Genomic DNA, 288,358 nt, shown 5'->3' with positions numbered 1-288,358 from the left:
CTGTAACGCAACGTGGGCACTGCGAACAGCCCATTGATTTTTCATTACTGTGAGTTGGGCTGTGTTACAGGCTGCTCTAACGTGCGCCTGTAACGTCCCACTGTGAAAGCAGCCTCAGAGAGCTGTGTCTTCTGAAGCTTATTATCTCAAGTGTCTGTGACTAATTTGTTTTTTCTGCAGAGGAAAGTTCAAAAGTTCATTAGCCTGCTCTGTGAAATCATTTAGAATGCTGAGTGTAATGTGTAAACTACAAATATTAGAGAATGATGCAATGTTATAAAAAAAAAAAATACTATATAACTGAAAATAAAAATGACTATTTTCTTTGCTACTAATGTTCTTTTTTGAAAAATCTTTATTTAGTGAAACAAGCCGAAACAGTACAAAATATAGTTTGAAGACAAAGTCAATTTGTTCAGCTGTGGCAATTAAAAGTACAGGTAACATATTTTGACAGTTTTACATATGTGGTACAGCCAAGGTCATTGGTAGTCCCCTGTTGAATTATATAAGGGTGGAGATCCTACTTTTTTAATATATGGGTCTCTTCTCTTAAATGATGCTTGTATCTCTCTGCTATTGCCAGTGATATTATGATATAGGTTATGTACCCATAAAAAATTCTTCCAGGAATGAGGAAGAAAGAAAATTTAAATTTAAAACAACAACAAAAACAACAACAAGACCACACTGTTTCCTAGGTGACGCTACCGCGTTTTCATTCTTGAGACTTGTCAGAATGACAGGGGGCGTCCGTATGTGACTCTCTCACTCTACCTGAATTACCTTTATGCAGCTAAGGTTTTCTTTTCCTGAATTGTGTTGATATCAAATACTAGTAGTTATTTTACGACCTCTTCTGTCTCTCCTCTATCCCTCATTTGCTACTACAGCTTCAAACTCCTCCGACTCCCTGAATGTCGACCAGCAGTTCCATGTCTTCTGAAATACTTCTGTTCTATTATGGGCCACGTGTGCTAGTTGCTCCATTGTATATACCACGTCTATTTCCTTGACTACCTCTTTCATGTCAGGAGTTGCTATACATTTCCAATGTCTAACTAGAGTACACTTGGCGGCGTTGAGGATATGCCTCAGCATAGATTTTTTGTACTTCCTAATCGACCAGTTATTGTGTTGTAGCAAATAAAATCCCGCAGTGAACGGAATCTCTCCCTCCAGCACCCCAGTTAGCAGTTTTTCTACCCCCTCTCCAAAACGGTAATAGCTTAGGACAATCCCAGAGGATGTGTAGGAGCGTGCCCCTATGTTTTCCACATCTACAGCATTCAGGGTTAGTATCTGGAAAGATACGTTGAAGTTTAGAGGGAGTTTGATACCAAAACGTCAAAACTTTATAGTTAATTTCCTGAATTCGTGTTGCCATGGAAGATTTGTGGGTAAAAATATATATCTTTCTTCTCTGAGGTGGGGAGAGTGAGATTCCGAGCTCGCCTTCCCATTTATCCATGAAGGTCATGTTTGGGGCTGACTGGTCAATCAGGAGTGAGTACAGTGTTGATAGAATTTTCCTCATTGGTTCTTTCCCTGTACATAGTTTCTCAAAGGTTGAAACTGGGCGAATTATGCTTGGTTGTATGTTTAAACGTCTCAGGTAATAGCGTATTTGGAATGAGTTCCACCAGTTTAGAGTAAGCCTGGGGAATTTCTCTTTAAGGTGTTCAGGGGAAGTCCAGTCGTTCTGCTCTGTAAAAGAGGAGAGTGTTAATGCCCTCTTGTCTTCTAAATGTCTGGGGTCATTGCTAGATATCGTTGGGATGTCTGGGTTTGTCAGTAACGGCAGTAGAGGTGAAGGCTCCGGAGAGAATTCTGTCATATGTCTTATCTTGTTAAGGTTTTTGAAGGTGTTGAGGCACAGAGGAGGGCAGGGCCAATCAGACGTGTCTGAGTTCGCTATCCATAGTAGGTCTGTCAGAGGGAGTGGTGTTAGGTCTTGTTCTAGTTTAGTCCATTGTTTACAAGCTATATGCCTACTCCAGTCCACTGCCCTTGTAAGTATCGCTGCCCGGTAGTAGAGTGTGACATTTGGTACTGCCAGACCTCCTGCTTGTTTAGTGCAGTATAAAATCTCTCTTTTAAGTCTGGGGGGGTTGTGCCTCCAGATATACCTGTTAAAGGTTGCTTGTACCCTTCTGAGGAAAGACACTGGTATGGAAATAGGAAGGGTCTGAAACAGATATAGTAGTCTAGGCATTGCATTCATTTTTATAACTGCTATGCGCCCTATCCAGGATAGTTGGGGCAGTTCCCATTTTTTAAGATCTTCTGCAAGCATTTCCAGCATCGGAGGAAAATTCAGGGTAAACACTTCTCTCATAGGCCTGAAACACACCAGAGGAGTTATTCTGAGCGTTTTGAGTTTTTAAATCTGCTGCTAATGTTATCCTATGTGTCTGTGCACACTAGAGCAATGAGGTTTTGTAAAAAAAAAAAACATAGCATTACATTGGGAAGAGCTTTTGAAACCTCTAAAAGCTCTTCCCAATGTAATGCTATGGTTTTTTTTACAAAACCTCATTGCTCCAGTGTGCACAGACACATAGGATAACATTAGCAGCAGATTTAAAAACTCAAAACGCTCAAAAAAACTCCTCTGGTGTGTTTCAGGCCTATGAGTTGGAAATGTTAGTGCCCAGGTATCTAATACATTTGGAGTTCCACCTAAATGGAAATGTAACTTCTAAGTGTTGTCTTGCGCTTTCAGGTAGACTCACATTAAATGCTTCACATTTCTCTAAGTTGATCTTGAAGTAGGAGACTCGAGCAAATCTTTTAAATTCTTCCAAGAGATTAGGAAGTGTTGTAGCTGGATTTTTAATCTAAAATAACAAATCGTCCGCGTATGCGGCTACTTTATGTTCAGAGTCTCCCACTTCAATACCCGATATGTTTCTATTTTCCCTAATGTGACAAAGGAACGGCTCTAATGCTAGTGCGAAGATGAGGGGGGATAGTGGGCATCCCTGCCTGGTGCCATTTCTTATATTTAGTGGTTTAGAGAGATCTCCATTGATCTTAATGCGTGCCAATGGGATTGTATATAGCGCTCCAATAGAGGAAAGAATTCTAGGCCCCATGTTTGAATGCTGCAGTACTTCTCTGATCCAGTCCCAGCCCACCCGGTCGAACGCTTTTTCGGCATCTGTGGAAAGGAGCATACCTTGTGTTCCTCTTGACCGGATGAGCTGGACCAGGTCCAAGGTTATGATTGTATTGTCTCTTGCTTCTCTGTTTGGTATGAAACCAACCTGGTCCCAGTGAACAAGGTGATTCATGTAAGGGGCAATCCTGTTGGCTAAAATTTTGGAGAAAATTTTTAAATCAAGGTTTAATAGGGAAATTGGCCTATAGCTTCCACAAACCGATGGGTCTTTATTTGGCTTTAGTATCACAGAGATGTGGGATTCTAAGGACTGTGCTGGGAATTTAAGCTCTGGTTCACCTTCTGTCAGTGCATTAAAGAGTTTACAAAGGTGTGGGGCCAAAATGTCTTTGTACTTTTTATAGTATTCGGCTGGGTACCCGTCTGGTCCTGGTGCCTTTCCTATCTTAATCCCTGCTATGACATGTTTAACCTCCTGCTCAGAGATGGGCAATTCGAGTTCTGTGATTGCCTCCTCTTCTAGTTTGGGAAGGTTCGCTTTGTGTAAATATCTTTTGATCATCTCTTTCAGGGTCTGTTTATCACTCTTACTATGGTGGCTTTCTAGATTGTATAGTTTAGAGTAAAATCCTCTAAAGCAGTCTGCAATAGAGCCGTTCCTTATGTGTTTCCTCCCTTCGTTATCTATTATCTGTGCTACATAGGTTCTTTGCATCTGTTTTTTAAGCGCTTTGGCGAGTAGTTTGCCTGATTTGTTCCCATTTATATAAGAGGTTTTGGCATCTACGTGCTGCTTGCTTAGCATATTCCTGGAGAAATTTGTTAAGCCTAGTTCTATGCTCCTTTAGTGTCTTTAGGACTTCTGGATCTAGGGAGTTTTTGTGCATAAGTTCTAGCCTTAGAATTTCTTCTGTAAGCTGTTTAACCTGCGCATTTCTGTCTTTCTTAATTTTTGCCCCCATCTAAATCAGAAAGCCCCTCAACACACATTTATGTGATTACCAAACTATGGGTGGCGAGATATCGTCAGTATCATTGATCCGGAAATAGTCATTCAGTTCTCTCTCAAGCTTTCTGGAGCATTCAGCATCCTGCATTGTCGAAATATTCATTCTCCAAGTGAAGGGGCATTCTTTTTTAGATTTACTGCTCAAAGTGACACTTACAGGTGCGTGGTCAGAGTAGGATATGATTCCTATGTCAGATCTAATGTGTTCCGAAGATTGTGAGAGATCAGAATATAATCAATTCTACTGTAGGTCTGAAATACGTTAGAGAAGAAGGAGTAGTCTCTAGTGTCTGTATGTGTAACCCTCCATACATCTACCAGCTGTCGTTCATGGAGAAGCTTTTTGATTTTGTTGGTCTTTGTTAGGGAAACCACAAATCTTCCTTGAGAGGTATCAACCTTGGGGTTCAGGGCTATATTTAAGTCACCTCCTAGTATAATGCTGCCCTCTGCAAAGGTGTCTAGCTCTTCCAAGAAATTTTTTATGAACGAGACCTGGTCTACATTGGGAGCATAAATAGAGCCCAAGGTATACAGTGGCTTGCAAAAGTATTCGGCCCCCTTGAAGTTTTCCACATTTTGTCATATTACTGCCACAAACATGAATCAATTTCATTGGAATTCCAAGTAAAAGACCAATACAAAGTGGTGTACACGTGAGAAGTGGAATGAAAATCATACATGATTCCAAACATGTTTTACAAATAAATAACTGCAAAGTGGGGTGTGCGTAATTATTCAGCCCCCCGAGTCAATATTTCGTAGAACCACCTTTTGCTGCAATTACAGCTGCCAGTCTTTTAGAGTATGTCTCTACCAGCTTTTCACATTTAGTGACTGAAATCCTTGCCCATTCTTCTTTGCAAAAAAGCTCCAGCTCAGTCAGATTAGACGGACAGCGTTTGTGAACAGCAGTTTTCAGATCTTGCCACAGATTCTCGATTGGATTTAGATCTGGACTTTGACTGGGCCATTCTAAAACATGGTTATGTTTTGTTTTAAACCATTCCATTGTTGCCCTGGCTTTATGTTTAGGGTCGTTGTCCTGCTGGAAGGTGAACCTCCGCCCCAGTCTCAAGTCTTTTGCAGACTCCAAGAGGTTTTCTTCCAAGATTTGGCTCCATCCATCTTCCCATCAACTCTGACTAGCTTCCCTGTCCCTGCTGAAGAGAAGCACCCCCAGAGCATGATGCTGCTGCCACGATATTTGACAGTGGGGATGGTGTGTTCAGAGTGATGTGCAGTGTTAGCTTTCCGCCACACATAGCGTTTTGTATTTTGGCCAAAAAGTTCCATTTTGTTCTCATCTGACCAGAGCACCTTCTTCCCCATGTTTGCTGTGTCCTGCACATGGCTTGTGGCAAACTGCAAACTGGACTTCTTATGCTTTTCTGTTAACAATGGCTTTCTTCTTGCCACTCTTCCATAAAGGCCAACTTTGTACAGTGCATGACTAATAGTTGTCCTATGGACAGAGTCTCCCACCTGAGCTGCAGACATCTGCAGCTCATCCAGAGTCACCATGGGCCTCTTGACTGCATTTCTGATCAGCGCTCTTCTTGTTCGGCCTATGAGTTTAGGTGGACGGCCTTGTCTTGGTTGGTTTACAGTTGTGCCATACTCCTTCCATTTCCGAAAGATCGCTTGAACAGTGCTCCAAATGATGTTCAAGGCTTTGGAAATCTTTTTTTGTAGCCTAAGCCTGCTTAAAATTTCTCAATAACTTTATCCCTGATCTGTCTGGTGTGTTCTTTGGACTTCATGGTGTTGTTGCTCCCAATATTCTATTAGACAACTTCTGAGGCCGTCACAGAGCAGCTGTATTTGTACTGACATGAGATTACACACAGGTGCACTCTATTTAGTCATTAGCACTCATCAGGCAATGTCTATGGGCAACTGACTGCACTCAGACCAAAGGGGGCTGAATAATTATGCACACCACACTTTGCAGTTATTTATTTGTAAAAAAAAATGTTAGGAATCATGTATGATTTTCGTTCCACTTCTCACATGTATACCACTTTGTATTGGTCTTTCACGTGGAATTCCAATGAAATTGATTCATGTTTGTGGCAGTAATATGACAAAATGTGGAAAACTTCAAGGGGGCCGAATACTTTTGCAACCCACTGTATTTCACTCCTCTGATTAGGCATTTGACTAGACTGAATCTTCCCCTCTGATCAATTTTGGGATCGATCTCTGTATATGGGAGGTTCTTATTAATCAAGATAGCTGTTCCTTTGGTCTTTGATTCAGGAGTTACGCTCAAATATGAGGTAGGAAAGTGTTTATCTTCTATGTTGGGATGATTGTCTCGTCTAAAGTGGGTCTCCTGAATGAAGACAATCTGTGCTCCCTGCTTCTCCATGTCTTTCAGCAACACTCTCCTTTTCTCAGGTATATTCAGACCCCTAGCATTGATTGATATACATTTCATAGCTGCCATGGCATTTTCAGGTATAGTGCGCCATTTTCAAGTGACATTGTCACAAAAGGAAACATCATGGTCTGTAAGAACATAACCTTTAACTGGGAATTTCCCTTCAACATGAAGAGAATAACTAACTTAGCTACTATCCTTTTTGGAATGACGACTACCTGAGTCATCCTATGTGGGAGAAGAGAGACCATAGTTAACTGTTCAGTCAATCCCCTCCCCACTCTACCCACATACAACGCTGTTATATAAACCTACATCTTCAGGAATCCTATGAATGGTTAATCAACATAGAAAGTGCCCACAATTGCAGTTTAACCACTTGAGGACCCACCCTTTACCCCCCCTTAAGGACCAGCGCTGTTTGTTTGGATCTGTGCTGGGTGGGCTCTGCAGCCCCTAGCACAGATCCGCGGCCACACAGAGCGATCAGATCGCCCCCCTTTTTTTCCCCCTATGGGGATGATGTGCAGGGGGGGTCTGATCGCTCCTATCTGCAGGCATGTTGCGGGGGGGGCACCTCAAAGCCCCCCTCCGCGGCGACATTCTCCCCCCTCCCTCTCCTACCTGCTCCCCCGGGAGATCTGGGCTGCACAGGACGCTATCCGTCCTGTGCAGCCAGTGACAGGACGTCCCCTGTCACATGGCGGCGATCCCCGGCCGCTGATTGGCCGGGGATCGCCGATCTGCCTTACGGCGCTGCTGCGCAGCAGCGCCGTACAAATGTAAACAAAGCGGATTATTTCCGCTTGTGTTTACATCGATGGCGGCTCGCAGGCTATTCACGGAGCCCCCCGCCGTGAATTGACAGGAAGCAGCCGCTCGCACGAGCGGCTGCTTCCTGATTAATCAGCCTGCAGCTGGCGACGCAGTACTGCGTCGCTGGTCCTGCAGCTGCCACTTTGCCAACGCACGGTATAAGCGTGCGGTCGGCAAGTGGTTAAAGAGATATGTTTGCCATGCCTGCCGGTTCCCCCGGTGGCCGCAGGGTTAGTATCCTGGGTCTTATTTACAGTGTGAATCTTTCTACTGTGATTGCTCTTAATTACGTTACACACATTGCTTCGTTATGTGTAAATTTAGATTCAAATTCAGATTCTCCCCCTTCCCCTCCTCCCCCCCAGCCCCCCATATGCGTTGCGGTTCTACTGCTGCATCTGTCTTAATATGCCTTATATTATGGAGTGCAGGTAATCATACGGTTGTATCCAGGATGTTGTCATTAAGTACAAAAGTTCCTTAGACCGTATGTCATGCTCTCTCATTGTCTCATGTAGCTGTGCAGACCCGTGTCTAGTTATAAGTGTGCGGACATCCTTTCATCATGGCGTCTGTTACAGGATCACAACACAGGCATATAGAGAGGTATCTTAGTAGCACCGATACAGCTAGTAGGGATAAAGGTCATGTTAGCTGAGTGCCCGGTTTAGACCCGTTAGGTTGTAAGTATGAGTTCAAAGTGCATGCCCAAGACATGCGCCGTCTTCTGGGATCTTCCATATGTAGTAGTTCACAGAACATATCTGGGTGTAGAATCCTCTGCTCACCCTGTGCAATGCACACTAGGTGGGGCCCGATATGGGGATGACTCTTCCCATTTATGTTTAGGTAAAATTAAATTTACTTGGCTGAACTCAGATAATGTACGGTAGCGCGGGGCAAGCAGCATGGGCTTAAAAATTTCGAAAGGGGGGGAGGGGGGGGGGAATATGTGGGTCACTATCTAGGATATTTGCACAGTACCTTATCGTCGTACCCATTTAGGCCACCTTAGGGTCTGGACAGCCGTCGATCTTTATAATCCATAATCTCAGCGTCATTGCCTCTTGTTTCTTTGCGGTAAGCCCAGAATCAATTTCTCCGGTTGCCAATCTGGAACTGCAACTTGTGGAAGATCCAGGGCCTTAATCAGCTCCGGTAGCTCTGCCGGTGTCTTTAATGAGTGTACCTTATCTTCGCCCAGGATGTTTAGCTGAAAGGGGAATCCCCATCTGTATTTGAGCCCTTTCTCGTTTAAGGTATTCAGGAGGGGTTGCAGGGCTCTTCTTTGAGCAAGCGTGCTCGGGGCGAGGTCCTGGAAAAGTTGGATTGAGCATCCCTCATGTTCTATGGCCTCCATTTTCCTCGCAGCCTGCATTATCGCATCCTTCACACTGTAATGGTGAAGTCTGCAGATAATGTCGCGTGGCGGTTCATTCTCAGCTGGTATAGGTCTCAATGCTCTGTGAGCTCTGTCAATTTTGATGGTATGACCAGCAGGTTTTCTAAGGATCTCATTTAACATGGTAGCCAAGGTGTCCTCAATTTGTGAAGTTTCTATAGATTCCGGCAGGCCTCGTATCCTGATGTTGCATCGCCGGCTCCGATTTTGCTGATCCTCCAGTCCTGCACGTAGTAAGGAGTTCACCACCGCTTGTTGTTGGTGACTCTCTTTCAGTTTGGCTAGGTCTGTTTTCATCGTCGCCATCTCTCCTTCTAGGCCTTCCAATCGTGCGTCATGCGCTTCTACCTCCGCCCGAACGACTTGCAGCTCCGCTCGTGCAGCTGCTGTGATCCGGTCTGCAAGCTCGGAAAGGTCGTCCTTCGTGGGGAGGTTATGAAGGAAGTCTCTTATCTCGTTCAGAGATTAGTGGTGGCCACTGCTGCTTCCAGGGCCTTGTCCGTGCTGCTGGTGTTAGGTGTGGCGTCGGCCATCTTGGCGGGAGTCTGCGTGGCCTCGTTGCGTTTGAAGTATTTTGTTACTCTCTGCTGACCGGGCGAGTTCTCGGGACTTGGCGTTTTAGTTCCTTTCTTGTTCTTGGTTCTTCCAGTCATATTTTGATGTAGGTCTGGGCATTGAGAAGGATTCCAGTCTTTAAAACGTAGTGGGTGAGTGAGGAGCTCTGTGAACACACGTCTTTACGCCGCCATGGCTAGCTCCGCACTCCTTGCTACTAATGTTCTATTAATTATCCGTACTACACAACCAATTCATATTATAATTTTTTTTATTTATTTTTGTTTTTTTGCTTCAGTGTCACTTTAAAGAGGAGCTGTTAGGTATAAGGTCTCAGAGAAAATAAACACATATATCAGTAGCTAAAGATTGGCTGTACTTACATTACATATGCATTTCACTGTCCACGTTTGGATTTCACAGAATTTGTATATAGTATATGCAGAGATAGATGCTCCTGACAGCTCATGGCAGGCTCCATGTTTTTCTGTCAAATGTGTCGTCATGTCCTGCCTGCTTCCTGATCACAGAAAAGCTCTTACTGAATAACACAGTGTGCAGTGAATATTAATGAGCCATGTGGCTAGGAACAATAGCTGACTCCTGCAGTGTACTCTGCCCGGAGATTTATCAGTGCTACGCGCTGGACTGATTACAAGCTGCTGTAACGTCTCATTAGCAGCCGAGGGGAGGGCCCCAGAATGCTTTGCAGTATAGTATGCGGCTTGCGTCCTCTTGGGTCCAACAGATTTTGCTGATAAGCACACATCAAAGGTAACTGAGATTTTTATCTTCACTAATGGCTTTTTGGCTTCCTTCTAAACTGTTTAACACAGGAGAATAGAGGTTTAAATTAGCTTCTGCAGCCTGACAGTTACTCTTTAAAAGGAAATATGTATGGCAGCCTCCATATACCTGTCTCTTTTGTCTCACAGTTGTCCTTTAAGGATCAGCTGAGCTATGAGAACACATTACGCTGCAAGACCTGCCATTTCCATATTCTCTGATTATACACTACAAAGTAGAAATCAATTGAGGGTAATTGTGGATCTGAGATAAACTTTTACTCATTGCATAATTGTGTTCCTTTCATGTACTTCATAGGGCATTCCTCAAGCCAAATACTTTTTTTGTTTTGTTTTAATACTCTAATTCCCTATAAAACTAAAGAAGCCTCGTCCACAGCTTTTCACAGTGCCTTGGCACTGTAGCAATGGCTTATGGGAGCTCAGTCTGGACAGGAGGAGGAGGTTAATAGCCAGAGATTTCAGAGGCAGAGGGGACGAGGAGAGGGGACTGAATTTACGGTACACACAGGCAAGCTGATAGCATCTCCAGCCCTCATATGTATCACAGGAATAAATAATCATAAAATGCTGAAGCTGTTTGCAGCTAGATTTGCTGTCTATCTAAACTTTTGATAAGATAACTTTTGATAAGATATATAGACAAGTTACTTGTTATAGTTAGTTTTTCATCTCGGATCTGCTTTAATGCTTTCAGCGCAGGTAAAAATTTGGATCAGGGAAAAAGCTTGAAGATGCAGATCCCCTCCAGAGAACAGATTGCACTTTATGGTAATCAGTATTTGAGGGTGAGTTATCGGTTCTACTATTGTTTGTTCTTGTATAATACTACTTCCTGCATGTGTCTCTGAGGACATAATGTGCCAGTGTACCTCCAGAAGCATGAGGCGAGCACGCATGTTGCCACACAGCATACTGCAGGCTCTATCTCTAGTATTGTGTGTCTGGGCCTCTCCCTATTCTGGATAACTCTGCACTCTGTTCTGCAGCTCCTGTGAGAGAACATAAGTGACGTCTCCTAACCTTTGAGATCAGGTGTTTCACAAGTACTAGATGAAGTGACACCATCTTTATCTCACCCCCAGAGAAAGCATAAAGGATCGTTTCTTGTGACAGCTAAGTTGACCCATATAGTATTTCTACAACAATGTAGTGAAGCGGGCACTTGGTATGCTAAAGTGTACCTGTAGTTTGAATAGGTGTAACCATGCCCCCCTTTCCTTCCCTCCAGGGAAATTAAACATTTTATCAAGCCAGGTCCTGACATGGTTACTAGATTCCAACAATGCGCATGTAAAAGTATACAATGCATGATGAATCCTACAATTATTATTATTATTTAGTATTTTTAATAGCGGTGACATCTTCCACTGCGCTGTACAGAGTATATATTGTCACTAACTGTCCCTAGAAGGAGCTCACAATCTAGTCCCTACCATAGTCCTATGTCTATATTGTGTAGTGTATGTATTGTAGTCTAGGGCCAATTTAGGGGGGCAGCCAATTAACTTATCTGTATGTTTTTGGGATGTGGGAGGAAACCGGAGTGCTCAGAGGAAACCCACACAGACACGGGCAGATGGTGCCCTGGCTGGGATTCGAACCGGGGACCCAGCACTGCAAGGCGAGAGCGCTAACCACTACGCCACTGTGCTGCCTTATATAGTAAACTTCTGATATAGTAAACTACTTTGCCAGGCGACCTCTGGCAACCCAGCGCAGGAGACTTGGGTGCAGCCGGCGCCACCATAGACCGTAATAGGAATTACAGCTATAGCGGCATACAGTGAGTAACTTCAGCGCCGCAATGCTTTATTTGAGGTCGTGAACTAGCAACAGAGGATTGGAAGCAAAAGATCCAGTTGTCCGTATATGGCAGGGGGCGGTCAGATGACCCCATAGGCGCGCTGAAGACCCATTTGACAGAGGGTCATATTATAACGGTGAGTGGCCACTGCTTGGGGTGTGGTGGTGGTTATCTCACTGAAGTGGAGCATTCTGCACCTGCGATAGAAGAGGACACAAATTTGTGTATTTATGCACGTTGCTGGTTACCATTTAATAGAAAGGACTGTGTGCTAGGACATTTGAGCGCAGCTTTCTTTGTGTATATTTCCTATTCTGTTGCCAGCTACCTGATACTAAATCAGGGGGTTCAGATAGGATTAGATCAGAGGTGTTGTCAGTGTAATTCTAAAATGCCATCTGACTATAACAAATCCCTTTGTTAAGCATGCATTAAAGCTACTGTAGCTGCAGAATCTAGCAGTATGATTAAAACAGTTATGATTTCTGTCTGGAAAGAGATTAAGGATTCTCTGGGCAGTTTCAAACAAACTCTTGCCCCTGAACCTGTTTCAGTGCCTGCTCCTTTGCTACCTTTAAGTGGACACTGGATTAAAACTTGTGGATATCTACTATTGTAAAGTCGTTGGCTGGTTTTACCTATGCGCTAAACCTACCTGGAATCTGAAGTGGAGTATATCTGGTGAGCCTGTAATTTTAAAGGAATACTGTAGGGGGGGTCGGGGGAAAATGAGTTGAACTTACCCATGGCTTGTAATGGTCCCCCGCAGACATCCTGTGCCCGCGCAGCCACTCACCGATGCTCCGGCCCCGCCTCTGGCTCACTTCTGGAATTTCCGACTTTAAAGTCAGAAAACCCCTGCACCTGCGTTGCCGTGTCCTCGTTCCCGCTGATGTCACCAGGAGTGTAGAAGCACAAGCCCAGTATGGTCTGTGCCTGCGCAGTATGCTCCTGGTGACATCAGGGGAAGCGAGGACACGGCAACGCAGGCGCAGGGGTTTTCTGACTTTAAAGTCTGATATTCCAGAAGTGAACCGGAGGCGGGGCCGGAGCATCAGTGAGCGGCTGCGCGGGCACAGGATGCCTGCGGGGGACCATTAGAAGCCCCGGGTAAGTTCAACTCATTTTCCCCCGACCCCCCTACAGTATCCCTTTAAAGGGGCTACGTGGAAGTTTGCACTTGGAGTGACGCACGAGGGAAGCACTTTAACACCGGGGTGTGTGTGATAATCATGCCAATCCAACAGTAATGCACTATGTTAAGGTTGTATTGATTCCACAGGCTGCACCGCAGGAGAAGAGGAGCGCTGTCATAATATAGAAATGTGCTTGAAATGTGTGTGATGCAGAGTGGAGGTAACACCTCTGTCTGAGTATTTGTACTGCCTGCGCCCCATTGAGGAGCTCCATCCTGCAGCCTGCACTCCTCTATATATTATCGCACACAAGTCCGTGCTGTCCCAGGGCTCGCATTGTATTGCTGAGAATATACGGTGCGTTTTTGCGGCTCGATTTCGCACCCGATTCTCTTATCTTCCATTCATTTTTCCCATTGTTCCCTATGCGAAATTGAGCGCGGAATCGATCGGGCCGGAGATCGGACATGTCGGAAATGATCAATCGAGCCATCTAAATAGCTCAAAAACGTACCGTGTATTCCCAGCATTAGGTTTGGTTGTAAACAAGACTTGTCAGGCTGGAATCTGGCACAGAGAAGCAGCAGCCACACAGCGTGTTATGTAAGTGTCCTGTCATCATTTCATCTCCTCCGCATTGCACAGCTGTTGCCCTAGTTTCACTTGCGCTTATGTTACAGGGGAACTGGTCTGGTGGAGGCTATTATCAAACCTTCTGTATACTGGCTCCAGGTCTGAGACACCGGATTATAGCCAGAATGTGAGCATCACTGGCAGAGACTGAAAAGGTCAGCAATGGCGGTTTACAGGTTTCGGTGGTTTATGGGTTTGCCATAGCAAAGCCGGGAGGACATTGGTGTGCACTGCAGTGGATGGCACATTCTTCCATCTTTGCTCCATAGCTCACAGAAGAGATTAGTGTCAGACTAGCTGTGTTGGGTGGGGCTGCTTGTGTGACATACTGAGAGGAGGCTGCCTGAGGCAATGTCACACCAGGGACATAGACATGGCGGAATAACCTGACCTATTGCCTGAGGCCAGAGCATGGCCACCACATGCTGAGCTGCTCAGTACTGATTACAGTACTGCTGAAGAGGAAATGTGCGACTTTGCCGGTGTTGTGTCTGATTACGCTGCCTGAGGATTTGCACTGCCCCGCATGCGCAGTAGGAGACTGTGCGGCCACATTTCCTATAGAATGATGCTGCTGGAGGTAAAATACTAAATATCTCCGCTCCCACACCTTTTACACTCCCCAAATTTTCAGGGTAGAGAGGGGACCCCCCGAACTACCTCTATACCAAATTGCAGCCCCCGAGACCCGCTGGTTCCCGAGATAGATTTCTCTAATCTATCTCCTGAACCAGCGGGTCTCGGGGGCTGCAATTTGGCATAAAGGTCGTTCGGGGGGTCCCCTCCCTCCCCTCAAAATTTGGGGAGTGTAAGAGGTGTGGGAGCGGAGATATTTCGTATTTTATCTCCAGCAGCATCATTACCTTCACACTGAGCATGCGTGCTACTCTCCCCACAGCACTGACCCGGTACACTCGCTGCACTCTCCCCACACACCAGCTGCACTCTCCCCACAGTAGTCCCCCTGCACTCTCCGCACAGTACTGCCCCTGCACACCCACTGCACTCCCCACAGTACTGCCCCTGCACACCCACTGCACGCTCCCCACAGTACTGCCCCTGCACACCCACTGCACTCTCCACACAGTACTGCCCCTGCACACCCACTGCACTCTCCCCACACACCTGCTGCACTCTCCCCATAGTACTGCCCCTGCACACCCACTGCACGCTCCCCACAGTACTGCCCCTGCACACCCACTGCACGCTCCACACAGTACTGCCCCTGCACACCCACTGTACTCTCCCCACACACCTGCTGCACTCTCCCAACAATACTGCCCAGGGGAGCCTCTAGGCATAGGCAGTACAGGCCATTGCCTGGAGTGCCATTGGTCCTGGGGGGGCGCCATGTTGCTGGATTAAGCCCCACCCCCTCAAATTAAGCCCCACCCCAGGACTAAGCCCCACCCAGTGGGTGTTCTATTACTTGCTTCTAGTACATCTACTTAGTGTAAGTTGGAGGCAGCTGCCACCTCTGTGCCTTGTGCATCCTTCTTTCCCCCTTTGTGCCTCCTGCTGTCCCCATGTGCCTTCTTATTTCCTTTTTCCTTTATTTGTCCCTTTGTGCTACATCCGCCCCCTGTTCCTCCTTCAGTCCACTCTGCCTTCTTCTGTCCTCCTGTGCTTCCTGTCTCCCTTTGTGGCTCTTCTGTCTCATGCCTTCTCCTGTCCCCCTGTACCTCCCACTGCCCCTCTGTGTACCTCCTTCTGTCCTCCTGTGCCTCCTTCTGTCCTCCTTTGTGTCTCATTCTGCCCCCATTGTGCCTCTTTTTGCCCCTTTTGTGCCTCATTATGTCCCCCTGTGTACCTCTTTCTGTCCCCTTGTGCTTCCTTCTGTCCCCCTGTGTGTCTTCTTCCTTACATGTATTTTCTGGTGAAACGCTGCTCTAATAAGTGTAATGTCTGGTGAAACGCTGTCTATTACAATTATTTTCTGTTGAAACTTTGCCGCATTACAGTTATTTCCTGGTAAAATGCTGCCGCATTACGATTATTTTCATGAAGGGGGGGGGGGGGGGGGCACAACAGGTTTTCTTGCCTGGAGTGACAAAATGGCTAGAGGCGCCCCTGATACTGCCCCTGCACACTCGCTGCTCTTTTCCAACAGTACTGCCCCGGCACACTTTCTGCTTTCTCCCCACAGCACTGCCCCAACACATTCGCTGCTGTCTCACTACCATTCACTGCACTCTCCCCACAGTACTGCCCTTGCACACTAGATGCTTTCTCCCCACACATCTACTGCATTCTCCCCACAGCACTGTCCTAGCACACTTGCTGATCTGTCCCCACACCCACTGCACTCTCCCCACAGCAGTGCCTTAACACACTCGCTATTCTCTCCCCACACGCCCACTGCATTCTCCCCACAGCACTGTCCTAGCACACTCGCTGATCTGTCACCACACCCACTGCACTCTCATCACAGTACTGCCTTAGCACACTCGCTGATCTCTCCCCACACACACACACTGCACTCTCCCCACAGTATTTCCTCGGCAGACTTGCTGCACTCTTCAGACAGTACTGCCCTGGAACACTCACTGCTCTCTCCCCACAGCACTGTCCCGGAACACTCACGGCTCTCTCCGCACACACCCACTGCACTCTCCCTACAGTACTGCCCCGGCACACTCACTGCACTCTCCCTGCAGTATGCCCCGGCACACTCACTGCACTCTCCCTGCAGTACTGCCCCGGCACACTCACTGCACTCTCCTTGCAGTACTGCCCCGGAACACTCACAGCTCTCTCCGCACACACTCACTGTTCTCTCCCTGCAGTACCGCCTCGGCACACTCACTGCACTCTTCCTGCAGTACCGCCCTGGCACACTCACTGCTCTCTCCACAGTACTGCACTTTCCATGTGGATTTCTGCTCCAGTTTCCCCCCACATCCCAAGGATTTACTGGTAGATTAATTGCTTGACCCTAAAAAATGCCAGAGACTGTCAATCAGATTCACAATCTTAGATAACAAAGGTAAATTATTCAGTATTTAATAATAAATATTTTTATGCCTGGTACAGTATAATCTCGTTTATAGTAAACTTTGATATAGTAAGCTAAATGTCCAGGTTCCAGCCAAGCCCCATTGTAAGTCTATGGGAGTAACTCCTGGTATACAGGGAGTGCAGAGTTATTAGGCAAATGAGTATTTTGACCACATCATCCTCTTTATGCATGTTGTCTTACTTCAAGCTGTATAGGCTCGAAATCCTGGTACCAATTAAGCATATTAGGTGATGTGCATCTCTGTAATGAGAAGGGGTGTGGTCTAATGACATCACCACCCTATATCAGGTGTGCATAATTATTAGGCAACTTCCTTTCCTTTGGCAAAATGGGTCAAAAGAAGGACTTGACAGGCTCAGAAAAGTCAAAAATAGTGAGATATCTTGCAGAGGGATGCAGCACTCTTAAAATTGCAAAGCTTCTGAAGCGTGATCAATCAACAATCAAGCGTTTCATTCAAAATAGTCAACAGGGTCGCAAGAAGCGTGTGGAAAAACCAAGGCGCAAAATAACTGCCCATGAACTGAGAAAAGTCAAGCGTTCAGCTGCCAAGATGCCACTTGCCACCAGTTTGGCCATATTTCAGAGCTGCAACATCACTGGAGTGCCCAAAAGCACAAGGTGTGCAATACTCAGAGACATGGCCAAGGTAAGAAAGGCTGAAAGACGACCACCACTGAACAAGACACACAAGCTGAAACATCAAGACTGGGTAAATAAATATCTCAAGACTGATTTTTCGAAGGTTTTATGGACTGATGAAATGAGAGTGAGTCTGGATGAGCCAGATGGAAGGGCCCGTGGCTGGATTGGTAAAGGGCAGAGAGCTTCAGTCCGACTCAGACGCCAGCAAGGTGGAGGTGGAGTACTGGTTTGGGATGGTATCATCAAAGATGAGCTTGTGGGGCCTTTTCGGGTTGAGGATGGAGTCGAGCTCAACTCCCAGTCCTACTGCTAGTTTCTGGAAGACACCTTCTTCAAGCAGTGGTACAGGAGCAGTCTGCATCCTTCAAGAAAAACATGATTTTCATGCAGGACAATGCTCCATCACTCGCGTCCAAGTACTCCACAGCGTGGCTGGCAAGAAAGGGTATAAAAGAAGAAAAACGAATGACATGGCCTCCTTGTTCACCTGATCAGAACCCCATTGAGAACCTGTGGGCCATCATAAAATGTGAGATTTACAAGGAGGGAAAACAGTACACCTCTCTGAACAGTGTCTGGGAGGCTGTGGTTGCTGCTGCACGCAATGTTGATGGTGAACAGATCAAAACACTGACAGAATCCATGGATGGCAGGCTTTTGAGTGTCCTTGCAAAGAAAAGTGGCTATATTGGTCACTGATTTGTTTTTGTTTTGTTTTTGATTGTCAGAAATGTATATTTGTGAATGATGAGATGTTATATTGGTTTCACTGGTAAAAAATAAATAATTGAAATGGGTATATATTTGTTTTTTGTTAAGTTGCCTAATAATTATGCACAGTAATAGTCACCTGCTCACACAGATATCTCCCTAAAATAGCTAAAACTAAAAACTACTTTCAAAAATATTAAGCTTTGATATTAATGAGTTTTTTGGGTTCATTGAGAATATGGTTGTTGTTCAATAATAAAATTATTCCTCAAAAATACAACTTGCCTAATAATTCTGCACTCCCTGTAGTAAACTCTGATATACTAGAACTTCTGTTATAGTAAACCTGTTTTCTGGCCTCTTCAGTAGTCTGTATCTGGCTATAGTGGAAAGTGGGCGGGCACATGCGTCATACGTCATTCAGAGACCTATGAGCAGTGGCCGGGCTGGCAGCCACTTGTAGCCTGCTCGCTATCTGCACACTACTCTGCCTCCATGAATTACCTCAAAAGCACCAGCTGGTGAGACCTATGCTTCCTGTGTAATCTGCTGCTTGATTACTGAGCAAATTACCGTGCCTGTCATCTGTGACGTGCTTGTGCATGGTTGCAATGCTACAGTTTCATCCAGACTGCGCAGACATGTGGAGCACACTAAGTACTGTACCCAGGGGCGTAGCAATAGGGGGTGCAGAGGTAGCGACCGCATCGGGGCCCTTGGGCCAGAGGGGCCCCAAAGGGCCCTCCCTCAACTACAGTATTAGCTCTCTATTGGTCCTATGCTCATAATAATCACTTCTTTAGGTACTTAGAATTGTGGAAATCTTTAACAAACTGTTCCCCATCCCCGTCTTGCACCTCTGACACTGTAGTTGCCATTGGCAGGTTTTGGTGCGCCGTATCAATGGTTATGTATAGAGCGCTTGGGGGGCCCCAATGTAAAACTTGCATCGGGGCCCACAGCTCCTTAATTACGCCACTGACTGTACCTGCATTAACTGGTGAAACCTACACTGTATGCTTCATGTGCAAGCTGTTGCACGATTATTGCATGCATATCCCTGCATATTGAGCACTGTGCATTTTGATTTAGCTTAGACCATTGTCTGTGCTCACTTGCTGAAGCCTTGAAACAAAAAATTACCCCCAATTTATGACTGAATTAAGATCCTGTACTTTAGTATTCTTTATGTTCTTGAGTGTGACCATTTCTGATATAATTAACATATAAGGTAAATCACTTTTCCTGGTCCCTTGGAGTTTATTATAAAGGGAAATCCAATTTTGATTGGCCAATTTGACCAGTTTCATGCAACATGAGGACAAACCCATTTTGAAGGCTATGAACAGATACGTAAGCTCTCCTACAAGTGGTAAAATTGGCCTTTGGCCAATCGGTACTTTTTCGTTAGCTGGGCACATCCACTAGGTGGCGATAAAACTCCACCAGAATTACATCTTTCTCTACTATCCATGGCGGCCTGGAGGGGGAATAGTAATTAACGCCACCTAGTGGATGCACCCGGCTAGCGGAAAAGTACCGGCCAATCAAAATTGGAAGTGTGTATGCACCTTTAGCATTGCAAAGTTAATAGTGGGTTTACTAACTTGAGAGCCTAGCATGGCCTGTGCACCTGGAAGCTCTCTGTGTAATGCTGGGAATACACCATGAGATTTTTTGGCAGATGGTTCGATAGATAATTTCCGGCATGTCCGACCTGATTTTTTGATAGAAGTGAAGGGAAATTGATTAGGAAAACGATCTGAAAATCGATCAGACAGTAAATCTGCTGAAAAACCTCATTGGGCTCCATTCTCAATCACACATGCGGTAAGAGATTTTTTTACCGCTATATTAACGCATGTGATAAATTTCGCATTTTTTCCACAGTCACTAAAAATGTTCCGCATGTTTCCCGCATGCGGGAACAATGCGTAAAAAAATGTGGGAAACATGTGTAATTACACAGTAAACATGCGGAAACCATGCGGAAAAAAGTTGCATAAAGAAACTTGTCCAAAAAAAAAAAAAATTAAAGTCCACCAAACACGGCACTCAGGGCTCCAGACTCCATTTAAGTCAATGGGAAGCAAAATATATCACCAAGTACTAGTAGGTGATAAAAATTCGGTAGTTAAGTCAGAATAAGGCGCCTATTTTTCTTTGTGAATTTAGATTTTTTGCGGAAACTACCGACTTTTGCGGACTTTTACCGCATTTTTTACGCATGCGGGTAATGCGTAAAATTTTACACATGCGGTAAATTTCATGCGTAAACATTTGTGAATATCAAGATGTTTTTTTTTTCAGTCTGGAATTTACCGTAAGTGCATTTCCGCATGCGGAAAATTATTGAGAATAGAGCCCAATGTGTATTCCCAGCATAACACTAAGTAAGCTGCTCACAGACAGCAGGGGGGCACTCAGACATATGCACATAATGCAGCCATGAGGAAACTCCACCTTTATAATAGGAGCTCTCAGCTGGTGTTGTGTGGAAGGATTCCAAAGACAGAAGGCTGGATGTCCAAATATGATCATACCTTTACCAAGACCTGTCCTTCTAGGCTTATTTTTCAGGTAGAGAGGGGTACTTCCTCAGGGCTGGGCAGAGGCAAGAGAGGCTCCAGCCTCAGGGTGCAGTGTAGCAGGGGGTGCACAACTCACTCAGCTATTATTCCCCTATTGTGTTTGAAGCAAAAAGAAATAAGAAAAGGGGATACATGGCAGTGACTGCAAGACAAATAACTAGAGATTAAGGTGTTGGGGGTCCTGGGGCGCCTCTTAGGCCCGGTTCACATTAGCGTTCGCTATCCGGATTCTCTGGACACTTTTCCAACATGCTCTATTTTTCAGGTCCGGATCATCCGGCCCACGCACCCGGACCGGAGCCTGACTGCACCATCAGGAAAAAGAAACCAATGGGGAACAGAAAGCACAGAACACACTGGCCTTAAACTGACGTTCTACCCCACTTCCTATGCGGTTTCTAGCAGCCATTTTGGATGGGGACACATGGGCCCAGCATTTAATAATAATAATCTGAACATTTGTATAGCGCATTTCTCCTGTCGGACTCAAAGCGCTCAAGAGCTGCAGCCACTGGGACGCGCTCAAGAGGCCACCCTGCAGTGTTAGGGAGTCTTGCCTTGAACTCCTTACTGAATAGGTACTTGACCTAGCCAGGATTCGAACCCTGGTCTCCCATGTCGAAGGAAGAGCCCTTAACCAGTACTCTATTCAGCCACTCTTTCTGGAGTGGAGCAGCAGTGACTAATTGCTGGAGCTGTTTGGCAGTATGTCTGACGTGGAGGTGAGGCCCTAAACAGCGGAGGACCTGATTCTACAGGTGCACCTTCTGCTGACCTCCCAGACCCCAACATTTTCATTTACTTTTGTATCCAAACGGATCCGGGTCGCAGCCGTATACCTACCTGATGCGACCGGTCATCCGGTCCGGTCATCCGGTCCGTTTGGCACAGAAACGCAAGTGTGAACGGGGCCTTACTCTAAAAGCAATCAGTGTGTGACGGCTGGGGTGGGAGGGATGGAGGGCGCACTTTGGTGTCTCAGCCTTGGGTGCTGGAGGATCTTGTTCTGGCTCTGTATTCCCTGTCACGTATGTCAATCTGCAGCATTCCACTCTCCTTTTTCTGCTGCATGTGGTCCTGGCAAAGGCCCAGCACAGCCTGCCTAGACATGATAACCTGGGAAGCAAACCTGTGTGACGTAAATGTGCATGGTATTCGTGCAGAACTGGAGCCATCCTGGTTCAGACAGGTGCCTCATTCAAGATACTGGGTGTCTGGGTCAGGCTCAGTGGCGCCTCACCCTGGCTATGTGCTGCCTTTACAGATCTGCAAAGAGGTGACCTTGGAAGGAGAAACATGCTGCATCTTCCATTAATTGCTCATGCAGTCTCCCTCTGCAGCCTTCCCACTGCATAGTAACATTTATGGCAGGAGGTCATTGCAATAAACTCATAAAATATTCATGCTTCCTCTGTCCTTGTAGGTGAGCTGAGGGAGCTAATGGAAAATGAGTTTTAAAGAGTACCTGTCTTCTTGAAGACTAGACACACTAGATCAAAATTACAAGGACTGGCCAGTTCAACTGACTCTTTTTCCAAGCTGTTTATTCCAGCACAACCAACAAACAACCTACAATTGTTTCGGGGTGATTCAAAGCACCCCTTTCTCAAGGCAAGTCATCGGTGTCATGGTATATAATTCATGGTACATACATACAGCAAAGTCCCTGATATCTGAAAGTCAGGTAACCGGAAGTCTTAACTAACTGACATGCCTGAGTAATAACAGGGACTTTGTTTTTGGCGGGTTTTGAGGCTTTTAAAATATTCACCAAGCCTCCAGCAACATCCAGCAGGGTACTTATCCGTTAGCCGGGCGCATCCGGCAGGTGGCGCTGTTGTAGCGAATTTCGATGCGCAGTTGTATCTAATTCCATTCATAGTTACTATGGTAACAGGTGGCCGCAGGTGGCGCTAATTACATTGTTGATACGCAACGTAACGATACAGTGTGTTAATGGCAACGAATATACATTGTATTTGAAGTGGCCGGAATTAAAATGAAGGCGGCGGCAATGTAACACATGAAGCCGCCGCCTTCGTCTGTTCTTCTTCTTCTCCCCCTTTGCCCTCTCGCTTCTATACAACACTGCCAGCTGGGGGGGGGGGGGGGGGGGGGACACGCGTGTCCCCCCACAGTCGTTCGTCGCAAGGAAACAAGCAGGCTTCCCTGCCGCGACGAACGACTCTGGGGGGACACGCATGTCCCCGCAGGCTGGCAGCATTGTATACAAGCGAGAGGGCAAAGGGGGAGAAGAAGAAGAACAGACGAAGGCGGCGACTTCATGTGTTACATTGCCGCCGCCTTCATTTTAATTCCGGCCACTTCAAATACAATGTATATTCGTTGACATTAACACACTGTATCGTTACGTATCAACAATGAAATTAGCGCCACCTGCGGCGCTTCCATTCACACAGTACTACGTTCAGTAACTATGAATGGAATTAGATACAACAGCGCATCGAAATTCGCTACAACAGCGCCACCTGCCGGATGCGCCCGGCTAACGGATAAGTACCTCCAGCAGCCTTCCTGCAACACTTAATGTCTTCCGGCATCTATGAGCAAAAGTCAGCAGGTCAGGTGGCAACACGCCGGCTTTCGTGCACAGGGGGAAGCTGGAAAACCACTAGGTGCTGCTGGAAGGCTGCCAGACATCGCTGGAGGCTCAGTAAGGGCCCGTTTCCACTGTTGCGACGCGATTTCGCCGGCATTCCGAGGCTTGTAAAAACGCATGCGGATGCGTTTCCGCATGCGTTTTTACCCGCGATTTCGTGTGCCATTTCGCATGGCAGGGTGCCATGCGAAATTAACCATGACACTGCCAGGGCAAAATAACATTGAAAAAGGTGCGAAATCGCGGGTAAAAACGCATGTAACAAACGCATGCGTTTTTACTATTAAATACATTAGCGGCGATTCGCACGGATTCCCGACGCAGGCGAATTCTGTGGGTCCCGTCGTGCAGATTTGGCCCGCCGCCAAATCGCTCCCGCACGCCGCACATGTGGAAACAGCCCCGGCCACTTCAGTGTAACAAGCGAATCCGCATCTCGTCGCCGCATGCGGATTCGCTATGGTGGAAACGAGCCCTAAATATTTAGGGTGCGAGGTTTGAGGTTTTTAGGCAAAGGGGTGCTTTGAATCACACAAAACGATTATCAGTTGTATATCGGTTGTGATGGAATAAACAGCTTGGAAAAGAGTTTGGTGTGCTGGCCAGTCCTTGCAATTTTGATCTACTGGACAATGGCCAAGCGCCCATGGTTTTAGCAATTGCACTGCGTAAGGAGGTGTGCCCACACAACATTAGTATTGTGAATACACACTAGGGCCCGCTCATGCTTCTATATGTATTTTCTCCTGCACGTAAAGCTTTTGTAAACTGATCCTAAAACGTACCTATATTCAAAAGTGTAGAGGCGTGAGTTGGTTGTTATGGACTGCCACAGTTGCAGCACCCTGGGGGAAACATTTTGCTATAAAAATCTGACATAGGCCCAGTGCACACCAAAAATCTCTAGCAAATCTACAAAACACTAGAGGATTTTGAAGCAGATTTCAGAGCGATTCTAGGCATGTTTTCTACACATGCTTTTTGGAGTGTTTTTGTGTAGCAGATTACAAATATTGTTACAGTAAAGCTGTAACTAAACAGCTACTGTAACAAAAACGCCTGGAAAAACGCTCTGATCTAGCGTTTTTTTCAGAGAGGTTTTCCACTTTCCTATACTTTAACATTGAGGCACAAACGCCTCTGAAATCTCAAAAATGCTGCAGCCCCTGAGTTTGCCGCTCTGGTGTGCACCATCCCATTCACTTTCATTAGCCAAGTGGTTTTCCCCCTGCAAGCGTTTTAAAAAGCGCTTTAGAACCGCTCTGGTGTGCACCAGTCCTTATTCAATGCACTTGGATATATCTCCAGTTCAAGAATGCTAATAGGTGGTGTGGACCTTCCTGTCATGGCTCAAGTCCACACCCCTAGAAGCTACCATGCTTCTGCTCCCCGCCCCCATTTCAGAACCTCTCAGGGCTCGAGGAGGTAGTATCTTGATTGCAGCCTCACACTTGGATAACTGAAGTGAGAAGAATATGGAGGCTGCCATATTTATTTCCTGGCAGCCCTGCTGATCTATTTGGCTGCTGTAGTTTCTGAATCACACCGGAAACAAGCATGCAGATAATCTTGTCAGATGTGACCATAATGTCAAACGCCTGATCTGCTGCACGCTTGTTCCAGGTCTATAGGTAGAAGTATTAGGGCAGGACAATTGGCAGGAGGTTCTGTCTCCTAAGGCAGTGTTTCTCAAACCTGTCCTCTTGACTTCCGAGAGGTGCATGTTTTGCAGGCAGCCTCACCTATGCACAGGTGGGGTAATTAGTGTCTTAGCTAGGTGGAATTCATGTAGCTGAGATACTAATTACCCCACCTGTGCATAGGTGAGGTTGCCTGCAAAACATCTACCGTCAGGCAGTGGCGTAGCTAAAGAGCTGTGGGCCCCGGTGCAAGTTTTACATGGGGCCCCCCCAAGCACTTTATACATAACAATTGATACGGCGCACCAAAACCTGACAAGGACAACCCCAGTGTCAGAGGTGCAAGAAGGGGATGGGGAACGGTGTGTTAAGGATTACTACTATTCAAAGCATCTATAGAAGTGATTATTACCAGCACAGGGCCAATAGAGAGCTAATACTGTGATAGAGGGTGGACCCTTCGGGGCCCCTCTGGCCCAAGGGCCCCGATGCGGTCGCTACCTCTGCACCCCCTATTGCTACGCCCCTGCCGTCAGGGAATCATGTGGACAGGTTTGAGAAACACTGTCCTGAGGACTTCAGTTGGTACCTACCAACACATTCACGATAGTACGGTAAGATCAGTGCAGAGTAGTTTTAACAGAGATCATAAATATGGAAATCCTGCCTTTTCAAGCACAGGGGGTCCAGTTCCATGGAGAGCCCCAACTTTGTTTCTTCACTACAGAGGCCCTCAACTCAAGAGCAGGTCTTGTTTAGGAGAGACCTCTTGTTAGTGAAGCTGTGGCTACCCTCTTGTGGGAGGGGTCATGATGGCCACACCTGTTGCAGATGGACCCCCACGGCTGTGGTGGTCACCACGGGTGAAATGGAAAGGGGTTGTGAACACTGGGTACCCTATGATTTCTAGCCTTGTCTCTTGAGTTTTACATTGACAGCAGTGACATGGTTGTGTGATCTGGAGATGCAGCAGGAAGTGATTGATGGTGGGTGTTGCAGCTTTTACCCTTCCCCTCACAAATATTTTTCCACTTGTAATATTTCCCTGCTGTTTTTTTACAAGCATCCTGTTTGTATCCATTTCTTTGCAAATTTAGTTTTCTTTATAGATTGGGTTGTAATATATTAGATTGACTAGATTGCTGCAGGGCTGACGTGTCTGTGTGCGGCTATAGTTTAGATGTAAACAGATCTCAGCGGAGTCCCTCTTTAACAGGTCTCCACCAGAGCTCCTCTGGAGAATGGCTTGCCTGTCCTGGCTGCACCATGGGGCCTTCCCAGCTCTGTCTACCATGTAACAGAAACTCATCCATCCTAATAAGGAAGCCTCTGGGAACAGATCAGTGAGCCTCATAAAATATTCAGTAACTTCTCGGCAATAAAAACCACTTGTCCTGTTTAACCCTCTGTTTGCTTCAAGTGGCAAAATACCTGCTTGATGTGCAGGGAAAGGCGTTCCAGTAGGGACCAATGCAAAGCCTGATGTGCAGGGGAAGGCTGTTACCAGTAGCTGTAGGCTGTTGCTAGAAGCAACCAATCCAAAGACTGACGTGTGGGGGAAAGGAAGACTGTTGTCAGGAGTGAGCAATCCAATGCCTGCTGTGTGGGGAAAGGTATGGCTGTTACCAGTAGTAACCAATCCAATGCCTGATGTGCAGGGGAAAGGAAGGCTGTTAATAATAGCAACCAATCCAATGCCTGATGTGCAGGAGAAGGAAAGACTGTTGCCAGTAGTAACCAATACAATGCCTGATGTCTAGGAGAAGGAAAGGTAGTAACCAATCCAATGTCTGGTGTGCAGGGGAACGGAAGGCTGTTGCCAGTAGTAACCAATCCAATGCCTGCTGGGGGAAATTATAGGCTGTTGCCAGTAGGGGCTAATCCAATGCTCAATGTGCAGGGGAAGGGAAGACTGTTGCCAGTACCGACCAATCCAATGCCTGATGTATAGGGCAGTGATCTGCAAACTTGGCTCTCCAGCTGTTAAGGAACTACAAGTCCCACAATACAGTGTGGGAGTCTGACAGCCACAGACTTGATTCAAAAAGGCAAATGCATTGTGGGACTTGTAGTTTCTTAACAGCTGGAGAGCCAAGTTTGCAGATCACTGGTATAGGGGAAAGGATAGGTGTTGCCAGCAGCAACCAGGCCATTTCTAAAAGTACATTTTTTGCTCTGTCCTGGCAAAGGCTCCTCCTCTCCTTTGTGCATCACCTAACGTCAGTTTATGTAATGGTGGCACTGTGGTCATAGCTCTGAAGATGAAGGCGGGTGTCGGGCAGAGGGAGAGAGGACCGCATACGCCACTCATACTACAAACAGCAGCACAGAGTGGTGTGAATCGCAGGGCTGTGTTGAGCTAGTCACCAGCCATCCTCTTGGCATGTCTTTTAGGGCATTAATGTATGTACACTTGTTATATTAAAACCAGTGCAAACAAAAGTGCAGCAGATGCCTCAGTGGTTTCTGATTGGTCAATCTGAGCAACCCCACCCCCTTTGCACCAGTTTTGCTGCATTATTCTTGTACTAAATGTACCCTCTGTAGTCCTGATGGCCTCTCACAAGCCTCTCCTGGGCTGCCCATGGATGCTATTGCTCACTCTTGTAATGGATGTATGACTGGGCTGTGAGCCAGTTTCTGCGGGTTGGGATTTGCTGCCATGTCTGGCTTGAGCACAAAAGGGAGCCTCAAAGCTGTGACAAATGAGACTATAACCATTATAGCACCAACACATTCCATAGTCCTGCACAACCACCGTTACCAATACAGACTAATGCAAGTAGTGAAGGGAGAGGCTACAATGACTCTGGAACGCATGATCAGGCAACACTGGCCTGTGTAGTAGAGATGCTGCAAGCTTGAGGCTGGGAACACACTTGTGGAAAACGCACGTTGTGGAAAACGCAGCATTTTTGCCTGCAATGGAAGTCAATGGGCCGGATCAAAAATCGCATATGCGTTTTCTAATTTGCGTTTTTAAAAAAGCTGGTACTACAGTGTATAGTACTACAGTGTATAATATCACTGTGACCTTCAAAGACTTTTTGATAAGAAAAAAAAAACACCATGGATAACAATGTACTTTGCAAGATTCACAGCTGATTCTCCACGACAGGTCATTTATCATTATAATTTGGCGGCGGCAATTGGAGAAACACACAGCTAGCAAAGTGCTGGCTGCATGTTTCAAAAACAAAAAATTCAAATCTGCCCACCAGGGCCTGAGCGGTGCCCTCCGGCGTCACTGGACAAGCTCAGCTCGTCCAGAACGCTAGGGAGGTTAAGGAATGAAGAGATAAGATAACTCTCTGACTGTGTGGAGGTAAGTTTTCTCTTGCCTTATTATCTCCAGCATGATCTTAGTGAATTGAGGCCAATATCTTGGGTGTTTAGAGACTGGCAGTTGAGAAAAAAAAACTTCAAGCCATAAGGACAATTCTGGTCGAAAAATGCTGGTGAACGAGAGAGGTGAAAGAGGAGAAGCATGCATAGTCTATCTACAGCAACAGAAGGGTAACAACACAAGTTACAGCTCAATTCAATGCAGGTGCATCACAAAGCATATCCCAATGCACAACAAGACTGTCATGGCAAAGGATGGGCTTTAGCAGCAGGAGTGCCTTTGGTATCACAGAAAAAATTGAAAAGTAGCCTGTTGTGGGCACTTGCCCCTGTACTCGATCGGTCCCTGATTGATGTTCCTCAGACCAATCAGAGTTTAACCTGCTGCCACGGGCAGCTCAGTCCTCTGACCTCAATCCTATTGAGCATTCGTGGGACGAAGTCGAAAGATCGGTTCAAAGCTTCGAAACACCACCATCCAATCTGACCCAGCTTAGAGCTGCCATTATATCAGCATGGGCCAACATTCCTCAGCAACAGTATTAGCATCTTGTAGAGTCCATGCCAAGAAGAATATCAGCTGTGACCAGAGCCAAAAATGGACTAACTCGTTATTAGAGGGTGTCAACATTTTTTGGCCACTGAGTGTATTTATATAGTGCCAACAGCTTTGGCAGTGCTTTTACACAGTGCATATGGTCATTTTACTAACTGCTCCTCAGAGGAGCTCACAATCTAATCCCTACAATAGTCCTCCATTGTCTTGTGTTCCTATTGCCATCCAAGGTCAATATTGGGGCGGGGGGTACAAATAACTTATCTGTACTTTATTTTCTCCTGAAACATGCAATATAATTTAAAACCATTTACTCTTGGCACTCTTCCCTATAATTTGACCCAGGCTTCCTTCTAGCTTTGCAACTGCAATAACACAGCCACTAATTCACACATCTTTCAGCAGTCCTGACTATGATCTAATATAAGCCAGGCAGCCATAGTACCATAGAGTCTGTGACTGCAGTCATACAGCCACCCATTCTCATGCCTCCCAGCAGTTATGGATATGATCTACTAAGAGCTAGGCAGCCATCTTGCTGTAGGTATTGCAACAGCAATTGCACATCCGCTAATTCACAAATCTCTTATCACCCCATCTGATATGGCCCAGGCTGCCCTCTAGTTGCACATGCTGCCACTGCAACAACACCGGTACTAAGTTAGGCAACTCCCATCAGCCCTAATATATTATATGACCGAGGCTGGCCTCTAGCTGTAGATGCTACAACCGCAATCACACAGCCACTGATTCCCACACTTTTTAGCACTCCTCTCTGTGATCTGATGTGGCACAGGCTGCCCTCTATCTGCACATACTACCACTACAACAATCCAGGTATTAGGTTACACACTTCTCCTCAATATTAATGTCTGATATGACCTAAAGCTGAAACCTCACAGCCATTAATTCACAAACTTTTCAGAACCCTTCAATAAGTTCCCATATGACCCTAGCAGCCTTCTGGCCACAGATGCTGCAACTGCAATTAACAGCTACTACCACACCAAACACCACTAAAGCTACATACACACGGGCTACAACTGTCGGCGCAACCACGTGGCACGCGCGTGTTGCAGCGACAGGTCGCCCGTGTGTATGGCGCCCCGAACCGTCGCTATTTAGAGCTGTCGCCGGGCGATTGGCATGGCCAATCGCCTGGCGACAGTTGCTGCCGCAACTTTGCCGCAACTGTCGCTACTCCGCGTGTGTATGCGGACTAGCGACAGCAACCAATAGGCAGTAGACGGAGCTTCCGGCGGGGGGGAGGAACGTCGGCGACAGCTTCCGTCACATCAGTAGTCCCTCTTCCGCCGTGTATATGCGGAGGGACCTGGCGACGATCTGTCATGCACACGCTCCCGTGTGCTAGCGACCAGGTACATTTGTAGCTGGTGTGTACGCACCATAAGATTTGATCTGATAGGACCCTAGAAAAGGTGACATCTAATTGCAGAGAATTGTATTTAATTCAGGGTTGGCAGATCACTTATGATATCCCCACAGGGAATCCTGGGGCATTCATTCTGAGGCTGCAGCATTAACCGGATCCGGCCTGACGCAGTTGAAACGTTCTCCATGTGGCTGCGCAGATCTGACAGGATGTAGATTTCAAAACATCTTTACTTCTGCCAGGTAATTTGAATGGAATTTTTGTTACTGTGAGTTCTATACAGAGGGAAATATAGCTTGCTTGGCAGTTGGAAAAAGCCATTATTTCCCACAATGCAACAAAGTTCACAGACAGCCAACTGTCAGGACCTTGGTCATGACATCACACTGGGAGGGGTTTCACCACAATATCATACAGACCCCTCCTATGATGATTTGAGGAAAAGGTAAAGATTTCTCATGATAAAGGGAGAATCATCTACAGTATTGATTGTAATGAAGTTCAATCTTTGGTGAAAGTTCCTTTTTAAAGCGGCACTACAGCGAAAAACTGTAAAATGTGCAAACAGATACAAATAAGAAGTACCGTACATATTTTCCAGAGTAAAATGAGCCATAAATTACTTTTTTCCTATGTTGCTGTCGCTTACAGTAGATAGTAGAAATCTGACAGAAGTGACAGGTTTTGGACTAGTCCAACTCTTTATAGGGGATTCTCAGGGATATATTTATTTTCAAAAGCACTTAGTGAATGGCAGTTGCTCTGTCCAACTGCCAAAAAGCTGTGTAGGGAGCAGGGAAGCTGGCCAGCAGCATTGTTTAAATCCTTTTTCAGGAATATCTTTATAATGAATAAAAGCCTTGCTGAGAATCCCCTATGGAGAGATGGACTAGTCCAAAACCTGTCACTTCTGTCAGATTTCTAAGTGACAGCAACATAGGAGAAAATTAATTTACAGCTCATTTTACTCTGGAAAATATGTACTTCTTATTTGTATATGTTTGCACATATTTTAAATTTTACAGTTTTTCGCTGCAGTGCCCCTTTATGTTTTCTTTTTGTTGATGTGACAGATCTAATCTGTCACTGTTGAAGTTCATGTAATGAGCTGGGAGCTGCAGTGACCCTGCACTGTGACGAAGGTACATGTTTGGGTTTTGTTGCTGATAACAGTAAAGCATTATGAATTTCAAGTTGAGCATGTGATATCGCCATGCGGTCTTCTCTATATCATCCTTATTACCTAAGCCCATGGGTCCCATCAGGCTCCTCTCACAGCCCCGGCATGGTGACTCCACATTACACAAAGTTCAGTTCAGTCTGCAGCAGCCTCAGGAGACTCCCTCCACCCCACAGAACCCTACACCGGGGCGCAGCACGTGAATGGCAGAGCCCAGAGCATGTGTCCCTGTCCTTTCACACATGACCTCTGCACCTGTCCCCTCGCTGTCACCTCCCTGACCTCGCTGTTATAACACCCTGGCACTGCGCCCCCCTCCCACCTGTCTGACCTTTATGTAAAGGTCGGGCCCACGGCTGGGGCTATTTTAAGATGTTGCCCTTCAAATGCTCGCATTCCTCCAGGAAGCCGAGAATAGTGATGGGATCCTTAGAGGAGGTCACATTGGAGTGTGAGGGACAGAGGACACAGCATGGGCTCTGCACAGCGCAGGCACCACGCCATGTCTATGTCACATTTCTGCTCATTTCACAGCTGTGCCAAGCTGCAAACAAGCAGCAGTCAGCAGGGACGAACAAAAGCAAAGGGTCTGATTCCACCAAGTCCGAATACGCAGCGTTTCCCCGCATGGGAGCCGGAAGGGGGAAATGATGCCTATTCAGACACCAGCCTCTGAATCGCTTATGGGTGTGATTCTGGATGGCATGCTGCAGATTTCCGTAGCACGCATTCCAATCCCTATAGCTGTGCATGGCATGGTTACTAGAGATGGGCCGAACCTCCGATTTTAGGTTCGCGAACCGGGTTCGCGAACTTTCGCGTAACGTTCGGTTCGCGTTAAAGTTCGCGAACCGCAATAGACTTCAATGGGGATGCGAACTTTGAAAAAAAAAAATAATTATGCTGGCCACAAAACTGATGGAAAAGATGTTTCAAGGGGTCTAACACCTGGAGGGGGGCATGGCGGAGTGGGATACATGCCAAAAGTCCCAGGGAAAAATCTGGATTTGACGCAAAGCAGCGTTTTAAGGGCAGAAATAACATTGAATGCTAAATGACAGGCCTAAAGTGCTTTAAAACATCTTGCATGTGTACACATCAATCAGGTAGTGTAATTAATGTACTGCTTCACACTGACACACCAAACTCACCGTGTAACGCACCGCAAACAGCGGGTTCACTGAACAGGTATGCAGTGGCGGGTTCACTAAACACAACAGGTATGCAGTGGCGGGTTCACTGAACACAACAGGTATGCAGTGGCGGGTTCACTGAACAGGTATGCAGTGGCGGGTTCACTGAACAGTACAGGTATACAGTGGCAGGTTCACTGAACACAACAGGTATGCAGTGGCGGGTTCACTGAACACAACAGGTATGCAGTGGCGGGTTCACTGAACACAACAGGTATGCAGTGGCGGGTTCACTGAACAGGTATGCAGTGGCGGGTTCACTGAACAGTACAGGTATACAGTGGCGGGTTCACTGAACACAACAGGTATGCAGTGGCGGGTTCACTGAACAGGTATACAGTGGCGGGTTCACTGAACAGAACAGGTATACAGTGGCGGGTTCACAGAACAGGTATGCAGTGGTGGGTTCACAGCACAGGTATGCAGTGGCAGGTTCACTGAACAGGTATGCAGTGATGGGTTCACAGCACAGGTATGCAGTGGCAGGTTCACTGAACAGGTATGCAGTGATGGGTTCACAGAACAGGTATGCAGTGGTGGGTTCACAGCACAGGTATGCAGTGGCAGGTTCACTGAACAGGTATGCAGTGATGGGTTCACAGAACAGGTATGCAGTGGCAGGTTCACTGAACAGGTATGCAGTGGTGGGTTCACAGTACAGGTATGCAGTGGTGGGTTCACAGAACAGGTATGCAGCCAGCCAGGAACAAGTTAAGCCTAACTAATCTTTCCCTGAGAGACAGTCTGCAGCAGCTCGCCCTACTCTCACTAACGCAGGCAGCACACGAGTGACCGTAATGGCCGCCGCTGCCTGCCTTATATAAGGGGGGGTGGGGCTCCAGGGGCTAGTGTAGCCTAATTGGCTACACTGGGCCTGCTGACTGTGATGTAGAGGGTCAAAGTTGACCCTCAAGGTGCATTATGGGGCGAACCGAACTTCCGCAAAGGTTCGCCAGCGGGACGCGAACGCGAACCACCGAAGTTCGCGTGGAACCGTTCGCCGGCGAACCGTTCGGCCCATCTCTAATGGTTACAATGGTTCCGCTGTGGCTTTGCAGCAGCCCAGGTGCCTTGTCTGATTCGGAACCGAATGCGGCAACCAGTGGAAATTAGGGGCCGTTCACATGTATCCCTGCAAATTCTACATGCAATTTACTGCATTTGTCCATACAAAAAATCCCTGAAAAACGCATTAAAGAAAAAACACATGAGAAATGTGATGCCACTGAAATGCTTTAAACTAGGCCCGAACTCTTGCGTAGGATACCAGGAAAACAGAGAGAAACGCACCGTGTGTTTTTATAGAGCAGAGCCTGTCTAATTCCTTCTCATCTGTAAGTAATCACAGGTGTAATTTGATCTATTAGCTGTGTCAGCACAGAAATACGGCAAGACCTTGGCAGACACAGCTAATATGTAAACACGGGTTGTTAACCCTTTGTCTGCTTCCATGAAAGCAGGAATTAGACAAACTGCAGATTTATTGCAGGAGTTCTGTAAGCTGTAACAAATGTTTTTCTTTTAAGACCATTAGGGCCCGTTCAGACTACAAAGTGCGGACCTCAACGCATGCGGACCGCAACGCGTACGAACGCACGCCATCCGCGTTCGTATGCGTTACGTGGCTAAACCCATCACTGAAAAGTGAATGAGACAGCCGCGCGTTTTTGTAAAATCTGCGTGCAGCATGCGTTCCCGGACCGCACAGGTCCGGAACGCATGCTGTGTGAACATCAGACATTGCACTCTATGCAATGTCTGATGTCCTGCGTGTCGGCCCCCCCGCACGCGTTTCCAAAACGCATATGGAAACGCGTGCAGTGTGAACGGGCCCTTATGCTGTTACTTATTGTTTATAGCAGAGAGGAAGTTCTGAGTCTTGGTCCACTTTAAATTCTGTTATAGTAAACCTCTGGCCATAGTAAACTTAGTCCCCCATGTCCCAACCATGCGCCGGTGTGGATATGCAATGTATGACCAATTCTGATATAGTAAACCCAATTCTGATAGAGTAAACCTCTGATTATAGTAAACAACTTGGTCAGGTCCTTTGGAGTTTACTATACAGGGATACTACTGTAAGTGGGAACAGGGCCTTAAAGGGGAACTTCAGCCTACATTAGTTATGTTAAATAAAATAGATAGGTAATATAATCCCTTACCCACACTGTTTTTAAAAGAACAGGCAAATGTTTGTGATTTCATGGGGGCAGCCATCTTTTTAATGGGGGCAGCCGCCTTCTGACAAGGAGCATGAGACACAGTTCCAACTGTCCTGTGTCCTGATCACTCCTCCCAGCTGCACGTGCTAGGCTTCAAATAGCAAATTCAAAATAAAAAAAACATGTATTTGCGCCAAAACAGAGGAGAACAACAACATCAGAAATCCCATCCTGCTTTGCACAGCATCAGGGGAAAAATGCCTGGGCAGTTTTCTTCTGTGCAGCTAAAAATGAGGCTTGGATAAGGAAAACAAAGTTCTGGTGCTGTGAATCTGTTATAGAAACACCAAGCCTTTTTAGTGCTGCTCAGTAGATTTTTAGTCTGGAACTTCACTTTAAGCATCAGGGAGATGATGATGGTAGATGGTGTTAGATAGAGACCTCAAGAACAGGCTAAAGGCTCATACACACATCAGACCATAGATCACAGATCAATTTTACCCCCTTCCATGTAGTATGAGAGCCATACCTACACAGTCTATTCTATGGAGCTGAACTCCCCATCAGACTGAAATCTTTGCAAGATGCTGCACACACAGATGCTATAGACATTCAAAAGATCAGTATCTGCAAAAGATCTGTTCCTGCAAAAGATCCGTTCCTGCAAATTGCATTCATAGTCTATGATATCTGCAGATCATCATACACACCTTGTTTAACAGACATTCATCTGCAGATCAGATCTAGAGTTGGGCGAACTGTTAGTTGAACTGCAGCCGAACTGTTCGGCTGCCCAACCTGTCATGTCGCTGTGGCTCTTACTGCTTCCGGGTCGCAATGACCCGGAGTAGTACGTCTGCGCTGGCCCGGCGGAACGCGTCCTAGATCGCGCTCCCGTTGCCGGGCACTCTCTGCGCATGTGTGTGTGTGACGTCATGAGTGACGTCACACACATGCGCAGAGAGTGCCCGGCAACGGGAGCGCGATCTAGGACGCGCTCCGCCGGGCCAGCGCAGACGTACTTCTCCGGGCACTCTCTGCGCATGTGTGTGTGTGACGTCATGAGTGACGTCACACACATGCGCAGAGAGTGCCCGGCAACGGGAGCGCGATCTAGGACGCGCTCCGCCGGGCCAGCGCAGACGTACTACTCCGGGTCATTGCGACCCGGAAGTAGTAAGAGCCACAGCGACATGACAGGTTGGGCAGCCGAACAGTTCGGCTGCAGTTCAACTAACAGTTCGCCCAACTCTAATCAGATCCACCAGGATGGATTTTCAGATCTGCAGATGATTGTCTGATCTGCAGATGAATGTCAGTTAAACAAGGTGTGTATGATGATCTGCAGATCTCATAGACTATCATTGCAATTTGCAGGAATGGATTTTTGGCAGGAACAGATCGTTTGCAGATACTGATCTTTTGTGTCTGTACAGCATCTTTTTGTGCAGCATCTTACAAAAAAAAATTTCTGATGGAAGTTCAGCTCCATAGAAAAGACTGTGTAGGTATGGCTCTCATACTACATGGAAGGGGGTAAAATTGGTCTGTGATCTTTCATTTTCAAAAGACTATGGTCTGATGTGTGTATGTGGCCTAAAATTGGGGGTCTGAAAGGGTTAGCTGTCAGGAAAAGCTATCAGGGTAAGTAAGCCCATGTTGTGCGCAGTAAGCCACGTACAACGTGGGCTTGATTGACAGCGGTGGTTCACGCAGGGAATACGGCCTCGGGGTCGGCCTCCGCACCGTGCACCGAGACCAGGACGGCGGCGCAGAGCGGTCAGCGTGGGACAGTCGGCTGCAAGGGGCTGGAAAAAGCCCCAGGTGAGTAAAGATCATTTTGTAGATTTTCCCTGATAACTCCTTTAACATTAAAGGACCGCTATGGCAGAAAATGTATGTGTATGCATGTGTATAAAATGTACATTTATCCCTGAGTAAAATGCATTATAAGTTACTTTTATTCCGATGTTGCTGTCAATTACAGTAGACAGTACAAATCTGACAGGTTTTGGATTAGTCCATCTCCTCATGGAGGTTTTCAGGGTTCAAAAGCATTTGCCAAACTGCAGTTGCTCATTCCAACTGCTAAAATACTATGCAAGTGAGTAGCAAATTGCATAGTCTAATGCTGCGTACACACTGGCGACTATGGTCGTTTGAAACAGCTAATTAACGATCGTTCCGCGGCAATCGGGGAAAAAACTTTACCCAACGATCATTAACACGAACGACAAAAGAACGACATCGGGAAGATGGAAATATCCAACCTGACGGATCGTATCTACCGACAATCGTTACAAAACTATAGTGTGTACAGACATCGGCCGAGAACGATCGTTACAAGGGCCAATGCGCCTGCGTTGAATTCTGCCCAGCTTCAGTACTTCCTTTGTAGCGCGGCCGTAAAGATTGTTACATTGCTCATTTCAATTAAACTTTGCTTTCAAGTTAACAATCATATATTTGTATCTATTGTAACTCCATGTTAGTGTTTTTTTTTTATTTTATATAAATATGTACGCAACTTTTCCTTCTGATCGTTCTTTTCTGCGAGAACGATCGTTAAAATGTGTATGATGATCGCTGCATCCCATTGTTGCTTTCCTATCGTTGCCGTATCATTCGTCTTTCAATTATCGTTCCTAGCGAACGATCGTTATCGCAAGTGTGTACGTAGCATAAGGATGAGAATACCGGAAACCCCATTCAAAAACTCTGCTGAGGTGCAAATTCACCAGAGCCAAAATCCAATGTAACCTTGGTGCTTCATCTCCTGCCAGCATTCTGATCGCGAACCGCACAGTGCGCACTGGCTCGCAAGCTGCTTCAGAATGATGTACTTGTGCTCTCAATTTAACAGGACTAAATCCTGGCAGAGAGTCGGACCTTTCCCTGCCCCATCCAGAACTAACCGGAGTTCTTCCTTAAAAGAAAAATAAAGCATTATCTGCAGTGGGCAGCACAGCACGCAAGGAGATTAACATTCTCAGGTGCATGAAGGGTTAATATCAACATGCCACGTCCAGCAGGGATTATTATAATCCGGGAGCGACTGACAGAGCTATGCATGCCCCAAGTGTCTCTGCAGCAACACACAAGAAGTCATCAGATTCTGTATTATGTGTAAGGTCTCTGGCTTGAGACGTTACAGACACCTTAAAAAAAAAAAAAAAAAAATTCTTTCACGCCTCTTTTCCAGGGGAGGCTGAACTGCTGGTTTGGCAGGAAGCTCAGCTTCCCAACTGCCAGCTACAAGCACCATTTGGCTGCAATTACTTGTAGCCAAATGGCAGTGTTTGGTAATGCTACGTACACATGGGCAGGGGCGTCTCACCCACCAGGCAAGTATAGGCGGTTGCCTGGGGCGCCATGAGGTGGTGAGGCGCATTCCCCCGCCGCTGCTACCGTGACCATGTTTTTTTTTTTTTTATATATATTATATTACCTCCCAACTCAGTCCCCGGTGCTCGGCATGCTACCATGTGCTGCTCAGCACTGCCTCCACCTCCACTTCTCCCCAGCCAATAGAGCAATCAATACTGCTCTTCTCTGCCAGGCTCCTTCTTTAAAGCCGTGCCCCTTCTTCTCAGTAGCCACACAGGTAAAGTGTTTATCCCGTGTGGCCCAGCCTTTAACTCCGCCCCACGCCAGTCAAACCAGGAGCCAGCGGCCAGCCAGCTTATGCCCCCGACAGTCTGACCCCCCACCTGTGTCACTGGCTGCACACAGACACTGGAGCGAGACAGCCAGGGGACAGATGCAGTCACAGAGAGAAGAATGTGATGTGTCCGTGTTGGAGCCCCGCCCCCGCACAAGACAGCAACACAGCCCGGGAGAAGGGAAGTTTCTGCTCCAGAGTAGTGATGGGAATTCCGGCTCTTTTCAGAGAATCGGCTCTTCTGAATCGGCTCCCATTAAAGAGCCGGCTCTTACGGCTCTGAATCGGCTCTTCATTAAATATCACTAAACACCACTCAGAATCGGAGTAAAAGCCCCGCCCCCGTCTCCATGACAATTCCAGACTGCTTCTCTGACTGGGGCAATCCCTCCTGCTACTGCTCTGCCCCGCCCCATACACTCCTACAAGCTGTAAGAGGAGGACTACATCTCCCAACATGCCTCAGCGCCCTTTATTGCAGAGCAAAGCAGGGCTGTGTGGGGCGGCTGAGGCATCGGCTCTTTCAAAACTGAGAAACGGCTCTTGTCGTTTGCAGCAAAGAGCCGGCTCTTGGAGCCGGCTCGTTCGCAAATGACCCATCACTACTCCAGAGATGATAAGCTGCATGCACAGGCAGAAGAGACGGTATGCAGGCAGGCTGCTAAGAACACTTTCTGTCCTGTGTGCAGACTCCCAGTACTGTTATAACTGCTAGAATGTGCCCTGCTCTTTTGATACTAGAGTTTTCTTTGAAAGCTGGTTAGGCTGTAGGCTGGTAAAGCTGTAAACCTGTGCTTTAGTGCTGTGCTGTCTCTCCCTCTCCCCTCTCTGTTCCTCTGCCCCCTCTTCCATCTTATGCTGTCTCTACCCCTCTCTGTTCCTCTGCACTCTCTTCCATCTTATGCTGTCTCTCCCTCTCCCCTCTGTTTCTCTGCACCCTCTTCCATTTTATGCTGTCTATCCCTCCCCCCTCTGTTCCTCTACCCCCTCTTACATCTTATGCTGCCTCTCCCTCTATACTCTTTCCCTCTGCTCGGATTACGTGTATTTTCTGGTGAAACGCTTCCACATTACGATTATTTTCTGACAACGCTGCCCCATTTCGATTATTTTCTGGCGAAACGCTGCTGCCCTATGATTAATTTCTGGTGAAATGCTGCTGCAATAAGTGTATTTTCTGGTGAAACACTGCCACATTACGATTATTTTCTGGTGAATTACGATTCTGAATTACGATAATTACTATTATTTTCTGATGAAACACTGCCGCATTATGATTATTTTCTGGTGAAACGATGCTGCATTATGATTATTTTCCTGGGGGGGAGGGGCTTGGGGGGGGCGCCACAGGTTTTCTCGCCTGGAGTGACAAAATGACTAGAGGCACCCCTGCACATGGGGGACCGTTGTAGCTTGTCGTTAGCACACTGGGGACGTGTGCGCAACAGCTCGGTGACAGCTCGTCGCCAGGTCCCTCTGTGCAGCAGCCGTACACACGGCGCACAGAGGGACAGAGATGCGGCGGAAGCTGTCGCCGAAGGTTCCTCCCCCCCCCCCCCCCCCCGCCGGAAGCTCGGTCCATGGTCTATGGGTTGCTGTCGCACTCGCTAGTCCGCATACACACGCAGTACGCGTGGTGGACTAGCGACAGTTGCGACGACAGCTGTTGCCGGCAATTGGCCACGCCAATCGCCTGGCGACAGCTCTGACTAGCGACGGTTCGTGGCGCGCGTGTTATACACACGGGCGACCTGTCGCCGCAACGTGCGTGTGCCACGTGGTTGCGCGACAGTTGTAGCCCGTGTGTACTCACCATAACACCACGTGTGTCACGTTTGATGGCCAAAAAACATCTGTCCACCACCTGTATTGAGCCCTAGCCTAGTAAATGTACTGCCTTCAGCTGCTTGTTGTAAAGAAGGCTTGAAAGGAACCTGAAGTGAGGGCTGGAACCCACTAGACTCCAGTGACTAGAGTGATTTTGTGAATGTATAAGGAGCGATTCAAAATGCTAGTGATTTCCCTAAACGCTCAGCTAATGTTAATGGATGGGCCAAGTTCCACTGGAGCGATTGCGATTACCAAAATTGCAAACGCAGGACATGCAGCATTTTTAGCGGTTAGTGTTAGTGTTTCTGCAACGTAAAGCATATAAACCCTGGCGTAATCGCTCGTCAAAATCTACACAGAGCGATTTTGCTAGCGTTTTGACATTACTGAACACTAAAGAATTTAAAATTAATTGAAAGCACCCATCAGAATTAAAACCGCTAATCGCTACACAATCGCTGGCAAAACACTTACACTTTTTAAAATCGCTTCCCTAAATCACCAGAAAACGCTCATGAAATCGCTTACAAAACGCTCATACAAAATGCTTGCGATTAGCAGTAGCGATTTGTAGTGGGTTCCAGGCCTGAGAGGTATATTGGTGGCTGCCATATTTATTTCCTTTTAATTTACACCAGTTGCCTGGCATCCTGCTGATCTTTTATGCATTACATGTCCGAATCATCTTATATCATGTTTATTATATTGACAAGTAAGGGCGGGTGCACACCGAGCGTTTTTTTTCGGCGTTCTTACAGCCACTTGCGGCTGCGGATACGCTTGGTCAATGTATCTCAATGGGGTGGTTCACACCAGAGTGGGAGGCGTTTTGCTGAAACGCATACCCCCAGGGTGAGGCATTTTTTGGATTGCGGAGGCATTTCTGCCTCAATGTAAAGTATAGGAAAAACACAAACCGCTCTGAAAAACGGCAGTTCAGAGCGGTTTTGCAGGCGGTTTTGTTACAGAAGCTGATCAGTAACAGCTTTACTGTAACAATATATAAAATCTACTACACCAAAAACGCTACACAAAACCGCAAAATGCTAGCTGAAACGCTTCAGAAAAATAAGGAAAAGCGTTTAAAAAATCTGCTAGCATTTTGCGGATCTGCTAGCGGTGTGCACCGGGCCTAAGAGCTACTCCAAGCTGCATAAAAGTAACATAAAACTTGTGTCTGCTCAAGACCTCTAGCATCCTATTAGAATGAACCTGAAGTGAAAGTGTGTGTGTGTGTGTGTGTGTGTGTGTGTGTGTGTGTGTGTGTGTGTGTGTGTTTCATACAGATGATAAATATAAGAATAGTAACATTGAAATTCGTCATTTTCAAGATTGCATCAGACTGTCACTGCTGCTGCTTAGTTTTTAATTGTTTTTTGTATTTTGGCATCTGTTCACTTTTCAGGAATCTAGACAAGCTGTCGACAAGCTTCTTTGCAAAGATAACTCATTTTTAACTCTTGCTGTACTGGAAAAAATAAAGGGACTTCAGAGAATTTCTTACTAGGGCAAGTATTTAATGTACCTAATGTTTATCTTATCATGTCACATGCCACTTCATGTATGCTTTAACCATTTTGAATTACTACACTATTAATAATATTGTACTGTAGATTTGTGTTTTACAACAAATGTGAAATTAGGGGGAAAAAAATCTTCATAAACAATTTTGCTTTCCTGAATTATTGAATTAACTTCTCTCTACCCTCAATTTCCCCTTCTCTCTCCTTGAGGGTTCGTTCACACTGTAGGCGTTTTCGGGGTTTTTTTTTTTTCACACGCGGGCGATTTTTAAAATCACGATTTTTAAAATCGCCCACTAAACGCTTGTGCAATGAATGTCTATGAGAAGGTTCTTATCAGCGCGGGTCATGCGCTGTCCGTTCAGTAAAGCGGTGCGTGGACCATTTTTGAGGCGATTCTGCCTCAATGGAAAGTATAGGAGAAATGCAAAACATTCACTAAATCGCTTTGTGTAGCGATTGCGTTTGCATTTTTAAGAATAAATACATTGTATTTATTCTTTTCTGGGACGAAGAGTTCACTTCCTGACTTGCGTCAGGGACTGAATTACAAAACCGCTCGTACAAAACCGCTTAGAAAGCCGCTAAGCACAAAAAAGAATCTTCCACCCAAGTGCCGGGAATCGGAAAAAAAAGACGCCTCAAAAACAGCCCAACGCAGACGGACAGGCAAACGGAACGCAATATGAACAAGTCCTGTTCACAGTGGTCAGTTGTGTTGCAGAATAATCTTGCATGTCAACTCACAGCCCATACAATTTTTTGGGCCTGTTCACAGTAACGGATCGCGTTATTCTAACTCGCTGCATGTCGGCTTTGTATTAAAGTCTATGTCCCCAATGTCTCCATTGCAGTTTACAGTCATTATAACGTGAGAGTTATGCGCCTGACCACTGTAAACCTAGCTTATGTATCCTCATAAAAGCCTGTTATCTTACTGACAGTCCCAGGCTGGAGATAAAAATACCAAACAACTTGTGCCTCAGGCGGCACTTCTGGGGGGGGCGACACCCGCCCATCCGTGGGTGTGGGGGCCGCCCGAGCTGGAGGGGATAGCGGGCAGCAGGGGATATGTGAACATCGCATTTCTCCCAAAGTAACATCTGCTATATATTACTTTTCTCCTATGTTGCTGTCACTTTCAGTAGTTAGTAGAAATCAGATGGAATTGACAGGTTTTCAACTAGTCCATCTCTTCATGGGGATTCTCAGTATTTAATTTATTTGGTACAAAGCTCTCCCTGGAAAGGATCTATATAAAGGTGCCGGCTGGCCTTCATACCTGTTTGCACAACATGCTGTTAGTTGAACTGAGCAACTGCCATTCTCTGAGTGCTTTTGGCTGGGAACACACTAGGCTAAAACGCTAGCGTTGCGGAAAACGCACATAATACAAGTCAATGGGTCGCATGAAAAAAAATGTATGCTTGCGCTCTGCAATGTGCATTTTTAAAAACACTGGTTTTGTTGCATATTTGTCAAAAACGCACCTACTGAAAGTCGATGGTGATGCAGAGAAATTGCGTTAAAGTGCGTTTTGCATGGATTTTTATATGCGTTTTTTGTAAAAAAAAAAAAAAAGTTTGTACAGTATTTCTGCTTCCTGTTGACTTCCTAGTGATTTACATAAAACGCATAAAAAAGCATGAAAAACGCATATGCGATTTATATATGTGAACTGCAAACGCATTAAAACGCAAGAAAAACAGATGTGAGGGAAAACGCAAATGCACAGAAAATGCACTAAAAACGCTCAATACAGCAAAACACTACGTTTCCCGCACTGCCTAGTGTGTTCCCCGCCTTAGAAAATAAAGAAAACTCTGAGAATCCCCAATGAGAACAGCAACATAGGAAAAAAAAAAATGTATAGCACGTTCTGTGTTTTCATGTATCTTACATTTTACAATTTTTTTTGCTATATTAGTCCTTTAATTTGAAGTTGATGCCTGCGGTACATTTTAAGTTGAGACAGGAGCAACAAGTCTGTAAAAGTTGTGGATTGATTAGAGATGGTCAGTGGGATGCTGATAATTCTGGCTTCCATGCTATCATAATGCAGATTGTGGAAAGCTTGGAAATGGGCCAAATGTACTTCCTTGGCTATTTGCTATTTGGTTGGCTACGTTTCAATGTTGCATAGAAGCTGGAATTATTAGCATCTTGCTGAGGCTCAACACACACCATACAATCTAGGTTGTTCAATCTTACCACTTTCATGTAGTATAAGAGCTTATCCAATCAATCATTCAAGGTATTTTCAATCTGTTGGCCCTTATACTACATACATTTGGTAAATCTGTACAACCAAGATTGTATGGTGTGTGTTGAGCTTAACTGTCTCTAGTAACAATCAACAAAATACCTGGAAGAACATCTTGCAAATATTTAGGTTAATTGTGAAAAGGTTAGTAATGCGATTGGTTATAAAAGCATTCCATAGAGGCCGAGTCTCTCAGAGGTAATAGATGAGCATTGGGTTAACCGCAGTTCAACACATTTCAGAATAACATTTTTCAACATAAATTTGCTAATAATTTTGGAGTTTCATAATCTACAGAACATACCAGAGAATTCTCTTTATGTAAGGGACAAGGCTGAAAGCCAATACTGGATGGCCATGATTGGCAGGCCTTCAGTTGGCAGTGCATTCAAAGCAACACAATTATATAGTACACAAACACTCCTATACCAGTGTCTATGATTAGGCCTGGGGGCTCACTTATGGCAAAACTGGAAACCGCTTGCAATTTTGTAAACAATTCCCGGAGTGACCTTGAGGGCTCTTTTACACTACATGCGATTCTGATATTTGATGCTATTAAAAAAAAAAGTCCTGCATGCTGCTTTTTTTTCTGCATTTTTCTTCTTGTGTTGCTAGCATCCAGTGAAAATCGAAATCATATTTTTTCTTCAATAGATACTCGAGTTTATTTGCCTTGCTTAGGGCCCTGCTTCTCACTAAAAATCTGTGCACAATTACCGACATCTAGCCTTAATTCTGTTTGCGAATCTCGTTCCCTGAATGAGAAATGCAGATGCAATCACAGAAAAATGTTGCCACTATTTTCAGTATAGTGCTTTTCACACTGTTATTTTCTGCTCTCCACCAGACTTCTATGCCAGTGCTGTGTCTGATCCTGTGCTGCTGCTGCTATATCTCTGCTCTTCACTAGGTTGCTATGACGATGCTGTCTGCTCCTCCTATGTCTACACTGTTACATTAGGCTACTGATAATAAATGGCTCAATATCTCAGTGCTCATAGCTACACACTCCAAGTGTTGAGTATAGGTAGAGCACTGCCCAAACTACCTATGTGGCAAATCGTATATTGAAGCTATCTTGTAAACCAGTGGGGCTGGGTGGCTGCAATTTGGCACAGAGGTAGTGTGGAGGGGTTCCCTCCCTAACAGACAACAATGGTAGGTATCGCACACCTCATCTCCAATGTGCTAGTATATTGTGTGTGATTGTGTGTGTGTGTGTGTGTGTGGGGGGGGGGGGGTTAAATACCTTCATTTGGAATGTGTAGGAGCTATGAGTGCTGAGATATCAAGCCTTCAATATCAGCATATGCAAATCAGGAATGAGTTGTGTAAGGCTGTATCGGATACAGCAGCCATTTTGTGTAACTTGTATCTTGTGGAAGCCATATTTTTTCATTTTGTGTCTGCTGTGTAAGGGAAATACTAGCTTAGGGCTCTTTCACATTAGGGCAGACTTTGTGCGTTAACGCAAACGGAAGCCGTTTGCGTTAACCAAGGTAAGATGAAAGTCCATAGACTTTCATTTTACCTTTCACACTCGACGCTGCGTTTCGATGCGTTGCGGTTCCGACGCACCCGGGCGCAGTTTTTCCTCCAACGCACCCACGAGCCGGCGTTTTCCGTTGGGTTTAATTACCAGCTACCGCCGCTGATTGCGTCGCACCGCAGATACCCGACGACACGCCGCAGGCAGACAACGCGTGCAGGAGAACGGCTCCTGTTCGCGTTGTCTGATGTGAAAGAGCCTTAGACTTGTATGTCTGTTAGAGACAGCCTGGCTGCTGGCGTTGAAATAAATGTCACCTGGAAATGGTAAATGTGCATATCTCTGTGAAGGGCAGTGAATCCAAGTTGAATAGCCCACAGACACCTGGACGTTCTAGCAAGGAAACGCTTAGGCCCCGTTTACACTTAATCAGTTGGTACGCTGTTTTTTTCCTTCTACATAGCAATGCATTGTGAAAAAGATTTCAGTTAAAACGCATTAAGTGTTAAAGGTGCCATTTTATAACATGGGTATTACTTTGAAAATCTGTTGTTCTTTAAAGAGGAGCTGTTAGATATAAGGTCTCAGAGAAAAAAAACACATATATCAGTAGCTAAAGATTGGCTGTACTTACATTACATATGCATTTCACTGTCCACGTTTGGATTTCACAGAATTTTTATATAGTATTTGCAGAGAATGATGCTCCTGACAGCTCATGGCAGGTTCCATGTTTGTCTGTCTCCTATGAAGCCAAATGTGTCGTCATGTCCTCCCTGCTTCCTGATGATTCCACTCAGAAAAAAGACAACACTACTGTGCAGTGAATAATAATTAGCCATGTGGCTAGGAACAATAGCGGACTCATGCAGTATACTCTGCCCGGAGATTTTTCAGTGCTGTGAGCTGGACTGCGTTACAAGCTGTTGTAACATGATCCTGTAATTTCTCACTAGCAGCAGAGGGGAGCCCCAGAATGCTTTGCAGTATGGTATGCGGCCTCTCGGCCTCTTAAGAGCTTGGGAATAACAGCCTTGCTGTTCAGCACACATCAAAAGATTTTTAACTTCAGTATTGCCTTTTTGGCTTCCTTCTAAACTGTTTAACACAGGAGAATAGAGGTTTAAATTAGCTTTTGCAGCCTGACAGTTACTCTTTAAAGAGGAACTCTAGTGAACATTTTACTGTTGGCAGGTATAGTAGCTGCTGGATGGTTTTTGGTGGTTGGAAACAGCTGTAAACAGCTATTTTCCACAATGCAACAAGGTTCACAGACAGGAAACTGTCAAAAGTTCAAACTTTTCTTGTGGGAGGGGTTTCTTGTTGCAAGGGTTTCACCACAATATCAGTCATACAGCGCCCCCTGATGGTCTGTTTGTGAAAAGGAATAGATTTCTCATGTAGAAGGGGGTATCAGCTACTGATTAAGATAAAGTTCAATTTTTGGTCGGAGTTTCTCTTTAAGTTATAACTGAGAGCAATTGATTAAGTGTACACGGGGCCTTAATTAGACAATTACCCAGCCATTTGTCAGGAATAGTCTGATGTGCTTGGAATGTGTTTGCATCGCTTTGAGGTCTGTATACACCTATACAACCGCCTGTTGTTCCATACAATTGCGCTGTCTAGAGTTTGGGAGAGTTGAAAGCACTACAGGAACCTGTGAAATTTACATATAACAGCAAGCTGGGATATTACAAGAGGTCTTTGCAAACCATGATGTCAGCATCGGAGGAAATTAGATTATTTCTGGATCTGAACATTGAATAGCCTCAGGCTATGCATCTTTCTATAAAAAGTCAGCATGGAAGATTCAGAACTTGTTGTTCCCCAGGAGATAGCAAGAAGCTAGGACTACCCTGGCTTCTGACCAGCTGCGTCCTCCCGCAAGTTCAGACCTTTATGCTGGTAACGTTTGTTCCCCGTTTTATTCTGTTTATAAGCAGGCTGTCTTGTTGTGTGCCTTTGTATATTTGACTTTGTTTTTGTATTTTTGACTTTGTTTTCTTGTAAATATCTTTGTATATATTTCTTTCTGCACTGTTCTACTTTTTTGGAATATTAAATATTTATTTAATAAGCTAGTCTTCTGGGTACTAAGCAGAGCTCGCATCTCCTAGAGACAGACTGCAGTGTGATTGTATTACAAGGTGTGTGTGTGTGTGTGTGTGTGCGTGCGTGTGTCATTCGCGTATTCTGGCCTAAAGCTTGAAGCTGACCCAGAATACGCAGACCTCAGTCTGAGTGCAGGCCGCTCGACAGCAGAGTGGGAATTGTCGAAGTGTCTAGCACCTGGTAGTGGTGGCAGAGAATTGTGAGGGGCGACAGCATTGTGTTAGCTTGAATAAGGCTGCTTTCCCTCTCGATCTGGTCAAAACCTCATCAGGAATTGTCTCTGCAGGCTTGCTGTGGGGTGGGTTCCTGACAATTTGCATGTGATGTCATTACCCACAAGGCTGTACATAAGTTGGCCAAATTTTAATTAGGCTTACAGAGTGGGAGGGGTTTCACCTTTTAGCTGGATTTCCTTTGGCTGCAGGACTTTTCCCCCTCTGAGAAGTGGGTTTTTGCCATCGGCTTCACACTGGTGGTGAGTTCATTTCCACCTCAAAAAAAACCCGAAAACATTACTGAGCATGTGCAAACATTGTAACGCAGCTAAATACGAGTATAATGCACAGCATGCTGCACTTTCATTTAAAGTGCAGCGTTATACTCCAACACAAAGTGGGCACTGTGAACAGCCCATTGATTTTTCATTACTGTGAGTTGTTCTGCATTAGGGGCTGCTGTAACGTGCAACTTTAACGTCCTGATGTGAAAACAGCCTTATGAAGTAAAGGCTAGACTTCACAGGAGTGTCAGGAAATGTGCTGGGAGGAGGATTGAACACCATAGCAACATTACTGTGTGTGTGACTGCAAGATAGTGGTCCTCATGTCCAAAAAGAGGTTGCTTCCTGCCTCCTCCTGTTTATATTGCACCCTGGCCCAGGGAACCACCACCTTTTATCGACACCTTGTGGACATATGGTTTCCAGTTCTGGTCACCCAAGGTCATGCCCCCTTTTCGACTAAGCTATGCCCTGCTCTAAGGACCCTTGTTGCCCAGCAGAAAGCCCAATAAATGGCAGGAAAACAAAGGAACACACAAAGCCAACGGATTGCTGACCAGGAATATTGGTGTATGCCGTTGCAGGAATTCATTGTCTTCTTTTAGCCAGCTGCTCCCCCAGTCCTTCTGTTGATGGGAAGACACCAGAATTCATCGTTAGTATGAACCTGGCCAAGCGCTTGTGTGATGTCGCAAAGGATATGTGCTGCTTTGCTTCACTTGTTTTCATAATAAATTACATCCATCGACTACACCATTGAGAATCTGTTGCTAAGGATAAATTTAGCCTCCTGCTGTGTATAACGGGTTAATGGGATGAAATCACCCAGCTACAGGACAAGGTCAGATTAAAGAGGTGGAAGGAGATGATGGAGGAGGTGGTGACGTCAGGATGGGGAAAGTGTCTCCTCTCCCGTAGCCTGCCTGACGCTGCACAACGTCTCAACTGTAGACCCCCCCTCTCCTCACGTAATGCAATGTTCTGGAAGACGCCAAAATACGAGACTCTTCCTGGGCAAAGGCTGACCTACTGAAGGCACATCTCTATCCAATCATTGCTATTTAGGCCAGAGCTCTTCAAGAAAGATTAATCTGAGATGAAGAGATGTCACTACATTTCCAATATGCAATTTAACTAGGCCGCTGTCAGCTAGGAAAGCAATCTATTAATCCAGCTGGTGCACTTTTGGCCTGAACGATCCTGATTAGGTGTTTCTGCTCAACACAGAACAGAGAGAGCTTTTCTCCATCCACGCCCCATTTCTTGCAGAGTTAAATTTTGTATATGCATTTAATACAGTAGCACATTATGTCTGATTATGCAGTGTTTTTAAATGCCGTTTCAGCACAATTTTTATAGACATTAAAGTGGACCCAAACTCGTGCACAGCACACAATGTAAAGTCTTTATTCTACATACAGTTTGCTGAATAAATTCACTCCTTTGTGTTTGTTTAGTCAGATCAAACAGTCTAATTAGTTCTTAGCAGCTGTGAATAGACTGCAGGAGACCTCTGCCTAGGCAGCTTTCCATACAGTAAACACTGAAGCTTAAAGGAAACCCAAGTTAAGAGGGATGTGGAGGCGGACATGTTTATTTCCTTTTAAAGGAGACCAGAGACGAGAAAAAAAAAAGTTTTATACATACCTGGGGCTTGCTCCAGCCCCATGCGGACAGATTACTCCCACGTCGCTGTCCTCCGCTGCCTGCAGCTTCAGTACCGGGTCCCGTAACTTCCTCCAGTCGTGGCCGGTCTGTGCAAGAGGAAGTGCACCTTTCTATGTATCTCTTACGAAGCCCCAGGTATGTATTTAACTTTTTTTTTTTTCCGCCTCCGGTACACTTTAACCATTTCAGCCCGCGGGGATTTTTCACCTTATGCATCAGAGCAATTTTCACCTCCCATTCATTCGCTAATAACTTTATCACTACTTATCACAATTTATTGATCTATATCGTTTTTTCCGCCACTAATTAGGCTTTCTTTGGGTGGTACATTTTGCTAAGAATTATGTTTTTATAAATGCATTTTAACAGGATTAATAAGAAAAAAATAAAAAAAATTCATTATTTCTCAGTTTTCGGCCATTATAGCTTTAAAATAATCCATGCTACCATAATAAAACCTATGTATTTTATTTGCCCGCTTGTCTTGGTTATGACACCATTTAAATTTTGTCCCTATCACAATGTATGTCGCCAATATTTTATTTGGAAATAAAGGTGCATTTTTTCCGTTTTGCGTCCATCACTATTTACAAGCTTATAATTTAAAAAATGTTTGTAGTATACCCCCTTCAAATGCATATTTAAAAAGTTCAGACCCTTAGGTAACTATTTATGTCTTTTTTTTTTTTATTGTAATTTTTTTTTCCCATTAAAAATTGTATTTGGGTAATATTTTGGTGTGGGAAATAAACAGTTATTTTTATTATTTTATTATATGTGTAAATTGTAATGTAAAAAATATGTAGATGTAGTTTTACTATTTGGCCACAAGATGGCCTCCTTGAATGTTTTTTCTCCTCTTTGTGCTTCTCGCTAAGCGAGAAGTAAAATTTCCGCATCCCCCTTGTGCTTTCGCTAATCGGAAGCACAAGGGGGATGCGGAAATTTTTACGTGCAGAAAGACTGAAGCCTCTTGTAAGAGCACTTCGGTTTTTCTGCTGGGGACACGGATCGGTGATCGGGAACCATGTTCCCGTTCACTGATCCCAGGGCTACCGGGGGACACCACGGGGGCACGGAGGCTCGCCCGCGAGAGCGTGCCGAAGCGCGGCACCGCAGCAGAGCAGTCGCCCAGACGTGAGCTTCACGTCCGGGCAGCAGAAATTGTTAAATAATGTACATTACCTGCCTTTTTTACTGATTCTTGGCCTCTAATACTTAGAGGAACTTCAGCCTAAACAAAGATGCTGTCATTAAGTTACATTAGTTATGTTCATTAAAATAGATAGGTAATATAATCTCTTACCCACCCCGTTTTAAAAGAACAGGCAAAGCTTTGTGATTTCATGAGGCCAGCCATCTTTTTGGTGGAAAGGAGGTGACAGGGAGCATGAGACACAGTTCCAACTGTCCTGTGTCCTAATCGCTACTCCCAGCTACTAGGCAATGAGAACAACATCAGAAATCCCATCATGCTTTGCACAGCATTAGGGGAAAAATGCCCGGGCAGTTTTCTTTGATGGGGCGGAGCTTGGCTTCTGTGCAGCTAAAAATTAGGCTTGGGTAAGAAAAAGTTCTAATACTGTGAAACTGTTAAACATACACCAAGCCTTTTAAGTGCTGCCGGAGTAGATTTTTAGTAAAGAGGGTCACTTTAAGCCTTAGATCCTGAACATGCATGCAGATCAGACGTCTCTGACAACATTAGCTACATGCTTGTTTCAGGTGTGTGATGTAGACCCTACTAACCAAAAAGATCAGCAGGGCTGCCAGGCAACTGGTATTGTTTAAAGTGGACCTGAACTCAGAACTCCTCTCATCTCTGCTCTAAACGATACACAACAGCATAATAACCTTTAAACAAAAAAAAAACATTTCTTTGTTACAGCTGATACAAATCAATTTGCACAGTTTCTACTTCCTGATTCATGGAAGCAGTCATATTGTTTACAGCCAGTACTTTCAAATGGGCTTATCTGCCATAGGCAGTCATGTGACAAGGGAAAGATCAGATTACCTCTTGTGATTATACACAAAGGAGGGGAAATTAGACAGGCTAAACTCTCTAAATACATACAGGGTGCATTTCTCTACGTTTTCCTTCTGTCCTGTGCAAGAGTTCAGGTCCACTTTAGGGTCGCATTCACAGTGCCACGTTGCGGAGCTGCGTTATAAAGTCTTATAATGCAGCTTACCGCACTGCAATGCTACTCCTATGGCCCGTTCACAGTGCGGCGTTAAAGTTTCAGTAAAAAATGTTGCGTTGTGATAACTCACTGCTTGCAGTGCGTTACCTCTCGACGCAGACACGTTGTGACTTTAACGTCGCATTTAAACGCAACGTCCCACTGTGAATGTGACCTAAAAAGGAATAATATGGCAGTTTCCATCAGTCTCACACCTCGGGTTCCTTTTAACCCTTTCGGTGCTCCCTGCAGAATTTAAAGGGGAACTGAAGTAAGAGGTATACAGAGGCTGACATATTTATTTCCTTTTAATCAATACCAGTTGCCTGGCAGCCCTGCTGGTCTATTTCTCTGCAGTAGTATCTGAATAACACCAGAAACAAGCATGCAGCTAATCTTGTCAGATCAGACTTATAAGTCTGAACCACTGAAACACCTGATCTGCTGCATGCTTGTTCAGGGGCTATGGCTAATAGTATTACAGGCAGAGGATCAGCAGGGCTGCCAGGCAACTGGTATTGCTCGAAAGGAAATAAACATGGCAGCCTCCATATACCTCTCTCTTCAGTTCCCCTTTAAACCAAATTAAAACTTCAGGTTTTCTACCCCCGAAATGCCTAAAGTTGGCTTGGTTTAGACTGTCTGCGACTGCAGGCTTCTGACAGTCACTTAGTAGGAGATCATCTATGTATGGTATTAGTAAAGTAGGTATTTTACTTTTACTTTTTTTATCTTGCAAAAAGTATTTTTTTCAAAACTTTTTCATGTTTGAAGTAACTGAAAATAGTCTTCTCTTAAACGCAAATTTTAAAGTGGAACTCCAATCCTGTTCCGTTATAAACTCCCCTCTCCTTTTCAGTTCAAATATTTATATTGCAAAGATGAATGACAAACATTAGTCCTGCTTTTGTAAAGTACTTCTCCTTTGCCAGAAATAGTATTAACAGGCAGCCTAGCGTTAACTATTTCCTTCTGCATGCCTCATTTGCTGGCATCAGTCCATCCCAAACTGGCACTTCAGTTCCAGGTGGAAATTGGTGGATAAATCTTACACATCTTGGGAAACTGTGACGTCCATACAGGATTCCGTTCTCTGCTGCACACCCTTCATATAAATGACAAGGAAAGGTGAGAGAAGCCCTTTATAATGTGGGCGGAGCTGAGACTTCAGCCACAGAGATCTCGTTATTACATACGTAAAGGTGACACTCAGGAGAGCGATACCATCTGGCGGGGCCCATCAAGAAATGAAATACCAGTTTTAGGTGGACTGACCCTTTAATAAACCCCCTGCATTCTGTGGCGTGACAGTTCTAGTGATACTATAAATAAATATCGATTGGCTTTGTGTGTGTATACGTCACTGAGGCTCCCTGCCAACACAGCGATACATATATATGATGATTATTCTGTGACTGCACCATCTGTGTACCCTCCCCCTCCAGGATCCCCTCCCCCTCTTCTGCAGAGAAAGAGCCTTGTTATGTAATCACCCTGCAGTGTCATTCATGTTGTCCTGACCAAAGGATGGAGAGCACCTGTCATGTAGCTGTGGGTTACCGTGACACAGGCCTGGCTTGCCCACGCTGTGAACTCTGCGGGCCTGGTCTGAGCGGAAGATTACCAGGACAGCTGCAAGGAAAACTGGAGCAAACACGGAACAGCCAAATGCAACCCTTAGGGCATGAATTCTGCAGCAATCATGGAGAATTTCTGGAAATGGGTTCATTGCGATGATGGTGGCAATCATCATAAAGGGACATTGTAGTGAGAGACATATAGTGGCTGCCATATTTACTTCTAAACAATACCAGTTGCCTGGCAGCCCTGCTGATTTCTTTGGCTGCGGTAGTGTCTGAATCGCACACCTGAAACAAGCATGTGACAAATATAGCCAGACTTTTAACACAGCACCTGATGTTCATACACAGTCTGGGTTTGTGGCATAAAGGACAACTGAAGCGAGAGGGCTATGGAGGCTGCCATATTTATATCATCTTAAAGCAGACCTGAACTCAGATCGTCCTCTCTGCTCTAAAAGATAAGCAACAGCAGAATAGCCTTTTAAAGAAAACCATGTCCTGCAAACAATATGCAGTGTGTCTACTTCCTGCTTTCAATGTAAGCAGACGTAGGGTTAGCATCCTGTGTTTACAAATTGTCTGCTCTGCTGAGATTCCTGAGCTGACATAGCAGAGAGACCACATTACAGTTGTGATTAGTCACAGATGAGGGGTAATTAGATAAGCTAAACTCACACGGTGCATTTCTGTCTTTTTTTCCCTTCTGTCCTGTGCAAGGGTTCAGGGCCACTTTAAGCAATGCAAATTGCTTGGCTGTCCTGCTGATCCTCTGCCTCTAATACTTTTAGTCATATACCCTGAACCAAGCATGCAGATCAGATGTTTCTGACTGGATTTGCAACATGCTTGTCACAGGTTATTCAGACACTACTGATGAATGAAAGATCAGCACAGACAGCCAGGAAATTGGAATTGTTTAAAATGAAATAAATATAGCAGCCTCCATATCTCTCTCAGGCCCAGTGCACACCAAAAACCTCTAGCAGATCCGCAAAACGCTAGAGGTTTTTGAAGCAGATTTCAGGCCTGGAACCCACTACACAACGCTATCACTAATTGCAATCGCTAGCGTTTTGTATGAGCAGTTTATAAGCGATTTCTAGCGTTTTAAAGTCTGATTGGTCCTTTAATTTTTTTTTTATTTTGTTACAGTGTACATTAACTTTAAAACGCTAGCAAAATTGCACCGTGCAAGCTTTGATGGGCGATTACGCCAGTGATTATATACTTTACATTGAAGCGCTAATGCTAACAAAATGCTGCATGTCCTGCGCTTGTGATTTTGGGAATCGCAAACGCTCCAGTGGAAGTTGGCACATCCGTTAACATTAGCTGAGCGTTTTTGGAAATAGCTAGCGTTTTCAAGCACTCCCTAAGGGCTCTTTCACACCAGAGCCCTTTTTCAGCATTTTAACGCAAAGTCTATACTTTGCGTTAACCAAGGTAAAAGGAAAGTCCATAGACTTTCATTTTACCTTTCACACCCGACGCTGCGTTTCGATGCGTTGCGGTACGACGCATTTATCGTCGGGAATCGGGGTGTCCCCGTCGGGATAATTGATACTACCGCCGGTACTCAGCGTCGCACCGCAGATTCTCGACGACACGCCGCAACGCCTGCAGGAGCCGTTCTCCTGCACGCCTTGTAATGTGTAACCGGCCTAAAAAATGCTCAGAAAAGCGCTCTTGTGGGTTCCAGCCCTGTGAGCGATTCTAGGCATGTTTAGAGAGGTTTTCATGCCTAGCGTTTTTGGAAGCCTTTTTGTGTAGCAGATTAATAATATTGTTACAATAAAAGCTGTTACTGAACAGCTAATGTAACAAAAACGCCCGGAAAACAGCTCTGATGTAGCGTTTTTCAGAGCAGTTTGAGCTTTTCCTATACTTTACATTGAGGCAGAAACGCATCTGCAAACCGCAAAAGTGCTGAAGGGTTCACGTTTGCGGTTTGCTAAAGACCTCAAACCGCTGGGGTGCACCATCCCATTGAAATACATTAGCCAAGCGTTTTCACAGGCGGAAGCGGTTTGCGGAACGCTTCAAAAACCGCTCGGTGTGCACCAGGCCTCACTTCCGGTGTCCTATATCCTCCCTGGCGGTATGGACAAGCCTAACACATCTGGGGGGAAATAGTTGAAAACGTTATGGAGGAAACAGGTCGACCAGCAGCTCTGAGGCAGGTTTCTGTTTTTTTCACATGCATTTTTTGCATTAACATTTGGTTTCTTATGCGAATTTTCGCATCCTCTGGAAGCCTGCATGTGAAAATTTGCAGAATGCAAATTTTAATGCGAAAAATTGCACATTTTCTGCTAAAAGAGGTGAAGAGTGGGGAATTTTTGGCCCGACATAAAGGGGAAATTAAATTAAATTTTATTTTTTTGACATGACTTTGTGTTTGAAACTTTTATTATACTCATAGGGCTTGATTCACAAAGTGGTGCTAACCTACTTAGCACCTCTAAAGTCTTTAGACGTGCTAACCAGGGTGCTAAGTAGGTTAGCACCAGATTTCTCAATCAGATCGCGCACAAAGTTTTGCGCGCGCAAAGTCCTATGTGCGTGCTAAGTCCCATAGGCTTTAATGGGCACTTCGCGCGTAGTGCCTTGTGCTCTCTGCAGTGCGCGCATAAAGTTTTACACGCGAAAAGCTCGTTTAGACGTGCTAAGGGGGTTTTCACAGGCGTGCTAACAATTAGCACCGCTTTGTGAATCAAGCCCATAATGTATGCTAGACCCTTGCTTGGCACATTTTGGTAAGTTACATACAAAACCAGTAGAAATTCTACACTAGAAAGGTTAAAGAGGAACTGTAGTGAAAATAACCTAATTTTTAAAATTGCTTTTTTTTATTTATTTTTTTCTATATTCATTTATATATTATTTAGTCAGTGTTTGCCTGTTGCATCATTTTTCCTCTCCCTGATTTACATTCTGATATTTATTACTGGTGATGACATCTTTAGTTCTGCCAGGTGATCTGTACGGAATGTTTGTTTCCTAAAGCCCCGTTCACACTGCATGCGTTGCTGTCCGGATTTCGCCAACGCGTGCAGGAGGCCGACACGCACGGCATCAGACAGTGCACAGACTGCACTGTCTGATGTTCACACTGCATGCGTTCTGGACCAGTGCGGCCTGGGAACGCATGCTGCACGCATTTTTTACCAAAACGCGCGGCTGACGGGCATCTGCGTCTCATGATGTGAATGTGGTCTGAGAGTTCTATACACAGAATAAGAGGCTGCTTGCTTGGCAGTTGGAATAAGCCATTGTTTCCCACAATGCAATGAGATTCACAGACAGCAAACTGTCAGGACCATGGTCATGACATCACACTGTAGGAGGGGTTTCACCACAATATCAGCCACACAGTCCCCCTGATGATCTATTTGAGAAAAGGTAAAGATTTATCATGGGAAAGGGGGTATCAGCTACTGATGGGGATGAAGTTCAATCCTGGGTTAAAGTTCCTCTTCTTGAGTATCTATAAAAATTCATTGGGAAATTAGTATATGGATTGGTTAGCTGCACATGTACAAACTGTGATGTGAAGGACAGACCTGATATTTACCTGCACATTTGACTTGGTTGTTTCTATTTGCTTACTGATAGTGATTTCAGCTGCAGATCAGACAATCAAATCTTTTTGAGCAGTTTGTTCCTCAATAAGAAATAAATAAAGGCTTTGATGTACAGACTCAGGCTTCACTGGTAAAGGGAGATTAAGAAATATGTAGATAGAGCCAGGGGCGTAACTAGATCCCACCGGGCCCCCCTGCAGAATTTCTGAGCGGGCCCCCCCTTCAACCCGGAAGGAGGAAGTGTTTGAAGTCACGTGAGCGCCGAGTGGAATGCATCGTGGGAGGCGCCGAGGGACGGCCGGAGAAGACGTCAGAAGGGTAAGCTTGATCCTCCGCCCAGCCCGCACAGCACAGCAGTACTGGGTGTCATCCGGATAACTACTATCCGGATCACCCGAAGATTGCCCGCCGCTGCCCAGACACTGCCCGGACTTAGATTTAAGGCGGAGGGGAGCGCAGAGGGGAGAGCCCCGAGGTGAGGGAGGGGGGGGGACCTTCCCCCCTCCCCGCCGAATTGCTGCATGGCTTTCCCCTCATGCTGCATCCCCTCCAACCCCCACAAAACGGCCCCGAGCGGGCCCCAGGGGGGCCGCCCCCCCCCCCCCCCCCCGCGGGTGCAGGGGCTGCAGGCCCTATTGTTACGCCAGTGGATAGAGCTAGCTTTATATTCGACTTTATGTCTATACTTACTTTCAATATGGACATGGTAGTGTGTGTAAATGTCTTTAGAAGACAACTGATATTGAACTAGTTCAGTTTAATGTAAAGTTTGCTATCACTTGCCAGACTGTGTTTGTGTGATATGCAGTGTTTCACACCTGTAAACAGATCAGACAGTTTAAGATCTGGTTCCAGGAGCATGATAGGACTAGTTCTATTATGATGGGAGTGGAAACATGAAGCTGTAGCCACATGATCTCTGATTCCTGAAGAGTGTTGTGCCTAAAAAGCATCAGTTCTTGGTTTCATCATTAATAGTTCATTGTGAACTTCACAAACTGGTTTTCTACCGCAGAGCAGGTGAACACAAACATAAGATTGCCATGCGCAGTGCCAAGCACTGACAGGGATGGTATCATTGGAATCTGGAACAGTGCAGACTCACTCTATGAAATGACTAGTCAATCTTCACCACCTGGCTTTCTTGGTAGATGCCAGAAGAACACTACCTGCTCATAGGCATAATGCAAACTGTGAAGCTTGATGGTGGATGAATAATGGTTTGGGGCTATTTCTCATGGATTGAGCAGCTAAGCCTCTTCATTTTACTAAAGGAGAACATTAATGCTTCTGTATATTATGACATTCTAGAAGACTTCCAACATTGCAGAAACAGCTGAGGAAGAGCCTTTTCTGTTAAAGTGAATGTTTACCAACTTAACAATAAAAAAGTCAGATACTCACCTAAGGAGAGAGAAGGCTCGGTCCTAATGAGCCTTCCCTCTACTCTCCCGGTGCCTGGTCCCGCGCAGGATCCCCCGTGGCAGTATTCGACCAGTTCGGTCAAATACTGGCACTTCCGCAGCCGAAGGGAGCATTCGGAAGCCTTCGGGAGCACTCGGGCTCCCGAAGACGGGCCGCTCCATACTACGCATGCGCGAGCGCCCTCTATGACGCACTCGCGCGTGCGTAGTATGGAGCGGCCCGTCTTCGGAAGCCTGAGTGCTCCCGAAGACCTCCGAAGTCCCTGCGGCGGTGGACGCGAACGGGGGAGCCAGCGCAGCACCGAGGGCACCGGGAGAGGACCTCATTAGGACCGAGCCTTCCCTCTCCTTAGGTGAGTATCTGACTTTTTTATTTTTAAATTGGTAAACACTGGCTTTAAGGACAACAATGTCCCTGTGCAGATAGCCAGGTCCATAGAGAATTGTATCTGGTGTGGAAAAACTGGTCTAGCTGCACTAAACTCAGCCCTGAATTGCATCCAATACGTTCACAGTAAATTGGAGCTCTGACTGTGAACCAGATCCCATCCCCCGACGTCTGTGTGTGACTTCATCGCCACTCTTGTGTCTGATTGGGAGAAAAATCCTGCAGCCATTTGCCAGAATCTAATGGAAGCCTTCCAAGAAAAGAAGAGGCTATTACAATAAGGAACAAGGCAGAGCCACAGTTTCCTGATAACGTATTCAGAAAGCATGTATAGGGATGGAGAGCCTCTGCCCACATACTTTGTCTCTGTAGAGTGAGCACTGGTCTCCTCCTGTTAGTTGCTATGAATTAGAGTGTCAGCTCCTTAAGACGTAGGCCTTCCCCTCCTGTGTCCTCATCTGTCAGTGCCCTGACATCTATTTCCCACACAACTTCCTCTCCCCTGTCAGCTGCTTTCAGATAAAACTACTCACACTGACTGCAATAATGACTTCCACATACATAGGCTACAAGAGTCCAGATGGCACAGATGTGGCTGGGTGTACATGACACCAAAAATACCTCATACTGTCCGTAGAGGGATGCTACAGCGAAAAATTGTAAAATGTAAAATATGTGCAAACATATAAAAATAAGAAGTACATTTTTGTCCAGAGTAAAATGAGCCATAAATTACTTTTCTCGTATGTTGCTGTCATTTACAGTAGGTAGTAGAAATCTAACAGAAGCAACAGGTTTTGGACTAGTCCATCTCTTTATAGGGGACTCTCAGGGATATATTTATTTTCAAAAGCACTTAGTGAATGGCAGTTGCTCTGTCCAACTGCCAAAAAACTGTGTAGCGAGCAGGGAAGCTGGCCAGCATCATTGTTTAAATAATTTTTAGGGAATTTCTTTATAAAGAATAAAAGCCTTGCTGAGAATCCCCTATGAAGAGATGGACTAGTCCAAAACCTGTCGGTTCTGTCAGATTTCTACTGCCTACTGTAAGTGACAGTAACATAGGAGAAAAGTAATTTATGGCTCATTTTACTCTGGAAAAAACGTACTTCTTATTTGTATATGTTTGCACATATTTTAAATTTTACAGTTTTTCGCTGTAGTGCCCCTTTAATCCATGGCAGAGAACATGTAAAGCTATAGGGTCCTGATAGCATCACAATGCTGTCCAGTTTCTGCAGAGCACATCAAAGCTATAGGCTTCAGATATCATCACACTACTCTTATACTGGGTACACATGATGCGTTTTTTTGGTCGATTTTCCATCCGATCGATTTCCGATTTGATTCTGTTATCTTTTCTTATCTATTTCCATTCACTTCTATGATAAATCGATCAGAAAAACGATCTACAATAAGATCGGACATGTCGGAAATGATCTATCGAACCATCTATCTAACACAAAATTGTATGGTGTGTACCTAGCATTACATAGGGTCCTTAGGCCATCACACTACCCTCCACACACTGCAGATCACACTCAGGATGTAGGGTCCATAGACAATCACACCACCCTCCACACACTGCAGAGCATGCTCAGGATGTAGGGTCCTTAGGCCATCACACTACCCTCCACACACTGCAGAGCACACTCAGGATGTAGGGTCCATAGACAATCACACCACCCTCCACACACTGCAGAGCATGCTCAGGATGTAGGGTCCTTAGGCCATCACACTACCCTCCACACACTGCAGAGCACACTCAGGATGTAGGGTCCATAGACAATCACACCACCCTCCACACACTGCAGAGCATGCTCAGGATGTAGGATCCATAGACCATCACACCACCCTCCATACACTGCAGAGCATGCTCAGGATGTAGGGTCCATAGACCATCACACCACCCTCCACACACTGCAGAACACACTCAGGATGTAGGGTACATAGACCATCACACCACCCTCCACACACTGCAGAGCATGCTCAGGATGTAGGGTCCATAGACCATCACACTACCCTCCACACACTGCAGAGCACACTCAGGATGTAGGGTCCATAGAACATCACACTACCCTCCACACACTGCAGAGCACACTCAGGGTCTAGGGTCCATAGACCATCACTCCACCCTCCATACACTGCAGAGCACACTCAGGATGTAGGGTCCATAGACCATCACACCACCCTCCACACACTGCAGAGCACACTCAGGATGTAGGGTCCATAGACCATCACACTCCCCTCCACACACTGCAGAGCATGCTCAGGATGTAGGGTCCATAGACCATCACACTCCCCTCCACACACTGCAGAGCATGCTCAGGATGTAGGGTCCATAGACCATCGCACTACCCTCCATACACTGCAGAGCACACTCAGGGTCTAGGGTCCATAGACCATCACACCACCCTCCATACACTGCAGACCACACTCAGGTTCTAGGGTTCATAGACCATCGCAATACCCTCCACACACTGCAGAGCACACTCAGGATGTAGGGTTCATAGACCATCGCAATACCCTCCATACACTGCAGAGCACACTCAGGATCTAGGGTCTATATACCCTCCACACAATGCAGAGCACACACCAAGCTATAAGGACCATACTGCTACACTACCTTCAGACACTGCAAAGCACACACCAAGCTATAAGGTCCATATAGCACCACACTACCCTTCTGCCACTGTAGAGCACACCCCGTATATAGGGTCCATATACCCTAACACTACCATCCACACACTGCCGTAGACCATCACAATGCCATCCACAAACTACAGAGCACACTCAGGATTTTGGATCTACAGGGAGTGCAGAATTATTAGGCAAGTTGTATTTTTGAGGAATAATTTTATTATTGAACAACAACCATGTTCTCAATTAACCCAAAAAACTCATTATTATCAAAGCTGAATATTTTTGAAAGTAGTTTTTAGTTTGTTTTTAGTTTTAGCTATTTTAGGGGGATATCTGTGTGTGCAGGTGACTATTACTGTGCATAATTATTAGGCAACTTAACAAAAAACAAATATATACCCATTTCAATTATTTATTTTTACCAGGGAAACGAATATAACATCTCAACATTCACAAATGTACATTTCTGACATTCAAAAACAAATCAGTGACCAATATAGCCACCTTTCTTTGCAAGGACACTCAAAAGCCTGCCATCCATGGATTCTGTCAGTGTTTTGATCTGTTCACCATCAACATTGCGTGCAGCAGCAACCACAGCCTCCCAGACACTGTTTAGAGAGGTGTACTGTTTTCCCTCCTTGTAAATCTCACATTTTATGATGGACCACAGGTTCTCAATGGGGTTCAGATCAGGTGAACAAGGAGGCCATGTCATTAGTTTTTCTTCTTTTATACCCTTTCTTGCCAGCCACGCTGTGGAGTACTTGGACACGTGTGATGGAGCATTGTCCTGCATGAAAATCATGTTTTTCTTGAAGGATGCAGACTTCTTCCTGTACCACTGCTTGAAGAAGGTGTCTCCCATTAACTGGCAGTAGGACTGGGAGTTGAGCTTGACTCCATCCTCAACCCGAAAAGGCCCCACAAGCTCATCTTTGATGATACCAGCCCAAACCAGTACTTCACCTCCACCTTGCTGGCGTCTGAGTCGGACTGGAGCTCTCTGCCCTTTACCAATCCAGCCACGGGCCCATCCATCTGGCCCATCAAGACTCACTCTCATTTCATCAGTCCAAAAAACCTTAGAAAAATCAGTCTTGAGATATTTTTTGGCCCAGTCTTGACGTTTCAGCTTGTGTGTCTTGTTCAGTGGTGGTCGTCTTTCAGCCTTTCTTACCTTGGCCATGTCTCTGAGTATTGCACACCTTGTGCTTTTGGGCACTCCAGTGATGTTGCAGCTCTGAAATATGGCCAAACTGGTGGCAAGTGGCATCTTGGCAGCTGCATGCTTGACTTTTCTCAGTTCATGGGCAGTTATTTTGCGCCTTGGTTTTTCCACAAGCTTCTTGCGACCCTGTTGACTATTTTGAATGAAACGCTTGATTGTTCGATGATCACGCTTCAGAAGCTTTGCAATTTTAAGAGTGCTGCATCCCTCTGCAAGATATCTCACTATTTTTGACTTTTCTGAGCCTGTCAAGTCCTTCTTTTGACCCATTTTGCCAAAGGAAAGGAAGTTGCTTGATAATTATGCACACCTGATATAGGGTGTTGATGTCATTAGACCACATCCCTTCTCATTACAGAGATGCTTATCACCTAATATGCTTAATTGGTAGTAGGCTTTCGAGCCTATACAGCTTGGAGTAAGACAACATGCATAAAGAGGAAGATGTGGTCAAAATACTCATTTGCCTAATTATTCTGCACTCCCTGTATATACCCTCCACACACTGCAGAGCACACACCAAGCTATAGGGACCATATACCACTACACTTCCCTTCAGACACTGCAAAGCACACACCATGCTATAGGGATCATATAGCATCATACTACCCCTCTGTCACTGCAGAGCACACCCAGTTTATAAGATCCATATACCCTAACACTACCATCCACACACTGCAGAGCACACACAAAGCCATAGGGACCATATACAGGAAAATTAATACTTACCTATCGGAAATGTTCCTTTCCTGGTGAAATTCCATGGCAGCATACTATACTATGAGTTCCGGCCCCGCCCCCTAACCCCATTGGACACCATGACTACGTTTTTTGTTAGGACATAGACCCACCATTCTAATAACTATAGTCCTCCCCGACAATTGGGTGGGGCCGTATGCTGCCATGGAATTGCACCAGGAAAGGAACATTTTCGATAGGTAAGTATTCATTTTCCTGTTTCCCTGGTGCTTCCATGGCAGCATACTATACTATACTATGGGATCTAACTAGACAAGAACAAGTCAGGGAGGGAATGCATAACACTATTTATTTAAAGAGTAGAAGCAGCATTAACCACTTCACCACTGAGGGGTTTTACCCCCTGAGCACCAGAGCAATTTTCACCTTTCAGCGCTCCTTCCATTCATTCGTCTATAACTTTATCATTACTTATCGCAATGAAATGAACCGGAAGCTTGGAGGAAGTATAAGGAGGCTGGACACGTGAGTTTTTTCTCACAATGATTGCGCTGCCCATAGGAGAGCAGCTGATCATTGCGGGGCTTAGATCAACGAACGGGAATGGATTTTCCCGTTCATTGATCTCTGGGCGAGCGGGCGGCGGCGTGTTTACTAGCGGCAGGCGGCGTGTTTACGAGCGGGAGCGCGGGCAGCATCGGGAACGCGGAAAGTACGTGTTTCTCCGTCCCTGGTTGTTAAAGGATGGAAAAAGGGGCGGAGAAATACGTACGCGCGGGGGTAAACTGGTTAATAATAGAACGACCAACAACAGAAGAAGTAAGCAAGGATGGATCAATTCTATAATGTTCAATGAAGGTATTAAATTAAGACCATCCCGCAGGTTTGCAAATGGTTGACATCAATACTCCAGCATAAGATGCCCATGAAGAAGCCATGCTTCGGGTAGAGTGGGCAGAAGGTTGTGCGGGCAGAGTAAGCCCTTTTGCGTTGTATGCTTTGGAAATTACAGTCCGGATCCATGAAACAATGGTTCTTGCTGAAGCTTCCATACCTTTCCTGCCACCTGAAGGAATAAGTAGTAAATGTTCCGACTTTCTGAAGGTTTCTGAAATAGAGAGATATCTTCTTAACAAAGACACCAAGTCCAGAGGATGCTCTCTTGATAGAACACAATGTAAGGATCTTTGTATCCTAAAGCATGCAGTTCCGACACCCTTCTTGCTGATGTTATGGCTAACAGAAAAGCTAATTTGTAAGTTAGATTAGTAGTTGAACAAGAATCTAAAGGGCAAAAAGGAGAAGCACTTACGTATTCTAATACTACTGGTAAGTCCCACTTTGGATAAATATTCTTTTTCGGTGGATAATTTTCAGGGTAGCCTTCAGAAACTGCTGTATCAGTTTCAGGATTAAAGGGAACCAGAGAGGAACCTTATCTTAAAAAATGAAAAAGCAGTTATACATACCTGGGGCTTCCTCCAGCCCCATACGCTCTGATCGATCCCACGCCGCTGTCCTCCGCTGCCCGCAACTACGAGAACGGGCTCTCGTCGCTGACGTCATCGGAACCGGGCTATGCAGGAGAAGTGCGCCCTCTACGTATCCATACACTCCTGCAGAGATACGCAAAGAGCGCACCTCTGCTACGCTTAGACTGGCTCCGACTGACGGATCAGCGTGGAGCCGGTTCATACAAGAGGTGAGATGGCCACGGCTGGAGAAGAGCGTCTACTGCCAACGATGTAGGACATGGGTTCCGTGAGTAGAAGAGAGGGAGCTTGTGATTCTGAGCTGAAGCAAATAAGTCCACTGTTGAATTCCCCAACTGGTGTTTCAACTGGAGGAATACTTTCTGATCCAGAGATCATTGTTGTCTAGTATATCCTTGATAGATAATCCGCCTTTACATTGAGACGCCCCGGCACATAGATTGCTTTGAGATATAACCGGTCCCTCTCCGCCCAGGCAAGAAGAGATGCTACTTCCTGGGCTAAAATTCTACTGTGCGTTCCTCCCTGGTTCTCAATATAAGCCACTGCCGTTGTGTTGTCCGACTAGACACACACGGCTTTCCCCTTCAGAAGATGAGCGAAGGCTTGCAAGGCTAGCTGAACTGCTCGCAATTCTAAGAGATTGGAACTCTTTGAGGCAGGGTGAGATGGCCAACGGGCTTGCACCATTTGATCTTGGTACCATGCCCCCAACCGAATAAGCTGGCATCTGTTGTCACAAATTCCCACTGTATTGGCAGTAAGGAGAAACCTGTTAGAAGATGTTTCTCTTCCGAATCTATTCTCTTCTCTAACATATCTTTGAAAGTTGCAGCATTATCTCTGGGAAGGGTAATATGCTTCACTAGACGAATTACTGACGTGTCAACAGCCGGTGGGTTGTCCAATGACTTTGTGTCCTCCGAGTGTAAAGGATATAACTTCAACATGCAATTATTCAATGGTTATTCAATGGGGGATTTTTTTTTCCAACTTTTCCCATTCTTCTTTAATGACTTCTGATATTTCTGTCATAGGGAAAGCTGTCACTTTCTTTTTAAGGTGAGTATAGTACTCTTTATGTTTTATTAGTGCTAGTAGAAGGTTCCTGTTCATCGTCTGAGCTTTCCCACTCAATAGCTTCACGTACTGCTTGTACGTATGGTTGAACTAATGCAAAGTCAAATCCAGCAGCAATTTCTTCCATATCCATATTTCCTGAAGATTGTGTCTGTTCCGTGACTGTGTTTTGTGAGGGTAATGTTGCGATATAGTCCCTCATTGATTCCTGAACCGCTGCTTTAATCATTTCTGAGACATCCATTGGTATTTGTTCAGTTTCTCTTGCCATTTCAGAGAAGCATCTTTTGCATACGTTTTTACCCGCATAGCCTCCCTATCACAGGCCCAACACAGGCCCAACATCTCTTTATTTGTTCCGGATCACGTGTATGTCCCCTAGGGGACCTGCTTCTGTCTCTTTGCGATGATGGTGATCTAACAGTCTTGTCCTCAGACTTTGATTTCTTCTTGTCTTTATGTTTCCTGCGACTAAGCAGAAAAAATTGAAATTAAAATATTAAAGTGCCTTCAGGGTTCAAAAACCTACCTGTATAACCCCTACCTGGAACCCTCTGGTTGGTCTGCTGTAGATGCTGAGGGCCCCGTGGTTAAGGCTAAATTAGCTGCAGAATGAAAATAGGAAGGTTAGAGAAATAGAGACCTAAGAGTACCATCCCTAATGTCCCTAGGTACTAACACCCTTTAGCCTCCACAGATGGTGTGTCCGGCTCGGAGCTCACTTCCATGCTGGCCATAATGTTCCCAGACGCTGTGAACATGTGACAAGTGTGAGCTCCCGAGCCGACTGGCTTATATACCCCTCTCACATGCAGCTTCCGGTTTTCGCACCGCGTCACTTCCGGTTGCCGTGCCTCCACCAACCAGAACGCCCAGATCCGCTGGAACACATGTTGCAGACCGGAAGTTCGGATGGCACGCACGTCAGGAAGCCTTTGCCTACCGGAAACACCAGCTCGTACAGAGAGGAGTTGCGAAGAGAAAATAAGTGAGAACGGGTCCCTCAGCTGACAACCTTAGCATATTTAATGCTTTAAGAATAACTATGTGGACAGGAGCACACCAGGTTATTTAAACCTATAAGACCAGCAGCCTCCACTTCCCCCTCCAGACCAACAGATACAGGGGGAGTCCCAAACTAGTTTATAGTTTTACGGGACAAGAATAAAGCAAAAAATAGGCACACCCGCTGTAAATACAGCGCAGTAGGGGTCAAAAAAGGAAAAAGTCTAAGGCAAATCTTGCCTGACAGTCCTACCAGATCCTATGAGGTAAAGTGATCGAGGAAAAAAGAAAGACTGGGGGGGCCGGCTTCAGCTAAAATTTATAATAGTTATGGTCCTATGGGGTAGAGTGGGCGGGGCAACTACCCAGGTGTGATGACATTAACCACTTGCCGACCGCCCACAGCCGATGGGCGGCGGCAAAGTGGACGCCGAAAGAACCGCAATACGCCCAAGGGCGTTGCGTCCTTTCGGCATGCTGGGGGAGCACGCTTCCCCCGGCAACTGGCTCTGCCCACCCGCGACGACAACCCGCCGGCCGTTCGGAAGCGCCGGCGGGTTGTTAACCCCGCGATCGCCGCTACAAAGTGTATAATACACTTTGTAATGTATACAAAGTGCATTATACCGAGGGACCACCAGGGCAGGCTGCAGCCACCCTAGTCTGCACCCAAACACACTGATCTGCCCCCCCCGCCCCCTGATCGCCCACAGCACCCCTCAGACCCCCCCGCCCACCCCCCAGACCACTGTTTGCACCCAATCACCCCCCTAATAACCCATCAATCACTCCCTGTCACTATCTGTCAACGCTATTTTTTTTAAAATTCCCTAAACTGCTCCCTGGGGACTCCTGATCACCCCCCCCCCACCCCTCAGATTCTCCCCAGACCCCCCCCCCCACCTGTGTGCTGTATGCATCTATCCCCCCTGATCACCTGTCAATCACCTGTCAATCACCCGTCAATCACCCATCAATCACCCCCTGTCACTGCCACCCAACAATCAGCCCCGAACCTGCCCCTTGCGGGCAATCTGATCACCCACCCACACCATTAGATCGCCCGCAAACCCGCCGTCACATCACCTCCCAAGTGTATTGTTTACATCTGTTCTCTTCTCTAAACACCCACTAATTACCCATCAATCACCCATCAATCATCCCCTATCACCACCTGTCACTGTTACCTATCAGATCAGACCCTAATCTGCCCCTTGCGGGCACCCAATCACCCACCCACATGCTCAGATTGCCCTCAGACCCCCCCCCTTATCAATTCTCCAGTGCATTATTTACATCTGTTCTTCCCTGTAATAACCCACTGATCACCTGTCAATCACCTGCCAAACACCTATCACCCATCAGTCACCCCCTGTCACTGCCACCCATCAATCAGCCCCTAACCTGCCCCTTGCGGGCAATCTGATCACCCACACCATTAGATCGCCCGCAAACTCGCAGTCAGATCACCTCCCAAGTGTATTGTTTACATCTGTTCTCTCCTCTAAACACCCACTAATTACCCATCAATCACCCCCTGTCACCACCTGTCACTGCTACCCATCAGATTAGACCCCTATCTGCCCCTAGGGCACCCAATCACCCGCCCACACCCTCAGACCCCAGCCCTGATCACCTCGCCAGCGCATTGCTTGCATCTATTCCCCCCACTAATCACACCTTGAGACACCCATCAATCACCTCCTGTCACCACCTGTCACCCCCTAGCAGACCTACCCATCAGATCAGGCCCTAATTTGCCCCATGTGGGCTCCTGATCACTCGGCCAAACCCTCAGATCCCCCTCAGACCCCCTTCCGATCACCTCCCCAGTGCAATGATTGCATCTATTTTCCCCTCTAACCACCCCCTGAGACACCCATCAATCACCTCCTGTCACCCCCCTAGCACTCCTATCCATCAGATCAGGCACAATACAACCTGTCATCTAAAAGGCCACCCTGCTTATGACAGGTTCCACAAAATTCACCCCCTCATAGACCACCTGTCATCAAAATTTGCAGGTGCTTATACCCCTGAACAGTCATTTTGAGACATTTGATTTCCAGACTACTCACGGTTTTGGGCCCGTAAAATGCCAGGGCAGTATAGGAACCCCACAAGTGACCCCATTTTAGAAAAAAGACACCCCAAGGTAATCTGTTAGGTGTATGACGAGTTCATAGAAGATTTTATTTTTTGTCAAAAGTTAGCGGAAATTGATTTTTATTATTTTTTCACAAAGTGTCATTTTTCACTAACTTGTGACAAAAAATAAAATCTTCTATGAACTCACCATACACCTAACGGAATACCTTGGGGTGTCTTCTTTCTAAAATGGGGTCACTTGTGGGGTTCCTATACTGCCCTGGCATTTTAGGGGCCCTAAACCGTGAGGAGTAGTCTAGAGAACAAATGCCTCAAAATGACCTGTGAATAGGACGTTGGGCCCCTTAGCGCACCTAGGCTGCAAAAAAGTGTCACACATGTGGTATCACCGTACTCAGGAGAAGTAGTATAATGTGTTTTGGGGTGTATTTTTACACATACCCATGCTGGGTGGGAGAAATCTCTCTGTAAATGGACAATTGTATGTAAAAAGAAATCTAAACATTGTCATTTACAGAGATATTTCTCCCACCCAAGGTATTCAGAGAAGAGCATAGTGAGTCCGGGGGAAGATTTCATTTTTTTTTGGTCGCAAGTTAGAAGAAATGGAAACTTTTTTTTTTTCACAAAGTATCATTTTCCGCTAACTTGTGACAAAAAATAAAATCTTCTATGAACTTACCATGCCTCTCAGTGAATACTTTGGAATGTCTCCTTTCCAAAATGGGGTCATTTGGGGGGTATTTATACTATCCTGGAATTTTAGCACCTCATGAAACATGACAGGTGGTCAGAAAAGTCTGAGATACTTCAAAATGGGAAAATTCACTTTTGGCACCATAGTTTGTAAACGCTATAACTTTTACCCAATCCAATAAATATACACTGAATGTTTTTTTTTTTTTCAAAGACATGTAGCAGAATACCTTTCGCGCTCAAATGTATAGAAAATTTTACTTTATTTGAAAAATGTCAGCACAGAAAGTTAAAAAAGTCATTTTTTTGACAAAATTCATGTTTTTTTGATGAATATAATAAAAACTAAAACTCGCAGTATCAATCAAATAGCACCAAAAGAAAGCTGTATTAGTGACAAGAAAAGGAGGTAAAATTCATTTAGGTGGTAGGTTGTATGACCGAGCAATAAACCGTGAAAGCTGCAGTGGTCTGAATGGAGAAAAAGGCTCTGGTCCTTAAAGGAAAACTTAAGTCAAAAATAAAAAATGCCATTTACTCACCCGGGGCATCCCTCAGCCCCCCGAAGCTGGATGGTGCCCTCGCAGCCCCGCTCCGATCGTCCTGTCCCCGCCGGCGGCTACTTCCGGGTTCAGCGACAGCCGCCGACAGGCTAGGATCGCGGCTGATTTTCCGCGTTCCCAGCCGCTATATCACCATCTATGCTGCTATAGCGTATATATACGCTATAGCAGCATAGAGGGTGATATAGCGGCTGGGAACGCGGAAAATCAGCCGCGTTCCCAGCCTGTTGGCGGCTGTCGCCGAACCCGGAAGTAGCCGCCGGCGGGAACAGGAGGATCGGAGCGGGGCTGCGAGGGCACCATCCAGCTTCGGGGGGCTGAGGGATGCCCCGGGTGAGTAAATGTCGTTTTTTATTTTTGACTTAAGTTTTCCTTTAAGGGGTAGAAAGACTGTGGTCCTCAAGTGGTTAAGCATAGGGAAATACGATTTGTGTGCAAAGTTCTGTGGGACAGATTTATCAAAGCATTACCGAGTTTTTTCTTCTTAATCTGTTCTAACCAGCAGTGAGAACAGTTCTCTGCATGATAATAAGAACCTTCTTAAATCCTAGGTTATGGTGGCAGTTTAGCATGAATTTCTAGAGCTGCACTACAGTTAAGAAAAGTGCAAATCCATCCCAAAACTGGTGCAGATATAGGGCCTGTACACACTGCTGCGCTTGCGTTGCGTTTTTAAAAACGCATGCGTTTTTAAAAACGCAAGGTCTTTTGAAAAAGAATGAAAATCGTGATGACTTGTACACACTGGTACGATGCGTTTTTAAAAAAACGCATACGCAGTGCCTGCTGCGCTTTTTTAAGCGCAGCGCATGAAAAACGCATTAAAAACGCATGCGCGTTTTTGCCTGCGTTTTTCAGAAGTCAGTATCACAGAAGACTCTGCAATCTCCTGATTCCTGTTGAAATGTAAACTAGAAAAAAAACAAAGGATTCTTTAGCCAATCAGCAATTACAAGAAAAACGCAAACGCACAAAAAACGCAGGCAAAAGCGCATGCGTTTTTAAAACTACAGGCACTTTAAAAACGCATGCGCTTGCGATTTTGCTTGCGTTTTTCAGTGTGTACAGGCCCTAAGAAGTGCTTGATAGCAGTTCTACAGATGTAGAACTGCAGGCTAGAAATGATTTCTCCCTCCTGCTGAATTCCTCCTCAGAGCCTGCTGCTATCAATACAGCAGGTGTGTTGGTTACCTCAGCAACAGCAATTCCCCTCACACACTGCACTGTCTGAGGCCCAGTGCACACTAAAAACTTCTAGAAGATCTGCAAAATGCTAGAGGTTTTTGAAGCAGATTTCAGAGCAATTCTAGGCATGTTTAGAGACATTTTCTAAACATGCCTAGCGTTTTTTGGAGCGTTTTTGTGTAGCAGATTTCAAATATTGTTACATTAAAGCTGTTACTGAACGGCTTCTGTAACAAAAATGCCTGGAAAACCACTCTGATCTAGCGTTTTTCAGAGCGGTTTTCACTTTTCTATACTTTAACATTTAGGCAGAAACGCCTCAGAAATCTAAAAAATGCTGCAGCCCCCGAGTTTGTGCTTGTGGAAAAAACGAACCGCTCTGGTGTGCACCATCCCATTCACTTTCATTAGCCAAGCGGTTTTCCCCCTGCGTTTTAAAAAACGCTCCAGAACTGCTCTGGTGTGCACCATCCCATTCACTTTCATTAGCCAAGCGGTTTCCCCCCCGGCGTTTTAAAAAACGCTCCAGAACCACTCTGATGTGCACCAGCCTTCAGAGACCTTGCTAACTCCTCCTATTTTACAACAGTTTTAGAAGGAATCTGCACTATCTAATGATTTCTTAAGATGCCTGAGACAGTTCTGCATGGATTTCTAAAAACCTACTAATATTTTGTCTCTTGATAAATCTGGCCCTGTGTGTGAAGGAAGATCCCCTTTTGCATTGGCTTTCATTGCCTCCATAGGGATCCGCTCTTTGGAAAAAAAAGTGCCAAGTTTGGACTCTCCTCTCAGTTTTCATGAATGTATCCAACGGATCAGTTTGTTGTTGCAAATTGAGACACCCAATATATTTAATATTGGCATCCATTTCTCCATTTTTTTTCCGCTCTAAAAAGCATACTGAACAGGTATGTTTTTAGTGCAAGTGTGAACCGGCTCTTAGTAAAAATAGTTTTATTTACTCACTTGTGTACCCTTTAAAGTGAACCTGATATGGCATGTGTGGGCCTATACTTACCTGGGGCTTCCTCCAGTCCACGAGGTGCTTGGGGTCCCCTGCTGTCCTCTTTTAAATCATCCTGGTAATCAGGCCAGCCACACTCTTCTGCACATGTGCGGCATCGGGGTGCGCACACCCCCATCTTGCTCCCAGAATAGTAGCACGGCAGAGCCACACGCACGGCCAGGCCACTCATGCAACAACTGCCCGAATTCCCAGGATGATTTTAGACAGAACGGAGTGGCTGGAGAGGGACTCCAAGCACCTCATGGGGCTTTGCCTCTACCATAGAGGCAAAGGGAGCATTTTCCCCGAGGCCCCAACCTCTGCTGAGGCCCCCGCAGCGCCGACCCTGCTCCATTCTGCCTGATCTCCCCGCTCCCCGGCAGCTATGGCAGCCATAATTAACTGTAAGTATCGGCGGGTGAGCGGACGGCAGCAGCTGTACTCTGAGACACGCTGTCTCACTCTATGACCCAGCGTGTGTTTACAAATGACGTGCCGGGTCATAGAATGGGCCTAATAGGTATTTATGGCTGCTTGCAGGGCCCCGGGGAGCAGAGGGGTAATAGCACGGGGTGGGGAGCGGAAGCTTTGCGCTGGGGGCCCCAATGCTATGGTTTGCCCCAGGGCCCTTTAAGTAAAAAAAGGCCCACACATGCCATCTCAGGGTCCCTTTAAGCACACTAGCTCTCCTGCATCAACTCAGAATTATTTGAATCTCATTGATTATTCCTAGGCTATTACCTGGGCAGTATTGGAGGGAAAGCCAGAGTAAAAAGACAGGTTCCCTCTGGTCTCTTAGCAGCTGCAGAGCCTCCGCTATAGGTCAGTGGTCCACAAACTAAGGCCCGCGGGCCGAATGTGGCCCCCTGAGGCTTTTTTACCGGCCCCCTACACACAAAATGTATTATAGATGCAGTCATCTACATCTTCAAATATTGGTGGTCCACATATAGAATGAAGCCAGAAACCAGTAATTTGCTGGTTTCCAATAGAATTCCACATCAGGTGACACTGTTGTCCAATTGGACTGCAGGTTGTCACCTGGGTATGCTTCACTGTCTGGCCGTCAAGACTTCTACATCATTTTATGTATGTTCCGGCCCCCCAGCAGTCTGAAGTATGTTGACCTGGCCCTTGACTCAAAACGTTTGGGGACCCCCTGTTATAGTTACAACACTGACCCCTGTACAGGGTGACATTACATACAGTATACATACCATGGCATAGACCTTCCTACAGCCAGGGCATAGTATTCATTAGATAAGACCTTTGTACAGGGGAAATTACAAACGGTACAGCAAAGATGGATAGATATTACATGTAAATAAATACACTATAATATATAAATTGGGGACCGGGACCCCTCAATATACTGGAATACTTAGCACCCTTCCTCCACAATCACGGCAGACAAGCAGCAAGAGTGGGCGGAACCTTTGCTAAAGCGCACTGACATCGGCCACCGGTAGAGGGCAGTGCTCGGCAGTCGTACGGCGGCACGTAGCTCTGATGTCACATGTCAGAAGCTGAGAGTGACAGGAGACCAGGGATTGGCCGCTAGCTGTTGGTGGGTGTGGTGCAGCGCGGCGCGTACATAAGGCGAGTCCGGCGTGTTCTCAGCACTCTGCAGCAGGACAGTGAGAGAGGCGGGTGAGTAGATACTGAGTTCTGGGTTATAGACTTGCCTTGGGAATGCGTGGCGTGACTTCCAATGCTGGAACTTGCTAAACATGTCATTTTCATCTTTCCCCTAAGGAAGAACAGAAACTACAGGCAAAAATCATCATGGTTAATGCAGGCGTCAATGGGTGAGTGTGCCCGGTGGGTGTGGTATCCCCTGTGGTACCCATAGCACGACAGTTAATTAAGCATAAGTGATAGAAATGTATATCCTAGAGTCCGTATTGTGCAATGATGCATTAAGTGATTCCTCATTGATTGGAAAGGTTCCTATGGCTGGCACACTAATGCCACATGGCAATTGACAATGATGAGCTGCTGCAAGTTCTGGGTTATCTGCCATTCTATAATGCTATAGAAGTGTTCTGATTGAAGGTTTTTTTCTTTAACTTGCTGTTGAGAAAGGTGATTGCATGAGTAAGGCAACCTGATCTTTGCTATACTAGTGAATCCTAGTCTCCTCTGTCTCATACTGGTGGGCAGTGGTGTAACTAAGGAGCTTGGGTCCCCAAGCACTAGTGCTATTGAGCACCAAAATGTACCAGGGGGAGCTATGCTGTCAGTATAATTAGAGTAAGGGAAGAGTTTGAGGAATACCACTATGCAATGCACATCTAGAGGTGTTGCACCAATGAAAAGGTAATAAGATGGAGTGCCTCGGTCTAGGAGCCATGGTGTGTCATAACCTCTATGCCCCCTATTGCAATGTGGCTTCTGGGGGGTCTTTGCTATACTGATGGTATCTGGGCTCATGTGTCATAATGGTCTATGTTATACTGATTGATGGATCCTGGGCTCCTCCATCTCATACTGGTGGTTCTCTGCCTCTATTTGTGTAATACTGGTGGGACTTGGCCTTCTCCTGTGTTAGCTTTTTACCTCTAACCCCTCCCTCTCCCTTTGACTGATGCCTGTTTGCTTGCTGTGCCCATATTGCATAATTCTGTGTAGACAATATAAGGTGGATTGATATACATTTGGGGCTATTGGTCCAATGCCTCTGTAATCTTCACAAGATGGCTGCCTGTTCAGCCCCCTTCAGCAGCCATGCAGTAGTCCTTTTTCATATAGTTGAGTCACACCCCTCTGCATTTGCAGTTTCATCCATACCACCACCACCTCCTCCACTGTGCTGGGATGTGCAGCCCCCCTCCCCCACCAGCTGGTGAACTACAAGGACAACTGAAGGTCAGTCTCATCTGGGTCGTGCTGTCTCTGTAAGGCTTTGTGGTCCCTCTGCTGCTTTGCATCATACCTGCTTCATGCAGGGGTGTGTCTGTGACGGCAGTGAGCTCAGTGCAATTCCCCACCTCCTTTTCAGTTACGGAATCAGTCATACTTTCACAAGGAGGCAGAGGCTGACTCACGTCCGCCTCTTGTGCTCTGGCTGCACGTACTTAGCTTGGGGAGGAGGGAGGGATCCCTAAGGCATGTAGATGCTAAGCGCTGGCGATCTGATTAGTCTGTAGATGTTACTGTAGAGATTGGAATAAAAAAACAAAATGACATCTGCCCATAGCAGTGTCCTCTGTCTGCCCCCCCCCCCCTTCTTTCTGCTGACCTTTCCTTGCAGTGTAAAGTAGGTCTCCTATTTATAGCTGGAATGCCAGCTGCCTGAGATAGGAGGGGGCTGCCTTATCCTGGTTACTGGGGTGTGTGATTTGGCTGTGAGGCCCTGTCCTCTTCAGTGACAGGAGCTGCAGCTTGCCAGAGGACACAGGACCCTAGAGATGGCTGCACTGTACCTGGACTTTATCCATCCAGCCTCTTCCAGTCCCGTCAGCAGCAAGGCTTCCTGTTTATCTGTAATCTGCACACTCAGCTGTGAACTTTGCTCCTTGCTTGCTGGTGGGTAGGTCAGGCCTTCAGGGCATTGCACTGGCATGCGCAGTCTGTAATAACATGTTGTTCTTGGGTCTGTGGGAAAGTTGATGCTGGAGGGTTTGTCCTCTTCATGCCTCCATGCTGAGCAAGCACTGCAGACGCATGCCAGAGGCTGCCAGACATCATACTGTTGCAGGGCTGGATTTGTACTTTCCAGTGCCCTAGGCCTGCTTTCACCAAATGCCCCACCCCCCCCCATCACACCACAAAAAATATTCTGTCCAACACTGACTAGGGATCACTGGTTTGAATAGGCTCAATTCAGTTGTGCTGCTCTGCTTGCCATTCAACAAATAATTCCTGTAATTTGAGCTCCTGCCCGAATGTGCACAGCAGCTGATAGTGTTCTGGGCATGCATACTTGAGAAATGATGCTGATGTATGGCCGGTACTTGTCAAGAATGCATAACACTGTACCGGCCTCGGTTGCTGTGCACATCTGGGCAGGAGCCAGAAATTACAGGGAGTGCGAGTGGCCAGAGCATGCACTGCTTCTTTGTCCTCTGTGTGTGACTGGCTGCAGTCAGAGCCACAAACAGGTGGCAGGGCAGTGCGATGGAGAGAAGCCCATCCAGAACAGGTAAGTAGCAAACCTCCTGTCAAGACCCACTTTGGATGTTCTGTTATTAGTGGACCTGAATTCAGAACTTCCTCTCTGCTCTACAAGATATGCAACATAACCTTTAAAAAAAAAAACCTTTCTTTGTTACAGCTGATACAAATCCTGCAAAAAATCTGCAGTGTCTACTTCCTGCTTTCATGGAAGCAGACATATTGCTAACATTCTGTGCTTTCAAATGAGCTTGGATGTTGTGGCAGTCAGGTGACAGTGTAGAAATCAAATTACAACTTGTGATTAGACACAGATGAGGGGGAATTAGACAGGCTCTCTAAATATAGAGTACATTTCTGTTTTCCTTCTGTCCTGTGCAAGAGTTCAGCTCCACTTTAAAGCATCTGAACGACATTTATTTATATTTGCTGAAAAATCAATGCATCTCTTTTTAATGCTGAATGTACATATGATGGTGTACTCTATGCAATGAAATAAACCAATTAAAAATAGTTGTGCTGCAGTCCCTGTGTTAAAGTCAGCTATACATATCTGATTGCGACTGTATATATGTGTACACAGGAAACTTTTGTATATACAAAATATCTATGCTGTAAGAATAAAGCCTGATGTGTAGCTGTGTCTCTAACAGATGGTCAATGAGACGTTAATAATTACGCATTTATGCTGGTTTATGCAAATGTATACACTCTGTTCATGTAATCAAAATTTAATTTTAACGTTTGGTGACTACGAATTAAAGGGTACCTGCGACGGATGAAGGGTTTTTTGTTTTTTTTTTAAATGTATACATACCTGGGGCTTCCTCTAGCCCCTTCAGGCTAATCCGTCTCTTGCTGTCCTCCACCTAGATCTTCTGCTGAGTCCTGGTAATTCAGCCAATCGGTGCAGTCCGGCCATGTGCCGCTTCCACAGCCAGGAGCATTCTGCACCTGTGCAATAGTGCGGCGGAGTGTGCATGCACACTACGCCTGACAGGCTCAAGTACCTGGACCCATAGCAGAAGATCCAGGTGGACAGCCAGACTAATTGGCCTGAAGGGGGCTGGAGGAAGCCTCAGGTATGTATAAAACTCTAATTTAATCTGTCCCAGGTTTACAGTACAGTAGTACTACACTCTACATATGCACTCCCCACAGAACCGCAGGGAATCCACTGAGAATGTTGTGCACATTGAACACAGAGGTGTTGTCTATCACCCATAAACCTGGTTGTGCATGAATGTGCAATGGAGGATGAATCACTTCATTCTCCTGCAGAGTACCTGCACATCACTCTTACATGTACCCAGTTACATTGCCTAGGGCCTGATCTTTATTATTTATTTAGTGTATTATAAAGCGCCTACATATTACGCAGCGCTGGGCAATAAATGGGGATACATACAATATTCAGGGGTAACATACAGCAATATGACTGAATACAAGAAAAACCAGATCGCACAGTATGAGTACAAGGTAATGCTTAGTCAGTCAATGGATGGTAGCATGGAGATTAGGCAAGTTGGGTACACTCAGATGCATAGCATGGGTTCACAGTAATGGAGGTGCATGATCAGGTAGCACACAAGGACCCTGCCCAAAGGCTTACAATCTAGAGGGAGAGGGAAGGTAGGGGACCAGAGGTCAGCTGTGGGTTTAGAGCACTTGTGAGGGGTAGTAGCCCAGAGTGAAAAGGTGAGTTTTGAGGGCTTTCTTGAAGATGTTGAAGGAGGGGGCTGCCCTAATGGGTGGAGGTAGGGAGTTTCATAGTGTTGGAGCAGCTCTTGAGGTCCTGGAGGCGTGCATGGCACTGGGTGATGCGGGGGGGCAGTTAAGCGAAGTTCATTGGAAGAGCCGAGTGAGCAGCTAGGTGTATACCTCTGCAGTGTTCTCCCCAGAAATTTTTTCCAGCCGGGTGGTATGAAAAAGTAGCCGGGTGGGGAATGTTATGCTGGGTGGCATTAGGTGGGAAATTGCATGTGCATTACCCCTCCCCCCCAGATATCCCCACTTACACCACCTATATATATATATATATAGGAAACATGGGGGGGAATATTGTTGTTTTCACTTTAAAAACTGCAGATTGAACCTGGCTGCAGTTTCTAATGTGACACTGTCAGTCACACAGGAAATTGTTGGCGGTGGCTGTAAAGGGGCCAGGGTGTCTCACTAATCACCCTGTCTCTGTCTGCAGTTGCCCTGGGTGGTGGCCATCTGCACACAGGCTCACTCTCCTCTCCCCCCCCAAGCTGCAGCTCTTTTACACCAGTGACACTTCTGACATTAATCAGGGCTGGGAAAAGCAGCGGCAGGACAGGATAATCATGGACCAGCATAGGGAGAGGACAGCTTCTGGCAAAACATTCCACAAAGATCAGAGCTGTGTGCTCTCTCATTTGAGCTGTGAGCAGGGGGGCAGCGTCTGGCTGAACATTCAGAGCCGTGCTTCCTCTCTTCAGAGCTCATAGGAGCTGTGTGACGTTTCCTGCATTCCCCCACCCCTCCACACAACTGCCGGGAGCTGAGGGTGGAGATAGCGTCTCTGAGTGACAGCGGCTGGCTGCACTGATACGGCCGACGCTGATCACTAAGAAATGCAAAGAGCAGGGCTAATTTACCCGGGCGCTCAGAGGAGATCAGCCGGGCGGCGCGCCCTGGTAAATGGCTTTGGGGAGAACACTGCTGAGTAAGATTGGAAATGTAGGGTGGACAGATTTGTAGATAACAGTATCTTGAATCTGATTCTTGACTGGATAGGAAGCCAGTGGAGGGATTCTAGGAGGGGATCTGCCGTGGTGGAGCGATGGGAGCAGTGGAGAATTCTGGCTGCCACATTCATGATGGACTGCAGTGGGGCTTTTCGGGTCATAAGGAGACCAGACAGCAGGGCATTGCAGTAGTCAAGGCAGGAAATTATGAGGTCATGGGTAATGAGTTTGGTGGTGGCAGAGGTCAGGAAAGGGTGAATCTTACAGATGTTACGAAGTTGGAAGTTGCAGGACTTTGGGTGTCACCCTGGACTCTGCACTCTCCTTCACTCCCCACATCCAAAACCTCACAGCAGGCTTGAGAGGAATGGTAGTGGTTAACAGTGACATGCACATCTGGGAGGTTTATGGATGTCCGGGGTTCCTGTCTGTACCTTCAAGTACTCTTACCAAGGACTAGTTTTAGTCTGACTAAGAGTATTAGAGGCAGAAGATCAGCCAAATAGCCAGGTAACTGGTATTGTTTAAAAGGGAATAAATATGGCAGCCTCCATATCCCTATCACTTCAGTTGTCTTCCTAAGTGTTGGCAGTTAAGAGATGCATTTTATAGTGCATACTTTTAATCAATAAGATTGTAATATGCAAATTGGAGGAGCCGGTGGAACCCTAAACTTCAAAGTCGGATTTTTGTGCAGACTCCACAGCCCTGATTAGCATAGAGGTAGTAACAGCTCAGGTGTCCTTTAAAGTGACAGTTTGGCAATGAAAGCAAACAGAATTTTTATTGCTACAGTTCTCATAGATGGTAGGAGCTTAAAGAGGAACTAAAGCCTACATACTGTCATTTACATTAGTTATGTTAACATAGATAAAATAATCTCTTACCCACCCTGTTTTAAAAGAACAGGCTAATGTTTGTTTTCATGAGGGCAGCCATCTTTTTGGTTGATAGGTTACAGGGAGCATGAGACACTGTTCCAACTGTCCTTTGTGCTGATCACCTCTCCCAGTTGCTAGGCAACATGAATAACATAGGAAATCCAATTATGCTTTGCACAGCATCAGGGAAAACGCCTGGGCAGTGCTTTTTTTTTTTCTTTTTTTTTTTCTCACCAAAGCATAATTTTTAGCTAAGCTCCACCCATCAAAGTTCTGATGCTGTGAAAATGTTAAACACCAAGCATTTTCAGTTCTGCTGAGTAGATTTTTAGTCCGGGGGTTCACTTTAAGGACAAAGTGAGTCAGGAAAGGGTTAACTGAAGCAGAGAAGAGATCACTGCTAGCTTGGAAAGTCATAAATTGGGGTTAAAGTAACAGCTGCTGGGGTCAGTCTGACAGCTGTGAAAGAGGTGAAGAAACTAACAGAGCTCACTGATTGAATGCCTGCATTAAAACTCAGCAGAACTTAGTTCTATCTGCTTTGTAATGTAAATTCCTGGTACGGTATTTCTCACATCGACTTGTATGTCCGCCATACAGAGGAATGGATCATCGGGTGACAGCAGATGCTGATTGTCATAACACATCAGGGAGTGAGAAGCAGGTATGGGGGAACTCTGGAATTCATCTATTAGTGCAGGACACTGGCTGCGCTGCAGGACCAGAAAAGATGTACTCTGACATATGACTTCTCTCTCCAAGTCCTGCTGCCCTTATCTTATCTGATTTCATCACCCTAGGCTGTGGCCTTCCCAAAAATCCAACCCTGCACTGTGGTATGATGAGTAATCCACTTCCCTGTGCACCTTCTAAAGTCGTGTGTTTTTTTTTTTTGGGGGGGGGGGGGGGGGTGTCACCTCTAATCTTCAATTGCCCTAACAGGCCCAGATTTCATGCCATGTCACGCCTCAACTCTTGCTGCTTCCAAGAAGTCATTTAATCCTGTGCTGGGGGGGGGGGGGGGCTGGAGATGCCCAACACTTTCCTTCTGTTGGTGGGCTCTTGTGCATTGTGTTGGGAAGCTCTTCTGTAGAGGGCAAGGTGTGTCTCAAGACACTATACTAGCATTACTTGGGGAAGTGTCACAAATGGCGGCAGCATTGGAGAGGTATGGGCTGTGTCCTAGGCATTGCAATTTTTATTTTGGGAATACAAGGTGCAGGAAGGGGTTGTGTATTCTACACCATGTAGGTAGAAAGTCTTGTAAAAGTAATACCTTTTATGTACTAGACACTAGGCCTGAACGATTTTAGGAAAAGATTGAATTGTACGATTTCTGTCAAATTGCGATATCGATTCGATTCACAATTTTCTTCAAATCAAGCTGCTTTAGTACTAAATTTACAATGTACAGTAACATTTACAAAAATGCATTGTCAGACAATGGCATATTTTTTTAAATGTTACTGCAGTAACATTGTGAAGCTGTTAATCCTAGCCAATAAAGATTGTGCCTAGTTTCAGGCTTTTTGACTGGCTAAACAGTGACTGACAGGCCACTGCCGAGTCTCAGACCTTAAGGAAGGACTCTCATCCTAGTAGTCTAGCTGATTAAGTAGTGTACTAACAGTTTGGTGCAGGGGCGTAGCTAGAAATCATGGGGCCTCATAGCAAAATTTTGCTTGGGGCCCCCAAAAAATCAAGCACTACTTCGTCCCCTCTCACCCACCCCAGCTCTACATAGCCAGTATGCCTTCCCCCTAGCCCCACCTCAACTGTTGGTAGTACCCAAATCAAAGTAGCCAGATGTAACATTTCCTTCCCATCCCCATGCACAGTACACGGATGGAGCATTAGGTCCCTTTTCCACTAACCACAATCCGCTTAAATAATCAGTTTGCTGGTGTTTTGCAGAGGACAATGAAATTAATGAACAGTAAATGGTGATCCAGCCTCACTAAGTAAATATAAGAAGTTATGTTGTAATAAAGCAGAGTAGGTGAGACCACTATGGCAAAGAACAGTGTGGAGGAGAAACCCGCCCATTTCATTACCTGGAGAGCAGTTTGAAAGTAAGGCCAGGACAAGACAGGCATCACCACTTCAGAAACAGAGCTGTTTAGCAGCCCCCGGCTGTAAATCAATTATAACTCAGATGCATTCCTCTGAAGTCCCTGGGATCCCCATCCCCACCCCCACAGTGTGTACCCAGCATAACCCCTTACTCCAGAGCTGGAGCTGTACGGTCCTGTGTGGTGTCGCTGGAGAACAGTAGGTATGTGTGCGCACTGGGAGGCGAATCAGGCTAGGAGGCAGAGAAGCCAGAACACCAGCATGAGGGGGAGACAGATTACAGGACCTAAGCCACAGTAAACTGCACTGGAAGCTGCGACAGGTGCACACCAGAGCAGTCTTTTTTTTTCTTTTTTTTTTTTTTCTATGAGAATGCTGCAGTTGGTCTAAACAGACCTGGTAAGTTCACACATGCTGAATCTGGTCACTATAGGCAGTTAAACCTTTTAATGTATTTGCACTGAGGATAATGGTAACCATAGTAGCCAACCAAACATGACCTTGCTAGATCCTAATTGACTGCTGTGTGCATTCAGCAGTTTGCCTTCATTGCAGTGTATGAGCTGTGTGGGCAACAACCTGCAGACAGCAGCCATGGCTACCATATGAGGTGGTTATTACCTTCTACATATTTAAGCCAGAACTACTCTTACTTAAGTGAAAAGGTAACTGGCTTCACGATTTCCTGGTGGACTTGCCATGATCATTCAGTCAAGCTTAAAGCCCCATACACATGCTCAACAGCTGTCATTTTTTAGATAGCATGGAAATGGGTACAAATGGAGATAAGGAGTGTACAAGTATACAGTAGTTATCAACAGTGCAGTGATTGGAGACGAAGATGACACTAAATTTATACATACCTGGGGCTTCCTCCAGGCCCATCAGCCTGGATCGCTCCCACGCCGCCGTCCTCCGCTGCCTCTGTCCGCCGGTGCCGGGTCCCATCTTTTTGGCCAGTCAACACAAGCGCAGTGCACTCCCTCCGTACTATGCAGGCGCATGTGTACAAAGCCAGAGGGAGCCCCTGTGCATGCGTACAACTGGTCGCGTCTGGCGGAAGTGACTGGACCCGGTACGGTGATGGAGGCAGCAAAGGTGGCGTGGGAGCAATCCAGACTTGTGGGGCTGGAGGAAGCCCCAGGTTTTTTCAACTACCCTTCGCCTCTGGTTCCCTTTAAAAGACAGACGATAATAGATGTATACATACCTGGGGCTTCCTCCAGCCCCATCCGCATGAATCGCTCTCCGCCGCCTCAATCGCCAGTACCGGGTCCTGTCACTTCAGCCAGTCAATGCAAGTACAGTGCGCTCCCTCAACTGCGCATGCGTAATGCAGGCCCTGGCAAGACTGAGGGAGTCCCTGCACATGTGGAAAACTTCCCGTGTCCGGTGGAAGTGATGGGACCCGGTACTGGGGATGGAGGTGGTGTGGGAGTGATCCATGCTGATGGGGCTGAAGGAAGCCGCAGGTATGTAGGTCTTGTGTTTTCGTCTGAGTCCCTTTTAAGCATGAAGTACAGTATATTTTAAATTGGGTAAGTTAAACTTGGATTTTGACAAAAGTGAAATGCATGAATGCTTTGTCAGATTCCCAATTTTCTTAACTTTCCTGGTCATAATTACTAGTAGAGTACAAGTCTCTTGCCTCAGTGGATGCCTCCCTTTATTGCTGTCACCTTGAGCCTGTAGTGTGTGTTGCCTGAAACTTTACTAACAAGCGCTGCATTTGTTTTTTGTTTTTTTCTCTGTGGAAGTGTCTTTAAAGAGAACCTTAACTGAACGGGGGGGGGTGGTAGTAAAGAGTTTTAATTACCTTGGGCTATTACCAGCAGTCCTGTGCTCTCAGAGCCGCTCTGGAATCCTCCGGTCCCCCGCTGTCGCTTAGTTTCATTTTTGACGACTCACCAGTTGGCTGGCCACCATGCGTATTGGACGCATTCCCTACTGCAATTGGCGCTGGTGCGGGCCACAACGCGTACAAAAATGCGCGTTGCTGCATATCTACGTGTTCGGAATGTGGCAACGCATATTTTTGTACGCGTTGCGGTCCGCAACAGCGTTAATTGCAGTAGGGAATGCGTCCAACAATACGCATGCCGGCCGACTGAGTCGTCAAAAACGAAACTAAGTGACAGTGGGGGACCGGAGGATTCCAGAGCGGCTCCGAGGGCACAGGACTGCTGCAGGGGGCTGGTAATAGCCACAGGTAGGTTAAACTCTTTACCCCCCCCATTCAGTTAAGGTTCCCTTTAACAAACTGAAACGAAACCCAGCACTGACCACAAAGCACTTTGTAGTGTCTTTCAGGCCTCATATCATTACTGCATTTTTCTTATTTTGCTGCATATTTCTCTCTACTGAATAATTAACTGTTCTGCCAGGTCAGAATTCCTTTAATTATAGTCTGTGTAATGCCTGGACAGGAACTGTTTATACTTTATAGCTCTTCTGGGCTGGACTGCTTCCTGTTAATTATACTTGGCTTTTTTTTCTTTTAGATTTGGCCGTATCGGCCGTCTGGTGACCCGTGCTGCAATTCTATCTGGAAAAGTTACTATTGTACACATCAATGATCCCTTCATTGATCTGCCCTACATGGTAGGTTGACACTGGTTCTACTGGGGAGGGGATGGATCTGGCTACCTATACTGAATGGGGGTTGTTGGTTGAGATGCCGTTCAGGGGGTGGCTGGTGACAGTGGGCCTTGGGTGGTAAGTACAAATCTAGCCCTGTTGAGCTACGTGAACTCCTCCTTAAATCCAGAATTGAGCAAGGCCATTCCTAGTATTCAAGAGAATAAGTAAACACTGTATAGAAAGTGGTGAACAGAATACCTGACAGGGTCAAACATGCTTGCCACTGCAGTGCAGCTTACTGCCTTTCTGCCCTGAATTCGGTTGGTGGGTTGGTCAGTCAGGTGTGGCCATGTCTACCCTAAGCAGATGCCAGACTAAATCTCCAAGCATTGTTCATCATGTGACTGCATGAGGCAGGACTATGTAAATCCTGTCTCTAATACCTTGAGCCGGTGTAGAGTCCCCTTGGAGGCTCTACAGGGTAACAATGCAGTGACTCACACAGGCACTCTAGCAGCTTATCGCTTGGACTCTTGAGTCCACTTAGGTCTGCTCAACACCTGTGCAGTAGAGCAGACCTGATCCAGCTTGGCCACTTCTGCTGGAGCGATAAGCTGCTAGTGTAGGGCGCTTTGCTTCATTTATTACGGTCATGGAGTTGGGACTGCTAAAGCACCATGGTGTCTTCTGACACTACTACATTTTTGTAATGCAGAAAGCTTAGATAGGATTTTGCTGGAACTATTCAGTGCAGGTGGAAAACTTTGCCATGGTTTGGTTAAGCTTAAAGTGAACCTTAAGCCAGAAAAATGAGTTTTACTCACCTGGGGCTTCTACCAGCCCCCTGCAGCAGTCCTGTGCCCTCGCAGCCACTCACTAATCCTCTGGTCCCCCACTGCCAGCTAGTTTCACTTTTGCCGACAGGTCCGTCAGGACTGGCCACGCGTAGCTTTTTCCGCATTCCCGACTAACACTATTGCGGGTTGCAAAGCGTACAAAAATACGCATTGCTGCATAGCTATGCGTTCGTAATGCAGCAACGCGCATTTTTGTACGCGTTGCGGCCTGCAATAGCACTAATTACAGTCGGGAATGCAGAAAAAGATACGCGTGGACTGTCCTGACGGGCCTGTCGGCAAAAATGAAACTAGCTGGTAGCGGGAGACCAGAGGATAAGTGAGTGGCTGTGAGGGCACAGGACTGCTGTAGGGGGCTGGTAGAAGCCCCAGGTGAGTAAAACTTATTTTATATTTTTTCTGGCTTTAAGTGTCCCTTTTTTAAAGCGGACCTGAACTCAGAACTTACTCTCTGCTGTAAAAGATGCACAACAGCATAATCTTTAAAGAAAAACCTTTCTTTGTTACAGCTGATACAAATCCTGCAATAAATCTGCACTGTTTCTACTTCCTGCTTTCATGGAAGCAGACTTGTTACCATCCTGTATTTTCAAATGACCATATCTCCTGTGGCAGTCAGGTGACACAGGGGAGAGATCAAACTACAGCTTGTGATTAGACACAAATGAGGGGGAATTGGGCTAAACTCTATATGCACAGTGCTTTTCTGGTTTCCTTATGTTCTGTGCAAGAGTTCAGGTCCACTTTAAAGTTAGCCTGTCATGTTGAATGTAATTGAATTTAATGGGGGAGAGGTGCGTCCATCCTAGAGGAAGGGGTGGACAGTTGCATTGAATGTCTATACTGTCAAGCTGCACAGTGATGAATATCTGACTCTTTCAAATTCCTCCTCAGGTATACATGTTCAAGTATGACTCCACTCACGGCCCCTTTAATGGGGATGTGAGCCACGATGGCAAGCATCTGATTATCAATGGCAAATCCATCAACGTTTCTCACAAGTGAGTTGAGTTTATATGGGGGGGGGGGGGGGGGGGGGGTTGAGGAAGATTATGGGAACTCTGCTGCTTATTGACATTATGGTGTTCAGTCATTTTTCCCTGCAGTGCCCAGTGAGGCCATTCTTTCCTCTGTGGCTAGTATAGCTCCTAGTTCAGGGACCTTACTGTGAAGCTGGTGGACATAAGGTGGTATTTTGTAATCTGGGACCTCAGGCCTCCTGACTCGGGTAACTAGCTGCAGTCTCACAATTGAGCTCTTGCCTGAGACAGGGGTTGGGATAAGAGTGGCTGGATGTGTATGAGCAGCACTAGGGCGATTATCAGTTCTCTATGTATACCAGCCATGGCTCATGTCGCTGAAAAAAGTAATTTTGTGCTGTGGCAAACTCTTTGCATGCGTTCTTGATGGGAGATGGCTGAAATCATTTTGGTCTGTATTGGGCTGGCTTTACTTTAAAGGGAACCAGAGATGAACGTTTCACACAAAATAAACATATCAGTTGATAGCTTGTAAAGAATAAATGCTCTACCTGATAATTTTGCCGCTCTGGTGTGCCTTTTTTAGTGTTTTTTTATCCATTATTGCTCCAGGAAAAATCAAATATGGCCGCCGGCTCATATCACTTCTGCTTCCAGGTTATGAGGTGTTCTGGATGTGCTGTCTAGGCTATATGAGACTAGGCTGCTATCTAGGCTAAATGCAGCCTTTCATCTATGTACTTTCATATTGGTATGATCTGCCTCTAGGAAGTGTCACTGATAATAACTGCATTTTCATTCCTATGAGAATCTAGTGCACACAGGGATCATATTACAGCCACAGAGCTTCTCTCTCAGGAGCAGCCCCCTCCCATGTCATCACAGTTCTCAGTATGCAAAGCAGAAGATCTAAGCCAGGAGGGGGAAGGCTTGGGCTTGAAAGGACTTCACAGAAGAGTGACTCCGCTATAATGATTCCAGGTCAAACCTCGACTGAATTGTCGGTGGATTCTTATCACAGTTGCTAATAGACTAATTAAGCAGATAACAATGAAACTAAAAGCAGGGTAGGTGTTTACTGTCATGTTCCCACTGATAAATGTAATAAAATACATGAGGGTGCTTCATCTCTGGTTCTCTTTAAAGGGACTCGGAACTAAATTCAAGATTTATACATACCTGGAGTTTCCCCATCCACATGGATCGCTGCTGTCCTCAACCTACTCAGTCTTCACCAGGTGCCGTTCCACCAGACACAGCCAGTTGTACACATGCACAGCACCTCCCTCTGGCTCTCCAGCGCCTGCATTACGCACATGCCTGCGCAGTACTGAGGGAGAACACTGCACTTGTGTTGACTGGCCGAAAAAAGTCCCCAGGTATCAGCAATGGATGGCGGTGTGGGAGCGATCCATGGGGATGGAGCTGGAGGAAGCCCCAAGTATATATCGTCTTAGTCTGAGTCTTTAACCTGGGATGTCTGCCACTGCCAGATATGCATATCCTATATACCAGTGATGGCTAACCTTGGCACTCAAGCTGTGACAAAACTACAAATCCCATCATGCCTCTGCCTCCAAGTTATGCTTAGAGCTGTCAGAGTAATGCAGTGCCTCATGGGACTTGTAGTTCCACCACCTGGAGTGCCAAGGTTGGCCATCACTGCTATATAATGAAGGATGTAATTATGCACTACTGTGTACAACACAAATGCAACTGCCACTCTGAGCCTGGACACCTCAGCTTGGGCAGTGTGGTCTGCAGTCGATGTGCACAAAACTCGCTGTACATCACCACTGCCTAAAGCTTGCTTTTGGAAGTCATGAAAACTCTGGTGTGCAAGCTGCAGTGTGCTCTCCCCTAGTGCCAGCACTTGAGGCCTGTCTACACTTGCAGTGTTCTCCCCAGAATTTTTTTCCAGCCGGGTGGCATGAAATAGCAGCCGGGTGGCATGAAAAAGTAGCCGGGTGGGGCAATATGAGAGAATGCAGGGCTGGTGCTTCTTTGCGCAATTGTGCTTATAGCATAGGAGGAAATGAGCCGATGACAGCCGGGTGGTCACCAAAACTAGCCGGGTGGAGCACCCGGCTAAAAGAGCCTAGGGAGTACACTGACTTGCAAAGTTCTGTTTGTAGTGTACACAATGCTCAAACACTAAGACAGAACAGTGCTATTTAGCAGACTGGTCCTTAGCTCTAATCCACAGGACCAGCTGCAATTTTGGGGTTTATTTGTTAATTTTTTTTATGATTAGCTGAAAGTAGTTGATGGGAACTGAGCTCCAGCTTTGAACCCTTGTTCCTGTGTGATGTGTCCGTAATCTCCAAATTACAATATATTGCAAGTTTCAAATGGGTTTGTTTTTTTTTGTTTTTTTTAGTCGGGACCCAGCTGAGATCAAATGGGGAGAGTCTGGTGCTGACTATGTGGTGGAATCTACTGGTGTCTTCACAACAATTGACAAGGCCTCTGTAAGTACATGTGAGCCTTCACATTCTACATGTATGCAGCTGGGCAGGAGTCACTAGGATTGGTGTCACCCTATGGAAACTCATGGTGTTACCCCCTCTTAACCAATGAACCTCACCATGCTTGGACAAAACTAACTTTTTGTAGTATAGTGGGAAGGGGTTTATAATGGAATCATTTGCTATAGGGGAGAGGAAGTTGGGTAATAGCCTAGTCTATATTAACATAGTCCAACTCCACTGTCCCTTAATCTGGAGCTTGGTGACACCTGATGGGGTCTGCACCTACCTCACCCCCCCAACAGAGACCCCAGCACTGCCTGGTAAGTTGCTGCCCTGCTTGAGTGCTGGCTGACATTTGTACAAAATGACACAACTGAGCTTTATTACTACTGCAACAGCAGTAACAAACTACTATAGCTAACTCTGTATGGGCTCAAGTACCTCCTAAATGAGACCTGAATAGAAGCCCATGTAGACTGGGTCTCATGGGTTGCTGAAAGGGTAGCAAATGAATTGGTGGCTCTAAAGCAACTGCCTTAGGTTTTTTTTTGTTTGTTTTTTTTTTGTTTTTTTTACTTCCCGTCTCCCCTGAAGCAAAGTGCCTCAAAGCTACAAGTACAATATATGGTATAATGCACTTGAAAAGCCAGCACTATAAACCAAAATCCCCAGTGTCAAAAATCTGAACTAAAGCTTTCCCCTGTTTTCAGAGTGATGCTGGTAATGGCAGGGCTGGACTTGCCATAAGGCACTGTAGGCATGTGCCTACAGACTCCTGATAGAAGGGAGTTTCCCTCCCTGATTGCCTGCCTCCTTCCTTATGTAGATTCCTGATGAGATCTTCCTTCTGCTGGGGTATTTCTAGCTAATACTGTTCTTCTAGCTACCTAATACCTGAGGGCATATCTAGCTACTTAACATTGAGGGTACTTCTGGCTACCTAATACTAAGGGGTACCTGAAGCTACCTATGATGGGTAGGGGAGCACTTTGGTGGTTTGTTGGTTCATGGTGGGTGAAGTCTATCTGTGCCTATAGGCTCCTGTGAGGGAAATCCAGGCCTTGGTAATGGTATTATATACAGAATATTACAGTATTGTACCCACAATAGTCTTTGTACAATTTGTTGGCTTTTCTAACTTGTAAATGTACCACCTTAACTTGTAGAGGGAAGCCTCTGGATGACCCAAAGGCTTCTCCAGTTGTACAGCCCATAGCTGCTTGCCAGAATCGTCACAGCCGTGTTACTGTACAAGTGCATTTGCACCACACAGGTGCAATAACTACCTGTGCAGAAGCACAAAGAGGTTTATTTAGAAGCAAAAAAAATGCATTAGCAGCTCCATGCTACTTCATTGGCAGTCTGTGTGCCTGCGCAGTGCAGCTGTGATCGTACATGGGTGGGGACTGGTGTCAAGCTGGTCACATGGGTTTAGCAGGTCTCAGTGCTGGAAAGGTGAGTGAGGACAAGGGAAGCCTCAGGGAAGTATCTCTTGCAGTTTGACTTGCATGCACACTTTAAAGAGAAACTCCAAGAATTGAACTTTATCCCAATCATTAGCTGATGCCCCTTTTACATGAGAAATCTATTCCTTTTCACAAACAGACCATCAGGGGGTGCTGTATGACTGAGGAACTCAGGGAAACTGCCAGGAGTACCAGTCTTCAGTCTGTGGGCCAGATTTATCAAGAGTGTCTGACAAAATATTGGTAGGTTATTAGAAATCCATGCAGAACTGTCTCAGACATCCTAAGAAATCATTAGTGCAGATTCCTTCTTAAAGGGGAACTTCAGCCTAAACATACTGTCATAAAGTTACATTAGTTATGTTAATTAGAATAGATAGGTAATCTCTTACCCACCCTGTTTTAAAAGAACAGGCAAATGTTTGTAATTCATGGGGGCAGCCATCTTTTTGGTTGAAAGGAGGTGACAAGGAGCAGGAGACACAGTTCCAACTATCCTGTGTCCTGATTACCCCTCCCAGCTGCACACGCTGGGCTTCAAATGTCAAATTCAAAATGTAAAAAAAAAAATTGCACCAAAACAGCAGAATGAGAACAATCAGAAATCCATCATGCTTTGCACAGCATCAGGGGAAAAAAGCCCAGGCAGTTTTCTTCTGTGCAGCTAAAAATTAGGCTTGTATAAGAGAAACAAAGTTCTGATGCTGTGAAACTGTTAAAGAAAAAGCCTTTTCAGTGCTGCTGAGTCGCTTTTTAGTCCGTCGGTTCACTTTAAACTGTAAAGGTGGCCACACACGATACAATAAAATGATCAGATTTTACAGTAATTCAATAAAAACTATTGTATCTCTCAAAATCGAAAGCTTTTTTTTTTTTTTTTGACTGAAAAATCTGATCGGATTTCCCGGTTTTTTTTATTTAAATTGATCCGGAATGCCAGATATTTCTCCAATTTCTACTAAAGATTGTATGGTGTGTTGGATTAATTTATTACTATACAGACCCTAGCAATTTTCTGAGTTTCCAATCATTTTTATCAAAATTGAGGAAAAAATTGAACATAGGTGTGTGGTACATTAATCATATTTTTGAAATGTTACAATCAGTCAGAAAAATTGATTGCAATTCTTAAATTGAACAGATATTTAAAAAAATTGTATGGTGTGTGGCCACCTTAAGGAATAGAAGGAGCTAGGAAGGTCTCTGCAGTGCAGTGTGTGAGGGGAATTGCTGTTGCTGAGGTAACCAACACCTGTCAGCAAGCTCTGAGTGAGGGGAGGAGCCTTTCGCAAATTGCATCTGTAGAACTGCTAATGAGCACTTAATCTGCAGCAGTTAAAGGGACACTTAAGTCAAACAATTTTTTTTTTTTTACTCACCTAGGGCTTCCAATAGCCCCCTGCAGCTGTCCAGTGCCCTTGCCATCTCCCTCCAATCCTCCTGCCCCCACTGGCAGCCACTTCCTGTTTCGGTGACAGGCTGGGGACGCGAGTGATTCTTCGCGTTCCCAGACACATTAGCATGCTATTAGCTATGCTGCTATATGGTATAGGATATATGCTATAGCAGCATAAATGGCGCTATTGTGGCCAGGAACGCGAAGAATCACTCGCGTCCCCAGCCTGTCAGCTCCTGTCACCAAAACAGGAAGTGGCTGCCGGCAGGGCCAGGAAGATCGGAGGGAGATGACGAGGACACCGGACAGCTGCAGGGGGCTATTGGAAGCCCCAGGTGAGTAAAAAAAACAAAACTTTTTTTTGTTTAAGTGTCCCTTTAAGGAATGGATTTGCCTTTTTCTTAACTGTAGTGCAGCTCTAGAAATCCATGCTAAACTGCCACTATTACATAGGCTTTGGGAAGTTTCTTACTATCATGCAGAACTGTTCTTCTGCTGGTTAGAACAGTTTTTTAGAAGAAACTGTCAGTAATGCTTTGATAAATCTGGCCCTGTGAACCTTGTTGCGTTGTGGTAAATGGCTGTTTCCAACTGCCCAAACGGCAGCTACATCACCTGCCAGCAGTAAAAATGTCACAATGTGATGTCAGAATGTAAATTAGGGATTTAAAAGATTTTACAATGGGCAAACACTGACTAAATCATTTACCGTATATACTCGCATACAAGCCGACTTTTTGACCCCCCAAAAGGGGGCCAAAAGTTGGGGGGTTGGCTTGTATGCGAGTCTTGGGTGGTGGTGGTCCCCGGCGTCGCCGTTACCAGGGGAACCACTCTCTCCTGCCTCGTCACAGCAGCAGCGCCGGGCGCACTGCTGTGATACACAAATACGGTGATGGAGATATGGAGAGCAGAGCGAGAGGCACCCGGAGAGTAGAGGAAGCGGCCGCCGGCTGAACAGGTAATAGCAGCGGTGGCCGCGGAGGGGGCGGGGGGATCCCTATACTGGGCTGTATACTGGCTATACTGAGTACTATGCTAGCTAAACTAGGGCACTTTACTAGCTATACTGAGCACTATACTGGGGCACTATACTGGCTAAACTGGGGCACTACCTACCCATACTGGGCACTTTACTAGCTATACTGGGACACTAGGGGAATAAGGCAGCCAGCATTTCCTACCCCTGGCTTATATGGGGGTCAATCATTTTTCCCTGGTTTTTCAGGTAAAAGTTGGGGGGTCGGCTTATATGCAAGTATATATGGTATACATAATTATTGTAAATGGAGCACTTATTACATTTTCACTGGAGTTCCTCTTTAAACATTAATTGAAGGGAAAAGGGCACAATAGCCCTAGCAGTGGAAGGGGACATTTCAACATCCCTACATAGTCCTGGCTTGTGTGTATCCTTACAATGTCCCTCTTGCCCATTCAGGCTCACTTGAAGGGAGGTGCCAAGCGTGTCATCATTTCCGCACCCTCTGCTGATGCTCCTATGTATGTTGTTGGTGTCAATCATGAAAACTACAACAAGGAAAACAAAGTAATCAGGTAACTGACACTAAATGTGTAACTGATCTGTACCCTCTGCAGCTCTTGGCCTATCATAGTCCTGCTTCAGTAACCCTTCAGAAATTGCTGCATACAGTTCTACTGCTTAGCCTGATAGTCAGAATACAGGTTAACACCCTCTAAATTCATGCTGTATGCTAAACTTTCATAAGTTCTGCCTTGATGGGTCTGAGTAAGGGTTAGATTTTAATGCTCCAAATGTCCCTCAAAGTGTGTGTGTGTGTGTATATCTATCTATCTCCCCACCCCCAAGGTATTTTACAATGGCAGAGGTAAATGCTACTCTGAGCTTAGTGTGCCTGAAGTGATATGGAACATGACAGATATGTGGTCCCAGTCCTACATAGAACTAATCTGTGTTCCTGATTCTGCGAGCTTTAAAAAAAAGCCTTCCTCCTGGCTCCCTTGCCACCTTTCTGGGCAGCCTCAATTCTGCTTTTGGTCCCAGTAAATCCTTCAGTTGGTTCATACAGCACATGCCCCAGTGGACAGGAGCATCGTGCATGCAGAACACTCCCGAGTTGGTGGAAGCTGTACACTCAACTGAAGCTCTTACCGGTACAGAAAGCGGAGTATTGAGCCATTAGAATCCCCAGGTACATATAAACTTTCTTTTGTCTTGTTTCCTTAAAGTGAACCTAAAGTGAACTAAAAAAAAAAAATATGAGATTAACTCACCTGGGGCTTCCTGCAGACGATCGGTGCCCTCGCTCAGATGCTTCTGCACCCGCCGGCGATGACTTCCGGTTTCACCGTCGCCGACAGGCATGGGAACGTGAGTGATTGTTCGCGTTCCCAGCCTGTATATCGCCCCCTATGCTGCTATTGCGACCTTCTGGCCGCAATAGCAGCATAGGGGGAGATATACAGGCTGGGAACACTAACAATCACTTGCGTTCCCATGCCTGTCGGCCGGTGACGGCGAAACCGGAAGTCGTCGCTGGCGGGTGCAGAAGCATCTGAGCGGGGCTGCGAGGGCACTGATCGTCTGCAGGGGGCTGAGGGAAGCCCCAGGTGAGTTAATCTCATATTTTTTTTTTTAGTTCACTTTAGGTTCACTTTAAAGTAGGCAAACATACATTTAGCTTGCTCTTTAGTCTTAAGCTGGCCATACACTGGCCCGATTTACCACCGATTGACAGCAGAGTCGATCGCTGGGATCGAATCTGCTGTCAAATCATACACGCTAATTTCCGATCTATTTCGGCCCAAAATAGATCGTTTCCGTCCGCGCCGTGCGGAAAATTACCATCGATCGCCGTGGGTAAGGAGCGCATCGCTAGCGGTGTACGACTGACGCAGGTATACATTACCTGAAGCTGGCTCCCGGCATCTTCTCTGCATCACCTCCCAGCTGGCATCTTCTCCGCATCCAGCATAACTTCCTGTGTCACTGCAGTGACAGCAGAAGTACAAATAGAGGGCGCTCTATTCTTCCGCTGTCACTGGAGTGACAGTTATGCTGATATGCGGAAGCTGATGCAGAGAAGATGCCCGGGACAAGGCTTCAGGTAATGTATGCGGGGGCCCAGGGGGCGGCAGCTCAGCTGATTGTGATCAGTTTCAGACTGAAATCGATTCACAATCCGTTTGCAGTAAAGGCAGCCATACGATCCCTCTCTGATCAGAGGATCTGTTGGTCAGATCTGATGGCATATCGACCAGTGTATGGTTACCTTTAGCCCTTCATACATTCCAAGTGGTTTTGGGTCACATGAGCTGTCTGGGTATTCCTTGTCCCAGGTGAATGACAGTTAATGCAAAAACTATGGAACTCCAAGAAAGTTCTGCTTTGCATACAGATTACATCTCTGGTCCCCTCCACTTCAGGTTTGCTTTAGGCTGGTTTTACACTGGTAGCTCGTGGTGTTTGCACTGCAGAAACCAGCCTTCCTATGACCCTGCACAACTGTGCTGCAACAGGATACTATGCATGGCGCCACCTTCTGCTCAGTGGCTGACTTCCTGCATGTCGAGCACATGGCACCACACTCCCATCTACGCTTGCTGTGGCACCCAACATACTGCAGACTTCACATCAGGAATGCGGCGGTTTAGATACTTGAGTGTAGCACTGCATTAAGTCTTCATAGACTTGCATTGCCCTTTTGGCAGGGATTCATAACATGGGGTGATGCAGGCCACAAGTGTAAAAGGGGCCTTAAAGGAGTTATCAAGCAATGTGCTACTCCATGATGTACTTTCCTGGGGCTTCCTCCAGCCCCTTGCAGCAGACATGTCCCATGCAGCATCTCTGCTCGCAGCTGCTGAACTGTCAGCCTTACTGCGCCCATGTGATTGCCGCTGTCAATCAAGTCCACGTTGTCTGCAGTGTACTGCGCAGTACACTGCAGACAATGTGGACTTGATTGACAGCGGCACAGAGGTCAGCCTCTACCTTAATGGGGCTGGCGGCTGCAATCAGATGCTGAGGGACATGTCAGCTGGAGGAAGCCCTGGGTAAGTGTATCATGGTGCAGCACATTTTGATCACTTTAACCACTTACCGACCGCCCACTGCACAGGGGTGGCCGGAAAGTGGATACCGCAAGGACCGCCACATGTACAATTGGCGGCGGTCCTTGTACAGACATGGGCGGAGCGATCGCGTCATTCGTGACGCGATCAGCCACCGGCGACTGGCTCCACCCTCCTCGCGCTGTAACCCGCCGGCCATTCGGCAGCGCCAGTGGGTTACTAGCACCCGGATCGCCGCATACAAAGTGTATAATACAATTTGTAATGTATACTAAGTGTATTATACAGGCTGCCTCCTGCCCTGGTGGTCCCAGTGTCTGAGGGACCACCAGGGCAGGCTGCAGCCACTCTAGTCTGCACCCAAGCACACTGCTTTCCCCCGCCCACCCCCCAGAACACTGTTTGATGGGTGATTAGGGGGGGCGATTGGGTGCAATCACTCCCTGTCACTATCTGTAGACTTTTTTTTTTTTTTTTTTTTTTTTAATGCCCTAAACTGCCCCCTGCTCCCTCCTGATCACCCCCTCCCCTGTGTACTGTATGCATCTATCCCCCTGATCACCTGTCAATCACCCCCTGTCACTGCCACCCATCAATCAGCTCCTAACCTGCCCCTTGCGGGCAATCTGATCACCCACACCAATAGGATCACCCGCAGATTCGACGTCAGATCACCTCCCAAGTGCATTGTTTACATCTGTTCTCTACCCTAAACACCCACTAATTACCCATCAATCACCCCCTGTCACTGCTACCCATCAGACCCCTATCTGCCCCTAGGGAACTCAATCACCCGCCCACACCCTCAGACCCCAGCCCTGATCACCTCGCCAGTGCATTGCTTGCATCTATTTCCCCCCTCTAATCACACCTTGAGACACCCATCAATCACCTCCTGTCACCCCCTAGCACACCTACCCATCAGATCAGGCCCTAATTTGCCCCGTGTGGGCTCCTGATCACTCAGCCAAACCCTCAGATCCCCCTCAGACCCCCTTCCGATCACCTCCCCAGTGCATTGATTGCATCTATTTTCCCCTCTAACCACCCCCTGAGACACCCATCAATCACCTCCTGTCACCCTGCTTATGACCATTTCCACAATTTTTTTTTCACAAACTTTTGACAAAAATAAATTCTATGAACTCGGCATACACCTAACAGAATACCTTGGGGTGTCTTCTTTCTAAAATGGGGTCACTTGTGGGGTTCCTATACTGCCCTGGCATTTTAGGGGCCCTAAACCGTGAGGAGGAGTCTAGAAAACAAATGCCTCAAAATGACCTGTGAATAGGACGTTGGGCCCCTTAGCGCACCTAGGCTGCAAAAAAGTGTCACACGTGGTATCGCCGTACTGAGGAGGAGTAGTAGTATAATGTGTTTTGGGGTGTATTTTTACACATACCCATGCTGGGTGGGAGAAATCTCTGTAAATGACAATGGTTTGGGTTTTTTTTTTTTTTTTTAAAGAGATTTCTCCCACCCAGCATGGGTATGTGTAAAAATACACCCCAAAACATACTACTTCTCCTGAGTACGGCGATACCACATGTGTGGCACTTTTTTGCAGCCTAACTGCGCTAAGGGGCCCTAAGTCCAATAAGCATCTTTAGGCTTTACAGGGGTGCTTACAATTAGGTCCCCAAATGCCAGGACCGTAAACACACCCCACAAATGACCCCATTTTGGAAAGTAGACACTTCAAGGTATTCAGAGAGGGGCATGGTGAGTCCGTGGCAGATTTCTTTTTTTGTTGTCACAAACTGTCATTTTCACACTAACTTGTGACAAATATCTTCTATGAACTCACTATGCCTCAGTGAATACTTTGGGATGTCTTCTTTCCAAAATGGGGTCATTTGGGGGGTATTTATACTATCCTGGAATTCTAGCCCCTCATGAAACATGACAGGTGGTCAGAAAAGTCATAGATGCTAGAAAATGGGAAAATTCACTTTTTGCACCATAGTTTGTAAACGCTATCTTTTACCCAAACCAATAAATATAGGCTGAATGGGTTTTTTTAATCAAAAACATGTTTGTCCACATTTTTCATGCTGCGTGTATACAGAAATTTTACTTTATTTGAAAAATGTCAGCACAGAAAGTTAAACATTATAGTCATCAAAGACATAAATTGTCAAAAAATAAGTAAAAAATCGCAGCAGCAATCAAATGGCACCAAAAGAAAGCTTTATTAGTGACAAAGAGCCAAAATTCGTTTAGGTGGTAGGTTGTATGAGCGAGCAATAAACCGTGAAAGCTGCAGTGGTCTGAATGGAAAAAAAGGGGTCTGGTCCTTAAGGGGGGGTAAAGCCCACGGTCCTCAAGTGGTTAAAGTGGACTTTTTTTTTTTTTTTTTTTTTTTTTTTTTACACATGACTAATGCACTGGTGCAAGTTCAGGAAAATTTAGACACCCTTGTTCAATCACCTGAAGGACTAACCTACACTCAGTGCCTTTTGTGGCTGTGCAAGGGCCACAACATCACTCAAACTAGACTAACCAGTTGGCATTAAATGAGAATGCCATCTATTGCTTTACCTACAGTACAAGGATTGTAACCTTAAACTCTCCTCTTCTGCAGCAATGCCTCCTGTACCACCAACTGCCTGGCTCCCCTTGCAAAGGTCATCAATGACAACTTCGGCATTGTGGAGGCTCTGATGGTGAGTCTTCAGATAGTGTAGTGTATGCTGGAATTTGTTAGCTATCGGTTTAAGATGACTGACTTATCTCGTTTCTTGCAGACAACTGTCCATTCTTACACAGCTACACAGAAGACTGTAGATGGACCATCTGGCAAGCTGTGGCGTGATGGCAGAGGTGCTGCCCAGAACATCATCCCAGCATCCACTGGTGCTGCTAAGGCTGTAGGCAAAGTCATCCCTGCTCTGAACGGGTATGTATTGGCTAGCCTGCTGATTCATATAGGCTTCTGTGGCAGCAGAGACCCTGCTGTTCAGGGCAGTACAAGATGCTGAACATTCAGATTATGCAGTAAAATCTTATGCTGGGAATACACGTTTCGTTTTTGCCTTCGTTTCGATTGTGCCTTTTGTCCTTTTCGTTCCTGAAATAATCGAACATACGGTTAATATCACCACCCACGGTTTCATATTTTTTTTTTTCCGATTCTGATGGTTTCGTTTTTCCAATGATCGAAGGCTGCAAAGAAACAAAACGTAGTACAGGGACGGACGGCATAAACAAATATATAATTGATCTGAACAGCCATCAAGCCTACCAATGGCTCGATTAGATGGATAAAGAGATAATATCAAACATGTTCGATCTCTAGTCCGTTTTTTGGGGTCTATTAATCGAAACTATGAGATTATGACTATTTTCACATACGTTTTCAACACTCGATTCTTTTACTGAACGAATCGAAGGCTAAAACGAAGGCGAAAACTAAACGTGTATTCCCAGCATTAGTCTTGTATGTTAATGGATCTAAACCTGGCTGTGCAAATGACCAAACCTGACAGGGTCTGTCTGGAGGGAAGTCCGGACAGGTGAGTTTTTTTTTTTTTTTTTTTTTTTTTTTTCTCCCCCCCCCCCCCCTTCCCCCCAGCCGGGTGGCATGAAAAAGTAGCCGGTTGGGGCGAGTTGAAAATGCATGGCAACTCTGCTTACAGCATAGGAGGAGGTGAGCCGATAACAGCCGGGTGGTCACCAAATCTAGCCGGGTGAAGCACCCAGCTAAAAGAGCCTGGGGAGAACACTGAATTCTCTTGCGACCCTGCCCTAATCCATCATTCAGGCAGGTGGTCACTCTGCATTGCTCAGATTGGGCTCTAGCGGTTTTCATTTTCAAAATTGCCAGAGGCTCTGGCCACGCTAATCTGCATTGCTGAAGCCCACCCCTGCTTAGCAGCTGCTACTTAATTGGGGCGGACTGCGGCAACACAAGCAGAGGTTTCCAAAGAGCTTTTGAACTATGGCCATGACTGCACAGCTGAGGGGCAGAGCATCACCTCTTCACTGAACAAGCCAAGAATGTGGACATTTAACACCATGACCCCCTCCCTATCCATGGTCATTTAGACAGTCTGTCACTGAGAACCTTCTTGTCATTTTAAGAGTAGGTACTATATATTCACATGGTTTAGTCTTCTCGATTGTCTAATGTACTCCTAGTATAAAATCTGTGTAGATCATTGGGCACCTCTGTATGAATGGCCTTGACGTTTTGGCACTGCTCTTCAATGTAGTTGTATTTAGCAGAGAAATATGGAAGTGGATGTTGCCTGTAGATGAGATCTGGGCTTCCATGGGGAAAGGGGCACTCTAGTATAAATGTCCCTAGGTGTAATCTAGACCTGGAAGGAGTCTTAACACTGCTTATAGATGGGACTGGGTCTTAAAATAAAAAAAATCAGACTCCCTTATAGGCTTGCATTTGCCTTGATGTAGAACAGGCAGGAATGTTGAACAGAACCTGAGCGTTGCTTGTCTTCCACAGAAAACTCACTGGTATGGCATTCAGGGTCCCCACTCCTAACGTGTCAGTTGTTGACTTGACTTGCCGTCTGGAGAAGCCTGTAAGTATTCTTCCTAACTGTGAGCTTCAAAAGGTTGGGTGACACAAGATTTCTAAACTTGCACTCCTTTTTTTCAGGGCAATTATGAGGCCATCAAAGCTGCAGTAAAAGCTGCCTCCGAGGGACCAATGAAGGGAATCCTGGGATACACAGAAGATGAGGTAATTATGCTGACATTGGCCTCAATTCACTAAGATCATGCTGGAGATGAGGCAAGAGTAAACTTGCCACCACAGTAAGTTATCTTATCTCTTCATTCCTTAAGTTACCACCTCTGTAGATAAGTTTTCACTCAGTTAATTTGCAGCCTGTCTTTAAAGTTAGAATTCTGGTGTTTAAGGATTGAAGAGTCAACTTAAAGAGAACCAGAGATGATCTAAAGAGATTTTATACATACCTGGGACTTCCTCTAGCCCCATACGCACGTATCGCACCCACGCTGCCATCCACTGCTGCCCACAACTATGAGAATGTCTCCCTGCTCTGCCATCAGTCAGAGCCAGTCTAGCGTAGAAGTGCGCGCTTAGCGTATCTCTGCAGCAGCTGCTGGAGAGATACGTAGAGGGTGCACTTCTCCTACATAGCCTGGCTCCGATGACTGTAGCCGGTTCACGTGGATGGTGCCATGGGAGCGATCCATGCATATGGGGCTGGAGGAAGCCCCAGGTATGTATAAAATCTCTTTAGATTATCTCTGGTTCCCTTTAAAGACAGAGTTAACTTTAGGTTTGCCTGAGGTAAAATGTTTCCTGAATACTACTTGCCTATCACCATGGTGATAACACTAGAAATGTTGTTAAAGACAGTAGATGAGCTTAGTGAATTGAGGCTCTTGTGTGTATCAGCAGCAATAGAGAAATGTACAGCCTCTAACTTGTGCACATTCCACTTAACAGGTTGTCTCCACTGACTTCAATGGTGATAGGCGTTCCTCCATCTTTGATGCTGGTGCTGGCATTTCATTGAACGACCACTTTGTAAAACTCGTTTCCTGGTGAGTGTAAGGAGTTTGTTTTGGCATTTAGATATCACTATAGCAACAGTTGTGCATGGCAACTTGCCCACAGCAGGATTAGTGTGGCATTTGCCACATACAGAAGTGTCTAAACGGATATGTCATGCTGAATACCTCCTTGGTAAAGATTGCTTTAAGGAACCACTTTAGCTACAGAGTTTATGAAGCTAACGCAAATGCAGTGGGCTGAAACCAAAAACTGAGACCAAGTTGCAGGCAGCCTTGACTGGGGAACTGTATAGAAGGGGCCATTAGACGCTGTCTAGTGGTTCTCTCTCCCTAGAACAATCCCTGGTGTCTAGTGGCCAATGCCCCTTTCACTCTTCATAGTTTCAGTGATTTAGGCTTGGCGCTTCCGTTTGGTAGGTGCTGTTAGACCAAACGTGATGTAAGTTGGGGGGGTGGAAGCACTTGTGGGCCAATTTTAATGCCGCTGCAGGCCATGTGGCCCACCTGCCAGTTTGACACACATGCCTAAAGAACATTGCTAGCGCAATGGCTCCAACAACATGAGGCAACCAACAAGTAGTAACTTAAGTTACTACTTGTGGTTGTCCCCCTTCTAGAGGTCTTGTCGTGTTATAAACTGACCCTCTTGTTGGAACATTTTATCCTAGTAGATGAATCCTGTTTGGTCAGATATTGATCTTGTGGGCCTGACGAGTTGAAACAAGCTGGTTGTTGAGTTGCATTTTTTTGTTCTAGGCAACATTTTATCCTTGATCTACACTTATTTTTGTATCTTTTTTTTTTTTTACTTGATAAAAAATACCATCTCTTCATATGATTGCTATGCAAAGTATAATTTGGTTGTAAAGCATGTTAAATTAAGGTGTGATGGACCACCACTATTCATTTATCCACAGTCTTAATTGGGCATGTCCACCAAATGTAATACAACAAAGTCCCCATTATACAGAAGTCTAAACTAACCAGCATGCCTGAGGGAAACTGGGACCTCTTTTGAGAGTTTTCTGTGGGTGCTGGAAATGCTTACCAAGGCTCCAGCAATGTCTGGCAGTCTCCCTCATCACTGTCTCCTAGCAGCTTCCAGCATCTGTGTATGGAAGCCGGAGTTGTCACATGGCCTGATGTGGGTCAGCTGACAATCCAGCTTCTGTCCACTGGGGAAGCTGTATTGCAAGCCTGTGGGGAGATGGAGGGAGACTGCTAGACTTTGCTGGAGCCTCGGTAAGTTTCAGGGAGGAGTCTGGCACCATTTTGGCCAGTTGCTCAAGCAGCTGGTAAGCACATGCATCAGGTGATCCCAGCCGGCACCAGATACCAGGCACGTTGCTGTAGTACATTCAACTCTGCCTCTGCCCACCCCTTGTCAGCCTTATATTTTTAAGACTTAGAAACATTCTCTTGACAAAACCATTCAGGCATATATTGAATGTCTCGGGGTAATTGAGTTGTGCACTAGGGGGTAGTTGACCAACTGTCCTACAGGGATACAGGTTCTAATAGGAAATGTTGTCTTGGCACATGGGTTCCTGTAGAATGAGTGGTTTTTATCTCTTGCATAGACCAGAGTAACTGTTATACTTGTGAACAATTTTTCTTCATGCTGATCTCTTGTCTTACAGGTATGATAATGAATGCGGTTACAGCCACCGTGTGGTGGATCTCATAACCTATGTTGCTAGCAAGGAGTAAGGCCTTGTCACCCCCTCTCCTGTCACTGCAGGGCCCGATGTCTCACCCAGTGGTTTGTCTTCATCACTGAAGGGGCCCAGAGTCACCCCCATTACTAGTTTGTCTGTCAGTTTCTGTGTATTAATAAAATTGTGAAACACTGATCACTGTCTGGAGCATTTCCTTTTCAAGAGTTCTTGATTAACTGAGTCTGAAGGAGAAAGTGCTATACGAACGTTGGGCTTACTAGTTTGATAGCTGCAGCCATGAAGTGTGGTCAGTAGGCCACCCTGCAGTGCTGGGAGAGTCTTGCCTAAGGCTCCTTTCACTAAATGGGTCCTAGTCTCCTGCATCCAAAGCAGAGCCTTTAACCATTATACTATTCAGCCACTTGGGTCCTGAAGTCATTAACACTGGAGTAATAAGACATGTAGGTAGTGCATTCTTGGGACAGCCAAGTGTGCAGACTGGATATGGGAAAGTGGTTCATTCTGACTAGTCCAGGCCTGGCCAAAGCTTATGCAGCCCAGTCCACATTCCTTAAATTCCTACCTCCTAGCAGCTATGAGCGAGCACATGGGGTTTGAAACTCTCTTTGCATCTCCATGGCAACAGGACATCAGGATGTGCTAGCATATTTCATACTGACTGCCAGCATGTAATACGCTGGTACGTCCTGACTTCATGTCCTGTTCCCATGGAGGTGTGAGTTTCAACCCCCTGCTTAACTCGGCAGGGGGGGATGGAATCCAGCCGCTTGTTGGTGGGCTGGAGAAGCGGCGCACATGGGCCCTAGTTTTCCCAGTGCTGAACTAGGCACTAAATCAGTTGATGCAGTGCTTTGTGGGGGCAGGGAAAATGGGCTGTTGGCTGGCAATTGAACTGACCTCTAAAGCAAATATGAAGTTCATCAGCATTCTATGCAATTTGTGGGTACTGAAGGCCAGTGTTTAATGTGCAATATGTATAAAGTACTGGGATAGAACACTTCATGTACCCCTGCACTGGGGCCCCCCAAAAAAATGCATTTGGTGGGCTATATAACCTCTACAGAAGTGCTTCTATCTGCTCATTGTCCTCTAGGTCTCCAGTCATCTTCATATTCCACAGAATCCTCGAACATTAAGACCAGGAAGCTCCCCTAGCGATGGCACATGGAATTGGACTGCGCAAGTTGCAAACCATACAAGACCTTTTACTTCACAGCCGCAGCTCACTTTTGTGCCTGTGCACTTCAGAATGGCTCTGCACTGCTCAGAGGAACTTCTGGGTGGCACAGCTACTGGGGAGGCAGGGGTGACCCTCAAACAAGCAATGCCCAGACACTTCCACAATGATCAAGCCCACCATGGCCTTCATGTAATCTACCCTGGTTCAGGGGGAACTGGGCAGTGATGAACTGGGGTCGTTAAGGGGTTGCATAAATGTGCATTATTGCCACTTGAGTTCTTATTTACTATCTCTGGACACTCCCAATAGGCACTGGGAGATGAGTGGCCTTCAGTTTGGAAGATGCAGTTTCTAGTGACTATGAAGGTCTCTAACTAGAATGGGTCAATGGTATGCCTATTCCACATCGCAAATTGTAAGCCCAATCTACACCATACGATTCTTCATGTGATTCGATTAGGATTTTATTTACGATCCGACATGTCCGCTCCAGGATTCAATTCGATTTGCCATTGCAAAACATTGGCAAATCGAATCCCAATTGGACATGTCTGATTTAATCGGATCGTAAATATAATCATAATCTAATCGCACAAAGTATTGTGAAGATGGGGCTTAATGCAGCTTGGATATGGACAACTCAGACACGGGCTGCTGCATGGTCTGCAAAATGCAGAGGTCGTGCTGCATAGTGCACTATAGGGATGGTCCATGACAAAGTTAATGCAATTTTTTTATGTAGCTGAATCAGTCAAATGCAAATTGGTCTATTTCAAGCTGCATAAATTTGCATAACTTTATTAGACCATCCTCATTGTGTAGTGTGGCTTCTACATACACTGTTGCAGATAACTGCATAAAAGTTATGACAAACCTGAGATCTGCAGTTCTGATTTTGTATGTGTACTTGTGAGTAAGTGGCAACTGAAAAACCTCAGGTTGCCAAATACTCCAGTGGTCTGTCTTGGCCATCAACCTGGATTTTGGGAGGATCAGCTTTGTGCTATTGGGTATAAGCAGAAATGGGTCTCTACATGTGCAGATATGGCACACCCAAAATGGAAGCAGTTTAGTAGGAAGAAAGTTGCCCTGATGCAGATTTATGCAGTATTGAATAGACATTACATTGTGGAGGGTGCTGTGATTGGAGAACTGTTCCATCTGTCATCTCAACCATACTAGCACTACAGCTTTTTTTTTTTTTCTGCTCCAATTCAAAGCTGCATGAACTTGAAATGAGCCACTGACCATCCCTAGTGGCTAGCATATTAAATGCGCTAAAGATTAATCTATGAAATGCTCCATTTGCCCCACTTTGAAGAGTACTGCATAATATCTGCATGAACTTGGATTCCTCAGCTTACACTAGGGTTGTTCAGTGATAAGTTAGTTGCTGTCAGTGGCTTGAAAATGTAACATACAAGCAAACACTTGTGAGACTTCAATGCATCCTAGCAACTAATGGCCCAGTTACCAAGGAAACAAGTGTCAGTCATTGTTAGCAGCACTTGTCCAAGGTTAATGCCAGACCTACTTAATGGCTACTCTGTGGAGGGATACTGAAGTTTAGGGACGCCTGATCTTTTTGTATTACACAGAACTAGCATTGCTATGTGTAGTAATGTGCCAAGTTGCTGGCAGAATGTGCATTGTCTGCCTTGTTTCCATGGCACAGACGTGTATACTGTACATGGGCAAACAGAACTTGCATCAAACAAATGTTCTCTGCTCTGTTTGGCTGGTAAGCTGCAGGCTTGTGTTAGTGCAATAGGAAGAGGCAACTTCTACCATGGCAGCACCATATGCAGGCAGTTCTTAGGCAGATATATAATTGTCATGGGATTTATGACTTTTTGGAAACCAATGTCACTAACCTTTAGGCAAGGAACACACTTGACTTTCAGTTTTCCACGCGTGTTTTCTGCACACCAAGTGTTTCCATGCAGGAAAACGCGTGCGTTTTTCACAGCAGCTGATTTAAATTATAAACTGCCAAAATGTGCAGAATTGGGATGCAGAATGTCAGATTTTTTTTTCTGCGTGCGAACACATTAAGTGTGCACTAGCCCATTGATTAACATGAGTTCTCAGATTTCATGCGCGTTTTCTGCACAGAAAGACTGTCAAGTGTGTTCCCTGCCTGAGATGGTCTAAGAACTGCAACAATTCCATTGCTAAATGAAGCCTACTTCAAAGCATTTAATATCTTCCTATTGAGTGATGCAGCCACTGGGGTAGCAGCTGAAGTAAACGATCTGACCCCAGAGAGCAATGCAAACCTAATGGTGCTCATACATGGTACAATTTTTTTTTTTCATCTAATCTTACCATTTCTATGTAGTGTGTGTGTGTGTGTGTGTGTGTGTATATATAAAATAAGTGAATATAGTAAAAGGATAATTAAGGCAATTCTCTTATTACATAGAAACGGTAAGATTGGATGAGAAATTATACCATGTATGGGCACAATTAGTCCATATTGCTAAGGGACAACTGAAGTGAGAGGAATATGGAGGCTGCCATATTGATTTCCTTTTAAACAATACCAGTTGACTGGCAGTCCTACTGATCTATTTGACTGCAGTAGTGTCTGAAAAACACCAGAAACAAGCATGCAGCTAATCTTGTCAGATCTGACATTGGGCGTGATTCACAAAGCGTTTTCACATGATCTGTTACATTTTTTTGCTCTTTGGAAGCTTAAAAATGTAATATAATTAAGGTAAAGGTAATATTGAAATGAAGTTAATCAGGAACAACTTGCTTGCTTGTAAATGTGGTGAAAGGCTATCTTTATCACTTAGGTGATGAGTCGTTTATGAGTGATTTGAATAGAGCCCAATATGTACATTGAATAGTAGTAATCCTTAATGGTCTCCTTATTCTGAATACACCTGACACTGCAGCTGTCCTTGGTAGGTTTTGGGGTTCCATGTAAAACTTGCATCGGTGCCCCACGCTCCTTTGTTCATTGAATCTGTTACATAGTTAGTTGGGTTGAAAAGACATACGTCCATAGAGTTCAACAAGAGAACAAAGTACACCAGTCTGCTCCCTCACATATCCCTGTTGATCCAGAGGATTGCAAAAACCCTTACAGGGCATGGTCCAATTAGCCCCAAAGGGAAAACAATTTCTTCCCGACTCCAGATGGCAATCAGATACAATCCCTGGATCAACATCACTGGGCATTACCTATTATAGCCATGGATGTCTTTCAACGCAAGGAAAGTATCGAAGCCCCCTTTTAAATGCAGGTATAGAGTTTGCCATAATTACTTCCTGTGGCAATGCATTCCACATCTTAATCACTTACTGTAAAGAACCCTTTCCTGAATAAATGGCTAAAACGTTTCCTCATGCGCAGATCATGCCCTTTGAGAAGGCCTAGGGACACAAAGCTCATCTGCCAAGCTATTATATTGCCCTCTGATGTATTTATACATGTTAATTAGATCCCCCCTCTAAGGCATCTTTTTTTTCTCTAGACTAAATAAACCCAGTTTATCTAACCTTTCTTGAGAAGTGAGACCTTCCAACGTATCAATTTTGTTGCTTGTCTCTGCACCCGCTGTTGCTATGCAAATTCTTTTTTTTTAAATCTAGTATAGCTGTGCATTCACTGCACTACACTGCCTGCTGCTATTCACATATGGTGATGCAGTGCGTTCACCGAGGTCCCCGCCAGTGCAGAGGCAGACCTCTAGGTTGTCCTCTACTGTGCTTGCACTGCTGTCAATCAAGTCCATGTTGTCCTGAGTGTACTGTGCAGTAGCGCTGCACCTGCACAGTACACTCCGGACACTGAACTTGATTGGTGCTGGCGCAGTAGAGGATGACCTCTGCACTGGCGGGGACCCCGGGCCCGGTAGCTGAGTAGAGCTTGCGGCGTGGGACATGTCTGCTGGAGGAAGCCCTGGGTAAGTAGAGCAGGGGTGGAGGATTTTTTTGGCTGACATTTCCTTTAACCTACCCCCACCACAATGCCCTGATTTACCACAAAGCGTACATTTCAGCACCAGATAGACGCTGGGGCATGCGGATATGCAAATTGAGGCATTGCATAGCGAGTGTGCATGCCTGCTATGTAATACTGCAATTTGGATATCCGCATGCCTCAGTGACATTCTATTTTTTTCGGTAAGTGCTCCTGCACCCCTTTTTTGATTTGATTTGTCTGCCAGTATAAACACTTTGCCCGTTTCCCATGGTAAGCACAGTACTGTGTGCCTGTAAGTGGTCAGCAGTCAAGGCACTTGCACGTCTACTTTCAGTGTCTAGATGGAAACTGGCCCTCTGGGTCAGAGCTTCAGTTGTGGCCTAACGGATGGCACACTCATCCTGCCAGGTTCAAATCATGGACTATGACAAGAGAGTGCAGTTGGCACTACAAATGGACTACAGATAATTCTGATATACGAGTAACTTGCTGTGCTTACGGAGTGCTCTGGAATGAAAGACAACTTGTATGCAGAAGATCAATAGGGTGAAGATATCTGATACTGCTGTAAATTGCAAGGTCTTCTATGTTGGTAATTGAGCATGTATTACCAATTTTAGTATAAGCGCTGGATCACCTGTAAGCAGTCTCCAATCAGTCGGAGACTGCTCTCTGCCGCTTCCCGAGGCTTCAGAAGTCTTCGGGAACCCGAGTGCTCCTGAAGACTGTTGGCTCTGTACTAACTGCACATAGGTGAGGGTGCAAGAGAATGTGCATGTGCAGTATGAAGCTGCCAGTCTTCGGGAGCACTCGTGCTTCCGAAGCTTCCCGTGGTGGGAGATTTGAACCGGTGGATACAGTGCTGGAACTTGGAGAATGGGAAGGTTCATTAGGACCCAGAGCCTTCCCTCTCCTTAGGTATATTTTTTTTTTCACTCCAGGTTTTATATTTGTACTTCCATGTTAATTAAGTTTATAATGGTGGTGCAGCCTACTCTTTCCAGGATTTCTGATTTTTTTTCAGGATGCCTTGAAAAGTGCCATCCTGGAAAAAAATGGTGAGAGGCTGCTGCCAGGCATTGTGCCAGCCATCTGCTGTCACCACACGGTATGTTTGAGCATGCAATATTTGCAAGGTCTGCTGTGTTTGTTGAAGTTTATACAGACCTTGGCAATATAATACATGCCCAAACTTACCAGGTGGTGAATTGCTGGTGCAATGCCCGACGGCTGTTTTGATCCCTGTGGGGCTTCTTCCGAAAGCGGCACACTCAAACATACTGTGTGGTGACATCTGGTGGCCCGTGCAATACCTGACAGCCGTTTTGCACCCTGTGGCCCTTCTTTTAAGGCAGTCTTCGAAGAAGCACCATGGGTGCAATGGCAATCAGGCATTGCTCCAGTCACCAACAAGGTCTGCTGTGTTTATTTAACAGCCGTTCCGGATAGGTTTGTTTTTTTCTGAGTTAGACTACCCAGCAAGCTCATGGTGAACCAGCCCTCTTACTAAAATGTTATGCAACACAAAAGTTTGCCTTCTTAAGGGCCCATTCACACCTAAAATCGCAAAACTCTAGCGATTACGGCTAGCGTTTTGTGGGAGTAATTTTGACGTGATTAATGCGGAAAAATCACTGGACAGAGTAGTGTTTTGGGAGCGATTGCGATTAACGTTTCTATACATGCTAATCACGATTGCTCCAGAATCGCCACCAAAACGCTGCATGTAACGCATTTTCAATTAACGCTAATCGCAAAACGCCTGCGATTGCAGCATTGAGAACACTGCCATAGGGAAACATTAGCTACGCGGTTTACAAAACTGCTAGCGGTGAGCGGGAATTGCGCATTTCCCGCTCAAGTGTGAACGTGCCCTAAAACAGAAGGTATTTGCGATAATTCAGGTTGGAGTGAGTATATGATGTCTCCCACAATGCATCACTGCTGAATATACAACAATGCAATTAACGAGCCGACATATTGCATTCCAGTTGTTCTGGAGGTGTGGTTAGCTTACAGGAACAACAAAGGATGATTTGCATATTCAGCAGTGATGCATCGTGGGAGAAATCATATGCTCACTCCAACCTGAATTATCACAAATGCCTTCTATTTTAAGAAGGTAAACTTTTATTTTGTTTGCACCTCAAATCGTGGAGTAGACTGCATAGAGTCTGTATGTTCTCCCTGACGTTGTGGATTTCCTCAAACATCCCCAAAACTTCTTAAATTACAGTATTTGGCGTGTATGTGTAAGGTTTGCTGATGACTTGTTTCCACTAGGGGCGATTCGCAGTGTGTCCCTGTATACGAATTTAGGTGAGGAAACGCAGCCTATTGAAAGCAATAGGCTGCCATCTGACTTGCTTGCAAGGTAAAAAAAAAAAAACAGGTGGCATGCAGGAAAAAAAAAATTGCATCACGCATGTGAATCCCTATTGTGCATAGCTACAGGCATTTGGATGTGTTCTCCTATTGTACAAGTGTTGGCATTGCATTTTGCAAGACACATGTCAGTACAGTGGAAATGGGCCTTCAGGCCTGGTTCACATCTAAAATCGTAACCGCAAACGTTTTGCGATTTTGTGCATTTTTTCCCCCCTCCCGGCGCTCCACTGCGAGCTGCGTTTTTGGTAAAAGGGCTCTAAGCGCTTTTCCAGAGTGGTTTTGTCATTCACAAACTCTTTGACCCGGAAAAGGATAAATACACTGTATTCTAAAAACAGCGAACGCAATCACCACAAAGCGGTTTTGTGAGCGTTTAGCACTATTTCTATACCTTCCATTAGAGCTAAAAGACGCACCAAAAATGGTACAGGGCCTCAAAGCGGATGCAACTTGCTGAGATGAACATTCTTATAGAGATTCATTGCACAAGTGTTTTGTGGGTGACTTTGAAAATCGCCTACGCTGGAAAAAAGGGCAAAACGCCCTTAGTGTGAACGAGCCCTTAGGGTAGACAGACAAGACAAATAAAATTTATATTGCACTTTTCTTCTGGTGGACTCAAAGCACTTGAGCTGCAGCTACTAGGGCATGCTCAGTAGGCAGCAGTGTTATGGAATCTTGCCCAAGATCTCCTTACTTGAGTAGGAAGAGCCAAGATTTGAACCCAGGTTTCTTGTGTCAGAGGCACCATTACGCTATCCAGCCACTAGGTTAGGTTAGGTTAGGGTAGGTTTGTACTGGGATGCTGCGTCAGTTTCTGAAACAGAAGTGGCACCCGTGCTAAAGCAAAATCAATTTGGAAGCGATGTCTGAGAAAATGCTGCAAGCGCTACACTTTTTTTTTTCCGTTGCACGCAAAATTCTATTGATTTCAATAGGCTGTAATTATGCATCTGAATTCCCATGTGGAAAAACTGAGGGGATTCTCATACATGGAAACTTAGCTTTATGTTCTCTATCAGTAAAGTGGAACAAAGGTATTAAAAACATGCACAAAGCTAAGTAAGTAGCGTTTTAAACAGTCAGGATCAGCACCTTCTATAGTGCTCACATAAGGCTTCCTGTAAAAACAAGCTGGAAGTTGCAGGCCCTGCTCTATAGTAGTAGTGCTCAGGTCTGGTTTGTGACAGAGTTCTCACAGTATGTACCATACATGTTTGTTGCAGCTTATCAGTAGTAGCACAGTAACCTTTGTACACAAGGACCTGTTTATGGCACACTGCGTTATTTGTCACCTTTACCTGTAGTGCCGAGTCTGACGCTGCATATAGAGTGTTTGTGTCCAGCCATATCAGCATTCTGCTGCCATAATAAGGGGGGGGGGGGGGGCCCTCAGTCAGCAGGTGCTCAGCTCTGGCTATCAGGGTCCTTGTTGTACCAGGCCTCCTAGGGCCGGTTTTAGTCATTTTTGATTTGGCCATGGTTCCTGTTCCCGAATCGCTAAGCTGTGCCATGCACAGCAATGCGATCTGGACGGCAAGCCATAAGTTAGTCAAAGTAAAGAGAGGAGAGTAGATCGGCACTAGATAAAGGCAGACCTTCGGGGAGGGGCGGGGGTGAATCACTGTGCCTCCGGGACAGACAATCTTGACACCAATCAGAGGAACAAAAAGGAATTCGGGCACCAGACTAGCTGCTATGCGAACACCCACTTTATTTCATCCCACCAGGACAGATACAGCTTACAAAGATGAGGGCCTGACAGCCATTTCGCAAGCCAACAACTTGCTTCCTCAGAGACCAAGGAAGACTGAGGAAGCAAGCTGTTGGCTGTCAGGCTGCCATCTTTGTAAACTGTATCTGTCCTGATGGGATGAAATAAAGTGGGTGTTTGCACAGCAGCTCATCTGGTGCCTGGATTCCTTTTTGTTCCTCTGGTGCATAGGTTAGATAGACGTAGGGTTTCCCCACCCTTCTCGCCTGCAGGGAAATGCTGCAGATTCCTGCCAAGTTCAGCACTAGTAGAAATAGGCCCTTAAATTGGCCATACAGTGTTAGATGGCCACCAGATTCAACCATCTGATAGATCCCTTTCTGATTGAATCTGATCAGAGAAAGATCTATTACCTGTCACAAACTGCAAACAGAAATCTGTAGAGCCGCCTCCAGGTCTCCCCATGTAATACGCAAGCCCTGGGCTGTGCAGTGTGATCGTTCCCCGATCATTTCAAACGACGATCGTTTAAAAAAAAAAAGCAGCCAACGACCATTAAGTCTAACGATGGACGAGCTAGATCGTTAAAAACGAACGATCTAGCTTGGCGGATTTTTTCCAACGACGATCATTTGCAAAAGTAGTACATCGTTGGAAAACGGTCGTTCGTACTAGGCTTGACATGCGCATTTTGCTATTTCTCTAATGGAACTTTTCATTTTTATGCGCAAGCGCAATAGTTGCTTTACGTGATGTAATGTTCGTTCTAACGATCAGATCGTTACACACCTTTAAAAGCTAACTTTACTTAGGTTGTTCTTTCGTCAATTAAAAGTTTGTTCGTCGTTCACAACGAACGATCGTTGTCGTATGTGTGTATGTAGCTTAAGCCCGACCCCCGACCAAGCCCTTGAACAAGATATTTCCTGCATGCCAGATAATTTCAATTGATTTTGGCTTGCAATCAATTGAATTGATGAATGGGTGGCCATGTTGCAGATTTGATCTTAGCTGCCAGGTTGATCTTTGAGTATAGTCAGCCAGCTCCCTTCTTCCTGCTAACAGGGGAAGGGTGCCTCTATACTTGGCAGTCCTGAAGAAACTGATCACCTGCTATGACCACATTAAAACTAAGGGAGAGGTTGTTCTGCCAAATTTATGTTAGGCGTATCCTCCAGAGGCTTCGCACTCTATCCTCCGGTCTCCCGACTCCTCTTCATGAGCGTGGCTGCACAGGTGCAGTACGGACTCGCTCCTGCCTGAAGAGGAGCGTGGCCCCGGTGTGATTACCAACAAGCTCTTGTCTGTAATCTTCAAGGGCGTCCGCACCCCCAAATACTCACTGAGCCTCCAGCGACATCTTGCAGCCATACTCTTGCTCCTATCCGCTTTCTGGCTTATCCCGTGCATGGAAGTTGGCGTGTCACATGATAGGCTGACTTCAGGTGACATGCAAGCCGACTTGCATGCATGCATGGATGGATAGATGCCGGAAGCCGCTAGGAGCAAGAGAAAGGCTGGAGGCTCGGTAAGTATTTTAAGGCTGCAAACACCCCCCCCCCCCCCCCCCCAAACTAAAAACCCCCGATAACCATCAGGCCTGCCGGTTAGTTGAAACTTCCAGTTGCTTGAGTTCTGGATAACGGGGACACTGCTGTAGTGGAAGCCTCTGGATAGGCATCCCAGATCCTCTTACAGTCTACCATCGCAAAGATGGATCCCTCTATACCAGGGGTATCAAACTCAAATACAAAGTGGGCCAAAATTGAGCTCTGGGACCAAGTTGCGGGCGAATCTCAATGTTTAATGGCCACCTCTCACCCTTATAAAGTTCCCTGGTGTCTATTAGCACCCCCCCCCCAATACAGTTCCCTGATGTTTAGTGGTCCTACCTCCCTCATCTATACAGTTTCCGGGTGATTACTGGCCCCTCCCTCTCCTATAGAGTTTCCAGGTGTCAAGTGGCTGCCTCCCTCCTTCCCCTATACAGTTTCCTGGTGTCTAGTGGACCCCTTCCCTCTCCTATACAGTTCCCGGTTATCTAGTGCTGTCCACCTCACCATATGGCTTCCCCTGGTGATCTAGGGCTTACCCTCCAGTATAGCTTCTCGAGTGGGCCAAACGTAATGCAAAGTTGGGAAACCACTTGAGCGCCAAATCGGATGGCTCCAAGGGCTGGAGTTTGACATGTATGTTCTGTTATATACCTATTTGTGCTGAATGTTTCTTCTGCCCATGAGCATAGCCAGACTGGGCATGCACAAGTAAGGACTGCACATGGGCAGTAGAAAGAAGCATCTGTACAAAGAGGAAATAACCAGTGTATGAGTACTACCTTCTACTGGGCATGCTCAGACCGTGCTTGTGCATGGCTTCTGCAGGTGCTCTCTCTATGCCCACAATCACAGACAGAAGGATGATGACCCAGAGCTGCAATGTTTGGCTGAAGGAGGACCTAAAAAGCCTTTCCTGGACAGAAATGGCGGCATACTCCTGGGTTCAACTCCTCCCCCTGAACCCTGATGGACAGATCTTTTTGAATAAATTAAAAGAACCCGCCCCCCCCTGCCATTCTCTTTTTTTTCTGTCCTCGATGGACAAGGTCTTTTGTTTTTGGGTGTCCGTTTTTTGTTTTTTTCTATAGGCGCCCTATTACCTTTTTTTCTTCAAGCAGGTTCAGCCTCTCCTGCTCTGCTGGCATTGCGCTGCCTAAATGGCGGTTAGAGATGCGCCCTACCTAGTTCTCATACGGCGGAATGATGGATTCCTTCCGCCCTATGCTTCCTCCCTCCTTCCTCCAATTGCCCGAGATCCCGTGTACCCCATCCTGATTGGCCGGCGGCTCCGCTGACGTCATCTCCGGCCAGAGCGGCATATCTGAAAGGATGCGCCAGACGCCAGAGCGGTCACAGCTGATCCAGCGTTGCTGTAGCTCTGGTGTCGGCGCAGGCAAAGGCGGGAATCGTCCTGAGCAGCTGGCGTCTGAGCAAGGAGATTCGCTTCCCCATTGGGTCACATCTCTGAAATCTTCTGGAGAGGTATGAGGAGGACTTTACTTTCTATGAATGCATAAAGTGTTTTGGGCTATTGCAAGCTTAGGGAATTCATTTTAGGATTGTTTTCTGACAGGTGTTGTTCTAGAGGGGATCCATGGATAATGAGGACTCGGTGCCCATGGAGGAAGGGAGAGAGTAGAGGTAACTGATGTCTTAATGACATCATTTTGTGCCTTTCCACACACTGGGTGTTTAAAACTTGCATCACTAGGTGAAGGGCTTATTTATAAAAGAGTGCTACCTCTCTAACAAGACGCGGATGTTTTTAGTGGAACATATGTATTTTTGCTTATGTCTCCGCAGTCCGCCAGAGGGAGAAGGGGAGAGTAGAGTGTCTAAAAGTCACAGATCCTCATCCCAAGCGAGATCCCGCTCGAGGTCAAGACATACAAAGTCGACTGACCATCGTTCCTCGCAAGATGCAGGACCATCTGGGAAAGATTCTTCTAAGGAGCATAAAAAGTCTTCCAAGAAGAGGAAGAATCATTCACCTCACAGAGACTCTCCAAGGCGATATTTCTCAAGCAGAAGAGACAGATCACCTGAGAGACATTATTATTATTACAGTAATTCTCGCAGAAGTAGATCTCCTAGGAGGAGACGTGATTCCAGGGATAGACATTATTCTCCTGACAGGAGATATAGATCAGAAAGATCAGAGAGATACTATTCTCCTGAGCGTTCGAGGCAACAATTCACTACTGAGCTCAGACATCAGCAGCCGGCTAAATTATTATGCTGGTCTTGTGCTCAGCCAGCATTACCTGATAAAATGGTATGTGAAGCTTGTTTCGCAGAACTGGGGAGAGACAAGGAAACCGATAATCAGCAGGTCATGTCGTTTATTCAGCAGGCTGTCCAAGAGACCTTTAATAAAATCGCTACCAGTCAACCTATATCGCAGGTTCAACCAGGTACATCAGAGGAAGCTCAGCAGGAGAACGCAGCACCTCTAGGGTTTGATTTTGCCATTGTACCGGCATTTGTAACAGCAATTAAGGAGGCAATTGAGTGGGAAGATGATAAAAAGTCAAGTAAAAGTCCGGATAAATACTATCCGCACCTTAATAAACAGCCGACTAATTTCCCATTAATGAGTGTCATCAAGGACATCTTCCTCGGGGAATGGAGTAAAATAGATCAAAAGCCCTCTCTTGCAAACCGATTCTCCAAGCTGTATCCACTAAGCCCTGAGGACGCTAAAATGATGGATGCAGCCCCAGTGGTAGATGCCTCCATAATGCGCCTGGCCCGACATGTCACTCTACCTATAGATGATGGCGTCTTATTTAGTGATCCGCTAGATAGAAAAGTGGACTCAGATATTAAAAAAGCTTTCTTAGCTGCTGGAGCAGCTTGCAAGCCGGCAGTAGCCTTGACATCACTTGCAAAAGCGATAAGAGTATGGGTTGAAAACATAGAGGTTGCTATCAATTCCGGAGCAGACAAGTCGGAAATAATAAAGGCATTAGACGAGCTCAAACTTTCAAGTGACTTTATTGGGGAAGCAGCGATAGACACAATCAGGTCTTCCGCAAGATCGATGCTTCATAGCGTAACCGCTAACAGAGCATTATGGCTGAAACCTTGGGCGGCTGATCAGTCATCAAGGAATAACTGGTGCCGCATACCGTATGACGGGGTTCACCTATTTGGGAGCCAGATGGATGGAGCCATCGCCAAAGTAACAGGAGGTAAATCGGGTCTCCTTCCACAAGATAAGAAAACAAGACCCACCAATCCTCAGCCACCAAAAAGATCGTTTCCCAATAGGTTCCAACAAGCCAAAGGTTATCGGCCGGGGAGACAATTTAACCGCAGCTGGAGAGGCACCCAGTCGTCCTTTCTTAAAAATATCAAGCAGAGGTCAGCCCCAGTTCCGCAGCAGAAGCCAAAGCCCTTTTGAAGTTACGCCCACCCAGACAATACCGGTTGGGGCAAGACTTCAAGCTTTCTGGACTGTCTGGGTGGAGATGATTCAAGATCCATGGGTGATAAAAACATTAAGGAAAGGGCATGCATGGAAGTTCAAAAGGCCACCACCTTCATCAAGATTCAGAGAAACCTTTCTTCCTCACAACTTCCAAAAATGTCAAGCTCTGAGAGAGTATGTGGACACTTTACTAAAGGCAGAGGCGATTATTCCAGTTCCAGAAAAGGCAAAGGGATCGGGAATCTATTCTCCGCTATTCTTGGTTCCCAAAACATCAGGAGAATGGCACCCAGTGCTAGACTTGAAATTCCTAAACAGTTTTATAAAGGTCCGCCATTTCAAAATGGAGTCTCTACAGACAATAATAAAAATGATAAGAATCAACGATTGGATGACGACGGTGGATCTCACGGATGCATATCTGCATGTCCCGATAAACAAAAAATTTCAAAAGTTTCTAAGGTTTGCAGTAGACAAGAAACACTTTCAATTTCAGAGCCTTCCGTTTGGGATCTCAACGGCTCCTCGAACATTCACGAAGATCCTACTTCCAGTGATTGCACTTCTAAGGGTGGAAGGACTACGAGTCTACCACTACTTGGACGACGTGTTACTAGTGAACCAAGATCGGTCCACCCTACTGAAACATCAGCACAAATTGATAGAAACATTGGAGTCGTTGGGTTGGTTAATCAACTACCAGAAGAGCAAGTTAACACCATCCCAGGACATGGTCTTTCTGGGGGCCCGATTCATAACTCCACAAAACAAAGTATGTTTGCCAGAGGAGAAGATTACGGCAGTACAGAGAAAAGTAAGGGCAGCTCTGTCACAGAGGAAATTGTCATCCAGGCAAATCCAAAGCCTGCTGGGAACCTTTTCATCAACTATACCACTTGTAAAATGGGCGCATTGGCATCTAAGGAAGCTACAAGCTTTCTTTCTCCAACATTGGAACAAATCAAGTCTATTGCAGAAGTTCATCCTCCCAATAGAAGTGAAAAACTCCCTGCGGTGGTGGTTGATCAGGGCCCATCTTCAGAATTGCCATCACATTCAACCAGAAAATCCAATAATAGTGACAACAGATGCCAGTTTGGCAGGCTGGGGAGCTCACTGTGCGGGAGCCTGCATCCAAGAGAAGTGGAGACTTCCACAGAAGGGGGTGCCTTCCAACATCCTGGAGCTGAGAGCAGCTTACCTGGCACTGAGAGCTTTCAAACACATAATCTTTCAGAAATCGGTGATGTTACAAATAGACAATACGACAGCAGTATCGTATATCCGAAGACAAGGAGGTACCAGGAGTTGGACATTGCTCAACGAGACGAGTCAAATGATGGCCTGGGCACAGGAGAACTTGCAGAATCTCTCGGCAGTATACTTACCGGGAGTCCAAAATACTCTGGCAGACCGGCTGAGCAGAGAGTTTGTGGATCCCCACGAATGGGCGCTAAACAGCAAAGTCTTCCGGGAGATTGTACGGAAATGGGGGACACCCCAAATAGACTTGTGTGCCTCAACCTGGAATACGAAGGTGCAGAGGTTCTTTGCGAGATATCCACAGGAATTTGCGGAAGGGACGGACTGTCTAGCGCAGCAATGGAATTTCGAGATGGGATATGCCTTTCCCCCGTTTCCATTAATAACCAACTTTCTACGCAAATTATTGAGGGAACATTGCGTGATCATTCTTATTGTGCCTTATTGGCCAAGGAGACCTTGGTTCACTCTAGTGAAGGAGATGAGCATGGAGGACCCGCTAATACTACCCAAGATCCCAGACCTTCTGCACCAAGGAAATTTGTTGTACCCGGAAGTCAACCAATTAAATTTAATGGCTTGGAAATTGAGAGGAGGAAGTTGATAGCCTTAGGGTGTTCGGAGGAAGTTGTTGCCACTTTATTAAAAGCTAGGAAAGTATCAACCAATACAACGTATCACCGTGTCTGGGAGAAGTTTATTCTATTTGCGGCAGAAAATAATCTTGACGCAACCTCACCAAGGGTGCAGGACATACTAAGTTTTCTCCAAACAGGTGTTGAAAAGGGTCTGAGCGTCTCGGCCATTAAAGTTCAAGTATCGGCACTTTCTGCCCTCACGAATGAAAAATGGGCATTTAATCCATTAGTGGTGCAGTTCATTCAGGCACTTCAGAAAATGAGACCACCTAGGAAACCTTTTTTTCCGCAATGGGACCTATGTGTTGTGCTGGACGTATTATCAAGTACACCCTTCCATCCGGTGGAATCAGCTTCGCTACAGAACATAGCCCTGAAAGCCCTGTTTCTCACAGCAATCTCGTCGGGGAAAAGGGTCTCTGATCTACAAGCTTTAGGCTGCTCTCAAAACCTGTTACAATTTTTTCCAGATAGGGTTGTGATCAGACCTGTACTGTCCTACATTCCTAAAGTAGCATCTACGTTTCACATAAACCAAGAACTCAACTTACCTACCTTGCCATTAGGAAACGGATGTCATCCTTTAGATGTGGGAAACAGTATTAAAATATACATGGATAACACTGCTTCTTTTAGAGCATCAGACCATCTCTTTATAAACATCCAAGGCGCAAAGAAAGGTCAGCCGCTAACGACCAGAACAATTTCAAGTTGGTTGGTGAGACTTATTCAGTTAAGTTACAGGTTAAAGGGACTGGAGGTCCCGAAGGAGGTCAATGCCCACTCAACCAGGGGTATGGCAGCTTCATGGGCATCATTTGCTAAGGTCTCTGTAGAGGCAATATGTAAGGCAGCTAGCTGGTCCTCACCTCATACATTCCTTACCCATTACCATGTTAATCCAGCATGTTTAACTTCATTGGAGTTCGGTAAAGCTGTACTATCTGCATGTACTAAATAAATTGTGTGTTTTTGCATTCCCACCCTCGCTTCCTGATTTGTTATATCCCAGGAGTATGCCGCCATTTCTGTCCAGGAAACCGGAAAATTGTATACTTACCTTCCGTAATTTTCCTTTCCTGGATCAGAAAATGGCGGCATACGAATCCCTCCCTCTTGTCCATTCGAGGACTGATTTTCACGAGAATGGCAGGGGGGGCGGGTTCTTTTAATTTATTCAAAAAGATCTGTCCATCAGGGTTCAGGGGGAGGAGTTGAACCCAGGAGTATGCCGCCATTTTCTGATCCAGGAAAGGAAAATTACGGAAGGTAAGTATACAATTTTCCGGTTTGAACTCTCCAGTAGCTAACGGTTTCTTTTTTACTTCCGGTTTGTTATACACTGTTGTCCGGATCATGAACGATTCGGATCTTTGATCCGAATCTATTTTGTGAGTCGAATCATCCGAATCATCAAAATGAGTGATTCGGATCGCAAAAGGGGCGGGGCCAGGAGCGACACGCCCCCTCTCAGCGGGCAGCGGGGTCCTGGAAGAAGCAGAGCAGAGATGGATCGCTCTGTTGGAGGGGACTCAGGGGAGCCAGCCTTGCAGGGACAGGTAGAGGGGACATGGGTGCCACTGCCAGATATGTGTAGAGCACATATACTGGCTATAACGTGCTGCTCATTATAGGTTGTCTGTTCCGTAGTGCTGCACAGTGAACACATTGGAAGCTTTTGGTTCAGCACAGCTCAGTAACTTTGCAGGCACTGTGATTGCAGGGCAATATGATCCTCCTGCACTCGGCACAGCTGCACTTATCTTTGGGGAATGCTTTCTTTCACTGTGTGACGTTTCCATTCAAAGTGAAATACATGTAAAGCATATGATTGCAGCATGTGGGTATTGTGTGCAAAACATTTCTGCTCTCTGCTCGTCCCTCCTCTGCCTACTCCCTGCCCTCTGTCCATCTTCTCCCCTTCTCTCTGTGTCCACCCCCCTCCCCTTCTCCTGCCCTGCTAGTCATTTCACCCCCGAATGCTTCCCTAGTAAAATGATCCGAGATTCGGATCAAAGATCCGGATCTTTTCAATGATCCGATTCGAATCATCCGGATCATTGAAAAGATCCGAACTTCCCATCTCTTACAGTGGACACTGGACAGTGACCCTCCGGCTGGGCACCTCCCCTCTCCGCTCGCTTCAGGCCTCCAATGAGGGTGAGGAAGTGAGCGCATGTGCTCTGTTGTTTCAGTCAGGCTCAGCCCAGAGAGCTGTGACGTAGGTGGAGGTGGACGGAGTAGTCAGGCCAATCACCAGCCAGGACTCGATAGGGGTTGGCGGGAGAATCGGCCGCCGCGGTGCTACTGCTCTGCTGTGACGAAGCTCAAGCTGTGCAGTCTGGGTAAGGAGGAGTTCATATCATTTAAACACCGATGTGTGACGGTCACGTTTCACTGGCGACCCCCATATATGTCTGGGAGCGGCAGTAACAGCAGGAAGGACACTAATGCCCTGAAATGACGTGTTCTGGTTACGTTGCGTCATTGGCATCTCTGCCCACCACAGTGTGCTCTACTAATGTTTGATTTTTGTGTGTGTGAAATTCCTCCCCAATCAGGGGAGGACTGGCCCAGGGGGACGGGGGGCAATTGCCCCCCGGGCTGCCCGAATCTTAAGTAATCAGGGCTGGCCACTGCTATACGCAGCGGCCTCAGACATACCACAGGTGACAGGTTCGCAGTGGGGATCGCAACCTCGCGCGATATTTCCCAGCAAGTTGAAGTATCCAATTAAAGAAGGGGCTGAGGCGGCCGGCCGTGGTGTGCCCTTGTGCGTGGCTGCTCCTGCGGTGGATGTGAGCGGCACAAGGACACAAATAGCTTAGGTCCTCTCCGGCCAGGTGGGTTGACCCTGCTTGACTCCGCCCCCCGCCTGGAGCCATTGCCGCCCGCAATATGCTGCTGTGCCTGCGGTGTCATCGGAGTGAGCTGTCTCACTCTTCAGCTTTCTGTGCTGGGGGGGCTGGGGGCCTGGAGCTGTGGCTACGAGTGGCTGGCTGGAGGAGTCGGACACAGTCCTCCCCTGTGCTGCTGTGCCTGAGGTGTCGTCGGAGTGAGCTGTCTCACTCTTCAGCTTTCTGTGCTGGGGGGGCTGGGGGCCTGGAGCTGCGGCTACGAGTGGCTGGCTGGCTGTCCTGGCTGGAGGAGTCGGACACTCTGGGGGCTGGGAGTCGGAGATGCCACCTATAGCTGCTTGCTGCTGTGGAGGAGGTGTAGGACTGAGGAGACAGGAGGATAGAGGAGGTCGGGTCCAGGTTGCCAGAGGAGAAGGTGGTTTTTAAAAATTTTGTTTCTGTACCTCTTCTCCCTTCTTGTCACTGAGTTACTCACACTTTGCTGCCTGCCTGCTACTGCTGTCAAATTCAATTCTCTGCCCAGGCCAGTGCCCTCTAAAAAAAAATTTTCTGTGATAATCATCCCCATTCTGACCCTGGCCTGAGGGGGAACGTTTTTTCTTCTTGTGGTGTGATTGGCGGCAGGGGAGGGGGGAGGCAGGCAGTTAGGCACTGTCAAACAGGTAGTTGGAGGGGGGGGGGGGGGGGAGTAGGTGTCAGACAAGTAGTTTGTATGGTGGGTGGGCAGGAGTGGGGTTAGGCATCACCAGGTAGGTAGTTTTGTGTGTGTGTGTGTGTGTGTGTGTGGGGGGGGGGGGGGGGGGGGGGGTTGTTTAAAGGAGTTATCAGGCATTGTTAATGAAATAAGTGCTACTTACCCGGGGCTTCCTCCAGCCCCACACTCCCAGCATGTCCCTCGCCGCAGCTCTGCAGTCAGCCATTCGCTGCCGCTGCCTCCCAGTCCCCGGCGATGGCACCAGTCCGACCTGGATGTCGGCCTGTACTGCGCCTGTGCGAGCAGCACTGTCAATCACCGCCACGTGGACCGGAGTGTACTGCGCAGGCGCAGTAGTTCTGCATCTGCACAGTACGCTCTGGTCCATGTGGCGGTGATTGACAGCGCCGCTCGCACAGGCGCAGTTGGCCTGACGTCATCGCCGGGGGCTGGGAGCTGCGGCAAGGGACATGCTGGGAGCTTGGGGCTGGACGAGCCCTGGGTAAGTAGCACTTATTTTCGTAAAAAAAAAAAAAGCCTGATAACTCCTTTAAGGTTAGGCATCAGACAGACAGGTAGATTGTGCGGAGAAATGGGGTTAAACATCAGGTACATAGTGTGTGTGTGTGTGTGTGTGTGTGTGTGTGTGGCTGGGGCTGTTAGTCATCACAATTTGAAGATTTGCACACAAGAAAGATATGGCTTTGGGCTGGGGATGCCGTGAAACGGGCCTCTAGTTTGTGTTGTCCCCCCAGGCCAAAAGGTCCCAGTCCTCCCCTGTCCCCAATTAACGTGTCCATGTATGGTTGTGAATGTGATATCGGATATTATGGGGAGACTCTTCCATTTGTCTGGTGTATTGTCTGGTGCCTTGTTTATGCTGTTATTTTTACTGGTAAATGGTTGCTTGTGCTTTAGAGAGCCATCACTAGGCAGAGATCCACAATACTAATACCTCAGTTATCATAATACCAGACTTGTGTAAAATATGGTTTCAACAACCATCATATGACCAGCAGCTGCTGCAGTTTCAGAATTTGTGGTTGCTGCCCGAATTGCATCATCTTGCTGCCCACTAACTACAATTTTCAGTAAAGGATTGCCCAAGCGATCAGGTAAATGCAATAGGACTGGCAGAAAATAACCTTCAGTGATGTCCCAAATCAGCTGTGAACGATTCTAAGGATCGTCCAACTACAATTGAGTTGACCGGATAAACTGTATTTTACAGGTGATTTATTTGACATCTGCTGTATCAGACTTGTGTAAAATATGGCTTCAGCAATCATCATCACATGCTGCCCAGGCTATAAATATGCAAACTAACGGTACAATTTTCAGTGATTAATCGCCCAAACTATTAGATAAATGTGATTGGTTTGTTAGAAAAGAAGCCTTGTTGATATCCTAAATCCACTGGGAATGATTCTAAAGGTGGCCACTAACAATACAATGTCTAGCAAAAATCGTTTGCATGTTCAGACAATTCTGATCGAAAGTGAAATCGTTCACTACACCATCAACTAACCATTCTCTGCTTCCCGTCTATCACAACAGACAAGAAAATCCAATTTTTGGTTCCACGAAAATGTTTTTATTATTGTTCATAATCGATTCTGCCAATCAACAGAGATTATTTACAACCAATCCGATCAGAATTTCTGATCACTCAATTTTTCGCTAGAAATTGGACTGTTAGTGGCCACCTTAAAGGTGATGGTTGGATGACAATTTAGTCAATTGGAAAAAGTGCTTGTTTATAAGCGCTTTCTTTCACTACACAGCTGCAGTTCTGAACCCGGACCTTCGCAGTTCAGATTAGCTCTGCACCGCTCTAAGTAACTTCCAAGAAGGGTGAGAGTTATGAGGACCGAAGACGAGAAAGGGGTGGGACCCTGAGGACAAAAAGCAGTTGCCAGAACACTTCTATGAATGTAATCTAGCCCCACCGTGGGATCATTTAACAGGTTTCCCACCGGTTCAGGGGTACTTTAAAGGACAACTGAAGTGAGAGGTATATGATGGCTGCCATATTCATTTACTTTTAAGAAATACCAGTCGCCTTTCTGTCCTGCTGAGCCTCTGTCTCGAACACTTTTAGCCATAGCCACTGAACAAGCATGCAGCAGATCAGGGGTTTCTGACATTGTCAGCTCTGACAAGATTAGCTGCATGCTTGTTTTTGGTGGTGTTCAGATACTTTTGCAGCCAAATAGACCAACAGAGCAGCCAGGCAACTAGTATAGTTTAATAAGAAATAAATATGGCAGCCTCCACATGCCTCTCACTTCAGTTGTCCTTTAAAGCAGTAAAAAAAAGTCAGGAGAGGATTTAAAGTACAGTTGTAATGAGAGGAGAATGGAGGCTGCCGTATTTATTTCCTTTTAAACAATACCATTTGCCTGGCTATCCTGCTGATCCTCTAATATGTTTAGCCATAGACCCTGAACAAGCATGCAGCAGATCAGGTGTTTCTGACATTGTCAGCTCTGACGAGATTAACTACATGCTTGTTTCTGGTGTTATTCAGACACTACTGCAGCTAAATAGGGCAGCCAGGAAATTGGTATTGTTTAAAATACCTTTGTAGCCTACATATCCCCCTTGTTACAGTTGTCCATTAATAAGCTCCCCAGTGCTTGTTTTATAAGCGAATTAACTTCTTAACGACCGATCCACGTCAAGCGGCGTGGGAAGCGGAGGCAGCCCCAGGGCCGCTCAACACCAAATGGCGTGAAGTCCTGGGGCGGGGTCTTGCAGGAGCTCCACTCTGTCATCAGTCTCCCAGTGGTGATCGCAGCTAGGAGACTGTTAGACGGTTAAACCGCCGTCTCTTTACATGGTACAGCGCTGCGATCTATGGCAGCGCTGTACTGGGGTAGGCACAAGAGCGATTGGCTGTCATAGGCTGGGAGAAGCCTGTGGTCCTTAAGTAGTTAAAATCCACCTCAGGTTTACTTGATGAGGCAATATAACAATGGGGGGAGCATTATGATGTTAAGGTTTCTTCCCTCACTTTTCTGCTGCCCCAGAACACTCCTTCCTTGTCTCTCTCCTCTGCAAATACCGTCTTGGGTGGCCAGAAACCAGCAGATTGCCTCTCCACGTTTTCCAACTTGAATTACAATGTACAGTACTGTGTAATAGATTTACCATAGCAGCAGTGTTGTAACATGTTAGCCATTGTTAGTAGCAGGAATACTGCTTGTATTGGTAACTGGCCAGATTACAACTGCAGCTCTTCCTGCGGCCGCAAACCGCTCTGAAAAACGGCAGTTCAGAGCGGTTTGGCAGCCGTTTTTGTTACAGAAGCTGTTCAGTAACAGCTTTACTGTAACAATATCTGAAATCTGCACCAAAAACGCTTCACAAAACTGCAAAATGCTAGCTGAAACGCTACAGAAAAGTAACAAAAAGTTTCAAAATCTGCTAGCATTTTGCCGATCTGCTAGCGGTTTTTGGTGTGCACCGGGCCCACCAGCTTGGAGTGTTCTAGGCTGCCTGAGGTGTAATTTAAATGAGTGAAAACGTGGATAATGCAATGCTATATTGTCCTGCATTCGCTCTTAATTCAGTACAGGTTTTCTTTGTTTAGCAGTGCAAGAATCGAGCGTTATGGATTAAACCATTGTTAGTTGCACTGAAGTTGTGTAACTGGGGAAGTCACTTTGAAGCCTAACTTCTGGTCAGGAAATGAACGTTGTGACACATTTCCTTCTATGCAGCTTTTATACACCCAGAACACAACATTAAACCCTGCATGCCTGCTGGTTCCCTCCAGTACATGACAACCTGCGCGTCTGTCTGTTCCCTTCAACACACCACACCCTGCAGATCTGCCTATCCCTTCTGTTACAAAATCCGGTGTGTTAGCAGAGACAGATTTCTAGAAGGGCCACAAAGGCCAGTGCATAGGGCAAGTTGCTGTTCAATCATACTTCCTTGTGAAAGAGCTGGGAGGTGTTGTGCAGGGCGGTGACGACGGTGAGGTAACACCCCCTGCTGCAGTGCGCATGTGCGAAAAATCAGGTTCTGATTGGCAGAATTCAGAAGAAGGTTCCTTCCCCATTCTGGTGCTCTGCACTTGCTGCCATGTGATTGGCTGGTTAGGCATTTGTTTTATCAAGCAATCAAACAGATGTACCTAATAAAGTGGCCAGTGAGTGTCAATCGCTAGCCTCCATTCACATGCATACATGTAAAACTCAGGGCTGTGGAGTTGGTACAAAAATCATCGGACTCGGACTCCTCATTTTATGTAACCTCCGACTCCAGGTGCCCAAATCTGCTCTGACTCCTTAGTCTAGTTTTTACAAAGGCTATGGATTTGGTTAAAAAAAATCATCCGCCTCCTTAGTTTATTGAAACCACCAACTCCAGGTACCTCCTCGACTCCGACTCTACGGCCCTGGTAAAAGGTGCACCGGGAAATTTGGGTGCCGGGTGAAGCTGGAAACTTGCTCACCCCCACTGTGGCAAATGTACCAGCGTCGTTAATTACTATTCCCTCTCCAAGGCATTGCTGGTGACCGAATTGCGCTGTTTTTATCGTAATCTGTGCTCCGTCTTTTGCCAGCACCAAAATTAGTCACTGAGCGCCACTAAAGCCATTTAGGCCATTAAAGTGATTCCGAGCCAAAGCTCGGGATCAAAACCAGATGGATTCCCTAAAAGAGTGAAGCCTCAGGATCCTATTGAGGCTTCCCTCGCTGCTGTAAAGCACACCTTGCAGAGCGATGCCTCCTTTACATCGGGTCCGCGCAGCTCTTCTTCCGAAAGCGGGTCCGCGGCTCCGGCTGACTGCGCATACATGTGCGGGCAGGCTGGGTCGGCTATTGCGCGGCCACGCTGGAGCAGAAAGAGCTGCGAGGCTTCGCTCAGCAACCGGGGACAACACAGCAGGGAGGGAAGCCTCAAAAGGATCCTGAGGCTTCCCTCTCTTCAGGTAAGTATCTAATTCTGACATTCTGTGTGCTCTTTGTCTACAGCAGCGCCATTTTTACCTGACTCTATTCACATACAGGGACTCTAAATGTACTACTCGCATACATACATATACATTACCATTTTCTATTCATATACAGGGAATATACTACTCACATAAAGGACTACTTCACCACTATAGAAAAATGCACTCCACAGGCTTCAAACTTGCGTTTGTGATTTATTGAGCAAGACACACTCCATGTTACGAGTCTCCTGACCCTTCCTCAAGGTGAGGAAGGGTCAGGATACAGTTGAGGTAGGGTCAGGAGACAGTTGAGGTAGGGTCAGGAGACAGTTGAGGTAGGGTCAGGAGACAGTTGAGGTAGGGTCAGGAGACTCGTAACCTGTAGTGTGTCTTGCTCAATAAATCACAAACGCAAGTTTGAAGCCTTTGGGGTGCCTTTTTCTATAGTGGTGAAGTATTCGTTTGGCAGGCGTGGTGGACCTGCAGAGAAAGAGCACCGGCATACGCTACCTAATGAAGGTGAGCTTTATCTGAGCACCAAGGAGGAGATATTACTCACATAAAGGACAGTTTCCTTCCATATATAAAGCTTATATTATTTAGGCCCAGTTCACACAGGTGTCCAGCGGTGTTGCCGGCTGACGGAAGTTTGGAGACGTGCCAGCTTTTTGTTTAAAAAAAAAACAAACAAACAAAAAAAAACTGCATGCAGCGTCTGGGTTCAGTGATCGGCGGCGCGCAATTTTGGCGATCGCACAAATGATACTAAATGGTAATGAATGTGCACACCGTCTGTAAAAGAACTGCTTACATTCATCTTGGATGGAAACAGTTCTGTGTAGTAAAAAAAAAAAAATTAGGCAAAAACAAAGGGGAAATTGGCCCTTACACTACTCGGAAATCGGACACATCATCAGCATCTTGAATATGCCAAATGCGTCATCACTAGAAGCGGGATATAAGTGACTTTGAAAGTTGGTTGTGGGTGCTGGTCTAGCAACGTGTTCCTAATAAACTGGGCATCACAGTGGTGTAGTGGTTAGTGCTCTCGCCTTGCAGCACTGGGTCCCTCGTTCAAATCCCAGTCAGAGACCTATCTGTACAGAGTTTTTGTTCTGCGTGTTTCCTCCAGGCACTCCTGTTTCCTCCCACATCCCAAATATGTACGATAAGTTATTTAAAATAATTTTATTTTTATGGCCTAAATTGGCCCTAGACTATGATACATACACTACACAAATCATACATAGACCTATGACTATGGTAGGGTTTACATTGTGAGCTCCTCTGATGGACAGTTAAGCGACCAGACAATATACTCTGTACAACGCTGTGGCACATGTCTGTGCTATATAAATACTAATAAAGTGGCCAGTGAGTGTATATAAGTACTGTTCTGTATATCCCCTCCTATATAAAGCGAGCTGGTGATGTATATGAGAAGTGTAAATATATATCTTAGATACAGAAGGAGGCTGTTGCTGTGTGAGTATTGTAATTAAACACCCTCCTTAGGTCAGTGTGAGGTTTCCACTATGTTCTATGGGGAAAACTCATGCAATTCTGCTATGTGTGACCCTGGCCTCAGGGAGGAAGGCTGGTGATGTTTTAGATGACGTTAGTTCTATTCCCTGTGGTTAGATCCTGTCCCCTGTGTTTGGAGAGCAGCTAGCGCTGTGCACACTGTATGGCATCATTGAAGCTATGTGTTGTGTTTGCAGAGTGTGAGGCCCAGCAGCTCCCTGGCTTTATACAGAACGCACGTAGACGTTGCTGACACATAAATCCCCCTGCAGCCACGTCTTTTCCTTTCAGTAACGGCTAGGAGAGGTGGGGGTGGGGTGAGGCAGCCACGCTGAGTGTGGGGAGGGTGGAGCTGTCGCCTTTCTTTACCTTTTTTACTTTGAAAGGCTTTGCAGCGGCTTGTGTGTCTCTTGTTTTATGGGTCTGTCTCTGTCTGGCTGTCACGTGTTGGCAGAAATTCACAATGGAGCCAAAGTATGAAAAGTGACCTGTGGAAACCTGCCAGACGACTTCATTAATTTACTAGCCTGGAGTATGATGGCAGCTGGAAGCTGACTGGTTGCTATCAGCAACAAGTAACACTTCCTGCACAGCACCTCCCATTGATCTGGTTTATTATTGCGGCTTTGCCAGGTCCTCCTCCTCCTTGTATGTGCAGTAGTCTGCCAGTTCTGCACAGAACGAGCGAAATCACACGAAACATACGCCTGAGTGAGACTGAGTTCCTAAGCCCCAGATAGGACTAGTGCAATCCTTCTCTGTATATCACCTGGGAATCACGCCCACAAATATCTGGAGCTGTCACATTGGGTGCTTGAGCAGTAGCACATGCTCTGGGGGAAAAGGTTAAGCCCATCCGGCCCCATGCCAGTGTACAGGCACAAGCCATCTGCGCACTGCATCCAAGCTATGTCGCCGAGCCCTTGTCAATGGGTTTAGGGGTGTCCAGCAATCAAAAGGCAAGGAGGAAGGGGGAAGCTTCTACCTAGGTAAGTACCCATTTGGGTCACTTTCACTACAGGCTTCCTTCAAACTACCATGGGCTCAGTTACATGTAAAATACAGTACAGTCTTGGCCTGAGTTTTATCAGTACATAGTGCAATCACACGGCTACCGTATTTTGCAGACCATAAGACGCACTTTTTCTCTCCCAAAAATGGGAGGGGGGGTGGGGGGCAGGCTGTGGTTTACCACATAACAGCACCATAGTGCAGAGATGAGCAGTGGTAATCATCCTAGTAAAGCTCCAGGTGGATCAGTGCAGCCAAAGTATTTCTCGCTTCACTTCCGCATACGTTACAAATGCGGAAGTGGAGAGAGAAGTACGTTGGCTGCGTGCACTGACCCACCAGCTGTTTTACTAAGATGATTACTGCTGCCCCTCTCCTCTCTGTGGCGCCGTTAAGTGGTAAGCCACAGCCTGCCCATTCCCCACCAATGCTGTACGATGCACGACAAGGGCAAGAGCGGACAGGGGACAGGTAGCACAGGGGACACATGACAGATCCCACAGGGGACAGAACCGACAAGGACATAGCGAGCAGGGGACAGATGGGATAAGGGGACAGATAGCACGGGGGACAGAGCAGAGGGGACAGAGCAATCTGGGGACAGATGACAGACAGCACGGGACAGAGCAATCTGGGGACAGATGACAGACAGCACAGGGGACAGAGCAATCTGGGGACAGATGATACAGCATGGGGGACAGAGCAATCTGGGGACAGATGACAGACAGCATGGGGGACAGAGCAATCTGGGGACAGATGACATACAGCACGGGGCAGAGGAAACATAGCAATCTGGGGACAGATGACATACAGCACGGGGCAGAGGAAACATAGCAATCTGGGGACAGATGACATACAGCACGGGGCAGAGGAAACATAGCAATCTGGGGACAGATGACAGACAGTGCAGGGGGCAGAGGGGACAGAGCAATCTGGGGACAGATGACAGACAGCACAGGGGACAGATGGCATACAGCACGGGACAGAGCAATCTGGGGACAGATGACAGGACAGCACAGGGGACAGAGCAATCTGGGGACAGACAGCACAGGGGGCAGAGGGAACATAGCAATCTGGGGACAGATGACAGACAGCAGAGGGGCCAGAGCAATCTAGGGACAGATGACAGACAGCACAGGGGGCAGAGGGGACAGAGCAATCTGGGGACAGATGACAGACAGCGCAGGGGGCAGAGGGGACAGAGCAATCTGGGGACAGATGACAGACAGCACAGGGGGCAGAGGGGACAGAGCAATCTGGGGACAGATGACAGACAGCACAGGGGGCAGAGGGGACAGATGACATACCGTACAGGGGACAGAGCAATCTGGGGACAGATGACATACCGCACAGGGGACAGAGCAATCTGGGGACAGATGACATACAGCACAGGGGACAGAGCAATCTGGGGACAGATGACAGTACAGTACAGTGGACAGAGCAATCTGGGGACAGATGACAGACAGCACAGGGGGCAGAGGGGACAGAGCAATCTGGGGACAGATGACAGCACAGGGGACAGATGACATACAGCACTGGGTGCAGAGGGAACATGGCAATCTGGGGACAGACAGCACAGGGGGCAGAGGGAACATAGCAATCTGGGGACAAATGACATACAGCACAGGGGACAGAGCAATCTGGGGACAGATGACATACAGCACAGGGGACAGAGCAATCTGGGGACAGATGACATACAGCACAGAGGACAGAGCAATCTGGGGACAGATGAAAGACAGCACAGGGGGCAGAGGGGACAGAGCAATCTGGGGACAAATGACATACAGCACAGGGGACAGAGCAATCTGGGGACAGATGACATACAGCACAGGGGACAGAGCAATCTGGGGACAGATGACCTACAGCACAGAGGACAGAGCAATCTGGGGACAGATGAAAGACAGCACAGGGGGCAGAGGGGACAGAGCAATCTGGGGACAAATGACATACAGCACAGGGGACAGAGCAATCTGGGGACAGATGACATACAGCACAGAGGACAGAGCAATCTGGGGACAGTTGACAGGGACAGTACAGGGGACAGAGCAATCTGGGGACAGATGAAAGACAGCACATAGGGCAGAGGGGACAGAGCAATCTGGGGACAGATGAAAGACAGCACAGGGGACAGAGGGGACAGAGCAATCTGGGGACAGATGAAAGACAGCACAGGGGACAGAGCAATCTGGGGACATATGACAGACAGCACAGGGGGCAGAGGGGACAGAGCAATCTGGGGACAGATGACAGACAGCACAGGGGACAGAGCAATCTGGGGACAGATGACAGACAGCACAGGGGACAAAGCAATCTGGGGACAGATGACAGACAGCACAGGGGACAGAGCAATCTGGGGACAGATGACATACAGCACAGGGGACAGAGCAATCTGGGGACAGATGACACAGCACGGGACAGAGCAATCTGGGGACAGATGACATACAGCACAGGGGACAGAGCAATCTGGGGACAGATGACACAGCACGGGACAGAGCAATCTGGGGACAGATGACATACAGCACAGGGGACAGAGCAATCTGGGGACAGATGACAGACAGCACAGGGGGCAGAGCAATCTGGGGAAAGATGTCAGCACAGGGAACAGAGTGATTAGGGGACAGATGACAGACAGCAAAGGGGACAGACTGCCCAGGGGACATAAGGGACTAGATTAGGGACAAACGATAGACTATACTCGGGACGGAAGAGGACAAGAGACAAAGGGGGGCAGGGATAAGGGCATCCGGTGGCACATATGAGGACACGGATGAGCACACAAGGACACAGAGAAGGGCACAAGCGGGGGTAGAAGGGGAACATAGTAATTGGGGGTGGGGGAGAGATACACAAGGCGCCCCTGCACCATGGACGCACCAAGTTAAGTATATTTTTTTCCCCTGGTTTTTGTCTGCTAAACCTAGGTGCGTCTTATTGTCGGGAGCGTCTTATGGTCCGAAAAATACTGGTAAGTCCTGTATTGTTCCTGCATTACAGTGTATCACCAGTTATTGCCACTCATTGGGGCTTTGGTAATTCAGGCCCCGCATGTTTTATCATCCGTGCACCTAGAAATGTTATACCTGTTCAAGCACTAACCAGCCAAGGACAGTATGAAAAGTCCTTAACTGATCGTGTGTGAGATAACCTAATGAAATCTATTAAATTCATATGAAGTAAATCAAAATAGTTGTTGAAAGAAAAAGAGTATAATTTTACCCCATTTTGTGTTGAAAGTAAAAAGGTTAAATATTCATTTTTTTTTCGATTCATAAGTTGATTGTTTTAGATCAGTTCCAGTTCTTTGAGATTGATTTGGACCTGTTCATTCATAAATATTGATTACTAATTCAGCTTCATGTTCATCAGACTGTGGTAATGCTGTTTTCTCAGATGGCTCAGTGGCTCTCCTCTCCCTCGCTGAATTCTGGCTTGTGTATCTGCACAATGGACTGTAGGGGCTGTAAGTGGGAAAATGTGGAGTCTTGTGCAATGTGCATCCGCCCAGTTTTCTCCTGATCAGCCTCTAGCTAGCTGATTGGCTGCTGTGGTTTTCTTTGCTCTGCCAGTAGTATTTTTTTTTTCCAGATACATCTCTTTCTGCTTGGTTCTAAGATTTGGGGGCAGTAGAAGCTGAAGAACTGGTTTAGTGGGTAGTGTTGGGTGTCTGAGGCTGACATTGGCTATGTGTGTCAGATGTTGTCAGTGACGTTATGGGGATGTGAAACCTGAGGCGTCTGTGCTCTGTGAGGTCTATTCATGTGCAGCATGCAGGCCTAACCAATGCTTTATCATCAGTTGTGGACTCTTACACTGCCCATGTGATTCTGGGCTTCTGATTCCGCGCAATCATCAACCAAACTTTCCTTCACTTGATCTCATTGCTGCTGTGTTCTGCATACTGTTTAAACCAGGGGTAGGGAACCTATGGCTTGGGAGCCAGATGTGGCTCTTTTGATAGCTGCATCTGGCTTACAGGCAAATCAGTAGGGGTTGATTCACTAAGCTACACTGCTCAAGCAGCGCAGCTTAGTGTGGCAGTGCAAGTAAAATGTTCAAAGTAGCCTTGCTACTGCTGTAGCACGCACCACTTATTTACTCACACTCCCCCCAAAACTAACAGTTACTCCAATTGTCCCACTTTGGACCCTGTCAGGTCCACTGGCTTTGTAGGATGAGATCCCCGCACTTTGGCCCAATGCCTATCCCTGTATGTGTTTGGGATGTGGAAGGAAACCGGAGTACCCGGAGGAAACCCACACAGAAACAGGGAGAACATACAAACTCCTTGCAGATGTCGACCTGGCTGGGATTCAAACCGGGGACCCAGCGTTGCAAGGCGAGAGTGCTAACCACTATGCCATCGTGCTGCCCATGATGTAATGCAATCTTCTCCCCCAGAGCATTCTGGGATAGCATGTGATGTTCTTGTTCACTTCATAGAGGGCAAAAAAATCCACAGAGATTCACATTGTCAGCAGTAAAGGTGCCACCATCACTGATAAATTTAACAATGTAAGACAAGGTGAGGTGAGATTTTACGATGGGCAATGATAGACTATATAATTTATACATTAATATTGGGAAAAAAATAAGCAATTTTATTCTTTAGGTTATATACAGTAAAGTTCCAGGAGTGCTCGAGTGCTCCGTCCCTAAGTGTTCTGTTGAGGAAGTTGTAGAAGTTCTTTGACAGCATTGGCAATGTGTATGGAAGCCATTATACTGCAGTGCACACAACCTTAAAGGGAACCAGAGAGGAACGAAAAAAGAAAAAGCTTTTATACATACCTGGGGCTTCTTCCAGCCCCATAAGCCTGGATCGCTCCCACGCCGCCATCCTCCGCTTCCTGGATCGGCGGTACCGGGTCCCGTCACTTCCGGGGGACGCGGCCAATTGTCCGCATCACAGGGGCTCCCTTCATGTATGTAAGCGTGAGGCTGCGCAGTAAGCGTACATACATGGAGGGAGCACCGTGTGATGCGGAAAATTGGCCGCGTCTGCTGGCCGACTGGCGGCCATGACGGGACCCGGTACCGGCGGATCCAGGCAGCAGAGGATGGCGGCGTGGGAGCGATCCGTGTGTATGGGGCTGGAGGAAGCCCCAGGTATGTATAAAAGCTTTTTGGGGGGGCCTCTGGTTCCCTTTAAGGCCCCGTTCACATCTGAGCTTTTTGCTGGCAATTTCGGCAAAACACTCAAGCGCCAGCAAGTTTTAAAGCGCTAGTGCCATAATACCCTACGGGCCTGTTCTCACTTGGGCGATTTGCGCAAATCGCCAAACGCAAATTTGTATCCTGCATCATTTTCAGGAAATTTCCAGCTCGCTTTAAGTGCTATAGAAGTGCTAAATGTGATCGCGGAAAAAATCGTCAAGTGGGAATGGCGATTTTTTTTCGCGTTAATCGCCAGAGCAAAAACGCTAGCAAAATCGCTAGCATTTTGCATGTGTAAATGGACCCTTAATAAGATAAAAATGACAGCATGCTTTAGAACAAAATAGCCAGGGCACTAGCTGCACAGAGTTTGTATGTTCTCCCCATGTTTGTGTGGGTTTCCTCTGGGCACTCTGGTTTCCTCCCACATCCCAAAAACATGCAGGTAAGTTAACTGGCCTCCTCCTTAATTGGCCTTAGACTACAACACATACACTACATGATACATACATAGATATAGTACTATGGTAGGGATTAGATTGTGAGCCCCACTGAGGGACAGTTAAAGCGGACCTGTAAAGTGCTGAAAAAAATAAGTTTCACATACCTGGGGCTTCTGCCAACCCCCTGCAGTTGACCTGTGCCCTCACAGTCCTGGACTGATTCTCGGCTCCTCCGCCGCGGCTCTCATTATTTCCCGTAATGGAGGTTGACTTGTAAGTCGACCTCCATTGCGTCCTGGCCACGCGGATCCTAGTACAAGTTCCCGTACCCAGGAGTGCACTGCGCAGGCGCCGTACGAGAAAATCTTTACTGCACCTGCGCAGTACGTGTCTAGCTACAAGAACGTAAACGAGGAGGCGCGCTGACAGGGCCGCGCAGGCGCAAAGGGAAACTTACATTACAGCGAGGAGAACGCCAGCGCATACCACGAAGGCTGCATCCGAAATGACCACCAGCTCAGTGTGCAGCACCTAAATAGATTTTATGCACACTTTGCATTCAATTCAGATGCAAATCATATGCAAATCTGCTACTAATTATGCAAACAGGAAACTCAGGAGGAGGGGCTGGGAGCAGCTAACCTGACAGTTACATAGTTACAAAGTTAAGAAAAGGTGGGGGGAAAGGCTGCGCGTCCCTAAACACATGCAGCATGTGTTTAGGGACACGACGCGCAGCCTTCCCCCCCACCTTTTCTTAGCAAAGTGAAACTTATTTTTAACGCTGTTTACAGTTCCGCTTTAAGTAACATTACAATATACTCTGTACAGTGCTGCAGAAGGTGTGTGTGCTATATAAATACTAATTAATAATAATTCTTGTTGTTCGTTACCCCTGTTGTCCAGTCTGCATGTCATTTCATAATTCATGATTACATTTTGGTTCATATTTCTTTGGATGAATCTGACATGGACATATAAATGGAGTGATTAAGTGAATACTTAAGAAAAGAAGAGGGAAGCCTCTGGATCCTGCAGAAGCTTCCTGCACTTTCCAACTTTACAGAGCGTGGACCTTCCAAAGAAATCCGACAAACTTATCAGATTTAAAGCTCATGAACGCTGGCCTACTGTTCCTGCACGAGCACGGCTGCACCTGCATACAGGGCTGTGTGGAGTCGGGAAAAAAAATCAGATTCCTCAGTTTATAAATCCTCCGACTCCAGGTACCCAAAATAACTCCGACTCCACAGCCCTGCCTGCACAGTAACCCGGAGCAGCTTGTGCACAAGTGGCTCTATGCTAAGGAGGCAGTCGCAATGTGCAGGATGGTCCCAGGCAACACCGGTGGTCTGGAGGATGGCATGGGAAGCAATTGAAGGATCCAGAGGCTCTCCTTTTCTTAGGTAAGTACAGTATTTCATTTTCAACCCGAGGTTCCTCTCCGGTTCACTTATTCTGCTGTTTCCACATATAGTGAACAGGACAATTCTGTTATGCTGCATACCTGAGAAACTATCATTTTGAAGTTCTTGGCTATATAACCACTTCGCATCCAGACCTTGTTTCCCACTTATTGACCAGGGCAGTTTTGACAGTTTAGCTATGTCCCCATTTAATCAGAAATAACTTTATCCCCACTTCTGACACAGAAATGAAATGTATATTGTTTTTTTCAAGACAAACTAGGCTTTCATTGTATGCCATGTTTTCCCTCGAACACTTTTGTTTTCTATGAATCTTAATGGGAAAACAAAGAAAAAAGAAAAAACATTTATTTCTCAGTTTCACCAATTCCAGTTTAAAAATAAAAAGTGCTACTGTAGATACAAAGCACACATTTTGGCTATTCTTACTGCTTATCACAAAACTTAGATTATGTTCCTGTCACAATTTATGGTGAAGATATTGGATTCTGAAATAATGCTACAGTGTGTATTTTTCACTATGAAATGAGAAAATAAAAGTATTTTAATAGTAAAAATCAATCTCATTAGCTCAGAAAACATATATTCCCATTCACCAATTAGTGCTGCATCAGATAGTGCCAGAAATGTGCACAGGAGCAAGCCTAATCCTGCACAGCACTGCTTCTGTACAAGTCAGTAGATTCTACTGACCTGTGGCTTAGATGAAGTCACAGAGGACGTATATCTACTGACCCGTGCATTAAGTGGATAATATCCTATAGACCTGTTATTAGGAGTTTGTGTAATCAGAACTTTGAGTCGAATTTACCTAAACTGTGTATTCAGAAACCTATTCTGAACATAGGACAGATATGAATTTATGTATTCAGCTCCTACCTGAAGAGGTAACGTGAGTCACCTTAGCCTGCTGGAAACCAGGTCGGCCAAGATGCGCATTCCAGGTGGGTCAGGGGCAGTAACAGCTTGTATAAGCCCTTTGTAGCTTGTGTGGAGCTGGTATTTTTGGCATTTGGGTGAGCTCTGGTGTTTGGAATGAATTGAAATCTCTCTCTGCTTTGAGTCTCCATCTAAAAGAAAACTCTAGACTCTAGCCTGGAGTGCCTAAGGTTCAGTAATGCTGCTGTATCCAAAGATAAGCTGCCACTGGTTGTTTTACTTTACTGAAGCCTTCATTCATGGATGATTCATTATTATCGTCCCCCCGGAGATGCTGACCCTTTTCTACAGGAATTCCCAGAACTTCTGGCCATGCTAACTCTGTCTTATCCGAGATGGATCATCCTTGGTGACTTCAATGTCCGGGCTGATAACACTCAATCACAAGATGCAAATGAACTAATAAATCTCATGGGTGGACTAGGCTTCACACAAGTTGTAAAATCAGCTACCCACAGAGGAGGGCATACGCTAGACTTACTGTTCCACCTTGGAATGGACATTAGTAACATAACAGTAACCCCAGTGGTGTGTTCAGACCATCACATAATACAGTTTACTATTGAACATCACCCTATCAAGCAGCTCCCTAAGGAAACAATCAAAACCCGTCCCCTGAGTAAATTAACACCGGAGAGGATAACTGCCAACCTGGATTTTACAAATCTGCTCCACAGCCAAATGGACCCAAACACTCTAGTAACCCAGTACAACACCACGATATATGAAACACTTGACAGTATTGCCCCATGGCGCACCAAATCAGCAACCAAAAAGCAGAAAGCTAATTGGTTTGACAAAACCATCATGGATCTAAAAAAGAAAAGGCGCAGACTAGAAAGACAGTGGCGTAAATCAGGGACTGAGGAGCACAAATCTAGCCTAGTTCAACACCTCAGACAATACCAACAAGCAATAACCAAGAAAAAATCAGACTTTATCTTGCACAAAATATCTACAGCCAACAACAGAGCTGCTCAACTCTTCCACACAGTGGAATCACTCTGCAATCCTTCCTGCCTAAAAGCCCCAACCACATACTCCAGGGAAAGGTGTGAAGAATTCTCTGCCTTCTTCACAAACTACCATCCGTGCCAGCATTACACCAACTACATCAATTGACCACTGGACGTTGCATATGCCTAGTACCGTACCACCATGGCAAGTCTTTGACACTCTGAGTGTAGAAGATTTTGGAATTCTCATTCAAAGTCTCCGCCCCACTACCTGCGACCTGGATCCTGGCCCAACTGGATCCTTAATGCAGTGCCCAGAGCTGATCAGGCCAGCACTTCACAAAATCACTCAGTGCTCCTTGCAAAGTGGTCTTTTCCCAGAAGAACTAAAGAAAGCAATCATAAAACCCCTCCTGAAGAAACCATCACTAGATCCTGATTCTGTAACCAACTACAGACCGGTGGCGAACTTACCATTCCTATCAAAAGTTATCGAGAAAGCAGTCGCCAACCAGCTAGAAGCCAGGCTTACAGATAACAACATCTTTGATACTTTTCAGTCAGGATTCAGGAAAAGGCACAGCACTGAAACAGCATTAGTCCGAGTAATGAATGATCTACTTACTGCAAGGGACAAGGGTGATTGCTCAATTCTGATTCTTCTTGACTTGTCAGCAGCATTTGATACTGTGGATCATGAAATTCTTATCCAGCGACTTAAGAATTACTGTGGCCTAAGGGGTACTGTTCTTAGATGGTTTCAGACCTTCCTATCTGGCAGGACACAGCAAGTATGTCTGGGCACACACTACTCTAATCCAGTGCCACTTGCCTATGGAGTTCCACAGGGTTCTGTACTATCACCATTACTCTTTGCAGCCTATATGCTCCCACTGGGCAAAATAATCCAGAACTATGGCCTAGGATACCATTGTTATGCAGATGACACACAACTGTATCTGTCCTTCAAGCCTGGCACCCAAGACCCATCAGCATCCATAAATGCGTGTCTAGTGGATTTACAAAATTGGATGAACACCAGCTGGCTGAGGCTGAACTCTGACAAAACAGAGGTGTTGGTGGTAGGTGGTCCACACATGATGGATAAAGTTCAAAACGCTCACCACCTCAAACTAGCAATTGGGGGAGATACTGTACAGTATAAAGACTCTGTGCGAAACCTTGGGGTGATCCTGGATGGAAATCTAAAACTCAGACAGCAGGTATCAGCTGTCGTCAAGTCTTCCTTCTTCCATCTAAGAAATATAGCGAAAATCAAACACCTTATCCCAGCTGAAGACCTTCCTGCCCTGGTTCACGCATTTGTATCCTCCCGCCTAGACTACTGCAACGCCCTGTTCATCGGATCTACAGATAAGGCTCTGCGCCCCTTACAGCTAGTACAGAATGCTGCAGCCAGACTCCTAGCCAATGCCCCCCGCAGCTCACACATCATCCCAGTACTGCAAACTCTTCACTGGTTGCCAGTAAAATGGAGAATCAATTTTAAGATCTGCCTGCTGACATTCAAGGCTCTACACCACATGGGACCCAAATACATAGCGGATCTATTGGAACTTTATGCCCCTCCACGCACCCTCCGCTCTGCCAACAAGATGAAGCTGGTTATTCCCAGGACACACTTAACATTTGGTGCATGGGCCTTTTCCTACGCAGCCCCTACTCTATGGAACTCACTTCCACAATCAGTACGAGAGGCTCCTTCTCTGGACAGCTTTAAAAAAAGGCTAAAAACTCACCTCTTTTCTCGAGCCTTTGAGACTGCATAATGCAGGGTCACAGCGCTTTGAGTCCCCAGGGAGAAAAGCGCTATATAAATATTATTGTTATTGTTGTTGTTGTTATTGTTATAACAAGATTTATCTCAAGTGTGTGCTGGTGCATGACGAGTCAGTGCTGCTCAGTTTCCTATGTGGCCACCTGATACTTTTGGCTTAGTTACTGCAGTGCAGAAGCTTTCTCGCTTGCTGAACATGCTCAGCTCTGAGTAGAGTAGTAAAATGAACACTGAGTGGGTTCCTCACCAAGCTCTACTAGTCTCCACCTTCATTAGTGGGATATGTCCTACATGTTGTAGAGTAAACCCCTAGTCCTCAGGGGAGCTCACTTGGCATACACTGTAAATAGTTACAAGGTTAAAAAGTCACAAGTATGCAGCTGTTCATCCATAGAGTACCACAATATGGCTGGGAAACTGTAAAAATAAAGATAAGGGCTCCTTATGAATCATTGCCAAGATGCCTCTGCTGAAACAAGGGCGATCCTTGGGAAATGCGTTAGGCCACTGCATGCATTATTTTTTTTTCTGCTCAATAAATGTTTGTTACTTACCTATTGACACAAACAACCTGTGATTTAATAATATCCCGATCTGGCCGAGGACCCATCTGGTGAGCTTCTAAGGCTTCCATATTGGATCCCTGGACAGTGCCTCCACACAGATGGGACAATCGAGGACAGATCAACAGTGGTTTATCCACTAATATGCTTGTATGCTGAACTGTCAATATTGGCATTTGCAGCCATCTAATAAGGTGGTCCGCTCTCTGCATTGAGAGGCGGAGAGGATCTATTTTATACTTTTAAACCAGGGCTGTGGAGTTGAGTAAAGGAGTCGGATCAATTTTGGGTACCTGGAGTTAAGGGTTTCATAAACTGAGGAGTTGGAAGAAATTAGTCCACAGCCCTGGTAAGTATTTGGGTACCTGGAGACAGAGTTTGAGTTTGAGTCGGTGGTTTCATAAACTGAGAAGTCGGAGTTGGAGTCAGATGATTTTTGTACCGACTCAGAAGCTCCTTCCTTCCTAACCCCCCCCCCCCCCCCCTCATCCATGCTATTGGCCACGGCAAGCTCTTGGACAACACCTGGCCTATTGGAATGGTGAGGAGGTTAGAGTTTTTAAATCTGTCTGCTTGCCCTGATGGAGCAATTTCAGTATACTGGCAGTGTAGTAGAACTTTAGACAAACCACACAGGTTTGTTATTGTAAATCTCTTCCTTAAGTTGATAGATTTCAGGGTACTTCTGAAGGACCCCCGTCTTCATCCGCTGCTTCTCCTGTCAGCATGCTTTCAGCCAGTAACTTCACCATGTTGAATGCAAACTTCATTATCTTGATTCCAGAGACTGGGCAAAAATCTATTCTCTTAAACCTCCTCTGCTCCTCCAATGTAATCTTGCTAGCTCAGTTTACCCTTATTGGCCAAATAATTAGAGACACCCTCAAATAAAGAGTTGGTCCACCTTTAGCTCTGTGCCGATATTCTTCTTGGCATGAGCTATGGACACTCTGCAGATCTACAGTGGGAACATGTGGGAATAAATACTTTGTTACCCATGAGTCCCTGTATTGCAGATCTGCAGTTGGAGCAGGTGGGAAGCGGAGCAGTTCTTTTCAGCGCAGGAAGATTTGGGTGCAGCCGGCGCCACCATAGGCCGTAATAGGAATTACAGCTATAGCGGCGAACACTGAGTAACTTCGGCGCCGTCAGAAGACTGAGCTGAAGTTACTTTTAAAACACTATAATTCGGCCCCCAGCTATAGCTGGAAGCAGAATTCTATAGTTCTCCACCATCCACGTGGACTTAGAGGGGCAATAGTAATTAACGTCGCCGGGAACTTGTGCAGCAGCAGGATAAGCTATGCCGGCTGTAAGTCTCCCGGCGCCGATTTCATATGTATGTGGTGGGAAGGAATACTTCAATCACCCCTGCATCCCTGTATTGCAAATCTGCAGTGCAGTGAGCAGGTGGGAATGAATACCTCCTATTACCCATGCATCCCCGTATTGCAGATCTACAATGGGAGCAGGAATGAAGAAATATTTACTATTACCCCTGCATCCCGTATTGCAGATCTACAGTGGGAGCTTGTGGGAAGGAATACTTTGTATTATGCCTGCATCCCCGTATTACAGATCTGCAGTGGGAGATGGTGAGAAGGAATACTTCCTATTATGCCTGCATCCTCGTATTGCAGATCTATAGTGGAAGCAGGTGGGAAGGAATACTTCCTATTACTCATGCATTCCCGTATTGCAGATCTACAGTAGAAGCAGGTGGGAAGGAATACTTCCTATTACCCGTGCATCCCCGTATTGCTACCCATGCATCCCCGTATTGCAGATCTGCAGTGGGAGCAGGTGGGAAGGAACACTTCCTATTACCCATGCATCCCCGTATTGCAGATCTACAGTGGAAGCAGGTGGGTAGGAACTCTTCCTATTACCCATGCATCCCTGTATTGCAGATCTACAGTGGAAGCAGGTGGGAAGGAATACTTCCTATTACCCATGCATCCCCATATAGCAGATCTGCAGTGGGAGCAGGTGGAAAGGAATACTTCCATTAACCCATGCATCCCTGTATTGCAGATCTACAGTGGAAGCAGGTGGGAAGGAATACTTCCTATTACCCATGCATCCCCGTATTGCAGATCTACAGTGGGAGCAGGTGGGAAGGAACACTTCCTATTACACATGCATCCCCCGTATTGCAGATCTACAGTGGAAGCAGATGGGAAGGAACACTTCCTATTACCCATGCATCCCCATATAGCAGATCTACAGTGGGAGCAGGTGGGAAGGAACACTTCCTATTACCCATGCATCCCTGTATTGCAGATCTGCAGTGGAAGCAGGTGGGAAGGAACACTTCCTATAACCCATGCATCCCCATATAGCAGATCTACAGTGGGAGCAGGTGGGAAGGAATACTTCCTATTACCCATGCATCCCCGTATTGCAGATCTACAGTGGAAGCAGGTGGGAAGGAACACTTCCTTTTAACCCATGCATCCCTGTATTGCAGATCTACAGTGGAAGCAGGTGGGAAGGAACACTTCCTATTACCTATGCATCCCGTATTGCTGATCTACAGTGGGAGCTTGTGGGAAGGAATACTTCGTATTATGCCTGCATCCCCGTATTACAGATCTGCAGTGGGAGATGTTGAGAAGGAATACTTCCTATTATGCCTGCATCCTCGTATTGCAGATCTGCAGTTGGAGATGGTGGAAAGGAATACTTCCTATAACCCATGCATCCCCATATTGCAGATCTGCAGTGGAAGCAGGTGGGAAGGAATACTTCCTATAACCCATGCATCCCCATATAGCAGATCTACAGTGGGAGCAGGTGGGAAGGAATACTTCCTATAACCCATGCATCCCCATATAGCAGATCTACAGTGGGAGCAGGTGGGAAGGAATACTTCCTATAACCCCTGCATCCCCATATAGCAGACCTACAGTGGGAGGAGGTGGAACATAACACCTTTGTCATATAAGGATCCCTGTGCAGAATTGCCAGTGTCTGTGCAAGTCGGAATAAACGTGAGCACTTCCTTGTACTGTGCTTGAAACGGTGAGCAGTGAAGCTCAACCTTACTGAGCAGACTTACTGAGCAGATGCTGGTCATAGAGCATACATGACCAAAGGGTCCACGTTTATGGAGTAGGCAGGATTTGTTACTGGAGACTTGGCAATTTATCACAGTGGTATAGTTATCACTGGACAAGGCTTTCAGACCACATGCATTGTTTGCTCCGCAGCAGAATGGAAAGTGGGTGGCGTCTGCTTGTCGCACATGACCTGTCATTCAGCTGACGACAGCTGCAAAGGCCAGCTGTCACCTCTTCACTATGTGAAGCTTCTATGCACAGTTCAAGTGACGCCTAGCACAGTATTAGGACAGTGGGAATCACATTGCTATTAAATTGGATCTATGGGTGAAAACCTAGAAAAAACCTGGAAATAATATACTTATCACTCCTTTGAGACTTTGATGGTCCCTAGTCGTCCTTCTCCATGCTATTTCCAGAAGGAAACCTCATAGGGAAATTCCGCTGACGTGATTGGATGGACAGCACCCTCTCGACCTGCTAAAGTCTCAGATAGGTTGACGTAAACTACGCCTAAACTATTCGGCCAATCACAATGCTTCATGCTGTAGAGAGTGCTGTGATTGGACAACTACTTCCTATGAGGTTTCCTGCTGGGTCCCCTAAACTAGATTTTTGCCTCCTCTTCTGTAATTAGAATCGGTCTTTCCCTTGTTGCTGTATTGAAAGCGGTTAGGACCCGAAAATGTTCATCCTCTCTGATGATCAATGAGCTGCAAAACGTCCGAAATTATGCAGTTTTTTTATGCAAATATATGCAGCTTGAAAAAGGACCAATCAATATAAATATGGGTTTAAATTGATAGGTCCATTTTCAAACTGCATACATTTGCATAACAATTTGCATACATTTGCATCAACTCAGAAGAATTTGCATATCTTTGATCTTCCCTATTAAGGTCATTGGAACTGAAGTAAAAAGGCTAGTGATCCAGCCAACTAAGGGACTTGTCCTTATCGTCCCATAGTTCCTATTACTGGCAGGATGTGGCAGTCCTCTTGGGAGATGAGACCTATTACAGAACCAGGTCCCATAAGTGGAGAGGTGAGTATGAGGTTTTTTCCTTACTTTGCACGTGTGCAATCCTCATAATGTTCTTATTAGTAATTTATATAGCTCCATCCTTGGCAATGTTATTTATTGCTTTCACAAAGTGTCAACATATTACATAGCGCTGTACATTAAAGTTACAGACAATATTTAGGGGTGACATACAGCAATAAGACAATACAGGAATACAAGAAAACCAGATCACGCTGCACAGTATGAGTACAAGGTAATGCTTAGTCAGTCACTGGATGGGAGCATGGAGATTAGGCAAGTTAGGTTCACTCAAATGCATAGCATGGGTGTACAGTAATGGAGGTGCATGATCAGGTAGGACACAAAAGGAGGAGGACCCTGCCCAAAGGCTTACAATCTAGAGGGGGTGGTAGGGACACAAAGGGTAGGGGACCAGAGTTCAGCTGCGGGTTTAGAGACTAATGGGGGGGAGGGGAGGGGTAGGTGGTAGGCCAGAGTAAAAAGGTGAGTTTTGTTATACGAACATATGATAAATACATACAGTTTCTATGTACGACTTGGTGTGTAAATAATACACAATAGAGCCTCACACCTGTAAATGTTTACAGAGAGGAATTATTAGCACATAGGCTGATTGCCACAACACAAACCTGACAGGTAAAGAGAATAGGATAGATTTTCTTGAAACAGCAACACCTGTCAAGAGGTGGGACATGCTGGGCAGAAAATGAACAGTTGAGTTTTTTCCAGTTCTTAAAGCAAACCTGAACTGAAGCATTAAAGTTATAATAACCATACACGCGTCATACTTACCTCCTGTAGTCCTCAATCTCTTTCTTTTCTCCAGCTCCCTGTTTGTCCACTGTGATCAATGGAATTCTCCATCCTCCATTTAAAAAATGGCGATGATCCCATAACAGCTTCCGGGTCAGCACTCTGTTAACCAGTAATATCCCCCACATGAGCCATAGGGAAACATGGACATTACCTTGCACGTCAGTTGTCTTTTTACTTATAACTGACAGCAATTGATCTAGTGAAAAAAGGGCCCTAAGGCCCCATTTACACTTAATCAGTTGCTCTCAGTTATAACTGAAAGAAAACTGATTTTCAAAATAATGACAATGTTTTCCTATGGCACAGTTCACACTTAACACGTTTTAACTGAAATCTTCTTCCCAATGCACTGCTATGGAAAAAAACGCGTACCAACGCGCACTAAAGCGTACCAATTGATTAAGTGTAAACTGGGCCTAAGGCCACATACACACATCAGACTATAGTCTTTGGAAAATGAAAGATCACAGATCAATCTTACCACCCTTCATGTAGTATGAGAGCCATACTCTACACAGTCTTTTCTATGGAGCTGAACTCCACATCAGAAAAAAAATCTTTGCTAGATGCTGCACACACAGATGCTGTACAGACACAAAAGATCAGTATCTGCAAAAGATCTGTTCCTGCCAAAAATCCATTCCTGAAAATTGCAATGATAGTCTATGAGCTCTGCAGATCATCATACACACATGATTTAACTGACATTCATCTGCAGATCAAGCAATCATCCGCAGATCTGAAAATCCATCCTGGTGGATCTGATCTGCAGATGAATGTCAGTTAAATCATGTGTGTATGATGATCTTTTGCAGCTACAGATCTTTTGAGTGTGTGCAGCATCTTGCAAAGATTTCTGTCTGATGGGGAGTTCAGCTCCATAGAAAAGACTGTGTAGAGTATGGCTCTCATACTACATGAAGGTTGGTAAGATTGGTCTGTGATCTTTCATTTTCCAAAGACTATAGTCTGATGTGTGTATGAGCCTTAAGGCTTTCATCTCCTGAGAGAGAAATCTGATTAGATCTAGTCAGAACTGGAAGGAATCTTTGTTAAAAGAAAATGGTGAGCTTCTGAGAGGAACCGACGGTGAGGTAAGTATATACCGTATTTTTCGGACTATAAGACGCTCCGGACTATAAGACGCACCTAGGTTTAGAGGACAAAAATCAGGGGAAATCGGGGGAAAAAAATATACTAAACCTGGTGCGTCCATAGTGCAGGGGCGTCTTATGGACCTTCCCTCCCCGAATTATTATGCCCCCCTTTATGTCTTTCTTGTACTTCTTGTGTCCCCCTGTGTTCACCTATGTACCTCTGTGTCCTCTGTCCCCCTTGTGTCCTCACCCCCCCTCCTGTGTCCACTGGTGTCTCCATGTCCTCTGTCCACCTGTGCCCTCTGTCCTGGTGTCCAATGCCCTGTGCTCTGTCCCCCTTCCTCTGTCCCCTTGTCCACTGTTTCCTTCAGTGTTTGCTATCCCTGTGTCCCAGTGTCTGCATGCCCCCCTGTGCCCCAGTGTCTGCGCACTACTCAAGCAATGCACCAATCAGGCGAGTGGGTGCTGTGATTGGCCCCAATGACAGAAAGTTGATCCCGCCCTCAACACCATCGGGCGAGCAGTGTGCAGCGTGATTGGCGGTTGAGGCCAGCTCTCCCGCCGGATTGGTGGATTTCTCTGCAAAAATGTCCAGGACTTCCTGATTGATACAAGCTACAGCGATACCGACAGACAGTGCGATGATCAAAGCTGCGAGACAGGCATGTATTTGGGAAACCGGGTACAGCCGGCTGAATATGTGGCAACTGCTTGTATGTGACACTGGGGACACGCAAACACGCTGGGGACACGCAAACACACTGGGGACACAGAGTACATTGCAAACACGCAGACACGGGGAAATGCAGACATTGGGAGGGATATGCAGACATAGTAGACACGGGGATAGAGTTACAGGCGCAGGTCCAAATATGTAGCATTCGGACTATAAGACTCTCCCCCCCCCCCCCCCCCCATTTTGGGGGGAGAAAAAGTGTGTCTTATAGTCCGAAAAATACGGTAATAGTCTTTTGCAGCTACATCATGTGTTTATTTTAAAGCATTTTACTTGGTTTAGGTTCCCTTTAAGGGTAATGTGTTGGAAACAGGAAACTTTGATGCATGCTAAATTGCAATTTGGATTTCGGCCCACTGTATTTGCACTTGACAACTCTGCTATGCATTGTCTGGTCTGATGAATCCTATTTTCTTTGGCTTTCAGATTCCCCTTAAAGGATACCCGAGGTGACATGTGACGTGATGAGATAGACATCGGTATGTACAGTGCCTAGCACACAATTGACTATGCTGTGTTCCTTTTTTTTCTTTCTCTGCCTGAAAGAGTTAAACATCAGGTATGTAAGTGGCAGTTCCTGTCTGAGTCAGGACTGGGTCAGACTACAGTGTGACTCTTAATGATAAGAAATTACAACTATAAAACACTTTCCTAGCAGAAAATGACTGCTGAGACCAGGAAAGAGACTAAAAGGGTCAATAGTTCATAGATTTTAGCTCTGGCATACTCCAATGAATGTGTCATTGAGCAAAAACACAGTAAAATCTTAAGTAGATTTAAATATAAAATAGAACTGTGGAATATCTTAAGTCATTTTTAGGAGAAGGAGGATAGAACAATTGTTTATTTCATTAGTTTATTTTCACCTCGGGTGTCCTTTAATTCAGTCTGAGTATCTGGGATGTGCTGGAAAAACTAACCCCGGGCCTAAGCTCTCAGGGCTTGCATGGTCTACTGTAAACATGTTTCGTGCCAGAAGAAAACAAGGAAAAGCTGCTACACTCGCGCTCACTGCACTTGTGGGAGCAGGGAAATCAGATGCCAGAGGCCAAGTAGTACAAGGAAAAGCTGCTACACTCGCACTCACTGCACTTGTGGGAGCAGGGAAATCAGATGCCAGAGTCCCAGTAGTACAAGGAAAAGCTGCTACACTCACTGCACTTGTGGGAGCAGGGAAATCAGATGCCAGAGTCCCAGTAGTACAAGGAAAAGCTGCTACACTCACTGCACTTGTGGGAGCAGGGAAATCAGATGCCAGAGTCCCAGTAGTAACCAAAAGGATCTTCCATTGCACCAGATGGTTGGGCGATAGTAGAAAAATCTTAATTCCTTAATCCAACATCAAACATTACAGATAAAAGCTCACGCGTATCGGAGCCAGGTATGGCTCCTTAATCATAGCTTCATTAACCCTCTGGGCGATACAATTACATCGCCCAGGAAGGGGCGCAGCACTTTTTAAATTTTTTTTTTATTTTTTAAATCATGTAGCGAGCCCTGGGCTCGCTACATGATAGCCGCTGCGCAGCGGCATCCCCCCACCCACTCCGATCGCCTTCGGCGATCAGAGTAAGCAGTAAATCCCGTTCAGAACGGGATTTCCTGCTGGGCTTCCCCGGTCGCCATGGCGACTGGGCGGGATGATGTCATGGACGTCGGGACGTCAGAGGGAGTCCCGATCCACCCCTCAGCGCTGCCTGGCACTGATTGGCCAGGCTGTGCAAGGGGCCTGGGGGGGGGGGGGGCTACGCGGCACGGCGGGTAGCGGCGAGCGACGGCGATCGGAAGTTACACGCAGCTAGCACAGTGCTGGCTGCGTGTAACAAAAAAAAATTATGCAAATTGGCCCACCAGGGCCTGAGAAATCCTCCTGCGCGATATACCCCGAGCTCAGCTCGGGATTATCGCCCAGGAGGTTAAGGAGCCATACCTTCCTCCGATACGCGTGAGCTTTTATCTGTAATGTTTGATGTTGGATTAAAGAATAAAGATTTTTCTACTCTACTATCACCCAACCATTTAGTGCCAGAAACCTGGGATATTTGGGGAGAATTGGCCTCAATGACTCAGAGCCGTTTTGAGTCCACAAAGGGTGACCTACACAGTATTAGACAAGTAGTTTTAATGTTTTGGGTGATCAGTGTATAGATCAGCCTTGTGACTCAGGAAACTCCGATTAATACAAGTTGAGCAGCAGACAAATTATACATAGAGGTGTATTGGTCATATATATTGCACACAGCCATTCTAGAAACACACAGAGAGAGCCCTGTTTCTAAACACTTTGAGGTATTGCATCAGTAGTGGTGGTGAGTCACAGCTTCTTGCCACTTCCAGGAACTTTCCCTCCCCAGCAGTCATGGCTGGGAACATTACTGGCTTGCCTACTTCCGCCCTCTCTTCCTCCTTTGACTAATGAAGTGGGTGGGATACGGTGGAGAAATGAAGCCACAGCGTGCATACAGGAGGCGTGCCAACCATATGGACTACTAGTGGGCGGGAACTACAGGAGGGAGGATGGACGATTGGCCAACAGAGCAAGTCTAAAGGGTGGTACACTCATGCAGTTTTGATTGGTCATTCATTGGCAAATTTTACTTCCTCCAAGTAGTACGAGAGCTTACCTTCACAATCTGTTCACAGTAGTCAAAATCTGCTTGCCCTCATACTACATGGAGGTGGTAAAAAGGACCAATCAAAATTGGATGTGTGTACCTTGCTTTAGGACTGCTTCACATGGAAAAATAGGAATGGCAATTGCATTTGCACCAGTTTTTTTTCATTGTGATTTCGCTTTTCTATACTGTTAACAGAATAATCGTACTAAAAGTTCTAGATGCAGTGCTTTTGCAATTCTAATAAAAATGATTCTCTCTAGTTAGAAACAGCCCATAGAATTTAATTGTCTAAGTGCTTTTTGAAACGCTGGTGATCGGAAAAGTATTTAAAGGACACCCAAAGCGTGTGTGTGCGCGCGTGCAGATGCTTACTGCACTTCCTGTGTGCTAGCGTCTTGCTTCTTTATGTGATAAAAGGCCACCTTCCCTTACCATGGTCAGCACCCTTTGCCCCGGAAATACTTCTCGGCCCATACACAATATGTTAGGTAAGCAGCCTTGTGAGTGCATGTGCAGGACGGCTATGGCGATGGGAGCACAATCGAGGACACGCATGGCCAGGGCCACGCAGGCGCACTGGCCTGGTGGCTGGCCAGTCGCAGAAAAAGGAAACTGAGCCGCGGCGAGGGACCAAATGATCAGTGAGTGACAGAACGAGCACAGTACGTCTGCGGGGGCCAGAAGGAAACCCCAGGTAAGTAAAACTTTTTTTTTTCTGGCCCGGTTAAGGTTCACTTTGAAGGGAACCTAAAATGAGAGGGATGTGGAGGCTGCCATATTTATTTCCTTTTAAACAATCCCAGTTGCCTGGCTGTCCTGCTGATCTTTCTAGTCATTATTGTCTGAATTACACACCTGAAACAAGCATGCAGCTAATCTTTTGCGGACATGGTGCCTGTATTGGCAGACAGTATAGTGCGGGCCATGCTGTTTATATTGGCAGACAGTATTGTGTGCGCCATGCGGCCTGCATTGGGGGACAATATTGTGTGACACGCAGTAGCATTACCTGGCAGCCAAAAACACTCCCGTATCTCGTCTGAGGACAGCAACTGCAGCGCTCAGATGCAACTGCATAGGGGGACCACCGGTCACGTGTCTAGAGCTAGCAAGTGCCTGGACAGTAATTAGGAGCCGCACCCGTGGAAAAGAGGCCTACAAGCAAAGCTGATTCTTGTGCAATTTTCGTTTGTCATCGCCAGTGAGTACCCTCTGTTAGTGCCCATATATATTCAATATATATTGAATTGGTTGTGTAGTATGGGTAATTACTAGAACATTACTAGCAAAGAAAATATCATATTCTTATTTTTAAGTTATATAGTGTGTTTTTTTATAACATTGCATCAGTCTCCAATATGTGTAGTTTACACACTACTCAGTATTCTAAATGATTTTACAGAGCAGGCCAGTGAACTATTGAACTGTCCTCTGCCGAGAAAAAAAACAATACAGTGACAGTTGAGATAACAAGCTTCAGAAGATAGAGCTCTCTGCGACTTTGAAAGTCGTGGAGCTTAGCTGCTTTTTTTGCATAGATAACTGGAGTTTCTTAACTCTTCCTGTACTGGAAACAATATTAAACTTATGTCTCTGCTCCTAATGTTTTGTTTCTTAGCTATACTACACATACAAATCATTATATCATAAAAAAAAATCGCTTCAGTGTCTTTTTAAAGGTTATTATGCTGTTGTGTATCTTTTAGAGCAGAGCAGACTTCTGAGTTCAGGTCCACTTTAAGAATAGCTGAATGATTATTATTTTCTTTCATAGTATTTTTACAGCTTAGAATATTGCCACTAGATGGCACTCTTGGTCTATAATTGTAAGAAGTCTGATGGTGGCCATTTCTAAAAGTTTCAGGCTGTATGGGAATTACAGACGTCACACGTTTGAGGACCAAAATGAATGTTCTGCTAGTTTCTTGATCTGATGTCTGTACACCTCTCTTCTTACATTTAGGCCCCTTATACACCTGCAGTGTAAACCTGCATTGCCTTACCCTATTTTTACCGCAAGGGGCTGCAAAAGCAATGAAAGTCTGTGGAGACTTTCACACTTATTGCTGTCCATTGCTGTGCACTTGGAAGTATCCGATCTGACGCAAGGGCTGCAGTGTGTTACTGGAAGCACTGAGCTTAATGTACGTAACTTGGGGTAATGCAAGTCCATGGGTGACGCACATTGTGTAAGCGACAGAGCACAGTGCAGTGCGTATGCCTAGACCGAAGGGAATGCCAGTGATGTACTACTTGCTCAGCAGGGAGTACGTCACTGAACTGGGGCGGGGCTATGCATATAACTGTCAGCGCACTCTGATGAAGGGTCATATGATTGACATTTTTTGCAATGCGGCAGGAGCAGCGGATCACAACACACACAAAAAAGTGTAAAAACGGGCTGAACTAAAGGATGACTTCCGGAAATGTAATTGGATTAAGCATTAAATAGAAATACAGTTTGTTTTAATTTAAAAGGACGGTCTTTCAAAAGTTATAATTCGTAGAAGTTAATTCTCTCCCTGTACAGCTGGCTAACTGGTAGAATGTGCAAGTGAATGTGCAAGTCTGCCAGTAGTTAAGATGGTGACCCGCAGGCTCACAGTAAATCAAAGAAAATGAACTAATTGCACGACGATTATCAATCATTTCTTGATCTATCTTCTATTTTTTTTTATCAACACAGGAAGGTAGAGATATATTACAGAAGGATCTGGATAGGATGGCAGTGTTCTCCCCAGACGGTTTTTTTTCCAGCTGGGTGGCATGAAAAAATAGCCGGGTGGGACATAACGGAGAATTGTAGGGGTGGTGCTTCTCTGTACAACTCTGCTTACAGCAAAGGAAGAGGATGAGGAGGCAAACCGATGACAGCCGGGTGCTCACAAATATTAGCCGGGTGGAGCACCCAGCTACAAGAGCCCGGGGAGAACACTGGGATGGCTACACGAGCAAGTAGATGGCAGATAAATTCAATGTTCAGAATCAGAAATCCTTTATTCCCCAAGCATGACTGGCTGGTACCCGGAAATGGGTTTAGCACTTACATGGCTCAGAGTAGGGATAGGAAAATATAGATAACAGAACAGCATGAAAAGGGGTGCAAATGGTAATTTAACAGTAGTGCAAATTGAAATTAAATGAACATGGTATTGTTCCGAACACAGTGTTACGCTAAATAGTTCAATCTATCGATTCTGGAGCTGCAGCTTTAGGGGGGATGAAAGGTAGAGGGTGGGCGCTGGCGGTGATTCGCCCGCAGGGAGTTCAGGTGTTTTACCGCAGCAGGGAAAATGAGTTTCTATGGCGTAAAGTTCTGCTGGAGATGGCCCAAAACCTCCTGTCTGAAGGAAGCCGACTGAAAAAGCGGTGAACAGGGGGTGAGGGGTCGCCAGCAATCCTCATTGCTCAGAGCGTAGTCTGGAGTTGTGGAGGAGGTCTTCCAATAATTCTCTCCGCAGATCAAATGACCCTCTGAAGTTTGTATTTGTCTCTGGAGAAACCAGTGTACCAGACTTCCTGCACAGGTCCTTGGAGATGGTAGTGCCCAGAAGGTGGAAGCTGACTACTCTTTCGACCTCGGTGTCATCGATGTAAATTGGTGGAGGGGTGGGGGCATGCTTCCTGAAGTCTACTATCGGCTCTACGGTTTTGGCTGTATTGAGGATCTCCTGGCGGTAAGCTTGTTCGTCATTGTTTTTTACCAGGCCGACGACGGTGGTAGTGATGGGTCGTTCGTGAACGAGCCGGCTCTAAGAGCCGGCTCTTTGCTGTGAACGACAAGAGCCGGCTCTCAGTTTTAAAAGAGCCGATGCCTCAGCCGCCCCACACAGCTCTGATTTGCTGTGTAATAAAGGGCGCTGAGGCATGCTGGGAGATGTAGTCCTCCTCTTGCAGCTTGTAGGAGTGTATGGGGCGGAGCAGAGCAGTAGCAGGAGGGATTGCCCCAGTCAGCGAAGCAGTCTGGAGTTGTCATGGAGACGGGGGCGGAGCTTTTACTCCGATTCTGAGTGGTGTCCAGTGATATTTAATGAAGAGCCGATTGAGAGCCGTAAGAGCCGGCTCTTTAAAGGGAGCCGATTCAGAGGAGCCGATTCTCTGAGAAGAGCCGGAATTCCCATCACTAGATGGTGGTGTCATCAGCAAATTTGATGACCTTGACAGACAGTTTCCCGTGGATCTGCAGTTCGTGTCGAGGGAGAACAGGACCAGTGACAGGACACAAGCTTGTGGAGCCCTCGTGTTCGTTACCCTTCCTTGAGAGGTGAAATCGCACAGCTTAACGACTTGAGACCTGTTTGTCAAGAAGTCTTTGACCCACAGGCAGAGGGTGGGATGGACATTCAGTGCTGCTAGATTGTTCTGAATTGTGAGGGGGCAGATGGTGTTAATGGCCGAGCTGAAGTCCAGTAGAAGGATCCTGACATACATGTTCAGTTTATCCAGGTGGTCATTTGTGAGTTCTAGGCACATGTTGACAGCATCACCGGTGGGTCTGTTTGCTTTGAACGCAAACTGGAATGGATTCAGTACGGGGGAGGTGATAAGTTTAATGTGGAACAGGATCCCTCTTTCAAAGGTTTTCATGATATTGGATGTAATGCTAGGTACACACCATACAATTTTCTGTTAGATCGATGGTTTGATAGATCATTTTCGTCATGTTCGATCTCATTTTTTTATAGTTTTTCTGGTCAATTTCTCATAGAAGTGAATGGAAATCTATTTCATACAAATTGTATGGTGTGTACCCAGCATAAGGCCCACAGGCCTGTAGTTGTTGATGTCAGAGTTTCCCTGCTTTTTGGGCAAAAAATGTAGTCTGGCATCTTGGTCGTACCAATGGTCAAGCACAATACCAAATAAGCTGGATACAGATAAGGGCGTCTAACTTTGAGAGGGATTTAGGATAGTACTGGTTAACAACAAGTTAAATCGTATTCAGTGCCAAGTAGCTTCAGCTAAAGCAAAGGGGGTATATTATCTCTTTTATCTTAGCTTGGATTAAGTTGATGCAGCTGAGAATAGATTCATGTACGAAAATGAAAATTGCATAAAATTGGTAGCTGGAAATTTTCACAAGTAATTGTAAACTTTAGACAGCAGCATGCCAATCAGAATATGTTGCAAGTCAAATTGGAAGAAGCCGATGGGATTTATGCTGGAGGGCTGAGAAATAAAAGGTGTCTGGAGTTGAAGAGGATGACTGTGAGTTTTAATGGAAGTGACTTCTTTACCTGGACAATTCTTGGAATCTTCCTTTACCCAGCAAACCGCAGCAGTTGGTAATGCATACATACAATTAAGCCGCCAGGAAATTTGGGCGCAGGATAAAGCAGATATATGGCTTACCCTACTCCTGAAAAAACCCAGGTGGTGCTAATTACTATTCTCCCTCCAGGTCGCGTGGACAATGGGGGAAAGATGTAATTTGGCTTACAGCTATTGCTGGCGGCTGAATTAGTGTTCTTATAGTAATTTGTGCTGCGTCTTCTGACAGTGCTCAAATGACTTACTGACCGCCGCTGTAGCCGTAATTCCTATGGCGGCGCTGGCTGCACCCAAATCTCCGACGCTGGTTTTACAGCGCTCCCTGATGATGCCTCTACAAAGGGATCTGCTGTTTATTGAAAGTAATGACCTGAAGTCCCCCAATAAGCCCAGATTGGGTGGCGGTGCTTTTGGGGGGGTTGGTAGAAGCTGGCAAAGCTGTGCCAAAAACGTCACTAGGACAATGGAGTCAAAATAAGTGCATTTCTCAACAAAGGAACACATGGAGGATAAGAAAATTCAATTTATAAATATGGAAGAACTTGAGGCTTGCTCTGCTGTTGGGGGGGGGGGGGGGCACTCTGTACCCGAACTCTGTACCTGAACCCTGTTAGTGGCTTTTCCAGCGAGTAATACACCAAGTTCTGATTTGTTCTGCACATGCTGGCATAATAAGATCCTTTCTTTTGATCTGTATAAATGTGGTAATCATTACACGAGGAGGAAAAAGTTCTTTGATCCCTAAGAAAACCTTTATTCAAATCCTTGAACTTGACTTTGTGGCTTGTCTGCATTGCCCAGCCATGAGTAGACGGTCCTCTCATATTCTGAGCCTGTGTGGTGTATGTCAGAGAAGAAAGACGCTACTCTGCAGCTGTTCCCCTTGTCAGGTTTATGAGAGGTGAGAGTCAGCTTTTATAAATCAGTCAGTGTGAACAGAAGCCACAGTGGGGACACAGCACTGCTAATCTGTAGTCTGAAAATAAGCCACGGTGGGGGATACAACACTGCTAGGCTTTCTGGTGACATTGGTTCCTGGCCCAGTGTAGGCTCTCTGGATATGTCATTAAATAATGAATCCAGCCACTTGTACTAACTCTGTTATGAGAAGCATTTAGGCTCTTAAAACAAATTAAGTTAGTTTTTTGAGCAAAGAAGGAACAGCATTGCATTTAGGCTCTTATACATTAAAGGGTACCTGAACCTGAGTAAAATTATTTATACTAAACACATGATGTACCTGCAAATGAATATTTCTTACCTCGCCATCAGTTCCCCTCAGAAGCTCACCATTTTTATTCTAACAATGATCCTCTCCAGTTCCGACTAGATCTAGTCATTTTTGTGTCTCTGGAAGCTAAAAGCCTCAGAACTTTTACACTTAAAGTACCCCTAACCTCGATTTTAAATAAAATATTGTTAATGCTTTTTTATTGAAACTAGCGCTGAAGATTTGATTGTATCCACTCAGTATCAACAGATTTTGGAGACCAATTTCCAGGAATCAGTGACAAAGCTGAAGCTGTGCTGGGGCTGGATCTTTGAACAAGACAGCGACCCTAGACACTGCTCAAAATCCACTAAGGCATTCATGCAGAGGAACAAGTACAACGTTCTGGAATGGCCATCTCAGTCCCTAGACCTGAATATAATTGAAAATCTGTGGTGTGAGTTAGAGAACTGTCCATGCTCGGAAGCCATCAAACCTGAATGAACTAGAGATGTTTTCTAAAGAGGAATGGTCCAAAATACCTTCAACCAGAATCCAGACACTCATTGTAACCTACAGGAAGCATTTAGAGGCTGTGATTTCTGCCAAAGGAGGATCTACTAAATATGGATTTAATTTCTTTTTTGTGGTGCCCAAATGTATGCATGTGCCTAATTTTGTTTAAACAATTATTGTGCACTTTCTGTAAATCCAATAAACTTCATTTCACTTCTCAAATGTCACTCTGTGTGTCTCCTATATGATATATTTAACGGACATTTTTTATCGTAACAACCAACGATTTATACAGGAATATTATGACGATTAACAAGGTTGCCCAAACGTTCGCACCCAACTGTATTTGTCAAGGGGTACTTGTGATAATGTTTACTATGCTAGGGGGTACTTAGTGAGTACAGGGTTTTACAAGGGGTACATGCAAATAAAATGTTGTGAAACTCTGTTATAAAAAGTTATAGACTAATGAGTTATACTGATTACTGAAATTTCCATTTTGCCCTGGTTATGTTGATAACAAATAACCCAGCTTTAATCGTTAAAGTGTACCTATGAGAGAAAAAATTGCAAATGATACCTCAATGAGCGGACGCCATTGGATAGTTTAGAGCAGGGGTAGGGAACCTTGGCTCTCCAGTTGTTAGAGAACTACAACTCCCACAATGCAGTGAAGGAGACCGACAGCCACAGTCGTGATTAATTAAGGCAAATGCGTCCTGGGATTTCTAGTTTTATCACAGCTGGAGAGCGAAGGTTCCCTACCGCTGGTTTAGAGGCTTTCCCCATCCCTCACCCCACTAATCTAGCACTTGGGACCCTTTCTTGTCCGTATGCAGGAGCAAGGATGTGCACAGAGAGGCTTGTGCATGCATTTGCGCTACTGTCCATGTACAAGAGCAAGGATGGCCTGTACGGTAGCACACACCGGCTTGTGCACGCAATTGCGCTACGGTCTGTGTACAGATGCAAGGATGGCCTGCACAGTAGCACAGAGTGGCTTGTGCATGTGGTTGTGCTACCGTCTGTGTACAGATACAAGGATGGCCTGTACAGTAGCATGTGGTTGTGCTATTGTCTGTGTACAGATACAAGGATGGCCTGTACAGTAGCATGTGGTTGTGCTACTGTCTGTGTACAGATACAAGGATGGCCTGTACAGTAGCATGTGGTTGTGCTATTGTCTGTGTACAGATACAAGGATGGCCTGTACAGTAGCACAGAGTGGCTTGTGCATGTGGTTGTGCTACCGTCTGTGTACAGATACAAGGATGGCCTGTACAGTAGCATGTGGTTGTGCTATTGTCTGTGTACAGATACAAGGATGGCCTGTACAGTAGCACAGAGTGGCTTGTGCATGTGGTTGTGCTACCGTCTGTGTACAGATACAAGGATGGCCTGTACAGTAGCATGTGGTTGTGCTATTGTCTGTGTACAGATACAAGGATGGCTTGTACAGTAGCACAGAGTGGCTTGTGCATGGGGTTGTGCTACAGTCTGTGCTACTGTACAGGCCATCCTATCTGTACACAGACGGTAGCACAACCACATGCACAAGCCACTCTGTGCTACTGTACAGGCCATCCTATCTGTACACAGACGGTAGCACAACCACATGCACAAGCCACTCTGTGCTACTGTACAGGCCATACTTGTATCTGTACACAGACGGTAGCACAACCACATGCACAAGCCACTCTGTGCTACTGTACAGGCCATCCTTGTATCTGTACACAGACAATAGCACAACCACATGCACAAGCCACTCCATGCTACTGTACAGGCCATACTTGTATCTGTACACAGACGGTAGCACAACCACATGCACAAGCCACTCTGTGCTACTGTACAGGCCATACTTGTATCTGTACACAGACGGTAGCACAACCACATGCACAAGCCACTCCATGCTACTGTACAGGCCATACTTGTATCTGTACACAGACGGTAGCACAACCACATGCACAAGCCACTCTGTGCTACTGTACAGGCCATACTTGTATCTGTACACAGACGGTAGCACAACCACATGCACAAGCCACTCTGTGCTACTGTACAGGCCATCCTTGTATCTGTACACAGACAATAGCACAACCACATGCACAAGCCACTCCATGCTACTGTACAGGCCATACTTGTATCTGTACACAGACGGTAGCACAACCACATGCACAAGCCACTCTGTGCTACTGTACAGGCCATCCTTGTATTTGTACAGACTGTAGCACAACCACATGCACAAGCCACTCCATGCTACTGTACAGGCCATCCTTGTATCTGTACAGAGTGGCTTGTGCACGCAGTTGTGCGACCGTCTGTGTACAGATACAAGGATGGCCTGTACAGTAGCACACAGAGGCTTGTGCACTTGGTTGTGCTACTGTCTGTACAGTTGAAAGGATGGCCTGTACAGTAGCATGGAGCGGCTTTTGCATGCGGTTGCGCTACCTTTCATGTGCAGGCGCAAGGGTGGCTTGTACAGTGGCAAGGAGTGGCTTGTGCATGTGGTTGTGCTACAGTCTGTGTACAGGCTAAAATGGCCTATACAGTAGCACGGATTGGCTTGCACATGGCTTTTTACTCTGCACTTGAGGCTTCTGCACACGGTCGTACACTGACATCCCTCTAATAAAGTAACTTACTTTTGCTGTGTTTTTTCTTCTCGCAAGTTTTCTTTCAGATCACAAAGTAATCCACTTGAGACCAAATACAGGAAGTGAGGTCTTTTGAACTAGTCTGTTGGGCAAACCAATCCTTGTAGGCTCCCATTTCTCCTTATTTTTGTGACATCATCCCCATGATGTAGGTTCTGCACACAATGAGCAGTAAATAACGAGGCAGTGAGAGTCTCTTGGGTTGTAGATCTGTATTATCACATGTGTATGTACATCATTTATAGACAGCTCTGTGATGATATGTATAGAATTATATACACACACACACGTGCTCAATGTACATCTCATCCACACACCACACTGGCAATATCCATTCTATCCTATATATTCTCTAATACAATGGCAGAGAGAATGAGAAACAGCAGCAGAGAGGAGATGGTTGCTGGGCTTCCTTTTCCTCCTAGGAAGGTTTAGGCGTGTTTTGGACATCATGGTAAAGGACAACTGAAGCGAGAAGGATATGGAGGCTGCCATATTTATTTCCTTTTAAACAGAATCCAAAGTGAAAATAACCTTATAAGATAATGATTTGTATGCGTAGTACAGCTAAGAAATAGAACATTAGTTGCACAATTGTTTCCAGTACAGGAAGAGTTAAGAAACTTCAGTTGTTATCTATGCAAAAGAGCTTCTCTGAGCTCTCTGACCAAGCTTGGTTGGCTACAGTGCTGTTTTCATCTCAACCTGTCTCTCTCACAGTTTGTTTGTTTAAACCCACCCCGAGCCAAAGCTCGGGTTCAAAATCTGCACTAACCATACAAAGAGGGAAACCTCAGGATCCAAATGATCTTACAAGCCCCCCGTTGCTGAACGTGTGGCTCTCGTTCACATCGGGTGATTAGGGACAATGCATTGTCGCTAATTTTTCGCGGGGCCGCACTCCGAAATGGGGGACCAAGGAATAGAGAGGGAAGCATCAATAGGATCCTAAGGTTTACCGCTCTATAGGTAAGTATCTGATTTTTTTGTGTACCCGAACTTCGGCTCCAGTACTCTAAGGTTTTACTGTAGAAAAGTTTGAAGAGTCATTAGATCTGCTGTTTCATAGTTTAAAATACAGTGTGTGGTTTGCAATTGCAAGTATGGCAGAATGACGCAATGTTATTGAAAAAAAAAAGCTATATAACTGAAAATAAAAATATGAAACTTTTCTTTGCTACTAATGTTATATTAATTATCCATATCACACATGGAATTCATTATATCATGTGTTTTTTTTTTTTTTTTTTTTTTGCTTCAGTGTCAGTTGCCTGGCTATCCTGCTGATCTTCGGTCTCTAATACTTTTAGCCATAGACCCTGAACAAGCATACAGCAGATCAGGTGTGTCTGTGAGTTAGCTGCATGCTTGTTTCTGGTATGATTCCGACACTACTGCAGCCATATAGATGAGCAGGGCTGCCAGGCAACTGGTATTGTTTAAAAGGCAATAAATATGGGAGCCTCCACATACCTCTAATTTCAATTGTCCTTTAAAGTAATACTGAACACAAATGTTAACCGTCACATAGTAGATGACTGCAGGAAAACACAAATGGATAAAAAGCAGATAGTTTCTAATGAAAGTTAGGTCCTCGCACACCATTTATAGCAGCCAGTCTTTTAATAAATCCTGTTTGGGTTTGTTGGGTTATTTTAGTACTCTGGTGGTGTCTAGCTCAGGACAAGCTTAGTAATTCAGGCTCCTAATCTTTACAGGAGGACTGTTTATAGCAATCTTTCATGGTACTATGGACTAGGCAAAAGGAGACAGAGATTTGTATGGTAGTTGCAGTAACTGATCTGGGGAAATATTTGTATTTACACCGTTCCTCATTAACGGACGCGTGGGAAGCCCTGATATGATCTGCTAGATGCAATAACTATCCTGTCTTCTATATATGGGATGAGGACAATGGATATAGAAATATCTGTTTTACAATCTGCCTATAGAAATATATATCTGTCCCTATCCAATGGTCTGTACTCGAGAGCAATTCCTATAGAAATATTGGTGTTTAACTGTCTTCTTCTACACAGTAGCACATAAAAGTTTATGAACCCATTTTAAGTTTACAATATTCCTGTAACGGTATGACCTGTGATCTGTTTGTCACGCAAATCCTAAAACTAGATCATGAGAAGTCCAAAACCTTATACTTGTGTATATATTGAGGAAAATAATCCAAGTTACATATGTGTTTGAGCCTCTAGGATTACCAGTTCATTTTGAGTAGGACCGCTGTTTCAGTCAATGGGAGGCTGATCTGGTGTGTACTTTGGAGGTCTGTTCTTATATAAAGAACCAAAATCTGTCTCTTTACTATTCCAGTCCAAGGGCTTGTTTACGCGCAAAAGTCCGCATTATCGCACGCAAACGGTAGCGCTCGTAAAGATGTACGCACAGCACCTCGCGTGCTAACTGCTTAGCACGGGCGTTCTAACAGTTAATACTCTTTAGAGAATCAAGCCTCAATACTCACAAATCAGGTCTGGAAGATTTGGAATGACCTCTGCAGCAGTTTTTGAAGTTAGTAATGACATCTTTTAAGAGGAACTGTAACCAAGGATTGAACTTTATCTCAATCAGTAGGTGACGCCCCCTTTTCCAAGAGAAATCTTTCTTGAATTGATCATTGGGGGGATTGTATGGCTGATCTTGTTGTGAAACCTCTCCCACAGTGTGATGTCAGGACCTAGGTCTTGACAGTTTCCTGTCTGTGAACCTTGTTGCATTGTGGGAAATAACAGCTGTTTCCAACTGCCAAACAACCTGTGTCTCCCTTTGTGCATATGTATATCTATAAATAAAAACAACCTTTGAGCCTATCTCATTATTGGGTTGTGTGATTATTTATATATATATATATATATATATATATATATATATATATATATATATATATATATATATATATATATATATATACTGGCAGTTGCTGCTGTCTAGTTTTTGTTTTTTTTCTTGTCCGCCAGTAGTAAAGTTAATGATGTGCAGGCTGTTTGTGGATCAAACAATATGAACAAATGACATGGCGAATATCAATCATTTCTTGATCTCTCTTCTATTTTCTAACTTCTTATTTTGCAATGTATCGATTTATTATTTTTTCCCCTTACGCTAAAGTTCCTCTTTATAGAACTGTGACCCCCCAGTCCACTGTCAGTGTAGAAGTGTGTGGTGGTGGTGGTGGTGGGGCAATTCAATGCTATTTTTCTCCTCCCAAGGAGTGTTCACCCAATAAAAATCATATTAAAAGCAATGTGTGTAATACTCCAGGAGATCTCGCAGAAGCTCAAGTCAGTCTCAGTAGACCTCTTTTTTGCATTGGGGAATGCCAGTGTTGAGTTCACCATGGGGAGAACACTAATAACAAAAAAAGAACCTTGCTGTCTATAGTTTGCTAAAGACCGCATGGAAACATCAGAGGGCTGCTCGAAGTACATTCTGTGGTGTCAGATGAGATAAAACTACAGGAAATTTATTATACTGGTAAAAGGCAACCACTCCAGTCTACCATAATAATCTCATCCCATCTGTGAAACATGGTGGTGGTACTATCATGATTTGGGCTTCTTTTGCTATTTTTGGATCCGAATAGCAAATATCCAGGTATCCGTCTGTGAACTAAAGCTGAAGAGAAACTGGGTCGTGCAGCAATACAATGAACCTAAATGCACAAGTCAATGTACCAAACAATGGTCTAAGCAGAAAGAAGTTAATGTATTGGAGTGGCAGAATTTGACCTTAACCCTATGGAAATGTTGTAATAGGCACTGATGCAGAAATCCCTGAGATGAAGCAGTTATGTAAGGAGCAATGGGCTATAATATAAAGAACGGACGTGTTTATAGATACTGCTGCCCAAGAGGATCAAACAAATATCTAACTTTGGGGGCTCGTTTCCATATGTGCGCTTTCAGCTGTGCATATGGAAACGCGATTTCAGGGACATCAGAGAGGGCATAGACATAGACTGCACTCTCTGTTTCCATACATGGGCTGTGATTCGCGTCTGAATTGCAGCGCATGGTTGCCTGCATTTAAGGGTGATTGCGCCCGCGATCCCATTCACTATAATGAATGGGATCACAAGCGCCGCCCCCTGGAGGAATCGCGTGAAACACAGCCGCGCTGAGCGCACCGCTCTGTGTTGTATGATGGAAATGAGCCCTGTAGCCTTCCCGTCAGTAACTAAACATTCATAAGGTGTTAGGCCTAGTGCACACCGAGCGGTTTTTGGAGTGATCCGCCGGCCGCATCCGCCTGGAAAAACGCTTGGCTAATGTATTGCAATGGGATGGTGCACACCGGCGGTTTGAGGTTTTTGCCAAGCCGCAAACGCACCTCCTGCTGCGCGTTTGCGGATTTCGGAAGCGTTTCGTCCTCAATGTAAAGTATAGGAAAAATGCAAACCGCTTTGAAAAACGCTACTTCAGAGCGGTTTGCCAGGCATTTTTGTTACAGAAGCTGTTCAGTAACAGCTTTTACTGTAACAATATGTGTAATCTGCTACACAAAAACGCACCCAAAACCGCTAGGTATGTTTAGAAAACCTCTCTAAACATACCTAGAATCGCTCTAAAATCAGCTCCCAAAACCGCTAGCGTATTGCGGATCTGCTAGCGGTTTTGGTGTGCACTGGGCCTTAGATTTGTTTATTCATCTAGGTTTTTATCATCCCCATCATCTAGTTTTAGGACTTGCGTGAAAAACAGATCATGTCTCAAATTTCTGCAGAAATGTTACAAATTCCAAAGGAGTCACAAACTATTAAGCCCCACCGTACATGAGGGCAGTGGCTATACAAATCTATCTGTAACTATCCAGTCTTTTATACATGAGGGCAACCTATAGAAATCTCTATCTAGTCCTCTATACATGCGGGCAACGACATATAGAAATATCTCTCTGTGCAACTATCCAGACATCTATACCTGAGGGCGGAGCCTTTAGAAATATCCCTGTGTAACTATCCAGCCTTCTATAAATTAGGGCAGGGTCTACAGAAATATCTTTAACTATCCAAACTACTGTACAAGGGGGAAAATGTCTACAGAAATATCGCTGTGGAACTGGGCAGTGCCTATAGAAATATCCCTGTGTAACTATCCAGTCTTCTATACATTAGGGCAATGTCTACAGAAATATCTTTAAAACTTTCCAAACTACTATACATGGGGGCAATGTCTATAGAAATATCTCTGTGGAACTATCCATACTTCTATGGATGGGGGTAACGCCTATAGAAATAGCTCTGTAGAACTATCCAGTTTTCTATACGTGAGGGCAGTGCCTGTATAAATATCTTTGTGTAGTTTATCCAGTTTTCTGTACATGGGGGCAGTAGCTATAGAAATTTGTGTGTGAGAGTGGGCTGCACCCCATATACACATATCCAGCATTTCCATTTCTTATATACAAAAAGCGTTAAGGCAGCAAAAAGCTACATACACAGGATTATTCAGTATGGCTTTCCAAGGAGTAGTAGTGATGTGCAAAGCGCAGGAACCATATTTCAGTTTACAGTCGTCTGACCAGCTGTGATCCAGTTTCACTCACGCGAGATAGTGAGGAGGAGCAGCAGAGTCAGTAACACTTTGATCATTTTTAACACTGTTTCTTCTTAACATTCTGGTACAGACATTGAAGCTGCAGCGTTGAGTGGGGCAATATATATATATATATATTAATATATATATATATATATATATATTAATATATATATTTATATATATATATATATATATATATTAATATATATATTTATATATATATATATATATATTAATATATATATATATATATATATATATATATATATATATATATATATATATACACATGGGAAGTAAAACTGGGTAGAAGACAAAGGATGGTGGCAAATGGAACATATGTGGGGTGGACTGGGGCTAGTAGTGGTGTGCCACAGGGATCCGCTCTAGGGCCAATTTTTTTACAATATTTTTCATTAATGTCTTGGTAGATGAAAGACCGGCTTCTATGTTACTGCTGACACAAATCTATATAGAATTGTGGAAACTTGACTAGGTAGTGGCATATTGTGTCTTGGTTGTAGTAATAGTAATATATATGTATCTATACATTTTTTTTTTTTTTTTGCTTTGCATTCCCTCTCCTGCCCCACTTTCCTCAACAGATCATGACCCCTCGTGTCTGAAATTCCCTTATATCTTACTGGAGTTTTCAACTTCAACAATCATATGTCTGCCTCTGTAAGCCACCTGCCAGGTAACTTTCGCCGAGCACTTGTCGTGACCCTGACTTCCTGAATCCATTTTCATAGGCAACAATCTCCTTCAACCTATAATGGTCGCTATAGGGGGCCCAGCTTGTTAATGACTTGCCTTATTAGTCCCTTGTACTTAATTTAAACCAAGGTACTCTGACAGAGTACACAAGTAGCATGTGCTACTGCCCCTCCCAGAAGGCATTGCAGGAAGCTGGGCCACTGTAGAGATGTGGTGGACAGACTTGGGGTCTAAGCAGGGAGTGACCAAATAATGTCAGCACTGGAATTAGAATGACTAGGAGGAGGGATAGTCCTAGATTTACTTTAAACAGAGTAAAAAAAAAGAAATAAAACGCTGTGAGAACACTTGGGAATGCGAATTAACAGGCTGAACAGTAGCGCTTAGTGCCAACAAAAAGTTTTAAGCCCAATAGAAATGTGATGCCTCTGAATTGATCATTAGTTGGTACTCAAGCTTTATAATGAAAATAAATTCTATATGCCTTGAGAAGGGGTCCCAAGTGACCACGAAACACCAATTTCTTTTGAAGTGCATTTAAGCTTGCTAATAGAAGTGCTGTCTTTTACTAAGTTTATATTGTCACATGTAGCTGTATACCTAAATATACTTGGCTTTATCTGGAGGCATCCCGATAGGGGGGAATTGGCTGCAGTGCCCTAGGTGTTGTTGGACGGATAGGTTGTATTAGTTATAGGGGACTTTTTATAAAACATAATTGGCTTTTTATGAGTCACTGAGAGGTATGGACACACAAGGCCACCATACTGAATAACCCTACGTATGTATGTAATACATCAGATTCCATCGGCTTGTGACACTAATACATTCCCCGCAATATTCCCAAGAGAGCAACATGAATCATGCCGAGCCCCACATATCTATAGACAGTATCTACAGACGTTATTGCATCCGTACATACAAGATAAAGCATCATCACACCCCTATATGTATATATAAGTGAGAGTATCCCTCCAAACCACACCATGGTCAGTATTGCACCCTTTACATTGGCAGCAGCCACTGGTATGTGTTCAGAACTCTGTCTGTACATCCAGTGTCGCCCTCTGGAGGCAGTGGTGGCAGGTGCAGAGCAATTCCTCTTCTCTTATCATCTGGCTGAACTGTCCGATGATGGAGCATCTCGATCAGAGTCTTCTGGGTCCTCGTTACAGACAGATTCACCGCTGTTTGGAGGAGACCTAATAAAAGGGAAGCTTTGGATAAGTGTCTGACTCATTTCCCAACCAGAAGCTGCTGAGATGTGATCAATCAGCTCCTAGAAGATGTAAAAATGGACCTAAAACATGTACATTTCAGAGTAAAAAAAAAAGAGCCACTGACTTTCCCCCCTCCTTTTTTACCCATTGCATCAACAGGTGATTGTATTAAAGTGAACTAAGCAGCATTGTTAGCCCCATCTTTAAAGCACAGTCATGCTAACAATGTGGCTCATTACTAAAAAAAATCCATTCTGCCTCTTCTTTTTACATTGAAATGTTTTTTAGAGGCTTTTGTTACCCTTTTTCTACGGCCTGCTGTCACAGAAAGAGCAGGCAGTTAACAACAGCTGTAAGTATCAGTAGCATTGAGCAAACAAGAGCTTTCATCATTGGGGAGGGGGGAGATAGGACACTGTGCTTCAAACAGTTTAGAGAAGTCACACTTTCTTGCATTCACACCTTCCCCTGGATAAATAAGGGCAGAAGAAAGGGGAGGGGGCAAAATGGCATATCCTACAGCTATTAGAAACCAGGACGAATTGCAGAAAAAAGAGCTGCTTGGATCGCTTTAACCAGGAGGGAAACACTGCGGTAGCTCTGGTTTGTGCCATGGTGAGCCTGTCACTGTGAATACTTTGGTTGGCAGTAAACTCCTTTTCTCTTTACCGTTCCTCTCTTTGATTGACTGAATAAGTGGCTCACAACACACCTGGGCCTCTACTCCCAGCTCTCCCATTGCACATTCTCTAGCAAGCTTTTGCCAAGGGCAGAAAACTGCCATGGCAGTTTTTTTCAAGAGGAGGTGTGTAATTTGATCTCGTAGCTGTGTCAGCTTAGGAATCCTTGCTGCCTCAGCAGAGTAGCTACTTTGTAAACACAGGATGTTAACCCGATATCTGCTTCCATGTAAGCAGGAAGTAGACACTACAGATTTATTGCAAGATTTGTATCAGCTATAACAAAAATGTTATTTAAAAGCTATTATGCTGTTGCTTATCTTTTAGACCAGAGAGGAAGTTCTGACTTCAGGCCCGCTTGTAGGCCCAGTGCACACCAAAAACCTCTAGCAGATCTGCAAAACGCCAGAGGTTTTTGAAGCCGATTTCAGAGTGATTCTAGGCATGTTTAGAGAGGTTTTCTAAACATGTCTAGCGTTTTTTTGGAGCGTGTTTGTGTAGCAGATTTCAGTAACAGCTTTACTGTAACAATATCTGAACAGCTACTGTAACAAAAATGCCTGGAAATCCGCTCTGATCTAGCGTTTCTCAGAGCAGTTTTCCACTTTCCTATACTTTAACACTGAGGCAGAAACGCCTCAGAAATCTGAAAAATGCTGCAGCCCCCAAGTTTGCATTTGTGGAAAAAAACAAGCCGCTCTGGTGTGCACCATCCCATTCACTTTCATTAGCCAAGCGGTTTTCCCCCTGAAAGCGTGGGATAGGCAGTGGCATGGCTCTGATTTCCTCCCGAACAGTCATCGCTTGCTTCGGGCTGCCGTGCCTGCCGATTTCTGAATGGCTCTTAATTACCCAATGCAAATGCTGACCACTATGCTTCTGTTTGAAAGCACCATCTGATCTAATCTCAATGCATCCAAAGGCAGCATAATATCTTCTGTCAAATCTGTAGTCCTTAAAGGATACCAGAACTGATGAAACACAAGTTTTATACATACCCGGGGCTTCCTCCAGCCCCATGCACACTGATCACTCCCACGCCGCCGTCCTCAGCCTTCTGCAGCTCCGGTACCGGGTCCCGTAACTTCAGCCAGTCGTGGCCAGTCTGACGTAAGAGAAGTGCCCTCTTTGCTTATTTCTCCAGTAGCTGCTGGAGAGGTATGTAGAGGGGGCACTTCTCTTGCACAGACTGGCCGCGACCGGAGGAAGTTACGGGACCCGGTACAGAAGACTAAGGATGGCGGCGTGGGAGCGATCCATGCGCATGAGGCTAGAAGAAGCCCCGGGTATGTGTAAAACTTATGTTTCATCAGCTCTGGTACACTTAAACAACCTGTGACTTTCAAATGGGGGAAAAAGGAAAAAGTTACTTACCCGCATAGAGGAAAGCCTCTGGATGGTCCCCATCGTGTACAAGTGCAGCTGTAATCACATTGGTGCAGTATGGCCACGCTTGCACATGAGGAGGATTGCGGCCGTAAGCCAGAAGTGGATTCCGGCGCAGGGTGGTGGGGTGGAGGAGAACATATGAAGCCTCTGGACCATCCAGATACTTCCCTCTGCATGGATGAGGGTTTTTTTTTTTTTTTTTTTTGAAAGTCATAGCTTTGCTTTAGAACTTGGGATGAAAAAATACTTAAGGAGAGGGAAACCACTTCTACTACCTATATCAGCACAGCCGCATCTGTGCAATAGCACATCGGCTGCGCTCACGCAGACACAGCACTTGCGTCTAAAGAGGAGTGCATCAAGCCCTTGTTAGTGATGGGGGGGGGAGGCTGCCGGAGGTTGGCATGGAAAGCCTCTATAGGATCCAGAGGATTCCCTCTTAGGTAAATGAGTTTTTGTACCCATGTTTGTTTCAGACACACTTTAAAGCTTGCTGAACCGACTCAGAGAAATGGTGTGATTTTCTGACTTTAAAGTTATCCTGGTTCTGTTTCCGGAGTAAGACCCAGTCATGAATTAATTCCACCTGTCCTTGCACCAGTAAGCTGCTCCCATTGGCCAGCTGTCTCCATCTCTAGTCATGTGATATCAGTAACCGTATTATTCGGTCCTGGTCTAGTGACAGATGATGAATGGGAGATGCTTACTGAAGGTGGGAAGAACCAGCACAATTTTTTGCTTCATAAACAGTTGGACACTGGTCTACTTTAAGGGAATTTGTTGCTGCTGAATTACGTCAATATTCATTGTTACAGGGGAGTGGTATAAAGCTCACCTGTCTTCTGATTGGGTGATCAGCCTCCTGCAAGTCTCCATCTGGACATCAAGCCCTCGCTTCATGCTGCACATCTCCATGTATTCGTGGAGGTGACGCGTCATGTCGTCCTTTGCTGTGGCCAGCTCCAGCTGTAGAGGGGCACACACACACGTAAGTAGTAGGCTTTTTACCATAAAGTCATTTTTATATTGCCAACATAAACATTCTATCCACATCCTGCAATATATCATTCTGAATGAATACAAGTCATGCAGTACAGGACAGCAGCAGCTGATATTTCTTTGCTCAGAAATGGTCAGCTGTGATCTGCTTAGAGGAATGTAGGCCCTAAAGCCGAAATTTACATACCATACCATAAAGTGAACCGAAAGTATTTTTAGCCCACAGGCCATCTTAATAACACATTAAATATACATACTAACAATGTGGCTCATTACTAAAGAATATTCCATTCTACCTCTTCTTTTTACATTTAAATATTTGTTACAGGCTTTTATTGCCCTACCTCCACTGCCTGCTGTCCGCAGAAAGAGCAGGCAGATAAGGACTTCTGTAATTAGCAGTAGCAATGAGCAAACTAAAGCTTTCATCAGTGTGTAAGGGGGGGGGGGATAGGACACTGTGCTTCAAACTGTTTAGAGAGGTCACACTTTGTTACATTCACACTTCCCCTGGATAAATAAGGGCTATTACAAAAACAGAAAAAACTGGATCCCTTTAAAACCCTTGATTGCAAGTACCTTGGTTTACCTTGGTTTAAGAGCGCTTTGAAAGACAAGTAAACATTTTTGTAACTTGATAAGCAAGCAACATCTTGACATGCAAATACAGAATGGTTACGCGTGTCACAACTGAGCCGACTGTTCTTCTCCCTTTGATGCTGCAGGATTGTACTTAATCTGAGTGTAGGGACTGTGGAATGACACAATTCCATGAAATCCTCAAAAGTTCCTTGTTAAAGGACCACTCCAGCGAAAAAGTAAGCAGTTAAAGAGAAACTCCGACCAAGAATTGAACTTTATCCCAATCAGTAGCTGATACCCCCTTTTACATGACAAATCTTTTGCATTTCACAAACAGACCATCAGGGGGCACTGTATGACTGATTTTGTGATGAAACCCCTCCCACAAGAAACTCTGGTACAGCGGTACTCTGGGCAAACTGCCACAATGTAACAATGTTCACAGACAGGAAATAGCAGTTTACAGCTGTCTCTAACAGCCAAAACAGCTAGGAGCAGCTACATAACCTGCCCACAGTAAAAATGTCACCATGTGATAAATGTCAGAATGTAAATCTGGGAGAGGAAAGATTTTACAATGAGCAAACACTGACTAAATCATTTATACATAATTGTAAAAATGAAGCACTTTTTTTATTACATTATTTTCACTGGAGTTCCTCTTTAAATTCTGACAGAACCCACAGGTTTTAGACTAGTCCATCTCCAGGGTTCTCAGGGTTTTCTTTGCTTATAGAAACATTTCCTAAGCGGTAGTTTAACTGCCAAAACAGTAAGATACCAGCCAGCCTCCGTACTCGCTTGCAAACTATTTTGTCAGTTAGACTTAGCAACTGCTGATCAGGAAATTCTATTGAAATTAAAGAAAGCCCTGAGAATCCCCCTGCAGAGATGGACTATTCCAAAACCTGTCGGTTCTGTCAGATTTTAACTGCTTGCTTTTTTCCCTTGAGTGGTCCTTTAAAGCCATGCCGAAAAAAAAAAAGAGCCAACAGATCGCAATGATTCTGTTAGTTATAGTAAGTCTTTTTTACATTCCTACTTTATACAGTACAGTACTTTTTTCTTAAATATTTTTCTAGAACTGTTTTTGGATTGTGGAATGCATTATCTGAGTTTCCATTAATTCTTATGAGGAAGTTCACTTTCTATAAGGTTACAAGCATGATTCCGGAACGAATTACAAACCCGCCTCCCAAATTTAGCGAGAGTGTCTCTGCCGCTGCACAAAATGTCCCACCCCCCCCATATGTCCCAACTGGGCAAGCAGAGGAGGAAAAAAAATATCTAGGCACCAGCTGCACGCCGATAAGTAATGTGGGCATGCAGGGAGGGGGGCCCCTCCTCCAGTGTCCAGTTGCAGAGTATTAGTGCAGTGGTGCAGGTGTCTATCTCACCTGTCCATGCATTCCAGCGGCCAGCTTCTCTCTACTGCCTGTCTACAATGACCCGTCATGCTGAGAAACAGGAAGCAGAGAGGAGCCAGCTGCCGGAATGCACTGATAGGTGAGATAGACGCCTGCACTGCTGCACCAATACTCTGCAGGGGGGACTCTGGAGGGAGGCCCATGGAGAGTGAGGGAGGAATGTCGGTCCCCTCCCTGCATCCTCACATTACTCATCACTGGCACTGCAAACTCTCATCCTCCTTCCAACCCACTGGCACCTTCCTCACCACCCAGAGTGCACCTTCTTCCCAACCCACTGGCACCTTCCTCCCCACCTAGCGGCACCTTCCCCACCCACTGGCACCCTCCTCCCCATCCAATGTCACCCACTGGCACCTCCCCCACCCTGTGGCACCCTCCTCCCTACTCAGCGTCACCCACTGCCACTGTCCTGCAAAAGTAGGGGTGTGGCTTAAGGCTGCACAGGGGGCATGGCTTAAGTGTCCCTCTTTTTTTGAGTTTTCTCCCATGGGAAGGTTTGCCATTTTCTGCACAGGTAGTGGAACTGTGTTAGAATGCTAATAGAGATAAAAGTGATTTAAAAAATAATGGGAGCCTTTATATCAGATTGTCGGGGCTTGGCAGACGCGTATCTGGAGGGATGCAGGCATGACATGTGCCCCAGGCGACCTCCCTCTTCAATCATCAGGAGGGCGCAGTGCTGCTGACAGCATTCCTGAGTCTAAGGGAGTAACAATCATCCAGCAGCCTGCCCGTCTCAGCCTTTGTCTTATATCTACATTAGAGGCTATTGAGAGGTGAGCTCCAAACTTTTTCCACTCTCCCTGATCATGTCTCAGTCCCCTGAGATAGCGGCAGATGCTAGGGGTCTGGAGGTTACAAGATCTATTAATTCTCCTCTCTGTCATTCACACATTCCTCAGCCTTGTCTCAGTGTGCTGTTTACTTACTTTTATTTATGACACTCTCTGCACTTTAACCATTATCCTGCTGGCATCTCTGTGGCCAGATTTAACAACGTCTCTCTTGTACAGTGTATCTCAGTTGTTAAAATGCATTATATTTCTAGCTCCGTATCTATCTACTAATATTTAATAGGTTGTCAGCCTTTTATTATGTTATTATCATCACTGAAAATGTTTCATTGCTTTCATTCATATGAGAGTGGTGGCTGCCATATTTATTTCCTTTTAAACAATACCAGTTGCATGGAAATCCTGCTGATCCTTCTGGTCACTAGGGTCTAAATCACACACCTGAAACATGCATGCAGCTAATCTTGTCAGATGTGTTATAGACATTTGATCTGCTTGCTTGTTTAGGGTCTATGGCTAAGGCAGGGATCACACTTGTTTTTCAGTTTTCAACTCAGCTTTTTCTGCGCACATTTTCTGCACACCAAGTGTGTTTCTATGCAGAAAAATGTGTGCTTTTTTCACAACCGTTAAAAGTAATGTAATTGATACAGAAAACTGACAAAATGAGCAGAATTATCATGCAGAATGTCAGTTTTTTTTTTCTGTGCAAGAAAAACACATTAAGTGTGAACTAGCCCCTTGATTAACATGAGTTTTCAGTTCTTCTGTGCAGAAAACGCGTATGAAAACAGTCAAGTATGTTCCCTGCCTTAAAGTATTAGAGGCAGAGGATCAGAAGGATAGCCTCATTTATTTCATAGTGACTGTTACATTCTGGTATTTGTGTGTGCGTGTGTGTTCTGAATGCATGATGGGGTTACCCTGTCCAAAAAGGTGAGACCGGATGCTGTTGATTGTAGGTGTGTGTGTGTGTGTGTGTGGGGGGGGGGGGGGGGGGGGGCGCGCAATTTTAGTATTTGCCATGGGCGCTGCCTTGCCTAGATACGCCACTGGGGCTTGGTGAAGGGAAATCCCCATTGGATGAACTCTGGCAATAGGTTCTTCAGTCTATCCCAGTAATGTCTGAGAGCACTGGCTAAAATTCTTCCAACACGAGGATTTACGCTGGTAAGAAGCAACTCTCACAGTAGGCTTGTTCCCTGACCCTGTGTGCTGCTTGTGGAAGAGATATCATGGTGCCCTGATGTACATGCCATGGAAATATCCCACACTTTACCCATATTGGGAAGGGGTCTTTTGACGTTCTGCTTCAGAGGACCATGAAGACATGTATACTGGATTAACTTAGGACAGGCATGTCCAAAGTCCCGATTAAAAAAAAAAAAAAGCCTCTGTTGAGAATTTAGCATGAGTACAGTGTCCCCTTATGCATCCACCAGCGATCAAACTGGCGTACCAACTCGGCCAAGTGCTAGTATAGTGTATTGTCCTCCTCACTTGCTGCCCTTCCTGCTCTGTGCCGCTCCATCAGCCATCTCCCCCCACATAGCAGCAGAACATGTCACTAGCCTGCAGACTAGCAACGCATCTGTATAGCTTCAGCCTCGCACTATCACCCAAAGGATCAAGTCAGTCCCTCTATGGTAACCTTCCTTGTACGTCTGTACAAGGCTTTAAAGAGGAACCATAATGACATACAGTAGGATGTAGTCAATTATCCAGGATACACACTTCTATGTTAATTATTTTAACATCAGAGACCTTTCCTATAAATCTATATTGCTGTATATTGGTATGTAGCCCAGTAATGGCTCAGCCTAGGCTTAGCTACGCGGAATTCTCCTCCTAGAGCATTCTGGGAAACCAGGTATTTTTTCTTCTGGCTTCGGAACACAAATTATACAAACCTTTCCACAGAAGTAAAGATGTGATACATTTCAGAATGTAAATCGGGGAAAGGAAAATTTGAGGAAAAATTTTAAAATGGGCAAAATTGACTAATAAAGTGGAACTGTACTGAAAATACATTTTTTACACTATTACACTGCAGCTGAGATTTACAAGAAATGTTCCAGTTCCAAGACGTATTAGATCAGACATTCGTCTGGTGGGGTTCTGTGGTGGGTTTATTGTTACATATGTAAAGTGCTGGAACACTGACAGCCAGGGCTTCCCGAGAAACATATGGTGACAGCATGAAGCGGCAGATCACCTCTCTGCTACAGCTATACAGGCCTCCTGTGCCGATCTGTGAGATCTTACCTCAATTTGGCCTATGGTCTCCTGGTATTCCTTCTCCCGATTCTTAAAGAGAGACTCCGTATCTTTGATCACTTCCTCCAGACTGTCTTCCTGAGCCTGATGCACAACAAGACTGTGGTTAGGGCAGCCACTCCATTCCTGATAAGGTGTATAAACTATCCTCTATAGTGTGTAAACCATGTCACTACATTTTTTTTTTTTCATTAAAGAATGGTTTGTGTGTTCACAAACCTGTAGGGTTGATGCGCTAAAGTGCCATAATATTGCTGAGCACAGAGAGTGCATGGCAATATTACAGTTACTACAGGCAGCAAGTACCGCGAGTTATGCTATTAGTGCGACCCGTGGTACTTGAGTATTTTGACTGCTGGTTCAGTAACATGTGGTACCAATAGTGACACACATTACTATAGCCACACCCATGCTTCTCAGGTACTGCAAGCTGCACTAATAGCGCAAGTCATGGTACCCGATGATGGTAGTAACTGTAATATTGCTGTATGCTGTCAGCGCACAGCAATATTACCGCACTTTAGTGCATCAGTCCCACAGATGACTCTCCACCACCACACGTTAAATGGGCCACGTTTGCAGAAATAGTACCCAAGCATGTTGTCATAGACCACAAAATGCTGGTCGTGTGGCCTGTCAAAACCCATACAAATTTTTTTTTTCTCCTGTTGGAAATGGCAAAAGCACCGCAATTGCGCCGTACACCCAATGAATTGGATAAAGTGGAAAATGCGAGAAACACATCTCTAAGTGGGAAACAGCCCTTAATCAGTAATGCAACTACATGATCGTTTAGAGCACTATTTAAAACCTTTATATTGTATAAATAGAAGTACACTAGCATCCTTATATGACAACTGAAGTGAGAAGAATATGGAGGCTGCCAGATTTATTTTTAAAAATACCAGTTGCCTGGCAGCCCTGCTGATCTATTTGGCTGCAGTAGTGTCTGAATAACACCAGAAACAAGCATGCAGATAATCTTGTCAGATTTGGCAATAATGTCAGAAACACCTGATCTGAATATACTTGTTCAGGGTTTATTTGAGGAAGAGGATCAGCAGGGCTGCCAGGCAACTGCTTTTGCTTAAAAGGAAATAAATATGGCAGCCTCCATATACCTCTCACTTCAGTTGTCACATAAAGTCACATGAATTTTTGGAATGACATTTGTAGCACCCGAGGGAACGTGACATACCTCTCCTTGGTTCTCCCCTCCAGACATTGCATATCCGGAGAAATCTTCCCATAACAGGAGGGTCTCCTCTGTCTCTTCCCAGGCCAGACTGTCACAGTCATCTTCAAAGTCATAATCCCGCCTGCAGACAAGAGAGGGTAGTAGTCAGGATTCATGTGGGGAGGACAATAACTGACCTTAACCAGGGGCTCCTCTGGTTCCTCTAGTTCCGTACACAAGACAGTCGCATCCCAACCCCATCATCCCCTTGAAAGTTTTCATGAAATAAAAAAAAAATATATATATCTTCCAATTTATGTATCAACATGGCAAATGACTTATTTATACATTCTATTGATCGGGACCGGATGGGCAGTGATCAAAACGTTTTTAGGGGATCTTCTGTCTGCTTCCAGAACATAGGTCGTTTGTTTTTTTTAATATGGTCCTATGAATTCAGAGATGTTGAGACAATCGGCAAAGAGCAAATCTAAAACCATTATTTTAGTTACCACATTAATTAAAACCTTTTGTACCATTGTATGCTAACCGGGGATGCTCAAAGGTCACAGGTGTGAATGCTGATAATAAACGCGGGTGTCTGCTTGAACGCTATAAAAGGTGCTGGCAGAACCTTAAAGAGACTCCGTAACAAAAATTGCATCCTGTTTTTTATCATCCTACAAGTTCCAAAAGCTATTCTAATGTGTTCTTGCTTACTGCAGCACTTTCTGCTATCACAGTCTCTAATAAATCAATGTATCTTTCCCCGGTCAGACTTGTCGGCCTGTGTCTGGAAGGCTGCCAAGTTCTTCAGTGTTGTGGTTCTGTGATGCATCTCCCCCCTCCAGGCCCCTCTCTGCACACTGTCTGTGTGATATTTAGATTAGTGCAGCTTCTCTCTGCTCTCTTATCTTTTACAAGCTGGATAAATCGTCCTCTGAGCTGGCTGGGCTTTCACATACTGAGGAAATTCAGACAAGGGCAAAGCTGTTTGCAGGAAGAAAAGAGCAGCCTGAAACTTCAGTGCATGAGAGATGCAGGGGGAAAGAAACACACAATGATCTCTTGAGATTCAAAAGGAAGGGTGTATACAGCCTGCTTGTGTATGAATGTATTTTCTATGTGTGGACATACTGTACATCAACCTACTTCCTGTTTTGGTGGTCATTTTGTTTGTTTATAAACAAACTTTTTAAAACTGTTTTTAACCACTTTTAATGCGGCGGGGAGCGGCGAAATTGTGACAGAGGGTAATAGGAGATGTCCCCTAACGCACTGGTATGTTTACTTTTGTGCGATTTTAACAATACAGATTCTCTTTAATATGAACACCTGCCTTGTGAGTCTTAGCCAATTGCCTTCCAAACCCTCCCAAAAAATCCCTAAACAATATTTTAAATGTAGATGACTATAGGCCTGATGCACAAAGCAGCGGTAAGATTGTCATGCACAGGCAGTATTAGTAGCGGTAATACTGCTGTGTGCTTTCTGTGCAAAGCAATTTTACTGCTGCTTCATACCTCAGGCCTGTAGTTCCCTACATATAAATGATTGTTTCTTTCTCCCTGCATGGTGTAGCCCTGATGGGACAAGATCAATGCCTGGCTTGCCTGCTGAGTTGTGCAGTAAGGAGCAGGACCTGATGCTTGCTATTTAATGCAAATACATATATGCCACTATAACACTTACAGCTGGTTTAGCATCTTCTGCATCTCCTCATTGATGCTCAGTGCGGTACTCTCATCCTCCTCTCCTCCTCTGGCACTCTCACTGTCACATAGGGACGCCTCATCATCAGCAATAGGCTTCTTCTCTTTCCTTCTGCCCAGTACTTTCATGGGGGAGAGATGGACAGTCTGCAGAGTGAGAGAGTAATTGTATTATTTTAGTATTTATAGAACACTGACCTCTTCCGCAGCGCTGTACAGAGTATATTGTTTTGTCACTAACGGTCCCTCAGTGGGGCTCACAATCTAATCCCTACCATAGTCCTATGTCTATTTATGTATTGTGTAATGTATGTATCGTAGTCTAGAGCCAATTTGGGAGGAAACCACTTTCCTTATGTGTGTGTTTTTGGGATGTGGGAGGAAACCAGAGTGGCCGGAGGCCTGGCGCCCCATGCTGTAAGGCGAGGTAACTACAACTAGCAAAGGCTAACACCTCTGGATGAGATGTCTAAGTGACAAGGGGGACCTGGATGTTGGGGAGGCTCCCAATATGTAAATTTTTTTGGAGTGGGATTTGGGATTGTGTGTGTGTGTGTGTGTGTGTGTGTGTGTGTGTGTGTGTGTGTGTGTGTGTGTGTGTGTGTGTGTGTGTGTGTGTGTGTGTGTGTGTGTGTGTGTGTGTGTGTGTGTGTGTGTGTAATAAACACATGATAAACATGCCACAAGTATGCATTACTCGGGACAGGATATTACACAATAAACATGTAGGGCTCTGACACACGAAGGGCTGGTGCACACCAGAGCGGTTCGTGAGCGTTTTTAAAAATGCTTGGGGGGATAGAAAACCGCTTGGCTAATGTATTTTAATGGGATGGTGCACACCGGAGCGGTTCGTTTTTACCCCAAACGCAAACTCGTGGGCTGCAGCATTTTTTAGATTTGAGACGTTTCTGCCTCAATGTTAAAGTATAGGAAAGTGGAAAACCACACTGAAAAACACTAGATCACTAGATTTCCAAGAGTTTTTGTTACAGGAGCTGTTCAGTAACCGCTTTACTGTAAAGATATATGAAATCTGCTACACAAAAACGCTCCAAAAAACGCTAGGCATGTTTAGAAAATCTCTCTAAACATGCCTAGAATCACTCTGAAAATCTGCTTCAAAAACCTCCAGCGTTTTACGGATCTGTTAGAGGTTTTTGGTGTGTACTGGCCCTATGAGTGCTTTTCTGAGCGCTTTTTGGCCTCCAGAGCCTTTAAAAAAATTGCTCCCATTGACTTACATTAAAATTGCAGTAAAATCACCATCGCGATACAATCGCATGATTTTACCTTGGTCACAATTTTACCGAGATTTTAATGGAAGTCAATGGTAGCGGTTTTAAAAAGCGCTTATAGTGTGTCTGGGCCCTACAGGTTGTGTAATCTCATGTCCCGGGTAATGCAAACGTGTGGCATGTTTAACAAACACACACACACACACACACACACACACACACACACACACACACACACACACACACACACACACACACACACACACACACACACACACACACACACACACACACACACACACACACACACACACACACACACACTTTAATCCCACTTAAAAAATATACATATTGGGCACCTCCCCAACATCCAGTCCCCTTTGTCACTTAGACATCTTATGCAGAAGTATTAGCCTTTGCTAGTTGTAGTTACCTACAAGCAGGACAGAACACATGGGTGCACCCACCCAGGTCCAGGAGGATCCGGGACACAGAGCGGGAATGGTTAATTTCCCCAGGTATATATATATGGTGGTTGCAGGAATGCAACCTATCTTTTTCAGTATCCATACCCATAATTTTTGTACTATACTCTTAACCTAACGATACTGCACCATTAGGCTCCTGGTTTCCCTTCACCCCACAGGCACTGGGATTTCCTCTCTCCTTGACTGAGAGGAATCTTTGAAACCTGATCTACACACACACCTGTAGCATGTTTATCATGTCCTCACAGCTACGTTGCTGAGCCACATCACAGAGTTTGGCAGTAATATCGATGCGGCGGCAGATGTCCATGTCAACCCGCATGGCCTTCTCCTGGATCTTGGTGTCCAGCTCACTCAGGTTCTGCAAGAGAATTCAGAAGAACTTAGCAACCTATTTCTGGTGTTCTTATGGTTTTTGCACATATTTTAGACTTTCTTCCCAGAACTGCAGTATCAGAGTAAAAACACCCTGAAACCATTATCCATTCCCACATTATGCTGGAATGGCAGAATGAGGGGGAGCAGGAATTCCTGTGGCGTCCTGAATGGGTGTTACATCGCTGCATGGCTTCTTTCCATACATTTCTATGCGTTAAATTAATTTTTGTTCCTAAAGCTAAAGCTCACTCTGTGCTGCTGGGAGCACATGTACTGAAGCTATCTAGTGAGGAAAGCTTACCACGCAGGTTCTCAGCACGTGATAGGCTTACCCCTGGAGGTACTATAGTAGGACTCTGAGGGTACTTGAGCTTTTTATGGTCAATCTGACATACAGGAAGACTACCAGCATCATCCAACACAGGCAGGGATTGCCTGATGCTGGATATCTGTATTTGCTGGTTGCTGTAGAAGTCAAGTAACCTGCTCTAAAATAACACTGACACCCACTACCCCCCCCCCCCCCCCCCCATGTGCAACAGAAACTACCTACCAGACCTGCGGGGGCCATCTTGTAAACATTCTGCAGCTCCCAGCAGATTTCCTATGTCTTCTATGTAATGCTCCCAGAATGTGCATGTGACCTGATGAGGGTCAAGTGACATGTTGGGACCCATACATGGATGCAGGAATGCCGCTGTTGTGCACAGTTCTGCAAAAAGGCTAAAGTTCCGCCCCTATTCTCCCCCTTAGGCATGCCGGTTAGTGGAGACTGCAGGATGCCTGCGTTCCATATAATGGGGGTTTTGCTGTAGTGAGGCTTGAAACAAAAATTGTAAGTATTTTTTGGCATGCCAAAAAATGGGGAGAAAAAGTCACTGCGTCTTATATGCTAAATACAGGGAATACCCAACTTAAGAATGCCCGCTGATACCAACCACCAATCCGCCTGCGATGTATGGGACTCCCTGTACTGTCCCTGTGTTTCCTGCGCCCCCCGTGAATAAATAGAAATCAGCAGCAGCACGGCTCAATTAATTCAGCAGCGATCAGAGACCTCTCCCTCACTGATCCCCTAGTGCTGGCTTCTGCTGATGATGCAATCAGCGGAAGCCAGCACTAGGGGAGCCATGAGGGGAAAGGAGAGGTCTCTGATCGCCACCAGAGTCATGGATGCGGCGAGAGACACGCTGCTGCTGATTTCTATTGAATCATGGGGAGTGGGGGAGACACATAGGGGAAACATGGGGAGCAGAGATAACACATGGGGAACAGAAGGGGACACAATAATTAGGAGAGGAAGTCTACAAGACACTCCTGGAACATGGACACACCAGGTTTAGTATATTTTTTTCCCCTGGTTTTTGACCTCTAAACCTAGGTGTCTTAGAAGTCCTGAAATAAATCTGAATAAATATTTAATTTAAAATCATCAAGGAATGTTTGAAAAGCATTTAGTCACAACTACTGAGTACAGCTAACAAATCTATATGCACACTATAATTTACAGTATATATCAGTAGAAGCTAGTGGACATGTTTTCTAATCACATTAGCTTGCTGTGTAATACAAAGATTACATGTCACTATTCCTCCTTTCGATTTACACAGAACACAGCAGATTATTTATGTCACTGACTGATTTTATCTCAGCCCTCACATAGTAGGCTGATTACTTAGCATAGAAATAACCACTGGATGCAGCCTCTAATGCTGGGAATACACGTTTTTTTAGCTGACTAGATGGTTCGATAGATAATTTCCGACATGTCCGATCTCCCTTTTGATTCCCTTGCCACTTGATTTCTGATAGAAGTGAATGGAAAAAGATAAGAAAAAGGAGCAGAAGATAAGAGAATCTACTGCAGAATCGAGCAACAAAAACGATCGAGAGGAGAAACCCACGGCAGAAACGAACCATGTATTCCCAGCATAAGGCCACTTGTGATCACAAAATGCAGACGCCTAGCAATTTTTGCATTGCCATTTTGCGGCGATTTGTATGGCAATTGCGTTTTGCGTTCCCATTCAAGAAATGAGAATCACAGCATGATCAGTCAAAAATGCTGCATGCGGCACGTTAGCGATTATCGCAAACGTTGAAGTGAGAGTGGTCCTGTAGGGATACATTATACACAGCACTTTGCTGATCGCCGACTATCAGCAAAGCGCTGAAGTGCCCCAGCGCAGAGAAGTGCCCCAGTGTGAATGGGCCCTAAAGCAGTATATTTTACAATAGAAGGGATAAGGTAGCAGGTAGCCACATACTTATCGATTTTACACATCGATTCTGCCAGAAATTATCAAAAAATACCTGCCTGCCCTGTTGTCTTGGCAATGGACACTTTCTATGTGTTTTGCTCCACACAGATCTGATTCACTTCCGGTTTCCATAACAAGGCTGAAGTAGAGGGGTGGGGTCAAGTCCAATGCCAGGATTGCACGTGACCAGCTGCGATTGCACCTGTCAACCCCTCCTAAACCGGGATGGTCCTGGTGAAATCGGGATAGTTGGGAGGTGTGGTATGATTGTTTTAGCCAGGATTTAGGGCTGGTGCACAGCAAGCGTTTTTGGTAGCGTTTTCAAAACCGATGCCGACTGTAAAAACGCTTGGCTAATGTATCTCAGTGGGATGGTGCACACCAGCGGTTTGAGGTTTTTAGCAAAGTATAGGAAAGTGGAAAACCGCTCTGAAAAAAAGCTAGATCAGAGCGGTTTTCCAGGCGTTTTTGTTACAGTAGCTGTTCAGTAACAGCTTTACTGTAACAATATATGAAATCTGCTACACAAAATGCTCCAAAAATGCTAGGCATGTTTAGAAAACCTCTAGTAAAATATGCCTAGAATCACTCTGAAAATCTGCTTCAAAAACCTCCAGCGTTTTGCGGATCTAATAGAGGTTTTTAGTGTGCACTGGCCCTTACTTTTGTTTTCTAAAGTCCTTCAGCACTTCTTGAGAATTTCTTATTGGTGTTTTACTTCCAGTAATTGCAGTTTACTACTTGACTATAGCAACAGGCAGGTCGCCCATCAATTGTCTGGATATCATGTATATTGTTTCCACAACTATTTATTGTAAACTTCTGGTATTTCCAGCTGTCATCCCTCTCACATTATTAAACATGTGCAACATACGTTACCCTAGCAACACTCATGTTACTTGGGTAGCATGGGTCACGCTAGTTAGGCAACTTGCGCTACGTTGTCAGTGGTGGTTACCAGGGATGATCTCACAAGTGCTCACGAGTAGTGAGATACTGGAATACGTCATTAAAAAAAGGTTTAATTGTTTCAGGAGTGCAGCTGGAAGACGAGGGGTTAGTTACCCACAATGCTGCTGGCTTTTATGCGTATCACGTCTTGCACGCGGCCTATTGGACGCGTTGCATGACTCAATAGCGTGCACTTCCTCCTTCTGGCTTGAAGGAGAAAGTGCACGCTAGTGAGTCTTGCAATGCGTCCAATAGGCTGCGTGCAAGATGTGATATGCGTAGAAGCCGGCGGCATTGTGGGTAACTAACCAAAGAACGGGATCTCCTGGAGGGCTTCCCCCGTCGCCATGGCGATGGGCGGGATGGTGTCATCGACGTCGTGACGTCAAGGGGGACTCCGATCCACCCCACAGCGCTGCCTGGCACTGATCTGGGGGGGGGGGGGGGGCGGCTGCGGCGCGACGGATAGCGGCGGTTCGGCGGGTAGCAGATTGCACACGCAGCTAGCAAAGCGCTAGCTGCGTGTAGCAAAAAAAAATAAATTATGCAAATCGGCCCAGCGGGCCTGAGCGGTGCCTTCTGGCGGCATAGCCCGTGCTCTGCACGGGCTTACCGCCAGGGAGGTTAAACAATGCACGTTGCCTGACAGTCCTGCTGATCCTCTGCCTCCAATACTTTTAACCACATACCCTGTATAAGCATGTGATAGCTACATAGAATAGTTGAATCAGTAGGTTAGGTATATGGAGTGGATGCCTCCTCCTACTTCAACTATATAGTACTAATTACAAATTACAAAGACCCTTTAGGGTTGTTTTATAGATGGTGGGGGGTCTTTGTAATTTGTAATTAGTACTATATAGTTGAAGTAGGAGGAGGCATTCACTCCATATACCTAACCTACTGATTCAACTATTCTATGTAGCTATCACAATGACAGTAATCTAGGTTTTTAACGATTTATTAAATGTTAAGTTTTATTCCCCTGTCAGGGAACATTTCTGTTTAGTGTGATTTAGATCAGCAGGACTGCCAGGCAAGTGGTATTGTTTAAAAAGAAATAAATATGGCCGCCTCCACATACCTCTCACTTCAGGTGTTGCTTTTTTTAAGCAGTGATCATCTCTTTTTACATAGTTTTCAACCCCTTTGTGATAGTAGGATCACACTCCTCACCAATGAGCCGGAGGAAATTGGGGAGGAGGGGTTTTATGTTAATGCTGCTGAACAAACAGTTACTGGTGGTCTGTAGTCATGTGACAAGCGGTGCAGGGGGAGGAGTGATTAACCTGACAGATGCAAGTTAAATTACACAGAATGATTACCTTGTGTGGCAGATAGAAGCAAGTGGCTGTTACTTTCTGGACAGCCTTTGTACTTCTGTAAGTTTATGATCCATTTCTGAAGTAGTTGTATATTATGTTTTATTCTATTCATTGTCCGTTGATATCCCCTGCTTGTGCCTGAGCCAGTATATCACATCCATTCCTTCTTGTGTGGTGGGTTGAGATTTGTCTGGTGGAACCCCCTCCCCAGCCACTTAAGACGGTAGAATTTAAGTGTTCATTTAGCATTAGGTCAGTAGTTTATGACTAGCTGTGCTCAGCACAAATTGCAATAACCCTTTATGCTGCTCTTACCAGCTGTTTTGGACATGATACAAGTTCCTGGTGGTTTGCTAGCTTTTAGTATCGTTGCCAAGTTGTGTGAGATGAGAGGAGCTGTGCATAAAAAAGAGCAGGACAGAAGTGTGGATATGGCAAATTACTCACATTGCTCATTAATCCCTTGAAGACCACAAGCTCCGCCTTCAGCTGTTTGACCTTCATAGCCAATTCCTCCTGGTATAGAGCAGACTCCTGAGCTTCCTGTGTGGAGAGAAAGCAGACCTGTCACCCACCAGAAGGAGCCAACACAGTAACTAGGGATGGTCAATAAAATGCACATTATTTTGGGTTGATACTGGATTATTATGCAAATTGAGTATGCAAATTTTATGCAGCTTGAAAATGAACCAATCAAATCCGGCTGAGGTAAAACTCAGTCCATTTTCAAGCAGCATACATTTGCATACAAAATTTGCATAATCCTGCATCAACTTGCATCTTATTGACCATCACTAACAGTAGCCTCGAGGTGGTCACATATGTTAAAATAAAATGATCAATTTTTACTGCAATTTTATAAAAAATATCATTTGTACATAAATGTAAGCTTTTTTTCCCCCCCAGTGAAAGAAGATTGGTAGTGGTGGATTTTTCTGATAAATTTTTATAAAAAATGGAACGTTGTTGGATCGATGTAATTTTTTTGATTCATAGACGAATGCCATTTTTTTCCGTTTTTAGGCCTAAGGCCCGGTTCACATTAGCGGTGGCCGTCCGGAATTGCCGTGCCGGAGCCGGACCGCTTGCAGAACGGACGGAACGGACGCACGGCAATAGCAATGAAAGCCTATGCGTCCGTTCACATGCGTCCGTTCTGCCGGACCGGATCCGGATCGGATCCGGACTCCGGCGTCCGTTCCAACATGCGCTATTTTTTGGTCCGGCTCCTCCGGCAGCTGTATCCGGAGCGGAGCCGGACTGCACCATCCGGCCAATACAAAGCAATGAGAGCCGGAGAGCGCACAACACACTGGCTACAAAAACCGGACGTTCTACCCCACTTCCTATGCATTTTGGATGGGGACCACATGGGCCAAGCGTTCAAAGAGTGGGGCAGCAGCGATTTCATGCTGGAGCTCGTTTTGGCAGCAACATGTCTGATGTCTGATAATGAGGAGGCGAACAACAGGAAGGAGAGAATTCCCAGGTTTACGAGTAAAAAATGCCTGGATCCATGGTCCCAACTGCAGTCTCTGTATCCACGGATGGTCTCCACACGTCCACCTGTCTCCAACAATGACATCAGACCCTTCTGCTGACCTCCCAGACCCCAGGTATTTACAGGATGGTATCTCCTTAAGAAACCGGATCCGGACCGCAACCGTGTTCACACCGCACGGAAACCGGATGCAAACGGACCGGATCCGGACCGGATCCGGATAGGAACCGTACGGATCAGGTCCGGTCCGGCTCTAGTGCGGTCCGGACATCCGGTGCGGTTTTGACAAAACCGCAAGTGTGAACGGGGCCTTATGCACACTACATGCGATTGCGATTTTTAATCGACTTTCACATGCAATTCCGATTTTTAATTGGTACTGCATGCTGCGTTTTTTCTGTGTTTTTCTTTTGATAGCATCCAGGGAAAATCGGAATCTCAAATCGGATTTGCAGTGTGCAGGGAGCCTGCAATCGGTTGTTTTTCATAATCGGGAAAAAATTGAACGTGTGCATAATACGTTGATCATATTTTTAAAATGTTACAATCAAGTTCTTGAATTGGAAAGCAATTGAAAAATTGTATAGCGTGTGGGCAGCACCTGATACCGCTATTTTGGGTGTTATTGGTGCTCCTGATTTTGCTCATTGGGAGGGGGAATCCCCTTTTTTTTTTCTTCCAACTCCGTTCCCAACAAGTAGACCCAACAAAGCTTTGGGTTTTTTTATGGACTCCATCGGAACCCTCTTGTGTCATGTTTAGGGTTGCATCACTTGTTGGGGAAAAAACACACACCGGGCATTGTCAAGCCTATTTATCCATGCGACCCTCCTCTGGGGTTGTCCCCCCCCAGGTCGTGCATCTTGCAATTCTGGAGTTATTTACAATAATGTAGGGAATCTTTCCTTTGGGGGGGCAATCGTGTGTGTGTGTGTGTGTGTGTGTGTGTGTGTGTGTGTGTGTGTGTGTGTGTGTGTGTGTGTGTGTGTGTGTGTGTGTGTGTGTGTGTGTGTGTGTGTGTGGTCCCCCAAATCCCCCCCCCCCCCTAGTAGGTTTCTACGCTCGGGGGCGGGCTGTCTGCATTTCTCTTTCCCACCCAGAACTTGGGGATCTGCTTGGGCTCCTCCCCTTTCTTGGGGGCACAATAAGCCCTACTTGCGGTGCCCCTGTTAAGATGCAAACTGTTTCGCGTGGGCTGGCTCTTGCCAGGCATAGCAGTACAGTTAGTTTAGGCCCTGCATATTCTGGCAAGCAGATGCAATTTGAATGTGCTGTGCCTTCAAGAGTTGTGGAGAGACCTTTCCGCAGCCATTATAAGTCAGTTGTTGCTTGCTTTTGTTTCTCCTGTGCTATGGTTGAGGCCTGGAACCCACTAAAAAAGCGCAAAGCGCTATTGCAATTGCTAGTGATTTGTCATAGCATTTTGGGAGCGATTTTCCTACTCCTATACAATTCATGAGTATGGAAATGCTCCCAAAATGCTGCATGTCCTGCAATTGCGATTTGCTCATTCGCAATCCCCGTAGTGGAATCTGTCCCATCCATTTATATTGACAGAGCATTTAGGGAAACACTAGCGATTTAAAGCGCTCTCTAAAAGTTTAGCTCTAGTGGGTTCCAGGCCTGAAAGTAGGTTGGTTTCCTGAAGGGGGGGGGGGGGCGTAAAAGGGTGCTATAGAGAATGTGACAATTTAATAGTGGTCCAATTTCTTTATACAATGTGTGTATCTATACCATACAATACTATATTTCTATCATATATGTATGTATATTGGTAATGGTCAGAGAAGCAAATTATTTGGCGCTAGTCTACTTTAGGGGATCCAGCAGGAACCCTATATGGAAATTCAGCTAACGTGATTGGGTGGACAGCACCCTCTTGCACTGCTAGGTCTCCAATAGGTTGTAGCAAACTACGCCCACATTATTCAGCCAATCACAACGCTTTGTGCTGTATGAGGGTGCTGTGATTGGAGAAATGTTCCCTGCGAGGTTTCCTGCTGGGTCCGCTAAACTAGACTTGCACAATTCATTTTAAAATTACATACTGTATGTAAATGTTTATGCAAATTAATGTATGCTCCCTAAAAAAACGGACCAATGAAATGCCACAGCTGGTGTACGTGATTGGTCCATTGTCATACAGCATACATTTTCATGAAATTGGCATAAGAATATATGTGTGTTTACATGAGGTAGTGTATACAGTATCATGCAGATTGAGCTCCGTTCCCCTTCATGCTGTACATATTAATAAACCCCATACATATGAGGGCAGAGGCGAGCTCTGTATAACTTCCTCACCTCGTCCAGCTCTGACACCCTCTGCTGCAGCTGCACACGAGCGGTATATTCCTCCTCCCATCTGGAAGAAATAAAAGAGTCACATTTACACACACGTGCGGCAATAGAGGCTGAACGGGGACGTTTACAGGAATCCTCCAATTTCACCTACTTTTATGTTACCACCTAATACGTCATCCTGCAGCTTTTGGTATTGTGTCCTTTTCCTGATGGTCACAGTTCTGCCGCCCCAGCTCAGCACCCTGATGTCACAGGGAAGGGGGGGGGGGGGGGGGCAATGTAGCCATGTTGGCTTTCACACATGGAGAATAGTCAGCTTCCTAGAGTCATAAAATGGTGAGGGCTGTATGGGGTGCTGTGAGCAGGGAAGGGAATGTGTGAAGTGCTTGTGCTGGGCTCTGATGCTGGGGATAAACTAATCTTATCCATCGCTCAGATTTTGCACATGCATATTTTAAGAAGAAAACCCCAAACCGTTCATGTAAATGTAACCATAACATGCGTAGGGCAGTACATTTTACTGTTTTACTGTTTAGTGAATACGTACATCCCTTTATTATTATTATTATTATTTAGTATTTATATAGCGCCAACCTCTTCCGCAGCGCTGTACAGAGTATTTTGTCTTGTCACTTAACTGTCCCTCAGAGGGGCTCACAATATAATCCCTAACCTAGTCCTATGTTTATGTATGTATTGTGTAGTGTATGTACTGTAGTCTAGGGCCAATTTTCGAGGGAAGCCAATTAACTTATCTGTATGTTTTTGGGATGTGGGAGGAAACCGGAGTGCCCAGAGGAAACCCACACAGACACGGGGAGAACATACAAACTCCTTGCAGATGTTGACCTGGCTGGGATTTGAACCGGGGACCCAGCGCTGCAAGGCAAGAGTGCTAACCACTACGCCACCGCGCTGCCCATCTCTGATGGCTTTTGAACAAGGTGTAATGAAGAAGGTAAGTATTAACTGCACAGTTCCTTAAAGGACACCTGAAGGGTGGCAAGGCACCGTGGCAAACTGGATAGTACCGTGCCTTACAGCTTTGGGATCCTGGTTCCAATCCGGGCCACCACTATCTGCAGAGTTTGTATGTTCTTCCCATGTCTGCGTGGGTTTCCTCCCATGCTCCCATCATGCACACTGCCCCTTCACCCATTCAATTGCATTGCTGCATAATACGTGTGGTAGGCACAGATCGTGCGGCAACGCGCTGCAGACTTTGTGTTGGTATTGCAGCGAGTTTGATACTTTGGGCATAGACTTGTATGGCCCTGGTGGCGGGGCAGTGTACCGCGGTGCGACACAGAGTGCAGGTGTGCAAGGGGCCTGAGAGGTGGAATGTTTATGATAATGTTCCTATGAAACACATTGTATGTAGTATGGTTAAGGCTGAAATTCTTATCCTATGTATCACCATTGGCCTCTCCTCCTAGAAGAGACATTCCATCTTACACTTCTTATAGTTTTAAGATTTGATTGATCCAAAACACTCCTGTCCTCATTGCCTTTTTATATTCCAGTTTATTCAATAAGTAAACACTCATTTTAGTGCTGCTTTCCCTATTTTTTTTATCAACCTGGAGATGGACCAGTGATAACCTTCCAGACCTGGTGCTGCCATGTCCCACAATTATTTCTCACATGCGAACTGAAATTATAGATTAACCACAACCCACTCTTACCATTCCTCACCTGGGGCCACTACTTAAGGACTCCGTCTCTTTGTTACCCTTTAGGTAACTATTTCTGATCCATCAGTCCTCCTGAACTACCCCCCCTTCTCCCTGATTGTTTGAGCATTCTCACTGGAAGTAGACCAGGTCAGTTACAGAGGGCTCCCAGTTTATATTACGTTCCATAGAATTTGGGTCAAGCTCCGTCAACATGGTAATGCCATAATGTAGGCTCATGTCTCTTCATCCATCTTCGGAATTCGTTTTCATAGTCAACCGTTCACTGTTTTCAGAGGTGGTAATTTTTATTTCCCCAGTAGGGTCAGCTTTTAGGCTTGGACACCACAGTAGTATGAGATTTAGGTATGTCGATCCGATAAGATTAGAGGCACCTTGCAGTCTAGGCACCACAGAACAGAGTCTTCATCCTCGCCTCTTACCACCTTGGAAGTTCACTTCCCCACAAGGTTTCTAACACAGGAGGATGGCCCAGTAGATGTGCACTGCATTCTATTCCATGAGGACCTTCACTTGGAGGTGACTCTAGACCATGCACTCCTCACCAGTGTGAGTCTCTGAACCAATTGGGCCATGTTTCTGAGATGCCTCTGGACCTTGTTGTCCTTGTCTCTAGACACCATAGTCCTTGCCTTATTACTGTCCTTGTATTTGGGGTGTTTCTAAGCCTTGCAGTCCTTATCTCTGAGGTTTTTTTTTGTACCCTTTGATAGTGTTTTTGTAGGAATGTCTTTAAGAGCGGCAGTCCTTATCTCTGGGGAGTCTCTAGAATCGGCAGTCCTTGTCTCTGGTGTATCTCTAGAATCGGCAGTCCTTGTCTCTGGTGTATCTCTAGAATCGGCAGTCCTTGTCTCTGGGGAGTCTCTAGAATCGGCAGTCCTTGTCTCTGGGGAGTCTCTAGAATCGGCAGTCGTCCTTGTCTCTGTGGAGTCTCTAGAATCGGCGGTCGTCCTTGTCTCTGGGGAGTCTCTAGAATCGGCAGTCCTTGTCTCTGGTGTGTCTCTAGAATCGGCAGTCGTCCTTGTCTCTGGGGAGTCTCTAGAATCGGCAGTCCTTGTCTCTGGGGAGTCTCTAGAAATCGGCAGTCCTTGTCTCTGGGGAGTCTCTAGAATCGGCAGTCCTTTTCCCCGGGGAGTCTCTAGAATTGTCCGTCCTTGTCTCTGGTCAGTCTCTAGAATCGGCAGTCCTTGTCTCTGGTCAGTCTCTAGAATCGGCAGTCCTTGTCTCTGGTCAGTCTCTAGAATCGGCAGTCGTCCTTGTCTCTGTGGAGTCTCTAGAATCGGCAGTCCTTGTCTCTGGTCAGTCTCTAGAATCGGCAGTCCTTGTCTCTGGTCAGTCTCTAGAATCGGCAGTCCTTGTCTCTGGTCAGTCTCTAGAATCGGCAGTCCTTGTCTCTGGTCAGTCTCTAGAATCGGCAGTCCTTGTCTCTGGTCAGTCTCTAGAATCGGCAGTCCTTGTCTCTGGTCAGTCTCTAGAATCGGCAGTCCTTGTCTCTGGTCAGTCTCTAGAATCGGCAGTCCTTGTCTCTGGGGAGTCTCTAGAATCGGCAGTCCTTGTCTCTGGGGAGTCTCTAGAATCGGCAGTCCTTGTCTCTGGGGAGTCTCTAGAATCGGCAGTCATTGTCTCTGGGGAGTCTCTAGAATCGGCAGTCATTGTCTCTGGGGAGTCTCTAGAATCGGCAGTCCTTGTCTCTGATGAGTCTCTAGAATCAGCAGTCCTTGTCTCTGGTGTATGGCTAGAATCGGCAGTCCTAGTCTCTGAACACTGGTGCATGCACAAAACACACTAAGATTATGAAACAACGCTTCATACTGATCAGCGGGTTTTAAAATTTCTAATATAAACAAACAATGTATCTGCTGGCGGCATCTTTCCTCCAATCACAGCCCCTCGTCCGTTTTGCCTAGAGGGGTAAACAGCGTGCAGATATAAGATAAGAATTTTGTTTCGTGTGTCATTAACGAGCACTACAAAGCCTGAGGCCAGGGACCATCTGCGGAGGCTGAAGATTCACCTGCTGACAGAACTCACCTAGCTGGACAACTTTCTCTGCTAAATTAAAGAAATTCAAACTACCTGTTGCAGAGGTTTATCCATAGAGATGATCAATGAGATGCAAGTATTTAAAGGGTTCTGTGTGTGTGTGTGTGGGGGGGGGGGGGGGGGGAGGGGGTGTTGAAGATAAAAACAGACCCTCACCTGGGGCTTCTATCAGCCCCCTGTAGCATTAATGTCCCACGCTGTCCTCCTCCGATCCGCCGTTCCCCGCTGCCGGCCCCGGTCTAGCGCGGCATGCCATCCAACTGCGCCTGCGAGGCCGTGGCGCAATCGCTCATTATTCGTCTTGTTAGACGAATAATTGCCCAGTGCTGGCGGCGGGGAAAGGCAGATCACACACGCGCACACACACACACGCACACGCACACACACACACACACACGCGCACACACACACTGGAAGTAGACCAGGTCAGTTACAGAGGGCTCCCAGTTTATATTACGTTCCATAGAATTTGGGTCAAGCTCCGTCAACATGGTAATGCCATAATGTAGGCTCATGTCTCTTCATCCATCTTCGGAATTCGTTTTCATAGTCAACCGTTCACTGTTTTCAGAGGTGGTAATTTTTATTTCCCCAGTAGGGTCAGCTTTTAGGCTTGGACACCACAGTAGTATGAGATTTAGGTATGTCGATCCGATAAGATTAGAGGCACCTTGCAGTCTAGGCACCACAGAACAGAGTCTTCATCCTCGCCTCTTACCACCTTGTAAGTTCACTTCCCCACAAGGTTTCTAACACAGGAGGATGGCCCAGTAGATGTGCACTGCATTCTATTCCATGAGGACCTTCACTTGGAGGTGACTCTAGACCATGCACTCCTCACCAGTGTGAGTCTCTGAACCAATTGGGCCATGTTTCTGAGATGCCTCTGGACCTTGTTGTCCTTGTCTCTAGACACCATAGTCCTTGCCTTACTGTCCTTGTATTTGGGGTGTTTCTAAGCCTTGCAGTCCTTATCTCTGAGGTTTTTTTTTGTACCCTTTGATAGTGTTTTTGTAGGAATGTCTTTAAGAGCGGCAGTCCTTGTCTCTGGTGTATCTCTAGAATCGGCAGTCCTTGTCTCTGGTGTATCTCTAGAATCGGCAGTCCTTGTCTCTGGTGTATCTCTAGAATCGGCAGTCCTTGTCTCTGGGGAGTCTCTAGAATCGGCAGTCGTCCTTGTCTCTGTGGAGTCTCTAGAATCGGCGGTCGTCCTTGTCTCTGGGGAGTCTCTAGAATCGGCAGTCCTTGTCTCTGGTGTGTCTCTAGAATCGGCAGTCGTCCTTGTCTCTGGGGAGTCTCTAGAATCGGCAGTCCTTGTCTCTGGGGAGTCTCTAGAAATCGGCAGTCCTTGTCTCTGGTCAGTCTCTAGAATCGGCAGTCCTTGTCTCTGGTCAGTCTCTAGAATCGGCAGTCCTTGTCTCTGTGGAGTCTCTAGAATCGGCAGTCCTTGTCTCTGGTCAGTCTCTAGAATCGGCAGTCCTTGTCTCTGGTCAGTCTCTAGAATCGGCAGTCCTTGTCTCTGGTCAGTCTCTAGAATCGGCAGTCCTTGTCTCTGGTCAGTCTCTAGAATCGGCAGTCCTTGTCTCTGGTCAGTCTCTAGAATCGGCAGTCCTTGTCTCTGGTCAGTCTCTAGAATCGGCAGTCCTTGTCTCTGGTCAGTCTCTAGAATCGGCAGTCCTTGTCTCTGGTCAGTCTCTAGAATCGGCAGTCCATGTCTCTGGGGAGTCTCTAGAATCGGCAGTCCTTGTCTCTGTGGAGTCTCTAGAATCGGCAGTCATTGTCTCTGGGGAGTCTCTAGAATCGGCAGTCCTTGTCTCTGGTGTATGGCTAGAATCGGCAGTCCTAGTCTCTGAACACTGGTGCATGCACAAAACACACTAAGATTATGAAACAACGCTTCATACTGATCAGCGGGTTTTAAAATTTCTAATATAAACAAACAATGTATCTGCTGGCGGCATCTTTCCTCCAATCACAGCCCCTCGTCTGTTTTGCCTAGAGGGGTAAACAGCGTGCAGATATAAGATAAGAATTTTGTTTCGTGTGTCATTAACGAGCACTACAAAGCCTGAGGCCAGGGACCATCTGCGGAGGCAGAAGATTCACCTGCTGACAGAACTCACCTAGCTGGACAACTTTCTCTGCTAAATTAAAGAAATTCAAACTACCTGTTGCAGAGGTTTATCCATAGAGATGATCAATGAGATGCAAGTATTTAAAGGGTTCTGTGTGTGTGTGTGTGTGTGTGTGTGTGTGTGGGGGGGGGGGGGGAGAGGGGGTGTTGAAGATAAAAACAGACCCTCACCTGGGGCTTCTATCAGCCCCCTGTAGCATTAATGTCCCACGCTGTCCTCCTCCGATCCGCCGTTCCCCGCTGCCGGCCCCGGTCTAGCGCGGCATGCCATCCAACTGCGCCTGTGAGGCCGTGGCGCAATCGTTCATTATTCGTCTTGCCCAGTGCTGGCGGCGGGGAAAGGCAGAACACACACACACACACACACACACACACACACACACACACACACACACACACACACACACACACACACACACACACACACACACACACACACACACACACACACACACACACACACACACACACACACACACACACACCTTTACAGTAATTCTGCAAGTCAGCTTTTCTGCATTACTGGTTCAATGCGTAAATTTTTACGCGTTGCACCACTAACGCGTAAAAATGTATGTGTTAATGTTCCTGCACTAGCGGGAATGCGTAAAAATGTACGCAATGCGTCCCGCCGACCTCCGAGGTCGGCAAGCTGCCAGTGGGGGACTAGAGCAGCAGTGAGTGACTACGAGGGCACAGGATGGCTGCATGGGGCTGGTAGAAGCCCCAGGTAAGTGAAACTCATTTTTTTTATTTTGCTTGGACCTTCCCTTTAAGAAGGCAAACTTTTTTGTTTTGCATTATATTTTTATAATAATACTTTATAAATTATTTAGTCATTGGTTTCCAATTGTAAGATGGTTTTTTGTCGCCTTGGTAACCCAATTCTTCTCCGTTGCGTATCTTTTAGAGCAGAGAGGAAGTTCTGAATTCAGGTCCACTTTAAAGTGTCCCTCCTTTTTTTTATCAAAAAAATTGGGAGGTATGGGCTATATGCGTAGTTGAGCTAGATCTTGTAAGTCTGATGTCTCCCTTAATTCCAGTGCATAAAGTGAATTCTGGATATTGGAACTGCAGCGTTCTCAGAAAGCTCTTCAGTAGCCATTGTCTGTGTACAGGGCCGGGCCGAAGGCAGAGGCGAGAGAGGCTCCAGCCTCAGGGCGCAGTGTAGCAGAGGGCGCAGTGTAGGAGGAGGCGCACAATTCATTCAGCTATCATTTCCCTATTGTGTTTGAAGCAGAGAGAAATAAGAAAAGGGAATACATGGCAGTGACTGAAAGCCAGATAACTAGAGATTAAGGTGGTGGGGGGCACCTCTTAGTCTAATAGTAATCAGCGTGTGACGACTGGGGTGGGAGGGATGGAGGGGCGCGCTTTGGTGTCTCAGCCTTGGATGCTGAAGGATCTTGTCCCAGCTCTGCCTGTGTATTTTCATAGGCCTTCTTTTATCCAGTTAATTGCAGAATAACCCTCTTCATGCTCATTTCATGGTTAGTATTAAGAGACACAATTGTCAGTGTTTACATGGCCATTGCTGTACTGAAAGACCACAGTAGTCTATCACACATGTCAGTGGACACATGATCTGTAAAGTCTAGACAAAGGCTTCCACTGCTGGATGCCAAACAAGCGACTTAGGGCTTCTGCACAATGTCATGTTACTGTGCTAATTTCAGTAACACATATCACTGTGCGATACGATACGCAGGCATGTCAGAACGGCATAGACAGCCCTGTCTGATGGGTGCATTGTGGGCAAATTTCCACTTGGGGACTTGCGTACGATTTGAGTACAGTTGCAAGCATGCATCTGTAATGCGAGTTTGTGAAAAGTCATGCGTTTTTTTAATGGAAATTTTCGCATCTGATTTTAAATCTCCATAGCAGCATGGCATCACTCTGATTACACAGGAAACAGAAAGAAGCATGTTGGATGGGAAACCGGATGCAAAAATGTGATAATTTGCATGTGCATGCAGGATTATTGACTGCCCTTATTATTATTATTTTTTTATTTATATAGCGCCAACATATTCCGCAGCACTTTACAAAGCACAATAAGACGACAATGGGAACATAGATATACTAACAAATTGTAAAACAGAGTTCCAAGCAGCACAAATATTGTGACAAAAACAGTAAACATTAGGAGGACCCTGCCCTTGCGAGCTTACAATCTAATGGGTAGTGGGGGACACACTAGGTAAGGGGGTGAAGGATGGATGAGGCAGTGATTCTTTGCCTCTGATTACATTGTGTCAAATAAGTAAATAAGGGCTATAGAATGTTATAAGCTTGTCTGAACAGGTGTGTTTTAAGAGTGCGTTTGAAGATGTCCAGGTTTGGAGCATGACGTACAGGCTGTGGAAGAGAGTTCCAGGTAAGAGATGATGCTCGTGTAAAGTCCTGGATGCGAGCATGAGAGGAGGTGATCAGCTTAGAGGCCAGGAGAATTTCTTGGGAGGAGCGAAGGTTGCGGGAGGGACAATATCTTGTGATTAGTGAGGAGATGTATGGAGGGCACAACTCATGGAGGGCTTTGTATGTTAGGCCCAGTGCACACCAAAACCGCTAGCAGATCCGCAATACGCTAGCGGTTTTGGGAGCTGATTTCAGAGCGATTCTAGGTATGTTTAGAGAGGTTTTCTAAACATACCTAGCGGTTTTGCGTGCGTTTTTGTGTAGCAGAATACACATATTGTTACAGTAAAAGCTGTTACTGAACGGCTACTGTAACAAAAATGGCTGGCAAACCGCTCTGAACTAGCGTTTTTCAGAGCGGTTTGCGTTTTTCCTATACTTTACATTGAGGACGAAACGCTTCCGAAAACCGCAAACGCGCAGCAGGAGGCGCGATTGCGGCTTGACAAAAAACGCAAACCGCCGGTGTGCACCATCCCATTGCAATACATTAGACAAGCGTTTTTAGAGGCGGATGCGGCCGGCGGATCGCTCCAAAAACCGCTCGGTGTGCACTGGGCCTTAGTCAGGAGTTTGAACTGGATCCTCTGGGTAATAGGTAACCAGTGGAGAGAACGGCACAGTGGGGCTGCATCGGAAGAGCGTGTGGAAAGGTGAATGAGGCGGGCTGCTGAATTTAGAAGGCATTGGAGAGGTGCTAGCCTTTTTTGTGGTAGCCCACAGAGCAGGGTGTTGCAGTAGTCTAGGCGGGAGATGATTAAGGCATGTACAAGCATCTTGGTGGCCTCTTGTGTGAGGAAGGGACGGATACGGAATATATTTTTGAGCTGGAAATAGCAGGTGGTGGTTAATGAGGCAATGTGAGGTTTAAAGGAGAGCTCTGATTCGAGTATAACCCCCAAGCAGCGGGCCTTAGTGGTTGAGGTTATTGGGGTGTTGTCTACCGTTATGGTTGCAATTGGTGGGGGTGTAGATAGCGATGGTGGAAAAATCACAATTTCCGTTTTACTCATGTTGAGTTTGAGGAAGCGGGAGGACATAAATGCAGAAACGGCACGCATGCAATTCACATGCAGAACAATGCGTGGTGTGAAAACCTGCAGCGAGCAGGTCGTTGTTTTGGGGTTTTTTGTTGTTTTTTTTTTTTTTGCATCAGAACGAATTACAAAAAGTGCATTCAATGGAAACTACTCCATTAAAGCAATTTTAAACTCTGACAAAATATTCAATAAAAATGTTTTCCTACTTTTTATAACCCATACAATTATCATATTTGCTTTTGGCGCCCTGATGTTAGGCAACATATGTTCATATATTAGTCATTTAATTTATTTATTAAAATTCTCTAGCGAGTATTGTGCAATATAGGCCATGAAGGCTGGGGGCTATGCATTCCTGAAATATAAGGACATATCTGTGTAGTGAGTAAAATAGTATAAACAGAGCGGCGATGCCTGTTCAGACTCATCACAGGCCCCAATATGACTCCTACTCATGTCCATGAGCCATATAATACGACTATCTGTTTTGGAATGCTGTAAGAATAGCACTAACAGGAATCATCAGGTTACACTTCTACAGTGCTGTGTTACTGAAAGCAGGTTGTGAATGGGTAGTACCATATCTAAGGGACTTGCATTGTCTACTTGCAGCAGTAGTCTGAGGTTTCATACCCACCCAGAACACCATCTACATGATACTGTATTTGTTTATTTTCCTTGTGCTTGCAGGGGTTACCTCAAATCATTTCCTCCCACGTCCAGATGGCTAACTGGCTTCTTCCCAAATATTTACTCTAGACTATGGTAGGGTTTTTAATCTATGACCATGGTAGGGACATTCTTCTCTCAGGGTAGGGGTGTCAAACTCTAATACAAAGTGGGCCAAAATTGAACACTTTCATGGAAGCAGACATAGGGTTAAAAGCCTTTGTTTACCAATTAGCTGCTGTGGCAGCTCGCTGACACAGCTGAAAGTTCAAATTACACCGGTGAGTGCTCACAGAAGAGATGCAATTAGACATGCTAAACTCTCTAAGGCCCTGTTCACATCTAAACGGGAATCGCGCGATTCCCGCTAATCGCAAAGCGCTAGCGGTTTTTAAAACCCCTTAGCCCATGTTATTCTGTGGCGGTGTTCTCACAGCCACAATCGCAGGCTTTTAGCCGTTTTACGTCTCCTGACGCTTGGTCACGCTGCGTACCATACGCAGCGTGACCAAGCGTCAGGAGACTCGAAACGGCCGTCACTCGCCACCTTCTGTGCCCACCACCCACCTCCTACCCGATGACCACCTACACCATGGATACGTAAGACCCACCCATGTTTGCACGAATGTTGTAAGACTTTAGCACTTAGCCGAAATGAAGCAGATAACACTGTCACCATTGTGGAATTAAACCCTTGGATGGAAGGTGCACGCCTCTGTGATCTTTGTGGTACACCTTATTTATTCACTCATTTCTCTCTCTCTGCTTCAAAATCATCCTTCATTCCTCACACAGCTCACAAATATACTTCACTGTTTCATAGCATGCAGGAGAGCCTGAGGAGGAGGCTGATCTGAAGAGGTAACAGGTAGCCTGTTGCTGTAATGCTGGGAATACACAATGAGGTTTTTCAGCAGATTTACTGTCTGATCGATTTCCATTCACTTCTGTGAGAAATCGATCAGAAAAATGATTGAAAATCATATTGGACCTGTCGAAAATTATCTATCAAACCATCTATTGGCCAGCAGTCAGGGAGATGTATGTACACTACTCCTGACTAGAGTTGGGCGTCACTCATGACGTCACACACATGCGCAGAGAGTGCCCGGCAACGGGAGCGCAATCTAGGACGCGCTCCGCCGGGCCAGCGCAGACGTACTACTCCGGGTCATTGCGACCCGGAAGTAGTAAGAGCCACAGCCACATGACAGGTTGGGCAGCCGAACAGTTCGGCTGCAGTTGCGCTAACAGTTCGCCCAACTCTACTCCTGACTGACTGATTGGCTGGCTGCTTGTGGTGCTACACTCCTGGCTGCATATACTGGCCTCAATTCACGGAGCTTTATCAAACACTTTATCAAACGTTTGATAATTTACCTAATGGGTAAAATCTAATTTTGAGTTCACTAATGTGTTATAGATTTATCAAATGTTTTATCGATGAAATGATCAATAAATCTATAACACCTTAGTGAATTCAAAATTAGATTTTGCCAATGAGGAAAATTATCAAACGTTTGATAAAGTGTTTGATAAAGCTCTGTGAATTGAGGCTACTGTAACTTCAACGATAAACACACATTGCTGGAAACGTAACCCCTTAGCTCTACCTGAATAAGATTCTTTCAGCTTGATGATTAATAAACCATACACTGAGGATTTGTTTGCAACCCCCCTGTTCAGGAACATGGTCCAGTCCTGCTGAGCCTTTCTGTATGTGGTAATGACGGGATGATTTTACAGCAGAAAGAAATTGCTGTGTGAAGAAAGAAATTGCTCCTAATACTTGTGGTAATGTGTACATACAGCATTAAAAAATGTTTGTAGGATATATTGTGATATCCCTAGAGAGGCCTCAGTAATTCTGGCCACTGTTCTCTCATGGAGCCTCATTAGTAGTCACCGCGTGCCGGGCTGATTGTGCACATCTGAATCTCACACTTCCATCTACCGCTGATCTGCAGGTTTTACGATGCGATTTTTGCCAGTAACCCGATATGCTGCAGAGGGCCCTGCACAGATATGTGCATTCCCTTTAAGCACAGAGAATTAATGCCATACCAGATCTGTCTCTGTAAACTCTAATTAGGGACACGCTGCCTATTGATTCACACTGGCATCCCTCAGATGGGGCGGACGCACTGCAACAGCTGCAGAATGTGCTGTAAGCTGTGGAGTCTGTCCCTAGCCTATAAGTCTGCGGATCCAAAAAGGGAGAATTATACAACAGCTGAGCCCAGACAGCTGCTCCAGTCCCAGCTCTGGCAGTGTCTACCCTACCAGCACAAAACAAATGCAGCAACACAGTACAACTCATGTATCTGGGATGGGCAGTTACCGAGATCTGGGCCAGAAATGTCCCCAATCCTACAGGCAGGCTACTTTAGCTACCTCTGGTTGAGCTATCGGGAAAATGAGAATTAAAGGACAACTGTAACCAGTAATTTAAAAAAAAAAGTTTAAAGGGGTTCTGTGGAGTCCTTCAATAAACATAAACAGCCACTTACCTGGGGCTTCTATCAGCCCCTTGTAGCTGTAATGTCCCGCGCCATCTTCCTCTGATCACTTCTTCCCTGCTACCGGTCCTAATTACGCATCAGTAAGCTCCCGGAAACGCGAGCGGGAGCACGCATTATTCGTCTTGTTAGACGAATAATTGCCCGGAGCTGGCGGCGGGGAAAGGAGTGATCGGAGGGAGGAGGACGGCGTGGGACATAACAGCTACAGGGGGCTAATAGAAGCCCCAGGTAAGTGTCTATGCTTATTGAAGGACTCCACAGAACCCCTTTAACTTACCTTGGGCTTCTACCGGCCCCCTGCAGACGTCCTGTGCCCGCGCCAGAACAAAACGATCCTCCAGTCCCCCGCCATGGCTCACTTCTATTTTTGGTGACTTTAGAACGAGAAACACTGGTACTGTGCCTGCGCAGGATGCTCCTGGTGACGAGAGTAAGGATGCATGTGGCCAGCTCACGCGCAGGGGCCGGCGACAGTAAAGTTGGACACATGACTAATAGTGACTATTAGCTGCTGAATGACAGCTGCCAACAATGAATCCCAATGGCTGATGGCGGGGTTTAGGTCTCTCCAGGAGGTCACAATGTAAGGAATACTTTCACAGTAACTAATTCCTGTTACTTAGCAAGTGTATTTTTTTTCCATCAACTCCTAGTACTAGTGATACCTGATTATTACAAGACACAACAATCTGTTTGTCTAGCTTTACAAATATATGTTTGGTTTTTTTATATCCACTTACTCAGAATTGCTCTGTAACCCTTCTGCTGGGTGTGCATATCTATCAGAGGTTTCTGGGCTTAAGTCTTCTACACGCCATGACAATAGTTTAGGGCCACCTTAGCTAATTTATTCAGCATGTTTAGAGCTGCCCCCCAATGTCGTCTGAATGACAAGTCGGCCAGTCAGCCCTCCTCCCCTTTCCATAGAACAGCACACACTGCTTAATAGCCAAACAGTGTGTCTGTACATCTCTCTTCCCCAAAACGCTGTAACGATCTTTATGCATAACAATGAATAAATATGTATACGGTATAAGGCTTTACTGTCACCTGGTACAATCACATTTGTAACAGAATCTAATATCTGTATGACCCTTAATGCTGAGCATACACGGCTTGATAGATAATTTGCGACATGTCCGATCTCCGGCCCGATCATTTCGCCGCTCGATTCCGCATTGAAGACAATCCAAAAAAGATAAGAAAAACGAGTGGAAGATAAGAGAATCGCCTGCGGTATCGAGCTGGGAACCGAGCGGGAGACTCGAACCATGTATGTCCAGCATTAGAGCCTACAACTGTTGACAGTCGGAATACATGGTTGTTCAGAGTGTAACAGAGCCTGTGACCATTGGACAATATGTTCTCTGTCAGAGTCTTCAAGAGTTGGTTGCTGAGGTCTTTGGTCAGTTTTGTTGGTCAACATCTGTAGTTGTTTAGAGGCTGTACTTGTCCCTTAGTGTAGGCAGTCAGAGTCTATAGAAAGTGTTTACCAGAATTCATGGACATTTGAAGTAGGTTTGAGCTGTGGATGGAATTTGAGGTTGGTCAAAAGCTGTAAGCATTGTGGGTAAAAATGTGTAGGTAGTCCGCATCATCTATAGGAGATCTCAGCCAAAGTTCATGGCTAGCTGGACTCACTAGGTGATGTTGGATGATATTTATGGTTGGGTTCTGTAGGAGCTGTTGGTCAGAATGTGTAGGTATTCTGCGGCTGTAGAACTTGTGACATAGACTTCATGGTTGGCTTTAGTCTGTGGGAATTACTGGATGAACAATGGTCAGGTGGTTAGTCTGTACATGTAGGAGTCTATAGGAGGCATCAGCCAGAATTTGATTAGATGGATGCTACAGCAGTTTATTGTATAGCACTTTATAAATCAAGGATAATATAGATGATTTATTGCATTATACCAGGCTTCCTCAACCAGGGTTCCCTGGAACCCCAGGGTTCCTTGAGTACTCTGCAGGGGTTCCTTGGCATTTTCCCCCATCATGGGGATGTATAATGGAGCTCACTATAATAGGTGGTACTGTAATAAGAAGCACTAAATTGAGGGCTCAGGAGACAGTATAATGAGTGGCAGTGTAATGGGGCTAGTGAAATAAACAGCCACACATACTTTTAAAAACCATGCCTCCTGCAAAATAAATGCAGGGGTTCCTCGAGATCAAAACATTGTTTGCAGGGGATCGTTTGAGATCCAAAAGTTATTTGCAGGGTTCCTCCAGGGTAGAAAGGTTAAGAAAGGCTGCATTATACCCTGGCGGTGATCAGACCACACAACATCCACTAGGAGACATGACAAGCCAGTAACTAAAGTGGGGTAACTTCACTCTACTGAAGAGAAGGAAGGGAACATTTTTGATTGGCCACTTTGTCACCTCATTGCTGCAATCAACAGAGAGTGGGCCTTGTTTATTTGTGTCTCTTACCCATTGCCTATTCAGCAGTGATGCATTGTGGGAGACATCATATGCTCAGTCGAACCTGACTTCTCGCAAATACCTTCTGTTTTAAGAAAGGCAAACTTCTGTTTTGTATAGCAAGTAGTCAATTAATTCCCTCTATATTTAGAGTAGAAGAATGGAAGCTGGAATCTAGGTTGCTATCGGTAACAGACTAATGACAAGTCCGTCATTCTAGTGAATAAGGCCCAGTTTCTGTATGTCCAGGTCTGCCTGTAGGGTCATTAGCCACTATCCAGTCATACATCTACTGGAGAGGCAAGATGGGTCGCACAGTGTCAAGCTATGTAGGAATTTTCAACCGCAGCTGTGTGACTGTTCTGATAGGCTATATATTTTAGCCTCAGGGAGGGACCACACGTGTGTCCTTTATAGCCACTCCCCCTAACAATGCGATAGGCTAAAAGGTTTTTTTTTTTTTTTTAAATAAATATACATATGCACAGAGGGAGAAAATGTAAAGCTTTCTCATGGGGAAAGGGATATACGCTACTGATTGGGATGAAGTTCAATCTTTGGTTACAGTTCCTCCTAAAGTGAGTGTGGTCCAAGACTGACTGATGTGTAGTAACGTCAGAAAACAAATCGGAAACTACAAATTTTTCTGCTTACTGCTGTAAATTGCTCAGCTTCAGAATGGATTTCGATTGGCTGTCACTGATCACTTTACCTAAGCATCATAGTAATCCACAGGACCCAAAAACACTGATTTAAACCTCTGAGGATAGGGCAAAAATACAACGTTTATTCAGAAATCGCTGAAAATGCAGACTGGGACATACAACAAATATAGGGGCTGATTCACAAAGCTTCTGTTGAATTATCTCACCTTACTTATTTACTCACAATTTATCTCTCCATAAATTACTTAACTTATGATTTATCTCTCTTATCTAACTAAATTATGAGTTAAAAGACAACTGAAGTGAGAAGAATATGGAGGCTGCCATAGTTGTTTCCTCCTAAATAATACCAGTTGCCTGGTAGCCTTGGTGATCTATTTGTCTGCAGTAGGGTCTGAATAACACCAGAAACAAGCATGCGGCTAATCTTGTCACAATGGCAGAAACCTCTGATGGGCTGCATGCTTGTTCAGGGTTTATGGCTGAAAGTATTAGAGGCAGAGGATCAGCAGGACAGCCAGGCAACTGGTATTGCTTAAAAGGAAATTAATATGGTATCTGCCATATCCCTCTCTTTACAGTTGTCCTTTAAGTCAAATAACGAGAGATAGACCACGAGTTATATCTCCTTATTTGTTCATTTCATGCCTTAGCGATCCTAATGCCTGTTACACACCATGCAATTTCCCCTCAAACTAATTATTTTCTATCTGATTTCCAATCCTTTTTTTTTTTTTTTTTTATCGACTCTGTATAGAAGTCTTTGAAAAAACGATCGGAAATCAGATCGGACCTGCTGAAAGTAATCAATTTGATCTGTCCATCGGGAAATCGCATGGTATGTACCAGGCATTACAGTAAGGATAAAAACTTAGTAAGTGGTGTGAATCCTCTCCATAGTGACAAATGGAGTACTACCTAACGAGCATGAAAGAGAAACCCTATACAGAATTGTATACGGGTTGTACTAAACTGAAGCCAAACCTTTCATTTCCCCATACTAGATAATTAGGCCCCTCAACCAAAAAAACCTCCATGTTTCACCTCCATCATGGGGGCTTTGTCAGGGGTGAAAAGTAAAGTACAATAGTGAACACAAAGTGCATCACAAACAAGGTAGCATAATTATATACTGTACATAAGTCACAGCAAGTTAGCAGATTAATGGCTAGAGATATTTTTCAGCCCTTAGCCTCAATTCAGTACAACCCTTATACAGTTCACTATATGGGTTCTCTTTAATGCTAATTAGGTAGTATTCTGTTTGTCACTTTTTAGGGATTTTTGAATAAACTGAAAGGTATGTTCTTTGCCCTGGTTTTGAGTCCTTCCTTAGTACAGCAGAGCCAAGAGCAGTGGCCAGCAGCTGGAGAAGACATGGCTTCAGTGACAGATGCATCTTGACAGGCTGTCATGACTGTTTGATCTCAGCTTTAAAGTATTGCAGTAATGGCCACCAACCAACTAGAAAGCATGATTACCGAGCTGACTGTAGTAATCAGAGTACTTATTGGTCGCTACACTTTGCATATCACCATGTAGTAGTCTTTAGGAATAGTTTAATATACCTATACAGGTTCTGCATGTTAAAGTTGACCTGAACTCTTGCACAAGACATAAGGAAAACACAGAGAAATGCACCCTGTATGTTTTTAGAGAGTTTAGCCTGTCTAATTCCCTTTTACCTGTGACTAATCACCTGTGTAATTTAATCCCTCAGCCGTCAGCTCAGGAATCACCTCTGCCACTACAGAGCTGCTAATTTGTAAACACTGGATATTAACCCTAAGTCTGCTTCCATGAAAGCAGGAAGTAGACACACTGCAGATTTATTGCAGGATTTGTGTAAGCTGTAACAGAGAAATGTTTTTCTTTAAAGGTTACTATGCTGTTGAGTATCTTTTAGAACAGAAAGGAAGTTCTGAATTTAAGTCTGCTTTAAAACTAGTTATATATCCGTAAATGCAGGTGATAAGTTCATTCAGCAGCAGACACTCTGTCAAGTCCTGTCGAGCCTATTAGTTCACACCTACATGTATAATACATACATTAGGTAAATGCACTACACAGAGCAAAGTGTTGCAGCAAAGCAACCAATCAGATTCCAGTTTAGTGAATGAACAATGAATTATTATTGGTGGGCCTTTGCATGCAGTCGGTTAGTTTTACAGGCATCACAGGGTCTCACCTCTGCTTGTAGGCGTCTCTTTCCCTCTTTACTTTTCCTAGGACGTTGTACAGGGCCCTGATCTCCGGGGTGATGGTATCGATTTGAACTCCGACTCCATCAGATTGGCCCCAGTAGGCTCCACTTCCAGTACTGACAGACCCTATATCAGTGCGGGTCATGAACCTCCTTGGCCCATAGACCCATGGCTGAGGAGGGGGATTGGGAGTGGGACGGGTGAGCCCCAGTAACGGTGGGGGCAATATGGGCCCCACAAAGCCCGTTTGCACTGCTTGATCCTTGGTAATGGGCCCTGCTCCTTGCAGTCTCTCCAAGGCCCTCTCCAAAGATCGGTTCCTCCGTTCCAACTCATGCACCTTGGCCAAGAAGCACCTGAAGCGAAGGTTGAGGGTCTTCAGGACGCTGATGTTGGACCCGAAGTCATTCCGTAAAGCTGACGCTCCCCCAGTCTGAGGATAAGGGGTCCCCAAGAGTAAAGATGACTGTCCTGGGGACGGAGGGCTGTCACCAGTCTGTAGTGGGGGGTCTGATGAGAGAAGCAGGAGGTTTGGAGTTAATAGAGGATTCATGGCTGGATTGTTCATAGCACTGCAGAGAGGAGGGAGAATAGGGGAGGACCAGCCGGAGGAGGAGGCAGCAGAGAAGAAGTCACATCATCTGTGCTAGGAGGACAGAGGGACGCAGGAGTCACAAGCCAGGGGATGTAGAATGACGGAGAGCAGGAGAGGGCAGGAAAAATGAGGAGAAGGGCTGGGAGAGGAGAGGACACATCAGCTGTGACGTCCTGCCAGTGGGGGGAACATTCCTGCTCAATAACCGCAGGCAACACACAGCAACTGCAGAGAGGAGGAGGAGGAAGGAGAGGATGGAGACTGAGGAAGGGGGAGCAGATTCCTGCCTGACTCACTGCAGCCTGGAGAGACAAGCGCTGGCCAATCACAGCTCACCTCCGCTGCAGAAGTAGTACATGTCCTGAACCAACCACCAGCAGATGTGAGAGCTCTGCTCAGAGAGTCAGTGCCCATCCTAGTGAGCTGGGCAGTCAGTGCAAGGTGCAGCTTTCATCTATTTCTTAGGGTTGTTTTATGTTTGCACACATTGGGGTATATGCTATAAAGTGCATTAAGCAGAATTACGAGTCTTACCACACGATGAGTAGAGCAGAATGCAATACATGACATGCAATGCTACGCTCTACACATCATGCAGTGAGGCTTTACACATGTAATGCTGCTTAACACAGTTTATTGCATGCACCCCATTATTACTATTGTGTTATTACATAGTACTGACATCTTCTGCAGCACTTTAGTAATGTCACTATCCCTCACATCTTTTTAAGCGCATATCTGGCAATTGCATATGCATGTGATTTGCCATAGAATTCATGTGACCCCAGCGTGCTCTTTTGTTTCCCCTTTCTTTCACCTCTGTTCCCCCTTGACTTCAGTGTACCCCTCTGTGGCACCTCTGCCGCCCCCAACACACACTCACACACGTCACTTCTGTCCCCCTGTGCCCTCAGTGTACCACAGTAAAATGTCATTTTACCAGTTCAAAAAACATTTTTCTGTGAATTTTTTCTTTTTGAAGAAATAATGTAACATTTTCCCATAGAATCAAGTTTCACATTTTTTTTTTGTCCATTAGTATCGGTGGGTCGTTTTTAAGTCGGGTCTACCTGTATAGCATTTATTATCTATTGCTATAGAGCCATCATCTTCTGTGGCGAGTCATGTTCTGAGCGCCCGCTCAGTGCTGCGTCTGAATCTGAATTGGCTGCCAGCATAGGCGGAATTGAGTACAAAATTGCCATAATTCAGTTGCAGTAGGTATTATGTTTGTTATATTCCCGGAGATTACCCAGCATAGGAAGAGCCCTCTTTCATCTTTTCCCTGCGCCCAAATTACCCCCAGCCGTAACATATGCACTCCTCCTGTGGTGCAGTACAGAGAAAACATGGGTACATAAAAATCCTGACACTGGTACATAATATAGAGTTGGTAGACAAGGTAAATGTCACAGTACATACATTATCCTACCTAATAAAAGCCCTGTGATCTGCATCAATGGGCTGCATCTGTGTCAGGCAGTGAGTGCGCAGGTGCTGAGCCATGGTCGTTGCCATGCATGCAGGTGGGCGTGGGTGCATGCAGGCATGGAGTTCCCTAGGTCCCGTTATGAAGCGGGCTACAGGACTAGTGATTTGATGAAGCAAATTCTAAGAAATGAAAAGGGGAGAGCCCTGCCCTATACAAGGCAGAACATTTGTGTTTTTAAAATGCAATGCAGGATGTGTTTTTACCTAGAAATCCTGCTTATATATGCCATAGATGGGGGAGGTACATTTATGCAAATGCTTCTGCCATAATAGTGTGAAAGAGGCTTGCTTCATAGAACTACAGTGTACAGACTTGAGCTGAAGGCAGTGGCACATGTCAGCTGCTCCCCTCTACTGGCAAGGTGCTTGCTAACACCCCCTCCCCCAGGAGCATGGCGGTTACCATCCCGAACCGGGACATGAGATGGGGTAACCCCACATTGTGTCAAACGTGATGCGTGGTTTTACCAAGCACTTCCATGGTGCTTATGGCTGAGAAGCTGCACTCAACCCATGAAATTGTTATGTCAGTAAGAGCAGATGTCACTACAAAATAAACTGTGTGCTACCGTCACTGAATAGCCCCCGTAACATTGATGTCAATAATGGCAACCATCACTGCATGGTCAACGGTCTAAGATGCCATCAGTTAATAGCCCCATGTTAAAATTATGTCAGAAATAGCAGCAGTCACTATAAGGTAAACCATATTCTCTGCTATCACTGAATTTCCCCATGCCATTGTAATAACAGTAATAGCAGCAATCACTGCAAGGTAAACGGTCTATGATGCCATCACTGAATAGCCCCATGGTGTAATAATGTCAGTAATAACCGCAGTCACAGAAAGGTAAATATCCCTCTGTAATAGTAATAGGAGGAATCACTGCAGGGTAAACGTTCTATGATCCCATCATTGTATAGCACTATGTTATAATAACCGTATGTCATTAATAGCAGCAGTCACTGTAAGGTCAACCGTATTCTCTGCTATCACTGAATTTCCCCATGTTATTGTTATAACAGTAATAGTAGAAAACATTGAAAGGTAACCTGTCTGTGCTGCCATCAATGAATAACCCCATGTAATGTCCGTAATAGAAGCAGTCACTGCAAGGTAAACGGATTGTGTTGGCTTCCTTGAAAATCCCATGTGGGGATGGTCTGAAGACTCCTATGCACATACCAGGCAAGTCGTACGTCAGGGAACAGGGCTCAACCTCTTGGGTGACAGCGCAGAGCTGACGCCGTACAGATGTGTCACTAGCTTCTAGGCTAGTGATGTGTCTGCTGCTATTGATGGGCTTGAAGGGAAAAGGAGCACTGCGCGAAGGGGCAGCTTACTGCAGCCGGGTTGAGTGGGTAGAACAATGCGGTCTGGGGTCGCTTGGGCATTGGGGACCGCTAAGGCCCCGTTCACACTTGTGTTTTGGCAAGTAAACGGACCGGATCCTGATCGGATCCTGACCTGATCCTGATCAGAACCGTACAGTTCCGATCCGGATCCGGTCCGTTTGTATCAGGCATGCATCAGGCTGCCATCCGGATCCGTGGGCAAAAAATAGCGAAATTTAAGAAAAAAAAATGTTGGGGTTAGCAGCAGGTGCACCTGGTGCACCTGTAGAATCAGGTTCCTCCGCTGTAGGCCTCACCTCCACCTCCGACATTCTGCCAAACCGCTCCAGCACGTCTGTCACTGCTGCTCCACTCCAGACATGCTTGGCCCATGTGTCCCCATCCAAAATGGCCGCTTGGATACGCATAGGAAGTGGGGTAGAACGTCAGGTTTTTGTAGGCAGTGTGTTCTGTGCCTTCCGTTCCCCATTGGTTTCTGTGTTCCTGATGGTGCTGTCAGGCTCAGGTCCGGCTCCGGTCCGGGTGCGTGGGCCGGAGAGCCGGACCCAAAAAATAGCGCATGTTGGAAACGAGTCCGGAGTCCGGATCCGATCCGGCTCCGTACTGTACAGAACGGACACGTGTGAACGTCCGCATAGTCTTTACATTGCTATGCGGAACGTACGTTCCGTTTGTACAGTATGCGGTCAGGATCAGATCCGGAAAATCCTGATAGCGAACGCTAATGTGAACCGGGCCTAAAGATCCAGCATGCTTAGAGGACATTTAACAGTTGCCACAGCCAAGTTCAGTCCAGGGTTTGTACGTAGCTGAAAACAACCTGGATTGGGTAGCCAAGTCAGCTTAGTAGCCCATGCAGCATGTGGAGTAGTGGGGGTGTCAAACTGGGCAGGGCTTATTGCAACAAATAAGGTGTGCCAAAAAGTTACAGCATCTCCAGTGGTGTCCTGGCTTTCCATACTTTTTTTTTTTTTCCAGCCCGTGTTCCACCTTTCTAGTGCTCAGCATCATCCCAGTATTCTTGTGGTCCAAAATGTGCAACGGTTTTACGGTGCCCCTAAAACAGTGATGGCTAACCTTGGCACTTCAGCTGTTTTGGAACTACAAGTCCCATGAGGCATTGCAATACTCTGACAGCTCTAAACATAACTCAGGGAGGCAGAGGCATGATGGGATTTGTAGTTTTGTCACAGCTGGAGTGCCAACATTAGCCATCACTGCCCCTAAAATGTCTGGCCGCACCCCACGAGGTTAGGGGCCGAGGGCGTCCATTCGTAGATAAGCTGATTGTATATGTAGGATGAGATTGTATCCGCTGTTAGCGTAGGGACCCCTCATTGTGATTGGCCTTGCCGCTGGCTGAGGGGCTTACTCACCTGTCTCATTTTTTGAGGTGTTGTGTGCATCTGTAGACTATCTGTGAGTTTGAGCCGATGTCCCTTTAAATTTTGCACTGTGAGGTAATCTGCCAGTGCTGCTATCATTGAGTCAGACAGTATTACACTACATACATACCTTCCATGATTGTCACCTGGAAACATCCTGGGAACAGTAGTCCTACAGGCGCACTGCTGAACAACCTTTTCTGTGAAGGTAAACGGGGAAAGGACGAGCAATAGGTACCCCATTGCAGGGGCTACAAAAGATGCTAATCCTGCATTCAAAACTTTGTCTGCAGTTATGGTTTGGCGTTATCACATACTTAAGGAGCACAGGCCCCTTTAATTGCCATGGGCTGGCAAAACAATAGCATGCTGGAGGGTCTTTTTAGCTATAATAAATGTCTCCTCTTACCTTTATTTCCCCCTCCTCTAATGACATAAGACAGTGCACTTCCTAGTATAGACCTCAGTGGGAGTGTCTGCAGACTCTGGGAGGAGGGCGGGTAACGAATACACAATGAGCAAGAGGAGAAAAATAGAGTGAGGGAGGAAATGATGTCAGGATTAGTTTCATTCAAAGGTAACAAAGATGGAAACTGTCTAGAATAGGATTCTCTACTTTTCCTTTATAAAATTCACAGGAATCCTAACGTGGACAGTGCAATACATCTGTACTGTTATGTAAGTGGAATTAGTGTATGTATGTATGTATATATAAGTTTTTTTGTTTCCAGGTTAGCATGGGTGTGGCTTGTTCTTTAAACACCTGAAGTGAGAGGGATATGGAGGCTGCCATGTTTATTTCCTTTTACACAATCCACATTGCCTGGCTGTCCTGCTGATCCTCTGCCTCTAACACGTTTAGCCATAGAGCCTGAACAAGCATGCAGCTCAGGTGTTTCGGACAAATTTCTGACAAGATTAGCTGCATGCTTAATTCAGGTGTTTGATTCAGACCTTACTGCAGGCAAACAGATTGGCAGGACTGCCAGGCAACTGGTATTGTTTAACAGGAAATAAATATAGCAGCTTCCATATCCCTCTCATTTCAGGTTATTTTAAAAAGGCATACTATTGATAAGGTGTGAACTCACCTAGGAGAAGACTTAAGGGGCCCATACACAGGTTGATAGCAATCGATCGTTCGATTTGCGGCCGATTTCGAACGATTTGATATATCTGTCAGTGATGGAAAATCTAGTTGGATCTGCTTCTGGCAGTAGATCGATGGCTCATAGAGTTGCATTGGATCTAATGGTGCAGTAATGCATTTAGATAGATTTTCAATAGATTTGTCTACATCTGTTTCTAGTGTGTGGCACACATCAGATACATTCTGGTCAGATTTGACCTGACAAGCATCTGACACAAATCTATCTGATGGTCAAATCTACTGCAAATCTATCAGTGTATGGCGAAAAAGTGAATTGTGTTCATACATGAGCCTGAAAATGTTGCTAATTTGGATCATTCATATATGTACAGGGTGATTTTCAGGGACAAGTTCTCATTTAAATGTTTATGGTTCCCTTTAAAGGGAACCTAAACTGAGAAGGATATGGATTTTTCCTTTTAAAATAATACCAGTTGCCTGACTCCCCTGATTATCTTGTGTCTCTAAAGCTTTCAGCCACAGCCCCTGAACAAGCAATGCAGATCAGGTGCTCCGACTGAAGTCAGTCTGGATTAGCTGCATGCTTGTTTCAGGTCTGTGATTCAGCCTCTACTGCAGCCAAATAGATCTGCAGGACTGCCAGGCAACTGGTATTGTTTAGAAGGAAACATCCATATCCCTCTCAGTTTAGGTTCCCTTTAAGAGGCTATGATCTCATTTTATGAGAAGCTCTTGGTGACGACCTCTAAATATAGTTCCTGTGATTACCATGTGCAGAGTGGCAGACTGCTGGTGAGGACCCGGGAACAAGGGGGGCATTGTGTGCATAGGAGAGACAGAACTGTCTGCTATAACCGTATTCCAGGAGCAGAACACACTGGCAGATACATACTGTATATATACCTACAGCAGCAATGTTCACCGTCTGTTTATCACTGATTTGTAAATAGCAAGAGATGACACAAGTAAACTGGTAAGGTAATTAAAAACTGTCTAATATATCGAACAGTTGTCTCCTTTGAAGGTAAGCCAACTCCTTCCTTCACTGTAGACAAATTATTTAAAAGAGCAAACAATGTGTTTCATGGTCTGGAGGCACTTCCTCGGGTAAATATAAACAAAAGTGCTAAGGCATATATTAAAGGGGAACTTTAAAGCGGTATTGTCACCATAAAAATCAAATTTGAACAACAACTGGTCTGAGTGTATTAAGTGATAAAGATGCTAATCCTGCATTCAAAACTTTTTCTGCTGTTATGGTTTGGAGTTATCACATACTTTAGGAACACTGGCTCTAGTGCCAAACAGTGCCAAAAAGTTGAATGCTGGGAGTTCTTTTGAATGCTGGGAGTTATTTTTATCTATAATATATTCCACCTCTTCCTTTTATTTCCCTGCCTAGCTGATCACTTGTGTTTACAAGCAAGGCTGAGGTGACTCCGTGATTGGATGTGTAAATAAAAAAAAAAGACTCTGGGAGGAGGGCAGTTAATGAATACACAATGAGCAAGAGAAAGGAGGGGGGGGGGGGGGAAGAGTCAGGGAGGATATGATGTCAGCATTAGCTTGGCAAGATGACCACTGCCTAGAATAGGATTTTCTGCTTTTCCTTTGTAAAATTCACAGGAATCATTACATGGATAGTACAACACATTTGTTATGTAAGTAGAAGTAGTATTTATCTACTTACATATGTGTTTTTATTTCTAGGTTAGCATAGGTGTCGCTTGTTCTTTAAGGGCCCGTTCACACCTAGAATGTTTTGCGGGAGTGATTTTCCCGCGATTAATGCGGAAAAATCACTGGACACTGCGGCGGTTTTAGAGCGATCGCAATTAGCGTGCTTCGCACGCTAATCACAATCGAGAAACGCAAATCGTCGGCAAACCGCTGCATGCAGCACATTTGCGGTTATTGCTAACCGCAAACGCGGCAGTGAGAACACTGCCACTTGCTACAATGCTAGCGGTTTGCCATGAGCGGGAATCGCGCGATTCCCGCTCAGGTGTGAATGGGCCCTAACACAGGATTGAACTTCATCCCAATCAGTACGGATACCCCCTTTCCCATGAGAGATCTTTACCTTTTCTCAAATAAATCATCAGGGACATCTGTATGGCTTCTAATGTGGTGAAACCCCTCCCATAAAGTGATGTCAGGGCCATGGCCCTGTGAGTTTTCTGTCTGTAAACTTCATTGTTTTGTGGGAAATAACAGCTTTTTCCAACTGCCAAGCAAACAGTATCTACCGCTATGCATAGAACTGTCAGTAAACGAACATTCCAGAGGTCACCGGCAGGACTAAAGATGTTGCCACTGGTGATACATTTCAAAATTTTAAGAGACTCGGTACTCAACAAAAAAAAGTGTCCCTGGGGGGTATTTACCTTGAGAGGGGGAAGTCTCTGGATCCTATCGGGGCTTCCGCCGTCCTCCTTCGTCCCACTGTGGTCTCGCTTTGGCCCTCGCAATGCACAACCGACAATTTGTCAGGCTGTGCAATATTTCTTCCCCGGATCCAGTGGGGGCGCTGATGTTGCTCTCCGCTCGGAAATATCCAATCCCAGTCGGGTCTGCTCTACTGCCGCAACTGTGCTGGAGCTGGGAAGGTAAATATTTACATGGCTGCCGTTCATTGGGGGGGGCAGATGGGACACGGAGACACGTTGCCTGCTCTATGCCATGCCTCCGTGTCCCCTATGCGATGCTGTCAGCACCTGAAATTGGTGACAAGCTGCTTGTCATCCCGATCGATGAGTCACATTTTTAAAACCATGAAATCTTAAATGTCAAAGTATTTCCCTTTTTCTTGGAGAAGCAGCCGCACTAGCACTTTAAAGGCCAAGTCAGGGTGGTTACTTCCCACAAGCGATCATACTGGTTGCAAGAATGGCGTACGAGAGAGAACGGCGCAGGAGACTTGGGCGCAGGATACAGCCGGTATATGGCTGATCCTGCTGCCGCACAAGTCCCGGCCGTATTAAATACTATTCCCCCTCCAGGCCGTCATGGATAGTAGGAAATGAAATAATTCGGCTTTCAGCAATTGCCAGAATGTGTGAGTACCCAAAACTACGCAATCTTCTTAAGATATCACACTAGATTGTGCTCCCGTTAACTATCTAAGCTTTTACCACCCCCCCCCCCCCCCCCCCCCCATTGGTCTTTACCCTCTTATCCCCTCTTATACACTTTACTGTCAGCATTAAAATACTATTTTTATTCTCAGACGGACCTACGAAGATTATTACATAACTTAGAGAATGAGATGCACTGAATTGAGGACCCTCTACTGCAGGTCTGGAGTGGAAAGCCTTGTAAGGCCCGGATATCATACATTGTCATGAGAGGTAGGCCTTTTATTGAACATAATGTTTTATACTACCCAAACTAGATGTTCTGTGTTTATATTGCTTATGGCTGATGTGATGTTTGTAATAGGCAATCTGCTAGATTGTTTTTTAGAAAAAGCTTATTGGGGGGGTTTGTTTGAAATACATGCAGGAAAAATGTTAAAATGACCCCTTTTCATTCAAGGCCTATTTTAGGAAAATATTCATTTTACATTTTCTAAACCCTTTTTTGTTATTTTATTGCAATCCATGTTCCAAGTTCAGCAGGTAATTGTTACTCCGTAGGGGAGCTGGATATAAATAGTGCAGCAGCAAAAGGAGTGGGAAAGTTTTGGCTTCAGACAGATCTTAAAAGGTGAAGGAGGGGCTGATTTTCCTCCCCCTGCTCCAACCCCCCCCCCCCTTTTAAACTCCCGTGATGGTGTCGCATGTCCTAGACTGCCACATTACATCCCAAGAGATGTAATCCTTCGATGTGAGTACATCTTACGGCGGCCTTGAATGAGCGACACTGGCTCTTCAAACTGGTGCAGCTGTGGGTCTACCTGGAGAGATGGAGAGAGTGTATACAGACGGGTCTAGGAAGCAGCTCCAGTCTCCCCACACAGGTGCTTAGATCCCTTTAAGGGTCATACACATGCAGTATTGGTCACCCCCTTCAGGGTCAACACATTGCTTATGTATACCCCAGCTTCACATATGGCTTTTGTTCTGAGTTCTGTCTAGCATAGTACATATAAAGGGTTCCCAAAGTAAAGCTAATGTGGCCAGTTTAACTTACCTGGGGCTTCTTCTAGCCCCCTGTTGTTCTTCAGGTTCTGTGCTGCCCCAGCGAAAGCTGGCCGGCTGAGCCAGTGGCAGACTATTGTGCATGCACAGCCCCACACCTCCTCGATCGCACTGCCATTGTCAGGAGTGTTCAGTGCATATGCAGTTGAAATCTTTAGGAACTGCACAAGCGCAGAACGACTCCTGGCAACAGGAGCGCAATCTAGGAGGCCCGAGGCTGTACATGCAGCTTTCAGAGGGTCACATCTGCTGAATGGATCATAGTGGAACAATTGTGAGGGATGAAGACTACAGGAGGTTACACTGCAGAGTTTACACTGGCGTATTGCAGCACTGACCATACAACAGTATATTTAAAACTGAGTGTATAATTATACTCTACCTCAGTTTTCAAAAAATGTAGAAGAGAAACTCCTGAGGTAGCTCTCTGCCCTGTAAGCTCACTCTGCATCAAGACCAGAGGAAATTCGCTGCTGTGGTTTTTGTGAGGTGTGGGCCTGTCTATTGTGAATGCTCAGTGTATTTTATGTGCAGATGAACTAACTGCAGGCTGGAAATGCCCAAGGGAATAGGACAAAAATGTAAAGCAGTAGGAGAACCGAGGCGCCAGCAGGATAAAAATGGATAAAACCTTTAAAATTTGTTTGGAGGAAGTGGTGGACTTACCTCCATAAAGCAGACACAAAAGACTGTCTGAATAATAGCAATCACATTTATTATATAGTACTCCAAAAAGTGTAGTGCAATGTGTTTCGCAGGCCAAGCCCGCTTCATCAGGCAATAAACGTGGGGACAAAACAGAATGTTGGCAATAGCAGGTGTAGCGCCTGAGGTGGAGGGGCGATCTACCCCTTTTTCTGATCTACAGAGAGCGACTTCTTATCCCTGAGTGAGGACAGGTCTAATCTCACCTGCCTATACAGTAGTTGCCTATGTGGTAACCCACGCTTGTGAGTATACTCTTCTCACCGATTATCCTTACTTTATTTTTGCATAACATACTACACTATATTGGGCTCTCGGTTTCTCAAAATTTTAAAAAATGTAAAGCACACCTGAACCCGGAAGCAAAGATTTGTATTTTAACGCACCTGGAGCTTTCCCTAGCCCCCCGTAGCATGGCAGGTCCCTCAGCATCCCTGCCGTTCCAATTGCCCTCCACAATCGCACTCCCGCCACCGGGAGCATCTGCGCATGCACGGTGCTCATAAGAATAGACTGCGCAGTCATGCAGCGCGCGTACAGGAACGCACATGTGCAGTGGAGCTCCGACCGCAAGCATTTCAGAGCTGATAGTGGGAGAACGAAGGGGACCAAGAGGATGCTCAGGGACCTGCCAGACTATGGGGGGGATGGGATGGGGGGAAGAAGCCCCAGGTTAGTTAAAATCCCCTGGGTTCCTTACAGTTCAGGTGTGTTTTAAAACCTGCTCAAGGTGAGAAGGTTAGGTATTTTCCATCCTGTCAGATAGATCAAAATCGGCCGCAAAGCGTCGAATGGGGAATTTGATAGAATCGATTTTCTGATCAATCGACCAGTGTATGGGCCCCTTAACATGTACACACAGTTAGATTGCCTAGGTTCTGATCGACGTTCTTTGTTTGTCTGCACCCTCTACATGTACTCTTAAAGAAAACCTGTACTGAAAAAAAAGATCCTCTGGGGGGTACTCACCTCAGTAGGAAGCCTCTGGACCCTATCGAGGCTTCCTCCGTCCTCCTGTGTCCCACGGCGGTCTCGCTGCAGCCCCCGAAACGCACAGGCGACAAATCCGACAGCCTGTGCAATATTTACCTTTTCGGGCTCCAGCGGGGGGGGGGGGGGCTGCTGCGGCTCTTCTGACGGAGATAGGCGAAAATAGCCGATCTCCGTCAGGTCCGCTCTACTGCACAGGTGCAGGAGACTTGCTCCTTGGGAAGAGCGGATACTGCGCCTGCTCTGAAGCCAAAAGGTAAATATTTACATTGCTGCTGCTCCGGGAGGATTTTCTCCGCCGCCACGAGACCGAGGAGGACGAGGGAAGCCTCAATAGGATCTGGAGGCTTCCCCCACCCGAGGTGAGTACCCCCAGGGGAGTTTTTTTTCATTACAGATTTTTTTTTTTAATCCAACTGTTGTAATGACTTCTTATCAGTCTTATCAGCTTTTTGAACAATAGCAAAATACTTTTTTAGCTGTTTCAACTTGTTTCACAACAAAAGTTGTTCAACAATTGTGCTGCATAAAAGACCACTGTTGAACGTAAGAACTAGTCTTGATTTATATTTAATAGCTACGCAACAGCTATATCCTAAGTTGAAGTGCAGAGGAATGATCATGCTTAAAAGTTAGAATACCCCAACACATTTTCTGTTCACTGGAATCCAGGGCCGGTTCTCTCATGAAGCAAGGTGAAACATTTGCATCAGGTGCAAAAATTACAGGGGCAGCATTTTTGTCACAGCATGCAGTCAGAGTAGGAGGAGAGCGAGGTGAAGAGGTCATCATTGGGGAAAAGCAGCTTGTTGTGGTGTGTGAGGAGTCTGGCAGTGAATGAGGAGGAGGGAGGCAGGAGAGCAGCAATGTTTCATTTGACTTGCCCAGCAGAAAGGAGGAGATGGCACATTCTCACAAGTTTGTCTCAGTCAGCAAAAAGTCTGGAACCGACCCTGCTGGAATCCTTGCAGAAAATGGCCCTGACCTTTACTAAATTGGATATAAAAAGGTAGATGTCTTTTTCTGAAAGGTGGCGGGGCTGTATACTGGAACCTGGCTGATATAAGGCTCTGGTGAATATTGTCAGGGCATTCACGTTGGCAGTGACAGGCCAGGAAGGACAACTGATAGGGTAGAGTGTCAGCTTCCTGCCCATGACCTTTGTTTTGTTCCCCAAAGCAGATGCCATCTTAATGCAGTGTTACATTTCCTAAGCTTTGGCAGCGATGAAATGCCTTTTATGTTACATACTTTCAACCAACAAAACTCTTCTATGTAAATTAGAGGGGGCATCGGTTTCATAAACTGAGTCTGATGACTTTTGTACCATCTCCTCAGCCCTGCTATTCACTATATAGGCACACGCACAATTTCTACAATTATCTATACATACTGTACACCACTGACACAACTGGTCTTGTCTTGCATATGTATGTTCTCACTCATTGGGTTATTTGGATGCAGAGAGAAGCCAAAAGATGGTCTCCCTGCACTAGGTAATCTCTGGGAATATAACAAATATATTCCTGTACTGATTACCTAAGTGTCCCCAGTAGGTAGCGAGACGTGAATATGCATACCCAGAGACATACACTCACCTAAAGGATTATTAGGAACACCATACTAATACGATGTTTGACCCCCTTTCGCCTTCAGAACTGCTTTAATTCTGTGTGGCATTGATTCAACAAGGCGCTGAAAGCATTCTTTAGAAATGTTGGTCCATATTGATAGGATAGCATCTTGCAGTTGATGGAGATTTGTGGGATGCACATCCAGGGCATGACGCTCCCGTTCCATCACATCCCAAAGATGCTCTATTGCAGGGGTCTCAAACTCAATTTACCTTGGGGGCCGCAGGAGGCAAAGTCAGGATTAGGCTGGGCCGCATAAGGAATTTCACAATCGCGGCGCATCGCCGCCTTTGCCCGCCCCTCTTACTCTTCCTTCACAGAGAGGGGCGGGGAGAGGCGGCGATCCGTGTGGCGATTGACGCCAGGAGGGGCAGAGCTAAAGCTGAAAGCTCTGCCCCTTCCAGGAAATGCCGGCAGATTGCCCCCCGGGCGATTTGGGGGCTCTGCAGCCCTCGTTTAGCGGCGGGGATGCGGCGGATTACTTGGGAGCACTGAAGCAAACTATAAGGAAGCTTTTGCCGGCGAGGGCCACAAAATATTGTATCGAGGGCCGCGAGTTTGAGACCCCTGCTCTATTGGGTTGAGATCTGGTAACTGTGGGGGCCATTTTAGTACAGTGAACTAATTGTCCTGTTCAAGAAACCAATTTGAAATGATTCCAGCTTTGTGACATGGAGCATTATCCTGCTGGAAGTAGCCATCAGTGGATGGGTACATGGTGGTCATGAAGGGATGGATATGGTCAGAAAGAATGCTCAGGTAGCCCGTGGCATTTAAACTATGCCCAATTGGCACTAAGGGGCCTAAAGTGTGCCAAGAAAACATCCCCCACACCATTACACCACCAGCACCAGCCTGCACAGTGGTAACAAGGCATGATGGATGCATGTTCTCATTCTGTTTACGCCAAATTCTGGCTCTATCGAGACTCATCAGACCAGGCAAAATTTTTCAAAATTTTGGTGAGCTTGTGCAAATTGTAGCCTCTTTTTCCTATTTGTACTGGAGATGAGTGGTACCCGGTGGGGTCTTCTGCTGTTGTAGCCCGTCCGCCTCAAGGTTGTGCATGTTGTGGCTTCACAAATGCTTTGCTGCATACCTCTGTTGCAACGACTGTGGCTATTTCAGTCAACATTGCTATTTGCTATTCTATCAACTTGAATCAGTCGGCCCATTCTCCTCTGACCTCTAGCATCAACAAGGCATTTTCGCCCACAGGACTGCCGCATACTGGATGTTTTTCCCTTTTCACACCATTCTTTGTAAACCCTAGAAATGGTTGTGCATGAAAAGCCCAGTAATTGAGCAGATTGTAAAATACTCAGACGGGCCCATCTGGCACCAACAACAATGCCACTCTCAGACTTGCTTAAATCACCTTTCTTTCCCATTCTGACATTCAGTTTGAAGTTCAGGAGATTGTCTTGACCAGGACCACACCCCTAAATGCATTGAAACAACTGCCATGTGATTGGTTGATTAGATAACAGCATTAATGAGAACTTGAACAAGTGTTCCTAATAATCCTTTAGGTGCGTGTATGTGTGAGTGTGCATGGCGCATGTGCCTAGAGACGTACGTGTGAATTTGCATACCCAGAGACATACGTGCAAGTGTGTATGATGTTGCGTACCCTGTGACAGGTGTGGCAGTGTGCAGACGTTTGTAACCCGAGGCGTGTGTGTGTGTGTGTGTGTGTGTGTGTGTGTGTGTGTGTGCATCCATGTGTTTGTAACCCAAGGTGTGAGTATGTGTGCATGAATTTGTACCCCTAGGAGTGTGTGTGAGTGTGCATGTGTTTGTATCCCAAGGCGTGTGCATACCCTACGACGTGTGTGTGTGTGTGTGTGTGTGTGTGTGTGTGTGTGTGTGTGTGTGTGTGTGTGTGTGTGTGTGTGTGTGTGTGTGTGTGTGTGTGTGTGTGTGTGTGTGTGTGTGTGTGTGTGTGTGTGTGTGTGTCCCAAAACACGTGTGTAAGTGTGCACGTGTTTGTACCCCCAAAGCGTGCTTGTGCATGTATTTGTACCCCGAGTTGTGTGTGCATGTGTTTGTACCCCGTGCAGTGTGAGTATGCATGATGCGCATACCCTGAGACTTGTGAGTGTGCATGTATTTGTACCCTGAGGCGTGTGTGAGTGAGTGAGTGTGCATGCGATTGTACATTGAGGCATGTGTTTGTACCCTGAGGCGTGTGTGTGCATGTGTTTGTACCTCGAACTGTGAGTGTGCATGTATTTGTACCCTGAGGCGTGTGTGTATGTGAGTGTGCATGTGTTTGTACCCCGAGGCATGTCTGAGTGTGCATGTTTGTATCCCAACGCATGTGTGAGTGTGCATGTTTGTATCCCAACGCATGTGTGAGTGTGCATGTGTTTGTACCCCCAGGCGGTTTAGTGTGCATGTGTTTGTACCGCGAGCCGTGTGAGTGGGCATGTGTTTGCACCCTGAGGCGTGTGAGTATGCATGTGTTTGCACCCTGAGGCGTGTGAGTATGCATGTGTTTGTAACCCGAGGCATGTTTGTACCCCGAGGCGTGTATGAGTGTGCATGTGTTTGTATTCTGAGGCATGCGAGTGTGCATGTCTTTGTGCCATAAGGCGTGTGTATGAGTGTGCATGTGTTTGTACACCGGAGTGGGTGTGTGCGCGCATGTGTTTGTATCCCAAGCCGTGTGAATGTGCATGTTTGTACACCGAGGCGTGCATGAGTTTGTTCCTGAGGCATGTGTGAGTGTGTATGTGTTCGTACCCTGAAGCGTGTGTGAGTATGCATGCATTTGTACCCTGAGTTGTGTGAGTGTGCATGCGTTTGTACCTTGAAGTGTATTAGTGTGCATGTGCTTGTATCCCAAGGCGTGAGAGTGTGCATGTATTTGTACCCCGAGGTGTCTGTGCATGTGTTTGTACCTTGAGGCGTGTGTGCATGTGAGTGTACCCCGAAGCGCGTGTGTGCATGTGTTTATACCCCAAGGCATGTGTGAGTGTGCATGCGTTTATACCCTGAGGCGTGTGTGCATGTTTGTACCCCAAGGCATGTGAGTGTGCAAGTGTTTTTACCCCGAGCCGTGTGAATGTGCACGTTTGTACCCCGAGGCGTGTGTGAGTGAGCATGTTTGTACCCCGAAGCATACATGTGTTTGTACCCTGAGAAATGTGAGTGTGCATATGTTCGTACCCTGAAGTGTGTGTGTGAGTATGCATGCGTTTGTATCCCAAGCAGTGTGAATGTGCATGCATTTGTACCTCGAGGTGTGTGAGTGTGCATGTGCTTGTCTCCCAAGGCGTGTACATGTGTTTGTACCCCGAGGTGTGTGTGTGCATGGGTTTATACCCCAAGGCATGTGTGAGTGTGCATGTGTTTGTACCCCGAAGCGTCTGTGCATGCGTTTGTACCTTGAGGTGCGCGTGTGTGCGCGCATGTGTTTGTACCCCAGACGTGTCAGTGTGCATGTGTTTGTACCTGACACGTGTCAGTGTGCATGTGTTTGTACCCTGAGGCGTGTGAGTATGCATCTGTTTGTACCGCCAGGCGTGTGTGCGCATGTGTTTATAGCCCAAGGCATGTGTGAGTGTGCATGTGTTTGTACCCCGAGGCACGTGAGTGTGCACGTTTCTACCCCAACATGTGTGTGTGCATATGTTTGTACCCTGAGGCGTGTGTGTGACTATGCATGTGTGTGAGTGTGCATGTGTTTGTACCCTGAGGTGTATGTGTGCATGCGTTTATACCCTGAGGCGTGTGAGTGTGCATGTGTTTGTACTCCAGCCGTGTCAGTGTGCATGTGTTTGTACCCCAAACTGTGTGCATGTGTTTAGTCCCCGAGGCGTGTATGTGTTTGTACCCCAGATGTGTCAGTGTGCATGTGTTTGTACCCTGAGGCGTGTGTGAGTGTGCATTTTTGTACACCAATGCATGTGTGAGTGTGCATGTGTTTGTAACCCAACGCATGTGTGAGTGTGCATGTATTTGTACCCAGAGCTGTGTGTGAGTGTGCATGTGTTTGTTCCCGGAGGTGTGGGTGAGTGTGCATGTGTTTGTTCCCGGAGGTGTGGGTGAGTGTGCATGTGTTTTTTCCCGGAGGTGTGGGTGAGTGTGCATGTGTTTGTTCCCGGAGGTGTGAGTGTGCATGTGTTCGTACCCTGAGGCGTGTGTGAGTATGCATGCGTTTGGACCCCGAGCCGTGTGAATTTGCATGCATTTGTACCCCAGCCGTGTCAGTGTGCATGTTTGTACCCCGAGCTGTGTGAGTGTACATGGGTTTGTACCCTCAGCCGTGTGAGTGTACATGGGTTTGTACCCTCAGCCGTGTGAGTGTGCATGTGTTTGACAACGAGGCATGTGAGTGTGCATGTGTTTGACAACGAGGCATGTGAGTGTGCATGTGTTTGACAACGAGGCATGTGAGTGTGCATGTGTTTGTACCCCAACGCATGTGTGAGTGTGCATGCGTTTGTACCCTGAGGAGTTTGTGTGCGTGTGCGCGTGTGCGTGTGTGCGTGTGTCTCTGTGTCTCTCTCCCAAGCCGTGTGAATGTGCATGCATTTGTACCTTGAAGTGTATTAGTGTGCATGTGCTTGTACCCAGAGGTGTGTGTGTGTGTGTGTGTGTGTGTGTGCGCATGTGCTTGTACCCAGAGGTGTGTGTGTGTGTGTGTGTGTGTGTGTGTGTGTGTGTGTGTGTGTGTGTGTGTGTGTGTGTGTGTGTGTGTGTGTGTGTGTGTGTGTGTGTGTGTGTGTGTGTGTGTGTGTGTATGTCAGTGTACATGTGTTTGTACCGAGGCATGTGGGTGTGCATGCGTTTATACCCTGAGGCGTATGTGTGTGCATGTTTGTACCCTGAGGCGTGTGAGTGTGCATGCATTTGTACCGCAAGGCATGTGAGTGTGCATGCATTTGTACCGCAAGGCATGTGAGTGTGCATGCATTTGTACCCCAAGGCATGTGGGAGTGTGCATGCATTTGTACCCCGAGGCATGGGTGAGTATGCATGCGTTTGGACCCCGAGGCGTGTGAATGTGCATGCATTTGTACCCCGAGGCATGTGAGTGTGCATGTGCTTGTATCCCAAGGCATGTGTGAGTGTGCATGCATTTGTGCCCCGAACCGTTTGTACCCGGAGGCATGCGAGTGTGCATGTGATTGTACCCCTATGCATGTCTGAGTTTGCATGTGTTTGTACCCTGAGGCATGCGAGTGTGCATATTATGCCAGCTCGGCTCAGTTCGGTGTAGGGAGAGCCGAATGACTGCTGTAGGCGTTATATAGTATTCCCCCTCCGAGTTGTCTCAACTCGGAGGGAGATGTAATTTGGGGTCTCTTAGATGTTTGTGCATGTGCTTGTACCCCAATGCATGTGTGAGTGTGCATGTGCTTGTACCCCGAGGCTTGTGAGTCCCTGAGGCGTGTGTGTTTGTACCCCAGATGTCAGTGTGCATGTGTTTGTACACCGAAGCGCGCGTGTGTGTGTTTGTACCTCCAGCCGTGCATATGTTTATACCCCAAGGTGTGTGTGTGTGTGTGTGTGTGTGTGTGTGTGTGTGTGTGTGTGTGTGTGTGTGTGTGTGTGTGTGTGTGTGTGTGTGTGTGTGTGTGTGTGTGTGTGTGTGTGTGTGTGTGTGTGTGTGTGTGTGTGTGTGTGTGTGTGTGTGTGTGTGTGTGTGTGTGTGTGTGTGTGTGTGTGTGTGTACCCCAGGTGTGCGTGTGTTTGTGTGTGTATACCCCAGGTGTGCATGTGTTTGTGTGTGTATACCCCAGGTGTGCATGTGTTTGTGTGTGTATACCCCAGGTGTGCATGTGTTTGTACCCCAGCCATGCGAGTGTGCATGCGTTTGTACCCCGAGGCGTGTGTGTGCGTGTTTGTACCCCAAGACGTGTGTGTGTGTGTGCATGTGTTTGTACCCCGAGGTGTGTGTGTGTGCGTGTGTGTGTACACCCCAAGGCATGTGTGTGAGTGTGCGTGTGTGTACCCGTAGGCGTGTGTGTGTGTGTGTGTACCCCAAGGCGTGTGAGTAGGCGTGTGTGTACTCCAAGGCGTGAGTGTGCATGTGTTTCTACCCGTGTGTGTGCGCACGTGCACCCCGAACCGTGTGAGTGTGCATGCATTTGTACTCCAAGGCGTGTGGGTGTGCATGTGTTTGCACCGAGGCGTGTGCTTGTCTAAAAGTTTATACAATACTGTACACTGACGCACCTCAGGGTACAAACACATGCACACCCACACGCCTCGGGTTACAAATGCATGCACATTCATACTGTTCGGAGTACAAACACACACACACACACTTATGGGTAGAAACACATGCACACTCAAGCCCCACAATACAAACACATGCACACTCACACGCATCGGGTACAAACATGCACACTCATACATGTCTCAGGGTACAAACACATGCACACTCACACCTCCGGGAACAAACACATGCACACTCGCATGCCTTGGGGTACAAATGCATGCACATTCACACGGCTCTGTGTACAAAAACATGCACACTGACGTCTGGGGTACAAAAACATGCACACTCGTATGCCTCGGGGTACAAAGGCATGCACACACCCACGCACCTCGGGATACAAACACATTCACACCCACACGCCTTGGGATATAAACACATGCACAGTTGCACGCCTCTAGGTACAAACACATGAACACCTGCATGCCTCAGGGTACAAAAGCATGCACACTCACACGGCTCGGAGTACAAACACATGCGTTTAAAGTGATTTAAACTTTGTACCCTGTGGTGCGTCAGTGTACAGTACTCTATATTCTTTTAGACAAAGTTTAAATCACTTTAAATGCATGTGTTTGTACCCCAGACGTGTCAGTGTGCATGCGTTTGTACTCCGTGTCGTGTGAGTATGTATGCTTTTGTACCCTGAGGCATGCGAGTGTGCATGCGTTTGTATCCCAAGGCGTGTGGGTGTGCATGAGTTTGTACCTTGAGGCGAGTGTGTGCATGGGTTTGCAACTTGAGGCATGTTAGTGTGCATGTATTTGTACCCTGAGCGGCGAAAGTGTACAGTATTGTATAAACTTTTAGATGTAGTTGAAATCACTTCAAATGCATGTGTTTGTACCCCAGACGTGTCAGTGTGCATGCGTTTGTACTCCGTGCCGTGTGAGTATGCATGCTTTTGTACCCTGAGGCATGCGAGTGTGCATGTGTTTGTATCCCAAGGCGTGTGGGTGTGCATGAGTTTGTACCTTGAGGCGAGTATGTGCATGCGTTTGCAACTTGAGGCATGTTAGTGTGCATGTATTTGTACCCTGAGCCGTGCATGTGTTTGTACCTTGAGGCGCGAAAGTGTACAGTATTGTATAAACCTTTTAGATGTAGTTGAAATCACTTCAAATGCATGTGTTTGTACCCCAGATGTATCCGTGTGCATGTGTTTTTACCCCTAGCCGTGTGAATGTGCATGCTTTTGTACCGAGGCATGCGAGAGTGCATGTTTTTGTACCCCGAGCTGTGTGAGCGTGCATGTTGTGCGTACCTAGAGACTTATGTGTGAGTGTACCCCAAGATGTATTTGTTTTGTAATTTAGGTGGACAAGTTAGTGTTTACCCTGTGACAGTGTGTACTTTGTATGTTGGAGCGTGTGTGCTTGTTGCTCGTGTATATATGGACAGGTACAGGGATGAATTATTCAGTGTACTGTGTAAATTCCTGTGGAAGATATCAGCGCTGTATAAGTGCATAATATATAATGCATGTTTCCAGTATGAGTGTGGACAGGAATGCCCTCCTGATGCATCTCCCCACGTCAGATCCAATTACAAGGTCACCAATACCCTGTAACCAGTTCAGTAAACCTCTTCAGTGGTGATATCATTTCATAAGGAATTTGCTCATTTGCATATGTTTCACCAAGTGTATTCTAGAAGCAGTTTTTAATTTAACACTGCAGTTGGTAAAATAAGAATTCTTACAGTACAGGCGGTCCTGTACTTACAAATTCTACTTACGGTCTCCCAGGCCCTGTTTGTAAGTTGAGTCCTATAGTAGACGGTGAAATGTAGATAATTGTTTACTTTTGAACAACTCTGGATTTGAACACAAGATAAAACAGGGTTTTTGTTTTTTACTATTTTCAATGGCGCAGCTAGGAATTATTGGGCACCATAGCAACATTTTCATGGGGCCCTCAGAACTAGGCACACTTGATCAATGCCACCTGCCCCTACCCCATGGATATGAGTTGACCAGGCAATTTACATTCCTGTGCAGTGTACACTGTGTATAGTTCTCGGCCTATGAGACAAAGTCAAAGGGTGGAGAAACAAAGGAAAGTTAAAAGTGAACACATCAAGTACCACCTGGGCCCCCTCTGCTCCAGGGCCCCATAGCTGTTGCTAAGGCTGCTATGGCTTAAAGGATACCCTAAGTGACGTTTGACATGAGAGACATGGGTATGTACAGTGCCAAACACACTAATAACTAGTCTGCGTTCCTTTTTTTCTTTCTCTGGCTGAAAGATTTAAATATCAGGTATGTAAGTGGGTGACTCAGTCCTGACTCAGACAGGAAGTGACTACAGTGATAAGAAATTCCAACTATAAAACACTTTCCTAGCAGAAAATGGCTTCCGAGAACAGAAAAGATAAAAAGGATCAATAGTTCAGAGTTTAGCTCTGACATACCTCAATGAAGGCATTATTGAGCAAAAACAATTAAAAAGTAGATTTAAACATAAAATAAAGCTGTGGAATATCTTAGTCATTTTTAGAAGAAGGTAGATACAATCGTTTATTTCATTAGATTATTTTCACTTCGGATGTCCTTTAACCCTATTGCTAAGCCTCGCCCCTGTGTACAACAGCGTACCAAACAGCTCGGGTTGACCCAAACCACTAGGAAAGTATAGGGGACTAAAAGAGACCTAAAAGCCCTCCTACTAAAAAGCAATTGCTTGGTGTGATTTGCCTTCTTAAAACAGAAGGTATTAACAGATATTCACTTAAAGAGACTCCGTAACAAAAATTGCATCCTGTTTTTTATCATCCTACAAGTTCCAAAAGCTATTGTAATCTGTTCTGGCTTACTGCAGCACGTTCTACTATCACCATCTCTGTAATAAATCAACTTATCTCTCTCTTGTCAGACTTGTCAGCCTGTGTCTGGAAGGCTGCCAAGTTCTTCAGTGTTGTGGTTCTGTGATGCATCTCCCCCTCCAGGCCCCTCTCTGCACACTGCCTGTGTATTATTTAGATTAAGGCAGCTTCTCTCTTCTCTCTTATCTTTTACAAGCTGGATAAATCCTCCTCTGAGCTGGCTGGGCTTTCACATACTGAGGAATTACATACAGACACAGCTGTCTGCACTCTGCAGGAAGAAACAGCCTGACACTTCAGTGGAAGATAGCTGCAGGGGGAAAGAAACACACAATGATCTCTTGAGATTCAAAAGGAAGGGTGTATACAGCCTGCTTGTGTATGAATGTATTTTCTATGTGTGGACATACTGTACATCAACCTACTTCCTGTTTTGGTGGCCATTTTGTTTGTTTATAAACAAACTTTTTAAAACTGTTTTTAACCACTTTTAATGCGGCGAGGAGCGGCAAAATTGTGTCAGAGGGTAATAGGAGATGCCCCCTAATACACTGGTATGTTTACTTTTGTGCGATTTTAACAATACAGATTCTCTTTAAAGGGGCACTATAGAAGAAGAAAAAATTATAAAATGTAATATATGTGCACACATATAGAAATAAGTACATTTTTTTTCCAGAGTAAAATGAGCCATAAATTACTTTTCTCCTATAATGCCGTCACTTACAGTAGGTAGTAGAAATCTGACAGAAGCCACAGGTTTTGGACTAGTCCATCTCTTCATGGGGGATTCTCAGTAATTTATTTTCAAAGGTACTTAGTGAATGGCAGTTGCTCTCTGTCCCAACTGCCAAAAATACTAACGAGCAGGGAAGCTGGCCAGCATCATAGATTAAATCCATTTTAGGGAATATCTTTATAAAGAATAAAAGCCTTGCTGAGAATCCCCTAAGAAGAGATGGACTAGTCCTAAACCTGTCACTTCGGTCAGATTTCTGCTACCTACTTTAAGTGACAGCTACTTACGCGAAAAGTAATTTATAGCTCATTTTACTCTGGAAAAAACGTACTTCCTATTCGTCTGTTTGGCAAAAAATTGTAACATTTAAAATATGTGCATAGTGTCCCTTTAAAGAGGAACTCCAGTGAAAATGTAATAAAAAAAAAGTGCTTCATTTTTACAATAATTATGTATAAATGATTAAGTCAGTGTTTGCCCATTGTAAAATCTTTTAAATCCCTCATTTACATTCTGACATTACATGGTGCCATTTTTACTGTTGGCAGGTGATGTAGCTGCTGCTTAGCTGTTTACAGCTGCCAAAAAAGCATTTCCCACAATGCAGCAAGCTTCATAGACAGAAATTCTGAGTACGTACTCTTGGCAGTTTACTTTGTGGGAGGGGTTTCACCATGATATCACCTATACAGCGCCCCCTGATGGTCTGTTTGTGAAAAGGAATGGATTTCTCATGAAAAAGGGGGTATCCGCTACTGATTGGGATAAAGTTTAATTTTTGGTCGGAGTTTCTCTTTAAAGCTGAATTATCTCAGTTACCCACAATACACTGATATTGAATTATCTCTTTATGCCCCGAAGCCAGGCTTACATCCAGAACCACTGATGTATAATAGCTTTAAATTTTGCTCTGTAAAATGTGTTAAATGTAGGCTTGTTATACACCAGTGGTTCTGGATGCTGGCCTGGCTACAGGTGCATAAAGAGAAAATTTGCATATTCAGTAGCAGTGCATTGTGGGTAGAGATGGGCCGAATGGTTCCAGGCGAACTTTAGGGATTCGCATTCGCCTGGACCAGGCGAACTTTTGCGGAAGTTCTATTCGCCCCATAATGCACTGAGGGTCAACTTTGACCCCCTGCATCACAGTCAATTCAATTCACTTTATTGTCATTGTGTAACACAACGAAATTACTTTTCATGACAACCCCACGGTGCATATAGGGAACATAGTGATAGTAACAAGGAAGAGAAGAAATTATACAAGTATGCCAGGTATTACAGATGTTTAAACTATTTGTACACAGTGTTAATTATTTCAGAGAGGATTCAGAGTTTATCAAGTTTACGGCGGATGGGAAAAAGCTATCTTTCAGTCTGTTTGTGTGTGCGGATTGATCTAAAACGTTTACCTAATGGAAGGAGTTCAAACAGGGCATTTCCAGGGTGAGTGTTGTCCTTGATAATGTTTTTGGCCCTTCTCAAGCTGCGAGTATTATACAAAAGTTCCAGTGATGGTAGTTCAGTGCCAATAATGGCTTCTGCTGTTTTAACAACTCGCTGCAGGGCTTCTCTAGTAGCCTTCGTGCAGCTGTTGTACCAGGCCGTCATGCAATTGGTCAGAACACTTTCTATAGTGCATCTGTAGAAATGAACCAGCAGCTTCTGTGGGAGGTTAGCGCTCCTTAGTTTCCTCAGAAAGTAGAGGCGTTGTTGTGCTTTGCCAGTTAGAGCTAAAGCATTGTCAGCCCAGGACAGGTTCTCTGCGATGGTGACTCCCAAAAATTTGAAGCTTGAAACTCTCTCCACAGCCTCTGCATTGATCATTAGCGGTAGGCGAGTAGTCTTTTTGGTGGTCCTAAAGTCCAGAATAATTTCTTTGGTCTTCTTTGTATTTAATAACAGGTTGTTAATGTCGCACCATGCAGTCAGGTTCCTAACTTCTTCTCTGTATGCAGCTTCCTCATTGTCTGATATAAGCCCAATGACAGTCGTATCATCTGCAAACTTAACAATTACGTTTGAGGTATGGATAGGCTGGCAGTTATGGGTGAAAAGTGCATAGAGGAGAGGGCTTAATACACAGCCCTGTGGCACGCCAGTGCTCAGGGTAAGGGTGAAGGATGTCTGTTTTCCTAGTCTGACAGTTTGAGGGCGATTTAGTAAGGAAGTCCAATAACCAAGTACATATGGAGGGAGCAAGACCTAGTGCATGGAGTTTGTTGGTCAGCTGGCTAGGTACAATGGTGTTAAATGCTGAGCTGTAGTCAACAAAGAGCATCCTAACATAGGAGTTGGGCTTTTCCAGGTGTGAGAGGGCAGCATGGTCAGTCAGCAGGCACATTGTAGCCATTCAGGCTGCACTAAGCCCTGGAGCCCCACCCCCCCTTATATAAGGCAGGCTCGCTGGCCATGACACTCACTCGTGTGCCTGCTGCAAATGGACAGACTAGGGAGAGCTGCTGCAGATTTTTTTCTCCTAGGGAAAGATTAGTTAGGCTTTTGCTTGCTCCTGGTTGATTGTTATTGCTAAAATAGCACCCCTCAACAGCTCTTTTGAGAGCTAATGTTTTCTTTTGTGTGTTGCTCACTGACATTATACAGCCCTATCTGTTGCATCTGGACCTTGGTAATTGTTATTACTGTGCCAGCCAGGCCCTGCCTAACTATCTATACTGGGACACCTACCTATGCCTACCTAACTACTGTGGCACCTACTTACCTATATGGGGATACCTACCTATACTAGGGGACCTACCTACCTATAGTGGGTCTCCTACCTATGCCTAGCTAACTGAGGCTCCTACCTATGCCTATCTACCTACACTGGGACTCCTACCTATATACAAGAAAATAAGGTCGTTGCTTCATTGTGGACAGACCAAATTTGATCAGCTGGACAGTCACTGTTGTTGTATCATTGAGCTACCACAGCCCGGCGACCATATGGGCTGGAAAACTGCCATGGCCTGCACTCTGGCCATGCTGCGCATCAGTCCAGCACGCCGTCACTACGCAAACAGCTGTTTGCGGTGCGCTACAGTGAGTTTGGTGTGTCAGTGTGAAGCAGAACTCTAATTACACTCCCTAATTGATGTATACACATGCAAGATGTTTGAAAGCATTTTAGGCCTGCAATTTAGCATTCAATGTGATTTCTGCCCTTAAACCGCTGCTTTGCGTTACATCCAGATTTTTCCCCGGGACTTTAGGCATGTATCCCACCCCGCCATGCCCCCCTCCAGGTGTTAGACCCCTTGAAACATCTTTTCCATCACTTTTGTGGCCAGCATAATTTTTTCTATTTTTCAAAGTTCGCATCCCCATTGAAGCCTATTGCGGTTTCGCGAACCGAACCTTCCGCGAAGGTTCGCGAACCTAAAATCGGAGGTTCGGCCCATCTAATTGTGGGTAACTGCGATAATTCAGCTTTAACTAAATATCTGTAAATACCTTCTGTTTTAAGAAGGCAAATCACGCCATATTTTGTACATTACAACTTTATTTCTCTGAAATGGTGTAACTCGAGTATTTTGTAAGTAGGGTACTGTCTGTACAGAGTTCATAAACACGCCGCCAGTAATAGAGCTCTAAATTTAAGGCATGTGGTGAGTAAAATATTGTAACTTTAACAACATTCTGCAACACGGACCGCTCACTTTGTGAATAAACAGAACTTAATATTTTTGCTTGTTAACAATGTGTACTTAATCATTAACATAACCTTAGTGAGGGTGGGTTCACACTGCAGAGCTTTTTCTAAGCACTTGTGATTTGAAAAGCTTTTGGTAATGTAAGGCTATGTGTGTGTTCTCACTTGAGAAAATTGATTTTTATAAAAATCCCCCATAGTATTGTTTTTTTTAAGCTCTAGTGATTTGAAAATCTCTTGCTAATGCAAAACACCTCTTGCAGTGTGAACCAGCCCTGAAGCGACCACCCCTGTATTTTAGGAATTTTCGGTACTTTTCTGTTAGCCGGGCACATCCACTAGGTGGCATTAATTACTATTCCCCCTCCAGGCCACCATGGATAGTTGGAGTTTTATCGCCACCTAGTGGATGCACCCAGCTAATGGAAAAGTACCGAAATTTTCTTTACTTTCAAACACTGCAGTCAGTAAAATAAGCCTTAAAGAGTAACTGTCAGGCTGCAGAAGCTAATTTAAACCTCTATTCTCCTGTGTTAAACAGTTTAGACGGAAGCCAAAAAGGCAATAGTGAAGATAAAAATCTCTTACATTTGATGTGTGCTTATCAGCAAAGCTGTTAGACCCAAGAGGATGCAAGCCGCATACCATACTGCAAAGCATTCTGGGGCCCTCCCCTCGGCTGCTAAGGAGACGTTACAGTATCAAGTTTCAGCAGCTTGTAACTCAGTCCAGGCACAGCACTGAAAAATCTCTGCGGGCAGAGTACACTGCAGGAGTCCGCTATTGTTCCTAGCCACATGGCTAATTAATATTCACTGCACACTAGTGTTATTCAGTACGAGCTTTTCTGTGATCAGGAAGCAGGCAGGACATGACGACACATTTGGCTTCATAGGAGACAGACAAACATGGAACCTGCCATGAGCTGTCAGGAGCATCAATCTCTGCATATACTATATACAAATTCTGTGAAGTACAAACGTGGACAGTGAAATGCATATGTTATGTAAGTACAGCCAATCTTTAGCTACTGATATATGTGTTTATTTTCTCTGAGACCTTATACCTAATAGCTCCTCTTTAACAGAAGCAAAACCTGCTGCCCAACAGCTAAGGCCAAAGAATGACAGAGGCTAGTCTTGTTTTATAATCAATTTATAATAAAACAATTGCACAAAATGAGGCTGATAGCGACAGAGTTCACACAGTACTTTAAGCATGATGAACCCCCTCCATGGCAGTCCAAACTGCAAGCGCCCCCTCCTGACAACTTCCTGCACTGCAGGGATGTGATGCTCTGACAGAGCTTCAGAGATGGGAAGAACCTACAGAACAGGAGGTGAGAAAGTCACATCAGGTCCAGAAGTAGGAAAAGAACAGAAAATTATTTATTCTTTTTCTTCTTTGCAGATAACTTTTGTTTCTTGTGGAACTTCTGGGTCATCTTCTTTGGAAATTTCTTTTTATTCATGGGGGAGTTTTTCTGCATCTTCTTAGGAGAGGGGGAGCCTTGAGGCTGTTTTTTTAGCAAAGTGTTCTGTGTCTTCTTCTGGGGCTGCTTGTTTGGTACGGTGTTCTGGGTCTTCTGGGGCTGTTTGTTTGGTGGGGTGTTTTGTGTTTTCTTTTGAAGCTCTTTTTGTCCTGGTTTCTTCTGACCTGGTTTTTGGCTCGTCTGCTCTGTTTCAGGCTCTGTCTTCTGGGCAGCAGTTGCCTCGCTCTGATTTGAGGCTTCTGAGGCATCAGCTGGTTTATGGGAAGAAGATGAACCAGATTAAAGAGACAGGAAAGGATACTCTTTGGAAACGAGCAATTGGTTGGTCGATATTTAAAGCGAACCAGAGACAAAGCATCCTCATGTATTTTACCATATATATCAGTGGGAACCTTAGAGAAAACACCTAACCTGCTTTCTATTTCATTCTTCACTGCTCAGCCTGCTTGTTATCAGCCCTGATAAAATCCAACTGAGCATTCAGTCTGGCTTTGCTCATGAATCCTAGCAGAGCCACAAGGGGCAGGCTTGGGCTTGAAAAGACAGATTCAGCTATGATGATTCCTGAGCAAAGCCAGACTGAATGCTCAGTCGGAGATTTTATCAGGGCTGATAACCAGCAGGCTGAGCAGTGAAGAATGAAACAGAGAGCAGGGTAGGTGTTTTCTCTAATGTTCCCACTGATATATATGGTAAAATACATGAGGGTGCTTTGTCTCTAGTTTACTTGAAAGTGACAAGTTCAAAGCCCCTCATCTAGCAGTGAGAGAGTGTATAGCCTTACTATCTCAGCAGCACACAGTGCAATCACCAACAGGCTCAGCAGAGACCCAGTGAATCTCCAAAATCATATCCCTCCTTTTCCTACATGACATCTGCCTGGCCTCATTGCTGGTGCAAAGACCAGGTGATGTCACTAGGAGGCGGGGAGAGGCCAGTAAGTGGGTGTACAAACCAGGAAATATAGTTAAACGCTGTTGCTCACTGGATTCTATTTAATAGAGGTTTACAAACAGTCACTGCTGAGCTGTAAGGATGGCCAGTAAGATGCTAATATTCTGGCTTGCATGCAAATTGCCATACAATCTCCTGTACTTCATCAATAATTCCAAGCTGTATGCAAGTCTGAAGTTTTACTTACCTGGGGCATCTACCAGCCCCCTGCAGCCATCCTGTGCCCTCGCAGTCACTCATGGCTCCTCTGGTCCCCCCCCTGCCAGCTAGTTTCGTTTTTGCCGACTAGGAGTCAGCCAGCCGCCATGCGTACGTTTTTTACACATCCCTGCTGGTGCAGGAAGCTGTTGCAGACAACAAGTACATTTGTTGTGGTTTGTAAAGTTTTACGCATTACCCCCGTAATACGTAAAAATGTACTTGTTGATGTCTGCAATAGCTTCTGCACCCGCAGGGATGCGTAAAAACGTACGAATGGCGGTCGGCCGACTCCCAGTCGGCAAAAACGAAACTAGCTGGCAGCGGGGGACCAGAGGAGCCATGAGTGACTGCGAGGGCACCGGATGGCTGCAGGGGGCTGGTAGATGCCCCAGATAAGATTTTTTTTTTAAGTTAAGGTTCCCTTTAAACAATACCAGTTGCCTGGCTGCCCTGCTGATCTATTTGGCTGCAGTAGTGTCTGAATAACACCAGAAACAAGCATGCAGCTAATCCTGTCAGATCTGACAATGTCAGAAACGAATCTTGACTAAGAAAGAACAGACTTCAGCACTCTCCAAGTCAATCTTCTTTATTGAAGCCACAAAGCACAGTTAAAACGGATTGCCCCTACTACAGCTGTTTTGCATGTACAACACACCTCCTTAGGACACACCTGATCTGTTGCATGCTTGTTCAGGGTCTATGGCAAAGGTATTAGTCAGAGGATCAGCAGGACAGCCAGCAAACTGGTATTGCTTAAAAGACGTGAGGCCAAAGGGAAAAAAAAAAGTTCAGCACCTGTAGCTAAAATGAATGCACGGAGGACGCCATCCGCGCAGATTTGCCGGGTCCCCGCTGCTCAATATCTTCCAGGGCCGGCTCCCGACCCCACAGCCCAGGTCAGGCTTTCATGCCACCTGCAAAATGTTTGCTGAAGCTGGCCGCGGCTGCGCAGTCCGCACAGATGAGTGTGGCTGCGCAGCTCTAGGGCCTCCCCCGATCCACACCTCAGGTTGTCTCCTGTAGCGTGAGGGGGAGGTCCTAGAGCTGCGCAGCCACACTCATCTGTGCGGACTGCGCAGCCGCGGCCAGCTTCAGCAGACATTTTGCAGGTGGCATGAGAGCCTGACCCGGGCTGTGGGGTCCGGAGCCTCCGTGCATTCAAATTATCTACAGGTACTGAATTTTTTTTTCATTTGGCCTTGTAGGTCCTTTAAAAAAATATATATGGCAGCCTGCACATCCCTCTCGCTTCAGTTGTCGTTTAAAGGTACCCTAAACTGAAATGATGTTCCTTTTAAACAATACCAGTTTCCTGGCAGTCCTGCTGAACTCTTTAGCCGCAGCAGTGGCTGAATCACATTCCTGAAACAAGCACGCAGCTAATCCAGTCTGACTTCAGTCAGAGCACCTGATCTGCATGCTTGTTCAGGGGCTGTGGCTAGAAGTATTAGAGAAACAGGATCAGAAGGAAAGTCAGTATTATTTTAAAAGGAAAAATCCATATCCTCAGTTTAAGTTCCTTTTAAGCATTCTTAGTATTGAACAGTTGAGATGAGCCCTCAAAACAAAGTTTTTATACATGGGGGCTGCAGCAGAGGATATTAACTTTTCCTTCTCGCCAGCACTCCACCCCCTTTACACCCTCCCAATACGCCTGACTATGAAGGAGGAAGTATAGGAGTGATGGAGCACAGTATGGAGCGCTGCTGCTAGAGACTGTGTGCAGGGTGATAACCTCTGCCACGGCCTGCATGTTATAAATGCTTTGTTTTTGTTCCCATGGACTTGCTTTGGAAAGCTAATCCCTACAGAGCACGGACATCTCCAGGAAAAGAAGCATTATCTGTTCATACAAACCGATCAAAGAATTATACAATCTTCAAAACAATTCATGCAGAACCGCATGACTTCCAGCAGACGCCAGATTATGTTAACAATGCTTATCTCTGCATGTGGTGACCTTTCTGCAGAGCTCTACTAACCAGACTGAATTTATCTCAGCCATTATTTTGGGAGAATATCTTAAAGGGAAGGTCCAAGCAAAATAAAAAAAAGAGTTTCACTTACCTGGGGCTTCTACCAGCCCCATGCAGCCATCCTGTGCCCTCGTAGTCACCCACTGCTGCTCCAGTCCCCCGCTGGCAGCTTGCCGACCTCGGAGGTCGGCGGGCTGCATTGCGTAAGTTTTTACGCATTCCCGCTAGTGCAAGAACATTAACACATACGTTTTTATGCGTTACTGGTTCAATGCGTAAATTTATTCACATTGAACCAGTAATGCGTAAAAACGTATGTGTTAATGTTCCTGCACTAGTGGGAATGCGTAAAAACGTACGCAATGCTGCCCGCCGACCTCCGAGGTCGGCAAGCTGCCAGCGGGGGACTGGAGCAGCAGTGGGTGACTACGAGGGCACAGGATGGCTGCATGGGGCTGGTAGAAGCCTCAGGTAAGTGAAACTCTTTTTTTTATTTTGCTTGGACCTTCCCTTTAAGAAGCCATACACATGCCGTATTGTTACAAATGACAGAGCCGTCAGAGCCTCCCGCGGGGCGGTCGTTCTGCCGACCAGTTGCACCTGAGTACAAGCGGTCAGCAGACTGATAAGACTGTTTTTGGCCTCTTGCACACTGCACGCGATTCAGATTCCGCTTTTTAATCAGTTTTTACATCCGATTCAGATTCTGATTTGCAGTTTGCTCCCTGCACACTGCAAATCGTAATCTGAATGGGATGTAAAAACTGATTAAAAAGCGGAATCTGAATCGGAATCGCGTGCAGTGTGCAAGAGGCCTTTGGCCCGCAAACGCAGCAAAACTGCACACAAAAAAACCGCACGACTTAAGCAGTGAAATGACTCAGGCTCTGGTCCTTAAGGGGCCAGGGTCTGTCCAACCTATATGAATTAACCACCCTGGCGTTCTATTGAGATCACCAGGGCGGCTGCGGGAGGGTTTTTTTTTAATTAAAAAAAAAAAAAAAAAACTATTTCATGCAGCCAACTTTCAGTTGGCTGCATGAAAGCCCACTAGAGGGCGCTCCGGAGGCGTTCTTCTGATCGCCTCCGGCAAGCATAAGTAACAAGGAAGGCTGCATTGAACATCCTTCCTTGTTTGGCTTTCCTCGTCGCCATGGCGACGAGCAGAGTGACGTCATGGACGTCAGCCGCCTCCGATCCAGCCCTTAGCGCTGGCCGGAAGTATTTGTTCCGGCTGCGCAGGGCTCGGGCGGCTGGGGGGACCCTCTTTCGCCGCTGCTCGCGGCGGATCGCCGCAGAGCGGCGGTGATCAGGCAGCACACGCGGCTGGCAAAGTGCCGGCTGCGTGTGCTGCTTTTTATTTTATCAAAATCGGCCCAGCAGGGCCTGAGCGGCACCCTCTGGCGGTAATGGACGAGCTGAGCTCGTCCATACCGCTAAGGTGGTTAAACATTGCAGATTGCCTGGCTGTCCTACGGATCCTCTGCCTCCATACCTTCATCCAAAAACCCTGAACAGTGTCAGGTGTGCAATTCAGACTGGGGATTATCAATGAGAACAAATCATTTCTACTTGCATTCAAATTTCATGTAAAGGTTATGCAGCTTGACCTTGGACCAATAAAAATTGATGAGGAGTTATTGCAATTGGTCCAATTTCAAGCTGCATACAATTTACCTGAAATTTTAATGCATGCAGAAGTTATTTGCATGTCATTGATCATCCCTTATTCAGACACTACTGATGCCACCAACATTATCAGGATGCCAGGTAACTGGTATTATTTAAGAAGCAATAAATATGGCAGCCTCCATGACCCTCTCATTTCAGATGCCCTTCAAAAATAGATCCTAGAAATCAATGAGAGCTCATCTACAGCTGTAATCAGAAACAGTGTACATTTTGTATCTAGTGTGGACAAGCATCTGCAGCTGGAAATCAGCAATGTCGCCACTGTGGGTGGCTATGAGAATCACAAGAATCTCAAATGCATTATGGGTATTAAGGGAAACCAGATATGGCAATAATGGGTGCGGTCCTCTCGGTTCACACACATGACCAATACTTTCTGTTGCTAGATTTTTATGGTTTATCCTTTTCTGTGTTATTTTGTTTATAACAAAAATACATTTATTCAAAAAAATTCTGTTCAAGGCTCCAATTATTTTATTAGATATTGTTGACATGACAGTGACAGAAGCCAATCTTAACAACCCTATGAGGCCTGTTGCTTAATTGGATGTGGTATTCACTGCAGTTGGTTTACCTATTCATAAAGGGAAGGTCCATGCAAAATAAAGCGTTTTACTTACCTGAGGCTTCTACCAGCCCCATGCAGCCATCCTGTGCCCTCGTAGTCACTCACTGCTGCTCCAGTCCCCCGCTGGCAGCTTCCCAACCTCGGAGGTCGGCGGGCCACATTGCGTACATTTTTACGCATTCCCGCTAGTGCAGGAACATTAACACATACATTTTACGCGTTAGTGGTGCAATGCGTAAAAATGTACGAGTTGCACCCACTAACGCGCAAAAATGTATGTGTTAATGTTCCTGCACTAGCGGGAATGCGTAAAAATGTATGCAATGCGGCCCGCCGACCTCCGAGGTCGGAAAGCTGCCAGCGGGGGACTGGAGCAGCAGTGAGTGACTACGAGGGCACAGGATGGCTGCATGGGGCTGGTAGAAGCCTCAGGTAAGTAAAACTTTTTTTTATTTTGCATGGACCTTCCCTTAAAAGGGGAACCTAAACAGAGTAATATGGGCGTTTCCTTTTAAACATAACCAGTTGCCCGGCTGTCTTGCTGATCTCTTTGGCTTCAGCAGTGGCTGAATCACACACCTGAAACAAGCATGCAATTAATCCAGTCTGACTTCAGTCAGAGCACCTGATCTGTATGCTTGTTGAGGGGCTAGAGACACAGGATCAGCAGGACTGCCAGGCAACTGGTATTATTTTAATAGGAAAAATCCACATCCTTCTCAGTTTATGTTCCCTTTAACCACCCTGGCGTTCTGATTAAATCGCCAGGGTGGCTGCGGGAGGGTTTTTTTTAAATAAAAAAAAAAACTATTTCATGCAGCCAACTGAAAGTTGGCTGCATGAAAGCCCACTAGAGGGCGCTCCGGAGGCGATCTTCCGATCGCCTCCGGCGGCAAGGAATAACACGGAAGGCCGCAATGAGCGGCCCTCCGTGTTTCGCTTCCCTCGTCGCCATGGCGACGAGCGGAGTGACGTCATGGACGTCAGCCGACGTCCTGACGTCAGCCGCCTCCGATCCAGCCCTTAGCGCTGGCCGGAACTGTTTGTTCCGGCTACGCTGGGCTCGGGCGGCTGGGGGGACCCTCTTTCGCCGCTGTGCTGCAGCGGCGATCAGGCAGCACACGCGGCTGGCAAAGTGCCGGCTGCGTGTGCTGCTTTTTATTTGGTGGAAATCGGCCCAGCAGGGCCTGAGCGGCAGCCTCTGGCGGTGTTGGACGAGCTGAGCTCGTCCAGACCGCTCAGCAGGTTAAGGGGCCCATACATTGGTCGATTTTTTTCAGCCATCGATCAAATTTGCAGCCAATTTCGATCGATTTGACCTGACTGGATGGAAAATCTAGATTGAGCTGCTGGATGGCCCAATAATGGTCCAATAATGCATTTAGATTCATTTCTAATAGATTTCCAACAGATTTCATTCTAAAATCTATTGGAAATCTGTTGCTAGTGTGTGGCACACATCAGATAGATTCCTGTTAGATTAGACTTGACAGGCATCTGACAAAAACTTAAGGTAGCCATACACTGGTCGATTTGCCATCAGATTCGACCAACAGGTAGATCCCTCTCTGATCGAATCTGATCAGAGAGGGATCGTATGGCTGCCTTTACTGCAAACAGATTGTGAACAGATTTCAGCCTGAAACCGTTCACAATCTGTTGTTGTGGTTGAGGTGGTCCTTCTACTGTTTAAACTTCCTGCCTGGCTAGAAGAAGTGAAGCATGCCGGACCCGGAGACCAGACCAGTGCGGAGACGGAGCAGCGGTGACCGGGGGCAGTCGTGCCGGCGGTGCAGGTAATGTATGCGGGCTCTATTGCGGCGGTCGTCGGGCACTCGAACGCCGCTAGCGACGCGCTCCCTACCCACGGGCGATCGACGGTAATTTTCCGCACGGAGCGATCGGACGAAATGGATCGAAATTCGGCGTGTTGCGGGAACGATGTGACAGCAGATTCGATCCCAGTGATCGAATCTGCTGTCGATCTGGCGGGAATCGGCCTAGTGGATGGTCAGCTTTATCTAATGGTCGAATCTGCTGCAAATCTATAAGTGTATGGCAACCTTTATACAGGAACTGATTACTTTGAGAGCAATGGGATTATCTAGAAACCGCCTGGCTTTGGTACCTGCCTCCACAGAAGGGTGAGAAGTTTTGTTATGCTGGGAATACACGGGTCGATCCAGCGGCCGATTAGCCGCCGGATCGACGCTCATCCCCGCCGGTGCTCCTCATCAGCTGCTCGATTCCCTGCCATTGTTCGTCGGCGGGGATCGAGCGGGCGGCGGTCGAGCAGCATGATCGGACCAACTGAATATCAGCTGGCCAGATCAGCTGCTCAATACACGGTACAGAAACGTACCGTATATCCCCAGCATTGGTCAGGCTGCACACAGGACAGTCATACTCTTTACACCAGTGTTTCTCAACTTTTTTGACCCAAGTACCCCCTATCGCAATTCAGTTCCAGCCGAGTACCCCCGAATTCAGATCAATGTACTTTGATGAAATTTAGTGTGATCATGTGCTATTTAAAAAACGTAACCCCCAAAAATAAAACAAATAAAAACCGACACTTACCTGGGGCTTCTATCGGCCCCCTGCAGCTGTCATGTCCCGCGCCGTCCTTTTCCGATCTTCTGTTCCCCGCCACCAGTCCTGGTCTAATCAGGCAACTAATTAGACTGCGGCTGTATGTGTGCTTGCTCCTCTTACAAGTCATCAGGAGCTTACTGCACAGGCACAGTACAAGAAAACTTCGTACTGCACCAGCGCAGTAAGCTCCCGATGACGTGCACGGGAGGAAGCACTATTCGTCTGGTTAGACTAATATTAGACAGGGACCAGCGGTGGGAAACGGAGCATCGGAGGAGGATGGCATGGGACATTACCACTGCAGGGGACGGATAGAAGTCCCCCCAGGTAAGTGTCAGTTTTTGTTTATTTACCCTACCATAGAACCCCTTTTAAGCTGCCCCTTAGTACTGTGTAGGCAGAAGCACTTCTGTATACACTGTGCTTAGAGGGCAGGTGCTGCAGTAATGAATTAAACTGTACCTGGTGGGATATATGCTCTGCCCAGCTGGATCCTGGGCTTGTTTCTCCTTCACAAGGAGTTCACCCCCAGCATGAATCCTTCTTATCTCTGTCTATTAGAGACAAATCTACGGAATTATTGTGCTCGGTCAGATGTCTTTTGAAGTATGCAGACAGCGCGGGGCTGTGACATGTCTCTGCCTCCCCTTCCCCTCACAGGCTGCTCACTGCTCGCTCCTTTCCTTTGATTCCTTTGAGAAAGTTTATAGCCCCCGAATTGCTGCAGTTACCAGCCCAGCTACCACAGTAAGAAACTAAAGACCTCCATTCATAGTGCAGACTAAGCAGATCTAAACTTACTCTGTGCTCGGAGGGCAGCTCCGCAGAAGCAGAGTCTGAGCTGCGCTATGTCTGATTGTGCTGCTGCTTACAAGACGAGGAAGTGACGTGTGCGCATGTCTTGGCAGCACAATCTGACATTACACAGGCACAGTTTCCGTGCAGAGCGCGGCTGGCAGACCACACAAGTGGATCAGTAAGCCAGCACAGCTGTGCTGCGTACCCCTGACTGTGGTCTCACGTACCCCCTGGGGTACGCGAACCACGTGTTGAGAACCTCTGCTTTACACCACTTCACAAGAGGAACATTATCATTCCTCACCTTCCTTTGTGGACGGGATGGTGTTAGAGAACTTGCGGAATTTAGCGATGAAGAAGCCGTCCATGTTATGGGTGTGCGGGTAGAAGCGGCGGGTCAGCCGGAGGGATTGGTGGAATCGCCTTTCTTTGAATCTGTGAGAGAAGACGGGTTACTGTGAGTCGCTACAGAATAAGACATCAGCTTCCAGGGGGAAATATATTACACATCACTGCTTATGCATTCTATTACAAACCGGGGGATAATCAATTCGGATGACAGGAGTCCACTTCCAATCTAAAGCTGACTCAATTCTGAAAATCAGCAGCTTAGTTAAGCCGCACACACATGCAGAAAGAATGCTGCCCAAAGGGATTGGGACTCAGTCAAGCAACAGTCCTAGGCAGAGTGCTGTATAGACATGTTGCAAAGGCTGCATCTGAGTGATGCATTCTGTTGCAATGGAGGAGGGACAATGGCGAGGTGCACGACAGCTTTCTAGGGGGCAGGGTAAGGAGGGGGAACAATACATCCACTCAAGGTGATCAGGCATGTGGGGCAGTTATGCTGAATGAATGCTTAATATGTCCAAGCACTGTGAACACTTTATATTCACTTACCAACCAGACTAATATTAGAATTTGACTTTAGAAAGTTTAGATTTAGGGTTTTTGTTCTTTTTAACAAAATTAAAGTAAACAAAACTTTACAAAAAAAAAGTAAACTAAATTGGAAAGCTGAACATAAGTGGAGCAGTAACCGTGTGTCAGGCTCACGGTTCTTACAGATGAACAGGGAAGAATCTCCACCCCACCATCCTGTATTAGGGAAGCAGAGCATTCCCTCCCAGTTGAGGCTCACTCAAGTAGACAGGCTGTGGAGGGAGAGCTCATCCATGTAAGAAACACAATTGTCATTGAACATGGGCAGACATACAGAACGCAGCAGCATCACCATGGGGAACCTCACCTCACAAATCCTTCCTTCCCAAAGTCCAGCCCAGTCGGGACCAGTTTGACGTTTCTCTTCTTCAGGGCGTAGTCCACCACACACTCATTCTCCTCCACCTGTGGGAAGAAACTGGTCATTGCTGGAGTGATCATGCAGGAATTCACTGGACCTCTTGATTATGAAAACCTGCCTATTGGTATCCTAGCCACCAATCACCTTCCCCAGGTAACGTGAAATAGTAGCCTGATAGTGTGTCTCAGGGAAATTAAACACTAAGGGCCATATACAATTCACTTTTTCTCCTAGGAGATAATTTTTCAACTTCTCTTTAAAGGACTTCCGATGCGAACATCAAAATCTATTCTGTACTCCCTTGGGGCTTCTAGCAGCCCCGAGCAGCCGTCTCAGTCCCTCGCTGCAGCTTCGGTGACCTGCTATGATGGCGATTTGCCGGCAGGGTCGGCTCTTCTGCGCTTGCGCATCCACTCCTGCAGTAGGCACCAGATGATGTGGACGTGCGGGCGCAGAAGAGCCGACCACGCCGGAGGGTTGCCATCATTACAGGCTGCCAGCAGGGACAGAAGAGGACCACCAGAGCTGAAAAGTACTAAAAGTAGGTGAAAAAGTGCTATCAGGTTTTGAGTATTTTCTTGCTCGCTGTAGTTGCATAAGATCTGTTCCTGCAAATTGCATTCATAGTTTATGAGATCTGCAGATCATCATACACACCTTGTTTAACTGACATTCATCTGCAGATCAGACAATCATCTGCAGATCTGAAAATCCATCCTGGTGGATCTGATCTGCAGATGAATGTCAGTTAAACAAGGTGTGTATGATGATCTGCAGATATCATAGACTATGAATGCAATTTGCAGGAACGGATCTTTGGCAGGAACAGATCTTTTGCAGATACTGATCTTTTGGGTCTGTACAGCATCTGTGTGTGCAGCATCTTGCAAAGATTTTTTTTATGATGAGGAGTTCAGCTCCATAGAATAGACTGTGAAGGTATGGCTCTCATACTACATGAAGGGTGGTAAGATAGGTCTGTGATCTTTCATTTTCCAAAGACTATAGTCTGATGTGTGTATGCACCTTTAGGCAATCTGTGCTAATCTGTTTGTGCCAATTAGCACAAATTTGTTCCAGCCTGCAGCGTTTTGCCGCATACAAAAAAAATGCATGCAGAATTGCATAAGAAGAAAGTCTCTGCAACTGCGTTTTTTAGAGGCATATGCGATTTAAAAGAAAAAATAAAATAAAACCTGCAGTACTTTTCCACATAACGCATGTGGTCTTCCATTAAAATCAATGGCTACCAAAAAAACATTAAACAGCTTTGCAAAACGCACATTTGTGCGGCAAAATGTTTGCAGGGAATAGTCTGCGATCCCTCCCTTAGCATCTGCAGTTACTGTTCTGTTGGATGGCAGTTGCGGCATTATGAGAAATGCAACTTACATCCTGATGTTCAGCCTTGACGGACATCTAAGTTGCGTGGGAGTGGGGTGTGGCATAACTCTAAGGTTGAGTTACTGTAAATGTGCTGCGTCAATGCATCTGTTGCCGGCAACATGTACCGTAATGGCAATGCATTCATAGCAGGGCACCACTCGGTGCATTTCAATGCAGAAAATCCATTGCCATTACATTGAGAATGGCACAGAATCTACCCAGCAACAGATGACACAGCAAATTCACTGTAAACCTAGCCTAATGCTCAAAGCTCTTTCAACATCTACATCAAAAGACATGCAGTGCTCAAAAAGTGCAAACCAGCACTTCATCTGGTAGCTGTGCTTCTATAATCCTGCAACAGCAGAGGAGGGGTCCTAGCGAAGAGGGGGCCGACAGAGGTGAGGTGTCCTAGCAGCGCAGTTGGGTTGGTTAATGCAAATAATTGTGACTTGAAGCAGGTTTATGCACATTTCCACATTGGCAGAATTTAATCGGTCCATTTTTAATGCGCATACATTTGCATACATATACACAGAATTGTTTTGCATCTCAATGATGACCATCCCTACACTGCAGGAACAGAGGCAGCAGCTCATGGCTGGACTCACCGTGATGGAACACGTGCAATACACCAGGTATCCTCCAGTTGAGGACTGGGCATCCAGAGAGTCAATAGCACTGAGGATCAGCTCCTTCTGCAGGTGGGCGCAACGCTGTATGTCCTGCAGGCTCTGTGAGCAAATGAAATACAAGGTTAGCATAGGTCAGGCGAGTACCTGACATTCAATTATGTTATGGCTTCCACAGCGTAACTGGAAATGAGAAATACAACATGCATCCCTCTGCTATCTGCTACACAATATAGGTTCATCCCAGCAGTCACTGGAGTAATGGGAGAGCAGGACGAGCCACTTTCATGGCTCCCACACTCTACTGATGGACTTCTAATAAGCATGAATCAAGCTCCCCAAACCAGAAATATGGGTACAGAGTATCCTCTCTATGTGTTCTGTGGGGTGGCCCAAGTCACAATCGCACATTACGCAGATCCGGAGAAACTCATCACAGTTACATGATAGCACTGCTGTCCACCCAGCCGCTCTGCTGCTCCTGCACTCACCTTATTTGTTTTCACAGACTGATCTTTGCTGATGACACCAGTTCCACTACATGGAGCATCCAGGAGAACCCGATCAAATCCACCCAGGACCTGGCAATAGAAACACACATTAGGTGATACAGCCTCAGCAATAACATACAGGAACAATTACAGGGGGGCACAATATTCAGAGGGACAAAAAACTTCAACATGTTTCATCCCGAAGGGCTTCATCAGGAAGTAAAAGTACGGTGTACCATGATAAAACAATATTTACATTAGACACACACACACCAGTCAGAGCTCACCTTGGGGATCTGCCGGCCATCATAATTGCTGATTATACAGTTTGTGACACCCAGTCTGTGCAGATTTCCCACCACACTCCGGAGTCGCTCAGCATTCATATCATTGGCTACAATGACGCCTGTATTCTTTATCAGCTGGGCTGGGGGGTAGAAAGAGGCGACAAATTATGTCACAGCATTATACAGCAAAACACACCCTGCCGAGACACACATCGCGCTACTCACCGATGTAACTGGTCTTCCCTCCAGGCGCACAGCACATGTCCAGAATACGCTCCTTCTCCTGAGGGGCCAATGCAATGATGGGCAGCATGCTGGACGCACCCTGCAGCATGTAGTGCCCGGCCAGGTACTCAGGGGTGGCACCTGTAGTAATGGAAATTACATTAATTACATAACTGCTCAATTCCAGAATACAGCTTAGTTGGTCATTCCAGACAAAGCTGTTCTTTCAGTGTCTGGAGGTGCCATAGTTTGATAGTGAACCATCTACAGTGTGTATTGCTCATTATTATAGCTTTGCAAGTGTGCTTCTAAAATGTCCCTGGGCAGGCATGAGAAGCTGTGGAGACTGGAGTCACTGGGCCTCATTCCACCTCAAATATTTCACCTCCCACTGCTGTGCAGTTCTCAAAGGCCCTGACCTTCACTCCACAGCCACACCCCAACCACTCTGTATTTCACTCCACCACTTATAGGACATCCGAGGTGAAAATAAACTGATGAGAAAAACAATTGGATCTATCCTCCTCCTCCTAAAAATGACTTTTTAGATATCTTTTTTTATATTTAAATATAGATTTTACGGTTCCATTTTCTCTGCTCAATGACATCTTCATTGAAGCATGCTAGAGCTAAAATCTATGGATTATTGAGCCTTATCTCTTTTCTGTCAGTAAATGGCTTTGGAGAGCAGTAAAGTGTTTTATGGGGCTGTTATTACTTATCAGTGAGGGTTATGCTATAGTCCGACCCAGACAGAAACGTACTTGCATACCTGATGTTCAACGTTTTTAGACAGAAAAAAAAAAAAAAAAAAAAAGGAATGCAGCAGTCATTTGTGTATTAGGCACTGTACATACACGTCTATCGCATTATGTCACCTCGGTTGTCCTTTAAACACCACAGACAAATACAACCCAATTTCGCCTCACAGCACAGTCAGACCTCACCAACCCTGCAGTCACCACGCTTCACCAGTCAGACCTCACCGACTCTGCAGTCACCACGCTTCACCAGTCAGACCTCACAGTCACCAGACCTCACCCACATCAATCACCACACCGTACCATGCAGACATTGCCCAAGTCAGTCACCACCTCATACTCCACTACGCCGACCCCAAGACTGGTTCACACAGCGGGCAATTGTGCAGCGCTTGCCGATTGCTGGAAATCGGCAAAGTGCTAACTGCAGTGTCACCCGATTTATAGAAAATGTGAAATCTTGCTGCATGTATTATTCTTCAGCTTCAAAAAAAAAAATGTGCAAAAATGCACAATTCTTGAGTGTACCCGAGATGGGGACTTCTGTATAAAATATACATATCTGGGGCTTCCTCCAGCCCCCTCTAGGCTTATCGCTCCCATTCAGTCATCCATAGCCCCGGTAAGTCAGCGCAGGCTCAGTCCAGCCGAGCGTGCTCCCCTGCTGTACTGCGTAGGCGCAAAACTCCCAGCGACGGGAGCGAGAGACGGGTGCACACGGCTTGGTCACGCAGGCGCAGTTGGTTCCGGACCAGGTGACTTTCCGGGGCCAATTGCGGACAAACGAGGAGGCGGTGGACGACGGCCTGGGAGCGATAAGCCTGGAGGGGGCTGGAGGAATCCCCAGGTATGTATACAAGCCTCCATCTGAGGTTTACCCACCCAAAAAAATTAAATAAACCGCATTGCAAAGTCACAATTGCGCCATGCTTAGGGATTACTTTTTGCAGTGTGAACCCCCCCCCCCCCCCCCCCATTGTAATCCCCACACCTCACTACAGCTGCACATCATACTTTCTGCAATCAATGAGCTTGACTGATTCTAACCCTTCAGCAAAAGTACAGAAATGAGTGCGACTTCTTAACACATCCAATAGACAAGGCTTTATTGCCTCAGCATTTTCATCGATACAGGGGAGGGATTCTCATTGCGCACAGCTGGGTGTTCTGTGCTGGATCTACCCAGAGGTAAGTCATGGCAGCTGACCTGATCAGTCACCTCCCATTCCCAGCATCTACCCAATGACAGCACTTACTCTTACTGTGACTAGTAGGCACAACTAGAGCTGGCAGAGTTTTGTCTATGAAGGGCGGGCAGAGATTTATTCTCATGCATATTTCTCCTACCCCAATGCTGCCAGAAACACTGCTGTGTGCAGAAGAGACAAGTTTCAGACTGACCACATATGCTTCCTCAAACTGCCATGCTCCAATCACAGGACCAGACTATACCTCAAGCACCAGCTTGCTCTCCATAATCACTCACCGATTGGAACAGAGGAGTCAAAGATCACCAGTCCAGTCTTCGACCATTTGCCTAATGGATCCAAATTCACTCCACGGTTAATGAGAGCCTGGAACAAGCAGAAATGTATTAGGAAGATGCAGAGAATAGGTTTTATTCCAAGCTTAGTGTCTGCAGGAGGCACTCTGAGGAAGAGGTAGGAATTATTGTCCTTCCCCTGAGGACTGCATTACATCTCCTTCTCTGCAACTTAGCATCTCCAGCAGGTGGGCACAGCAGTCTATGGCATCCTGCCTATGCCGTGGGACACAGGAGGACGGGGGAAGCCTCGATAGGGTCCTGAGGCTTCCCCCTACTGAGGTGAGTACCCCCCCAGGGGAACTTTTCTCAGTACTGGTTTTCTTTAAGGATATCACTCATGAAGGGCATCAGCTGCAGGTTCAGCACTTACCTGCGCCAGATCCCGCCTCCGTGTCTTCAGAGTGTTAGTTCTGATGGTGATTGGACGCTGCACCTCACATGCCTCCAGAAAGTCAACCAACTGCAGGAAGAGAAGCGATAACTTCAAAAAGGAGTCACATTTTCCCCCCAAGCCCTATCAATCCACAGACAGAAAATATACCCCCCCCCTCCAAATCTGTGTGCAGCACCGTGGCAGAGGAGGGTGATCAATAACCCTCTAATCATCCCTGCAGTGCCTTTTGCCACCAGAACTTAACCTACTTGTGTGCTTACCCAAGAACTAGCCCAATTCCAAGCTACATACCAGTCTCCATTACATACCCATTTGCGTCGGAATTATCATTTGATTTCCTGACGTTACAACATGCCGATTCTAAGTCTAACGGAGTATTGGTGGAGTATGCGTGCAGCCCCTTCCACATAAACCCCCCCAAAGCAGACATGACCTGCTACCACTACTTCGCTGGAAGATTAGAAGGAACGAAATCCCCTTCCACCCACACACCATCAGAAGATCCTACTCATGTCTGACATCCCTCCCATGCTCACCAAGCCCGGAGAATCCTCCTGACCTCTGGTACATAAGGGCCCCTTTCCACTGAGGCCGTTTGTGCCCGATTTCACACACAAACGCAAATCCAGAATCTCAGCCTATTGAAATAAATAGGCTGTTTCAGTATTCACTGCTTCAGAATTCTGGATAACACGTCCGAAGCCCCATAGCCATGCATGGCTCGGCTATAGGGATTTGAATGCGTAATCATCAGCGTGCACAAGTGCCGGCCCGCGCTGGTGGAAACTCACCCTCGCATAACTCCCATACTTTACACATCCCCTACCCCACACACCATCCAGATCCTTTGTGCGTCTAACCCCCCCCCCCCATATGCTTCCCACGTCCCCAACTTCACACAGAATCCTAACCTTTGACAAACCTCCCATCCTTCCCACGTTGCCTCCCCCTGCACATTAACATCAGAGACTCCCCATCCTTCCCACGTTGCCTCCCCCTGCACATTAACAGAGACTCCCATCCTTCCCATGTTGCCTCCCCCTGCACATTAACATCAGAGACTTCCCATCCTTCCCACGTTGCCTCCCCCTGCACATTAGTATCAGAGACTCCCCATCCTTCCCACGTTGCCTCACCCTGCACATTAGCATCATTGACTCCTCACCTCTGACACTGGGAACAGGTCGCTGAGTATCTCTATCATGAAGTCTCCATAGCTGTAGTATGTAGCAAGGTCTTTGCGCAGCACGGAAACATACTCTTGCCGGGAGCGCTGGCCTCCTCGTTTGGCAAAGTCCTGAAGCACGGCCACAATGTCTTTAATGCGTTCCTGTACTGCAGAGAGGTCCAGCGGTCCTGAGACTGGAATATGGAGTCAAGGAAACCAGCGGGATGCTTGGTGGAGGAGGTGCCATAGTTACAGGAGAGTACATACACATCAGGGGGCAGATATCTAACTGGGGAGGATTTCACAGCTGAGCAGTCATGATAGGCATATGGAAGACACTAATGTGAATGGTTAAAGATTCCTACTTCCCCAGTTTATCCTTTGGCTTCACAAATTGTGACCTGGAACAAGCATTCAGGAGAAGACTAATGTTTTCCAGGTCAGGTAAGAGTTTACATAGAGGCTGCAAGATAATCATGACAAGCAGGGAACCTATAAAAACATTAACCAGTGGCAGCTGTCCTATTACTATCAGCACTTTACACATTGCTCCAGGAATCAATTTTTTGGTCACTATGCAACCAACCAATAGCAGATAAGCTGTATTGGAGACAACCCTTCATACATTGGTGAAAACAATTTTAAAAATTGCACCAGATGTACTTAAAAAAAAATCTTCTGTTGATCCACATTAAAATGTGCCATAAAGCAGCTCAATTCAGAATACAGTTGCAGTTATAGTATGGTAACAGACTGCTGGTTCCAGGGCTGTGGAGTTAGAGTCGAGGAGAAGGAGTCGTTTGGGATACCTGGACTCGGAGGTTTCATCAAACTGGAGTCTGATAAATTTTGTACCAACTCCACAGCCCTGGTAAGAATTAGTCTAAGGAGGTGGAGTCGAGAGTTAGAGCCAATTTTGGGTACCTGAAGTCAGAGGTTTCATAAACTGAGGAGTTGGAGTTGTTTTGTACTGACTCCACAGCCCCGGCTGTTCACACAGCAAAGTCTCAAAGTTCCCAACTATCTCTTCTCCCGGCTGCCCAGATATTTCCAGTACTTCTATTGGTTGTCAGACCTATCCCACAAGTCTTTAGTTTCCCCCATAGTCTTCTACGTTTGCTCAGTTCATTCTGTTCACATGATAGTGGCTGGATAGTGTACTGATTAAGAGTACCGCCTCTGACATGGAGAATCTCGGCTGTCCCTAATCAGTAAGCCAGTAGGTATTCAATAAGGAGTCCTTGGGTAAGACTCCCAAACACTGCAAGGTGGCCCACTGAGTGCGCCCCTAGTGGCTGCAGCTCAAGCCCTTTGAGTCCAACAGGAGAAAAGTGCTATACAAATTAAATTACTTTCAATGAGGACATACTTTTTTTGTGTGCTTTGAGCGCCACCTGCTGGTGCAGTTAGGGACTACAGTGAGCAAGAAAGCTCCCTATCAAATCTCCCAATAACAAGGTTCTGATTGTCACCACGGTCTCCACTTCACTACTCAGCTGTTCATCCAGCCATAACTGAGAACATATTACCATACGGAAAGCCTGTGGATGCTGTAGGGGCTTCCTGTCCTTTGCCACCTCTTGCTGGGACCCTCTGGAAGATCCTGGCCTGCTTCTCATTAGGCATAAGGGCAGCCGCATCTGTGCAGAAGCACAGTGTTGATAAGGCACAAGTGGCTCTGGCCTATTGCGCAGGCACAGCCTAACGCACACAGGCCCAATACAGCCTGAAGAGGAGTGTGGCTCCGATCTGAATACTGACAAGACTGTCTGCGTTCTTTGTGGGTTCACTCTCTGCCACGGGGGAACTGGAGGACGGCAGGGGAAACCTCTACAGGATCCAGAGTCTTCCCCCTTCTTAGGTAAAGTGTGGCTTATTAACCAGTGGCTCGATTTGGGTACACTTTAACCTCTGCTTACCAAGTCTATTTAAAAAATAAATATACAGAGGTGGTTTGCAGGAAAGCAGGTAGCGGCAGTGTTATATTATAGATCACCATGACGTCAACAACAGGAGAGATGTGGAAGTACTCAAATTAGAGGCGACAGTACACATCCTGACAACATGTCAAATGATATGTCAGTGGCACTGGTAAGAAAGAGAAGAAAAAAAAAAAAAAAAAAAACACACACACACTTCAGTACATTGCGCTCACTGCCAAATGGTCAGAGCATCAAAAGAGCCACGCAAAAAGCCAGGCTTCCTTTGTGCAGTCTACGCACATCAGCATACAGGAAGGATACGCTCCTTATCCATCTCTTCTGCACTCGGCAAGGTAAACTGTTCCTCCGAATCCAAATTCAGCTGGATCTCCGAATCCTCCTCCTGCGTTTTCTCCCTGCAGTGACACCATCAATGAGTGCAGACCTTAAAGGGAACCTTAACTGAACGGGGGGGTAAAGAGTTTCACTTACCTGGGGCTATTACCAGCCCCCTGCAGCAGTCCTGTGCCCTCAGAGCCGCTCTGGAATTCTCCGGTTCGCCGCTGTCACTTAGTTTCGTTTTTGACGACTCACCAGTCGGCCAGCCGCCATGCGTATTATTGGACGCATTCCCTACTGCAATTAGCGCAAAGCGTACAAAAATATGCGTTGCCGCATATCTACGCGTGCGGAATGCGGCAACGCGTACCTCAACAGCACTAATTGCAGGGGACCGGAGGATTCCATAGCGGCTCCGAGGGCACAGGACTGCTGCAGGGGGCTGGTAATAGCCCCAGGTAAGTAAAACTCTTAACCAATCAGAGGACAGTGGGTGGGGCCAGGATGCCAGCTCACATTTTATAACTCTAGAACTACAGTACATTGAACATATTTATGCTAAAGAGGAAATGACATATCAGCACTCCAACTGCTATAGAGGAACAAAGAGGCAAGTGCTGCGATCACTATAGAGGGATAAGCATATCAAGTGCTGCTAATGCTACTGCTGTGGAGGAATGAAGATGGCAACACTACTACCACCAATAATGGATTAAGATGAAATGGGGCTCTAGGCAAGGTAGTAGCATTGGGTCATCCCTATGCTCATTTTGGCAATCTGAGGAGGGAGCCGGGATAGATAAAGTGACGTTAGGACCCCGACACCCACTAGGCCTTAAACACCTGCCTAGCTTGCCGTGTGGATGATCCTGTTCTGGCTACCACTATAGAGGAATTAAGCGGCCAGGGCTGCTACTGCTCTAGAGCAGTGAGGATACTGGTGGAGAAGTTGGTGAATGCAGAGCTATACATTCAGAAGCAACAGAGGACATGGAGAAGAAATGAGAACAAAAGGGGGGGGGGGGGGAGGAAATACAGAGGAGAAAAGATAAAGAATAGAAAAGGGGGGGGGGGTGTTCTCACCTGATCATCTTTTTTTGCTTCTTAGCTGCTTTCTCTATTGGGAGAAGCTGCAATAACACAAAGATTAGAGAGTCAGTCAGGAATCAAGGCAGTTCAGAACGTTCCTCCCACCAGAACACTGTGGCCAGACTTTAAGCAGCGGACAGGCGTCACAGCTTCCACCAGAACACTGTGGCCAGACTTTAAGCAGCGGACAGGCGTCACAGCTTCCACCAGAGCACTGTGGGCAGATAGCAAGCAGCAGACAGGCATCACAGCTTCTACCAGAGCACTGTGGGCAGATAGCAAGCAGCAGACAGGCATCACAGCTTCTACCAGAACACTGTGGGCAGATGCAGCAGACTGGCGTCACCGCTTCTACCAGAGCACTGTGGGCAGATAGCAAGCAGCAGACTGGCGTCACCGCTTCTACCAGAACACTGCAGGTAGACAGCAAGCAGCAGACAGGTGTCACAGCTTCTACCAGAACACTGCAGGTAGACAGCAAGCAGCAGACAGGTGTCACAGCTTCTACCAGAACACTGCAGGTAGACAGCAAGCAGCAGACAGGTGTCACAGCTTCTACCAGAACACTGTGGGCAGATAGCAAGCAGCAGACTGGCGTCACCGCTTCTACCAGAACACTGCAGGTAGACAGCAAGCAGCAGAAAGCGGTCACAGCTTGTTAAAGAAAAAAACCAAAAAAAAAACATGTCTTGGGAAAAAACAGCACTGAACCAGCCAGCTGGTGCCCAGTATCCTGCAGACACACCACCTCTGCACGTACAGGACCAAAACAATAAAGAAGGACACTGTACACCTGAGGAAGGGCACCGCCCGAAACATGTCGTGCATCCTGTGACTCCAATACTGCTTGTTGCTGCACAGCTACCGAGTGCCCTGTCCTTTATTGTTGTCACAGCTTGTACCAGAACACAGTAGGAAACGGGCAAGCAGCAGACAGGCATCACAGCTTCTACCAGATGCTGCTGGACTGAACTGAAGCTGAACTATACAAAGACCATTGGAGCACTTATAGGCAAGTGAAGTAATAAGAGGCACATCTAATGGAAAGCAGCCAGGGGCAGTGCAAAGAATAATAAATATGGTAACTGGTGTTCAATTATCTGCACATTCCAATGCAGCTTCAGATGCACACAAAATGCCAAGTAACAGATTTATGAATGTAAAACCAGGCTGATCAGGTGACTTACATCCGCTTTGTCATCATCCTCATCCTCTGAGGAGCCACCAAAGTCATCCTGTAGCTCATCACTGTCTGAAAGATCCAGAGTGCCAGCTAATCTGTCGTTGTCATCATCATCATCCTCCTCATCTTCCTCAGCAGAGCCTACTAACTCCTTTGCACTCCTTTTTCCCCCTTCCTCCTCATCTTCGCTTTCCTCATCTTCCTCCTCTTTCTTCTGTCTCTTTACAGGTTTCAGCCACTCGGAATTGTCATCAGTGAACCCACCTGGCTTCCTCTTCCCTTTCAGAGCTGGAGTCACAGTCACAACCCCTGTAGAGTGGAGAGAATAATGACAAATACCTCCAAGGCATGACAACAACAATGAATACACAAGTGCTTGTATGCGTCTCTGTGTAGTGTTAGCATGTGTGGTTGTGTATAGTGCCTGTGATACTCTGGCTGGATCTCTTATATGGAGCGTATAAACAGAGCCATGTGCAATATGGGTCCAAGTGTGTAAAGCTAAGAACCCAGAGGCCGATCAAAGCCAGATTAAAAAAAAAAAAAAAAAAAAAAAAAAAAAAAAAATCGGGGGATCTCTACTGAATGATCATCCCCCGATCCATCTGGCTGAATATCTAGAGTAATTTGCGCGGTCGCAAACAATCATTTACACAATCGTGGTAAAATCCGCACGTGTCAATGAGGATCAGAATGATGCCCCCCATGACTAGGGCCTCTTGCACACTACATGCGATTCCAATTTTTTTACGATCCCATTTTTTAAATCAGATTAAAAAAAATGCTGCCACATTTTTATTTGGAATAAAAAAAAAAAAAAAAAAAAAAATCACCACAAGTAGCATGCAAGAGGATTTAACCACTTTACCCCCAGCGGTACGAATTTCTCCGCCCCTTTTTTCCCCCCTAAAAAAACCAGGGACGGAGAAATCCGTACCTTCCGCGCTACCGCCGCTGTCCGCGCTCCCGCCGCTCGTGCGCGCGCACCCGCCGCTCGTGCACACCGCCGCCCGCTCGCCCGGAGATCAATGAACGGGAAAATCCATTCCCGTTCGTTGATCTAGCCCCCGCAATGATCTGCTGCTTCTTTCAGAAACAGCGAGATCATTGTGAGTCTCCCAGCCTCCTACTGCTTCCTGTAAGCGTCCTTCCGCTTACAGGTCGCATGTAAACAAACACTCTGTGGCCATCTTGTGGCCAAATAGTAAACTACACCCTAAAAGCATTTTACATATTCAAACATTACATTTACACAATAAATTAACTCATTACCTCCCACACTCCCCAATTTTTATTTTTTTTGTAATTAAAAAAAAAAATACAATAAAAAAAAAAAAAAAACATAAATAGTTAGCTTAGGGACTGAACTTTTTAAATATTTATGTCAAGAGGGTATAACACTGTTACTTTATAAACTGCGGGCTTGTAATTAGGGATGGATGCAAAACTGAAAAAAAATGCACCTTTATTTCCAAATAAAATATTGTCGCCAAACATTGTGATAGGGACATAATTTAAATGGTTTTATAACCGGGACAAATGGGTTAATACATTTCATGGGTTTTAATTACAGTAGCATGCTTTATTTAAAAACTATAATGGCCGAAAACTGAAAAATAATATTTTTTTCCCACATTTTTTCCTATTTCCCCATTAAAACACATTTAGAATAAAATAATTCTTGGCATAATGTCCTACCTAAAGAAAGCCTAATTGGTGGCGAAAAAAACAAGATATAGTTCATTTCATTGGGATAAGTAATAATAAAGTTATAGACGAATGAATGGAAGGAGCGCTGAAAGGTGAAAATTGCTCTGGTGGTCAGGGGGTAAAACCCCTCAGTGGTGAAGTGGTTAATACTAAAAGATAGTCATTCAAAAACAAATGATCGCTGGGGGTGGCAGCATCATGAAACAGTTAAATTATCGTTAAAGGCTGCTGCACAATTTTTGCTGAAGAAAAATGGTTAGCCATGAAAAATTGTTCAGAAAAAACTGCGTCAAGGGTATGGGCTTTCACAGCAAGAATAAACCAGAGGAGCCTGCAACAGGAAATGTATTACCCCATACACATATACACACACACACAGATTTAAAAGTGCCCATCCATTACTCCATTTCCCATCAAGCAATCAACCATATTGGGTGATCAAGTACAGTGCGGGTGATCAAAAGTTGATTGACTAGTGGTCCCCACACTACAAGCCATATTCTGTTTGATTCACTAAATCAATCTGAACGATGTTCCTACATGCTCTGAAAGCAAAAATCCATTAGAAATCGTGAACATTAACTGATTTCTTTACATTTGACATATTTCAACCAGACAATTGGTCAATTTCCATTGATCGAGCAAAATGCAACATAATAGATTCTTTTCCGATGCAATAAAATGATTGAATGGAATGATTGATCATATAGGAAGATCGATGTATGGGCACCTCAAGATGTGTGCAGTAAGATTGGACTATGTGTTTGCAGCTCACCATTGTGTTGTGGTTTCTGATAGGACAGTGCGTCTGCAGCTCACCACTGTGTTGTGGTTTCTGATTGGACTATGTGTCCGCAGCTCACCATTGTGTTGTGGTTTCTGATTGTACAGTGTGTCCGCAGCTCACCATTGTGTTGTGGTTTCTGATTGTACAGTGTGTCCGCAGCTCACCATTGTGTTGTGGTTTCTGATTGGACTAGGTGTCTGCAGCTCACCATTGTGTTGTAGTTTCTGATTGGACAGTGTGTCTGCAGCTCACCATTGTGTTGCGGTTTCTGATTGGACAGTGTGTCTGCAGCTCACCACTGTGTTGAGGTTTCTGATTGTACAGTGTGTCCGCAGCTCACCATTGGGTTGTGGTTTCTGATTGTACAGTGTGTCCGCAGCTCACCATTGTGTTGTGGTTTCTGATTGGACTATGTGTCTGCAGCTCACCATTGTGTTGTGGTTTCTGATTGGACTATGTGTCCGCAGCTCACCATTGTGTTGTGGTTTCTGATTGTACAGTGTGTCCGCAGCTCACCATTGTGTTGTGGTTTCTGATTGTACAGTGTGTCCGCAGCTCACCATTGTGTTGTGGTTTCTGATAGGACAGTGCGTCTGCAGCTCACCGTGTTGTGGTTTCTGATTGGACTATGTGTCTGCAGCTCACCATTGTGTTGTGGTTTCTGATTGTACAATGTGTCCGCAGCTCACCATTGTGCTGTGGTTTCTGATTGTACAGTGTGTCCGCAGCTCACCATTGTGTTGTGGTTTCTGATTGGACTATGTGTCTGCAGCTCACCATTGTGTTGTGGTTTCTGATTGTACAGTGTGTCCGCAGCTCACCATTGTGTTGTGGTTTCTGATTGGACTATGTGTCTGCGGCTCACCATTGTGTTGTGGTTTCTGATTGTACAGTGTGTCCGCAGCTCACCATTGGGTTGCGGTTTCTGATTGGACAGTGTGTCCGCGGCTCACCACTGTGTTGTGGTTTCTGATTGGACAGTGTGTCCGCAGCTCACCATTGTGTTGTGGTTTCTGATTGGACAGTGTGTCTGCAGCTCACCACTGTGTTGTGGTTTCTGATTGGACAGTGTGTCCGCAGCTCACCATTGTGTTGTGGTTTCTGATTGTACAGTGTGTCTGCAGCTCACCATTGTGTTGCGGTTTCTGATTGGACAGTGTGTCCGCAGCTCACCACTGTGTTGTGGTTTCTGATTGGACTATGTGTCTGCAGCTCACCATTGTGTTGTGGTTTCTGATTGTACAGTGTGTCCGCAGCTCACCATTGTGTTGTGGTTTCTGATTGGACTATGTGTCTGCAGCTCACCATTGTGTTGTGGTTTCTGATTGTACAGTGTGTCCGCAGCTCACCATTGTGTTGCGGTTTCTGATTGGACAGTGTGTCCGCAGCTCACCATTGTGTTGCGGTTTCTGATTGGACAGTGTGTCCGCAGCTCACCATTGTGTTGCGGTTTCTGATTGGACAGTGTGTCCGCAGCTCACCACTGTGTTGTGGTTTCTGATTGGACAGTGTGTCTGCAGCTCACCACTGTGTTGTGGTTTCTGATTGTACAGTGTGTCCGCAGCTCACCATTGGGTTGCGGTTTCTCAGTCTTGGGTTTGGCTTCCTCCACTTTTCTCCTCCTCGCTGCTCTATAACAGGGACAGGAAAGAAAGAAAATCCTGTGAGCAGATTGTATATCCTGCACACATCCAACATACATAATACATATCAAGCCTCCCACATATACACTGTGCTGCATTGCTGCGTGCCATGAGCCGCTCACGGAGGAGTGGAGCAGGAAGGTGGTGGCTGCATTCTTATACATGTAACATGTGATGTGTTGGTAGAACGTTTGTACAACATGCAGCAGACAATGAATAAGGCTCGGCTCCCACTTGTGCCAGACCACGTGCAGCCAGCAGGAGTGGACAGTATAATGTCCGCTTATAGTCCGCCATGGTCTGGCTGTAGCCTGGGGCAGATGCGTTATCCTCATAGGCTATATGGGGGAGCGCATCTCCCTGCCTGGGATTATCAGGGATTGAACAGAGGTGCGGTCCACTTACTGCAAGTAAATTCTCCACTCAAGTGGGAACACAGCCTAACGGAGGGATTCACCACTACAGCCACTGGCTGTGTAATGTGCCTTCACCATACTGCGCTGGATATCATATGGTACAGCCCCTCTGAACTGAATTCTATAGAAGTCATAGTGGTATCCAGCGGCTGGATAATGTAAGACTCCCTAACACTGCTACTGCCTAATGAGTGCGCGCTAGTGGCTGCAGCTCTGGCGCTTTGTCTTACTGATGTGCTAGGGCTTATTTTCAGGGGAGGTCATATTTCTATCAGAAAGTGTCTCGACATTTACTGTTCCTCCGTACTGTGCTGTTCCTGAATTTGAAAGTGTGCTGCTGTACTGATCAGGCCTGACCTGCACTGTCACCCCTCCCCACAGCTGATAACCTTGTGTGTGCTGGAATGACCTTTAACTTCCACTAGGGCTTATTTTCAGGGAAAGAGGGTACAGGTCTTTTCTTATAAAGACTCTGCATTCAGCCAGTGGAGAGGCCCTCATGACACTCCTGCCACAACACACCACATCAGATATATGGAAATGTGGTGTGTGCCCTCCTGCAAAACACCTCACCAAGGGCAGAGCAGACATCCAGGCCTGCAAGACCAGGACATGTACTGACACTCACTCCGCTTGGTACTGGACCAGATATACTTTGTCACTTTTGATTGGTCTGCCTCTCCAAGCTGCATACAATTTGCATGCTAGACAGAAATATTTGCATCACATTCACAATCTCTACTGGCTGGTGAAGCTGGCCCTCAAGCGACAGAGGAGCTTCCACTGAGGGCTGTGCTGGTCTCACACAAAATGCTCAGTGCTTCACCACACTATCTGCTCTGCTGCACAATCCAGATAAACTAACGCAGTGTTCCCCAACCCTGTCCACAAGGCCCACCAACAGTACATGTTTTGTATAAATCACCAGAGGTAGTTAATCAGTCCTGCTGATACACTAATTACCTCACCTGTGATTGTGTGTGGTTTCCTGCAAAACATGTACTGTTGGTGGGCCTTATGGACAGGGTTGGGGAACTCTGAACTAACTGACATAACAGTCCACTGCATTGTACCAATCCTCCAGCAAACTAACTGACATAACAGTCCCTGCATGGTCTCCATCCTCCAGCAAACTGACAGATAACAGTCCCTGCATGGTCTCCATCTGCCAGCAAACTGACAGATAACAGTCCCCGCATGCTAAAAATCCAAATTCCACTCCCACAGCATCAAACGTCCCACAAAACTGACTCTCCCATAATGCAATGCGCTAAACACGAGCCGACTTCCCACAGGGTGGGGTGATGCGGAGACAAAGCTACAAGCAGATCATCATATGCGGAATCCCAGACACAGCAGGACCTAATAGGGCTCTTTAAAGCGTTCTTTTCCAAACACTACAGAGATGTGGAGGAAGTTGTACACAACATAGCCCTATCCACCAATCTGCACTGAGGCCAGCTCACACAGGACTGCTAGAAGCACCTCCTTGTGACACCATAGTATGAGGTGCTGATATCAGATTATGCACAGTGCAGGTGTACACATAAGACTAAACACATTACATCAGCTAATTTTATTTTTATAGCGCCGACATATTACGCAGCGCTGTACACAGTATATTGTCTTGTCACCAACTGTCCCTCAGAAGGGCTCACAATCTAGCCCCTACCATAGTCATGCATGTATGTATGTATGCATGCATGCTCGTCTAGGGCCAATTTTAGGCAGAAGCCAATTAACGTGTGTTGTGGGGATGTGGGAGGAAACTTGAGTGCCCGGAGGAAACCCACGCAGCCACAGGGAGAACATACAAACTCCTTGGCAGATGTTGATCTGGCTGGGATTCAAACCAGGGACCAAGCGCTGTAAGGTGAGAGTGCTATCCTGTACACCACCATGCTGTCCACTACGCCATCGTGCCTAACGTACAGGGCCTGAGGAATGTTGTGCCATCAGATTTCAATGCAAATAGTTTAACCTGTGTGCACAGGAACAGGAAGTGAGCCGTGCAAGGAAAGCCTGCTATGGTCCTTACAGCAGCCAATCCCCGCTCTGACTGTGACTCTGCTGTGTAACTTGCAGTCAGGTTGCTATTGGAAACAGTCTGCCTGAGAAAGGATCTCACAGGAGACAGTCTGGAGAACAGCTCAGTACAGTGTGACCTCGACTCACCTCTGCCGGCTGCGACTGGACATCCGCTTCTTCTCAGAGTCTGAAACAGCAAAATATCATCATTACACAACTGTACATAATATTCCAATTCATCTACAGACCAAGGTAAATCAGGCCGGATGTGGGAGGGCTAGGATGGTAAACCAATCAGATTCCAGCACACACGATAGTACTCCTAACCCAACATGTTTCAGGCATTACCTATGCAGTGTGACTGGGGTGCGTCACAAATGTTACCACCTCTATGTAGTAGGAGGGCAAATAGATTTTTAATACAGAACTATGACTAGATTGTGCAACTGCAGTGAGGGACCAAAAGTATAAGATTAGAGTAAATGAGCTTAAAAACCAACTTAAATGGCAAAATTGAAGGAGGAAGTGGTGGTCTTACCTCCCTCAAGCAGACACGACAACGACTGCGATTCAGACAGTCAAACACATTGATTAGGAACTCCAAAAGAAATGCAACGCGTTTCGCAGGTTCAACCCCGCTTCATCAGGCAATATAGGGAGGAGTATCAAACAATCTGCACAAGGATTCAAATTAAGCGCTCAGAAGCGCTTAATTTGAATCCTTGTGCAGATTGTTTGATACTCCTCCCTATATTGCCTGATGAAGCGGGGTTGAACCTGCGAAACGCGTTGCATTTCTTTTGGAGTTCCTAATCAATGTGTTTGACTGTCTGAATCGCAGTCGTTGTCGTGTCTGCTTGAGGGAGGTAAGACCACCACTTCCTCCTTCAATTTTGCCATTTAAGTTGGTTTTTAAGCTCATTTACTCTAATCTTATACTTTTGGCGCCTCTGTTCATTGTATACAATTTTGAGTCCACCCTTGGTGGAGGGTTGCTACCCTTTCTTCCTGTCTACAGAGAGCGACTTCTTAATCCTGAGTGGGGTCAGGACAAACTCCCCACCTGCCTTTACAGTGGTTGCCTGCTGGTGACCCTGACTTGTGAGTATCTAGCAATACAAACTTATTGCCACCTTGTCCAGTACGAATTACACTATTGGGGCTCTTGGTGTTCCCTGTTTTTATCACACTGTAGGAGGGGCTTCATCACAAAATCAGCCATACAGACCCACCCGATGATCTTTTCGAGAAAAGAAAGATTTCTGAAGGGAAAGGGCGTATCATCTACTAATTTGGATGAAGTCCAATCCTTGGTTAAAGATCATCTTCCAAGCTCCCTCGCCATCCTCTCCGTTGTCTTCTAATCCACCCGGTAATCTGACACCACGCGCATTCCCCGTCGCACTCTCACAGGCGGCAGTGTTCTGCGCTTGCGCACTCCTGGGCATTCACAGGGGCGCACAACTGGTCAGATTACTGGGGTGGTTGGGGAGGGTGTGTGTGATTATAAGACAATGGAGCAACTGGAGAGGACAGTGAGGCAGCCCACGCACCTCATGGGGCTGGAGGAAGCCCCAGGTGAATTTATATATATCCTTTAATCCAGTCTCCATTCCTATTTAAGCACTACAAGGAAGCTGTAAAATTGGGCAGTCAAAATTAGATACCTGTATATTGCACCCAAAACCAACTGCACCTCACAATGTGCTGTTACTCTGCAAGGAAATGAGGGGAATATTTATCCATTAAACATTCTTGACGCATGATCTGAACCAGGTTTATGGTTAAGGGCCCATTCACACATAAAACCGCTAAACGCTAGCGATTTGCGTTGCGGTTTCCGCAGGTGTAATAAAATAAAAAAAAATGTAAAACACGACAAATTCGCGTTTTTGGAGCGATCACAATTAGCGGTTTTATACATGCTAATTGCGATCGCTCCAGAATCACGGGCATAACGCTCCGGGTAACGAGTTTGCAATTATCGCAAAACGCCCGCGATCATGGCAGTGAGAACATTGCCATCGGCTACAATAGCACAATAGTTTTTAAAACCGCTAGCGTTTTGCGATTAGCGGGAATCGCGCAACTCCCACTTAAGTGTGAATGGGCCCTAATACCTCAGTTTCCTGCACAAAACATTCTCAGTTGACTCACAACAGCAGGGAGCGTATAATCATGCTTATACAGTACTGCTGTATTCCCCATAAACTGTAGACACTAACCCCCAAATGTAACAATATATCAAATGCGCTGACAGAGCAAAGTGAATTTGAAAATCATATGGAATGAGTCCTAGAGCTGACAATACTTATGTGTTAACAGTCAAATGTACTTTTAACATATTACAGCTCAAATAAAATTATACTTTTTAACCGCTTCCGAACCGTGGTAATTGAAATCTGCGCCCACGATTGTGGCTGCTTAATCCCGCCAGGATGTAGATATCAATTACCGGACTTGCCGCTACCGCCTATTGCACCGCTCTCTCCCGTCATCGCAAGCCACTTGCTCTGTCGGGAGCCGATTTCATTGGTTCCTGACCAGTTCACAGAGCGAGGGGCCTGCAGCAAAGGGTAAGCAGCGTGAATGATGGGTCCATGCGGCGATGTGGCGGTAGGAGCTGTTTTTTTGGTACCAGCAGTCTCTGGACCTTAAGGGGCCAGAGACTTGTGGCACGCAAGTGGTTAATAATAGGATATATATGAAGGACGGTCTGCATAACCGAACACACTGAAACCAGCGCAGGAGGCGCCACCATATGTCGTAGTAGGAATTACAGCTATAGCAGGCACAGGGAGTAACTTCAGCGCCGTCAGAAGACGGAGCTGAAGTTGCTTTTAAAACACAATTATTTCATTCCCCACTATCCATGGCGGCCTGGAGGGGGAATAGTATTTAATACGTCCGGGACTTGTGCGGCAGCAGGATCAGCCATATACCGGCTGTATCCTGCGCCCAAGTCTCCAACGCTGTTATCTTGTGTACGTTGCATAACAGCTCAGCTGGACACGGCACTAGTGAGCAACCCCACAACGGCCTTTACTCTTACAGAAAAGATGTTTATTACACAAAATATTCCTATGTACATATCAGAAACAGTCAAACAATTGTGAAATTCGGTGTCTGACTTTTTGCAGCAGCACAAGTAACAGTTTTTTGATTGGCTTAGAGACTCCAGGTACCCAAATAATTGCTATTGACTGTACATCCCTGGTGTCAGCCCACCCGGAGGCCCAGTGCACACCAAAAACCTCTAGCAGATCTGCAAAACGCTAGAGGTTTTGGAAGCAGATTTCAGAGCGATTCTAGGCATGTTTAGAGAGGTTTTCGAAACATGCCGATCGTTTTTGTGTAGCAGATGTCAAATTGTTACAGTAAAGCTGTAACTGAACAGCTTCTGTAACAAAAACGCCTAGAAACCCGCTCTGATGTAGCGTTTTTCAGAGCAGTTTTCCACTTTCCTATACTTTAGCACTGCGGCAGAAACGCCTCAGAAATCTAAAAAATGCTGCAGCCCCCGAGTTTGCGTTTGTGGAAAAACCGAACTGCTCTGGTGTGCACCTGCCTATTCACTTTCATTAGCCAAGCGGTTTTCCCTCTGCAAGCTTTTTAAGAAACACTCTGGTGTGCACCAGCCCTTATGCTGAGATTACACGGTACGTTTTTTGCGTTCGATTCGGCGCGCGATCTATTAGCCATTCGACTTTCTGCTCGATTGTCTTACCTTCCACTCGTTTTTCTTATCTTTTTTCTATTGACTTCTATAAGAAAACCGAGCGGAGAGGAATCGAGCGGAACATCGGACATGTCGGAATTTTATCATCGAAGGCATCTATCGGAACGATTCTTACGTTGTTTTTTTTTTTTTTTTGTACCGTGTAATCCCAGCATTAGACATACAGAGACAGACATCACAACGGTCACTCACCATCACTCAGGATTTTGCTCAGTTCATTCTCCGCTCCCGGCTGTTTCTTGGCTTTGCGGCCCGGCCCTCGGGGCACTTTGTTTAGTGGGTCCAGCTTTCTCCCCATGATGTCACTGGAGGGATGGCGCAGCTCCTCTGATCAGCTGTCACAAGACACAGAGACGGTCAGTTTTTGGTTTCTAAACATAAACAACTCCTCACTTGTGGAACATACAAGTTGAATGCGCTCAGCAGGCAGCCAAAAGCTGTAAACAACTCAAACATGCAGCAACCCTTCCCTGCTATTGAATAAAATATATTTCCCTGGTGTGTCCATGGCAGCATACTATGGGTTCTGGCTCCACCTCTTGAACCATCGTATGCTGCCATGGAAATGCACCAGGAAAGGAACATTTCCTATAGGCAAGTATACATTTCCCTGTATTGCCATATGTGCTCCTTTAATCTGAATGACTGATCTTGGAAACCCTGTCAGTGAAACAGTAAGCTTCAAACTGGAAACTTAACAGCAATAAAAACGTAAACCTACAACCCAGTAGGGATGATGAAAGAGATGCAAATACTTCCGGGTTTATGCAAATTTTTATGCAAATATATGCAGTTTGAAAATGGACCAATCAATTTAAACACAGGTTTAAATTGATTGGTCCATTTTGAAGCTGAATATATTTGCATAAAAATTGGCATCAACTCGGAAGTATTTGCATATCATTGATCATCCCTACAATCCGTTACTCTTGTTTCACATGTATAATCCCATTTATCTACCCATAGAAGTGTATACAATATACTCGTTATAGTAAACTCCAGGGGACTGGGAAGGAGCAACTCTGTCCTCTCAATGGAGGTACAGTACAAGCACTAGCACATTTGGTGGAATACAAGGTTAAGTATACCTTAGGGCTGCATTGCCAGGCTGGACAAACTGCTGGTACAGTATCCAGGACTTCTTAGAAATTGCAGCAGTCACTGAATAGAGGCAGCCACTCGCTTCCTGTGAGTGGCTCCGATACCTCCGCAGGTGGGACTTGCAGCACGTGTCCTGCTAAACATTCTGCTCACACTTGAGCCAACCATGAACCCTGTTTTCAAAATGCTGCCAATCATACCCCACTCGCATCTGTAATGCACGTTTATATTCCTCATTTTCCCCAGGCTGCTTATTTGTACAGTACTGTATATCCAGCACTGGTGCCATTTTCCTCATCTTACAAATGTTATCAGGTATCAAATCACTTGCAACCAGCCTTAAGAGAGCAGCCGACCATGGATTTCACACTGCCCCGCCCACCGCCATATGATGCATGCACCGTCCACCGACACATGGCGCATGCACCGCCCACTGTTTAATATATCCAGAGTCAGCGTCTTGTAGGGGCCAAAAACGTTTACTATAAACAGAAGTGTTATTATATAAGAGTTTACTATACCAGGCGTTGTTTCCATAGACTTAAAATGGAGATTGGCTGGACATGCAGAGGTAGAGTTTATACTGTACAATAACAGGTAATTGCTGGCAATGCTTGGCCTTGGATTTAGAAGTCTGGTGACATCTGATGCTTCCCATAAACTGCCCCAGTGCAGCCTCATTATCACGTCTTATACAGCATTACATATGTGATCATGGATATAGCATCTCCACACAAGGAATACTGTATACTGGCTGTCAGAGGTTATGCAGTGGCTAAACCCAACATTTATCAGTCTTGCTCACTGCACTTCCTCAGCAGGAGTGGCCAGTGAGATGGGAATAATATTGATTGGATGCAAATGTTATGCTGCGTGAAAATGGACCAATCAAATGCAACTGTAGCAATAAAATCTGCATTACCTCAGAATTATCAGTATCTCATTGGCTATCACTACTCCTCAGTAGACACCATAGTATGCTACAAAAATACTGCCCTGTCTCTCACACACACACAGAAGTGGCTGCTGCAACAGACGCCACATGCAGCCCTCCATTCACTATCATCAAACTGCTCCATCATAAACTGCCACAAATTAGAATGCTCCATTCTAATTTGTGGCAGTTTATGATGGAGCAGTTTGATGATAATGAATGGAGGGCTGCATGTGGCGTCTGTACATGGGGAATGCAATTCCTCCACAGGCACATCAATACAGCACGTGCCGAGGTGGAAGAAATACAAAATTCCTGGTGTTAGACCACGAACATGATTTTATATTGCTATAGAAAAGAAGTTGTTTATAGGTTATCCCCACATCCCGACGTACATTTATATGATTAAATACAGCTGTATAGTGGGAATTTAAAGTTTGTATTACTCAATGTACCATTGTGAAAAAAGGGGATAAATGGAGAATGCCAAAGAGTGGTCATCCAATGGTAGTTAAAATCGTAGCTTTATTAACAAATAAATGATAAAACATCACACGTGACAGAGACATGTTTAATGCTGGGATTACACGTTACGTTTTTCGCGTTTGATTCTGCGCGCAATTAGCCATTCGATTTTCTGCTCGATTCTCTTATCTTTTTTCCAGTCACTTCTATGAGAAATCGAGCGGAAAAGAATCGAGCAGAACATCGGACATGTTGGCATTTTATCATCGAAGGCATCTATCGGAACGATTGCAAAAAACGTAACGTGTAATCCCAGCATAAAAGTACAAAAATAGTACACTATAAAGGAGAAGCATGTTGTAACATTGTTTTAAATCAGATAAGTAAAGTACACATCTAGCTGATTAGTCCCACTCATATTGTAGAATAGGAGCGGAGAATTCTTTTTTAGGGAATAGTTCTCCACACCCAGAGATCCCTGTAGAGAAAAGGTGCCCATTTTCAACATTTCAATAATTTATACATAAAGGTTTTTGAGCCAAGACGTTCATAAATCTCAATGGCCTCGATTCATAAAGCATTACCTCATGCGGTAATGCTGAAAACAGCAGACTTTACCGACCACTTAGCAAAATGTCAATTCATAAAGGCTGTTACCGCATGAAAAGCTGACATTACCGACGAGGGAGCTAAATTACTGACTTGGCTGCAGTTACCGACAACACATGTCAGTAAATTGTCAGCAAATGTCAATTCATAAAGCCTTCAACATGCGGTAAGCCTGGCGGTAGTTACCGACACCTCTGGTGAGGTCTTAACAAGTTACCGACAGCTCTGACAGCTCTGATTAATGCAAAGTGCAGAGATCCGAAAGTCTGTTTGATTCATCTGTGGAGAGAGCCGAAGAGACGTCTGTGTGAATCATTTCAGCAGGCAGGGAAAGACTGTGTGACTCATCTGTCTGAGTCATCAGTGGAAAGAGTCGGCTGTGTGAGTAATTTCTGCAGGCAGGGAAAGACTGTGTGACTCATCTGTCTGAGTCATCAGTGGGAGAGCCAGAGAGAGCCGTCTGTGTGATTCATTTCTGCAGGGCAAAGAGGGAATCGGGACACTGCTCTACTCTACCGCTCAATGGGCTGCGGTAATTTACCGACCTCCAAGGGCAGCTGGGGAAATCTTTATGAATTAGCACACAGACCGGGAAAATACCGAGTGCGGTATTTTCCCGACAAGATTTTTGTTATCGCACTGCTGTTTATGAATCGAGGCCAATGTGTTTCGTGAAACATCTATACAGTAGTGTTCACTTCTTCAGGAGAGAATCCTGGCATCATATGATTAAAGCAGGTTTCAGAATAGGTCTGGATTGCCACGTGGTTCAATTTATGACTGACATATTGAAAATAGATTGGATCACAATTTGATGGGAGTCCAAGCTATTAGGTACTCTTGCTGCCATGTCCACAGGTTTGGCAGAGTAGCTTAGTTGGATCTGTGAGCATGTGTCTAAATATTGTCTGGCTACCCTAAAGTGAGCACAAGCAGCTGTCATACAGGAGGTCTGCTTCCCTGAAGAAACACAATAGATGTGCTTTACCCAAAAAAATGTTACCACCTGTGGTGAAGCTGTAACTTGGTGGCCAAACAGTGAGTGTTACGCCATCATCCCCAGTGGCTGAGTAAGAAAAATGTGAGTATAGTACAGCACCACAGAAGATGCTGGCGCTATATAAATCAATAATAATAACAAACAAAGATTTAGGTACATAATATAAATTTAGTAGACAATGGCCTCAATTCACTAAGCTTATCTCCTCCATTTCTATAGTTATCACCATGGTGATAAGGCATGTAGTATTCAGGAAACATTTTACCTCAGGCAAACTATGTGGAGGTAAGTTTTCTCTTGCCTTATCTCCAGCATGATCTTAGTGAATTGAGGCCATAGTCACAGTGAATGCAAATTAGCAGTGATTAAAAGAAAAACTTACAATCCAAAGTGACATGGAGCCTAACAAGTGCACTAAAGCTCGAGTATGATCAATCTTTCCTGGGTTTCCCATACTCTGCTACACTTTCCTAGTGTACTGAGCGGTAGAACTTCAACTATCAAGTGTAGAAACATGTCCGCCTGCGGGTATCGAGCGCGGAATCGATCCGGCGGGTCATCGGACACGTCGGATATTATCAATCAAGCCATCAGCGGCTCGATTGATAACAAAAAACGACCCATGTATGCCCAGCATAAGAAAGCTACACCATCTGCTTTACTTCACTCTACCATCCCCAAGATCCCCATAACCTGAGCCCCGCAAAATTGCCCTTACCAGAGTTCTGCCTTCCCACAGTAACCCTGGGTATTCCCCCTTTCCCAAACTATACCTCCCAATGAGGTGACTATACCCTCCCTCTGAGGTACATCCAGCTCTGGCTGGTCTAAACCGAGGGATAATCCCTACATCACTGAGGAGGCCAAACAAATGTCACATTGACACAACCTTTAGGTGATTGGCACCCCAGACCGCAGAAAAAGAGGGATTTTTTTATACATGGCTCTGCATATTAATCATAAGCGGGGCCGGCCCACTCATGAGGCGGGGTGAAACTTTTGCCTCAGGCGGCAAACTTCTAGGGGCGGCACCCGCACGTCCGTGGGTGCGGGGGGACGGCCGCCGAGCCGGAGGCGTAGCGGGCAGGACGGGGGTATTGGGCCTAGCGGTGGGTCCCCCGATCTGCGCTCCCCTCTAGCTGCAAATAGTTAGGAAGCAGCCGATAGTAAGTGGCACGGGCGGGGAGGACCTTTTCCGCGTTCCAGCGTGCGCTCCACTGACATCACTTCCTGCAACGCCGTCCACTTACAATACAGTGGGCGACGTTGCAGGGAGTGACGTCAGTGGAGCGCACGCTGGAATGCGGAAGAGGTGAGTCCTCCCCGCCCTTGCCTCTTACTATCGGCTGCTTCCTAACTATTTACAGCTGGAGCGGAGCGCCGATTGGGGGACCCAGTCGAGGGAGGGGGGTCCGACCCCCCTCCCCACCGCTAGGCCCAATACCCCCGTCCTGCCCGCTACTCCTCCGGCTCGGCGCCCCCCCCCCCCCCTGCGGGGGGTGGGGGTTAGACAATTTTTTCTAAATTTGCCTCAGGCGGCAAAAAGTCTAGGGCCGGCCCTGATCATAAGATAGCAATGTTATAATATCTTGTCTGTACTGCATGGCTTTCAGGTACTCTTAGCGTGCTTGCATGCTTTTGGAAATGACAAATGAATATTGATTACTGGTTTATTTGCAAAAAAAAAAAAAAAGTGTCCAAAGATTTTGGAATGCAATGGGCAATGATTGCAGTGAGAAGAAAGCATGTTACTTATTTTACATCTTACAATGAGAAGTTTTCCAACTTTTCAGTATTCCCATCAAAATACCATGCAAATGCTACTAACGCCTGCCTTGTGTTTTTCTGAAAGCGCTTTGCACATCCAGTGTAACCCCATATCCAGCTCTGTCTCCCCCTGAGGTGAACCACCTCGCCTCAGGACTCCCCAAACCTGAACCCTACCTCTCCTCAGGTCTTCCTAGGGAAGCCTATTAGCTGACATCTGCCCCCTTCAGGTGAGCCCACGTTTCCCCTTAACTGTCCTCTACCTCCACCAGACAAAAATCACCCCCAAAGTTTCCACTTACCCGAGTTCTGCACTATCGCCTCTCTCACGTGTTGTACAAGAGGCGCTGGGCAATGACGTCAGAGCTCCGGTAGTGCTGTTACGTGGATGGAGGAGGAGCCATCCAAAGTGTAGTACGAGTTGAGAGCAGGTCTCCAGAAACATGGCGGCTGCATAAGGCGAAGCCAGGGATGCAGCGGCCTCTAGAGGAGCCTCGAACGTGCTGCCGCGTGGAGAGGAGGGAAGGTCAGCAGCAGCGCGCTGTAATAATGACTAAAACAGTCAGACTCAGCACTAAGATCTTTGTATTAATGTTCACCTTTCTCGGCTACAGTGTTCCATTATTTCAGCATAGCCATCAAAATAGCATACAAAGGCTACTGAGCAAATGCTATTAACACCATAATACCCACCGAGAGAAGTGATAATCTGCAGAGCACTACTAATGCTCTCTCACACATGCACAGTTCGCCAGGCCTCGTTCATTTACCCCTTTCCATTAATTTGTGTTACTTCACTGTATTGACACTATCTGTATATTCCCCTGTATACTGCTTCTGGATGATAATACCCCTTATTGCAGAACTCCCTCAAATAGATTGTTTTTCATTATATAGTACTTGGTGAAACTGCGGCATGTTAAAACGCAACTACACTCTTGCTGGAACTGCACTTTTGCCAGTTGCACTGGCCACTGAAAACAATGGCTCCACTTGCTAAACGTCATTCTCGTTTTTCCTCACAATTTAAAATCGCACAGCTTTTTGATGCACGCGTTTGTTCCTCGTTCTTTCAGATGTGGCGGAATAAGTTGTAATTGCGACACAAAAAAATTGAAGCGGGAAACACAATCATGAACACAGCAGGGGCGTAACAATACCCTCTGCAAGGGACGCAGGGGGCCCCGTCACGTGTGAAGTCTGTGGGAGGCCTGTCCGGGGTCGTTTTTAGTGGCAGGAGGGGAGGTAGTGGGTAGTCAGTGGCGGGGAGGGGGGCCCCATCCAAAGTTTTGCAGGGGCCCTTGTGAATTCTAGTTACACCCCTGGAACACACTAATGAAAATCTGGGGACTGTGGGGGGGAAAAAACCGCTGCAAGTGTTCCCTGCCTAATGCTTTTTTAGGTGCCATGTATTCTATATAGCAGTGGTGCCTAGTGATGGGCTCACAGGTAGAAAACTATCCAAATCCGTGATTCTAATGAAGCTTAATTGCCACAGGTGTGAGCATGGGGGACAGGGGTTAATTACCTCGATGTCAGTGCACTTCTATGCGCATCACACGCTCGCATGCATCCAATGGGGCGCGTTCCATGACTCAATACCCTGCATTTCCTCCTTCCGGGCCGAAGGAGGGAGTGCGCAGTATTGAGTTGTGGAACACGCACTGACATCTGAATAATTAACCCCTGTCCCCCATACACCTGCGGCAATTAAGCTTCATTACAATCATGGATTCGGATAGTTTTCTACCAGTGAGCCCATCACTAGTGTTGCCCAACCTTTTTCTGCCCGAGGGCCGCACTTCATATCAAGATAAATCTCGTGGGGCGGAACATATGCATACAAAATTTAAATACAGTACCTGGGTGTATGTGCAGAGGCAGATTAATGCAGCTATGGCACATACAGCGAGTCCAGCAGCGGTACCTTCCTAATTTCAGTCTTCCAAATGTATCAATGGCAAGTAATCCTGGGCTGTAGAGGCTGAAGGCAGGCTTGAGCCTTTCGAAAAGGAGTTAGTTATGTGACCTGCAGCTTTCTGGATGACCCCCCCTTGCCCAACACAAGTGGTATGTAAGTTGTGGCCTAGTAATCAGCCATAAGCCATGGGCTCAATTAGTGGCCGAGGTGAAGGTCTGCGCGAAGCACAGTTTCTGGGGCCTAAAGAAGTTGTTTACAGGTTGGCCGGGAAGAAAATACAGTAAGTGGGTGATGGCTGGGATCAGAGACAGTGAGGCCTGAGCTCTAAAGAAACAGTGAGACAAGTGCGGCAAAGGGTTCGGGAGAGGAGAGCCCATTTACCATCCTATGACTCAATCGCCTGATCCTCCACGAGCCACAAAAGCTGGCATCGCAGGCCACAAATGGCCCTCAAGTGGTAGGTTGGGCATGACTGCTATATAGCAATTTCAAAAAAGAAAAAAAAGTTACAACCTGCAAAACTTTCCCATACAACGCAATTCTGGGTATGTTTAATACAGGGAGACCCCAACTTATGAACAACCCAGCAATCCAGAAGCATCACATCAGGGACTTCTCTTGTACCTCTGTCAACTTGCGCTTCTAGAGCCCAAAGTATAGCAGATGGAGAATGCCCATCAGAGCCCAGCACTATGGCGACCTTCCTCTCTGCGCACAGCTTACTGTAGTGCCCAGCATCACCTACTGCATGTCACGTGAAGGGCTGGTCTCCCGCGGAGAGGTGAGTAGCTTACAGCTGCTATACTCTGGATTTAGAAATCGGAAGGAGGCAGGGGACATGGATGAGACACAAGGGGGCACAAATTAAACCATGTTCTGACTGAGGCCGAGTGCACACCGAGCGGGTTTAGGAGCGATCCGCCAACCGCATCCGCAAGTGAAAACGCTTGGCTAATGTACTTCAATGGGCTGGTGCACACCAGCAGTTTGAGGTTTTTAGCAAACGTGCCTCCTGCTGCACATTTGCGGTTTGCAGAAGCGTTTCCGCCTCAAAGTTAAGTATAGGAAAACCACAAACCGTTCGGGAAACCGCTAGATCAGAGCGGTTTTCCAGGCATTTTTGTTACAGAAGCTGTTCAGCAACAGCTTTTACTGTAACAATATTTTTAATCTGCTACACAAAAAGGCTTCCAAAAACGCTAGGTATGTTTAGAAAATGTCTCTAAACATGCCTAGAGTCGCTCTGAAATCAGCTCCAAAAACTGCTAGCGTTTTGACGATCTGCAAGTGGTTTTGGTGTGCACTGGGCCTCAACCTCCCTGGCGGTATATTAAAAACCGCCAGGGGGCAGCGCTGCCGTTTTTTTTTTTTAAATCATGTAGCGAGCCTAGGGCTCGCTACATGATAGCCGCTCAGCGGCATCCCCTCAGCCCCACCGATCGCCTCCGGCGATAGGCGATCAGGAAATCCCGTTCAAAGAACGGGATTTCCTGGAGGGCTTCCCCCGTCGCCATGGCGACGGGGCAGGATGACATCACCGACGTCATGACGTCTAAGGGAGTCCCGAACCACCCCTTAGCGCTGCCTGGCGCTGATAGGCCAGGCAGCGCAGGGGTCTAGGGGGGGGGGGGAGGCTCTACGGCGGCGCGGATAGCGGTGATCGAGCGCAGGGCGGCGGTGATCGGTGTGCTGGCGCAGCTAGCAAAGTGCTAGCTGCGTCCAGCAAAAAAAAAAATTATGGAAATCGGCCCAGCAGGGCCTGAGAAAACCTCCTGCGCTGCTTACCCCAAACTATGTTCGGGGTTACCGCCAAGGAGGTTAAAGGGACCCTGAACAGGTGGAGAAAAAAAAAAAAAAAGCAAAAAAACTTGACCTACTTGGGGCTTCCTCCAGCCCCCCACCCCCGTAGCCCACAAGGTCCCTCTGTGTCTCCTCGGTGGTCAAACTGGTGGCTCCGGTAGGAGCGCAACTTCGGCCAAAGTCATGCGGGTATTGCCCATCTAGGCATCCGGCACATCACCACCTTTCCGCCGTGATGCACGGTACTCGACTAAACAGTGCATGCGCACAACCCTTACAGCAACGGGCGTGTCGATGCACCGGGTGCCTGGAGCCTATCACCTTTACGGAGCCGCCAGCAGGACCACGGAGGGGACCCTGAACGCCAAAAGATCTCAAAGCCTAGGGGGGGGTTTGGGATACTGGAGAAAGCCCCAGGTAAGTCCAGATTTGCTGTTTTTTTGGAGCTGCTCAAGGTCCCTTCACAAATAGATACAGGTTGAGAGTGAACCTACAGTCCCCTATCGTGTTTGTTAACCAGGAACTACCTGTGCACTTACTGTCTGCACTGCCATCTTCTGCACATTTACCTCCTGGCTCCTGTTGGACTTATTTCCACTAGATACAGTTTTCTCGCATGCAAAAACACAGAGCTGGCAGCTCATGTTAAACCAGCTTAATAACACTCACACAACCACTATTTCACTGACCTTCCAGCAAGCTTCTCAATGTTCCAATATGAGACAGGTGGAGGCTTCAGACTCCTCCCACTAAATGGAGGACACAGGTGACTTGATTTACTAAAGTTACATTAGCGGTAATCCACAGCAGCACAGAATAAAACCGTTTGCATCCAGGGAAACACTGGAATTATCATCACACTGACCATCCCTACCTGATATGAGCTGGTCGTCTCTGGCTGCAGAAATCTATCCTATATAATAATAGGCAACTGTCAATGCGTACAGCAGGGACAGTTGTCTCTGTGTAGCTGGGTCCGTGCTTTTTGCTATTGCGCCAGCCACAGGCAAGACGACAAGGACGGAGCCAGGCGGGCATGTGAGCGGGCGGCCGGGTGTGCAGCGGGTGCGCGCAGACAGACCTAGCCCATTTTTAAATGGGCTAAGGTCACTAGTATATATATATATATATATATATATATATATATATATATATATATATATATATATATATATATATATGTATCGCGATCACTCAAACGCCTTGACCGATTTGAACGAAACTTGGTATACAGATCCCTTACTACCTGGGATATGTTCTGGGGATCTCGCGTCCCCCCTGCACACCTGGGCGGAGCTACAAACAGCCAATCAGATTTCACCCATTCATGTCAATGCAAAAAATGTAAAAGGCTGCCATTCTCACAGTAATCAAGCCAGAGTCCCCACACCTGGCACAGTTGATCACGTGGTGACCGAGGTTACAAATCCATCAAATATGGGTGGAGTATAAAACAGCCAATCAAATTTCAGCCATTCATTTTAAATGGGAAAATGTGAACTGCAGCCATTCTAAGGCCTCCTTTCCACGAACTGTTGGGCTGTGTTGCTCAGCAAGCAGTTACCAGGCAGAAGTAAGCAGTTATCATGCAGCAACAAGCAGTTACCAGGCAGCAGTGAGCAGCTGAGAGTTTGAGAGGCATGTCAATGCCTATCAGCGGTCCGTGGAAAGGAGGCCTTCCACTGTTAATGGTAGAGGCTTCAAACTTGCTACAGTCGGTCATGGGTGACTGGGGTTCAAATTCAATAAAGGGGCGGGGCTACAAACTGCCAATGAGATTTCCTTGGTGGATACACTGCTTCCATTCACACATGTTTGATGTCAGGAGCCTGACATCTCACAAACTTGGTCATTGAGTGACTGTGTTTTAAGGTTATAAAAAGTGGGTGGAGCCAAAAACAAATTTCCCTGGGAAAATATAAACTGCAGCCATTCTTAGGCCTCTTTTCCACCAACTGTTTACAGGCAGTGAAATGCCTCTCAAACTCTCACAACTGCTTGCTGCTGCTGCCTGGTAACTGTTCACTGCTGCCTGGCATCTGCTTGCTGAGCACACAGCTTAACAGTCCGTGGAAAAGAGGCCCTACACTGTTAATGGCAGGGTTCTCAAACTTTGCACAGTTGGTCACTGGGTGACAGATTAATATTCAGGAAAATGGGTGGAGCCTTCAACAGTCAATCAAAATTCATCTGTTGATTTTCAAGGAAAATATTTAAATTGCTGCCATTCTTACACTGTTAATAGAAGATGCCTCAAACCTGGTACAGTTAGTCACTGGGGTTCAAATTCAGAAAGGGGAGGAGCCACAAACAGCCAATCAGATTTGTTTCATTTCAATGGGACTATACAAATTGTTACCAAGGACCCCAAAGCTCATAAACTTGGTCAATGAGCGACAATGTCAAGGTTAGAAAAAGTGGGCAGCACCAACAACTACATTTTTTTACATGGGAAAATATAAACTGCAACCATTCTTACACTGTAAATGGCAGGGTTCTCAAACTTGAAACAGTTGGCCACTAGGTGACTGGTATTAATATTCAGAAATGTGGGTGGAGCCTACAGCCAATCAAAATTCACCTATTGATTTTCAAGGGGAATATTTACATTGCTACCATTCTTACACTGTAAATGGCAGAGGCCTCACAGCTGATACAGTCAGTCATTGGGTGACTGGGGGTCCAAATTCAGTAAAGGGGTGGAGCCACAAACAGCCAATCAGATTTGTTAGATTGATTTCAGACATTCTGTTATTGGCAGGGTTCTCAAACTTGACACAGTTGGTCACTGGATGAGTGGGATTAATATTCAGGAGAGTGGAGCATACAACAGCCAAACCAAATTCACTTATTGATTTTCAAGGGGAATATTGAAACTGCTGCCATTCTTACACTGTTAATGGCAGAGACCTCAAACCTGCTACAGTTAGTCATTAAGAGACTGGGGTTCAAATTCACTAAAGGGTGGAGACACAAACAGCAAATCAGATTTCTTTGCTGGATAAACTGCTTCCATTCACACAATTTTGATGCCAGGGACCTGAAAGCTCAAAACTTGGTCATTGAGTGACTGTGTGTCAAGGTTACAAACGCTGGGTGGAGTCAAAAACAGATTCCCTGGGAAAATGTAAACTGCAGCCCTACTTCACCGTTAATGGCACGGTTCTCAAACTTTGCACAGTTGGTTACTGGGTGACTGGGATCAATATTCAGGAAAGTGGGTGGAGCCTACAACAGCCAATCAAAATTCACCTGTTAATTTACAAGGGGAATATTTAAACTGCTGCCATTCTTGCACTGTTAATGGCACAAGCCTCAAAACTGGTACAGTTGGTCATTGGGTGACTGGGATTCAAATTCAGAAAAGGGGTAGAGCCAAAAACAGCCAATCAGATTGGTTTCATTTCACTGGCAAAATACAAATTATTGATCCCAAGGACCCCAAAGCTCACAAACGTGATCATCGAGTGATAATGTGTCCAGGTTACACAAAAAGTGGGCAGAGCCAAAAACAAATTTTACTGGGAAAATATAAACTGCAGCCATTCTTACACTGTGATGTTTATAATTCCTCATGTAAAAGTTGTTGTTGGCTCCGCAGATGGTTACTGGGTGACTGAATAATATTCAGGGAAGTGGGTGGAGCCTATAATAGCCAATCAAAATTCAATTGTTGATTTTCAAGTGGAATATTTAAATTGCTGCCATTTTTACACTGTTAATAGCAGATACCTCAAACCTGCTACAGTTGGTGACTGGGGTCCAAATCCAGTAAAGGGGTGGAGTCATAAACAGCCTATGTTTAATTTCTATGGGATTATACAAATTATTGATGCCAAAGACCCCAAAGCTCACAAACTTGGTCATTGAGTGTTTGAAAAAGTGGGTGGAGCCAAAATCAGCCAAATACATACCCAGGTAACGCCGGGTCATCAGCTAGTTACCTATAAAGATCTACAAGTGCATCGAATAAAAAAACAGGAAAAATCAGCACCATTTGCTGTACTGGTCAGACTCTTTGGGGGGTCCTTGGTGATACTCACTGTGCCTCCGGTTAAGATATCCACTATGCAGCAAAGGAAAAAGGGAAACTGGGCAGCAGCTGAGTTACAAATATCAATTTATTTCATCCCATCCAGTGAGAGAAACACAACATCAGGCAGTAGGTCATAGACCTGGTGCACACCAAAAACCGCTAGCAGAGCCACAATTTTTTGATGCATTTTATGATGAAGTATTTTGCAGTTTTGTGTAGCTTTTTTTTACTTAAAGTGAAGAGTTTTTGGTAGCATTTTTGTGTAGCAGATTACAGAGGTTACAGTAAAGCTGTTACTGAACAGCTACTGTAACCAAAACACCTGGAAAACCGCTCTGATCTGGCATTTTTCAGAGCGTTTTTGCATTTTTCCTATACTTAACATTGAAGGCAGAAACGCCTCAAAAATCCAAAAAAATGCTACAGCCCGGGAGTTTGCGTTTCAGCTAAAACCGACCCGCTCTGGTGTGCACCAGCCCATTGAAATACATTACCCAAGCGTTTCCTCAGCCGCAAGTGTTCCTAAAAACGCAACCAAACCGCTCTGGTGTGCACTAGGCCTAAATGTGCCCACTTACACGATTTCCCGCCAATAGACAGCAGATCACTGCTGCCGAATCTGCTGTGAAATCGATGCGCAAACCCTGACCGATCAACAGATTTGTCCAAAATCCATCGATCCCATCAATCGTCAGCGCGGACAATTTTGCTCGATCGCCGACGGGTCGTGAGTGCGTCGATAGCGGCATTTGAATGTCCGACGACCAATGCTAGTGGCAATACATTACCTGATGCAGCCAGCGCGAGACAGGAAGTAAAGCGAAGCTGGAGCCCAGAGTGGTGAAAAGACAGCAGAGACCGGGAGACTCGCGCCATCCGGATCAGGTAATGTATGCAGGGGACGGCGGCGGCAGCTCCACAGATTGTGAATCGGTTTCATAGTGAAATTGATTCAAAATCTGTTTGCAGTATAGGAAGCCAATAAATCCCACTTTGATCAGATTCAGTCACAGAGGGATCTATCTGCTGGTCGATCTGGTGGAAATCGACCAGTGTATGACTGCTTTAACAGCAATTTCGCATGCTAGATGCTCGCTTCCTCAGAGACCTCTGAGGAAGCGAGCATTTAGCTTGCGAAACGGCTGTTAGACCTACTGCCTGATGTTGTGTATCTGTCACTGGATGGGATGAAATAAATTGGTATTTGCAACTCACCTGGTGCCCAGTTTCCCTCTTTCCTTTGCTGCATAAAGATCTACAAGTGTGACCTCTCCTGTGCAGAATCAAATTCAAAAAATTAATTGTAACGCCAGGTTCATAGTGGTTGTTGCAGTTCCTGTAATAGTAGGAATGCAACAGACCAAAAAAGCAGTGCCGCATGTCACACACAGCGAATGAAAAGTATGCTTCGCTGTGAGGGCTCGTTTCCACTATCGCTAATCCGCATGCGTCGAACGCATGCAGCTTCGCACTTGTAATGCAAGTGGATGGGCCTGTTTCCACTGTAGCGTTAAGATGCGTTTTTTTCAGCGGTGAAAAAACACACAAAAGAGCCGCAGAATTCGCCTGCGAGTGGAATGCATGCGAATCACATGCAATGTATTTAATAGAGAAATCGCATGTGTTTTCCCCATGCGTTTTTTGCCGCGAATTCGCATAGGTACAAATGTAAATTCACACAGGCAGTGACATGGTTAAAAATCGCATATACCCTCACTATGCGAATTCGCGGCAAAACCGCATGGGGAATCACATCCGCATGTGATTTTATCAGCGGTGGAATCCAGGCGATTCCGCACCGCAATAGTGGAAACGAGCCCTTATGGTAACAGTCTGCAATGCATCGTCATACCACAACACACCCTCCGTACTATGAACATCGCATGTGTGCCTGTTGGGGCCCCTTTCCACAGTTTTACATTATTCAAATCACCGCAATTTGTTGTGTGTGCAGTGCAAGTGCAGTGCTTTTGCACTGTGAAATTTCACATAACAGTGCAATTGCCAAGTGATTTATCTGCACTCCTATACAATGTATTTGAGCTCAATTGCACGCCAACTGATGACACTGATGGGAATGATTCACTGCGGTTTCCATCTGTTTTAGAGTATTGCAATCCGCAAACGATCGGAATGAGATTGCAAAGGCCCTTTACTGGGTCTAGTCTCCCCGGGTTTATTGGACATTGCACCTGCATTTACTGCCCCATGAGAGCATTCCCCATACAGCAGCAAATGGAGGCGACACAGGCTTCAATAAATCTGGGGAGCACAAACTGCACTGAGTAAGTAAACAACTAATGGGACAGACCAGTTGGCATCTGTCTGTACACTGGCTCATGGCTGGCAGGCCAGGACTGCAAGCAGCACCTTTGTGCACATTGTATGCAGCCAGGGAGGAGCTCCGGATAAAATCCGAATGAGTTTCATTCGGATTTCATCCTCTTATTAGTGCAGCTGAGCAAGAGAGAGAGTGTGTGTGAGGTGGGTTTAAACTTACCCAGCAGCCCCCTTCTTTAACTCGTCCCACGCCACAGTCACATGACTACAAACACTTCCTCCTTCCGGGTTGAAGGAGGAAGCGTAGTAGTCACGTGACGCCTCTAGGAACACAGCATGAGATGCACCGTAGGACGGGTTAAAGAAGAAGGCTGCTGGGTAAGTTTAGCCCACACACACACAGCTGCACTAGAGGCTGAAATTTGGATTTCCTCCGAATTTTATTCGGAGTGCATCCCTGTATGCAGTTTAAGGCCTCTTTTCTACGGACTGTTGAGCTGTGTGCTCAGTGAGCAGTTACCAGGCAGCAGTGAGTAGTTGTGAGAGTTTGAGAGGCATTTTACTGCTTAACAGTCCATGGAAAAGAGGCCTAAAACTGGAGCAGTAAGGACCAGCAAGAGGTTGCATTTGATTGGCCTAATTTCAAGCCTGAATTATTACCACCACACTGACCAGCAGTCAGGCAATACTTTCCAAATCTGATTAGCCCTGTGTAAGGACTAAAATAGTCTACAAGATGCTATTTATATAGTTTGCATACACATTTTATGCAGTCTGGATTTAGGCCAGTCTGACTCGGCAGGCCTTACTCTTGATTGGTCAATTTGTAAGCTGCATACACATTGCACTACATGCGCAGCCAAGCTATAATGATTAGCATCTCATGGTCCACCTCTAGAATTAATTTCTCGCATTCATGTATACAAGACTTCTCACGTGTCTCACCTCTCCTCTGAAATGCATTTCCACAGCACATCAGTCACTCTCCAAACTTTGAAATCTTTAAACGCTTTCTTCAAAACTTTTTTTTTCCCGACAAGCATATGCTCTAACTTAAGCCATTCCCCTTCAACCTCTTAAAGAGACTCTAACATTAAAAAGATCCCCTGGGGGGTACTCACCTCGGGTGGAGGAAGCCTCCGGATCCTAATGAGGCTTCCCACGCCGTCCTCTGTCCCACAGGGGTCTCGCCGCAGCCCTCCGAACTGCCGGCGACTGTGCCGACTGTCAGTTCAATATTTACCTTTGCTGGCTCCGGCGGGGGCGCTGTGGCGGCTTTCCGTTCCGAACTACACGGAAATACCGGATCTCATTCGGGTCCGCTCTACTGCGCAGGCAACTTGCGCCTGCGCAGTAGAGCAGATCCGACGGCGATCGGGTATTTCCTGGTAGTTCGGAGCCGACAGCCGTCAGAGCGCCTGCGCAGGAGCCAGGAAGGTAAATATTGACGTCACCGCTGCACGGACTCCACGGAGGGCTGCAGCGAGACCCCTGATTGATGGAGGACGGCGTGGGAAGCCTCATTAGGATCCGGAGGCTTCCCCCACCCGAGGTGAGTACCCCCCAGGGGATCTTTTCATGTTACATATCCTCTTTAAGTTTTACTCCTTACTAATTAACCTTAAAGAGAACCCGAGGTGGGTTTGAAGAATATTATCTGCATACAGAGGCTGGATCTGCCTATACAGCCCAGCCTCTGTTGCTATCCCAAACCCCCTTAAAGCAAACTCGAGGTGGGTTTGAAGAATATTATCTGCATACAGAGGCTGGATCTGCCTATACAGCCCAGCCTCTGTTGCTATCCCAAACCCCCCTAAGGTCCCCCTGCACTCTGCAATCCCTCATAAATCACAGCCACGCTGCTGACAAACAGCTTGTCAGAGCTGGCTGTGTTTATCTCTATAGTGTCAGTCTGCTGCTCTCCCCGCCTCCTGCAGAACTCCGGTCCCCGCCTGCATCCCTTCCCTTCCTGCTGATTGGAGGGAAGGGATGGGGGCAGGGACCGGAGCTATGCAGGAGGCAGGGAAGCAGCTGAGACTGACACTACAGATGTAAACACAGCCTCACAGCACGGCTGTGATTTATGAGGGATTGCAGAGTGCAGGGGGACCTTAGTGGGGTTTGGGATAGCAACAGAGGCTGGGCTGTATAGGCAGATCCAGCCTCTGTATGCAGATAACATTCTTTAAACACACCTCGGGTTCTCTTTAAAGGAAACCTAAACAGAGGGATATGGATGTTTCCTTTTAAACAATACCAGTTGCCTGGAAGTCTGGCTGAACTCTTCGGCTGCAGTAGTGGCTGAATCACACCTGAAACAAGCATGCAGCTAATCCAGTCTGACTTCAGTCAGAGCACCTGATCTGCATGCTTGTTGAGGGGCTGTGGCTAACAGCATTAAGGGGCCCATACACTGGTTGATTTTAGCCTTCAATCGAATCAATTGGAAATCGATTGCCAACCGATCGATTTGCAGCCAATTTCAAACGATTTGATCTGACAGGATGGAAGATCTAAGTCGATCTGCTGCTGGCAGCAGGATCAATGGCCCATAGAGTTGCATTGGATCTTATGGCCCAATAATGCATTTAGAATGATTTTCAAAAGATTTGATTCTGAAATCCATTGGAAATCTGTTCCTAGTGTGTGGCACACAGATTCCTGTCAGATTAGACTTGACAGAAATCTGATGGTCAAATCTGTTGTAAATCTATAAGAGTATGGCCACCTTTATGTCCCCATCTACACCATACAATTTTTGTGCGATTCAATTCAATTTGTCCGATCGGGATTCGATTTGCTATGGTTTTGCAATGACATTCGACCACACTATCGAATCCCGAATGGAATCAAATTGAATGCCACACAAAAAAAAAAATGTATAGTGTAGATGGGGCTTTAGAGACCTAGGATCAGCAGGAGAATCCAGCAACTGGTATTTTAAAAGAAAAATCCATATTCTTCTCAGTTTAGGTTCCCTTTAACCACTTGAGGACCGCAGTGTTAAACCCCCCTAAAGACCAGGCCATTTTTCAACAAATGAGCCACTGCAGCTTTAAAAGGAACTTAAAGAGAATCTGTATTGTTAAAATCGCACAAAAGTAAACATACCAGTGCGTTAGGGGACATCTCCTATTACCCTCTGTCACAATTTCGCCGCTCCTCGCCGCATTAAAAGTGGTTAAAAACAGTTTTAAAAAGTTTGTTTATAAACAAACAAAATGGCCACCAAAACAGGAAGTAGGTTGATGTACAGTATGTCCACACATAGAAAATACATCCATACACAAGCAGGCTGTATACAGCCTTCCTTTTGAATCTCAAGAGATCATTTGTGTGTTTCTTTCCCCCTGCAGCTATCTTCCACTGAAGTGTCAGGCTGTTTCTTCCTGCAGAGTGCAGACAGCTCTTCCTGTATGTAATTCCTCAGTATGTGAAAGCCCAGCCAGCTCAGAGGACGATTTATCCAGCTTGTAAAAGATAAGAGAGAAGCTGTTCTAATCTAAATAATACACAGGCAGTGTGCAGAGAGGGGCCTGGAGGGAAGAGATGCATCACAGAACCACAACACTAAAGAACTTGGCAGCCTTCCAGACACAGGCTGACAAGAGAGAAATAAGTTCATTTATTACAGAGATGGTAATAGAACGTGCTGCAGTAAGCCAGAACACATTAGAATAGCTTTTGGAACTTGTAGGATGATAAAAAACAGCATGCAATTTTTGTTACAGAGTCTCTTTAAACTGAGATGGATATGGATGTTACCTTTTAAACAATACCAGCTGCCTGGCAGTCTTGCTGATTTCTTTGGCTGCAGTAGTGGCTGGATTAACTGCATGCTTGTTTCAGGTCTGTGATTCAGTCTGACTTCAGTCAGAACACCTGATCTGCATGCTTTCTGAGGGGCTGTGGCTAAAAGTATTAGAGACAGGATCTACAGGAGAGTCAGGCAACGGGTATTTTAAAATGAAAAATCCATATCCTTGTCAGTTTAGGTTCCCTTTAGGGCAGGGGTCTCAAACTCAATTTACCTGGGGGCCGCAGGAGGCAAAGTCAGGATGAGGCGGGGCCGCATAAGGGAATCAATCAATCAGCAGCTCCCGGGCGCCCCCAACCGCCCCCCCCACCTCCCATCCCTTGCATTGATTTTTATTTCAAAATCAAATTCACACTGAAGCGAACTATTTTGCCTTTTTTTACCTTATATTCCACTTCAGTGCTCCCATTACAAGTAATCCGCCGCGTCCCCACCGCAAAACGAGGGCTGCAGAGCCCTCAAATCGCCCGTGGGGCAATTCGCCAGCATTTCGTGGAAGGGGCAGAGCTTTCAGCTTCAGCTCTGCTCCTCCTGACGTCAATCGCAGCGCATCGCCGCCTCTGCCTGCCCCTCTCACTCTTCCTTAACAGAGAGGGGTGGGCAGAGGCGGCGATGCGCCGCGATTGACGTCAGGAGGGGCAGAACTGAAGCTGAAGGCTCTGCCCCTTCCAAGAAAGGCCGGCGGATTGCCCCCCGGGCGATTTGGGGGCTCTGCAGCCTTCGTTTAGCGGCGGATTACTTGGGAGCACTGAAGC

The 288,358-nt window shown here is 45.9% G+C and overlaps 3 protein-coding genes and 2 long non-coding RNA genes across 6 annotated transcripts; 3 read left to right on the top strand and 2 right to left on the bottom strand.

The window, feature by feature from the left end:
* Positions 1-26,462: 26,462 nt before the first annotated feature.
* Positions 26,463-41,724, top strand: LOC137533823 (uncharacterized). Its single transcript, XR_011024223.1, has 3 exons — positions 26,463-26,513; positions 30,308-30,436; positions 41,626-41,724. It is a non-coding gene; the product is annotated as an uncharacterized lncRNA (long non-coding RNA).
* Positions 41,725-74,255: 32,531 nt separating this feature from the next.
* Positions 74,256-103,612, top strand: GAPDH (glyceraldehyde-3-phosphate dehydrogenase). Its single transcript, XM_068258063.1, has 12 exons — positions 74,256-74,308; positions 74,414-74,466; positions 84,944-85,043; positions 86,774-86,880; positions 89,240-89,330; positions 93,634-93,749; positions 98,836-98,917; positions 98,999-99,150; positions 100,717-100,795; positions 100,873-100,956; positions 101,692-101,789; positions 103,400-103,612. The coding sequence occupies exons 2-12, from the start codon at positions 74,444-74,446 to the stop codon at positions 103,467-103,469; spliced, it is 1,002 nt and encodes a 333-aa protein (XP_068114164.1). The 5' UTR covers positions 74,256-74,308; positions 74,414-74,443; the 3' UTR covers positions 103,470-103,612.
* A 26,358-nt stretch (positions 103,613-129,970) lies between these two features.
* LOC137537321 (uncharacterized) lies at positions 129,971-236,335 on the top strand. 2 transcript variants are annotated; one of them, XR_011024591.1, is made up of 5 exons: positions 129,971-130,566; positions 145,830-145,975; positions 149,051-149,103; positions 216,858-216,978; positions 236,232-236,335. It is a non-coding gene; the product is annotated as an uncharacterized lncRNA (long non-coding RNA). The 2 variants fall into 2 exon arrangements; XR_011024590.1 differs by lacking the exon at positions 145,830-145,975 and having other exon boundaries at positions 129,983-130,566.
* IFFO1 (intermediate filament family orphan 1) lies at positions 166,734-208,416 on the bottom strand. The gene is made up of 9 exons (XM_068258256.1): positions 207,675-208,416; positions 189,872-189,932; positions 186,514-186,609; positions 181,372-181,512; positions 179,406-179,572; positions 177,735-177,855; positions 176,525-176,620; positions 171,290-171,420; positions 166,734-168,367 (listed from the first exon to the last, which is right to left on the bottom strand). Exons 1-9 carry the CDS (start codon positions 208,256-208,258, stop codon positions 168,277-168,279), a joined length of 1,488 nt encoding a protein of 495 aa, XP_068114357.1. The 5' UTR covers positions 208,259-208,416; the 3' UTR covers positions 166,734-168,276.
* NOP2 (NOP2 nucleolar protein) lies at positions 235,685-274,154 on the bottom strand. Its single transcript, XM_068259391.1, has 17 exons — positions 274,052-274,154; positions 268,066-268,208; positions 264,282-264,321; positions 261,617-261,678; positions 257,555-257,859; positions 256,362-256,408; positions 255,261-255,355; positions 253,015-253,211; positions 251,826-251,915; positions 251,396-251,483; positions 249,149-249,289; positions 248,924-249,063; positions 248,637-248,726; positions 248,125-248,247; positions 246,074-246,171; positions 245,129-245,259; positions 235,685-236,288 (listed from the first exon to the last, which is right to left on the bottom strand). Exons 2-17 carry the CDS (start codon positions 268,169-268,171, stop codon positions 235,930-235,932), a joined length of 2,112 nt encoding a protein of 703 aa, XP_068115492.1. The 5' UTR covers positions 268,172-268,208; positions 274,052-274,154; the 3' UTR covers positions 235,685-235,929.
* Positions 274,155-288,358: the final 14,204 nt, after the last annotated feature.

The sequence above is a fragment of the Hyperolius riggenbachi genome, chromosome 10 (genome assembly GCF_040937935.1).
Source record: "Hyperolius riggenbachi isolate aHypRig1 chromosome 10, aHypRig1.pri, whole genome shotgun sequence".
Classification (NCBI taxonomy): domain Eukaryota; kingdom Metazoa; phylum Chordata; class Amphibia; order Anura; family Hyperoliidae; genus Hyperolius; species Hyperolius riggenbachi.
Note: the sequence above shows the minus strand (reverse complement) of the source record. Positions and strands in the feature narration are given on the sequence as shown.

What these genes read in the sequence shown, in the direction of transcription:
- GAPDH (XM_068258063.1), top strand. Translation starts at nt 74,444, where the DNA reads ATGGTTAATGCAGGCGTCAATGG. An exon ending in CTTGCCGTCTGGAGAAGCCT is followed by an intron (nt 100,796 to 100,872) that starts GTAAGTATTCTT and finishes CCTTTTTTTCAG; the next exon opens with GGCAATTATGAGGCCATCAA. An exon ending in TTTGTAAAACTCGTTTCCTG is followed by an intron (nt 101,790 to 103,399) that starts GTGAGTGTAAGG and finishes CTTGTCTTACAG; the next exon opens with GTATGATAATGAATGCGGTT.
- IFFO1 (XM_068258256.1), bottom strand. Translation starts at nt 208,258, where the DNA reads ATGAACAATCCAGCCATGAATCCTCTATTAACTCCAAACCTCCTGCTT. An exon ending in TCAAGGGATTAATGAGCAAT is followed by an intron (nt 181,513 to 186,513) that starts GTGAGTAATTTG and finishes ATTCTCTTGCAG; the next exon opens with AACCTGAGTGAGCTGGACAC. An exon ending in ACATGATAAACATGCTACAG is followed by an intron (nt 179,573 to 181,371) that starts GTGTGTGTGTAG and finishes CTCACTCTGCAG; the next exon opens with ACTGTCCATCTCTCCCCCAT.
- NOP2 (XM_068259391.1), bottom strand. Translation starts at nt 268,171, where the DNA reads ATGGGGAGAAAGCTGGACCCACTAAACAAAGTGCCCCGAGGGCCGGGC. An exon ending in AAGCAAAAAAAGATGATCAG is followed by an intron (nt 255,356 to 256,361) that starts GTGAGAACACCC and finishes GTGTCACTGCAG; the next exon opens with GGAGAAAACGCAGGAGGAGG. An exon ending in ATTGCACGTGTTCCATCACG is followed by an intron (nt 246,172 to 248,124) that starts GTGAGTCCAGCC and finishes TTCTTCCCACAG; the next exon opens with GTGGAGGAGAATGAGTGTGT.